This window comes from Clarias gariepinus, chromosome 24 (assembly GCF_024256425.1).
Source record: "Clarias gariepinus isolate MV-2021 ecotype Netherlands chromosome 24, CGAR_prim_01v2, whole genome shotgun sequence".
Lineage (NCBI taxonomy): Eukaryota > Metazoa > Chordata > Actinopteri > Siluriformes > Clariidae > Clarias > Clarias gariepinus.
The window spans coordinates 5477492-5765849 of NC_071123.1; the positions used below are offsets into that span (position 1 = coordinate 5477492).

At 38.1% G+C, this 288358-nt stretch overlaps 18 protein-coding genes and 1 pseudogene across 27 annotated transcripts; 13 read left to right on the top strand and 6 right to left on the bottom strand.

The window, feature by feature from the left end:
- Nucleotides 1-409: 409 nt before the first annotated feature.
- LOC128512521 (microtubule nucleation factor SSNA1-like) lies at nt 410-3332 on the top strand. Of its 2 annotated transcripts, XM_053485838.1 has the most exons (4): nt 410-546; nt 2020-2219; nt 2678-2790; nt 3247-3332. In XM_053485838.1, exons 1-3 carry the CDS (start codon nt 495-497, stop codon nt 2774-2776), a joined length of 351 nt encoding a protein of 116 aa, XP_053341813.1. In that variant the 5' UTR covers nt 410-494; the 3' UTR covers nt 2777-2790; nt 3247-3332. The 2 variants fall into 2 exon arrangements, with proteins under 2 accessions (XP_053341813.1, XP_053341812.1); XM_053485837.1 differs by lacking the exon at nt 3247-3332 and having other exon boundaries at nt 2678-3028.
- A 1880-nt stretch (nt 3333-5212) lies between these two features.
- tprn (taperin) lies at nt 5213-32499 on the bottom strand. Its single transcript, XM_053485835.1, has 4 exons — nt 30399-32499; nt 11791-12001; nt 9188-9312; nt 5213-7045 (listed from the first exon to the last, which is right to left on the bottom strand). The coding sequence occupies exons 1-4, from the start codon at nt 32394-32396 to the stop codon at nt 6983-6985; spliced, it is 2397 nt and encodes a 798-aa protein (XP_053341810.1). The 5' UTR covers nt 32397-32499; the 3' UTR covers nt 5213-6982.
- A 3640-nt stretch (nt 32500-36139) lies between these two features.
- On the top strand, nt 36140-42927 carry LOC128512582 (uncharacterized). The gene is made up of 8 exons (XM_053485929.1): nt 36140-36151; nt 37849-37916; nt 38007-38043; nt 38301-38485; nt 39011-40922; nt 41172-41241; nt 42231-42373; nt 42558-42927. The coding sequence occupies exons 2-7, from the start codon at nt 37861-37863 to the stop codon at nt 42323-42325; spliced, it is 2355 nt and encodes a 784-aa protein (XP_053341904.1). The 5' UTR covers nt 36140-36151; nt 37849-37860; the 3' UTR covers nt 42326-42373; nt 42558-42927.
- A 1447-nt stretch (nt 42928-44374) lies between these two features.
- tmem203 (transmembrane protein 203) lies at nt 44375-48111 on the bottom strand. Its single transcript, XM_053486034.1, has 2 exons — nt 47966-48111; nt 44375-45265 (listed from the first exon to the last, which is right to left on the bottom strand). The coding sequence occupies exon 2, from the start codon at nt 45174-45176 to the stop codon at nt 44763-44765; it is 414 nt and encodes a 137-aa protein (XP_053342009.1). The 5' UTR covers nt 45177-45265; nt 47966-48111; the 3' UTR covers nt 44375-44762.
- A 21-nt stretch (nt 48112-48132) lies between these two features.
- On the top strand, nt 48133-58095 carry alad (aminolevulinate dehydratase). Its single transcript, XM_053486032.1, has 12 exons — nt 48133-48234; nt 49968-50090; nt 50541-50591; nt 53439-53535; nt 53624-53759; nt 53857-53940; nt 54053-54141; nt 54739-54794; nt 54946-55033; nt 55129-55215; nt 55826-55955; nt 57526-58095. Exons 2-12 carry the CDS (start codon nt 49972-49974, stop codon nt 57582-57584), a joined length of 996 nt encoding a protein of 331 aa, XP_053342007.1. The 5' UTR covers nt 48133-48234; nt 49968-49971; the 3' UTR covers nt 57585-58095.
- Nucleotides 58096-60302: 2207 nt separating this feature from the next.
- fbxw5 (F-box and WD repeat domain containing 5) lies at nt 60303-72134 on the top strand. Its single transcript, XM_053484721.1, has 10 exons — nt 60303-60389; nt 64062-64257; nt 64492-64649; nt 65897-66080; nt 67420-67568; nt 67768-68088; nt 68327-68501; nt 68678-68825; nt 68986-69198; nt 70256-72134. Exons 2-10 carry the CDS (start codon nt 64071-64073, stop codon nt 70521-70523), a joined length of 1803 nt encoding a protein of 600 aa, XP_053340696.1. The 5' UTR covers nt 60303-60389; nt 64062-64070; the 3' UTR covers nt 70524-72134.
- A 3477-nt stretch (nt 72135-75611) lies between these two features.
- On the bottom strand, nt 75612-98840 carry traf2b (Tnf receptor-associated factor 2b). 4 transcript variants are annotated; one of them, XM_053485541.1, is made up of 13 exons: nt 98817-98833; nt 96936-97058; nt 90456-90637; nt 90092-90300; nt 88713-88791; nt 88413-88511; nt 86049-86210; nt 85676-85750; nt 85365-85439; nt 84048-84383; nt 82829-83006; nt 79086-79234; nt 75612-78355 (listed from the first exon to the last, which is right to left on the bottom strand). In XM_053485541.1, exons 3-13 carry the CDS (start codon nt 90495-90497, stop codon nt 78137-78139), a joined length of 1623 nt encoding a protein of 540 aa, XP_053341516.1. In that variant the 5' UTR covers nt 90498-90637; nt 96936-97058; nt 98817-98833; the 3' UTR covers nt 75612-78136. The 4 variants fall into 4 exon arrangements, with proteins under 4 accessions (XP_053341516.1, XP_053341519.1, XP_053341517.1 ...); XM_053485544.1 differs by lacking the exon at nt 96936-97058 and having other exon boundaries at nt 98817-98840; XM_053485542.1 differs by lacking the exon at nt 98817-98833 and having other exon boundaries at nt 96936-97200.
- On the top strand, nt 94920-106097 carry coq4 (coenzyme Q4 homolog (S. cerevisiae)). 2 transcript variants are annotated; one of them, XR_008356285.1, is made up of 8 exons: nt 94920-97034; nt 98391-98534; nt 99619-99715; nt 99906-100008; nt 100092-100221; nt 102414-102507; nt 105439-105711; nt 105748-106097. XR_008356285.1 is itself a non-coding variant. In XM_053485547.1 (7 exons), the coding sequence occupies exons 1-7, from the start codon at nt 96977-96979 to the stop codon at nt 105629-105631; spliced, it is 819 nt and encodes a 272-aa protein (XP_053341522.1). In that variant the 5' UTR covers nt 94920-96976; the 3' UTR covers nt 105632-106097. The 2 variants fall into 2 exon arrangements, 1 of the variants encoding a protein (XP_053341522.1); XM_053485547.1 differs by having other exon boundaries at nt 105439-106097.
- Nucleotides 106098-114780: 8683 nt separating this feature from the next.
- Nucleotides 114781-126079, bottom strand: bspry (B-box and SPRY domain containing). The gene is made up of 6 exons (XM_053485546.1): nt 125578-126079; nt 122746-122844; nt 120173-120403; nt 119075-119100; nt 118415-118542; nt 114781-116564 (listed from the first exon to the last, which is right to left on the bottom strand). Exons 1-6 carry the CDS (start codon nt 125926-125928, stop codon nt 116032-116034), a joined length of 1368 nt encoding a protein of 455 aa, XP_053341521.1. The 5' UTR covers nt 125929-126079; the 3' UTR covers nt 114781-116031.
- Nucleotides 126080-131395: 5316 nt separating this feature from the next.
- On the top strand, nt 131396-141749 carry zmynd19 (zinc finger, MYND-type containing 19). Its single transcript, XM_053484709.1, has 6 exons — nt 131396-131649; nt 135576-135635; nt 135877-135983; nt 136081-136221; nt 136320-136500; nt 140165-141749. Exons 1-6 carry the CDS (start codon nt 131599-131601, stop codon nt 140306-140308), a joined length of 684 nt encoding a protein of 227 aa, XP_053340684.1. The 5' UTR covers nt 131396-131598; the 3' UTR covers nt 140309-141749.
- Nucleotides 141750-147667: 5918 nt separating this feature from the next.
- Nucleotides 147668-152806, top strand: tmem141 (transmembrane protein 141). The gene is made up of 5 exons (XM_053485674.1): nt 147668-147823; nt 147908-147974; nt 150593-150676; nt 152283-152390; nt 152623-152806. The coding sequence occupies exons 1-5, from the start codon at nt 147770-147772 to the stop codon at nt 152682-152684; spliced, it is 375 nt and encodes a 124-aa protein (XP_053341649.1). The 5' UTR covers nt 147668-147769; the 3' UTR covers nt 152685-152806.
- Nucleotides 152807-156942: 4136 nt separating this feature from the next.
- sapcd2 (suppressor APC domain containing 2) lies at nt 156943-171209 on the top strand. 2 transcript variants are annotated; one of them, XM_053485860.1, is made up of 6 exons: nt 156943-157661; nt 160604-160743; nt 163872-164018; nt 166227-166328; nt 166843-166959; nt 167450-171209. In XM_053485860.1, the coding sequence occupies exons 1-6, from the start codon at nt 156998-157000 to the stop codon at nt 167576-167578; spliced, it is 1299 nt and encodes a 432-aa protein (XP_053341835.1). In that variant the 5' UTR covers nt 156943-156997; the 3' UTR covers nt 167579-171209. The 2 variants fall into 2 exon arrangements, with proteins under 2 accessions (XP_053341835.1, XP_053341836.1); XM_053485861.1 differs by having other exon boundaries at nt 166846-166959.
- Nucleotides 170631-170772, top strand: LOC128512693 (uncharacterized; annotated as a pseudogene).
- A 7007-nt stretch (nt 171210-178216) lies between the features above and the next one.
- Nucleotides 178217-179146, top strand: LOC128511790 (uracil nucleotide/cysteinyl leukotriene receptor-like). Its single transcript, XM_053484773.1, has one exon. It carries the CDS (start codon nt 178217-178219, stop codon nt 179144-179146), a length of 930 nt encoding a protein of 309 aa, XP_053340748.1.
- A 14665-nt stretch (nt 179147-193811) lies between these two features.
- LOC128511783 (proteinase-activated receptor 3-like) lies at nt 193812-197783 on the top strand. The gene has a single exon (XM_053484765.1). The coding sequence runs from the start codon at nt 193935-193937 to the stop codon at nt 194859-194861; it is 927 nt and encodes a 308-aa protein (XP_053340740.1). The 5' UTR covers nt 193812-193934; the 3' UTR covers nt 194862-197783.
- A 4663-nt stretch (nt 197784-202446) lies between these two features.
- Nucleotides 202447-206159, top strand: LOC128512551 (proteinase-activated receptor 2-like). The gene is made up of 2 exons (XM_053485885.1): nt 202447-202525; nt 204882-206159. Exon 2 carries the CDS (start codon nt 204930-204932, stop codon nt 205854-205856), a length of 927 nt encoding a protein of 308 aa, XP_053341860.1. The 5' UTR covers nt 202447-202525; nt 204882-204929; the 3' UTR covers nt 205857-206159.
- Nucleotides 206160-212776: 6617 nt separating this feature from the next.
- Nucleotides 212777-218696, bottom strand: LOC128512403 (zinc finger protein 771). Its single transcript, XM_053485664.1, has 2 exons — nt 218176-218696; nt 212777-214523 (listed from the first exon to the last, which is right to left on the bottom strand). Exons 1-2 carry the CDS (start codon nt 218372-218374, stop codon nt 213022-213024), a joined length of 1701 nt encoding a protein of 566 aa, XP_053341639.1. The 5' UTR covers nt 218375-218696; the 3' UTR covers nt 212777-213021.
- A 4077-nt stretch (nt 218697-222773) lies between these two features.
- LOC128512327 (PH and SEC7 domain-containing protein 4) lies at nt 222774-237065 on the top strand. Its single transcript, XM_053485555.1, has 15 exons — nt 222774-222838; nt 223073-223242; nt 224507-225019; nt 227069-227141; nt 229325-230489; nt 230978-231058; nt 231162-231333; nt 231429-231518; nt 232060-232103; nt 232202-232374; nt 232466-232536; nt 233846-233991; nt 234087-234231; nt 235912-236058; nt 236328-237065. The coding sequence occupies exons 3-15, from the start codon at nt 224558-224560 to the stop codon at nt 236622-236624; spliced, it is 3066 nt and encodes a 1021-aa protein (XP_053341530.1). The 5' UTR covers nt 222774-222838; nt 223073-223242; nt 224507-224557; the 3' UTR covers nt 236625-237065.
- Nucleotides 237066-254626: 17561 nt separating this feature from the next.
- pax8 (paired box 8) lies at nt 254627-267154 on the bottom strand. 4 transcript variants are annotated; one of them, XM_053485456.1, is made up of 12 exons: nt 267023-267154; nt 266480-266617; nt 263317-263458; nt 262743-262940; nt 262575-262651; nt 262335-262460; nt 260998-261167; nt 260693-260813; nt 260089-260331; nt 259454-259555; nt 256977-257063; nt 254627-255695 (listed from the first exon to the last, which is right to left on the bottom strand). In XM_053485456.1, exons 2-12 carry the CDS (start codon nt 266499-266501, stop codon nt 255625-255627), a joined length of 1359 nt encoding a protein of 452 aa, XP_053341431.1. In that variant the 5' UTR covers nt 266502-266617; nt 267023-267154; the 3' UTR covers nt 254627-255624. The 4 variants fall into 4 exon arrangements, with proteins under 4 accessions (XP_053341431.1, XP_053341430.1, XP_053341433.1 ...); XM_053485455.1 differs by having other exon boundaries at nt 263317-263482; XM_053485458.1 differs by lacking the exon at nt 266480-266617 and having other exon boundaries at nt 263317-263482.
- Nucleotides 267155-288358: the final 21204 nt, after the last annotated feature.

Sequence of the window (288358 nt, forward strand, 5' to 3'; positions counted from 1 at the left end):
CTGATGCACATGGGAATGAGGGTTGAAGTGAATTGGAGAAAAGGTTAATGCACATGTGTATCACTGTTTTGGCGGCAAAAGAGGGAGAGCCACTCAACATTGGGCGCGTGGCTGATCAGAGTATATACCAGACAGAGTCAGCCAAAAAATGTATACACACTTCAGGAAAAGAAAAATTGTATTATGTGTATTATAATTATACAATATTAATATTATAGTATTAAAATATTTGTACAACTTTATCTTTTTTCTTTTCCTGAAGCGTGTGTTTCCGTTCACTGCACGTAGCACGTGCACAGAACGCTGATTGGTCACCTTACCTGTGACGTCAGTGCCACGTCACTTTCGTCTTTGTTTGGAAACGCCCCTTCTGCTCGATACAGGTTTCGGAGCTCCGGAGTTTCTCACACGTCACAATTCTAACAGCCAGGATTTCCCCTAAAGTTAAACATTAGTTTAAAGCTGGTGGAATTACGAGTTAAAGTTAATCAGCAATGACCCAGCAAGGAGCTGTACTGCGAACATACAACAACGAGCTGGTCAAGTGTAAGTCTAATATAAAAGATCAGTAATAATATCAAGGTCTGCTTTCATTGAAATGACACGTTTTATATCATTTTAAAGTAAATGTGGTGTGTCTATATTTTAATACATCTGTCAAGGTTTTGGCACCATGCAAGAAATTATCACCTAGTACCTTAAGGCATTTAAACATTATATTCTACAGGTTTAATAATACAATACATTCCATATGATTAATCACATGATGTTGATCATGTATGTCACAATACATATTGTATATGGAAAGCCCGGGTTCGATTCCCTCTGGATGCCTAATCCCCACTCACTGAATGCAGTGCCGCTTCCAAGCCTGAATTTAACAGGAGGGTTGCATGTGCAGACTGGATGGTGACAACATATTATGCATTTATATAGCAGGTGGTGCGTTGATGTAGTGGTTAACATTGTGGCCTCGAACCTCTAGGATTGGGGTTCGATTCCTGCCTCAGGTCTGTCTGTGTGTAGTTTGCATTTTCTCCATATGCTTGCTTAGCTTCTTCCACATACTCGGTTTCCACCCACAATCCAAAAACATGCAGTTTTTCATTAATTAGCGTTCCAAAATTGCCTCGTGCACAAAGTCTCCTGGGACAGGCCCCGCGACCCTGATAGAAAATGAATGAATAATCAGATATAAAGTCCTACTGTATATAGTGTGAGATATGCAGTCATGGGCAAAGTACACAAATCCTGTATTTGAGTAAAATTTCCTAGGTTGAATATTACTGAAGTACAAGTAGAGGTCCTGCATTTACATATCAACTTGAGTAAAAGTACAAACGTGCTCATCTTAAAATATGCATAAGTTTCAAATGTACTGAGCTTGTGCTTGCATGCAGCAGTCTTTTTCATAGTAAAAGAAATAATAATAAATTCCGTCTCCCTCTAATACAATAGTATAAAGATACTGTATGTGGTGAAGTAAAAGTCCAGATAGTTGTTTTTTAATGATGTTGTGGGTTTAAAGGAAAAATCGAATAAAACATTTGCAGACAATATTTTATTGAAAAACATTCAGCTTTAGGATGGTAATATACCACCTTAAATACACTCTATGGTTGATGTATTTTCCCCAACGGCATGCTTTGTGGTGGCACGGTGGTGTAGCACTGTGGTTAGCACTGTCGCCTTGCACCTCCAGCATCCGGGTTTGATTCCCGGCCAGGCTCGACTCCCGTCACTGTGTACATGGAGTTTGCATGTTCTCTGCATGCTTGATGGGTTTCCTCCCACAGTCCAAACATCTGCACATTAGCCTAATTGGCATTCCCAAATGTGTGTGTTTGTATGTGCCCTGTAATGGATTGGCACCCTGTCCAAGCTGTACCCTGCCTCGTGCCCTAGGCCGCCTGGGATAGGCTCCAGGCGAGTGAGTGAGAGCATGCCTTGTCAGATTTTATTCCTTTAAAAGCTAAAACACAACCAGAACCTTCCTCTAATCGGCCGTCCTTTCCTCAGGTATAGAGGAGCTGATCTTAAAGAGGGACGAGCTGAATAAGCAGATCCAGCAGGAGGAAGAGGAGAAGTCTGGTCTCCAGCATGACATCCGCTTGCTCACTGAGAAATTAAACCGTGTGTCCGAGAGTCTGGACTGCCACCTGACTTCCTGGAAAGAAGTAGACCAGACCATCGCTGAGACAGAAGCTGCATACATGAAGGTAGCGGTCTTCTTTTAATAAATAACTTTTTTTGTGTAATATAATTTAGTCATGTCATCCTAGGTGATTATTTTTAAATTGTAAGTAATTAACAGCAATTTTGAAGTGTGTCAAACCTGTTTAAATATCTAAACATAAATTATAAGCACACAGGCTTCGTTCAGCCCCTGGGTAGCGCATACAAATAATCTCAGTTAACGAAGTGATCAAACATTGCCACGTTTTTTACGCCTTCATTCATGATAGGTTTCAAGTCCCGGTTTGACTCGAACGCTTCTATTTTGACGTCTGTGTTGCTTTTTCACAGTCCCTGTTTGCCGTAGCCCTGCTACAGGTCTCTGTGGGTTTCCATAGAACCTTGAAGATTATGTCGAAAAATGATGTATTTGTATGTTTGCTTGCTTTATATAAAAAAATTAAAAACAACAAAAAAAACCTTTTTTTTTTTCCTACCCTAGATTCTAGAAAGTTCTGAGACCCTGTTGAGTGTTTTGAAGCAGGAGACCGGGAACCTCGCCAAAGACCCCAGGAGCAGCAAAGACCGTCTATCTCTATAGCCGCCTCCTCTCGTGTTAGTATCGACGCCATGCAATATTCAACAGTTCCAATTCTTAATATGGAATTCATTTCCTACCATGATGTACAGTATTTATTCAAAGACTTTTTTTTTATATTGGAAATTTAAACAAGGAACATATACGGGATAGACAGTATAGTACACTCTTTTTCTTCACCCCCTCCCCTCCTCCTCCCCATAATAAAGCATCAGGCAGTCAGTGGAATACAGAACAATAGGTATAAGGTATAAATCATAGAATGGATTAAACAAAAAAATATAAACAGCAAAATAAATAAATAAATAAATAAATAAATAATATTAAACAATATTTTTTTTCTTATATATCATTTTAAAATTTCTTTTTAAGTGCATCTAATGTGGTCGAACTACTTGTGTGGTGTGTTTAATAACTTTAATATAGTGTAGTTCTGATCATCTGTTTTGCATCTGGTTTATGTCTATAAACAGAATCTAAGAGGGATAGCGACTTCTGTACAGGCTGCTCGAACGAGCCAAAGACGTTGTAAAACGAGCCAAAGACGTACATAAAGTGTCCATCCAACATACAGTGTCCATCCAACATACAGTGTCCATCCAACATCCAGTGTCCATCCAATGGTGCTATCAAATATAGATTAGTAAGCATAAAATGGTTCTGTACATAATAATATTAAGAGATACAGATGAAAGAACTAACCTCATACTTCACCCAGGATAACATTTGCTTTAGTATGCACACCCCAGTAATCTTAATCTTAGTCTTAGTCTTAATTTAAATTAATCACAGGAACCACCACAAGTGTGTCTCTTGAAGAAAAGAAATATCAGCTTTGAGTTGTTGCATAGGGTTCATGGCTTTTTTTTTTTTTTTAACCATTCTCACATGATTTTTAAGCGAGGTAACATTCCAGCTAACAAAATTATTAGAAATACATAAGCCCGTCTGGAAGAAACACTCAGTACAGTTGACTGGCATGATCCCTACCCGTCAAACATTATAAGAAGGTGATTTCTTTATAAAGAAAGCCATAAGCAACAACACAAGTCCTGAACTAGCACCTTGGTTAAGTACTGTTGACTAGTCACTTGAAAAAAAAAAAACAGAAACTAAGGATTTCTAGGATTGTTCAGCGCAAGCCGGACAAATCACATCCTACTCCATTGTTGGCTCTTTAGCGCCCCCTGTATTAAATTAAATGCCATATTAAGGTTATGTCTCCAGATGTTTTTTTTTTTTTTATGACATCAAACCGACTGCATTAACCGCCTTCACTTTATTGAACATTTATTTTCACGTTTAACAGGTTTTCTTTTTAAATCTTCGAAATCAATGACACAAATCGTACACATAGATTTAGCCAAGGACAGAAATACAAGAAAAATTAAATGAAAATACAGTACAAACAGCAACCTGTTTCCACTATGAAAATAAACAGGGGGAGGTGTGGAAGAATGGATGGACGGTTTTATTCAACTTTATACCTTCTACCTAAAGGCACAGGTCCTACTTATTTTTTTTCTCTCTCTGAAGACCCCTAAACTATCTATTGTTAACATTTTCTTTTACTTGCTGATCGAGCTTTTAGTGGAATGAAGCCTCGATGCAAAATGGCAGCTATGTACTTTATTTACTTTTTGGAACTAGAGGAACATTACTACTTCACTTCTTTGTTGTTGATTGGACCTGAAATTTCCAAAAATTAGTCCATCCATGACGGCGACACTTCCCCAACCGCCTCAACTTTTTAAACATGACTACACAAGGTGCAAAATGAGGCAACAAAAGGACAGTGCAAATGAATGAAAATTAACAGTAAGTTATTTCTTCTTGTTTTTTTTTTCTTTTAAATAAAGCACCTTAATGCTACTGCTGATGTTTAAAACCTCGTTAAAATTCCTATAAAGATACTAAAAGATGTAAAATAAAATAAAATTTCTTGTTTATGAAATAAATTATGAAAGTGTGTTTAAAGAATGTAGAATCTCTGCATCAATACTGGCCAAAGAAGCATATCGAGACGACGAAAATCTCGCTCTCTCACACACACACACACACACACACACACACACACACACACACACACAGGGGTCAGTTGGCATTGTGTGTCTAGTCAGTCCTTTTGTCCTCTCTCTCTCTCACTCTCTCTCACACACACACACACACACACACACACAGTCTTATTTATGGACGTAACTGAAGTAGGCATCCATTTTTGCTTACTGGAATGTAGAAGAGTCATGTAGTGAGCAGGAGAAAGAAAATACAAGGGGCTGTTCAAGTCAAACCGGGACGTTTACAGAACACAATTATGTGCAAGAGTGAAAACTACCTTTTTTGTCTTTATAGCAAGACTGCCTGCTTCACGTCTAGAACGCTGGCCTCCCAGGAACTCCTTAAATGTTGAAATGGCTTGGAGCGACTTGGTCAGGACTGTACAGGGGATGTGGCAATAACTTCCTGTAATGTGCAAGTGGTGTTGGTGAATGGTTGTACAGTTTCCACAGACAGGTGCGTCTCTTCTGCGAGCTGGAGACAAGTTATCCGTTGACTCTCACAATCAGCCGTTCCACTCACCGAATGTTCACTGGATCGACCGCGATGGGCTCCGAGCCACCTCGGCCGGGATCGCTATTCACGGCCGCCTTTAAAACGTCTGCACCGTTCAAATGTTTTACTGCGGCCCATCACTGTACTGTGCTTGAAGTTTTCATTGGCTTTGACTTGAACGCCCCTCGTAACATCCTAATCTGCAGGTCTAACACCAGAAAAAACGTCTGTTGGCATCTGTGAACAATACTGTAGTGTTCGACATGCTGTTACATCACTGACACAGTGTTACATCTCATTCAAGACAGTGTTATAAATATATCAGAGCTGGTAGTTTATGCAATAATAGCTGCATATTGAAAGTGTTGCATTGTGTTCATTGAAACCAGCAGAAACATAATTTTTCATTTCAGTAAAGTCTTAGAGTTATGCTTTCATCTAAACACGTCGGTTAAATGTTGCTTGGAAAACGTCTCGGCCCTCATTCTAATCGATTGGCTAGACTGGACAGGTGGGTGGGAGCAAAACCCGGCAGGAGCTCCGCCTCATACTCCTGTCTCATACAGCACTTTGTTCACTAGTGACGGGTTCGAGTGGCTACCGGGTCGACTCTCCATTTAAATAAATCAGATTTCTATTTAACTGAGTCAAGTTTGCTTAAAAGGGGACGAATTTACTACGCCTACAGTTCTTGCTTGGTTTAAATCTTGGAGATTTGAACTCATGACCTACTGATCCATCATCCAATGCCTTAGATATACTGCTCAGACAATCCATCAGTTGAACTTCTGAAGAACTTTACATCAAAAGCGTTCCACTTTAATCCAACTCTAAGCCTGCAGCAACACCGCCACACCCCTCATCTCTGTCTATGTGTCAGCGTTTTAGTTTTTTCAGGACAACAATACCGACCAAACCCATGTACGTACTTTAGCGTACGGGGTTTTGTTCTGCGTCTCAACCCTGCGTGTTCAGATTAAAGCATAACTCGAATAACAGATCCGAATCAAATGAGCAAACTAGATGTGCAAGGTCATTGAACAGGAGTTTCATATCGGACGAGTTGCAAAAACACAAAGACATCAGGGAAACATGAGACCTATAGAGAACAGTAGAAGCGGTGGAACAAGAACAAGAAAAAAAGAAAAAAGAACAAGAGTTGTGGCACCCTTTCATTTGTTATGCTATGTACTCCTATACAGTATATGTACTGTCTCTTTATTTCCTTTTTTCCTCCTTATGCTTGTTAAAGTCTTATTATTTACATCAGCCGAGTCCAAGCTTCTTCCTCCCTGTGTTTATGAAATTTGGTCACTTTCATGAGGTGAACAGCGTGATGCACAGATACCGAAGGCGAGAGATTATTTGAGCCTTTAGAATGTTTTTTTTTTTGTAGTTTTTTTTCTTCTTCGGGTCCCTCTGAGTACATAAACCACATGGAGACAAGAAGACGAGAGCAAAAGCACATCAACCGTGCAGGCTGGCCGGGAACACCTCAGCAGAGATGGAATGGAAAGACCGCTCGTTTGGATGAATGCTACTTATTCTTCTTGTCTCTATCTGACTAGATATGTGTATATTATATGTGTGTGTGTGGTTGTGTATGGTTGTCCAGGCTGGTGGTTGGTCCTGTGTGCTCCAGGGTTTTGAGGAATTTTAGAAATATAGAGCTGGTTCGCTGCTGAAATCGGAGAGAGACGAGCTGTCCGCTGGTGTCAGCTTGAAAAGAGGGAAAAAAAGACAAAAAAGACACAAAAGGGTTACATTAACAATTAGATTTGATTTAGTAGAAACTTTTAAAAAGCAACCTTGTAGTTCGAAAAATACACTTAATACTATTTCCTTTTTATTATTATCATATAAAAAATTATATATACTCTATATATTTAATAATTAATTACTCTTTTTTTAATATAAAAATTATTTGTTCTGGTTTGTTCTTTTTTTTCGACTAAATCCAAACTTCCAACAACATACTGTATTTTTCATAAGAATAATAATCCACACAAATATTCTATCCTTCATAACCAATGACTCATGTGAATAGAACTCTATGTCTATATCCCTCTCTGTAATGAAGCAGGGCACTACAACGTCAGAGGATGGAAATACTGAGGCACTGTTGAATTCTCCGTTCTGCACAGTAAGGTGTTGATAAATTGTCTAGAAGCCGCTCTATATGATCTGCACGAAGATCAGTAATGAGTGCAATAACAAAACATGGGAACAATTTGGAGAGGACATTTAATTTTTTTAGTTTTCCACCTTATTTTACACTTTGCTTTGGCTGCCGAAAGAATATGTTAAGGGAGAAACTTACTAGACGACATTCAACCAAATATTAGGTGTGCTGTATGTACAGTAAAAGGGGCGTTCAAGTCAAACTGGGACTCGTGATAACATTTCTTATTTAGCCAGTGGAACGCCTGCTCCTTAAAAAAAATCAACGAATAACTTGTTGCCAACTTGCAGAAGAGACGCGTATCTGTCTATGGGAACTGTACACACAATCATTCTCCTATACCGCTTGCTCAGTTCCAGGATACTGGAGCTCTTTTACTGCTGTGCCACTGAAAGCATCCTTACAAACTGCATCTCAGTGTGGTACAGAGCCCGCACCAACAGACTGACTTAATAGCTTTTCTCCTGTGGCTTTTACTGCACTGAACAGCTGATCATGAAGTGTTAACTAATACACCACTGCATCGTGACTTTCTGTCTATATTGCACTGCTTCTTCCACCATGCATCTTTGCAGCATTCAATAACTCGTGCTCATTATTGCAGTATTGTATATAACACCCATACAGCAAAACCTCAGATTGCGAGTAAAGCGGTTTGCAAGTGTTTCGCAAGACGAGCAAAGATTTGTAATACATTTTTTACTTGAAAAACTTAAAAAAAAGTCTGGGTTTACGAGTACCGAGTATTATGTATCACACATGCGCTTCTTGTTTTGTTTCAAATTACGCGGCGCACACACATAATCACAGACCCGGACACACAGGCCCTGCGCGCATAAATGGAAACACTTATTTGTCGGAATTTATTTTTTACATTTTTTTAAAGGTAAAGTGTAGGTTAATTTGTTTTAGTTTTACTTTAATTTTGTATTAATTATTTTTATGCATTTATTTTTTATGGCTGTGGAATGAATAATTTGAGTTTCTATTATTTTTTATGGAAAAAAATTAAAGTTTGGGAATACGAGCCCGCTTCTGGAACATATTATGCTCATAATTCCAGGGTCCACTGTATTTATTTTGCATATACACACACACCACATCTTTATTACCTACTGCGGCTTCTGCTTATTATAGCACATCACTGCACAATGATACTGCATATATACACACACACACACATACAGTACAAACATACATACATACAGTACATACACACACACACATTTTATTTTTAGCGCTTTTAACAATGATCATTGTCACAAAGCAGCCTTACACAAACTAAAGAAAATTATGGAAATGTTGAATCTAATCTAATCAAATCGAATTTACTTAAGCTTCATCTGTTAAAGTAAAAAAATAAAAATCATGCTCACGCAACTTCCAACACATCAGTGCACGTCTGTCTAGAACAAATTGCTTATTCTGAGAAATGTAGACATGTTCTCCACAATTAAAATTCCCAGTTTGACTTGAACGACCATCATATATTTTTGTATTGATTTCAGGACACTCAAAACTAATTACAGTAAATTCAAACTTGTACATTAAATTTAACAGAAAAAAATGTTGCAAACCCAATAGTGCCATTACACACAAGTACACACACACAAAAATCCACATTTTTCTTCTAAACCCTTGTTCACTTTTCCAGAAAGCTGAATAAACAGTTGACTCACCATCACCTCGTCCGACATGTCAGCAGGCTGGGAATTTGCATCGCCCGGGTCTGTAGAGTCACTGAGCTTCTGCTCCTGCCAGGCAGTGAAGTCCACAGAGTGCTTTGGAGTGTAGCTGGATAGATCTGACCAAGAGAAAAGACATTAATGAGATTAAACTCCTAATAAAGATGTCTGGATAAAATTTTTGCATAAAAATAGGTAGCACTTTCTGAGCAGAAACAGTAAGTTTTGGCACCTTAACAATAATGATACAGACTTGCTCTTTTTTTTGTTCTCCATATGTTTTTTTTCGACACACACACACACAGAATACTTCATAGCGATAACTAAGTATTAAATTAAACGTAAAATATGGTGAAATAAAATCAAGCTGGATTAGTGAATGCAATGCAAATTGTTATTTAAGAATAATTTTAGTAGGTTTAAGTGAATTTCTCAAAAGTAGCGTCATATCTCATATCGTCATATCGTAGCGTACGGATCGGGAACTGCACCTCCAGCACCACCACACTGAGCACTGGGGCCCCACAAGGCTGTGTGCTTAGTCCCCTGCTGTTCACACTGCTGACTCACGACTGTGTAGCAACACACAGTTCGAACCACATCATTAAGTTCGCTGATGACACGACCGTGGTGGGTCTCATTAGCAAGAACGACGAGTCAGCGTACAGAGAGGAAGTGCAGAGGCTAACAGACTGGTGTAAAGACAACAACCTGTCTCTAAATGTTGACAAGACAAAGGAGATGGTTGTTGACTTTAGGAGGACACGAGGCGACCATTCTCCGCTGAGCATCAACGGCTCCTCTGTGGGAATTGTCGAAAGCACCAAATTCCTGGGTGTCCACCTAGAGAAGGACCTCAGCTGGTCCCTCAACACCAGCTCCCTACAGAAGAAAGCCCAACAGCGTCTCTTCTTTCTGAGAAGACTGAGGAAGGCCCAGCTTCCACCACCGATCCTGACCACCTTCTATAGAGGAACTATCGAGAGCATCCTGAGCGGCTGCATCACTGTCTGGTTTGGGAATTGTGCCATATCGGATCGCAAAACCCTACAACGGATAGTGAGGACAGCGGAGAAGATCATCGGGGCCTCTCTCCCCTCTATTGAAGACATCTACACCACACGCTGCATCCGCAAAGCCACCAGCATTGTGGCTGATCGGACACACCCCTCTCACACACACTTTACACTCCTGCCATCTGGAAAAAGGTACCGAAGCATTCGGGCACACACATCCAGGCTGTGCAACAGCTTTTTTCCATAAGCCATCCGTCTCCTCAACAAAAAGGGACTGGACTGATAAACACAAACACACTCACACACACACAAACACAAACATTATCACACAGCTTAACTCAACTACCTCAAAATATTGAGACTGGACTGACTAATCAACACAAGTGCAGACACACTGACCTACACCACCAAATTATCGTACACACCAACCTGTAAATGCTTCACTGTTTTTAACAATCTTTTTGCACAATGATCATTACTGGACTACATTTTTGCACTAATTCCTCAAATCTTGCTGCTGTTTTAAGGAATGTTTACGTTTACCCACTACCTCAACACCATATTTTATGTTCTGTTATGTCGTGGTTGCGCACTGTCACTTTGTTGTTGCTCTTGTTTGCACATTTGCACGTGCACTTTATGTTGTCTGTAAAAATGTTACTTAGCTAGTTAGTGTTTGTTAATTTATGTTGTAATTTATGTTAGATCTCTCTGTCCTGTCTCTGCTAGCCAGTTAACTAGGCCTCTTGGTTAGCTAGTTTAGTGTCTCTGTTAATTTATGTTGTAAGTTTATGTTGCATGTAGCACCTTGGTCCTGGAGGAACGTTGTTTCGTTTCACTGTGTACTAACTGTATATGGTTGTAATGACAATAAAGCCTACTTGAACTTGATATCTGTCCATGCAGCAAGAACATTTGACTTAACAAGAAATCTTGCATTCATTTTGTTCAGTCTAAAAACAAGATGAGAAGCTAGATTTACAATCTTGGCAAGCACTAACCAATTTGCAGTGCATCCCTTTTTTTTCTGCAAAAAAGCCATTTGAAGGAAAGAAAAATCATTATGACACTAACAAATATTCATATTATATAGTACAGTATAATGTATTTGTTTATTTTTTATTTTATTTTATTCTATCGTGTAGTCTCACAACCAGACATTTTAAACTTAACCAATTAACAGTTTTTATTGCAAGGTATAATCACCGATAATAATGTTAACAGAAATGTATTTCTTCTCCTGTCCCTTTAATTTGTAATATTTAAATCTGTATTCCAAACTAAAACAAATGGCATTCTCACAGGTATATTATATTTATCTTCTCACCATGTTTGACCAACAGGTGTCAGGATTGAGTAAGTCAGAGTATTTCATTACACTGGGCTAAATTTAGCTGACACGAACACCGCTACTGAACTGACCCTGAATCAGTGAGCATTTCCTCAGACAGGAACTCCTTCCAAGCCGCAAGAGAAGAAAGTGTATCATTAACCCAGGCTGAATACATTTCCTGGCCTGCTCATCCCTCTCTCTCTCTCTCTTTCCCCTAATTCTGTTCATTTCCGCTCTCTCTCTCTCACCAGTGCTATTAGGGCTGTGACCGGTCGGGCTGGAGGTGTAACTCGGCCGGGGGATGCGGATCCTTTCCACGCTGACACCTCCTCCTTCTTCCTCTCCACCTTCTCCTCCTCCTCCTCCTCCTTCTTCCTCCTCTCCGCTGTCCCAGACGCTGCTCTCTGATGGGTACTCGAAGGTGCTCTGCAGGCTCGACTCGTTAAAAGAGATCTTGAGCTGTGGAGAAAAAAAGATTTGTCATGTGTGGGACGGAGTAATGAATTAAGAATCAGAGGAAAGGAAACACCTTGCAGCATTTGCTGTTATAGGTAATTAAGAACTATCTGCGGTGTGACGAGTTACAAAACGCCTACGCTATTCTGTTACGCCTTCTCAATTTTTGTGTTCTACGAACTCCAAGCACTGGAGACTCCTTCCCGAAAATGCTACACTAACGTCTTCTCAAAGACAATGTCACAGGAACACTTTAGGTACGTCCACAATTACAGAAACAACAAATGATGTATTTGTTGTATTAAATAAACGCTTTAATACTGCATTTGCACAATGAATGCAAAAGTTTGTGCAGCCTTATGTGAAGTAATTATCAGAACAAAAGTTTACAACATGGCTTGGGGTGTCTAAAATATCAATTTTTCCCTTGATAAAATAAATTCAATTCAAGATTCAAGGAACTTTATTAATCATTTTTTTTAAGTACAAAAATACTGTATTATCCGAATAACTTGAACCTTTGGATATTTAATTTCCCTTACAAATATTCCTTAATTTAAAAAAAATAGGCTTGTAGATTAAAGATTAAAGATTGGGGTCAAATTTAGGTATGTATTTTTTACAATTATATACATTTCTCAATCCTCGTAAAAGTGTTTGATACTTTTAAACCTTTTAAATTTAAAAGTAGACTTTTACTAGACGTATATATTAAAGATAACTATTATTATTAGTATATTATTATAAGTAATATATTTAAGATGAGTATCTATTTAATAAAATTGTTTTTCTTTTTTTCTACAAATAAATCTTTTTTTCACAAGCTCAAAAATTAAAGATTATATACCATTTATTATTTAAAATATTTACTTACCTACTGTATTTATTTACTTATTTATTTATTCAGTAGTTAAAGATAAAAAGTTCGCAGCATATCTGCTGATGGTTAATAACTGTCAAAAACCTTTCTGGGAAATAGAAATTAATTTTTAATGACTTTTCCAGGACAGCCTTTCCAGCTTACAGTGTCAGTTCGGCCTTTTAAAAAAATGCTGCAGCTGATAGTAAAGAAGCCTGGACGGCAAGTCTTTGGAAAATTTAATACAATAAATAAATAAATAAATAAATAAGATGCAAATTGATCTTTAATATTATTAATATTTTTCGCTCAAACATTTGGATATTAGTTCTTCATGTACATGAGCTCTATCTCAGAACATACATGGAAGGTGCTCATTGGTGTGATAACATCAGATTACTGTAAATGTGATCAGGAAATGACCTCTGAATTGCAACTTTCCAGTAATGCATAACACGCACAATGCAAAGGTTGCCAGCGTTTTAAATAAATCACACACTTTAAGTCTATTATTAAAGGGCAAAACAATTACTAAAAAAAAAATTAAATAAAAAAAATGCATTACTTACTCCATTGTTTTTTTTTTCATGAAGCACAACATTAATAAGGATACACATTCAACCCCCCCCAAAAAAAAAAAGATTCCGTAACAAATATTCCTTTTTATTTTCTCAACAGCTTGGGATTGTATTTTAAACAGTCAATCACTATCATGAAATTGTGAATTCTGTTTCAAAAACTGGGTAAAATTTTCAGACCACAGCATCCTCAATGTGGGACGGGACCTAAAAATAACCAGTCTGGTTAAAACCAAAAGCAGGCCCCGGGCTCACCACATGTCCCAAAATATGGCACGTTATATAACCAGCCACTGAGATGACGCGAGGCCATAAAACAGGCCGGGACTATATTGTACTTTTAAGAAGCATTATTATAAATGAATCATCTTCCTTTTTAAGCAACACCTGTATAACTGTACGTTTGCCTTATATTTATAAACCTCTTACAAACTAGAAAGTAAAACCAGCTCAGGCACACATCAGATACACATCACCCAATAATCAAAAGCAGGATTATTTTGCATTTCCTTATTGCTGTAATTATTGTTATAGTTCATGTATGTTGAATGGTATCAGTCTCATACCAATAAAGCTCAGGCTGTCCATTCTGATATCATATCTAACAATCATAAGCTTGTTTTCCCGATATAATGACTTGATCTAACTATATAACTAATTGAACTATGCCTTCTTTATCTACACGACCACCGATGCCAACTCCACTGCCTACTTCCTTACTGGATTTGTTGGACTGAAGTTAACAGCATACAAGATGAACACTTTCTTTAAGCCAATTTCAGTACGGTAAGGCAATCACATGACCACCCAGTTTGACCTCTATGTGTGTGTGTGTGTGTGTGTTGCACATCCTGAGCCCTACTGCATGTCCTGTCCTAAATCTGCCCTAATCTCCACATGGCTCCAACTGTAAACACACATGGAAAGCGTATGGAGACGAAGAGCTGCAGTTGAGTTAGCACGCCAGCTGTTCTTATTAAAGCAAAGATGTGTGAAAAACAATGCCAAACAGAAGAGATTTATGAGACAGTATAATCTGCTGCTACATTAATGCAGTTTTTCCAGTGTTACACTAGTGCTTGGATACCATCATAGCCTGCTTCACGCATCTTAAACCCTGGCCTCCCAGGAACTCCTTTAATGGCTCAAACATGTGGAAATGGCTTGGATCAAGTTCCTGTAAAGTGCAAGTGGTGTTGGTGACTGATTGTGCGTACGGTTCCCACAGACAGATGCCTCTGTTCAACAAGTTGGCATCTAGTTGGTTGATTTTCAAGGATCAGGCGTTCCACTCTTCGTTTGCGATCGAATGTACCGCCCTTCTTTAAAATTTTTGCACCGTTCAAATGGTTTAGAGTCTCATCGCCGTACTGTGATTGAAGCCTTTAGTAAATGTCAATCGGTCATACACCTTCATTCAAGAGAAATTTTATCACAGATCCCGGGATGACTTGAACGCCTGTTGTATGCCCATTTGTTTCAGCATTTCTTTAAGTTGTTTTCATCAACCAGGAACAACTTGTTGTCTGTGACACTATTATTAACATGACATAACACACAGGGAAAATCTGACATGGTTAAAACCGAACAGATCTTAATACAAATAAACTTTAAAAAAGCTGTTAAGCTGCAAAGATTGGGGAAATGGAAATATAAAAGAAATGACAGTACAAAAAAAAAAAATCTAGTAAGCACTATCAAAGCCATGGAAAATACGTGGACCTGTTGAAAATATCAGGAAGGGGATGCATCTGCAAAGAACAGGATCAGAACTGAGATCTTTAGAGAGTTTACGTAAATCTTGGGAGTTTCACCCTTTTAAAACAAACAAAAGGGAAGCTTTTTGGACAAGATCCACAAATTAAGCCCTTCCTGAGAGCGAGACGCAATTTCCAGTTTCTAAAACCTTTGCCACGCAACGATGGAGATACAACTGAAATTGTGTCTTTTGGTTAGATAAGACAAAAATTCAAGTCTTTGAAAATGCACACTTTTGTCATGTTCAGTGAGAAAAGTGGACCAAGAATTGTGCACCTCGTATCCACCTCGTGGCTCTTTGATATTTTGGGGTCAGTGCCATAATGAATTCCATTCAATACCAGAACATTTTAGCTGAAGATCCTGGCTGCCACGCCAGGACGCTGAAACTGGGCCGTGGTTGGGCTATCCAACAAAAACGTTCGCAGCGAAAGAATGACACAAAATCAAGGTTTTACAATGGCCCTCTCATCCTTCAGACTACAGACTCAATTGAAAATCCGTGGCCTTATTTAAAGAGGGCAAGAAAAACCCCAAGAATCTTAACGAGTTGGACATGATCTGCATGGAAAAGTGGTCCAAGATGTCCTCCAAACTTGTTACGCACTAAAAAACTGTTTTTTCTTGCTGTTAATATTAATTACCCTAATAATTTAGGGTCCCAATAAAAAAAGTATTTTAAAGTATGCACTATTATGAAAACCTTTTCGTTCTAAAGGTTAGTTTGACAACAAATGCAGGAGAATTAGCCATTTGTTCAATCCCAAAGATTGGTTGTTTTTATTAGTTCTAGCATTTACATTAAGGTTGCCAATAAATCTGGAGGTGCCTTTTATTGATACTGAATAAGAAAGCAAAAGGTGAGACATCAAAAGTATGTCACATTCGGAGCCACTGAATCACATGAATTTCCCAGAACTTACAGTAGAACGTACCTCCCTGAACTTAGATCAGGACACGCTGCTGAAGCTACAGTACATACGGTGTTGCTGAACTGACGTCGACCTGGATCACAAGGACTGGGCGTGTAAGCAAATGTGCTACTTTCACTGCCGTCGAAAGGTCCACACGAGGCACGGAACTATACAGCTTCTAAAGCTTAAACCCCTGCGCGACTCGTACTGGTCAGGATCGCCAGATTGACATCTGATCCATCATAAGTCAAAGATCCTTCTTGTGTCAAAGCTCACTTCTTTGATCGCTTCGAGGGGACAAGCGTTGGGAGCCATCGAGAATTTCGGCATTGTGATGGAGTGTTTTGAGAGTTTTGGTTGTCAAATGTGGCTCGGGTTCAGGCGTTCCGCTTCAGTGGGATTTCTTTGAAAGCACAAGCTTCCTGATCATGCTGGGTAGAAAAAGTGCCAGGATTTAAAGGAAAAGCTAGAAATCTTTCACGCAAGACTGAAACTTCAGTGGCCACTTGCGCTCGCATCACTTGTTAAAATGCATGGCCTTGCTTTTAATCTAATGGAAGTACTGTAGTTAAAATATATACACAAGCACAATGGACAAAACATATGGTGGGATTTTCCAAGGAATTCACAGAAGTCGGATATGTTCCTATGTTCCTATATATGCTTCATATATACTGTAATTAGAAAGTAAAAAATATATATATATATATCGCGCTCTACACTAGTGGCAACGTGGTGGAGCTGGGGTTCGAGCCGCGACTTTCTGAGCCTTAACCCACTGAGCTAGACACATTAACACTTCTCCACAGCTGTATACCATAACATACCTCAAACCTTGCTTGGTTTCAGCTTATTGTGCATCCCGAAATGAATGCTTTTCTTCTCATCATGTTTGTAAAGAGTTGTTATTTAAATGATCATAACCTTGCTTTTATTCTGAACCAGTCGAGCCATTCTTCTCAGCACTCTCTCATCATCAATGTGCTCCCACGCACAGAAGTGAAAAGCTTTTTTTTTTACTTTAAAGGGCAGATACTGCGGTGTGTGACGATCCCAGGAGATCGGGATATTTAACAAGCCGTGCCATAATCAAGGAGATATTGATAATAAGAACTAATCAAGCTTTCGACCTGTGTGATTTCATGCACTGCGCTGATCACTCATAAACTGATTGGAAAACTGCCTGAATAAGCATTTTATTTGTGTATACTGTAGATTTCCTTTATAAAGTAGTCAGCAAGTATACAGTACACGGTATGCTAACTGCTGCATCCTAGATGGTACAGGATACCCATAATGCACTTTGCTGTTTAAAGTGAATTTGGAGTAGGACACCCTTTTGGAGACTAGGAGCCAGATAGGCCAGGCTTACTCCATTTTTCTGCCCTAATTAGAGGACTTGGATAAGACTGAGACTGTGTCTTCATGCACCTCCCCCCTGACAAACACACACACACACACACACACACACACACACATGAAGCGGGGAGTGCCTCACTGAATTATGGCCTCCACTTGGCAGTACACTGTGATGCGGAAGCTGGCAAGTGAACATAAGATTCGAGGTCAGTCTGAAAACAGAGAGAGGGAGAGGGAGAGAGAAGGAGAGTGTGTGTGTGTGTGCGTGCGTGTGTGTGTGTGTGTGTGTGTGTGAATATGATGCTGGGAAAGCTTGTTAAAAAAGATTTCACTTTGATATATTTTTTTATATACATCAAATTCACTTCATGTATGTATGGGCGTTCAAGTCAAACCAGGACTTTTGATTGCACAGAACGCTTTTATTTAGTTAAAACTTTCCTTACAAAACATTCTTCTGTATAATCCCTGGCTACACTAATGTACTTATCCTAGTGTTTCGCTAGTGCTTGGATACCATCATTGTAAAAAGTTTTCTCAGTATGCCAGAGCATTATCAGACTGCCTGCTTCACGTCTGAAACGCTGGCCTCCCAGGAACTCCTTTAATAGCCCAAACATGTGGAAGTGGCTCAGAGCGAGGTCGGGACTGTACGGGGGATGCGTCATTAACTCCCAGCCGAGTTCCTGTGATGTGCAAGTGGTGTTGGTGAATGATTGTGTGTACCGAGCATGAGGTGTTCCGCTCACTGAACTCTCTGTACTTATTCCTATAGCGTCGTACTGCGTTTGTAAAACCCAAAAGTGCAGAGATAGAAATAACTATTTCCCCAAGTTCGTTTTAGGATGAAATATGACTCTTAGTAAGGAAATGCTGCCATGGTGAATTTTCTATCAGGATGCCGCCAGCTCTCACACTCACATGCACGGAGTTAAATAATAACTAGAGATACACACTAAGCCCATTGTGTACAGAGCAACAATATGTAAAGCAGCATGTGGGTGTGAATGTTATATGCATCCTTAGTTTTCTAAGTAGTTGTGTGTTGTTATCGTAAGCAGGCATGCCAAGCAGGTATCCATCAGTCTATCATTTTCCATCTGCCAACCAAAATAGGGATTCGTTCCACGTTATACGAGACAATTTCATCACCTTTTAACTACATAGAGGCCAAAGGTTTTATGACATCTGTGACATCACACACAGAGCCCCGCCCTTAAACCACTTTTATACTAATGTCATGTTACGCACGACTCTCCAAAGCATTTTCTAACCTTCAAATCTGCTCCAGTGATCTAATTCACACTTTGTGAGACCTGTGACAATTAAACCTAGCCCAGATACTCACGCCAATAATCCCATCAGGGTGTGTCTGAGGAATGCTGCCTAGAAGCAGCATCGGCAAATCTGTCCACATTGTGCGTCTTAAAGTCTTGGCAATTTGTCTTACTCACGGCGTGTTATGTAGGAATCTGTGAACGCCTCTTGAATTTGACTGATGTCACGCAGATCGGGCGCAAGAACCCGGCGCTCGTTTTGACCTCAATTAGTTCCCATGCGCCTCCCGGTCCAACGTTTTGTAGCACGTCTGTGTTGCACATATGTTTTGTCTGAGAGCAGGATTGATCTGTCCTCATATCACACATATGCTGTCATGCAGGATGGGTTTTATTTTTCTCTTATGCATACATGAGTTGATACAATATAAACTTTACTGATATTTAAACACACAGGTTCATGTTCTGGAAATCCATGATCTGGAAATCATACTAATGTAGGTTGGCGCTGGTAACGTTTCCGGGTCATTTTTAACCTGGAAGACGTCCGAGCTGCATGAACATTTAAACATGATTGTGACACGTGGTAAAGCGGGCCAACCAATCCAATCCATCAAACCAAGAAAATGATGCTGTAAAGCCGAGAGCCAGATTGAGCGGATGTTTCCTCACTGAGCTACTTTTAATCAGCTTGAGATAGAAAAAGCGTTTAGTTCAGGTAATAATAAAATCTTGTTAGCAGAACGGTTTTATAACGATATCTTTTTATTTTTGCTACAATTCTAAACAAACTTCTCAAATTATTCTCTTCTACCAAACAGGATGCTGTGCTGCCTGCCTTGGAGTGGAGCCACCTGTAGGATCATAGAGGAACTGCAACATATTACCACCTCAAATGCAACCATATATTCATTTTATTTTATTTTATTTTATTTTATTTGGAGTCAGTGTGTCGACTCTAAATGGTGAATTTGCTCTATCACTAGGATTGGTTTGTTTTCCCCCTGTTCCATCCTCATCCAGTATAGTCAAACAGAAAGTGCTGAGTCAGGCGCTAACGCTAGTGCACTGACAGTAGCAGTGGCGTCTAGATCTGTCTACGTTTTCCCTTCACAAGCCGATCAAATCCTACAAGATGAAACCCTTCTTACAGTCCATTCCTCCCACCAAAATATTTCGTAGCACCTGACTCCAAAAGCTCAATATCCGGTGTTCTTCAACCGAGAGAAAAAAGTTATACCGATATTCTTGCATGTTTTTTTTCTTTTTAGTTTCTCTCCTATAGGACAACAGGTCCAAAACTGAAGTAGGGGAGACGGTCTCCATTAAAATGAAAACACACATTAAACCTGTATAAAAATCCAATTATAACATTTTGTGCATCAAGAAAATTACTTTGCCTCTAAAATTTCATTCTTTCCCCATCTTTATTAAAAGGACAGCACTTACACCAGGTTATGGGAGACAGAGAGGGAGAAAGAGAATTTCTAATTACGGGATGGAATGGCTGTTGACCTCGGTTGCTCGGCAACAGGCACCATGGCTATATGAAAGAGAAAGTGAGTGTAGAGTGGGGGGAGGGACGAGAGACATTGAAGAGAAAGGAAAAGAGAAAGAGAGAGACTGGGACACTATTTCGCAACATAAGCTGGAGAGAGAACACCAAGAGTAAGAGGGACAGGGAGAGAGAGGGACATAAGAGTGAAAGACGGATAGCGTGAGAGAGATCGCGTGAGAGAGAAAGAGACGTACAAACACAGAGGGAGACACAGTGATGAGAGGAAAAAGGAAAAGAGAGAGATACACAGACAGAGAGGGAAAGAAAGAGAGGGATGATAGAGAGAAAGAGCGAGAAGAGAGGAAGGACAGAAAGAAAGATAGTCAGAAAGAAAGAGATAAAGAAAGAGAAAGACAGAGAGAGAGAGACCAGGACACGATTTCACAACATAAGCCAGAGAAAACACCAAAAGTAAGAGGGACAGCAAGAGGAGGACAAAGACACAGAGATGAGTGAAAGATGTATAGAGTGAGAGAGAGGATGAGACATTTACAAACACAGAGAGAGAGAGTTGAGAGGTAAAGGAAAGGAGAGAGATGGACTTACAGATAAAGAAGGGAAAACGAGACAGAAAGTGAGATGGTTACAAAGAGAGAGAGGGAGAGAGAAAGATATTGATGTATAACGAGAAAGAGATGGAGAGACTCTAAGACATAAACCGAGAGAAAGGGGGAGAGGTAGAGAGAAAGAAAGAGTGAAAGACATTTACAGGCAAAGAGAGGAAAAGAGACATTAATAGACAGAGAGAAAGAAGGAGAGACGGTCATAGAGAGATTTAAAAAAAGGCAGAATGAGAAATATTTACAAAGCAAAAGAAAGAGAGAGGGAGAGAGGCCAGACTGATACATAGAGAGAAAGAGGTAGAGAGACACTCGTACACAAAAAGAAAGAGAGCGAGAGGGAGAGATGAAGCAAGAGACACACAGGCAGAGAAAAGAGAAAGAAGACAGAAAGGGATATTAACAGGAAGAAAGAGACAGAAAAGCAGAGAATAAGAACGAGACACTGTCAAAAAGAGAGACACAAGAGAGAGAGACTGAAAAAGGTGGTAACAGAGAGAGAGAGAGAGAGAGAGAGAGAGAGAGAGAGATCGGGGCAGGGAACCGGTGAATCCTTTACAGTGTTCATTTCAGATTTATATCCCAGATTAATCTCAGATTAACACCCACAGCGCTCCTTCATTAAAAACAAAACCTCAACGCTGAACATCAGAAGGTCGAAACTGAAGGATTAGTTTCAGCGTTTATCGTTACCTCCATGTTTAACATCATACGCCCGATGACGCATGACTCATGTACATAACGTAACGCTCAGAAGTTAAACGCAACATTCTCAATCTCTCAACCGCTGAACGTTTCAAACTGCGAGTGCAGCTTTCAGACTTCCTTATTTCACACTTAAAATCTTACAATCATGAGCTTAAGCTGGTTAAAAACTTCAGCTCATACTGTAAGTAAGAAAACACACACACACACACACACACACACACACAGAGACGCAGAAGTTTGTGGCTGGAGCGAATTGTTTCTCCTTGAACATGACGCACATGTGAAGCGGCGTTTATTTGAATAGAGTTTGCATTCGATTTGAAATGTACCTAAAAAACAAATTTCCCTAGAGACTACGCCTGGTCGATACTGAAACGCCCAAACTCGGTCGGACGCTGCATCTTTTCGCCGCGAGCTCGCGCCTCAAGAAACTTCAGGACTTTTCTGATCGTTTCTCTTTCTGAAAAGTCATAAACGCTCAAAAGATCAGCGTCTAGACGTTACACACTTCGTCACGTTCGCTGATGGTCCGTGTTTTCTTGTCCTGCTGTCTATACAGGCGTCCTGCTCTTTCACACACACACACACACACACACACACTTCGTGAATTAAACATGACAATGACTGTGGCACTGTGGAGGCTGAATTCTAATTACATCGACTCCTTTGTGGAAGCCATGCTGGCGTGTGGGACACAACAGACACACACTCACTCTCCCTCACACACACAACCCAGACATGGACTCTTACAATAGCAGATCACTTAATCACCAACAGCTCAAAATCTGTGTTGCTGTGCCAGATACAACAAAGACAAGACAAAGACACACACACACACACACACACCACAAACAAATAAGCTGAAACAGTAACACTGTACATGTGTGTAAAGTCTGCGCTTCCTGTAATTTGGTTCCACACTCTAGAGAGGAAAAAGAGGACCTGATGGAAGACAGGAGCAAAAGTCGAGGACGTCTTTTTAAGGGACGGGTAACGCAAGGACGGTGGGATCGGGGAGGAGACAAGCTTGTCGCTGGTGAATTATTAAACAGGATAGACTTTCACAGCTGGGAAAAAAAAAGTGGAACAGACAGGAAGCTGACTGAAGCAGCGCTCAGACCAACTTCCTGCGCGAGTCACTACATCCTACGTCGTCCTGCAAAATGAAAATGAGGGGTTTTAAAACCAATTCTTAATTACATCCAAGGTTTCAGTGAGGGTGTTTTTTTTATTTTGTACTCATTTGCATGTTTATAAAAAAAAATCAACCAATCAGCCTTAAATGACCTGCTGCCTAACCTAACTTTAAGTGCTTTAAAGTGCCCCTATTATGCATTTTCAAATATGATCTTCCATGCAATGTGTCATGGGATGCCGACAGTGCACATTTAATGCTAAATGATATTAAAAGTTTTTGTCTATAACTTTTATATTATAAAAGTTTGTATTTTGTCTTTGACACCATCTCCAGGTGAAGTGAACAACACGAATCACTAATTATATATCAGTACACCGGTGACAGGATCATGGGCATCCAAGGCTCAGCCATGCCTGCAGGGATCAAAGGCCAGCCCATCTATTCTGAGTCCACAGAAAAGCCAATGCAGCAAAAAATGGGGAAAAAAGTCAACGCTGCGCATGATAGAAAGGCATCAGAACATTCAGTGCACCAGAGCCTGCCGCATACTGGGCCCAGCTGAGAAAGAGACCAAGGCCGCCAACCCAGCCTCCAAACTCTTGAGATCCCAATCGGATCAATCACCAATTAGAAGCACTGGACAAGCAAGGCCAAATCATGGAGGCCCCATCCGGCAACCCACAGCATCCAATTTACGTAATGTCCTGGTACCAGAGCACACCTCTCAGAGGCCACACCCCAAAGCGGACAAAGCTGCCACGGAGACACACAAAGAACCCCAAACCTAGGTTGTTTTAATGTTAAAACATTAAAGTTAATTTTATGGTCAGCGTATAATTACAAAGGTTCTGGAGACCATGTTGTCCATGTTGCCGAAAAGGACACAAGCTTACATTCAACCACAGAAAGACTGTCCCTCATTTGTCCTTTTTAAACATTCGGTTAAAATTAAGACAATTCTAAAACATTTTCTTGCATCTCATTCAATATACAGATGTGCCTACACAAACTTATTCGATATACAGATGTGCATCATTCCATATACAGATGTGTCTACTCTAAACCATGAGCACGTCTTATGCTGGATCAATTTCATGCAATAAAGGCAATAACTGGTTCTGAAGGAAAATATGTTAACAGGGGCTATGATAACCAAGATCAAACAGTGGAGATTGAGAACAAAGATCACTCACACACACACACACACACACACACGCTGCCTACGACGAGATGCTACCCCGGAGACACACCTTGGTCTAATCTATTACAGTAAGCAAACAGACAGACGGAACGGACGGACACGTCGCCGCCTTCATATCTGAATCTATAAAACGTGACAGCTTTATCATTATTTCTACATAATCTCGTATTTGAAAAAACTATAAAGAAAATAGTAACACTAAAGTACTGCCTCTGTATCACTTACTAAAATCATTTGACTGAACCTAAGAGTCTAATTATAGCCCAAAACCATACGCTGAACATTAACGCTAATTACACGGCGCTTTCAGATGTAGCAATTACAATCATCAAAGACGGACGAGACGACGTGTGCTACCGAGATACAGACAGATACTGTACACAGACACACACACACACACAAACATACACATACTCTACTTGCACACACTCTTTGTAATTAGAAGTCTTCTCTTTATACTGTAAAAATAGCTCAGCAGTGTCATAACCTTAAAGACAGCTGGGTTTTTCTCCGCTTCCTCGATCCAGATCTGTAAACAATGTTCAAATGTATAAAATAAATAAGTAAATAAATACACTTACAGCTATAGAAAGAGCAAATATTAGAAGTAGTGTTACAGAATGAGCACTGGTCATACGTTTATTAAAAACTAGTTGTTTTTCTGACCACATTCACGATCAATAATCAATTACTCATTAAATCATAATCATTAAATATTAATCATAATCTTTGATCATTAATGATTAATGATAACCAGGAACACTTTTCTCCCTCAGTTTAAGGTTCATTTAAACTGTTCTAGCCACACAATCTGGTGTATCCGTATTAGTTTTATTTTCTTTAATTATTATTATTATTTGAAATGGGTTAAAATCTTATTTATTTGGACACAGAGCCATCTGTGAATAGGACCGCGAGCAGCGAGTGCACGTGAAGAGCCCGTGAACATGCGACAAGTCGTTCTGGTGAAAGGCCGGTTTACAGAAAGTCCTTAAGAACAAATGAGACCCGTTTCGTGGCCGACTCAATCCGGTACTTGAGAAAAGAAATCGCAAAGACCTGACTCTTCAAATAAGTTATTAGCGAGCGTGTAAGCAGCCTGGCTTCTAAGATTAGCTAAGCTAAGCTAAGCTCACGTTTTTTTAGTTTGGTTAAAATCTAAACGCAATTAATCGATTAACAATTAATCATTAACACGTCTAATCCATCTGTTTTAACGTTCCGCTGTTGCTGATTATTTACGGTCTGAATATTTAAATTAGGCTGACCTGTTAACGATGTGCCTTCACTACAGTAAAACATACAGTAATAGCATTCAAGAAACAACTTAGTGTACTATAAAAAACAGAAAAAGAAACGCATCCAAAAACTCTCCAAATGAAGCCCATCAATGTTCGAATATGCTTCTCTGCTCACCACGGTTGCAAAGAGTGTTTATTTGACTTTATGAACAGTCTGTACATAAACCTCCAACATTGACAAAGCGAGTCTGAGCTCAGAATTATCACCTACTGGATCTAGAACTCTGTGCAAACTCTCTAAAGACTATTGTGTAAAAATCTCAGGAGGTTCATAGTTTATGAAATACACAAACCAGCTCATCTGGGACCGGCAACTTGCAACCATGCTGCAATTAAAATCACTGCGATGACACTTTCACACCATTCTGATGCTTGATGTGATCATTAACTAATGATGCGTTTGACCTGTGACTGCATGGTGTTATACACTGCGATGCTGCCACATGACTGGTTGATTCGATGAGAACTGCATGAATGAGGATGTGTATAGGTGTTTATGATAAAGTGGTACTGCAGCTGCCCAAATAAACGTAGTGATATATATACATCCTTTTTTTTTTTTGCATGTTTTTGTGATTCCAGCACAGATACGCACTGCTTAAGCTTTTAGGGTTAAAAGTGCATTCAGTGTTTAAACCTGATGTGATGTCATTAAAGCCCAGAGACTTCAAACCCAAAGGATAAACTTCTCTTTAACCATGGCAGACTTGTAATCATGTAAATGTGAAAGAGGAATAAAAATGCAGCATTTGGCTAATATACTTTATTTAATAACGCTTTGTAAATTATAATACAACAGCACAAAAGGACACGGTCTCTGTACGTCTCAGAGCATCTGGACCTTCTGAAGTGCCTTCCTTACTTGGCCCCAACTCATTTGGACTCTGCGTCTATCCAAACTGTGTATTCTATCTTTTCCGTCCAACATTTTTTTATGGAACGGATTAACTTTTCCACCCACAAATCATAAAATGTATAAGCAGGAACTGCAAAGTCCAATCTAAACTTCTGAAAGCAAATAATATGTGAGATAATCAGGCCATAAACCTGATTCTTGCAGGAGAGGAAAGTGTGGAGGAACAGCCTTTTATACTACTTAAGGAAACAACTGGAAAAGAACAGCAAAAACGAAGAAAGAAAAAAAACAACTACACAAATAAACACATGGCCTCCGTGCCCAGATTCCACACAAATTGCATGTTGCCACAATTTCCCAATTCCATCCAAAAGCTTTAAAGATCTTGGCAGGAAATAAATGCGAGAGAAGAGTCCCGACTCCAGCATAGTCTAGGACACAACACGAAGCAGTGCTGCTGTGGTCAGGCTTTAAAGAGAAACATGTTGTACCTGTCTAGGTGTGACAGACACCACAGAGAGGTAAAGAGAAAAGAGGTCACGGGAAATGATGGCTAACTGGGATTTAAAAAGGGAGCCGTCTAAATCTGTCAGTGGGAAACAAGATCCAGCCGGTTGCGACACTTGATCTCGATACGTATAAAACCCAGTACAATACAAATGTGTCACCGAAAACAGGGAGGGACCATGGTAGTAAAAAATCACGCCTGTTCTTTTTATAGGTCTATGAAAAGGACTGACGGTTTATAACACTGAGATTTGAACTGTACGGTACTGTAATTAACCGCATATACATTTACAGTGGATCTATAGTCAATCAGACGTCATTTAAATGAGTTACCGGTAGAAACCTTTTTTTTTGCTTTAATATCTAAATACATTTAGATTTATGGATACGCTTGGATTATAACATATTAATTACTAGAGATGGAGGGGGAATCGATTGCGTTAAGCATCATGATTCTTTTGTGTGGCTTATTTAAACAATTTATACATATTTGCATTTGAGGTGGTAAAATGTTACAGGTCCTCTATAATCCTACAGGTGGGGCACTCTAAACTATTCACACACTGGTACACAGTACAGCATCCTGTGTGATGAGTGCAAATTATTGGCCAAATTTGATAAGAAAAATCTAATCAGGACACATGCTGACAAAATCGTGATACTTATAGAATCCCTGGTGATTCCCAACCCTGTTAATTACAAATATACAAATACACAAATACAGTGGAACCTTAGATTACGAGCATAATTTAATCAGGACTAGTATTCCAAAAAACTTGTAAATCAAAGCAAATTTTCCCATAATCTGCTGAAGATGTTTTAGCAGTAGAGATTGCAAACACTCTGAATATGACTTAAATATTTCCTCAGAAACCTGTCAGTTTAGCTTGCTTTTGTTAGCAGTAGAAATTATAAACATTGATAATGTTTACATCAAATTAAAATCAAATTCTGAACAAAATGCGACAAAGTTAGACTAGTTAGTAGCTAGCTAATTTTAACCTACAACAATGTGTCTACACAAGCCTACTAGTCCAAGTATGAAACAACAGCTTGAATTTAAATCGCAACAAACCGGTTATTCCGAAGTGTAAAAAATGTAAGAACTTCTAACATGTTTAACAACAGATTATCGGATCCTATTTAAGAATCTTTAAGGATCTTTATGATACAGTATATTTGTTTTGCCTTTATACAACTTTACAGAACATAACTTCTCAGTTAACTCCGCACCACAGACCTTTCATAACTGTTAATGTAGCAATAAAGCTGTGCCCTACACAAGCCTTCATGACTACAAATAAAATCAAAATCTCTGATCCCTGTTGAGAAGCACAGCTTTACCATTATAGCTGCACAACCATTATCTTAATCTAGTGCCTGGAGGAATTTCATTCTAGACTTAATCTAACACGTTGATCCAGGTCATCAAGGGCTTAAAGTGTTGTCTTGGGTGTTAGAGCCAAGTAGGAAGAACTATGGCAACAAACATTCTCTACATTCAGTTAATAAAATTCTATCTATCTATCTATCTATCTATCTATCAGAAAGGTTCCGTCTATACATTGATCAGAACTGTTTATATTATATTATTTATATTGGAGGATGCAAAACCAGAAAATTCTGAAAATTGTCAGTCTGTTGGCTTAGAAAGTTTTTACTGGAAGTACTTAATATTTTCCTCGCTGAAATAAAGCGCTGAATTGGTATAAGTGAATTTTAACGTGGTGGAGTCAAAGACAAAACTGTATTCACTGTGATTCACTCCCAGATTACTGAACAGGGAGTGTATGTGGCTGACGACGAAAGCAGTACAACATAGCGTAAACAAGGTGTAAGATACTTAACCTTTCTTTGTATTAATAATTTAGACACAGAGTTCTGATGTACAGAAAGACAGGCAGACATGTACTGTACCTGGAATTTAACTTTACGCTTGTATACAAGGGTGAATCAAAAATGGCCAGCACTCAGTAACATTAAACTTCTGTAGCATGCACTGATGTCTTATCAGCATTTTTTGTCCAAGGCTACCGTTTCCCCAGCCTCTGCTGTGCAGGTGTGAACATGTTACATCAGTTCTTTTGAATATATCGGACTAAAATGTTATTAACGAGCTGAAGCCTAATTTTTCTATTAAACGCAAAGGAAGGTTAGCCAAGGGCGCTGTAATCTAACATGACACTGCACATCAGCACACTTCTGCCCACACTGTCGACATTTTGCAAAAACTTCGTTTTAAGATGTGTTAAGGCATCCTCGCTATAGTCCTGATCTTACTCCATTAGACTTGTTTGTCCCCTGAAAGCAGCCCTACGAGGACGAGATTCACTTCTGATGAAGAAGTAAAGACAGTGGTGCATTCATGGCTCGCAGCTCAGTCTAAGACATCTTTAAATGAGAGAATATGAAAGCATGTTGACAAATAGACAAAGTGTGTGTGTACATATACACACACATATATATATATATATATATATATATATATATATATATATATACACACACATATATATATATATATATATATATATATATATATATATACACACATACATATGTCATATACATTTCATACGGGAACAGAAAAATAGTATGATGTATATTATATTCATATAATATTAATAATATTATCATATTATCATAATATATATAAAACGTATAGCAATACATTTTGTATTAAAATATTTATACATGTTTTTCTTTTCCTGAAGTATGCATACACTTTTTTGGCTGACTCTGTATATACAGACCATAGGAAATTTATTATCTGTTTATAATACTAGAAAATATCTACTCTACTTTCAAACTGAGAACTTCTGAATGTCTCGAAAATGGTTTTCATTCCTAGCTCTCTGTCTCAGAGCTTTATTTTGATGTGCAAATTTCAGCCTAAACACCAGGTTCAGTCTAAATAATTTGTCTACTGCTCTGTAGTGCTTCCTTGCAGTTTATTCTGCATTACTTTTTGTATAATCGTATTCTTCATGTGGTGATGGGAACAAGATCGTATCATATATCCTTATGCTCAAACGCATTGCTGGGGTTAAAAAGTTTAGTAGTTATTACAAATAAAAAATGAATAAATGATAAGTTATTCATAGGACGAAATGAAAATGAAATATTTAGGAATGATTCCCAGTCAGCAGTGAGGCTGTAGTCAGCGAGTAACAAAGGTAGCAGTGTATGTTATTAAAAAGCACTAAGTATACCCATAATATCTCATTAATGTTTATCACAATGTCGTTATTATATAATGTCGCACAGAGCTCCAGGACTGAAACCGCACAACCTGGTTTTAAAAAAACTAACTACCAGCAAACCACAAGCGACAATAACAAACAAATTACTCAGACTACTTAAAAGACAGAGATCCAAGTCAAGGTTTCCAAACTGAATACCACGACTGACATTAATGTCTGATAAGCCTGGAGGGATAATAAGCCTCATGATCCTGCTAAAATAAGAATAACACTATACACGAGTACAGCAACAGGCCATAGACATAACCTAATATGGTATACGACCAGACAGTAAAGAACCAGTTGTTATGTTTGGAAAACAAATAGAGATTTGTGTGGAATTGAGATCTGTTTAAGTAGTAACACACACATGCACGCACGCACGGGCGCACACACACACACACACACACACGGCATGATCTCATCTTCATCTAAAGCTAATATAAAGTACAATAAAACAAAATTAAATTGCTCAGCTCGGATGCTCGGTCTGTATGACGAAACTATAATGTGACAGACAGTGCTGCATTAATACCTTAATAAATTCACACAAGCTTAAAATATAAAATCAAATCTCATTATACCTTCCTCCCTGTGGACCCAGTCTTGGTCAAACAGGATCGTCCCAGGGACAAGTATCCACCGATCACCTCGATTTCCTCCGCTGCCGGGTAACGTTTTTTCAGCTGTGTGCCAATTTGGGGATAAGGAACCTCCGAAGAGGACGGCGACCCCTGTGGGACTGCGGCAGGCTCCTGCACAGGCTCCTGGACAACAGGAGTGCTAGGCTGAGAATCAGTCCTGCGCTTTGGGACAACTGTAAATGTGTTTCCTTTCCTCCTCTGCACCATAGGGCTGGGGAAGGGCGGCGAGGACTCCGCCACTATGTCATCGATATTAGTAACAGGGAGCTTATCGAGGGCCGGCTCGTGAATAGAGGCTGACGCTGACTTTGTGAGTGGATCAGGCGAAGGGGTTGAGAGGTCAGAGGATGATGTGGGGGAGGTGCGTCTTTCGGGGCGCGTCGCTTCTGTTTCGTCTGGCACGGGTGGCACAATGGTCACGACAATTTTTTCTGGAGATGGAGAAGCTGGAATGGGTAGGGCGGGCGTTGGCACTGAAGTCTCCACATGTGGGCAAGCAGGTGACAGAACGGGGCTGGAGGGCGCGGTGCTGCCGGGCGCCGATGGGACCCCGTGCCGCTTGGGGATAACGGTGAAGGAATTGCGGGACTGGAGGCGCAAGTTGGCGAGGGCACGAGCCTGGACGTCGCTGGCGGGCAGCGCTGACAGATCTGGGCGCGGTGAAGGCCGGATCTCGTATCTGGGTGAAATTATGGGCAACGTGGGTCTCGCCGAGGACTCGGCACGGGTACGGTGGCTCTGTGGCGAGCATGGCACCTTGGCTTTGGACACCCCATCAGTGCTGTCCCACTCCCTCTCCCTGACAGGTTTGGACTGACTCCTCTCTGTCTCCTCTTTAGGAGCGACAGCGACACTGCGCCCCCCTACAGCCTCGAAGCGGCGCCGGAAGGAAGACACAGACTGAGGCGATCCCGGAACTGGACTGCTACTTCCAGATCCGTTTGGAGATTCGTGGGATTTCTTTTCGGAAGACTGGCTACTACGGAAGACTGGCTGGCTGTTGTGTGCCGGGGTGCGAACAGGAGAGCCAGGCTGTGGGCACGGCGCACATTTTGGCACCACATCTGAATGATGGAATCTGACTCGGGGACCTGACAGGACAGGACTCGTGTCCAGATCCAGGAGGTTTTCCGAGCTGCGAGACTTCACCTGCAACTTGCCGTACTGCCTGTCGAATTTCTGCAGCATGCGGCTCACCGTGCCCTGCGCCTGCGCGAGGTCGGAGAGCTCGGAACTGGACCGACCCAGCGTGCTCAGGTTCTCCTCGCTTTTACTCAGCGCGGTGTCGTAGATCACGACTTCCTTCGCGCGGATCTCAGTAACCGGGCTGCCTCTGCGGTCCAGCAGGTCACTGAGGGAGCTGTACGCGCTCACGGTGCCGTTCTGCTGCGCTCCGGATGCGGGAAAGGCGTCGGGGTCGGACTCGATGATGATGATGTTCTCAGCGCGGATGGTGCGGATCCCCGGCACGGAGCCGTACATTTCCAAAATATGCTGCAGCGGGGCGCGCGAGGTGGTGCTCTCGCGCTCCAGCCGCTTCTTGCGCTCCGTCTCGAGTTTAATAAACGGGTTCTCTTTTAGGGGACCCAGGCTCTCCTGAAGCACGCCGTTGTCCGTCATTGTTTTCTCCGCGGATGTCGCTCGCTCGTTGGCCGACCAAGGGTCTTTTGTCTTCACCGGTGACATGTCCGGGGATGCCGCCGTGGCTCCGCTCCGCTTCCCCGCGGGCGTCACGGTGTACGTCCGGTTCGAATGAGCTCCGGTAGCCTCATCCTTGCTACTTCCCGTTAGCTCGCCATTAACCCGAGAGTCGACACCTGGCCCAGACCCGCCGCCCTTCGCTTTCCTCCGCTCGAGCAGCTCCCGTTTCCAGGCCGGTATTCTCGCCCCGTCTTTGCCCGGCTCTTGGCGGAGCACACCGACGTCCCCGGCCGACATGACGAGCGTCCAACAACGACGGATAACCGATAACAGGGGACTCGGCGCGACGAAAGCGTTCTCCGCTGAGACTCGGCTGTTATTCGCACATCTTTCTCGTCCCTTTGCTGATTCTCGCGTGATGCTGCCAGCCTGTGAAGCGTAGCCCCGCCCCCTGCACCTGTAATCACTGACGCCATCCTTTAGTCTCCAAAGCTGCTCCGGGGTTGGTCCTCGCGCTTTGAGACACGCCTAGTATTTGCATATCGCCCCGCCCATTTTTATTAATCTCTTTCATTCTCTGTTATAAATAACAACACAAGGCCGGTCCGTCACATCCGCCCAGCCACACCCTTCTTCAGTCAATGCGTTTTATTTACACACACACACACACACACACACACACGCACAAAAATACCCACAAATGCCAATAAATCCAAGCACAAGTGTACACACACACACACACACACACACATATGTATGTAGGTATGCTTGGATTTACTGATATTTGACTATAATTATTTCATTGACTATATACATATAAATAAATATATACTATATTTATTTCATATATAAATAAATATATATAAAACTGCACTATCTTAATTACTAATATATGAGAATATTGCTTTGCCAAAGTAATGGAAATAAAATATCTTAAATGATCTAGTTGTAATAAGATTCATTGAAGCAGTATAAATATAAATAGACTATTATGACCTGGCTTGTGGTATAGCCTAACCTTTTTACAGCAACATTTCTAACTATATTATTAAAATAGGATATATCCTCTTTTAAACCTGACTAATGTCAGGAAATGAAAAAGAGGGAAAGAGAGAGATAGAGAGAGAGAGAAAGAGAGAGAGAGAGAGTCTATTCCAGCTTGTGGGTGTGGTGACGTGGATTTATACAGCTGTGGGTTTTACACAATAGGCTGGAGGCCTACAACATGGCCAGTCATAAATAGCATCCAGCCAAAGTTCAGTGACAATAAAAAACTAAGGCACTTCAGACTCCTTATATGTAATTATTACGTAACTCAAAAAAAAAAAAAAACAGGAAATTGTTCGTTTAAAATTTCTGTAATAGCCCACATTGGGCCTGGGCCATTAGACATTTCCTGAACTGATTTTAAAAAATCTCTAAAATCCCCTCTTCTTTACTAAAACAGCGAACACAAAACTCACACTTTAAGCTTCATTCACAAAACCTTTGACTTCTTTTCAAAATCAAACAATTTGCTTAAAACTATTTTATCTTTGCTCCAAACCAAACACTGCTCTCAGATGACACAGGAAACCAGTCAATCTGTAAATACTACACAGCACGTCATTATACACACACACACACACACACACACACACACACACAAAAAAAAAAAATGTTGGCAGCTCTTGGCATAATTAGACTAAAATATTATTTATCTTTATAATCTTTATAATTAAATTTTGCATATCTTTGTATGATAAAATGTTCATACCCTGTGTTTATTTATATATTTATCCTGGAAAAAACACAGCAATATTCATTCATTCATTCATTCATTTATTTATTTAATCAGTACACAATGGCAATCTTTTATTCTGCTCCAGTGTCATAGGACTACATTACATGCTGAATCCATCTCCAACAAGAATCCACTATTGTGTCATCACCTGCCACATCCATTACTGTAACTGCAGTAGATTTGACCAGGTATAGGGGTTTCAGTCATAAACCATCTAAGTATGAATGAATTTAGGCTCAGAAAAGGAATTAGGAATTCAGAAAAAAAATAATTATAAAGAACAACACAATAAATAGACAAGATTTACTTTATCTGGGATCAGGATCACTCCGAGGGAGCAAATAAAATAAAACGAGAAATTTGTGTTTTGAATAATATTTTTAATTTTTTTGCATCTGCTTGCACACAAACTTTACTATATGGCCCCATTTTCTTAAAGCGTCTTTATCACAGTGACTTTTTATATATGTGAAGGGTAAATGTTTGTAGATCCTATATAATGCAGATGTATAATGTATGATTGTGTATGATGTGTTTCCATGCAAAACACTCTGCATTGCTATCAATCTATCTTTGCACCATAAATGGCCTTTAATGCTGTGTTGGCTAACTAGTACATATTCAAATTAAAATTAAAATTTTATTTGTCACATACACAGTCATACACAATACAATATGCAGTAAAATGCTTAAATGCAGTCTATCATATTAAAAAAAAATAATGCCTTGGAAACACTTACATATCTGATTGTCATAACACTTACATATCTGAGGTTAAATATTTGATTGTTGTGTCTTGGAAAGTCAAACATGCATGTCATTTATTAAAATTATTAAATAAAAAAAACTGAGTCTTATCTTTATTCAGAGCTATGTTTCAGGTTCACTGTTCACATCATATCTTGATGCATGTTTCCGGAATAGCGCTCTGTTATAACAATAATGATGCTCATTAAGTTTTAAAGACTAAAATTTCTTAGATATCTTGCTCAAAAATATTACACACATGATTATTTGTTAAAAGAGCAACAGATGATGTATGGATTGAATTATGTTCAAAGGTTTGGTCGAAACTTATTTTCAGCTAAAAAAAAAAAAGAAAGAAAAAAAAAAAAAGAAAAAAAACTCAGATCAATCCATTGCACCATCAATTTTTATTTTTTCAGCCTATCAACTTGCAAAATTTGGACTGTATATCTACAAAAAATAAACTTTAAATCATTGGGTAAATTAAATTGAGCACTTTCAAATCATTTGCAAGAATTCCTCTGAGCATGCTGGTTTCCTCCCACAGTCCAGTAATGTGTGGAATAAATATGTGTGTATTTGCGTGCCATGTGATGGATTGACACAATGGGCGTGTACACCCAGGACAGGTTGCTGTGGCCTTAGCCTGAAACAATCTGTTTGTAAAACTGACAGCTAGTCCAGGATGCTTGTTTGTGTTCAGACGTGCCTCCTGTCAATCATTTTACAGGCATGCTGGGGCTGGAAATTTGTGAGTATGACAATCAGTCAAACACTACGGGTAATTTGGGACACCAACTAGCCCAACCTCATGTCTGGGGAAGAAAACCGGCGTACCCAGAGGAAACCCACCAAACACAGGGAGAACATGCAAACTCCATGCACACAGACCTCGGGTGTGTCGACGGTAACAACATTACAGAAGGTAATCTAACATTACATTTGATTGAAAGTTAGTCTGAGCTGAAAAACTTAAATCAGAGTCAGATTTTAAATATTTATTTAAGATTTTCTGTATAAAGAAAACATCACATTTTAATCAGGTTTTAAGGTTAGACATTCTAAAAATTCCAGTTCTACAATGTATTTCATGAATAATTTCTCCTCTAGATGGCGCCAATGAGCTATTACCGCCTCCGCTTAGTGAGATTTAAAGTCTCAGAGCGCTCTCTAGTGGTAAAACTGAAAAACAGCATTTAAAATTTTTATCTCGTCAATTGACTTAAATTTGCTATTAAAACTTGATGCAAACTACATGCACTTAAAAAAATTGAAAAGCTGGACTATAAAAATAAATCCCAAACAAAATGTAAAATCCTTACATTGTCCCCCTGTTTTAATTATTTCCTCCCACCATTTAAAAGATCTAGATCAACCTTTTCCTTTTTATTTTTTGTGATATGGATTATAAGCATTGTAGTACTTGCCATGGCAACATGTATGCACTTTGTTCTCTGTATTATGATTCTGTCATATGATGTCATAAGGGATGTAACATCAGAGCCTTTCAGCGGCCCTCAAGGTAGGCTGTGTCTCATCTCCTGTTTAGTGGTAAAACTTTAATTTAGCGGTAAAAGTGATCATATTTTAACTCATTTACACAATTATCCTAAGGAGTAATTTCTTGCGGCGGCACGGTGGCGTAGTAGTTTGCATGTTCTCCCTGTACTTGGTGGGTTTCCTCCGTGTACTCCGGTTTCCTCCAACAGTCCAAAGACATGCATTCCCAAATTGCCCGTAGTATGTGTGTGCCCTGCCCTGTGATAGATTGGCACCCTGTCCAGAATGGGAATTGAACCTGGGCGTTCCGCATCTCAGGCATGAAACCTTCCACTGATCCACCAATGCTCGTCACTCACACTTTAGATATAAACACAGTCTTCCTGATCACCCGTCATCTTCCAGTGATGTTCTTTCACTCTTGAAGCACACGTGCCTCTCAAAACACATCAAATCACCGCCATCATGTCAAACGTCTCAGTGGCAGATTTGCCCAGTTTCATGCAGTATTTTGCATTTGCGATTTATTCTAACTTGCTGTCCGTGATGTAATTGCATGTGGCCTGATTACACACAGCTCCCGGTGTACACAGGACGATGTCTTTTGGCACACTGACTTATGAAGGTCGGGGCTCCCTGTGACTGCGCCTGCAGCCATTTGTTGTTGTGTTACAAAACTAGTCTCAAAACGTTTCGATACCAACTAATCAAGATTATTAAGGGTTTTTTTTAAATCAAATGTTACTAACAATGCAAGCAGAAAATCGTCTCCCGTTATTGGCAGAGAATTTAGCTTTTTTCCAAGAAATACATTTAACAAGACACTTTTCGCTTGCAATGTTACTAATATTTGACTAGAAATAAGCAGCTACAGCTAAGTATTTATGGCTTCCAGAGAAAGCAAGAACAAAGGAGATGGAGAAATTCAGCATCACACCTGAGAGAGACTCCGAAATCCAAAATCAAAATAACAAAACCAAAACAAAATGAAAAATCCGGAAACACTTATAACGGTTTATATAGGCATACAGTAGGCAAATGTCTCGTCCAATCGGCTGTTAGAATTCCATTCGCAAACTATACCTACCTTTTCCATTTTGACTGAATTGTCGTGTTTTCTAATTTGGTATTTTGTTTCTGAATATGTCATTTTATGTGTATATGTATTTTCTGATTTTTCTTTTTTTAGTTTAGTTTTTGTTTTTGTTTTTGTTTACTATTTTGTTTTTGAATTCCGTGTTTTGATTCTGGCTTTGTTCTTTTGTTTTTTCGGTTCTGTTATTTTGTTTCTGAATATGTCATTTTATGTGTATATGTATTTTCTGATTTTTCTTTTTTTAGTTTAGTTTTTGTTTTTGTTTTTGTTTACTATTTTGTTTTTGAATTCCGTGTTTTGATTCCGGCTTTGTTCTTTTGTTTTTTCGGTTCTGTTATTTTGTTTTTGAATTTGTTATTATCCGTGATTTTGTTTTGCACTTCTCCCCCACCGTAAAAAACACCCATTCAGATAAAAGTTTTCACTTTTTTTCAAAATTGCAGTCTTTAAATCAATCTATAAGGTATTGTCGATACTTGATATCATGACGTGGATGAATTTTTTTTTTCATGTTTCGTTTGTATTTCTGTAAGAGCTGGACCAGCTGACTGCTTTGAAACTAAGATGATCAAACTAATCCGGTTTGATTACAGCATTAACGATTGAACCACTTCTTTCTACAGACAGACAACAAAATGAAGGTGAAGATCTTCAAAGACATCAGAGACCTCATCTTTGGTCTCAGCGATGAGTATGTTTGTTTAGAAACTGTAATTTATTATTTAAATAAATTGAATGTTTAAAAACAATGACTTACAATCTGCAATTAACATCATTTCAGGGAGTGGAACACAGCAACCAGGGACATTTCCTACAGAGTAACGTGATGTTTTTATTTTTTTATTTTTTTTGGTCACGGCTAAGTAGATTCCTAAACATGGCATTGTCCAAAAGTCTTGAGTCCCCTCATTTCTTCATATTTTGCTTTCAAAGAGACAGAGGTGTCTCAAGACTTTTGAAACTCTAAAATGTGTATTTATTTTTTTTTTTTTTACATTAATAAAGACTTCTATAGGTTAACGGAAAACAACTACATGAATTGACCCTACATTTTGTCTTTTTGTTCTTTTTTAAGTACACCAAATTGGAAATGATCATTATGTGCTCGTCGATGGTGAAACTCTTGTCGACTCACGTTATCGAGTCCGTCCTGCCCACTATCATCGATGCCGTTGGAATAGAGCCTGTTCTCCAAGCGGAAGAAAAGCTAAAAGAAAAAGCTGCCCAGGGTGCACAGGCGTACCACGCTACGTCTCAAGAGTAAGTCCATGACTAACATCATGTCCCCATCATAACATCATCGTAACATCATAATCATTTAAAACACACATTATTAAAATTCCTTTATGAGTATCGAGATGCTTTTAGAAGCATATGACCTAGAAAATCGTTGTTTATATTAAAGCATTTCAGTTTTGGGGGAAAAGCGTAAAAAAAGCAAAAAATCTGTAGTGTCCGTAACCATGTCAAATTCAGGTTGCAATATCTTAACAATTTTACATTTTTTCATTAAAGATTTTAAACTAAATTGGCCAAGTTTCTTCTGAACAGCAATTAAGATCATTTGAATTTAAAAAACAAACGTTACGAACACTACATAAAAGGGCATGAAATTATATCTAGCAAATGTGTTTCTTTATATCTGATAAAAATATATATTTACAAAAAATACATTAAGCATGGATTGGGAGAGAAGGAGCATTAAGTATTATAAAAAAATGATGATATTACTGTATATGATCCTATCTGCACAATAATCAGCACAATCCTTATTCTTGAATGTAGATCACTAGAAGACCCATGTGACTGTCTATGCAGCTTCATCGAAGGAGTCGTGACCCAAATCAAAGAAGCCATAAAGCAGGCACTTTTGCAGTTCATCTCCGTTGAAACTCCGACTCAAAGTCCGAAGTTGGCGATAGCCGATCCTGGTCAACAAACGTCAGACGTAACCGATGGTCTTACGTCCTTATACACCAAAGCTATAATCCTCGAGTTGATACAGCTTAGTTGTCCAGGTATTTCTCACCTAGTGCCAAAAGGGAAAAAACCTGACCAGCCTGTCTCCTTTTACCGAGTCATACGGAGCATCATGAAGGCCATGAGACACACAGAGGACATTCAAGGATGTCCTTCCACAAGCGACGATAAGGAGAGTACGACTTCTGGTGGGAGTGAGAAGACTATTTATGATGAGAAGTTCATAAAGAAGGCAGTGCTCGCGATAAGCGGTATCCTCCGCGAGGCAAAGGATCAAGTCATTTCCGCAGGGTTTTCGTGTCCCTGTCTCGGCCCCTTGGGTGAAATCGCGATCACCGAATCAGCAGTCCGCTTGTGGCCGACAGCTTCGCAAATCACTGAGAAGTTCCTGAAAGGTTTAAAAATGCACTCCGATCAGACGAATCCCGATTCGAGGAAACTCCTTCCTTCACGGAATGATTTTTTCCCGGCTGCCTGTGAGACCTATAAATGTGTCCAGAAGGAGGTCATGTCTTTTCTTTTTAAGGTCCAAAAGTCAGCAGAAAGCAATTGCCAAGTGTCAGGAAACAGTGACGTGTCTTCATCCACACACTCATCGGAACATGGAAATCCATCCATGAGGAACGTCCTGAAAGGCAGCAGCACAAGCCTTGACGAAAAGGAGCTGCTCCATATCGACAAGTGCACGGACCAAGTGATTTGCAAGATCTTGTCCGTGTACAGGACGCAAAACCAAGAACTGTCCTCTGATCGCTGGCGGTCGGCGTGCTCTCAGGCCGTGTGTGATCTCCTTATCAGAAACGTGCAGATCCTCCATCCAGGTAAAACCAAAAGGACGAGTCACAGAAGACTTTCACGTAGTCTGATAAAATATCTGGAATCTGCAGCCTTGAATATAGCACAGTCTTTTTCAAGAGATTTGGAGGACCGTTTAGAGGCCGCGTCTGGGGACGAAACCCAAAACGGATACTCAAGCCTGAACTACAAAAGCGCTTTAGATTACACGAACATCTTAGCTCCTTTCCATCTGTTCCGGAACGTGAGAGATCAGATCCGGAACGTTTTCTCCACGGTAAACGCAGCGGACCTAAGCGTCAGGACAACTGAAAAATCGATGGAAGAAGATGACGTTCTGAAATCTTCCCCCGATCACGAAGGTTTCTCCCATGGCTTCGCCCAGCGTCAGTTTCGAAGACCGAGCTCAGCAATAAACCAGCTGAAGTTTATGCTGTCTAGTACCGGCACCACGCCGCTTACAAATTCCATCTCGACCCTTCTGAGCAGTATGATCGGAGCCATAAGTATTCTGAGGAGGTTCTCTCACTTGATTCAAAAGAAAGCAGCTCCAATAAGTAGCGCTCGTAATATTTCCATGCTAGTCGACAACGTCGCCCTGGAATTTATTAAACATTTAGCCGGATACTTCATGAGCACCGTGTCAACGTTTTCCCATTTGCCTGTTCAGACGGAGACGCTAAGTTGCTTCAATGGAAAGTTGAAAACAGACTCTGGACAAGAGATAATCGTCGCGCTCTGGGATTTGACAAACAGCCTTTCATGTTTCGTGACGGAATTCATGAAAGCGTTGGCCACACCCACAAAAAGGACTCGAAGTCAGGAAGGCCAATCTAGTGCGATGGATAACGAGTGCCCCGGCCCACGTCTTCACCCTCCTGTGGGCAAAAAGAAGAAGAGGAGGAGACCCGCCATACACTCAGTTAGGTCCTGGTTTCACTTATGCTATAGCAGCTGTTAACAGGAGCGTAAAGACCTGACTCCGTTTGATAAATGTCACATAAACCTCTCCTATCAATTTATCAATCATCCTCTTGATAATTAACACCTTCTGTCCAATCAGCAATCAGAATCCAAAGAGCATCATTTGTGCATTCATCACTGCACTACTATTTCTTCTACTCAACTTTTAAAACATTTTAACAGGGACTTTTTCTTTGTTTCATGTTAGAGTAAAAGGTCAACAAACCCGAGCGGCCCTGCAGGCCATCAGAAAATATACTCTTTTAATGGAGTGAATGGTAAGTCCCTAGTCCCTAACATCAAGCTCTAGCTATTGTGCTGAATTTTGTTTTTCACTTTTTGAGGGATATAAAACACAGACACAATCGAGTTTATGAAGACTTTGAGACTAATATATAGTCATACTTTAAGCGTAATAATGTGGCTGGTGTCTCCCTTATCTCTGTCGCCTTGCACCTCCAGGGTCCGGGTTCGAGTCCCGGCCAGGTTCGATTCCCACCGCTGTGTACTGATGGTGCTGAAAATTTCATGTTTGGAACAGACGAGAAGGGAAATGAGGTTGCTGCTGAAGATGTTACATTACTAACTGATTTTTAAATCGCATTTACGCACTTTGCAGCCTTTTACTGTAAAACATTTGTTGAAATTTCTTTACCTGAATCTATATTTAATTTGATATGAAGAAATGGAGTGGCTATGGAGAAAAGCAGTGGTTGAAGTCTTTTGTACAGTACATCTGTAACAAAAAAAAAAAAGATCAGGGACTAAGATGTAGCCCATGGAGACCGTTTTTCCCTTCTTTTTTCTTTTTTTGTCACAACTTTTTTGGCAATAATTGAAGCATAATCGAAGCAAGCAAAAATGATTGATGTTTGTCAAAAGAAATAGTGGCACAAAATTATTATTATTTATTTTTTTAGAAGTTCAGCCTTTACCCTGAGCACTCATTTAATACCCCCAGCTGTCTGTGCATGACCATTTATGGAGTTTTGTGGGCGTCACTAAATGCAAATTAGCTTTGTTGGCAGCTTTTATTTTGTTTGTTTTGTCAAAAAGGGTGATCTCTTACATTATACATTGCTTTCTTTTTTGGCACACAAATTAATTATGTGGCGAATCTGAAAAGAATTTTAGAATTTTTTTTTTAAAGTCTGAAATGTTTTTTTTTGTCATGTTCAAAAAAAGTTTATACTAAAAATCTCAGTTGCTTAAGAATTACACTACATGCGTATTACTAATACTAACTAAGAACAAAATTTGTTTGCAGGTAATAAAGGGTCTTCAGTAGAGACACTTGGCTGTTATCTGTGCAGGAATTTTTCCGCTTTCTTCCGCGTCCTGAGAAAACGCTTCAAGCGCTGAACATGAGGCGATCAAATCGGTTTGGACCCACCTTTTTATCTTCTTCTTGTAAGTCCGTTCTTTATTTTCGTGATTTACGTCATTAAATATTAACATATTATGATTATATCATTGTTAATACCGAAGACATTGAAATTACAAAAGAAGCAAAAATATGTTAATTAACACGATTCTTCAATCAATTCTTTAAAGTTGCCACCTTCTGATTTGCTCGCTCTTGCCATTCTCTCAGTCAGCCTCATAAGGTAGTCAACTATCTTGAAGGAGTTCCCAGAGGTATTGAGAACTTCTTGTTGTCTCCGTTCCAACTCAACCCAAACCATCTCAATAATACCGGATTTAGATCAGATGATTGTGGAAGCCAGATCATCTGATCCAGCACTCCATCACTCTCCTTCTTGGCAAATAGCTCTTACGTAACCTAGACGTGTGTTTGAGGTCATTGTCCTGCTGAAGAGCAAATAATAATCCCACTAAGTGCAAACCAGATGGGATGGCATGTCCCTGCAGAATGCTATGCTCTTTAAACGTGCCTTCAATTTTCACCCAGCCACCAACAGTGTCATCAGCAAAGCAACTCGACTGCATCATTCCATGCTTCACAGTGGGAACCACACAATCTGTTCACCCTCTTTACATCTAACAGAGATAGCCAAGAAATCACAAACTTGGACTCATCAGACTTGGACTGATCTAATGTCTATTCCTTATTCCCTGAACAATGGGTGTTGAAATACTGTATGTCTGCCACTTCCAAGAATTCCAAGAAGAATCTGAGGTGCTGTAAATTGATGGTTTCTGAGGCTGATCGTTGTAATAAACTTATCCTCTGCAGCAGAAGTAGCTCTTGGTCTTCTTTTCCTGATACAGGCCTCGTGAGAGCCAGTTTCATTATAGCAATTGATAGTTTTCCCCTAATAGGGCTGTTGACTGCACTCATTATTAAAACATTAAAAATTTGATTTTAAAAAATCACAAATCAATCTGTATTGTATTTATTTTACAGTTACAGCTTGATGTGTAATCCGGAACACAAGATAAGACCGTGAATATAATTTACATTTTTGTGCACCGAATATCATTGAATAACTCATAACATGCATTGCCAAAAAAAAAAATGCTTTTGCCTTCTGAGAACCTTTGATTGGATAATTACGACAGTAATTAACATGCTTCTGTTTGCAACATATCTTTTAAACATTATTATTATTATTATTATTTCTATTATTATTGTCATATTATGTTATCATTATAAACATTAACTTGTCTTGCAAAACCAATCAACTTAAAACTTTTCTCTTTAAGTTTAGAAAGGGAGTCTATGGTATTATAATAATAAAAATAACAATAACAATAAAATATTAATAATAAAAACAATAATAATAGTGTTTGAGGGAGTACATACATTTATGACTCTTAGTAATTATGTATAGAATCAGTGAACCGAAACAAGTGCATGTGATACGTACAATGATTAAAATTTTATTCATTTGAATAATGTCGTATAACAGCGCCACCACACGGTCAGTCCAGTTACTTCTGGCTATATTTAATGAAAACTTTTATTTAATCTTCGGCTCAGCCTGAATGACTAATTACTATATTATTATTATTATTATTATTATTCACTATTACTTTATTATTATTACTATTATTATTCACTTTTTGTTTCCGATATGTAGGGACATATCTGAAAAGGCTGCATTAAATTTTTTAGCATTAATTATATATCAATCCACTTCTAGATACACTGCAACTTCTCTAAAAATAATCTCAGCTGTAAATACAGTTGTGCTCCTAATCTATGCAATTTTCGGCAGTATTTAACTACAGTACATTACTTCAAAAAAGTTTTGCCAGTACATATTGCATGCAGGAGATCCGACCGTGATTGGATGGCATTCAAATTACAAAGTCTGCATTAAATCAAAATATAATATTAAAAAATATGAACAAAAAAAACATACATCTAAAAAAATATATATGTTTAGGTTAAATACAAATTATACAGAAAAATGATAAAGAGCACAAGACAAATCAAAGTGTGTATACTGATTTATTTACAATATATACAAATGAAGTGATGTCATTACACAGGCAGAACAGGAGCAACATCATTCCCAGAGAGAGAAATTAAATCTTTTGTCGTTCAGCATTTAGGACATCAGAAATTCATAAATAATCATAAAAAAACCCACGACAAACAGATACAGCTGATTCGCTTTAATGGATACAATACACCATGTTTGTACAGTTAAACCATTAAAAAGATAAAGAAAGAAAAAAACGTGTGAATGTCACTTACGCTGCAACTCTGAATTGTAATCAAATCTCTCTCTGATTAAATATTTGCACGTGAGCAAATAACGGCTCAGAAATGTTCGTTTAAGTTTATGTGAGTAACGCCGAACTTAAAACGGCGACGATCGTGTTCATATTAATTAACACGGCATGCGCGTATCATGAGCAGCTGCAGCAGGACGAACAGTGGCGAGACTATGAGGCCGAAGAGCGGGTCCCGTGTCTGCTCGATCTCGGCTAGTTTCTGGCAAAGCAGCACCTCGCATACCAGCTTAAGGCTAAGCACGGTGAGCACCCAGAGCAGACGAAGCACGGCCAGCCGCTCCTCACCTTCCTGATACAGGCGGATGGAGACGATGGCCGTGAAGTAGGTGCTGAGGCCGTCTGCGGCGAACAGCGGCACGAACACCAGCCACCAGCTCACGTTGGACTGGAGGTCCACGCGGAGAGCCACGAGCACGCTGAACACGAGCAGAGCGGCAAGGTGGAGGAAGAGCTCGAAGGTGGCGAAGCCGAGCCACTGAACCAGCTCGCGCAGGGAGAAAAGCATGGTGTGATGAGACTCGTTCCGCTTTAGAGGATGTGAAGCCAACAGGTCATGAAGACTGGAACATAATTTTTTTTTTTGCCTTTTGTTGTCTGAAATGAAATGATAAAGAATATTACAGCAGGTTATTCCTGATATAAAAGTCAGTCATACATTCAGAAGCCTAAGTAGGGTATAAGGTTTTTTAGAATTTACAGGCTTTTTATAAATAGCTCTGCTTTAAAAATGTTCATTCTAATATTTTAAAAACAAGCCAGCTTATGGATGTGGATGTTTGTATCCAAATGGTCTAGATCAATGGAGTGTGTCAAAGATATAAACGATTGCATGAGCGATAATTTTCTATTACGTAATACAGATAAGATCGAGATATTACTTATTGGTTAAAAAAAACTGTACACAAAAGCTCTCACAACTCAGCTTGCATTTAGAAGGATGTGCTATTACTGCCACTAGCTTGACAATAAAAGACCTGGACACAATTTAAAAGGAGATTAAAGACATATCACCTTAGCTTGGCATACACACAAGTCATCTCATACTCCAGTACATCTGAATGCACACACTCATCTAGTGCTGCTAATATCATGAACAGCAGCTACGCTAATTCCTTTCCACCTCTTCTTTTTTTACCCAACCCGAGGCATTTGGAGATTGTGCAATGTTTGTTGTTAAAAGCGCTATACAAATAAAACAGAACCAAATTAAATTGTTTAATGGCGGTTGAAATCTAGCAGGTTGCATCGCCACCAACTTAAAGCTGATTTTTCCGGTCCATCCTTACTGAACAAAAAATGCTAAATGCTTCCTTCCCTGATTTTATCTTGTCTTGCTCTGGGTCTCGAACCTTTTTTCTGCTTTTATCCGGCACTTCCACACACACTCTTCCCTACAGTACGTGTTCCCTCTTAGTACCGCTCTGCCTCTTTGGTTGGAGTCCTGCAAGTTGCATCACTACCACCTGTGGATCTCACTCTTTTGCCTTAAACAGCAATTTAGAGCCTTTATTTAATTCCAACAGAGCAGCGATAGTGTTTCAGTACATCGTCTTGTCTTCTTGCTTTACCAGCGTTTAGCATCCACTATGTTGAATTACCACCAGCTTAAGGCCTTGGTCTCCCTCATTTCAGTTTACATCCTCTTTTTTAGTCCTGTAGCCCTTAAGAAACCCATGTGCATGCTCTCATTTCTCTCATTCTTTCTCTCCTACCTACGCTTAATATACATTAGGGATGAGAATCACCAGTCAGCTCCCGATACAATATTATCACAATAATATTGCGATTCTATAAGTATCACAGATTTATAAATATCCAGATTCTATATTAAATTTTTTCTGGATTTTGTTGCAATTTTAAACCTTTTAAAACATTGATTAGTTAAATGTCGCCTATTCCTTATAACATTAGTTGTCTCACTTAAAAACCAAGCTTAGCATTTGAACAATACAAACTAACTTCAAATACAAGAGTTTAACATTTAACTGAGCAGCAGGTATCTCTGTCATCCAACATAATTATAATTTTTAAACAAAGTTAGCAAATAATTCACTCCTACCACATGGGATTAAAAAAAGTGTAAATAGTTTAGAGTGCGGCTTTTATTGTGTGTGATTTTTAATAATGTAACACCATAAAATGTGCAGAATCATTGAGGCTGATCAGCAGATCACAAGGCATGGCCGATCAAACTGAAACCCAGCCAATTCTGGTCATAACTAAATCGATTTTTCCTCCATCTCTAAACATTATGAACCTCGATCCTAAAATGTCACAAATGTTTCCTTATTAACATAATCTCTATATTTTAGCAGATTTTCAAATGTGTTTTTATTTTTATTGTAGATGCTCTGCATCCAGTTTGCTTTGCTATTTAAAAAAAATTATGTTTAATGAAAAAAGGGGGTGTATTATGCTGATGTATTCAGTCGTTTTTGTGTTGTTGGTCTCCTGGCAAGGGGACATCACCACGGACACCACCACATACAAGATTGGCACAGGTTTTTGCGCCGAATGCATTTCCAGACGCAACCCTCCCATTTTATCCGGGCTTGGGACCGGCACTGCATCCAGTGGCTTCACGGCATCCAGTTCTTCTCATGACTTAAAAATCCATTTTTTGTTAAATTTTTGCATTTGAGGTGGCGGCACAGTGGCTTAGTGGTTAGCCCTGTGGCTTCACACGTCCAGGGTTCGGATTCGATTCTCCTGGGATAGGCTCCAGCCCACACACAACCCAGTATACAGGATAAAGCGTTATAGACGATGAGCGAATGTATTTGAGGTGGTGAAATGTTGCCATTCCTCTATAATCAGACAGGGGGCGCACTTTACACTATACTGTACACACATTGGCAGGCAGCACAGCATCCTGTGTGATAGGAGCACATTATCTGCTAATTTATTTAGAATTTTTTGGAATTTAAATATATAAAAATATTAAAGAACATTTCTAAAATACAAGTCGAATCGAGACCTCGGTATCGCGATTATATCGTATGAGTTGATTGATGGTGATTTCCAACCCTGATAAATGTCATATTCACAAATACTGGCCCCTCCTTTCAGCTTTTGTCTTAGCCTCTGCTTTATTGTACAACTTTTATTTTATTCCACAATACAAAACGATTTAAATATTAGTATGTGTCCGACGTTAACATATTCACTGCGTTTCTTTAATAATACACACATCTGTAGCTGGTCTCGTTGAATAGTCTGAATTAGCCACAGCTAAGCTAGCTACAACAGAACAAACAGAAAAAACCGACCACATTAGAAACAAGACAGTCTTACCCAAAGAATTATCGCGTCCTTAAAGCGCAAACGTTACATTTTTGAAAACTGCGACGACGCAGATACGCGAGAAAAGAGAACAAAAACAGGTAGAATGATGATGAATACAGCGTAGGGGCTAATTATTGTGCGCCGTCGCGACCTGATGACGTATTACAGCAACCGGTTTGACCAAAAAGCTTAAATCTAACATTTGATTCACACGAGGTGGTTTGACCGAGTACACACAGTTTGACGAAAACACCGCCGGAGACACACAGGACGTGGAAGTAAGGCCAAGTTTTTGTGTTATTTTTAAATAAATGTTATAATATTTAATACGTTATTAAGCGGGTTTAGCTTGTGTAGCACAAAAATAGGCACCGTAACAGGAAGCAGACTTTTATCTCAGGCCACAAGTATTAAAGAAATTAAAGTTGTGGATTATTTCATTATTGTGTCCAGAGAGATGGCATGTTTTAATCTGTGTGCAAAATAATAAATGCATTGAATATAAATATATCTGTCATGTAATCACATTTATGATTATTATTATTGTTTTTTTTATTTAATTATGTAATGCCAGTGCCTTTCAGAATCAATGACCTGCCATCATACAGTGGGTTAATAAACATATTATAATTATGACCCTAATTATCTGATCACTTCATCTCCATGACTTAACATGAAAGTAATCAATGCTACAATGTATCACGCTCCGCTCCAATAGTAAATGCACAAATGTCACATTGGACTTTTTGTATGACAGCTTATAGCATCAACAGTCTGAACATTTCTGATAAAAACCATCAACATCTTATCTTTATCATGATGTTTTTATTTCATTTGTATTTATTTTTAAGTAAAGTTGTGTACGATCTATAAGGGATATTAAATTGTCCATTTAGCAATCAATACATATGTCTTTATACCTCTATTGTGAATCCATCTTTAAGTGTAGCAAAAAGTCTACACTTTTAAAAATTTTAAATTAATATTTGCATTACGTAATGCTGTAACCTCTTTTTTTGGTTTGTGATATGCATGGGCGTTCAAGTCAAATCAGTATTCGTGATGAGAGTTCATGTGAATGAAAGGTCTTAAAACTGATTGTCATTTACAGAAGATTCTACGCACATTACAATGATAAGACTCTTAATAGGGAACCGTGCAAAACGTTTTAACGAAGCCTGTATGTCCACAAATGACTATCCCGGCCTAGGTGGCTGTTTGAGAATGTTCCCGTGAACATTCAGGGAGTAAAATGGCCAATTTTTGAAAAATGACAGATAACTCGTTGCCAACCTGCGGAAGAAACACAAGAAACTGTCTGTGGGAAATGTTTACATGATCATTTACCAACACCACTTTCACATTCCAAAACTCGTATGCGAGTTATTGACACATCTCCCGTATAGTCCCGATCATTTCCACAAGTTTGGGCCAATTGAGTTCCTAGGAGGCCAGCATTCCAGACGTGAAGCAGATAGTCCAATCGTGGCTCAGGCATATGGAGAAAACTTTTACCTTGATGATATCTAAGCGTATTGGTGTAACAGAGGATTGTGTAGAGAAATAATAGGAGTTTTTACTCTCATTGTGGTGTTCTGTTATACTGCATAATCAAAAGTCCCGGTTTAACTTGAACGCACTTGACCTTGAATATTATGTGACTAGATAGAGTTTTATAGAATGTAGAAAAGTGTTGTTAATGTTTGTATGCTGAAAGGTGTGTAAAACCTTAACACTGTACTTCAAATGTGTGCCTGGTGATGCTTGTGGTATGTTTGAATAGCAAAGCTCTCTTACATGCATGCACATGGAATTTGAAAACAAAACAAAACCCTAATGTTAGTAAAATAGGTTCACTGCTACAGTCTGTTTTGGGGCTTAAGTTGTTCTGAGGGGACAAAAGATATTGGTGTGAGTTATAAGCGTGTATGTTGGTGGAATAATTTTGATGAATAGGTTCTTGCAGCGTGTGGAGTAATTGATGACTGAATGAGGATGTTTTGATCTGCAGGACAATGGCCCAGGCAGCGGACTCCATCCTGCACAGCGGCTACTTCCACCCCACTCTCAGATACTGGCAGACGTGTGCGTCAGACCTCAGGCCTGACAATCTCATCTACCCCATCTTCATAACGTAATGCAGTCATGCTTCTGTACATAGACCTAATTTTGGTAGGGAATTCTTACTATTATGTATATAAAAGCAGGAAATTTTTGTAAAGTTGTTTCATGTATTTGTTTAACATTTATGGAAGGTGCTGTGTAAAAAGCCACTACTTGTTGTTGCAAGTTTTTGCAAGAATAACAAGATTTCAAAAAGCTTTTGGATTTAGCTGCTGTAACGTAAGCGATCACAAGAACTAACCTGTCTGATGTCATAAAAGGAAATGATTTGATTTAAAGGTGTGGCATATTCTTTAAGGCATTAAAAATATAATTGCTTTAAAATAAGAGGAATAAGACACTCTGAGATGTGCTTTTACCGGAAAATAATCACCTTCAGGGGGTTTAGAGTAAATCTAACACTGTACTTTCCTCTATTACGTCCTTCTTTGTGCTGAATAAGTGTTTTGTTTTCCCACAGTGACAGTCCTGATGCAGTGGAACCGATTGCAAGCCTGCCAGGTCAAGCAAGGTATGATTAAAAAAAAAAAAAACTAATTATTTCCTTGTATTGTAATTTTTCTTGATAAATTCATATATAGTTTAGAAGAGTGGTTTATTTCAAAAGTTCATAGTTAATTCATTCACAAATAATGTGAGGTTTACAGGAAAAAAAACATTATTAATGCTTAACAGATGTTGAAGTTGTAGAGTAGGTTGACATTAAGGTTGAGCATTGGTCCAGGCTGGAAAGTGTAGATAAGCTGTGCGCTGGGTGGATCCGGTGCCAGCCCTCCTAAAACTGAGATAAAAAAAGTGAGATTCTTTTTGTTCTTCTTTTTAAAAGGACACACCCTGTTGATTACATCCACTTTTCAACAGTCAAACGAAATCCCTAGTTTCCTTAGATCTTAGCAGTGTTGTGTGTAACGCGTTACAAAGTAACGTTAGAGTACTCAAATTACTTTTTTGATGTAACAAATAATATAACGCGTGAGGTCCGCCATTTAAGAACTTATTTTTTAAAAAATGTAATCCGTTATTCAGACATTTTATTTAATCCGTGAGCCAGACAGCAGTTATCCCCAATCCATTAGTGTGTGTGTAATAGTGTGTGTGAAAGTCGTCCTACAAGCCCCACCCCCGATAACCTCGCGGTGAATCATTATGAACCGTACTTACGGCCACTGCGCAAACCGTGTAGGGGAGATAGGGGTATTAGTAGTTAACAGATTATGGGCTAAACATCGCTGAGTGATGGTAGAATAATTATAAAGGTCTTGACTAAAACAACATGCATGATGAATCACAAAGGAGCTTACATTTTCTGCAGTGGAAAAGTAATCAAACTAATTACTTTTATCAGAAAGTAACGCTGTAATGTATGTAATACAACACTGCTAGTTAGTATATTATACATCAATTAAACACTCAGCATTGTTCATGTAGAGATGGTGTATAGCTTGAATAGCTTTCTTGGGAAATATTGTATCTTGGGTAAATGAACACTGCAGGAGGTCTGTACTTGCTGACGAACACGCAAAGACTCGTTCAGACACGGCAGCCTACACAGGCTTATAAACACGCACAGATCTGGTTCAGCGTGTAGATACTATGCTACATATGTAAGATATCCAGAAAACCAGTTCTGTAAATGTGACCAGCGTGAAGTGGCAAAACCTGCAGTTCTTTGGATGTCTAAAGTTGAGTCAATCCCCCCCATGGAACCCTGCATGTTAAAATTCTCATCTTTAAATGCTTTCTCATTTAATTGATCTCTTGTTGGTGAGGTTTTGATTCAAAATTAATTTGTGTTTATAAAAAATTTTAAACCAGGTTGCAAACATGTTTATTTCCGTTTTAACATTGGACATTTTTAACATGGGGATTGACTCAGTTTTGAAGCCCCTGGTGGACATTTGAGGAACTGCATATTTTTGCACTTGAAGGCAGTGTTGCCAACTCGTCAGTAAGGAAAGTAGCTATTGGCTGTCGTAGAAGTCGCTAGGAGTCGCTAGATGACGTCATAACGTAATTTGCATAATGCACGCTGCACAGTGTGAAAAAGCAGCTTTACCTGCTCCAATGTGATCACATGCCAGCATAGAACATTGTTCAGCGATAACTAATGCCATGGTGGCTTCAGCTTTTTTTGAAGAGTCTTTTTTTTTTTTTTACCATAAATGGCAGTTTGTTTTGTGTGAAACTATTGTAAGACTTTGCCTTTTGTGTATGTTTCTGAGTTGACGTGTTTTTTTTTATATCGCAAAGTTTGGCATAAAAATCAGTCTTGCAATACAGGCAGTATGCCCGTGTATTATCTCCAATAAAAGGCTTCAACCATCTGTTGAATTCAGGATTTGATTCCCACTCCTTTCTGAATTTCTGAGAGTATAGTTTTGACTGAGACATAATGAACTAGCGAGCTATATGTTTATGCTAAAGTAACAGAGAAGCACACACACAGTGGATGAGGTAAGTAATGAGGCTGTCTGAGTCAAATGCAGCGATTTATTCTTGTGCAGCAATTTATTTTAGACAAAGAACATTTTTTAATATGCATCGGAACAGGATATTTTTAATTTACATCCCGCTTACAAGCCAGGGCGGGATCACTTAACGACTGATTCGCGCATGGGCAATTCATTTGCAGTCGAGACTCGTAGGAGTGAGCATCTCCTGCTGTAACTGCAGCTGGGGGGGGGACTTCTGCGAGAGGACGAGCCTGTCTGTGAGTGCTTTGGGACGGGGGAGGGGCCGGCGGCGGCAGCTGCTGTGGCAAGTTGAGAAGAGTCAGTACAGACACATCAGAGTCTCCAAAAGTCTCCAGTAACACAAGAAAAAAATCGCCAGATTTGTCGCAAGTCGCTTTAAAAAAAAATTGTCGCTAGAGGGATTTGAAAAGTCGCTAAATATAGCGACAAAGTCGCTTAGTTGGCAACACTGCTTGAAGGTCAACCCTGGAAAACAAAAAACACATTTTGCAGGACTATCACTTCCTTATCCTACAGTTTATGGGTGGTTGGAGAAGTTCTGCCACCTACTTGAGTGGAATGTTGAGCAGAAACCGATTATCGCTTTGCATAAGACGTGACATGTCAACAATCAAAGTTACACATAATTTCAGTGTTTATTACCTACTTTCAGTAGATTTTCATAATTCAAAACGTGTAAGAAAGTAAAGCTGCTTGATACAAATCAGACTGTAAACTGATTGCAATTCTCAGGAAAACAAAATCAAATTAAATCAACAGTCTACCTATGATTCACAGCTCTACTGTTATTTCAGGATACAGTTATCTTTCTACAGCCTCTAAAACAAATTATACAGCTTTATGAATTCTATTACTAACCCTATATTACATGTAACTGTTTCCAGATATGGGATCAATAAGCTAGAAGGTATGCTGCGCCCTCTTGTGGAAAAAGGCTTGAAATGCGTGCTGATTTTTGGAGTTCCTGCTAAAATCGCGAAGGTAATTCAACCTTTAATATGCAGGTTTTTATATCGCACTGCCAGGATTTTATAACGATCCTGTTATTATGTTTTTTCTCCACTTACAGGATGAGCGAGGCTCTGGGGCTGACACTGACGACACTCCTGCTGTTCAAGCTGTGAAGAAACTGCGAGCTCTGTTTCCTGATCTAGTGCTGGCTTGTGATGTGTGTCTCTGTCCGTACACATCACACGGTCACTGTGGTCAGCATGCTCTTCTTCATTGTTTAAAGAAGTGACTGTCTGTCCCAGTGTGGTGATTGTTAAAGATCTAACGCTTTCTCACATTTCTCCTGTAAAGGGATCCTGCGTGACGACGGCACCCTGGACAACGCAGCTAGTTGTCTGAGATTGGCAGAGGTGGCGCTGGCATACGCACGTGCTGGTTAGTTTTAAAAGGGTTTGAACTGTTATACCTGGATCTCTCCTCTTATAGTATTATTATTATTAGTAGTAGTAGTATTATTATTTGCATCTGTATCTCTCCATCTGTCTAGGTTGTCACATTATCGCTCCGTCTGACATGATGGATGGACGGATTGCAGCCATTAAGCAAGCGCTCATTTCTAACAGTCTCGGGAACAAGGTAAACATCAGACATCTAGTTTAAAGAATGTTTAAATATAAATTTTTAATATTAAGTAAATCTCCTTTTTAAGGGAATATTTTTTATTAATTTTTTTAACGCATTAATTTAAAAAAAAATTGATTAGTTAATTCATTAATTGGTTAATGTATTCATTTATTTAAGAGTGTGGGCGTACCTGTATATGTGTTACATACAGTACCTTGACATTGTCTAAATGCTTTTGAGAATCTTGGTATATATTTTTGTCACGTCACCTCAGAAATGATTGAAATCATAGAAAAGAAATAAATAACGTACGTAATGTACAATATGCAGTAATATGCCGTGACCTTAAAAATAAAAGCTTATAGATAAGAAATAAACATTAATAAAAAAAAATACAATTAAAAATAAATTTAACTAGGATAAAAATAAAAATATTCTGTACAAATAAGGACATTTTGTACAATATAGCAAAATATAGAAATTTAGAGAAAAAATAATGAAAAAAGAAAAAAAGTTAATATTCAATCTACAGCTGTTAAAGAACTTTTAAAAATGATGGATCAGGATGTCTATCTGAAAGACGCTGACAAAACTATTTTTTTTCTCCAGGTTTCAGTAATGAGCTACAGTGCCAAGTTTGCATCCTGTTATTATGGGCCTTTTAGGTATCATATATTCTCCTGATTTTATTTCATTATGCTTTTTTTTTTTTCCTCCACTTATCAGTTTTTGAGATCTCTTGCTCCTTTATCAAGTCTTCCTCTTTTTAGCTTCAACACCTTAAAACTAATTGAATGTTTAATATAATTCTTCCAGAGATGCCGCTCAGTCCAAGCCAGCTTTCGGAGACAGGAGGTGCTACCAGCTTCCCCCCGGTGCCCGAGGACTTGCTCTGCGAGCTTGTGTACGAGAATCGAGTAAAAACGAAACTTGTCTTTGTAACGTTGGTTTTTTTGTGAACCCTACATTTACGGACCCTGTGTTTTCTTTATTCTTTAGGAGCGAGATGTAAAAGAGGGAGCCGATATGCTGATGGTGAAACCAGGACTGCCTTATCTCGATATCATCAGGGAGGTTAAGGATAAGGTAAGTGTTTTTCTGGCAGACACTAATCACAAGCATGAATGCTGTTCATGGGAAGTTCATCAGCTGAAAAGTTGTTTTAAGTGGATGCTCTTGTAGTAGGATGTATTCATTTTATGTCAGTCTCAAATCAAGTCCTGAAAGTTATGACAAAGTCATTAAAGGCGTAGAACTTTATCTAATGCTTCTGTAGCTACTAAATCTGTGGTAGTTTTCCAGATGTGTCAGTAAACATTAAATACATAAATATATAACAAATCCAAATCTATAAATCTTATACTTTAGTTTAGGGATTAGGAAAATAGCATCTAATTACTTATGTTTTCCAAAGATCAGAACATTCACACCAACATAACCAAAAACAGTGTCTTTTTTCGCATAAATGTTTGACGGAATTCTAAAATAGTACAGAAAAATGTCAGTTCTTATCTGTAATCATTACACGTATGCACTGCCCTATTAATACAGTAGATAAGATGTGTTGGTAATACTACGTACAATGCAGTGTTAAGAAAGGACGTAGCATTGTAACCTTCCACATGTTTCTGTTCACATTGCACTAAGGAATTTTTTTATTTTATTTTTATTTTTACATGGCGGTCCTCCCATCTAGCACCCGACACACCCTCTGGCGGTGTACAACGTGTCCGGAGAGTTTGCAATGCTGTGGCACGGAGCGCAGGCCGGAGCCTTTGACCTGCGTACAGCCGTGCTGGAATCCATGACCGCTTTCCGTCGGGCAGGTGAGACTAAAGGCGATCGAGAGCTACACTTTTTCACTGAGTCTTGTAGAGACTTAAAATATCTGATGTGATGATATAATGTTATGTACTGTATAATAAGATTTGTGAAGGTTTTATATTACAGCTACACTTGCAGTAGAGCCGTATTCATTTAAATGTTTCAAAACGGTTCAGTTCCTCCGTAACCACTGACTACCATCATACTAATTCTGATTCTTCAAATAAAAAGGTTATTTATATTGCACATTTTAACAAAGTTAACTTTTATAACAAAAGGTGCAAATGAAAAAGAATAATAATAAAAAAAATACATCAGTAAATCAGCATTCACAAACAATTCTATGAACGCAAAAAAACAAAACTAAACTCGTACTCAACAGCCTGTTCAATTCAAAATTCCTCAGGAATATAACGTGTATATATACTCTTCATGTTTTTGTATCAGTTTACAAGTTGCATCTTGAAGCAGTACAATGGTTGTGTGTCTGTTTCCTGTTACATGTGCGGGCCTGTGAAAGTAAGAAGTATTCTCTAGAGGTTATGATGGACCTGGTGATTTATCAGCACAAGATTGATGCCCTACTTGTAACTTGCATGAAAGATGAGTAGGGTGCAGTAAATAGTTGTTTGTGGTCTCTGAGGGTATGAGAGTACGGAACAGAAACACCTTCAATCACCGGCCGAGAAAAAGTTCAAAAGTCAACAGCTGGAAAATATGGGTCATTGGTTACATTTTTCTGCGATTCACAAGGATCAGAATTGGAACATTTATAAATGTCCTATTTATAAGTGTTATAAATGTTTCGAAATCATTCGAAAAAGGTTTAATAGCGAGATGATTATTGAAGAGCTGAAGCCTAAATCTCTAATTAAATCAGAAGACAGCTGTCCAAGGGTGTTGTGATCTCGCATGACGATGCACATCCACACACTTCTGACCAAGCTGTCAACACTCTGCAAAAACTTCATTTAAGGTGTTAAAGCATCCTCCATATAGTCCTGATCTCCATCTGACTTCCATCCCCTGAAAGCAGCCCTATGAGGATAAAGATTCACTTCCAGAGACAGAGGTGCATTCTTGGTTCCGCATGAAACATTTGAAAGGGAATCAGGAAAGCTTGTTGACGTGGAAAAAGTGTATCTTTTCTAAAAGATAATTAAAAATAATTCTACAGCCAGTGTGCAGATAATTTTCGACTTATCCTTGTAGGTCACCAAATTAAAAATAGCCATATAGGATAATGTCTGTTACATTGAGATTCCCAAGACAAGAGATTGAAGCTGTTTTCTTTGCCTAAAGAAAACATTGATTTGTCAAAGGACATTAACTGGCCGTGGTCAATTTAAAAAGTCTGTTTTTATAAAAAGGTGGCTCATATGTTCAGTACTTTTGGTACCTTTAGGCAAGAAAGAGGACTGAATTCACTCGTATGTGGCACTTAGCAATGGAAATGATGACAAAATTTAAGATGGCTCATTTGTTAGTGTGTCATACCTCAATGCATATAACAAAACTAGCCAAATACATTTTTTAAAATTGAATTCTGCTTGTTTTTATTTTCATTTCCAGGAGCAGACATCATCATCACATACTACACCCCCCAGCTGCTCACGTGGCTTACGGAGTGATGTCCAGCTCCGCTCACATGGATGGCTTCTGATTTATTCCAAAGTGCATTAAGAGTTAATGATAACTGAGGATTTGCTGGAATCTTGTAATTGACACTATGATTTTTATATTCTAGTCCAATGTTAATCATGTGTATAATTATTAAACCATGTTGCTTAAAAAATAAATATAGCAAACTAACACATCGTCCTAAGAACAGATAGTTAACCTCATATTGATTATGTTGAAATATCAATCTTTTTCTTTTTTTTTTTATGAGTACCAGCTTTCCAAAATTATACAAATTATATTGAAACATGTAATTATGGGTCTGATTGCTTTTGTGTCAGTTCTAAACATGATTTTGATCTATAACATGATGAAATAGAATGAGAAATTCATAAATACCCAGGAGGTCGATCAGAGAGTAACTGAGTTTCGATGGAATAATGAATATACACTCAGTAGCACTTTTGTCACGGATGGATCCTTAAAACATTTATGCAATAAATGTACTGTTGCTATGCAGAACTGTTGTACTGTACTGTGAATCAGTAGTGAATCAGCAGAAATTACTTGGCTTTGCAGCACAGCATGCCATGTTTCATTCTTCATCACTATTTCAGCTTCAGTGCACAAGTTAGGCTTGTTCCCAATAGAAATCTTAGCCAATATTTTTTATAATAAAATATAAATACAACAGCAAGTGTTTACATGTCACATGCAGTGTTTATCTCAGGAGACTTTGGGCACAAGGTTGGCAGACATACAGTACGGACAATTTGGGAATGCTAAATCTGCATGTCTTAAGATAGTGTGAGGGGAGAACATGCAAACTCCTCCACACGCACTGACCTGTGGCGGGAATCGAACCCACATCAAGGTCACAGTGCTAACCATGGTGCCACTGTGCCTCCATTACTCATTTACAGTGTTTTTGTAATTATAGACATATGTATTGGTCAATCTAATCCATCCTCTGTATATGCAACAAAAAAAAAAAAAACGCCCACTACATGAGTGAGGATCTCAACCACCCAAATTTTTTATGTCCAAATTTAATTCCTAAACAGTTGTGATCATGCACCAAATCAAAATATTTGATGATTCTTGGTCTCTCAACGCTTTACCCATGGAATGGTACAATGTGCATACAATTACTATACTGTATACAGTACTAGTCAAAAGATTGGACACACCTTCTACTTCAATTGTTTTGATTTGGCATTATGTAATTAAGTAACAACAACAGTCAGTTGTTCTGGAATAGTTCTTACAATAACAGGTTTATCAAGAGGTGGGGGTATACTTTGGGAAGCAGAGAATTGAAGGTTAGCCGCTATAAGACAGAATACCTGCGGGTGAATTAGAAGGACCCAAGTGGAAGCGGTGAGGCAAAAAGGAGGGAAGGTGAAGTACTGAGGGTCCACAGTCCAAAGCAACGAAGAATGTGAAAAGGCGTGTGCAGGCAAGTTGGAGAAAAGAGTAGCACAGAGAATGAAAGGAAAGGTGTTCAAGCCATTGGTGAGACCAGTGATTCTCTATGGCTTAGAGGCATCAGTGGCACTGAAGAAAAGACAGGAGGCAGATCTGGAGGTAGCAGAGCTTAAGATGTTAAAGTTCTCTTTGGGAGTGACAAGGATGGATAGGATCAAGAACTTAATTATACACTATATATTTTTTTATCAGTGGAGTCAACTCTTGATCGAATGAATGAATCGTTGATCGATTAGTCAACCTGAATATCATATTTAGCATGAGATAGTTTGGACATGTTTAGAGGAGAGATTATGAACATATCGGCTAAAGGATTCTGAGGTCCGAGCTGTCAGGCAGGAGGTCTAAAGGAGATTTATGGATGTAGCGAGAGAGGACATGAAGTTAGTTGGATGCAGAGGATAGGATTAGATGGAGGCAGATGATTCACTGTGGCGTCCCCTGAAAGGGATCAGCCGAAAGACAAAGACGATTTGCAGAAACCATCAAGTACCATAATGAAACTGGCTCTTATGGAAAACATCCAGGACAGCAAGACCAAAACGTACCTCTGTTGCAGAGGGGACGTTCATTTAGAGTCACCTGCCTAAGAAACCACCAATTAACAAACAGCACCTCAGATTAGAGCTGTTATGAAGGATTTACAGAGCAGAAGTAGCAGATACATCTCAATATCAACTCTTCACAGGAGATTATTGCATATTTTGGATGCCTTCAGCATCGTTCTATGTACAAAGTATGTAACGTAAAAAGGAATAAAAGTCAGGAAAGATCATGAAATAAGTTCACACTTTTGACTGGTACTGAGAATGTGGGAAAGGCCCTTTACATTAATGGTCACTAAGTGATAACTATAACAGCAGACCAAAATCAAATCTGCCTCTATTTAGTTTACCGGCTTCCATGATATAGCTTCTGGTGCGCATCAAATGCATTAAAGTTTAGACATCGGCTCTTGAATTTAGATATTACATACGGATTTTAGGGCCACCATTAAATACATGACCTTTTTAATCAGACATCTGAGTTTAAAGTGGAAAACAACCATACAAATTAAGTAAATTTATCTTCTTTTATAATTTGGGGATGACCTAGAAAAAAAAATTAATATTTAAATCATAGCAGAAAAGGAATTGCACTTAACTAATGCAATATGCAGTATTTTTTTTTTTATTAGTGGCGTCAACTCTTATCGATGAATCGTTGATCGATTAGTCCAACCTGAATATCATATTTAGTATGTTTCCTTGTTCGACTTATTCGGTCTGGGGGCGGCTGAGTAAACAGATATTCCACATTATTAGAGTACAGTAACCGGCGTTTGACAGGTAAGATATTCATATTAATTACAGAATATCTGACCAAACAATTTATCCTATACATCTTAAATATGGTTATCGTTTGCTATCTAATAAACGACCTAGCTGTCGAGTGTAACTATGTATCTTGCTAGCGAGTAAGCTATGTTTTTAGCAGGTACAATTCTGACTGCGAGAATATGAGGTGCTAATTCGGAGAAACTGCGCGTTTGTATGCTTGTTGTAGGGTTCCCGTTAAGGTATCGTTTATACTTTACATTTCTACAGAAAGTGCTGTTTTATCTAGCTAGGCAGTGTCGCTAGCTAACGGTACAACACATCTTTAAAGTAGTGCGCCGATATAAGGGTTTTTACGGTAAGCGATAAAATCTCATTTGTTTGTTATAAAATATGCACTGCATACTTTTCTCATTGATGCGTCTATATCAGATTTCCCCCTAGAATGAAATGGTAATTTTGCACTTGGTGGTAGACGTGAATTGTGTTCAACGCAAATAAACCAGTGCAAATCTCCGTAAAGAACAGCAAATGAATCAATGAATCGATTGATGAATTAACCAGTGAAACAATGATTCTATTTCACAGTCGATCGATGAATCGTTTTATGAATTAAACAGAATCAACGAATTGATCAATAAGCAATAAAGTGAATCAATAAATTAATCACAGTCTTAGTACCAATGCACGAATGGCATTTTAATGGAAAACGTTTTCCCTTAACATGCACTCAACATGATTACAACTTATCACGTCAGAATACATTTTAGGAAACAATATTAATGAAAGGGACAACCCATACAAGTCATATTCAAGAAATTTGAAAGCAAAATTTATGACAATAGCCATAATGTTTTTAACATTTAAGTGGAATTTAAAACGTAATAATTTGTCTATTTTTAAATGTAGGAACAATGTCGAGTTGATCGCAAGGTGTTCGCTTTACAAAATGAGGTTTTAAGTCTGTCCCAAATATCCAGTTGATTTTCACCTTTACACAGGGACCCTTCGGAGTCTTCTCTGTAAAGTGTGTATTGCCTTTGAATGGACTAGTGCGTAGTGATGATTAGTTTTAAATGAAACACTGCCACGCACGAGCAGCAGCTGCGGGTTTTTGTAACTTCTCCGTACCGTAAAAGTTCGTATATACGCGAACTTGTGTTTGTAACTATAGCCAGATATGTTAGCTAGTTGCTCCTGTCTTATCTTGGTATTCATAATACTTGGTTCTTTTACTTTTTAAGCAAAGTACTATGCTGTTTAAATTACTGTATCTAGTTAGTTTTGGAGAGTTTTATTTCCACAATCATTTTGGCATTATTAGCTAAATATAACTCCTTCATTTTTGTTGCCAGATCTGATTAAAAAAAAAAAAAAAAACTTAAATAAAAGTGATTTATGATTTTTACCAGGAACAGTAACGTTAATACCAGCATGATCCTGGTCTTCCAACTACATTCTGTAATGTTCCAATAATTAAAAATACAAAAAAAAAAGTGCCTTCCCCTCTAGTCATTCAACTTTATAACTCCTCACTCTTTTGTATAGAGGAGAGAGAAAATAATTTTCACAGACTGGAAACAACAGGTGCACTAGTCTTAACTCTGCAGTTTGTATACCTGGACAATTTGTATTATTCCTGCTATCTGTTATGAATGACCCAAATAAGGATGGCTTCCCTGTTGAGTCTGGTCCCTCTCAAGGTTTCCTCCTATTGCAATCTCAGGGAGTTTTTCCTTGCCGTCATCGCCCTTGGCTTGCTCATCATTATGATCTATACACATTTTTACTTTGTCACATTGCAAAATGTACTTGTAATATTGTGAAGCTGCTTTGAGACAATGACCATTGTTAAAAGTGCTTTATAAATAAAATTTATTCGAGTTATCATTTAGCAATACAAATTAGCAATATAATGTGCAATGTCAATTAGTACTATCAATTAGCAATAGCAATATCATGTGCAATGTCATTTAGCAATGTCATGTGCAGTGTCAATTAGTGACATAAATTAGCAATATCATGTGCAATGTAAATTAGCAATATCATGTGCAATGTCAATTAGCGATATCAGTTAGCGACATAAATTAGCAATATTATGTGCAATGTCAGTTGGCAATATCATGTACAATGTCAGTTAAAGATATCAATTAGTGACATAAATTAACAATATCATGTGCAATGTCAATTAGCAATATCATGTGCAATGTCAATTAGCGATACAATTAGTGACATTTATTAGCAAGATCATGTTGAATGTCAATTAGCAAGATCTTGTGCAATGTCAAGTAGCAAGATCATGTGCAATGTCAAGTAGTGATATCAATTAGCGACATAAATTAGCAATGTCATGTGCAACGTCAGTTAGCAATATCGTGTCCAATGTCAATTAGCGATATCAGTTAGCGACATAAATTAGCAATATTATGTGCAATGTCAGTTGGCAATATCATGTACAATGTCAGTTAAAGATATCAATTAGTGACATAAATTAACAATATCATGTGCAATGTCAATTAGCAATATCATGTGCAATGTCAATTAGCGATACAATTAGTGACATTTATTAGCAAGATCATGTTGAATGTCAATTAGCAAGATCTTGTGCAATGTCAAGTAGCAAGATCATGTGCAATGTCAAGTAGTGATATCAATTAGCGACATAAATTAGCAATGTCATGTGCAACGTCAGTTAGCAATATCGTGTCCAATGTCAATTAGCAATATCAATTAGCAATATGTGCAATGTCAATTAGCGATATCAATTAGCAATATGTGCAATGTCAATTAGCAATATCATGTGGAATGTCATTTAGCAATATCAATTAGTGACATAAATTAGCAATATAATGTGCAATGTCAATTAGCGATATTGTGCAATATCAATTAGCGAAATAAATTAACAATATCAATTGGCAATATCATGTGCAATGTCAATAAGCGATATCAATTAGCAATATGTACAATGTCAATTACCAGAATCATGTGCTATGTTATTTAGCAATATCATTTAGCGACATGAATTAGCAATATCAAGTGCAATGTCAATTAGCGATATCAATTAGCAATATGTGCAATGACAATTAGCTATGTCGTGCAATGTCATTTAACGATTTCAATTAGCAAAGTCAATTAGGAATGCCAATTAGTGATATAATGTGCAATGTCATTTAGCAATATCACATAATTGATATGTGCAATATCACGAGCAATATCAATTAGCAAAATCATGTGCAATATCAATTAGCAAAATTAATTAGCAATATAATGTACAATGTCAATTAGTACTATCAATTAGCAAGATTAATAGCATGTGCAAATGTCATTTAGCGATATAAAGTGCAATGTCAATTAACAATATACTGTGCAATGTCATTTAACAATATCAATTAGCTATATTATATAAAAAATCATATACAATATTAATAACATATGCAGTATAAGCATTTGACTTTCTTGGTTGTTGCGTTCTACTTTTGTCAATCTTATGTCTAGTTTGTGGAACTTTTATTTATTACTTTACTTCTACTTTACTTTTGCGTGACTATTTTTTACTCTCTTTGCTCTTGGAGCGGTCTCTGGCACAAACATTTCCTCTGGGATTAATGAAGTTTTATCTCATTTTACTTATCTTATACTAAACACTGATGGATTGTAATGAATAGTGACGTGCTGCTGTTTCAGGATGTCAGGATGGCGAGCGTTCCTGACCTGCCGGACAGCCTGGTGCTGGAGATCTTCCTGCGTCTCCCCCACGCGGCAGTGCTGAACGCCGGCCTGACGTGTCGCCAGTGGTTCGCCGTGTCTCGAGACCAGTTCTTGTGGAAGGAGCTGTTCTATAGCTATTACCGTATCCCGCGCTCAGTACCCCGCCACCCAGGTACTGCTGCCAGACCTACAGTACCAGTCAAAATGTGGCCTTCTGATATACCTTATGATTTTTTTATTTATTTTTTATTTCTTTCCATATTGTAAATCAACGCTAATGGCAAACAAAATATCTAATAATCTCCTTTAAACAGTTAATATTGACTTATGCTCTGTAAAGCCTTCATAATGGCTTTAATGTGAGGTGATGTTTATTGGTGTCTTTTAATGTGTTTGTGCTCGGCAGCGGCTGTGTCATGGTACAGAGAGTTTAAGCGGCTCTACGACTGCATTCCCTGTGTGGAGGTGCAGACTCTGAGGGAGCACCATGACCAGGTCCTGCATTTGGCCTTCTCTCATAGCGGACATCGCTTCTCCTCCTGCTCCAAAGACTGCACTGTTAAGGTAAGGTTTAGCTTCTGATACATATAAATGCAAATCATTAGACAAGTCAGTATCCTCTGATTCTTTGTACACTGCCTGGCTGAAAAAAAAAAATATATATATATATATATATATATAAACATGGGTAACATTCTATTCCTAATCTATAAGTTTTAATATGAGGTTGGCCCCGTCCCCTTTGCAGCTACTGTATAACAGCTTTAACTCTTCTGGGCAGCCTTTCCACAAGGTTTAGGAGTCTGTTTATGGGAATTCTTGACCATTCCTCCAGAAGCGCGTTTGTGAGGTCTAATGTTGGACGAGAAGGCCTTGTAGTCTCCACTCTAGTTCATCCCAAAGGTGTTCTATCGGGTTGAGGTGCATCAAAGTCAAGTTCTTCCACACCAAACTCGCTCATCCATGTCTTTATGGACCTTGCTTTGTGCACTGGAACAGGAAGTGGCCGTCCCCAAACTTCCAAGTTGGGAGCATGAAATTGTCCAAAATTTCTTGCTATGCCCAGCATCGAGAGTTCCTTTCACTGGAAGTAAGGGGCCGAGCCGAACACCTGAAAAACACCCCACAGCAGTTCCTGCTCATCAGTGTCTGACCTTTTGGCAGAGTGGTCAAACATTCCCATAAACACACTCCTAAATCTTGGGGAAAGACTTCCTGGATGAGTTAAAACTGTTTTAGCTGCTAAGGGGGTGGGGCCAACATTATATTAAACCCTATGGATTAAGAATCGGATGTTACTGAAATTTATATGCATGTGAAGTCAGGCGAGATATTCATCTTTACTTGGCGCTTAAATGATCTCCATTAATGATTTTTTTTCTAACTTCATTTCTTCCACGAAGTTGGCGGTTTAACACAGTCTTTACAGGTTTTATAGTGTGTTAAAGGGTTCCTAATCCATTTCCAATTAAATTAAATCTCCTTAGTTTTTTCAATGCTTGACGCAGGCCAATAATTTGACCCTTCTTAAATGGTCAAATTATTGATTTGTGACAAAGGAAGAAGAAATGTATACAAGTTAACAAGTGTGATATGCTTATATGTTATAAAGGCATTGCCCGTGTTGGTATTCATCTATATAATCTCACCAGATCAGTAACATTATTGTGTGTTAATACCTTTATGGCCTAAGAATAGTTATAACATGATGATAATAATATGTGGAGTTTTATAAAAATTGCACCCTTCTCACTCAAAAAGGGCACTGATATAGTATTTATGTGCAATTTATGTCCTTGTCGCTGGTTTAGCTTTGGGACACCGAGCGCCCAGATGGCACCATCTCTCTGGTGCACAGCTCCAGTATGCGGCAGTTTAACTGGGGCTACACACAGTTCTCACAGTTTAACAGCGACGACACACTGCTACTGGTGTCGGGGGTCTACCTCGGACCCCACCACTCCTCTTCTGGAGAGATCGCCGTCATCAGCTTAGGTGAGAAACACTCATGCTCAGCGCACTATTCATGTTTGTTAATGTTCTGTTTATCTGTGTTAACTGTTAAACCATAATCTCAGGCCGAGACACTCCCTATCTAGAAACTAAATGGAGAAAGCACTGGCTAGTATGAGGGGTGCTCAAGTCAAACTGGGCGCAGTATGGTAACGAGACTCTTAAGATTTAAATGATGCAAAAGTTTTATAGAAGACTGGACATACATGAGCCGACAAGTATGAATAGTCCAAGTACTGGAGAAACAGATGCGTCTTGAGTCGTCGTTTAAAGATAGTCAAAGTCTCTGATGTACGGACATCTAGAGGAAGTTCATTCCACCACCTAGGTGCCAGAACAGAAAAGAGCCTGGATGAATGCCGCCCTCGATCCCTGAGAGATGGTGGGATGAGGCGAGCAGTGCTGGAGGTTTGGAGGGAACGTGGTGCAGTGCGTGGTGTAATTAGCGCAGAGAGGTAAGTGGGTGCTGGGCCATTTTAAGCTTTGTAGGCAAGCATCAGTGTTTTGAATTTGATGCGGGCAGCTACAGGAAGCCAGTGCAGGGAGCGGAGGAGTGGGGTGGTGTGGGAGAACTTGGGAAGGTTAAAAACTAGTCGTGCTGCGGCACGATCTCGTTTCTGATGTCTCTGGCGTACTGAGGAAAGTTTCTACCTTGATGGTATCCAAGCACTAGTGAAACACTGGGATAAGTGCATTAGTGTAGCAGAGGATTATATAGAGAAATAAACAGAGTTTTAACACTCTGCACAATCAAAAGTCTCAGTTTGACTTGAACACCTGTCTTATTAATTCCTCAAAACTAATAAAAAACTGTAAGATGGAAACACGTGGAAATGGTGAGTATATTTTAGTGGCCTCCAGAGGGCATCATCTCAATTTGCACTTACTCTTAAAGGCTTTCTGTACTACACAGTCAGATCACAAGTATTTGGACTTTATATTTATTTATTTTATATAATTTTTTGTCGTCATGCAACGCCCCAGTAAATTTAATTGAAGAGTGGAGTTATATATATATACAGGTTTAGAGTTAATTGGGCAAACTAACAATCATAAATATTACGATTATTTCTAATGCTTTGATGCTAAAACATGGGTGCAGTCAGGGACGGTCTGAACTCTATAATCCATCGACATTTCCCTTATTCATCTGCTGCATGTTTGTGGGTCTTCTGTGCCTTAAGTAAGTGATTTTTTTTATTTAAATTTTTTGGTACAGAGGCAAGAGAGGGGAAGAAATAGTTGCTGTCCAAATACTTATGGACCTGACTGTATATTGTTCCCCCCCAATTTGAATTTCTTCTTCTGCTTGTGTCTGTAGAGAACTACACGCTTCTCTCGCGAGTGAGGAACAAGCCCTACGATGTTTTTGGCTGCTGGCTGAACGAGACTCATCTGATTTCCGGCAACCTGCACTGGATCGGCAACATGACCTCATGCACCGTGCTTTGGCTCAACAAAGCTTTTCAGGTCTGACCTTCAAACCTCGTACTACAAAGGAAGCACGTTTTTAAACTAAACGTTAAGAACAATGAAAATACAACCCAAAGTGTTTTTTATTGACTTGCACAAAACAATCATGATATCATGTGCTTCCTGTTCATTATATCCGCGGGTCAAAAATTTATTTAGTTATTTATGGAATACAGTTTGCTTTCTGTGTCTTCAGGACATCGAGTCTGAGAACGTCAACGTCGTCAAGCGCCTCTTCAAGATCCAGAACGTCAACGCGAGCACCATACGCACGGTGATGGTGGCCCACTGCCGGCGGCACGACACGCCCGACCTGCTGCTCGACTACGAGGCGCAATCGCAACAACAGCGCAAGGGAGAATCGCAACACCACCAGCCACTGCTTTTCAACTTGGGAGCGTCCGATAGCGAGGAAGATGACGACGAGAGAGATACCGAGGGCGGAGAGCATGCTGAAACCAGGCACTGTGCTCATCTGCCCCATCTCAGCCCGTCCAGATTGGAGCATGTCAGACATGTGCGTATGGAATTGTTCAAGTGTCCTAGCAGTGGGGTATCGGGCAGGAACACTGATGCGAACATCTAGCAGTAACAGTAACAGCAGTGATGTTTTTTGTTTGTTATTTGGGGAAATCTTTGAGAATATGTACTGCAGATTTATGTTGTTTCTTTAAAACCACCACCTAAGCCCTGATTATAAACAAGCAAATTTTCTTCTTTTATTGTTTTCCTATCGCTTTCTACATGTTCGTCAGAGCGGAAGCACTCGCGAGCGTGAACTGGAGGCGTGTGTGGCTCGGTTCATGGGTAGCAGGCGCACCAAAGCGCCCGATCCCAGCCTGGTGACACCCTCTGCCCCTGGGGAAGGAGAGGACAAGACCTATCTACTGTTTACCACAGGCAGCCTTACCTACTCACCTCACCAGATAGGTGTGTTTGTGTATTTTTGTATTTTATGTATTTACATAAAGAAGAAGAGGGTTAGAGTGTGGGTGTATTTACAAAAATGATTGTGTGTGTGTCTGCAAAAAAAAAGAGATACAAAAATGTATTTTTATATGTAAAAAAATACATATAATACATATACGTGTGTGTGTGTGTTTTAGGTATTAAACGTATCATGCCTGAGCAGATGACCACGTGTGGACCCGTATTAGGGGAAGAACGCAGTGCAGAGGAATTTTTCGACTCGCTAGATCACGTGATCGACATTCATGGCCACATTATTGGCATGGGCTTGTCACCTGATCACAGGTCACACTAACCATTTCACCGATCTCGGTCCGATTGTAAAGCCGCTAGGGTGCATATTTAACACCAAAAGATAATCTAGTCATTTTAATACATTTATAATACACATAATATAAAAACGATGTTTGTAAACATGCCGCGTATGTATTTTGGGTTTGCGCAGATACCTGTACGTGAACAGTCGCGCGTGGCCGGCGGGCTGCGTGATTTCAGACCCCATGTCTCCTCCTCCCATAGCTGAAGAGATCGACATGCACGTGATCGACCTGAAGAGCCTGCGAGAGGAGCGGCGCAGCCTCCGTGCTCACCGAGCCTTCACGCCTAACGACGAATGCTTCTTCATTTTCCTTGATGTCAGTCGTGACTTCGTGGCCAGGTAAATCACCCGAAAGCAAAGCTCCCTTCTGATTATCAGTAGAGAACGCTTTTACCACAGCAATGCTGAATTCTCACTATCCGTCCCTTCAAATTGTTATCAAATCCCGGTTCTAAAATATGAGGGGCGTTCAAGTCAAACCAGGACTTGTTATTACAGTATCCTTATTATTAGATATTGCCACGTCCTCTGTACAGTCCTGATCTCCCTCCAGGCCATTTCTACATGTTAGGGTCATTATAGGAGTTCCTGGGAGGCCAGCGTTTTATACATGAAGCAGGGGAAAACGGTCTATTCTGTTGGTACCCAAGCACTAGTGAAACGCTGGGGTAAGTGCATTAGTGTAAAAGGCCATTATGTAGAAAAATTGAGAGAGTTTTGTTCTGTTATTCTAACCAAAAATCCCAGTTTGACTTAAACGGCCCTCTTATAATCGCCTTGTCAATCAGGACTGAATAGAATAATTTAAGAGAAGAGCAAGTCTCTGTTCTTCCACTAGGGGGCCAAATAAAGCAACATTCTATTAGTAAGATGACTTTTTTTTTTTTCAATAGAACTACAAACTACAAACTTTATCTTTTTTTTATACATATAATAAAATATCTGATCGTTGATATGGTGGAGACATTTCTTCAGTGTCATATACCTTTGTTACAGTCAGTTTTAAAGCTATTCGAGATCAACTACTGTAGTTCATATCATAAACGAGAAGCTAGTGCGGGAACAGCTAAGGAAATGGATGTTTTATGGATATATAACATTAAACAAAAGTATTTCTTACATCCTTTATATAAAAAGCAGCCCTGTTTACAGTTATAACTTCAAAAGCTGTTACGAAAGTTATTTTGAATGTGAACACCGTGACTCACAAGTTTTGTGTATGTAATTAACAATCATGTGAGCAAACACACGAAGCACACAAGCTTAAGAATTCCAGGTCTAAATATTTACTGTTTTTGGGATAAACTTGTGACTTCCCACATGCTGCTTTTATATGTAGCTCCACCCCACACACATCCTGTTTCTCATCCTTAACCTCAACCCCCTTCTTATGCAGCGGTGCTGAAGATAAGCACGGTTATATCTGGGACCGGCATTACAACATCTGTCTGGCCCGCCTGCAGCACGACGACGTGGTCAACTCCGTGGCCTTCAGCCCCACCGACCAGGAGCTCCTGCTCTCCGCCAGCGACGACTCCACCATTAAAGTATGGCGCTCTCCGCGCATGGTGCGCCTGGCACGACGGCCGACTCGAGCCCGTGACCTTCTCGCTTCCCTCCGAGCTCGCCGGAACACTAACATGAATTTGAATGGCAAACTTTAAACGGGAGAAATAGGGACGCAGCACAGGCTCGGGTCTAAGAACAACAACAACAAAAAAAAAAACACCTTACCTTTTAAGGTCATGACTATGCAGTCTCGAGCAAAATGACTGCAATGAGTCAGCATGTTTCGTTTCAGGCATGAGAACAAGGTCAAGGTTAAAGGAAAGAAGGGCACTAAAATGGACCGCGTGTGCGTGATAAGATAAACAGCTATCGTGCTGCCATTTTTTTTTCTTCTTATACAAATAAAAAGAATTTAACTTTACCTAAGAAAATGTCACCTCCAGAGCGTGTCGTATTTGCTGTGGCGTGGCCCGCTGTGAGCATGCTATGTTGACAGTCAGATCTTTTTAAACCTTGTTTTTTGTCTCCCCCTTTTTTCAGTCATCTCCAAAAGTATCGGCACCCTGCATTAAAGTATAAGGATGCCATATTCTTATTCTGTTTGTTCCTACTAAATTTACTGTATGACACCATTAACATACTCGTAATGTAACGTTCATTCAGACCCCAGGATGTTGTGTTGATTTTGATTGTTGATTGTGGAAATGGTACTATTAAAAGATTAATCTTTGGTCAAGTCATAACCTCCTGGCAGAGGCAACCTGGTTGTACGTCTGCAAATAAGTTTGTTTCAGGATGTTATGAGTTTAATGCTTTTACTTTTCCGTTTCCTTTCCAAAAACGTAAATTCATCCACAATCCCATGACCCCAGTTCCTTTAAGTCTCGGAAAGGGTCAGGGAATCATCTTTCTTGTTATTGAGGTGACATTCTTCTTAGACTACCCCAGCTCTTGTTCATCACTGTTTACAAATTTCTAAACATTTGTTTTTTTTGCAGGTGATGAATGTTTCATATCCGTTTCCTGATGTGTACATGTAACCAGTCTTGATATAATCTTTGTTGTTGAAGGTGTAAAACCGCCTATTTGTTCAAAAACAAATTTAGGATTTTTTTTTTGTCTTTTACATTTATTTTAAAGAGTTTGCAAGTGTCAGTTTTGTAAAGTATGGTTAGAAAAAGAAAGGAATGACTTAAGTCAGAACTGTTGTGTGATCCTCATGATGGGAATCAATAATTCTGGAGTTGACTTAAGTCTAGAGTGAAACTACAGTAAATACATAAACCTCCGTTAATTGTCTTTTTAATTAAAGAACTTTGTATCCGGATTTAGTGGCTTTATTTTGATTCGTAGCCGAAAAATCCTAAACCACTAAAAAGAATTAAGACTTGTTTTTAAAAAGAAGCATATTTTATTCCAGGTACTTGTATAGCTTGAAGTCGTAACCTCTTGACAGAGCTAAACGGGTTGATTTGAGCGTTAATGCTGTATCTCTAATGACCACTGAACATGCCACGGTACTGTTGCTGCATTTATTCTGGGTCGCATCATAAACAGTAACATGGTGTGGGAACATGAAGTACCACTTGGGTTTCCTAATCCAGACTGAATTGAATGACCGCAGTGCTGTTGTGTTTTTCATGTATTTGTGTTCTCTAGAATGAGTTCTTTTGATCACGATGTATGACGTGAGTGTAATGTGACATTTAAACTCTTTCCCTCACAAGCCATGCAGATTAATATTTTATGTACTTGTGCACATTTAATCTCCTGTGTCATTCATTTCTTTGTAAACTCAGCTACTATTTATTACCTTAATACAAAGTGTTTAAAAGTCAAACCGATTGTGCAGAATAACAAAGTTACGACAGTAAAAACTCCTTCTTTTCTCTCCATATAATCCTCTGCTACACTAATGCACTTATCTCAGCATTTCACTAGTTTTCTCAGTACACCGGATGCCTGCCTCTCGTCTGAAATGCTGGCCTCCCAGGAACTCCTTTAATCGCCCAAGGATGCAGTAATGCCTTGTAGCGAGGTCTGGACTGTACTGGGGATGTGGCAATTACTCCCAGCTAAGTGGTGTAGGTGAATGATATAAATGTTTTACTGCTGCTAAGAGTCTTATCATCGTACTGTGCTTTAAGTCTTCTGTGTGTCAATCATGTCAATCGGTTTTACACCTTCATTCATGAAAAATGTCATCGCCCCGGTCAAGGTTTAACTTAAGTGACTGTTGTAAATGTCACTAAAATCATACTTAGTCATTCACATATTAAAAGAGTAGTTCGATGAGCTCAGTTAATTAATGGTAAGAAATTTCTTTTTCCCTTTTAAATTAAGGTGGAAAATTTGGTGTTATAATTTGAAATACAGACCGGCCCTAGATTCTCCATTAATTGGCTTTTTTTCTTATATAAATTCTTTTTTTAAATTTCAATTTAAACAATAGAAGGTCTAATACCACTCTTCTTATTCCTTTTGGCTCATCTAAACTATGTGGTCCATCTTAAATGGCACAGAATCATTGATGAACTTAACATTTTTTAATGTATTAGGATCCCTTGAAGTTTTTTTTTTTTAATCTATCGCTCCAAACATTTTGGGCCACCCTGTATACGAGCACCTCTATCATTACCTTGAATAAATATTTAATTAAGCTAAATAAAATGTTCATCTGTACCAAAAATATATTTTTTAGGTCAAAACCTGCTTTAATGTCCATTACCTTCCATTTTGCTCTGGGAAAGTCTATGATGGCAGGTAGAGGGGAAAAAAAGTTTTTTTTGGATTTGTGGATGGATCAAAATATTTAAAAGTTGCTAAATTCTTAACGAGAAAATTCTGAAAGACATAATTTTTTTTAGGTGTGGACCTAAAGAATAAAAAGCAGATCCTTCATTTTCCTCCAGACTAAAATCTCACTAACTTGGCTTTAATAGCAGCTGTCTGTATTGTTGGTGTCATCTTCCTTTGAAAATACTCTATAGATTCTATGAGTTTCAGGTCAGGCGAGTTGGCATTCTGGCATAGTAATATCAGTTAGCAAACCAGTTTGTGTTAGTTTTGGCACTAGGACAAGTGCCAAGTCCTGCTAGAAAAGAAAATGGGCATCGGTATAAAGCTGGGCTATGAAGTGTGAATGAAGTGCTCTAAAATCTCTGGGTGGACGACTGCGTTGACTTTAGACTTGATAAAACACAGTGGACAAACACCAACAGATGACATGGCACCCCAAATCACCACCTACTGTGAAAACTTCACACTGGACTGCAAGGAAGTTGGATTTTTATTTATTTAAAATTTTTTTTTTACCTCTAAACTTTTTCTCCAAACTCTAGGACCTTGACACTTAATTGCTCCTGCAGATACCAACTCTAAAACATCGTCAATCTGACTAAGTGGACAGTATAGGGCAGGGATAGCTCAGTGGTTAAGGCATTGGACTAAGGTTCGGAAGATCCCCGGTTCAAACCCAACAACCACCAAGTTGCCACTGTTGGGCCCTTGAGCAAGGCCCTTAACCCTCAACTGCTCAGATGTGTAATGAGATAAAAATGTAAGTCGCTCTGGATAAGAGCATCTGCCAAATGCTTAAATGTAAATGTATTCAATTTAGAGACAACCATCATTTTTAAGTGTCTTCTATATCAATGTAGTCAAAAACTGTAAAAACTACAGCTGAGCTTTTTGCTCACTTCAACTGTTTTACTGTAAATGTATATGCATTGTCGAGCTTGAGTTAGTTTTGTGGTGACAGAGAGGCAGTGGGATCGAGGTTAAAATGTAAAATTGCTATTAAAGCAGAGTCAAGATTTTAAAATATTAATTTATTGAGTTTACATTGGAAAAAAAAAAAGAAGGATCAGAAAAGTGGAATGGAGTAATGATGTATTGCAAACATTGATGAAAATCGCATTGTTCTCTATCCAGTACAGTTTATATACTTGCAAAACAATTACATTACAGATGCTACCATAGTCTATAATAGGTAATGATGATTGCAGACATTCTAAAAAGTCACAGTCCTTTCATTTCCAGTTTATCAAACTGCATTGACTTGTTATAATCAACAACAATAATCACACGCGCGTCATACTTCTAGAGGTATTTAATGCGTTCGCATTTCACTTCAAACCATATGGAGAATGTAAATTAAAAGTATCAGCATAGTATAGTATCTTTCAAATATAATATATATATATATACAAAAGGTATATCAAAAGAATTAAACAATTAAAGATCTAACACCATTCCACTTACCTCCTTTGTGGTCTATCTTAATTGGTGCAGAATCATTGATGAACTTAAGAATAAGGATAGAATAAGTTTTTTAACTTAACTGAGCATTATAAAAGCATTTCTCAATGTAATGGAAACCGTACATGTACTCATGAACATGTACTCCGAGGAGGAATGTTTCTGCTAGTCTAAGGTGTGTTTTGACCATAGCTTAAATGTTTGGATAAATTGTTTTTAAAAAATCAGTTTAGGAGTTCATGTAGGCAGTTAAGGACTCATGTATGTACATTTAGCTCACATAAAACCTAGCCTACCCTTTTTTCCAAGTTTATGTCTCGCTGCATTTCTAATAAGAAAAAAACACTTCACAACCATACAAGATCAAGCACTTTTTCTCTGACCAACAAAAACAAGCACATTATTGTGGTAACTCTCCCACCATTCTAGATTTATGACGTGGATCAGTTAATGCATCAGCCTATAATGTATCTTCATCATATAGCACATTTTTTATACCTTAATTACATGAAAATAGAAAATGTCAGAGAAATATGTATAAACATGTCTTATGGTGCTAAAATAAAATACAGGACTTATAAGATGACACGAAGGATTAGAGACAGAGATGGCTACTTATTGCCCTACTGAAATTATTAAAATAATTTCATTTGCTGGTGGTTATTAACATCCAGTACATAAGTGAATAAATGAGTGATATGGAATTCAACAAGTAATCCTTATATCCTACTGCATAATCTGTATATTTTACAAAAAGTCTGAAGTTCACTGTATACCTGCAGAGTGCACCTACATTCTAAACACGAAACGCATTACTTAGCCGTTTATATTGGAGTAATCAAAACTTTACTATAATATTTGCTAATATTTGTGTTCAGGCAAACTTATTGCATATGAGCCTGGATCCATAGCTAGTTTACATTCTTTATATTTTCTCCCCAAGTTATAAGCAGAAATTAACAATAGTTAACACTTAGACTGTATATATTTGAAATGCACTTCAATTTAATTAGGCTACATTATGTATACAGTCTGGTCATGACCAACCAGACCATTCCATGCACTTTAATTACAAGAAAACGGGGACGGAGGTTAGTAAAAGCATCCCAAACGTGCAGGGTTGTTTTCTACGGGTTTGGGAGACTATTACATTTCTGCATCGTAAATAATAGTGCATTGATGCAATGCCCAAGCCTGTATTAAACAGAAAGCACTTTGAAACATAACATAACAAAAGTACTAAATTAGGTGAGGAAGTAAGCCATGGTTGGGTTCCACAAAAAAAAAAAAAAGAAAAACATTAAACAGTGTTTCATGTTCCTATTACATGCTGAAAAACAACCACAGTTACACCTGCATTTTAGCCATCATCTGCATTTCCCCCTTTTTTTGTTTTTGTTTAATACACAGATCTAAAAAGGCAGAAAAAAAGAAGCCAAATAGCACATAAGGTTCAAACAAAACTTGTATGATTTACTGAATAATTGATACATTTATGATGGGTGTAAGTCGGGTTAATATCCTTGATTTTTGATTTAACGTTTTTTTTCTACAGTGCAATTATTTTCCCACTGTATTAGCCTTGATTGGATATATAAATAGATAAATAATTAGATATCACATCATAGATATACTTATGTTCATACAGTTTGTTTGTTTGTATTAGAATTTTTTGCCATATTAGCTTCCTAGGCTATTTCATGGCAGATTCATATCAAATATTAAGCTGGTTAAATTAAACCAATATTATATGTTATTTACATTATATATGTTATAATGTAAATGATTAAAAAAGTTGTGGGAAAGTAAAAAAAAAAAAAAAAGGAATAGGCTCCAGGCTCCCCGTGACTTTGAATACAGGATAAAGTAGTATATAAGATGAGTGCATGATCAATCAATCAATCAATGACTCACTCACTTGCTCGAGGTCAGAGGGTGGGATTTGACATATGCTAATTGTTTCTGTAAGGGCTTGTCTTGCTGCCATGTCAGCTTGTTCATTTCCCGTAATTCCCCTTTTCCTGGGATCCAGTAGAAGATAATATCGTGATGGTCCTTCTGTAGTTGGTTTGCCTTGATTAATATATCAATGATTATTGGGTGATTTGTTTTTGAGTCGGTAAATACTAAGGCGTTTGTTCCCTCTCTTTTTCAATATGTTCCAGAGCAAGTGACAGAGCCTGTAAAGGTGGAACTTTGGTCTGGGATACGGACTCCGTGATGATGTTGGTCGGTTATTGCTGCTGCAGTTGTCCATGTATATGGGTTTATGATTGAGAAAAGTGGTTTTTATTTTAAGAACTTGTTGATGGAATATATACCGATAAGTTTTAGCCTTCTTATTATAAGTCAGTTCCAAAGGGATATTAAGCTTTTCCAAGCTCTAAGGAGGTATTGGGCAAAGGTGTGTCTGACTCGGATGTCCAGATTTGCGCCCAAATTTTCCATGTGAGGTCTGGCGCGTATACCGAAAGGTTTGATGTAGTTTGGTCTGGCGGTATACAGATGCAAATATTGTGGGTAGAAGACTGGATTATAAGATGAATTTTGTGAATTTGTTTTATCTTAGTTGCATACTGAAGAGCTAGTTTCAAGCGTCTTATAAGAAGAGGTGGTTCATTTGCTTCTATGATGTTCATACAGCTAACAGTTATATTGTTATATAACTATGTTATATTATTATTATCATTATATTTAAAATTATATATTTTACATATATAATCAATTACATCAAACCAGCCTTTCACAGGCTGATAGGATATAACTTTATTTCATTAATCAAACTTTATAAATATCTGCCCCCTGATACGGTTTATTCTAATGATGTGCTCAGGAGCGCAGTATTATTATATATCAATGTATAGACAAATAGCTACCTGTAGAACCTAAAATAAAAGAAAGATTAAAGATTAATATACAGTACTGGTCAAAGGTTTGGACACACCTTCTAATTCAATGTTCTGAGTTTTGTAATTTAATTTTCTACATTCTAGAACAGTACTGGAGATTTCAAATCTATGGCATTAGGTGATTAAGTAACAACAACAACAACAGTCAGTTGTTATTTTGGGACATGAAGGTCAGCTGTTCTGGAACAGTCCTTGCAAGAACAGCATGGTCACGTGTATTTACAAAACCCATTAAGCACCATGATGAAACTGGCTCTTCAAGAAGACCATCCCAGGAAAGCAAGAGCAAAACTTACCTCTGCTGCAGAGGAGTCTCAAAAAATTATAAAGGCTTTACAGAGCATAAGTAGCATCTCAAGATCAACTGTTCAAAGGAGATTCTGGCATATTTCGGATGCCTTCAGGACTGTTTTACAATGTAGAAATAAATAATAATAAGAAAAGACCACAGAAGTAGAGGGTGTGTCCAAACTTTTGACCGATACTGCATATGTATTACTATATACTTTTTCCTCGACAGGATCATCCTGGAGGAAATGCAAGTATAAAATGAGCCTTTGCTGGATTTAAAATAATTTTTATATGTATACTTTTTTATTTTAAAGCCCTGTAAGGTCTACGATAGCTTTAATAAAAATGGTGTCATCTCTGACATAGGAGCTCTTTCCTGCCAGCTTGGCCAGGGGGCAGAAGAGCGGGCAGCCACTGGCTATATTCATCTCACTGATGGGTCTTTGGAAAGACGTGGAGCTGATGTCAGGCCTGAAAGCGTCGATGATGTGCTCTCGGTTATTCTGATCCAAGAGCATTAGAGTCACCTGAGAACACAATAAAATATTCATTACCTGCTCAAAAAGGTGGACGCTTTTTGTCCTGTGATGCCTCACATATCGGAAACGGTACACTTACACGGTACGTTTTACCTCTGACTGTTACAAAGCCAAGTACATGTAGAATATATTTCTTTCTTATGCAACACTGTTTAAACACTTTTAGAGAATTAAAAGGGAACACATCCTACTGTAGGGGTGCAGCACCCTTTTTTTCTATGCAGCGAGTTTGCACCTTTTGGGGTGTGAACTCGCTGCATAGAACAACTTACCGTATGCACGAAGCACAATTCCGAAATGCAAGTAAGCATCTCACAAACCCCATATAGACAGTTTTAAGGCGGGATGTGAACCCTGAGGTTGCGAGGCGACCTGCTAACCACCAAGTCATCGTTATTAATCACTATTAACGAAAAAAATCCACGCTGTAGAGACACAGCGGTTAAACGGTTGGAAGTTATGCTAATTTTTGTCACAAAAAAAATTCCAAGCTGCCTTAACGACATAATGACACCAATTACAGCTGTTGATTATTGATTGCATATAATTAACTAAGTAAAAAAATATTTAAAAAAATTGTAATCGAGTGAAAACTGAAAACGAAAAGTTTTTTGTCAGCTCTGGGTGAAGGACACTGACAAGGGAGAAGGTCGAGTGAAGGTGAAAGACAGCTGAACGCCAACAGAAAGCAGATAAAAGGTGAAGGACATGCACTCACCTTTTGGCTAAAGGGCCACTTGAGCAGAGCATCATATTTCCCTCTCATCACCACAAAGAACAGGGAGAGGTGAGAGCCTCTGCCGGAACCATCGCCATTCAGGTACAGCCTCAGACACATTTTATAGCCGTACTTACTGGAATAGAATGCTGCAACACAAAGAAACAGAAATGTTAGACTCTGATTTAGATCTAGACACGGATCCTGCATGACACTTTGATTGGATCGCCATCTGACTCCAAAGAACTCGATCAAGCGTCTGAATATTAGTCGACATTCCGTTACACCTTGGATAACGTAGCTCCAGTTAAAAGAAAAATTATTAGAGATAAACTCGCTTCCTGGTATAATGATCACACGCGCACTTTAAAACAGACCGCTCGGAAAACTAAATTTTTAGTACTTCACATAGCATGGAAGGAGAGCATCCTGAACTATAGAAAAGCTCTTAGTGTAGATAGATCAGTGTATCTCTCCATTCTTATAGAAAATAACAAAAATAATCCTCAATTTTTTTTTTACTACTGTATCCAAATTAACCAGAAATAAGATCAGAATTAGGACTGCATTAATAAAATCTCCACAACAACATTGTACAATAGTGAGGACTTCATAAACCTTTTTAATAATAAAATTGTAAATATTGGGCATAGAATTTAAGCTTTGAAACAGGACAATGTAATTGATGCAGAAGTTAAACTATCCATGTCGGATCGGAACCTAGAATACTTTACTCCCCTTGAAGAGAATGAACTAATTTTACTCATCTCTTCTGCAAATTCATCAACCTGTATATTAGATCCTATACCGACACATTTTCTCAAACAGATAGTGCCAGAAATAACAGAACCCCTGTTAAAAAAAAAATAATAATTCTTCACTCAGCAGTGGGTATGTTCCAAAATCTTTTAAATTAGCAGTTATTAAACCAATAATTAAGAAGTCTGACCTCGACCCATCAGCTGTCCAATTACAGGCCGATATCAAACCTTCCCTTTATCTCTAAGATTCTGGAAAAGATTGCAGAGCAGCTATGCTCATATCTACATAGAAATAGCATACATGAACTGTATCAGTCAGGATTTAGGCCTCATCACAGCACAGAGACAGCACTCATTAAAGTAGTAAATTACCTCCTATTGGCCTCTGACCAGGGTTGTGTAACTATGCTTGTATTACTCGTCCTCAGTGCAGATTTTGACACCATAGTATTCTTCTTTACAAATTAGAAAATGTAGTGGGAATTAAGGGAACAGCCCTCTTCTGGCTCAGATCCTCTTTGACTGATTGTTATCTACATGTTCTCTAGTGGAGTTTAGTGTTCCACAGGGTTCAGTTTTAGGCCCACTGCCCTTTTTCCCTTTATATGCTTCCTTTGGGCAACATAATCTGTAAGCATGATATTAGTTTTCATTGTTATGCTGACGACACACAGTTATATGTCTCAGCAAAACCAGATAAGAAAAACCAGATTGCTAAAGTTGAGCAATATGTAAAGGATATACAGTAAGAGACTTTAAACTCATTAACTTCCTTTTGCTTAATCCTGATAAGACAGAAGTTCTAGTCATAGGACCGCATACAGCTAGAAGCAAGATTTTAGATCACACTGTAACTTTGAATGGCCTTTCTGTGCAACAGTAAGAGACCTCAGTGTGATTATAGATTCTAATGCTTCACTTGAAGCTCATGTAGATATCACAAGGATAGTATTCTTTCACCTCAGACATATTGCCAAGTTACAGAATAAAAATATTGTCACTAAACGATGCAGAAAACTAGTTCATGTTTTTATCACCTCTAGGTTGGACTAGTGTAACGCTGTACTGTCTGGTGGTTCAACTAGGTGTGTATAAACAAGCTTCAGTTAGTCCAGAATGCAGCAGCGAGAGCTCACTAGAACCAGAAGATACGAGCACATCACCCCTATCTTATTCACACTGCATTAACTCCCTGTGAAATTTCACATTGATTTTAAAATACCATGTTTGACATATAAAGCATTATATGGTCTCGTGCCGCAGTACTGTATCTAAGTGAACTACTTGTGTCTCATGATCTGCCACGCCTACGTCTATCAAAGGATGCAGTCAGTACCACGTACTATGAAAACTACAGCAGGAGCAGTGCTTTTTCTTACAAAGCCTTACAACTGTTATACTGAACTGCCTGCCACCTAACACACAGTCTGAATGCAGATCAATTCCTGCTTTCTGGTTCACCCAAATTAGGATGGGTTCCCTGTTGCGTCCGGTTCCTCTCAAAGTTTCTTCCTATTGCGATCCCAGGGAGTTTTTCCTTGCCACTGTCGCTCTCGGCTTGCTTATCAGGGACTATCTGACCATTTTGATTTATACACCTTCACATTCCATACAAACCAAATAATTATTTTGATTGTGTAAAGCTTTGCGACAATGACAATTGTTAAAAGCGCTATACAAATAAAATTTAATTGAACTACGAACTACAAGAGACAACACAGAGTGGCACCATCAATCTGTCCCAGTTGGGAACTTGAGCATGGTCCTTAATCCATAATTTCTTAGATGATCAATGATAATAATAATAAAAATACTACTACTAATAATAATAATAATAATGATGATGATAAGGTAAATGCAAGTCTCTCTGGATAATGCTATCGCAATGTTTTTAGGTAAAAAAAAAAAAGTTAGTGGTTAACCTTCCTTATTGACATCACATTATGCATTTATGTAAAGTTTATTTTTTTACTTTATGTAAAAAATTACCAAAAATTTATTTGCATTTATGTAAAGTTTCTTTTTTCACCACACGATTCTCCTGACCAAACAAATTGGCTTTGAAATTTGTTAAATATAACCTCAACCTTTGTAGTACGGGACGTACTACAACGGTTGAGGTTATATTTAACAAATAGATCTTTCTCGGTCATGATTGGTTCTCTCTTTTCCTCCCCAGCCCCTTTGACTTCTGGTGTTCCACAGGGCTCCATTTTGGGCCCTGTTAATTTTCCTCGTACATGCCACCAATAGGGTCGATTATTATTCCAAAGCACGATGGTTCATTTTATCTGTATGCAGATGATTTACAATTCTATCTGCCAGTTGTGTCAAATCCTTTGGATGCACTTGAATCGATCCACAGTTGTTTGCATGACATCAAACTTTGGCTGTCATAGAATCGTCTCTGTGTGAATGAGAAAAAACAAAATTTGTTTAAACTTTCAGGCACACACTGACTTGTTAAGGCCAAGCCCTTTTTGAATTAAAGTGACCTGGAAAAGGCATTTACGGTTTTATTAGTTCGCGGCGAGACTGTTAAAACGCTGTTTTTGTTGGAGTTTTGGGTTATATCGCCACCTGTTCGCTTTGGTTGGGTATGCTCTGACAGCTAGCTTTTTGCGTTTTCTTGTGGACAAAGATTTTTTTAAAGATTACAGAAGCCTATTTTAAACCCAATAAAAAAAAATATGCGCCCACCTCCAAAAAACAGCCTAAATACCACCACTGCAATCAAAATCTGATCTCCACCCCCCCTAATAACAGAGAAGTGATTACTTTAGGCCAAGCAATGTGGAAAATAAGGACCGTCATCGTGAAAGAGAAAATTACCGCCCTGAACATGGTACTTTCATTTCAGTTTAAAACAAAAGTAAAAGTAACAGATAAGTGGAAACTCATTCGAGTGTGAAAAGAAATGATCACAAAATGCAAGTGGCGGGGAAAACTCAAGTTGGCTAATCCGATAAATCACGCACGTACCAGGTGAGAACATGGCAGGCGCTCGACCAGCCAGCGCGTCTTGTCTGCGACGTGAGAAATCCGATATTTTCCAAATGAACACTCCGTCATAAGTGCAAAACTGCAGTTCTCGTAAGTTCTGCTCTGATTCGGCCAGCTGCAGGTCTCGCATGTTTAACGTCCGCTCCAACTGACGCACCTGTACGGAAAGTCCGAAATTAGCCTGAAATCCTGGATATAATACAAACATTCTTAGACAAAAGGTTTCCCTTAGGTGTTATTAACCTCATTAAAGAGTTCTACTTAGAACCCGCTCTAAAAGAAAAAATAGAAACACACACAGCATTGTTCTGTAATTCAAAAAGCAAGTAATATGTTAAAGGCTAGAGCTGCACAATTAATCAAAAAAAATAAAATAGCGACTGCAATAAGGACCTGTGCAATGATTTAATCGCAAAAGGCTGCAAGTTATTACAGGCACTTGTGCCATTATTTGCTTTTAGTAAAAAAAAAAAAATACATCTGAATTTAAAATTATACATTAAATAGTTGAATATAGCAAAATCGAAAACGCATAAGGTGTTAAAATAATCACGATGTGATTTTTTTGACTAAATTGTACAGCCCTAGTTTTGGCTTTACCTGGTTTATTTCATCCTGTTTAACCAAGATAGTATTACTGTTTAATGCAGATGATATACCCTTGTAGAGATCACTGCCATACAGCAAAAAAAAAAAAAAAAAAAATTGAAACACCTGATGATGATGAGGGGTGAAGAACTGTTTGGCAGAGACAGCGCTGGCTCTTCTGCCGACCACGAAAGCGCCGGGTATCAACATGCTGGACTTCACAAGAGCGCCTGATGTAAACATGCTAAATTTCACGAACGTCGGAAACAAAACGTTAACTGCAACGAATCGGCACGCAGACGGAAAGCCAGCTACTAGATCTGTTGACGGCGCTGAAAAGGGCCTGCTGGTGTTTCGATTTTTTTTTTTTTGCCTATTATTACAATCTTAAATCTACGAAAGCATTCTTGTTTTGTTTACAGTGTCGTTTCGAGTCTTTACCTATAGAAAGACCCGTCTGGAGCGGCCAAAAGTCACGAGGAACACGAGGGAAAAATCATCACAGCTGCACGGAAAGAAAAGTAAAACTTAAAGGACCGGTTTAGCAAAGCTGTCTTAGATTTTTCCGATGTGTACGGATTCCCCTTCCTCCCCTGTCGGACATCTGTACCTTGTTGGTTAAGTTTTCAATCTTCTCCTGGTCGAGCCGGTGCTGGCGGCCGAGAGCTTCGAGTGTAAGGGCCGTCCGCTCCACCTCTCTGTTTAGCACGCACACAATGTTCTCCAGCGCGGTCATCTTCTGCTGCATACCAGGGCCCCCGGTGGCAGCCTGGGCTCCTGGAAGAGCGGCGTCTTCGGGGCCGCGGTAGAGGCCCAACCCCGAGTCCTCTTGCCACTCTCCGGCTGCTTCGGAGCGCATGCGCACAGACGAGACCACGGACAGCATGAGGCGCAAGTGCTCCATCACGCTGGTTTGTTCGTGCTCGTGCTGTTTGCCATTATCCACCTAGAGCAACAAACAGTGTTTGGGTAATTATTTTATGTGCCTTGTTAATATGTTCATGTCTTGTATTTATGAGTACCTTGTATATTTTGTATAATACTTTTAATTAATATGCAATAAAAACACTAGAAATAAAGAAGTATTTCCTACGAGTTCACAAGTTCAACACGTCTGTTTGGGAGGGAAATTCTTAAAGCAAAACTATTCAAAACATGTGAGTCAGTCAACATTTTTAACGTTGTTTATAGAAGATAAGGTGGTGACTTTTCCAGTTCACAATAGAGCACACTAATCTATATTTAAAGCATGCAGTGTGGTTATTTAGTACTACTGAAAAAATATATATATATTATATATATATATATATTAAATTAATTTGCGACATTATGCGATCCTCAATGTGCTCCTCACATGACCCGGGTGCTTATAACGATTTTACTAGTAAACACATTTAAATCTAATTCAATAAAATGCATTTCTTACAATCGTTTTATTTTATCGGATGACGTGTTTGAACTTTAACTCCCCGTGATGGGCATCATTGCAGAAGGCACAAATGACTAGGCTGCCTTAAGCAAGAAAACAACTAAGGAATTTAAGATTTTATATATATATATAAATAAAGTGGTTTTCTTGGAACCACAAACTATTTTTATTTACAAGAAAAAAACACTTGTGAATCAGAAAAAAGGCTTGCAGCATAAAAAGAGAAAAGAGGTAATAGGTTTAGATAAGGTCAAATTGACCTTATTTTCAATTTTTCCAGAGAAATAAGTGCATGCACTGCGCAATCCTGTGCTACGATCTGGGGTTGCTTCAGTAGGTCAAGCCTAGCTCAGCAATGTTCTGTGGCAATAAGACGAAGTCAGCTAACGACCTGAATGTCCTGAATGACCAGCTTATCACATCACACAAACTCCACCTGTGTTTGTCAATGGAAAATATCTTTTATGACGTGAATGAAACACGAGTGTACATACGTACCACCACCCTGCACCCAATTTCACTGAACTGGCAGGCCGACTTGGACTTCGCACACGATTTGCTATGCTCTTGGAACTGTAAAGAAGGAAAAACAAATATATGTTTAAATTAAAAACAAACGCTAAGGCTATGTACACAAGGGTGTGGAAAAGTTATTCTTGAAATGTGAATGATATCAGATAACAAAGCATGCTATGTTTAGACGCGCTGGATATGATTACAGTCTAGAACGTTCTGTTCGCTCAAGATAAGTACATGTTTTCGAACATTGTGATGAGAACAAAACCTGATAGTCAAAAAGGATGACGAACCTTTTCTCTAGGGATCTTCTTTTTACCACAGTCTTTGCATTGCATTGGAAATTTTTGACAAATCTCATCATGTGCCTAAAACGGAAATCAAGAAAAATGATTAGATAGAATTTATTTACTGAGGAAAAAAAAAAAAAAAAAAAACCCTCCCTTAAATGTCGCAATGACCTACTAATCTACATAATCATATTTCTTGAGAAACCCATTGAGCAAACTCATACGTAGATTACCGAGAACTCTTGCAGATAAGAGTTACTGTAAATGTTTTATTATTATTATTTTAATGAAGGAGTCTCAATCTACAGTGAGTCCAGTTTGTCTTTTATATGGATGTAGAGAACAGTCCAGTCTCAGTGTGTGTCATTTAGCTCACCTTAATATCTTTGAAGCTGAAGGAGACTTTGCAGTATTTGCAGTTAAGGGTTCGGGCTTCGCATTCTCGCTCATTATGGCGATCTTTTTCACTGAGAAGGACGAAGACTTGACACGCTTCGCACTTTACGCGTTCAAATTCACATCTGCCTTCGTGTTGCGCCTGGGAAAATGCAATCGAATAAAAAAGTCCATTAATATTAATATTTATTAAGAGATTTCAATAACTACTTATATTCAACCCAATTGCACATTTGGATTTTTTTCACATCAGAAAAAAACTTTTTAAATTCCCCAGCTACAACCACTGAAAAACAAAAACCGCCAAAACAACCTCCAACGTTTCGGTTTCAACTAGTTATCGTCTCAACTACTAATTCCTTTCTTATCTGCAGAACGAACATGACCGCTCAACTCTGTAAACATGATAAAGTTCCCACATGGTACGAGTGCTCGCCCCCTAGCATCCGGAGATCGCGAGTTCGATTCCCGAGTGATGCTGATTGGCCGAGCTCTCTCAGAGGGGAGGGATGAGAGGTACACAGTGCTCTCACAGTAATCACAGCTCTACAGACAATCAGGGGCGTCTGTAGAGCTCACGCAAGCGGAAGGAGCGGATAGCGCCTTCCTCCGAGTGTGTTATGTTTCCCCCAACGAGCAGTTCGAAAATATGCTGTCGGCTGGCGTAATGTGGTTCAGAGGAAACGTGTGAGTCTCCCAACTGAGTGGTAGTAGTAGCTTAATGTGGGAGCCCCCTAGTGACACGGAGGAATTGTATACGACAAAAGTAGGGAAAAAAATCTGCGGGGAAAAGAAAAAAAAAAAGAAACAAAAAAAAACCCACAAATGTGGACTATTACTTTAAAAAGATTCTCCTTACATCATGGTGGGAACGAGTGCTGAACAAGCTCTCTCGAGTCAAAATCAGCACATAAGCATGTAATTAGCTGACGAAGAGTGTATTCAGTGCTTTTCAGTTTTTGTCAGCCCTTTTCAAGCTTTACTCGTCAGGGGTTTATACCCTCTTGCTGGGTGTTCTTGTTAAGAATAGGATTTCTGAATGAGTCTCCTTATTCTCCTAGTCTGGAATGTCGAACACGTCACAACGTGAAGCTGAATTCAGCAGGCAGGAAAGACATAAACAGACTCCGACAGAGACCTTGAATGAACGTGTAATGAAAATAATGATACTGGTAATGTATAATCAGACTGGAATTTGCCGGCGTGTCAACTGACTCATAAAACCGGATAAAGTCTAAAGGCCAGTGTTAAACTGAAATTCAAAGTCATGCAAATAAAAAATCTAGACTCAACAGAAGTTCAGATAAAGTGCTGAAAGAGGAGGAAAAAAAAAAACAAAAAAAAAAAACCACACACACAATACAGAACAAAGTAAAACCAACAAAACAGAAGCGTGACACTCGCTTCAGTGGGTTTCGGATACGTGTTTGTGTATCTGGATTATAGGTTTATGGTTAAAGAGAGCAGGCTTAAACAGGCTGGGCCACCTACAGTAAAAGCAAGCAAGAATTTCCATATTCCGATCATACTCGGATAATAAGCAAATTCTACCAAACCCACACACACCCAGCCAAAACACACAAGGCTCATTGTAGGCACAGACTTTAAAAGATCTAACTTTATTCATGGTTAACGTGGCTGTAAGAAAGTACACAACCTTTTTGTTAACCTTTAACGTCACTGGAAAGTCAGAAGTTATCAATTGATAACAGCCTTTCTCAGTAAATAGTTACTGTTCTGGTCAATGGGTAAAAAATTTAAGCCTTAAAGGGAGGGGAAGAAAGACAGGAACTGAGTCAACCGAGTGTTCTTTGCTCATCTACTTAACCAGACAGTTATTCATTTCCTAATCTGTAGGTTTGTCTATAAACTATACCACATCAGAGCTTGTGAAATTTGACTCAGTCATGCATGTGAAGACCTGTAAAGCTCATATTACCTCATAAGTTTGCTTTTTATTTTCTTGTCCTGGTTATGTCTCTTTATTTATTCTCAAGAAGTCCTCATTACCCATTTATACTAGTTACCCTAGATAGTGATAGTGTGTGGTGTTGCGTGCGTGTGTGGGTGTGCGTATTGGTGAGCTCAGAAGGGACTTTCCAGAGACTGTTGACATTTCCGGGCGGTTGGGTACTTTCCATCCTCTCTTAGTAGTACACTCACATTACATTTACGAGTATGAGAACAGAAAACAGGCCAGAGTATAAACCAAGAGCATTTACAGGAAGATTAAAAATATATATATTTTCCATGTAGTCTAAAACCTACATTTTTAGACTTAATCCTTGCAAGTTTCCTTTAGATTCACAAGCCCTCAACCTTTAACATATTTCTTTATATTTACCTCATAATCTTTTAATGTACCAGACCAGACACAGCCATCGTTTGGGCATTTTGCTGGCAAGCCGTCGATTTCCCTTCGTGCAGCGTTGTCTGGAAAAGCCTACGGGGAGAAAACATTCATTGCATTTCTTGGCACTGTTAAAGTATTAATTTCCGTTGAGTGTGTGCACGTGTGTGTGTGTGTGTGTGTGTGTGTATTTCCTGATTGATTCATTTCTGCAAGGGAATATTTCTATTACAACCTGGATCAAAGATCTGCATCATATTGAGAGAAGGAACAGTTCAGCGACCACGCACTTACCACAGAAAAGTCGAGTATAGAGTGCTCTTCCTCAAATATTCCCTCGTCACGGCAGGCTTCGCAGGGGATAGGACCGGAGCTGAAGGTGATAAAAGTAAAGCATTTAATATGCCCAGACTGATGCAAAGTCTGACAGAAGATATCCTGATGTCAACCGTTCACGTCTCCAATGGTAATAAATATACAGTTAATACACCGAGAGCGCGTCTTTTTTTTTGTTTTTTGTGCATGCACGTGCACATTTTCTGCATGAATGTGGTCCTAATTAGGTTAAGGGCATAAATTGCCGCCTTTGTCTGCTCAAAAATAATTATACTGTAGTAATTTCTAAAATTAGGCTACACGTGGGTTGTCTGGTGCTAGCCCCAGCCTCTCTTTTTGCGCTAGTGGCGCCGCCCATGTAAACCACTCTTGACGTATAACATGATAGAAAATATCACGCATACATTTAAAAATAAAATATTTTTTTTTGTATAGGCTTTTGCATCCAATTGCAGACTATAAAATAATCAATGGAATGAAATAAATTATTTTAAATAATACTGGATTATGTATTAATACACCGATCAGCCATAAAATCATGAACGCCTGCCCATTATTGAGCACATCCACATTTGCCACTAAAGCAGCCCTGGTCTGGAGAGGCGTGGACTCGGCTAGACCGCTGAAAGTCTGCTGTGGTATCCGGCGCCAAGTCATCAGTAACAGATCCTTTAAATCCTGTAAAAATAGGGGTGGGGCCTTGTGGATAGGACTTGTTTTTCCACCATATCCCACAGTGTAGTGTTGCACGGCAGACTATTGTGCTGTCAGACGCCAGAGTCATCAGGGAATGCTGTTTCCATGAAGGAGTGTACTTGGGCACAATGCACACACATTACCATCACATGTGCTCTGATCCAACAGGCTTACACAAAGCATCAACACAAAGTCATATCTTATTACTGCAATTACTTTTGAGGCGATTTTTACATTTTCACTGTCCCTTTTAATATTTTTGCAGATTACTGCTTGTAAAAGGGGAAATACTTAACCCAAATTATTTTACAGTTTTTGCATAGAAAACAGAAAGAAGAAGTTATGTAACTTTTTTAAATAGAAAACAGAAGTCGAAGCCGGCCCCCGAAACATCTCACTTCTTCACATCAGCAGCTGCTTCTGCACCCGGTTTCGGATGAGCTCGGTTTTACTTCTATGGAACATCCACCGACAATCATATCAACCAGGGTAATTCCGTTTCCCAGTTAGAACTGTCCAAGGTTACAGTTCAGCGAAGAATACTCAGAACATGACCCTCAAGGCTGGCGAGATCCACCCCACATTTCCCATCTGAAAAGGAAAAATAAATAATGGAAGGAGGCCGGGAGCGCCACTGGTACCTGGTGAGTTGTTTAAAACAGTACACGCAGAACCGGTGTCCGCACTGCGCTTGGAAGGGCTTCCTAAGGACTTCTTTGCACTTCTGACACTGATATTTAGGTTCCATTGACACAGACAGCACCTGGCGAGATATTCCTGGTAAAGTCGATTCCATTGAAGAGGGCAAAGATGGACGTGCCATTCCCTTCCATTTACCCTCAATGCTCATCTTTAAGAAATAACAGCAAAGAAGACAAAATGAAAGCGAATTACTTAATGAATAACTTTCACATATAACTGACAAACTGATAACTGAGAATTTGACCTAAAAGAGAAAAAACTAATTTTTAAATCTCAGAGAAAAAACAAAAAGATTTGAAGTGCCTTTAAAGATGACAAATGAAGGTTTTTCCCAGTGGCGGTCATATTGCCAAATAGGTTTTTTTTTCTTTTCCAATGATGATCCTATTGCCAAATAGAGGTTTTTTTTCGCCCAGTGGTGGTCCTATTGCAAAAACTCAAGTGGTCACTGGAAAGACACGCCCTCACTGAACTCCCTTGGTGACCTGGAATTGCACAAGGGAACAGATTTTTCTTTTTAGGAACATAATTCGTTGTAAAGTCTGTACGGCCATAAAGTATTAAACAGGACATTGACCAGTTGGTTTGCAAACTACAGCAGCAAGCATGAAAATGAGCTAGCTTGGTGTATTGAGCTAAAGGCAAAATAAGTGACAGCAAATACAAAAAAAAAAAAAAAAACGAAGCACATCAAATCTTTTCATTTTTTTTTAATCAAACGCTCTATAAATCAAAAAGTGCTTTATGATTTCTGTAAAGATTCTGAAAGTACTTCATGCATGTTGTATATAGAAAACAAGGCCTTCTGAGAAAATTCATACCCCCCCCCCCCCCAGGTTACAAATGTTTAACATATAGAAGATGTAAAACCATATTTTAATGGGATTTCCCCCAGTGGGAATATGACCAGGGGAGGTCAGCATTATCACATAAAATGATACCAGACAAACATCTGTAAGATGTAGACTATCCCACGCTGGGGCTCCACCTACAATGCCACAAGATAGCAGATAGGAACTTTTCATATTTATATATGACAACGACCTCGTTCTCAATCCACTTCCTCTTCAGAGAACAAAAAGCTTGTGAGAAGTAATGCAATAAAAATAATAATAAAAAAAAAAAAGACAAGGTACGCTATTTGAACATGATTAACAATGGTATTCTGTGAAGTGAAGTTCCTGGTTTCTATTTATGGTTTCGTAATTCCTTTTTTTTTTAATAAATACTACTGATTACAAGTTTAATTGAATAATGACACATTGTACAGTTTACACTTCCATTTATTACAGAATTTACTGTAAGGGGACTTCCATGGAATTAACCAGTTCCCCCTCAGTTAATTAGTTCCTGTCACTTGTTTTTATAACTGCTAAAAAAAACAAACATTAGAAATGCAGTCACTGGAGATTCCAACGCTACATATACATACATGTGTGTGTGTGTGTGTGTGTGTGTGTGTGTGTGTGAAAGTCGTCCTGCACAGCCGCCGCCACCCCCCTTCTGCAAGCTAATGAGTGTGTGTGCGCACAATTATGATGACAGCTGGAATGGATGTACAGTAGGTGGAATAGAATTGCAACCCATCATGCAGCTGCCCTCCATCATACGTCAGATACGACCCGGGGAGGGAAGTGTAGAACACATGCATCCTGCTAAATATGTAAAGCCAACCAACTACACATCTCCTCATACCGACTGTGCCTTTTTCCACATATTTTATCTGACTAATGCCTGTGACTAACTGGTGTCACTCACCGTAAAGCAATTAAATTGTTAAATATAACCACAATGATTTGAGATTTTATTTAGTACTACTATTCTATTAAATGTTTTCTTTCGGACTGTAAAAAAAATTAACATGTTCCAAGTTCTAAAATGCCATAAATAATCAAGGACTCATATCATCAAGGACTCATATGTACATATGTATAACATATTACTTTTTTGAGCATGTTATGTTCTTGACATGTCTATACCATTGCACAATGTTTGTTAAATCTAAAGGTCATAAAGCATGGAATGAATTGCATTAAAATTAACTAATAGATAATTTATATAAATAGGGCTTTAAAATAGAGATCTAAAACACTGATTCATTCACTCACTTATCATCTGTGCTGCTTTATCCTGTATGCTGGGGGCCTGGAGCCTATTCCAGAAGACTTGAGTGCCAATCCATTGCATGGTACACAGACATACAGAATCATTCACATACTACAGAAATGCAGATTAACCTAATCTGCATGTCTTTTGACTGTGAAAGAAAACCAGAATACCCAACGTGTACGGAGGAGAACATGCAAATTCCATGCACGTATGCATGTTCACAATAATTCCTCCACAATGATTCACAATCTTTAAAGTGACGCATTGAAAATTGTATTTATTTTAATAGAAATTAGATCTCCAAATCTGCTACAACGCCGGCCTTCTGCGTCCTCGTCCTTGTAGCAGTAGATCACAGTGTCGTGGCGCTGGTAAACTTACGACATATGAGGCAAGTCGACCGTTGTGATTGCGATTTTGTTTGAACACCATGATGTACACATACTGGGACCTCTGGCATTCAAACAATACACATGGATTACATGCAGAACCGTCTGACTAAAGATTTTTATGATCTGAATTACACATTCCTATCATGCATATGGTCACATACTTTGCATTGCATTGCACCCCCAATATTCATACATTAACTTTCAGGTGGAAACAAAACCCTAAGCAAGCAAAACATCTCATAGAACAATCAAACGAGTCCTTCTTAAACCCCAAGCATGACTGATGTGTTCATGTATGCATATATCACATGATGTCTGCGTTAGTCATATTGCAACTAGACATATTCGTGGTTTGTGATGCTTGATGGTCATAAATAGAGTGTCAAGCTGAAAAAAATTAGTAATTGGGGGCTATTTCTGATTTAGGTGAAGGTCTATTGCAATCTGGTGTCTGAACTTAGTGTTGACACTTTCTCTAGTGACCATTGGTGAGGTTGCTTAGAGCGATCAACAGCATATGGTTTGTTTTAAATATTGCTAGGATGCCTGGAGAACTCCAGTTACAAATGGTTACCTGGTAACAAAACAGAAGAGTAAAACAGAGCTGCATTTTGACTTAACATAAAGATTATATTAGAATAAACTTTATCGTCATTGTGCAAGGTGCATGTACAGAGCCAATAAAATGCAGTTAACATATAACCAGAAGTGCAAACAGAAATTCATATGAATGTGAAGGCAGGCGAGCAAATACTTTTAGAAATAACCATACAGATAACCATATCTCTCAAATATTGTTCACAAATCTGTCAAAATCCGTTACGATGAAGAACTGGAGTCAAGTCGAGACCCCAATGAGGACGACGAGCATGCAGATAAGCTTCCCTAAGACTGTTTTTGACAGTTTGTGCAGAAATTCTTTGGTTATGCACTCCGATTGTTTCAGCAGCTGTCCAAGTGTCTGGTCTCAGACGATCATGGAGGTGAACATGCTGAATGTGGAGGTCCTGGGCTGGTGTGGTTACACGTCGTCTGCGGTTGTGAGGATGGTTGGATGTACTGCCAAATCCTCTGAAACACCTTTGGAGACGGCTTATGGTAGAGAAATGAACATTCAATTCACGAGCAACAGCTCTGGTGGACATTCCTGCTGTCACGATGCCAATTGCACGCTCCCTCAAAACTTGCGACATCTGTGGCATTGTGCTGTGTGATTCAACTGAACCTTTCAAAGTGGCCTTTTACAGGTGGCCAGTCTAAGGCACACCTGTGCAATAATCATGCTGTCTAATCAGCATCTTGATATGGCACATCTGTGAAGTGGGATGGATTAACTCGGCAAAGGAGAAGTGCTCACTATCCCAGATTTTGACAGATTTGTGAACAATATTTGAAAGATATGGTTATTTTGTGTATGTAGAAAATGTTTCAGATCTTTGAGTTCATCTCATAAAAAATGGGAGCAAAAACAAAAGTGTTGCGTTTATATTTTTGTTCAGTGTATATATATTTAGTCCAAGTACTGGAGAAACAGATGCGCCTTGAGTCGTCGTTTAAAGATGGTCAAAGTCTCTGATGTACGGACATCTAGAGGAAGTTCATTCCACACACACACACACACAGTTTAGTCAACCCAATTTGATTATGTACACCCAAAGCAATGAAGTCATAACCAATGTCTAACTTACAGTTTGAACAAACTGCACTTTCAATTTCAATGTGATAATGTCCCTAACAAAAAGTTTGACTCAGCATTCAACATCTACAAGGCGAGCGGTTAACCGCAAACCAGTATGGGAACAAGTTGTTATCCATAAAACATTCACCAATAGCTAAATAGTTTAATAAAGCTTACCGACATTTTAAAATCAATATATTTTACCAACAGTGTTGGATGTACTTTGTAACGTGTTAGATTACTCGTTACATCAAAAAAAAGTAATTCAAGTACTCTAACATGTTATGTCCGCCATTTAAGTACTTATTTATTTAAAAAAAAATTTAACCTGTCATTCAGACAATTTATGTAATCTATGAGCCAGACAGCAGTCATTTCCAATCCGTAATTGTGTGTGTGTGTGTGTGTCTGTGTGTGTGGGTATAAAAGTCGTCCCACAAGCCCCGCCCCCTCTGTTATTCTTGCTGTTATACCCCGTCTCACCCATGCAGTTTGACTTGCGGTGAGAAGTGGTGTTAGGCACTGTGAGCCTTTACAGTCATTTTGTAACATAATTAGTTACTTTAATTAGTACTTTTTGGTACTGTTTACCAATATACATTTTTACCCATCATGGAGATGCTTGCCTGTTGTTTGGTAACCACATTCAGCCAACTGTTAATGTCAAAAAGAGATTTAGAAGGAACTAACTTCTAACCACAGGACAGGTAAACATCCAGTTTTCTGTAACATAAACTGCATTTTTTTCTTGCATATTAACTGTGAATGAAGGAGAGATGCTGATGAAGAAACAACTTTCCTTTTGCTGCTATAATGCAAGTGCTAACAGGAACCAATATGCTTGGCGGAGACATTCCCCAACAATAACCCAATACAATAAAAATATTTTGAAAAGACTCATGGTATTGAAAAGACACATGGCATTTTCCCCCTCACAATTTTAGGATTAAAAGCCCTACGTGCCATACACTATGTGGACAAAAGTTTCAATCAGGCCCCTTAAGTAAAGATCAATCTTAATGCTTCAGCACACCAAGACATCTTAGACAATGCAATGCTTCCAACAGTTTGGAGAAGGCCCTTTTCTATTTCAACATGACTGTGCCCAAATGCACAACGCAATGACTTTATAGACATGGTTTGATGAGTTCAGTGGGAAAGAACTAGACCGACCGACACAGAGCCCTGACCTCAACCCCATCAAGCACCTTTGGGATGACCTGGAACGGAAATTGCGAGCCAGGCCTACTCCACCAACATCAGTGCCTGACCTCATAAATGCTCTACAGAATGAATGGGCACAAATTCTCTCAGAAATGCTCAAAGATTTGTGGACAGCCTTCCAAGAGTAGAAGCTGTTATGGCTGCAAAAAAGAGGGGGATGGTGAAACCACTCCATATTAGAGTTATAATAAGTATATGTAATTGGATACAATGTCTTTGCAGGTCTGGCCAAATACTTTTGTCCATCTAGTGCATGTCGCAGGGAAATTTTCCTAATTTGTTTTATATCAATTTGTTCAAGAAATGGAGGTTAAATACTGTATAAAACATGAGAACATGGGCTCTTATGGGCTTCACAAAAAATTATGCCTTTATGCAAACTGTTGTAATACAAGATTGAACAGAGACATCCTGTTATTCTAGAGTATGAATTACAACCGTAATTATCAATAAAATAACAGAAAATGAAGTAGATATTTTCATCACCTAGCTGGTTTAAAATGTAGACTCAATACAAACTAAACCTACAAACTTAACTTTAAAACCTTAACTGATTACCAAAGACCAAACTTGCAAAACATGTTAAGCAGGCTCCTCAGAAACACACAGTGTATATTCAAAAGTAAAGACACAATGTTAAATGTTTAATATAAAACTCTGAGGTAGAAAGAAGAAAGTTTAGTAAGAACCTTATCTTGTAAATAGGTGACTTTGCATTTTAAGCCTTATGGTCAGGGGAAAAAAAGCATAATGTGGTCTTGGTTCGGCCTTAAAATAATTATCTTATTGCTATTTACTGTTTTAGGTAGAACATAAGAGTCTAAACCTTATTAGAGAAATAATAAGGTTTTTAGAAGTCTTAGAAGTACACAAGGAAATTACATTTGCTGGAAATTAAAAATGTTGCAAAAGTCACCCAGACAAAACCATCATAATCAACATAATCACAAGGTGAATAAAATTCTATTCCAAAAAACAAACCCAGTGTTGCATAGAAACAACCGTTGAAAACGTTATATCACTGTGTTTATTTCCGCTTTGGTAAACAAACCCGCGTTAATATTGGTGTTGTTAGCGTATAAAGTCGAACTTAGCACTGACTGTATAAAGACCATTCAGCAAATTGTAAGTTATAACACTGCAGAATGAAAAATACATACACACACACACAGACTAAAACTGCCTGTATGTTTGTGACAGAAATCAGCTAGCAAGTGTGTGGAGCAGGCTAGGCTAATAACCTTGTAGCAGGGACGCGCGTGCAGGAGCCATGTTACGAAAAAGCTAAAAACTCGTCAGGTTTATACATAGAGAGAGAGAGAGAGAGAGAGAGAGAGAAGCAGACAGACGAAACTGTCAGTGCGCTTTTCAGAAACTCACCAAATTCTGCAGGCTGCTCTCGGTGTTACCGACTTTATAGGATGTGTCTTGTTTTAAATCGCCTTGCCTTGCCGTGTAGAAGCCAATCCCTTCTCAGAGGTGAGACCACGCGTGTACTACGGGCTTTCAGTATATATAGAGATAAAGGACAAACATTTAGTGTTTTTACAGCATGAACACTAACTTATATTTTCACGCGAATATTTTTTCTTATTATTCCTATTTTAACCTAGAGTACATTTTGGTGTAATGGCGGTGGAGTCGTCCAGAAACAGGGCGAGGTTTGAACTCCGTCACAGTTTGTCTGATGTAAACAAGTAATTTCGTCAGGGACAATAATAAAAAATATAAGAATGCTTATAATAATACTTATGATGATAATATTTACTACAGTAATGGCAATTAAGGACTGGACTGGAATTTCTCGTCGTATCGTCCTCTACATGACTTGTATTCTGAAATACTTTATGTTAACACGAACACCACTGTATGTTCAGCACTGTCTGTTGCTAACTTAACTGTTGCACACACAGAGAAAAAGTGTGCTTTATATTTTAGTTATACTTTATATTTTTGTTAAATCTTAGAGCTTTTTTTTTTTTTTGGTAAAATATTGTGACTGAGCTCAAGGCTTAAGCTTAGGATTTGCCTCAAATTTATTTAGCAAATTTGCTTTCAAAAACAACCTTGAAGTATTATTTGTGATACTGTTTATCTTTAAATTCCAGTAGTTATTATTATTATTATTCCATAAACTTATCCAGTAAGCTTGTTTAAATTATATTTTCCCGTGTATTTGTAAAAACCCTGTACACGGATATATAAAATTCAAATCAAATTCAAATTGTATTTGTCACAAGCACAATCATACACAGTATCATATGCAATGAAATGCTTTTATGACAGTTCATGCCAGAAAATGTCAATTTTAAAATGGAAGAAATGTATAAGTCATATTTTCCTTAAGTTATATATCAAGGAAATCTAACAGTTTAAAAATCCTTAGACTTATGTGGTAACATTATACAAAACTGCACTAATATCTTTGTTATTTCTAAGAAAATTGCACATATTTGGGTGTATTTAACAGTGTTTTAAAAGTTTTATTTAAACACTCAAGTATGGCATAAGTTTTAATGTGTTTGTGCTTCTTTTGTGGCTCGATACGACTGATTAATTTATCATAAGTGAAAATTTACCGCATTGTGGTGTCACTTTACATCTTATTTATTTGTGGGGGGTTTTCTATATCACATAGATTGCATTTAAATAAACTATATACTATTTGTCTGCTATGAATCTGAGTTTAAGTTCAGTGACTATATGACTGTGAAGGTTTTTTCTGACCGTAGTGTGGGTTAATCATCTTCTGAGTCAATTTTTTTTTACATTTATTTAATATTGATTTATGGATTATTTGATTGATTGATTGATTATAAAACCTCCTTGTTGCAGTTTTGATCAGAAAGCAGCACACGTGCACCGATTCAGGTCCCTATGGCCAATTATATCCAAGTCATATCCAGACGAATCCCATACAGAAAGCCCTGCTGGCCGTGGGGTCAGGAGTGGCTGCTCTGCAATATCCTTATAGACACGGTGAGGCTCCAAGTCCGGTGATGCTGCATTCACAGATTTTGTCTTTTCATTTAAACAGCTGACTTTAATTAATTGAAGAAATCTAACGCAGGTCATGGAGGTGTAAATGCAGTCTTTTTCAGATTTACTCACACATTTACAGTGATGCAGTAATCAATGCACAGAAGCGGTAAAATTTTTCACTCAAACCGGTAAAAACTATTTACGCAAGATATCATAAAGAACTTGGATTGCAATGATAATGCTTTCACTTGCTTTAAGAAATTTTAAAATGTCACTTACCCTCTTAAAGAATTTATTTTTTAAATCCAATGTTGTTAGGAGCTCCTGTTGTTTTTGACAATATCCAGTAACGCAGAGATGATGTACTGATTGATCTCCATTATCAATTTTGGGGAAATTTCCAGTACTCTCAACATGCAAAACAAACTCTTTCATGATCCCTTTCCGTTGCTATTTATCATAATTAGGGACATTCAGCCTAAGAAAGTTTAAGAAAGCTGTATTTAGACCGAGGGGAAATGAGTGCTGAAACCTTTTAGGTCAACGCTTTAGATTTACAAAAAAATTGCTTATTGCATTGCAATACCTGTTGTATTCATTTTTAAGAATGTTTGCCATACATTTGCCCCATATACTTCAACCATAAACTGTTATTAGAGAAGTTATTCATATTTTATACTATGTAATGGTATATTATTAATTGTAATTGGAAACTTATAATATATTTCTTAATTTTCCATATATTTCTTAATTTTCTAGTCTAGTAAACAAGGATCTATACGAACAATTTTATGCACTGATTAACTTCAACTTTGGTATGAAAGCTTTAACCGAAACCAAAGAAAATAAACAAATTACCTGGTAAAGAAGTTGGTGGCATAAGGGGCCACCATCTTAGAAAAAAGACATCATCTAGAATGGTAAAACTAGGATCGAAACAGGTCTTTCTGCAGGCAAATTGGTAGTGTGGCCATCGCAAAGCCAATTAAGTTGTATGTAAATAATAAAGCTTTGTCATCATCCTTGGTTTATACAATACATGCTTGGTAGCTGATATTACTGATCTTTTTGACTTAAACAGATATGGTCGCAGTGCTTGGCGAAACTACTGGACATCTTGCTTTGTTAAAACTAAAGCACAGAATGAGCAACAATCCTGAAGGTTACGTCGTTCTCACGTAGGGAAAATTTCAGTTCTCTCGCTAATAAAAGTTTAACAAGCCGGAAATAAAAACATCAAGTCAGTGTTTGTAAACCTAAAACTTAATCAATGACTAGTATCTCAGATTTTCCTATCCACACATTTACCCAATACAGTTGCCTTTAATGCTTTATATATCATCGTGCCATTTGATAAAATGTTCTCAGGGAGCGTCCAAGGATACGCCTATCCACGCTGGACCTTTCTTGGATGTCAACACTTCCAGACGGCTCATTGGGGAGGGAATATATGCGTTTCCTGGAACAAAATGTAAATCCTGTAAGCTAATGTTATAACGCTGATTTTAAGTTGTATTTTGTGATCCTAAACTATTTTCCTTGCTTCTTTTACAGGACGTCACACCAGAGACACGTGCAGATGTTAAATTTGTTGATAACGAAGAGCTAGCTTATGTCATGCAGCGCTACAGAGAAGTTCATGATTTAGTACATACAATACTAGGGATGCCTACTAATATGCTTGGTGAGTTGGCCAGTCTTTAAATTGTTCTTATAGTCGCTTATTTTTAAGTTGGCTTGAGAAAGCCAACTTACTGATATCCGACTTAAACTTATTATTCTGAGACTAAAATTATCAACTCTAACTCCTCCTAGAGCTTTAACTCTACAAACTCCAAACTCAGCCCAGATCTTCAGACTGATCTGACCGGGTGTGCTATATCTTTTCTAACTGATCGGACTTACGGTTTTCCTAAAAATGACGTTTAAAACTGGGAAAAAATCCCATAGACTTACATTGACGGAATGTTCAAATGAGCCAGCACTTTTCAAATTCCAACTGTCAAAATCCCCAGAATCCTTTGAGACTCATTCAAACTTCCCTTCTATATACTGTATTTCTAATCTATTCAAACTCATCTATCTATCTTAGAAACATGCTAGCAACTTTGCTAATCATGCTAGAAACATGCTAGCGCCTTGCTAATCATGCTAGAAACATGCTAGCGCCTTTGCTAATCATGCTAGAAACATGTTAGCAACTTTGCTAATCATGCCAGAAACATGCTAGCAACTTTGCTAATCCTGTTAGAAACATGCTAGCAACTTGCTAATCAATCCAGAAACATGCTAGCAACTTGCTAATCATGCTAGAAACATGCTAGTAACTTTTCTAATCATGCTAGAAACATACTAGTAACTTGCTAATCATGCTAGAAACATGCTAGCAACTTTGCTAATCATGCTAGAAACATGCTAGCGCCTTTGCTAATCATGCTAGAAACATGCTAACAACTTGCTAATCATGCCAGAAACTTGCTAGCAACTTTGCCTATCCTGTTAGAAACATGATAGCAACTTTGCTAATCATGCTAGAAACATGCTAGCGACTTTGCTAATCATGCTAGAAACATGCTAGCGACTTGCTAACCATGCTAGAAACATGCTAACGACTTGCTAGTCAAGCCAGAAACATGCTAGCGACTTGCTAACCATGCTAGAAACATGCTAGGAACATGCTAATCATGCTAGCGACTTTGCTAATCATGCTAGAAACATACTAGTGACTTTGTTAATCATGCTAGAAACATGCTAATCATGCTAGAAACATGCTAACGACTTTGCTAGTCATGCTATAAACATGCTAATCATGCTAGAAACATGCTTGCGACTTGCTAATCATGCTAGAAACATGCTAGCGACTTGCTAATTGTGCTAGAAACATGCTAGCGACTTTGCTAATCATGCTAGAAACAGGCTAGCGACTTTGCTAGTCATGCTAGAAACATGTTAGCCACTTGCTAATCATGCCAGAATCATGCTAGCCACTTGCTAATCATGCTAGAAACATGCTAGCCACTTTGTTAATCATGCCAGAATCACGCTAGCCACTTGCTAATCATGCTAAAAACATGCTAGCAACGTCCTAATCATGCTAGCAACATGCTAGTAACTTACTACAAATTCTAGCACCATGCTAGTAACTTGCTAATCATGCTAGCAATATGGTAGTAACTTGCTAATCATGCCTGAAACATGCTAGCAACATGCTAGTAAATTGGTAGTCATGTTAACAACATGCTAGTAACTTGCTAATCATGCTAGAAAAATTCTGGTAGCTTGCTAATCATACTAGCAACATGTTAGTGACATTCATCAATGTGTGTAATGTGCGCTGCAGGTGCAAAACATTTTGGATTATTATCCAAGTTGTAGGCTAGTCAATATGGGTGGTATCTGACATTAAGGATCCGCAACTGTAACTCCATAGTGAATGAATCTATCTATCTATCAATCTATATATCTGTAACTGTCTATCTGTCTGACACTATCTATCTATCTGTCTTTTAAACCTTTTAAACTTAAACTGTTTTAACTTTTTTAACTTCTTAAACTATTTTAAACTTTTCACACTTTTAAACTTCTATCTCCGGCTTTCTTAAGCCAACTTAAAGTTTGTCTAAACAAACTTTTTTATCTAGTTAACTGCTATGCTTTTTAAATCTGCATGCCCTTTAAATGCATTACCTTTAATAAAGTTATAGGGGACAAACAGATGAAACTTCTAGCTTGTTAAATAGAACCATTCTTTCTATAAGCAGAGATCATCACAATGCCAGTCATAAAGGACATATACTCTTGAACTCTGTATGAGTGGCATACCAAGATGTTTTATTTTGTACATTAAAGTTGCCTAATGGATGTTCTCTGTTGTAGGAGAAGTAGCTGTTAAATTGTTCGAGGCTGCTCAAACAGGCCTGCCCATGTGCATCATGGGATCGGTACTTGGTCCACTTCGGCTATCAAAGAGGTGAGCCAGGAGATGACGCCCATAAACCCACTGCACCCGACACGAAAAGCTCAAAATAATAAAGCACAATTAAAATGTCTACAGCAAAAGTCCCTAGAACCCCGAGAGATGGCGGAAGGTTTTCCGACTGTATCAGTTAATTTTTAAACGCTTAAATCACTTAAGGAAATCAACCCTCATTTACATTTTATCTGTTATCAGAAAGTCAGCTTTCTATTATATATATTAACACATCGTGCATTGCAAAATTTTATAGTTTGATTGATTGTTGTGTTCAATCACCAGCTCATCTTACCATAAATATTAAACAACACATAGAAAAATGTGACCTGAATGTGATTATCGATTATATACCAATAAACTGGTGACTGGATCATGGGTGGCCAAAGCTAAAGTTTTAAAGCCTGTGGAGACCATAGGGTTAGCCAGTCTGGTCTGATCACAGAGCAAAGCCAACATAATGTAGTACTAATTACAGAAAAAGGTTAAAGCTGGCCACAAGAGAAAGGTATCAGAACCCTCAGTGCATCACAGTATGCTGTATATCTGGCTTAGCAGGGAAGAAGTTCATGGTTGTTGTTCTGGCCTCCGAATTCTCCAGATCTCAATCCGATCAAATATTAATGGGATACGCCCAGAAAATCAAGTCTGATCCCTTAAGGCCCCACTAAGGGTAAGTGGGTCTTGAGGTCCCCTAAACTTCTAAATTGGAATAACGGAATCTACGGTAGGAATTGAATTTTCAAAGAACATTTGTATAATTCAACCTTTTCTCCACTATAACTAAGATGTTTAGTTACAGTAAGTTAGAAAATGGAAAGAATGAACTCTTGCTCTGGTGCAAATATAAGGGACTTGACCGATTTAGATTTACTGTAAGACATCCAACAGAGAATTTCCGTCATTAAATTATTGTCTTTGCTTCCTCTTAAAAAATTTTTTTAACTTGGGTTAGTCATTATAAAAGAATAGACTTCCCTATGCTTATTTCGGTTTATGACCAGCATTGTTCAAATTAACACCTGCTTAATCATTTGTACATCTGGAACACAGTTGTGGCCATTTATACCAGATATTGACCTGTATAACATTTATACTAGTAATGTCGATCACTCTCAGTATCTGACAGTATTGCCGATATGACAGTATTGCCACATCCCACCACAGAAAAATTTTAAAAATAAAACACTTGTTTCTTATACTAACTACAACCTCCCACACTAAAACTTGTATATAGGCAGAAGTTACACAATAATCTAAGGTTTATAATAAACAAATTTTAAAAATGTGTTGCTGAACAAAGACAGCTGTATTGTCGTTGACCTGGTGAGGATTTAATACAAGTTAATAAAAGTTATTTTATATTCTTGGAAGCATTCTCCAGTGGTAAGGCTCTGTAACAATCAGCAATTTCATATGCCACATAAATAATTTAATCATATTATTAACCTTAAGAGAAACTCTGGTGAGGGAAAAGCTAATTATACCTGCTATACCTTCAATGATAATACAAAAAAACTTTTTTTTTTTTGCTCATAAGTTTCACACCATTCATTCATTTTTTTTCTCTTGAGGTTCACACCATTTATAGATAAATACAAATTTGTAATTATTACCTAATCACCGATTCCTGGCCAGGCTCGATTCCCGCCTCTGTGTGCATGGAGTTTGCATGTTCTCCCCGTGCTTGGTGGGTTTCCTCCAGGTACTCCAGTTTCCTTCCACAGTCCAAAGATATGCAGATAAGGCTAATTGGTGTTCACAAATTGGTGTTCACATAGTGTGTGAATGAGTGTATGTGTGTGTGCTTTGCTTTGTGCACCTCTTGTCCTAAACCTTTTGGGATAGGCTCAAGGTCCCCCACGACCCTGAATACAGGATAAAGCGGTATAGGACTAGGTGATAACAGATGATCACACCTACCTATTTTTGAGTATTTTCCTAGAGCAGAACATCACATTGTCTTTTACTTTACCTAGTCTAAAAGATTACCATGTAGAAGCTACTGTTACGTATGCTACTGTTATACATCTTAAAGAGGTTTGTTAAACTAAAAATCTACAGAAACCCTTTGGATGTAAAATCAAACGCCAAAACTTCAAAAATATTTGGTTTTAATCTGTGAAGATTCTCAGTTAACTAGGTGAAGGGCCACCGCAGGGCCTGAATCAGCAATATACCTGCTGGACAAAGAACACACACTTGAGGATGATGTAAGAAGTTTAGACAAATTATGGTTTGAGAGTGGGGTGAAAGGAGTCCTTAAGTGTGGCTTTCTTGTGAAGAGATGAAAGGGCCGCATGAAATATAGGAGACAGGGTGTGCCAAAGATGGAGCTCGTCTCCTATTTTTTATACTGCCCTTTCATCCATCCCCAGGAAGATCAACCATTTTGAAGTTCACCAAGAAAGCCACACTTACAGTAAGGACTCCTCTTGATCTCTCTGGTCGTTACACCTTAACAACTCTACCTAATCTCTCTCTATAGTTGCCCCAACACACATACACATACACTCTCTCTAATGACCCCCTGTCCTACTGTCACCATCTCAGACTGGGTACGTCTTTGACCATGGATATGAATAACTCAAATAGAAATGTGAAACTTGCCATACAAAAAAGCTACTTGAAATGAGTAGTGAATAATATCTATAATGTATAAGAAAAAATAAGGCATGACATGACTCAACTTCCAGATATTGGGTTTAAGATAAACAGTTAATTTTTATTGAATCTGATGCTTGTGAGGCCAAGCAGAGAAAATGCAGGCAGCAATCATGCATATATGTAGATCAGGGATGTTAATGAATTATCATTAGTTGATCAACTGGACTTGAGAATTAAAACCATTCATTTTTATTAACTGATCATGTAAGTTGTTTTGTGTATTATAACCTTAATCCGGACCTTTTTGTTTTGTCTCTGTTTAAGTCGTATGAAGAAGCTGGTGACGTCTTTAGGGCCTTGGGCATTGCGGAGCGGCAGTCGAGCACGCTGCACGATGAGTATTTTCTACGAGCGTCGCTGGGAGCAGAACCTGGAGGAACTCCGAGCAGAGTTGAACATTGAACCGCCACCTCTTATCCTGCCTACAAACAACAAGAAACCAGCCTCAGAATCCTAGCAGAGTTTCATACTTAACCATTTAATGCCTGAACAATTACTGTTTGAGCAAAGGATATCCATGAAGCAGTTGTGGACGTGTGTGACGGTTATCATACAAATCTCTTACTCAGTGTTTTCATCATTGATCATTCATTCTGAGACATGAGATTATGGTGATTGGCTGATTTCAGCATGCTTTGGTCTTAGATATACTAATGTGACGATGATGGAAAAATCAAATCGGGTGACGGGTACACATGATTCACTGATAACATGGCACGGTACAAAATATTCCTTTTACAGTCACTTTTTCTGGATGAGGAAGGAAAATGAGAACCTGTGGTTAGATAAGCAGAATAATTTTCATAGACTGTATGTATGAAGTTCTATGAATTGTGAGCAAACGATTTATTATGGATTCCATCAGCTGAACTGGGACATGTTGAAAAATTATATAAAGTCCCAAAAAAGGGAGCTTTATCTTATGTCTATCTCATCACAGTGCTAATTGTTTGGTGGTTATGTAACCACTGTTCAGCAGTTACACAGTTTCAAAGTTGTATAAGATGTGACGTCCCTACAAAATTACCTGCTTCCTAATTGTGGGATAATTATGCAACCATGTGATTTCACATGATAAACAGTCATGCGCTGAGCATTTTGGAGATGTTTTTTTCCAGTCACATTACGCTGAGATTATGAGACTATTTACTGGCGGTCAGCTAAGCATCAGGTCATCAGCCTGGATGACAACATGGGAAATTCACAATCAGTTGTGGTTGGATCTTTTCATAAATTTTTAAAATGTGTATTTTTGTTAGAGAGTCCAATTTGGCAAAACAGAAATGGCCATAATTGCTTATGTTTAAGGTGGTTAAACTGCTTCAGTACTGTATTTATTACTGATCAGGACAGAGAGACAGAAAATTCTTTGAATGTTATGACCATTATTAAATAAAATTGTACAACTCAACAGGAGCATTACGAATAATTTGGAGGGCAAAAGCACAAAAAAAATGGTAAAATGGGTGTGCCAGCTCAAAACTTAGGGTGGATCAAATAGATAAACCACAGCATGCCAACTAGTGGTGTCATTGGCAAGAGAGTTAATGACCCTGTTAACTTGAAAATCAGCTTTAGAGATGAGAACTTTACAAAGATTTTTGAGAATGTAAATGGGCATGTCTATTAACTGACAAAACAGGGCAGGGTTGATTTTCGTCTAAAGTCGGTTAACATCTGCATTACTTAAGTACAGTATACTGGTTTCGGCAGAGTCACTGGCTGTGTTCCGATCAGCTCGAAGTTCCCTGCAAAGTGTACTACACATGATGTTCAGCTAAGTTAAGTGTTATTCCAAACCGCGGAGAGCAAAACTGCTCAGTTCAAAGGGAACCGAGAACGGTGTAGCGAACAATTAAACAATGAGTCCTCACTTCACTTGGGATCTTTGCTGGAGCGCAGAAAAAAAATGAAGCTCGAAAAGGATTTATATATGTATTATCATTGTTATAAAAGAAGAATTCCATTTAATCAATAAATCCTTACTAATATATAGACTAATAATATGTAAAGAAGAAAGTGCACAATAATAAATTTGAAATTTTGTCGAGGAAAGTTCAATTAACCAGAAATTGCCTTCACATGGAGTAGGGAGTACACCCTTTAAAGTACACTGCGTATCAAAATGCAAGGCAGACAACTTCTTTGGGCTCCAATAGGGAGCAGTTTCTCTGTTTATATTTTTTTCTCTATACTTACATATTACGGGCATTGGTGGCATGCAGTTGTACAGTGAGGTTAATAAGTATTTGATCACCCTGTGATTTTGCAAGTTCTCTTACTTAGAAATCATGGAGGGGTCTACAATTTTCAGCATAGGTGCATTTCCACTGTAAGGGGCAGAATCTAAAAAGCAAAATCCGGAAATCACTTTGTGATTTTTTAACAATTTATTTGTGAATTACTGTGTCAAATAAGTATTTGATCACTAGCTTATCAGCCAGATTTCTGACCCTCAAAGACCAGTTATTTTGCTTTTAAGTAGTCCATATGCTTTTTACAGAGCCACTTCTTGGTTTTCCTGGCTGTGTGCTTTTGGTCATTGTCATGTTGGAAGACCCAGCCACGACCCACTTTTAATGCTCTGACTAAGGGAGGTTTTTGCCTAGTACTGTATGTCACAATACATGGCCCCATTCATCCTCTCCTTAATATTGTGCAGTCGTCCTGATGCAAAAAAACACCCCCAGAGCATGATGCTTCCAGCCCCATGCTTCACTGTAGGTATGATATTATTGGAATGATACTCATCATTCTTCTTCCTCTCCAAACACGGCGAATGGGGTTAAGACCAAAAAGTTCTACTTTGGTCTCATCTGACCACAGGACTTTCTCCCATGACTCCTCTGGATCATCCAGATGGTCCCTGGCAAACTTTAGATGGGCCTGGACATGGGCTGTCTTAAGCAGGGGAACCTTCCGTGTGATCCAAGATTTTAAGCCATGACGTCTTAGTGTATTACTGATAGTAGCCTTGGAAACGATGGTCCCAGCTCCTCTCGCGGCATTGACCAGCTCCTCCCGTGTAGTTCTGTGCTGATTCTTCACCATTCTTAGCATCATTGATACCCCATGTATCTATTTAGACTTTGGCTGATTGTGGGGTGCACAGGTGTCTTTATGACAGCTGACGACCTCAAACAGGTGCTACTAATTTAGAATCATGAGCAGAGTGTAGCTGGATTATTTACTGTAAAAGCAAAATAATAGGTCTTTGAGGGTCAGAAATCTGGCTAATAAGCAAGTGATCAAATACTTATTTAAACAGTAATTCACAAATAAATTGTTAAAAAAAAAATCATACAATGTGATTTCCGGATTTTTCTTTTAGATTCTGTGTCTCACAGTGGAAATGCACCTATGCTGAAAATTGTAGACCCCTCCATGATTACTAAGTAAGAAAAATTGCAAAATCACAGGGTGATCAAATACCTATTGACCTCAATGTATGTTGCGGAAGGCCGGGTTTAATTCCTACCCAATGCCCAAACCCAAAACCTCTAACTGCTACTAAAATTGGTAAGGGACTGTCGTAAAAGTACACCTCATTACATGTCTGTTACAGCAGTAATCTACATAGGGGGCCAAACATTAGAAGGATATACAGCCCACAGAAATTTGGTGCATTCAAACAGATTTTACTCATGTTAACATTTTAACTGTATTCAAACTATAATGACTTTAGTTTGCTGTCAGTGTGAAACAGTATACATGCAGAGCAACAACAGACAACGAAACAATACCATAATTAGACAATATTCTGTACAAGAAAACAAAAAGTGTAATCACGTGCAACTCTGCATTTTGAGGTGTATATCGGTTTTGTGGGTTGCGATGCGGTGTAACAGCTCTAACAGTTGTATTCAGTTACAATATGGGGGTTTTCTACAATGTGTTTTCTGTTACACATACTGTATTGTGCATTCACATTAAAAATACTTCCATTACATCTTTGGTTACATCAAAATATAGACATAGTTATTTAAGAAAATGTCTTAAAATGCATTGGAATATATATGACTCCTAAAGTACACTTATTTTAAAATTAAGCATAGTTTGGAATTATTAGTTTGTGGGGACAAAAAAAAAAAAAACACTTTAAAATGAATATCTTTGTTGCAGATTTCTCAATATGAATAAACTCCTTTGACATTTAAGGATGCACCCTTTTAACACAGTCCCTTAACTGTAGGCTGCCGCCCAATCTGTACTTAACATGCATACACCCATTTACACGTCCACGTTCTATCTAGGCATCCATCTAGGAACTGTGGAGGCTGATGGTGATTATCACCACGACGACAGTTGTGGGACCTCTGGTCAACATTCACACATGTATTCACACACAAACTACGGGCAAATTTGCGCTGTAAGAGGAAACCGGAGTACCCAGAGGAAACCCACGGGGAGAACACACAAACTCTATGCACACAGACCAGAAGCGGGAATGGAACCCGGATCCTGGAGGTGCAAGGTGACGGTGCTAACCACTAAGCCATTGTGCATAATCTTGTAATTTCTGTTATTCTGAATAATATAAATGGTTAGATGGACTAAACATCCTAGATTTTGCTTTTTTTTAAAAAAAAAAAAAAAAAAGAAAGAAAGAAAATTACATTTGAATTTGTTTGGTTTTTGTGGCTCTTAAATATACTTTGAAGTGTTAATTAATGCTATTTATAAAAGCTGCTATACTTATAGCTTTAGGTCTTTTTTAGCTATCCTAGGACTAGGGTTCTGTCTTGATCAAATTTAAAAAATAATAAGTGAAAGTCACACGTGCGCAGTAGAAAAAAGGCGCGAAACGACGAACGTGCGCATGCGCAGAGCAATGTTTTTCTTCACATGTAACTGAAATCCTGTAGACTTACTCAGTGATGATTTATTTCATAAAACTCTGTCAAATTCCCCCTAAAATACTCATACATGTTGTTAAGGAAACTTGTCAAGCCTCCCTTATCTCCAGTTTGTTTACTAATTTGAAAGCAAGCTCATATTATACCTAACATCCCTCACCCGACGTGTATTTCCCCTTAAGTCCCCTCAACAATTTAACCTTGATAAAACGGAAAGTCTGTAAAGTACCTCTCCACGGTTGCTGAGCATCTGGACCTTGGGCAGCTGCAAAATATTCCCCCAAAATTTCTATCTAACGCTCTGTGTAAATACCTTATCAGGCCTGGCTCTCTATTTTACAACATCTTCTGAAACACAAGACTACAACCTAAACTGTATATTACTTAATGAGATATAAGTAAATAATAATACTAATTAAAATGAAATGTGTCTAGGAAAGACTAGAATTCTGTGCTCTGGCTCCCTCTACTGACATAATTGTGTAAGTGTAACTTGGCAGGGATGCTCTTCATCCATCTATTTAGCTCCTTCTATAGTCCAACTAGGGGCCGTGGAGACCATTGATGATTACCATTGTATTTATTCCCATTTTTACGCTTTGTGGTCAACATTCAGCCAGCATTTAACTCTGGTCAACATTCACACGCGCATTGGCAGACTTCAGGCAATTGAAGGAAGGAGGAAGGAAACCACAGTACACAGAGGAAACCCACTAAGAATAGGAAGAACAATTCCACGCACACAGAACCCTGAGGAAAGAATCAAACCTTTGACCCTGGTGGTTCGAGGCGACAGAGCTACGCCACTGTGCCGATACGGCTGCTGTTTCTTGGCCCAACGCTCGTGGTGCATGAACTCGCCTGCTTTTATGTTCTGCTTACTGTTATATGAAAATAATTTACGGTACTATTCAACCTCTCCCTAACTGTTCATGGTAATACTCAACCTTTCCTTATCCCAATCAGTAATCAAATGCTTTAAAAAGTCCATTATTGTTCCTGTCCCGAAGAAACCCTATCTTGCCTGCCTCAGCCCTGACCTCAGTTATGATGAAGTGCCTTGAAAGGCTGGTCAGAGACTCCATCATCTCTTCATTACCTGACACAATAGACCTATTACAGATTGCATCCCATCAGAACCGATCAACAAATGATGCCATATCACACGTTTTTCACACAATAATAACCCGCTAGGAAGGGGAATTATGTTAAAATACTGTTTGTTGAATATAGTTCAGTTGTTCTTTTTTATAATTCCCTCTATTATCACCACCAAGATGGAAATTAACCCACTTCTGTGTCACTGGATCCCCAATTTTCTAACTGGAAAACAACAGGCAGTACAGATGGGACAAGTCCCAAACCCTCAGCACTGGATTCCCCCAGGGTTGTGTCCTGAGCCCCGTGCTGTACTCACTGTACACATATGACTGCATAGCCACTACTTATTCCACTACTTTTATCAAGTTTGCTGAAGACCCCATTGTGGTAGGCCCGATCACTGACACCACTGACAAAGCCTACTTGGAGGAAATCTGGTGCCAGAGGAACTGTTCTCTCTGTTGCGGTCAGGAAAGCGTTAATGCGCCCTGGGGAGCCTCTTCCCAGAGGCTATTAAGAACACAAAGAACTAAACACTTAAATCTGGGTTTTTTTTGTACACTCACCCAATAAACACTCTCACCACATTCCTGCAACCACATCAACTCAGGATGAAGCATATTACTCATTACGTTTCACATTGCCTCATTGCACACTTTCTTATACTTTGCATAGTTTTGTTTGTTCATATTCTTTTTAATCTATCTGAATATTATATTCTTTAAATTTCATTGTACTCTCCAGTGCTATTTATTTCTCACACAGAAATTCATCTTTTTAGGTCACGGGCAGTTGTATAAGCATTTCATTGCACATCATACTGTGTATGCCTGTGTATATGTCTGTATACACTCACTCATTATCTATATACGGTCCTGACCTCGGGTGATGCTGACAGCTGTTCTCTGAGGACTTGTGACTGCAGTTGCTTAAAAGTTCAGGACTGGAGTTTTCTACAGTCTACCTGAGCCTCCAATAACGAACTGGACTCCATATTATCTTAAACACATCTCCTGTTATACTGAACTTTCAGTCACACACAGTATGACTGGCAATTCCAGTTCTGGAGAGATGGAGATCAGGACAGATTCGGTTATCTGATCAAATACACTGTAATCATTTAATTAGCAGGTTTAAAACTCTAGCTTGTGTTGAGCTCCAGCATGAAACACCAGTGGGTGTATCTCCTGGTGTTAATGTGTCCTGATGGTTAAACTAAACTAGACATACTGTAGTCTAAAACCCTTAGCCTTCTATGTTGCTTTTTTAGAGATAGAAAATATTTTTCATAAATGAAAAAGGACATTTAAAATTTTTAAATGTCTGCAGTTTTTTTTTATCAGTTTGGGGATAAAATGTCAAGTTTATCCCCCAGGGAAACAGGAAGTGACTATAAGCAAAAGAAAACTCTTTAAGCCTGCAAAAAAAAAAAAAAAAAATTCTTTATGGATGAAAATTTATCTTTGTTGTAATTTTTGTCTCACCTATGGGTTTGTACAGTAATTGCAACATTGTAAATGTTATTTGTACAGTACAATACATTTTGATGGGGTGCCAAAACTTCTATAAGCCATAAGTTCAATCTATATACTGTAGTCTTTTTGAGCCAATGATAAACACGATAAAGGCAAAATTCTTATGTGTGTATCTAAATAAATGTTAATGTTAGAGTTAAAAGCTACTGTAAATCTCGGTTTGACAGAAAATGTGAAATTGTAATAATTGTGATAATATAAGCATGTTTAAACTCAGTGGAACTAATTGCTGGAATGTGTAACCTGCTCACACACCCATCACACACACTGGTAAACAAAAGTTACAGACGGGTGGAACCGTGTCTGTCTAAACAATAAGAGCCATGTGAGTCAGGTAGCTCAGACACTGAGATATGCCTTAATCTGTTATTTACTAATTAACATTATTTTATTACTTGCCTTAGAATTATCTATTAAATCTGTTAGGTGATGATGATTGTGTGACTTATGAAAGGAAAATCCTTAATTGTATTATACAAATATACAAATAGGTCTGTCATGATAAAATAGGGGACAGAAATATTTTTATAGAAAACAAATGTAATGCTTGCTATGTAAATGTTATAATAATGTGCCAAGCGGATGCAATCAACATTTTTTTATATATATACAGTGGGTCAAAAAAGGTATTTAGTCAGCCACCAATTGTGCAAGTTATTCTACTTAAAAAAGATAAGAGAGGCCTTCATCATAGTTAAACCTCAACTATGAGAGACTTCTTCTTCTTTGTCTTTCGGCTGTTCCCTTTCAGGGGTCGCCACAGCGAATCATCTGCCTCCATCTAACCCTATCCTCTGCATCCTCTTCTCTCACACCAACTAACTTCATGTCCTCTCTCACTGCATCCATAAATCTCCTCTTTGGTCTTCCTCTAGACCTCCTGCCTGGCAGTTCCAACCTCAGCATCCTTCTACCGATATATTCACAATCTCTTCTCTGAACATGTCCAAACCACCTCAATCTGGCCTCTCTGACTTTATCTCCAAAACATCTAACGTGGGTTGTCCCTCTGATAAACTCATTCTTAATCCTATCCATCCTTGTCACTCCCAAGGAGAACCTCAACATCTTCAGCTCTGCTACCTCCAACTCTGCCTCCTGTCTTTTCTTCAGCGCCACTGTCTCTAAGCCGTAGAGCATCGCTGGTCTCACCACTGTCCTGTACACCTTTCCTTTCATTCTCGCTGATACTCTTTTATCGCACAACACACCTGACACTTTTCTCCACCCATTCTAACCTGCCTGTACCCGCCTCTTCACCTCCTTTCCACACTCCCCGTTGCTCTGGACCGTTGACCCCAAGTACTTAAAATCCTGCACCTTCTTTACCTCTGCTCCCTGTAGCCTCACCGATCCTCCTGGGTCACTCTCATTTACACACATGTATTCCGTCTTGCTGCGGCTAACCTTCATTCCTCTGCTTTCCAGAGCATACCTCCACCTCTCCAAATTTTCCTCCACCTGTTCCCTGCTCTCGCTACAGAGCACAATGTCATCTGCAAACATCATAGTCCATGGGGACTCCTGTCTTACCTCATCTGTCATCCTGTCCATCACCAGAGCAAACAAAAAGGGGCTTAGAGCTGATCCTTGATGCAGACCCACCTCCACCTTAAACTCTTCTGTCACACCTTACAGCACATCTTACCACTGTCTTACAGCTCTCATACATGTCCTGCACCACTCTAACATACTTCTCTGCCACTCCAGACTTCCTCATACAATACCAACTATGAGAGACAAAATAAGAAAAAAAAAAAATCCAGAAAATCACATTGTAGAATTTTGAATGAATTAATTGATCAAGCAAGATTTCTGGCTCCCACAGATCTGTAACTTCTTCTTTAAAAGGCTCCAAGACCAAAAAGCTGTCAAAGGACACCAGAAAGAAAATTGTAGACCGGCTCCACGCAAGATCTCACCCTGTGGGGTCCAAAAGAATCACAAGAAACTTGAGCAAAAATCCCAGAACCACACCTAGTGAATGACCTGCAGAGAGCTGGAACCAAAGTAACAAAGGCTACCATCAGTAACACACTGCGCCGCCAGGGACTCAAGTCCTGCAGTGCCAGGTGAAAACATCATGCTTTGGGGGCTGTTTTTTTGCAAAGGGACCAGGATGACTGATTAGTGTAAAGGAAAGAATAAATGGGGCCATGAATCGTGAGACTTTGAATGAAAACCTTCTTCCATCAGTTGGGGCATTGAAGATGAAACGTGGCTGGGTCTATTATTGCATTATTGCATATTATAAAAATGTCAAAATACCATAATAAATAATACGACCAATTCATTTATGCCTGTTAAAAATAAAACAGAAGACTACAATCATTACCAGTATACATCCTGTTAAGGTAATAAATGGACAAAAAGTTTTTGACCAGGTTTATGTTAAAAATCATTCTAGTACATACATAGACTACATCACATAGGTGGTATCAAGTCATTTTGGTTCGCCTTGTTAACGCATAGATCTCAACTGTTTAAGTCGGCATGACTGAGAACCACTATTCATGCAAAATCTATAACCATACACTCATTTCATCATATTTGGCTTCCAAAGAATGAGACTTTCTTGTATATTGTAAAAAACGTAGTCTTGAGTGATACTTCTCACAGGTTTCCCGAAGGACTTTTCAGTCGAGTCCCTGCACCTCATCAGTTTCAGGGGATTTTTAAAATTTGTTTGTTAAGCCACACAGTGACCTATGACTCATTCAAGCTTAAAACAAGCTTCTAACTTAAGGCATGACCCAATGAAAAACAGGTGCAGATGATCAGTGGTATATTAATATACAGTGATGCTGAACGCTGAGTGGGTGGAATTAGGCGAGAGGGGAAATGAGGTCGCTGCTGGGCTTGTTACATAAACAAACATTTTAATCATATTTTTAGGCACTATGCAGCCTGTCACTTAAATCATATTTTATATTCTTTAATCGACATAATTTAATTAAATTACATTTATTATCAAGAAATGAAAGGTGGCTCGAGACTTTTGCACAGTTCTGGAGGTATAACATCTGAAATATTACACTGGCACTATTAACAATATACTTCACACTAAAAAAAGGACATACGTATGTAAGATTTCGTAGCCGTATTACCTCCTTCGAAATTCCCACGGAATTCTGCTTCAGTGTTTACCGCACAAGTATGAAAATATATTGCAGATGATATTTTTCGATGTATGAATGCTACATATTCACTCAGGTATTCAACTCTCATCCCTTAAATATTTTTTAAACTCCAGACACGCTGGTGACAGGCAGACCAGACAAAGTTTGTCTCCATATATATTTGTTTGTGTTAAATCCAAACCTAATTTCTTACAGGAATCTGTAAACATATAAAGTACATGCATATTAATAATGCACTATGGACACACTCTGATCGGCCACAGCGCAAGCAGGCAGCAGTGGCTCAGTGAATGTGTGCCTCACTGCGTGCAAAACACACTTTGAGTCTGGATCGTAGAACAGCAGTGTCTGTGTGGTCCAGTCCAGTAGTACTCCTACTTTCGTGAGTCTCTTCACTACGATCACGTTAACGACCTGGCTGTTGTGGCAGTAGGCAAAGTTTTCTTCATAGTGTGAGAGCACCCAGGATTTGGCATTGGAGCCTAGACGAGATTCGTTGTTCGAGCCTTTGCGCTCCATGCTGCGGTAGCAGACGCCCACTTTAAAGGCGGCGCTGTCGCCTACGTCCAGGACCCAGGCATGTGTGCCCGAACTGATGGGTTCGAGACAGAGGGCATTGGGCCAGTGGTCAAAACGAGCCGGGTCATATGGAAGAGGCTTCTTCTGCCGTTTCGGCCGGTAAGTGACGGTGAGCCGGTTGGAGGAGAGAAGAAGGTGGTGGCTGACGGTGCGCTCATCAAAGTACACCCGAGATGTAGCTGGAGAGGGAAGAATGAAAAGACATGAATAAGAGCAAAGACATACATACATAGATGTACTGTGCAACTGTACAAGAAGCATATTAAATTAAATGACATGGATTAAATTAAGGAAATTGGAAAAGTTTGCAGTTGCAATGTGCCTACAGATACAATTTAAAAATGAGTTGTTTATGTAACAGCCTCAGCAGCAACCTCGTTTTCCCTCTCATTTGTTCTAACCACTCAGCATCAATCATCGTGACCATCTGTCATCATAATCATCATCATCATCTCATGACTTAAGTCAGATGTTTTTTCTATGCGTGGATGAGTTATGGGTCACTGTACTTAAAATAAAAAACAAAAAAGCAACTTTATTAGAAATATCTGTAATCCCACTCATCCATGCATCAGCCAATCATGTGACAGAAAAGTCCAAAAACCATGTAGGGACCATCTGCATTGTTATCAGGGGTTTCAGTTAATGCTCTCATAAATCGTGAGAATGGGTTATTTTAGTGACTTTGACAGTAGCATGATTTCTGGGTAGAGTATTTAAAAAAAATGGATTTTTAAATTGAATGGTGCATAAAACAAAAAGCATCAAGTGAGCAGCAGTTCTGTAACCACTCTTTATAAGCATGATGAGCACAAAAGCATTTGTGTTGTCTTTTATAGCCATAAAATCATTTGATATAAGTGCCACGAATGTAAGCTTACATTAAAATGTATATTTTGTAGCTTTTTGAGGTACAGATGGAGATTATTCTCAACCATTTACAGCAGCCAATGAGAACAAATACAGACTCCAGAGGCAGTTGAAGCTGTACAAACAGGCTAGACAGGCTATATTACAGCCTTTTCTGAAAGAATAAAATACTTTTGGGATTTTTAGGGTGGAGCAGGTATGCACATTCAGTAGCCATTTTATTATGTACTGTAAATTGTAAAAAAAAAAAAAAAGTACATGGTGATACAGTACACTCATTGGCCATCGCAAATAATGTATATAAGTTAAAGTAAGGAGACCGCCACATGACCTCCACTAATAAGATACAAGAGGTAGTATAAGTGCATCATTTCTAAACACTTTATTCTGTTTATTAGATCCATCCATCTGGGAAGCTCTGTAGTCCAACAGCAACTGTTGGAGGCTGGTTGAGGCTATTGTATTTATTTTCCTTTTTTTTTGTATAACCATGGTAGGACCTCACACACTACAGCAAATCTGCATTTCTTTGGACGGTGGGAGGAAACCCACCAAGCACCGGGAGAACATGCAAACTCTATGCACACATACCCGATGAGGGAATTGAACCCAAGACCTGAAGACCTACAGGAAAAATTAATTACAAATCATACTAAATTATACTAATTATAATAAACCATATCATATTATTATTATTATTTTGTAGGGATTGGTACTACTTGGGCATATACTGGACTTTAATTAAACATTCCAGATACACTTTGATTGCTAAATGAGTGAACAAACCACAATGCCCTAACTTAGTAATATAGTTAATGCTATCCCATCAATGCACCCATGATGAGTGTTAATGATGGTGAAATATTATGCTTCAGTTGTGCAACATTGAAGACTATACAATAACTCTGTATTAAATAGTAGATTGATAACTAAATGGCACCACCTACTGGTGAAGATTGGAACAGCTAATAAAATAATCAAGCTTCAGTCAGTAGCTCCCTCTGATGATTAAACATATATACACTAAAATGTGTTAAACTGTGTTAAAAATGTTTTTATGTGATAAACATTTGGTTTATTTCCAGATCTAATAACTTTTCTGAGTATATTTTTAATCTTGCATAATAAAGCTACATTATATTATGTCTTGTGGCCTTACGGGTTGGTCCTAGAAGCAGCGCACTGGCCCACAGGCCCAACATGAGTTTACTATCACTGCAGTCCTTGTTCATATTCAGGTGCTCAGGTGAGTCTTTGGGCTCTCCAACACCTTCTGCCTCCTCCGTCCTGTAGAAAACACAAAGACACACCATTTCAACACCAGCATTTTGTGCTTTGTGTTGTCTTATAAATTTACAAAAGGTGTTCGAGTCAAACCAGGACTTGTGATGAAATTTCTTGTGAATGAAGGGATAAAAGTGATTGACATGTACAGCAGTTTTCAATCATTGTACGGTAATGAAACTCTTAGTTGCAGCACAACTGTGGTAGGACCTCCGGTCAACATTCATACACACATTCACACACTATGGACAATTTGGGAATGGCCTATTAGCCTAATCTGCATCTTTGTGGAAGGAAACCAGAGTACCCGGAGGAAACCTACCAAACTTCACGCACACATACCCTGGGGCGGGAATCGAACCCGGACCCTGTAGGTGCGAGGAGAGAAATAAAGGTAGATTTTTTAAAATCTCTCATAAATGTGTTTTTTTTCCTGCACAATTAAAAGTCCCGGTTTAATTTGAACACCTTTTATAGATAGTACAGTCTATAGATAGACTGTAAATGTTCTTTATACATAAATTTGAGAAATTACCTCTCTGCTATTTCCGAGTTCGAACTCTGCAAAGTAAGAATTAGAAACGCAATGGTCAGTCCAATCTGTTAATATAACTAGCAAAGTAAATCACAATCAGTGTTATTACATTCAGAGTCATCCATTGCAATTTCTTTAAGATGTGGCCTGTGATAAAAATATGAATGCTTTATTTTAATCATGTTTTATTCTAAGAAAAGTAACAAAACACCTGAGCCAACATCTTTCCCCAAAATGGACGTTAGACTTAAATCACATGACATGACACCACTATGAACAATCATATTTAAACTAGCTTTTAATTGAACTGTCAATATACTTTGCTGTATTTGTTCATCCACACCAGTACATGTGTAGGTTCACAAATGACCAAAAAATAAATTCTTTGTTTTTAAATGAACAAGGATGGCTATTATGTAAAAACAGTGCAAACTCACAAATAAATATTGCGACTAGAGGGGAATAACCTTAAATCAACCAACTGACAGTAATAAACTTATGCAATGGGGACTTAATCATACCTAAAATGACATCATCAACTTCACCAATAATTAAGGAATAAACACTCAGTAGGTTCCTCTATAATAAAATAATCGGCCAGTTGTTATGACCTGAAGTTCTTTAAGTGTTTAAGAACCCAATGTTGCTTTATTGTGAAGATTATTAATGAACTAATTCATTAATTTGATTACATTGCTGAGTAATACGTGTAAACATTAATCAGATAACTAATTACGTTACTTTCAATTTACTTTGAAAACATCTGTCACGGCGTGCGCCTGCGATTGGCGTGCGTATTAACCTGTTGCCGCACCTCGCTCACTCCGTAGGCTCCCTACGTCGCCATCCCCCCCTTCTTCAGGTGCGCGGATGGGCGAGGCCTGCCAGGTCGGGCCGGCGGGCGATAATTAATGTTAATGGATCTCGGGCTTTCTCCGCGTTAACATTCCTCCCCCTTTTTCCCTTCCTCCCTCCTTTAACCCTTCTCTTGCCTCATTCTAAAGCAGTGTTCAAATTATCTGGAACCTTATCCAATCCCGGCCAGCTCTGGTTCAACCCCCTACACCCCTAATACACATCCATATTTCATTTCCTCACCACAAGCATGATGTCTGTCGAGTGTGTGAGCTTGTGCACCAGGCTGGTGCGGGCATGTGTGAGGGTGTTGAGCGACTTGGACCAGTGTGCCCGTTGTGTGAGCAGACACTGCTCGATCCGCTCTTCCTCCCTCTGCACAGCCTCAAGCAGACGCTGCTCCTCCTCATCCAGGGCTTCACGCACAGCGTTCACCTGCGCCACCACTAGCTCACGGGCACTACTTGCTTCCACCTGCACACCAACGTCATAGTGTTAGAAAGTGTTAGAGACTATATGTCAAAGGTTCTAATATACTCCTCTACTATAGTAGTATATACTGTAGCTTGCTGTACGTCTTTACCTACAAAGCATATTGTTACTGTAGTATTTTAGAAATATTTTTAATAGATACGTCTGTTCTTCCTGCTAGTCAGTTACTTATTCCTCTTTACAAAACTGCCAACCGTTATTCTCTCACTCACTCACTCACTCATTGTCTACAACACTTTATCCTGTATACAGGGCCCCGGGGGTGGGGGCGGAGCCTATCCCAGGTGACTTAGGGCATGAGGCAGAGTAGATCCGGGAAAGGGTGCCAATCTATCACAGGGCACACACACACACACACACACACACACACTATGGGCAGTTTGGGAAAGCCAGTTGGCCTAATAATGTCTTTGGCCTGTGGGAGGAAACCGGAGTACCCGGAGGGAACCCACCAAGCACAGGAAGAACACGCAACCTCCATACACAGACCCCGAGGCGGGAATCGAGCCCGGACCCTGGAGGTGTAAGACAACAGTGCTAACCACAAAGCCGCCATGCTGCCACCATCGATTATTATTATTATTATGATTATTATGATTATTATTATTATTATTATTATATTAGATTATTATGTATAATATTATAACAACAAAACAATCATTTGGTTCTTGTCTCCTTTCATTGTCTCTTTGCAGATTACATTTCACTATGTATATAGATATACCTATTGCATGCAAATAAGCTACAATATATAGAAAAAAAATATTTTTGACTTAACTTTTTAAACTCTTTTGTTGTAAACATTTAGAAGTACATTTATTTTCCACTAACGACCCATGAGCTATGACCTTTTGCCCTCAACTGTATTGTCTGTTTATATCAAAACACTGAACATGCAGATAACATTAAGATTAATTCCAGTAAAACAAATACCCTCTTCTATTACACACACACACACACACACACACACACACACACACACACACACACACACACACAAGTTCCCCATCTAAAACAGCATAACCTTTAAGGTTTCTCTGGGAGGGACAAGGGAGGAGCTTTTATTTCTAAGACTGTATTGTTTCTATGCGATGATCCATGGTAATTTGATGGTCTGTCGAGTAGCCAGACCTTTGTGTATTGTGTACACACTTCCGCTGATAAGGAAACGCTCTGTTGTAGAGTTTTACATAAAACAAGAGGGTTTCCCTGCATGGACAAATGCGATGAAAATGGACAATCACACGCAAGAACCACAAACTATCAAAAGAACTCTTGAAGAACTCTTAAACAGTTCATCAGAATCAGAACCAGAATTGTAAGTGTTGTAAGTGTATATGACTGACGTATCCTTTTCATTAAGTATCGAGCTGCAGATGCTTTAAGTCATATGTTGGCTTCTTAGGAGTGCAACAGAAATGCCCTTGTCAACTGTCTTCTTCTTTTTCTTATTTGATCCCTAAGCAAACATTTTGACAAGGTTGGCCTTGAAGCCAGTCCATTGTCATGGGTGCTGCTAGCTTGGCGGTTGGGTGCTTCGCCTTTGGTGTCAGGAATGCTAAGCCTTTGTTTTTTTTGCCGCCATTCTTGATTTGTTTTGCCCAGGTATTCTTGGGTGCCATTTGTTGGATGCCATTTTCACCAAAGTAGTCAGTACGGTAGACGTCGATCCTTTGTTCGGCACACCTGGCTGAACCACTGTAACCTGCGCTTTTGAATTTCTTCTCTGACCAGGGGTCCATTTTCAAGTCAGTCGTATAAGGAGACGCTGAGTGTTCACCAAAGGCACCGCATTTGGAACTTGTTCTGTGCTGCTTTCAGCAGTGTCCATGTTCCTGATCCGTATGGCAGGACTAGTGACTGAGCGTCCAAAAGACTCTGAAACTGTGCTTTAAATATGAAGATATTGTGGTGTCTCCTTTGTCAATCGGTGGTCCTAACCAGTCCTGGGTATCGGTGAGCTTCCGTGTGTGCACAAGGCCAAATAGGGCTTGCGATGCCGAATGAGCAAGAGGACAGATAGTTGATGTTTGCTGGCTTTGCATTTCTCAGACGAAGCATATACAGTATATGGACCATCATGTGATGGGAAAAGTAAGCTGTTTAGCTGAAAAAAAAAATCTTGAGGACGTAAGACTCCTTGAGTACTAACCTCTCACACATCCTGTTTATCAAGTGACCCTTAGGCCTATGATAAGCTGAATAAATACAATGTTTTGTTTATGAGCTAAGCAAAAATACCCTTGCAACAAGCTGGGCTACTATACAGTAGGTCACATTTTATTGCTATGTGCGTTATATTGCTATGTAACCGCATTAGTCACCTGCAAGGCCTTCTCTTTTGCAGTCAGTGTGTTGTTTATGAAGCGCTCTATCTGTAGGGCCTGCAGCTGCATTTTCTCACAGATGTCCACCAGCTGATTCTGAAAGAGACACACATACAGTATGCATTAACTCAATTATTTATCTGAGCTGGATTTGAAAACACACTATAACGCTAACATGCTAATGATGTCCAATGTCACTTTTTTTCAAATAGCATTAAAGAAATAAGCATTTGGTTAACTAAATCCGCACTAATGTGAAGCGGTGCTTTAGTCTGTCCTGCTCTTTAACCTCGTCATCTCTATACACTGCACGAACAGATCACCTTCTACAGCGTCAATGTTCATGCTAATACCAACATCCCTGCTGTAATGCATGGCATTTTTAACCTTTGAGTCCTAACCTTTGAGGTCTCAACTATTCTACACCGGATTTCTTATTAACTTGACATTAAACATCGTATGTACCCTCTCACCAGATTAACAATAAAGCACAGACTAACAAGGTCGCATCAGAAATGCTAAGCAGATTATATATATTTTAATATAAATAAATCCAACAACATGTTGTTCAGGTGCCAACATATGAACTTCGACTCAATTGACAGGAATTTGAAAGGTAACATAAGACACAGGCTAAACGAGACTAGCCTATGTGTGAACATTAACCACCAGTAAATGTTATGATTGCTCATACAACATCTCAGCAAACAGGAGAATATTTCCCTGACGTAAGCATTTGGTTCTGACATTCAGGGGATGATCTATTTTGGTTAAGTCGGTGCTGCTACTTTGGCAAACTTCCTGTTTTAAGATCATGAAAAAATGTCACATGAACATTCCTGTTGAATTACCGAAAAAAAAAAAAAATGCTCCATGTCAGCTGTTCTAGAAAAGTAAGAGAATGGTGTGTTTTCACTCCTTCATGCACAATGTAATACCCACATGTATGAATAATATGGAACTTAAGGTAGTTTGACGTCTTTGTGCAACATAATGTATAAAGAATTCTGTTGATTTTTATTTTAATTTAGAATTTTCCTTAGTTAAATATCTACTTTTTTAAATGATCTTAATAGTCTGTGCACTTGTCTGGCCTGTTTAGTATGTCACGTCATACATGTGTGCACTTGATAAACAACAATCAGTTCCTTGCACGTTTTATATCCTTGGAAAAACAAAGAGATTATGATCCTTTTAAGTACAATATACATGGTACAGGTCACCTCAAATGACTTGATGTCCCTAATTTAAGACACATTATTCTGATTCATTAAGACCGTTCCAATTTCTTAGTGCAATGGGTCTTTGGAGGACCTGCACAAACTTTCGACACAGCAATCTTGTGTGATTGTGCCAAAATGTATCTGTCCTTTTAAAAACAAATATGCAGAATATGACAAGATACAGTATACTCACTGCACAGCCAAAATAATAATAATATTACACTTTAATATTTCATTGAACCACCTTTTACCTTGACTACAGCCACTGCATTATTTTGATAAGCTCATGCTTATCATGCATCCTGATTCACATTAATCTCTCCACAAGATTGTGGAGTGGATTGTACTGCTGGAAGATTTGGATCGATGTGTAAAGCTTTCTCCAGCACATCCCAAAGCATCTTTAAGTCTGGACTCTGTGGTGGCCAATCCATGTGTGAAAATGATGTCTCATGCTTTCTTAAACCACTCTTTCACAATATAAATATATTTATTATAATATAAGCCTGAGGAATCCAGCATCTTGGAATCTTGGAATATGCTGATCTTGGAATACTGAAACCTGGTCATTTAGTATATTCAGGTCGTCAGCTGTTTTTGAGCACATAACATTGCTGAACCTAGAACTGACCAACTGAAGCAACCTCAGGTCATAACATTGGGTTGTACGGTAGGCACTACGCATGATGGGTGCATCACTTCATCCCCCGCTCCTCTTACCCTGATGCCTCCATCACTCTGGAACAGGGTAAATTTTGACTCATCAGACTTCATGACCTTTTTTCAACGCACCACAATCCATTCTTTATGCTCCCTAGCAAACTGAATCATTTTGTTAATACTCTAACTGATTTAAGAATTTCCTAAGGCTACACAGCTGATTAGTCCCAAAACCTTTGGAGTCCTTTTTGGATTATGCATGTGGGAATGCTCTTGTTTTTTACTATTAAACATAGCTGTGAGTTCTACTGTTGGTTTCTATATACAGTATATGATTTAATCTCACCAAGTGTTCTCCCATCATGCTCATTCAGGATGTTTTTGCAGACCACATTTCTTCCTTAAAGATGACAATTCACCACTATATTTCCAGGTTTCCATAATGCACTGGAGAGTTCTTAACCCAGTTTCAATAATCCTGTTAGTTGTTTGCGTTTCTTGATGCAGGAAAACAATTTGCCCATTTGGAGAAAAATAGTAGCATCGTCGCCATGACCACTGAATATATCCTCTATCATTTGCTTCAGTTAGATAAGAGTTAAATAACTCCTATTCAAATTGCTGGACGAAGCATATTAAGAAGTTAATCAAGTAGGTAAATTCAGGTGGTGATTGATTTATTTAGTTAGGTTTAATTTGCCAGGTGGTGTAGTGTATGTGGAACAATGTCAAAAAAGTTGATGCATCTTTAAGTTATAAAAATAAAAAATTCTAATTGTGTCCAATATGCTTAGAAGGGTATAAAATGATTCCTAGTTTAAAAAAAAAAAAAAAGCAAATAACTGGATGGTAATCTTTTGCAAACCTTGTGTGTTTATTAAATGTTCACTGTGCAGACACAGAATGCCATGCAATGACACTTACAGTATAAGCCGCCAAAACTCACCCTTACTGCTGCGGCTCGTAAGTGCAGCTTGATGACTGTGTGTTTCCCACAAGCCCCTTGGTTAACGCACTTCTGGCACACGGGTCTCCCCTCCGTCCTGCAGTACTGATCCAGCTCGAGCTCGTGCGCCGCGCACACCGTCAGCTCCCCGCCGCTGGACCCGTTAGTCCCCGTGCCATTCGGGTAACCGACTTTGCTTTCGATTATGGACAGCTGTAAGTCTTCGCTGAGTTTCGAGCTCAAGTCCGTGTGTCCATCTGGAGTGAGCTGGATTCCACACACTGGTTCGGGCTCGTTGTCCTGTAACGACACCACGGCCAAATCACACTCAAGTCCATAATCCGCACTCATAACTGTCCCTCGTTTTTCAAACCGAACTAGAAACTAAGTCCTAAGGTGGAGATAGATGTCCTGTGCAGGTGTCGCTCTCTGCGCCGCAGGTGCATCCAGTTCTGCGGCCTTGCCCCACCTGACGCAGGTGTGTAACGCGGAAGTGCTGCACTGAGTCGCAAAGCCTGTTCACCTAGGCGCCGACACACACACACACACACACACACACACACAGAGCGTGACGTAGAATGAAAGACAAAGACTCTCGATGTCTCATCACGGTCCAGTTAATCAGGTCTTAACCGACCTGATCCCTATCCCAGTTCCTGCTGGGAATCGGAGAACAATCTACGTGTCTAATTATTACTTAATGTCACTCCAGACATCTCCAAAGTGTCGCTTAATATGTATAGGTTAAACAGGTGGAAAAAGTTAATGAACACCCGTCATTTAATTATCAAGTATACGCACTAACATCTGTTAAGGTTCATCTATTAATACGTAATAATTTCTTTATTAACGGATTCTTCAACAGATCTTCAAACAGAACAAAGATCTCTTACAGGAGGCTGAGGTCGATCATGACTGTGTTCATTGTTTTACCACTATTCATTTCTTCTGTAAATAATAGTTTGTTTGTTTTTTCCAACATCCCTAGATATTTGGTCCACCCTCATCAGATTTACCAACATTTAAAAATTTGACATTTCTTTAGGATTTCCATTTCTATTCACACTTAAAGATGGGAATATTCCAGTCTGGAATTGATTAATTTCAAATAATTTATCACTTTCTACTGGTACATCTTTGATGTTGTTTGAGTGGCAAGTGGACTTTAAAGCTTCCGTGCCATAAGGAAATACAAAGTTTGCCTAATGTTACAGGTTACATCATACTGCATTTTTTGGGTGGGGGGTGGCTGGGGGTTTACAAAGTCACAACACTGTTCCCAAAATGTTCTGGGAACTCTAATGTTCCCTAATAGTTCTGTAGCTACTGTAGTAACTTTACCGATTTTTAACAACTAACCTACATACTAACCTTATCAGAATGTTTCTACAGTATACCTTTTTATGGGTTCATTAATGTAACTTTAGCAGATGTCTAGTTTATTTGTAACTTCAAATAAATGTTCTAGGAACACAAGGTTCTCTTATGGTTATATAACAACTAGCAAGGCACATTTTCTGATGATTTTTTTTTTACATGCTAAGCTTCTGTCAATGTTTCTTTAATTTCCTTTTTAGCTAGTCTTTTAACTGGATATTCACTATATTGATATTACATTTGTAACTACAAATTACCATTTGGGCTATTTTCTAGAAACATTTCTGTAATGGTCTTTTGTGTTCTTACGATTAAAAAATAATTCTAGTTACAGACATTCTGTTTAGATAAATGTTTACATAGAATATACAATATATACAACAATAGATAGTTTCAATTAAAAGATAATAATTGTAGTTATTACAATATAATGAATAGAATAATGCTGTACTGCCTGTCATACCTTTGCTGCACTCATTAATGTGTAGAAATACACAATGCCTCAATCCTAAGCCTTTTAAGCCTTTTTTAAGAGGCCCACTGAGGCTTGGAATGAGCAGTCTGTTTTATTCTCATTGCTGTGAATTTTACAGTTTAAATTGGAGACATATGTTTTGGCCTACTAAGTCCACAAGTCATTTCAGTTCTGTAAGTGATTTTTATTTTTTTCATTTATCTATTTATGTGATTTTTATTCATTCATTTTCTATCCTATACTGCTTATTCTATACAGGGTTGCAGGAAGCCTGGAGTCTATAGGAAACTTGTGGGTCATAGGCACATGGCGGGTTACAGGGTTCTAATCCATCATGCACACACCACACTCGCACACTACAGGCAATTTGGGAACACTAAATCAGCGTGTTTTTGGAATGTGGGAGGAAACCCAATAAGCACTGGGAGAACATGCAAACTCCATGTGCACAGACCTGTCAGGAGTCGAACCCTCTATCCTGGAAGTGCAAGGCCACACTGCTAACAAATAAACCACCGTGCCACCTTCATGTGATTTGCTTGTGTTTATTTCTTTTGATACTCTTTTGCATACCCTTTAGGTGATTCTTTTGCATATCCTCTTCAGCCTTTTTATATGGTTATAGATATATAGATATAGATATGATGTGATTGCTCTGGTTTTGTAAGGATGCATTCTCAAAAACATGTATGCAAAATACACAATAAAAACAAATGTGTACAAATATGCACAAAAGAGTTATGCATATTTAAAAGAAGCTTTTATGTTTAGTATAATATTACAAACTACTACCAGATAATCATTTTTTAAATCCAGAATCGTAAGTCTTAAGTCAGCTTGTGACTATGCCACAATATCATGCAATTGTTTCACACAGCCATGGAGTGAGTTTTTGACTATGGCACTTTGGAACTTTTACCCAGAAATTCTAAAATATTTAATAAACTCTTTTGACACACCCAGGATTTTAAACCAAAAAGTAGAGGATGTGGTTTCTATAAATAAAAAAAACAACAACAACATAATAACAGAAGAAATAAAGATGAACATCCAAATACAAAGTGCCAGGAGACACTACTAAGCAGGGCTTGAAACACATACTGTCTTGGGGATACCATATAAACACAACACACAACAAGCTAGTGATTGACAAGTGTCAGTGACAACGTGGGTGGTTGGTGCACGCAGGAAAGTAGTCTATACACTAGGGGGCACTCGAGCTACAGTACATACAGTGTGAGGGATGCGTCAACCAGGTTAGGGCTAAACAGTGACAAACAAATACAACGTTTAAGATGGGAAATATATACATAAAGGTTTTTTTTTTTTTTAGAGTTAAAGGAGAGGTGGAGTGTGTAATACTTAGTGGGTTCAGAGAAAGTTAAGCAAATTTTCTCAGACTTACAAACTCTATTCACACAGCTATAAATATATAAAATTGTCTTAGTTGCTCAATTATATTTAAAGAAAACTGGCAATAATAGTTAAATGTTAGTTAAATTTTTTGTCCAATTTCATTTATGAACATGACAATGCTATAGGAGAGGATTTAATTTCATTGAAATAATTTTTACAACATCTCAACAATATTTCTATTGAACTATTCCTATCTTGAAGTTTCTGTGTTGCTATTTTATAGTATGACACACAGTTTTAGTACAGAATATCAAATAAAGTAGCAGATTGCAAATCAGGATTAGATTGCACAATACACAGAGCAGCCTATATGTAGACTGTTTGGACCTGATAACATCTATAAAAATACTTATTCACCACAAACTTAAAAATGAAATTAAAAAAAATTAAAGATTTAATAGCTAAATAACATTTTATAAATAACATCTTAACGAAGTGGATAAATAAACAACTACTAAAAAGTCTAAAAATGTAAAAAAAAAAAAATCCAGATTGACGATGAATCTTTTTCACATTTGTTCAGTAGACAAACTCACTACGAATAGATGTGAAATATAGGATATAACCTGCCAACAGTTGCATGATATTTATGGGTGATTTGGTGTAGTCTAATCTAGTTCAATTTAGGAGTTCACTAATGTAAGCACCAAATATGTAAGCACCTTCTATTTGATAATTACTGCAGTGATTAACACGTTTCAGCTGGCAAGTTTATTTTTTATTTTTATTTTTTTACTCTAACTGATGCAGTGACTAGCTTCTCATTCTTTAAACAACTATGTTAGAAATATCCTGTGGTCGTGGTGAAGATGTTACTCTGTTTTAGAACGGTCAAATTATTGGCCTGCATCAAGAAAAGCAAGCAACTAAAAGAATGACTAAAACTGGGTTAAGGACTATTTAATGCATTATTAAAACCTGGAAGGATTGTAATGAACCATCACCTTCGAGGGAATAACGTGGTTAGGAAAAAAAAAACATCAGAATTAACAGCTGTATTTAATAGAGAAAGTAAGTAACTCAAGGAATTGGAACTAAACAGATGTGTAGCCTTAAGACAACCACTTATAATTGAGGCTAATTGGGGGGAGGTGGGGATTTAATTTGCTAGCCTAGGGAGCATAAAGAATGAACTGTAGTGCATTGTAAAAAGTGTCATGTGGTCTGATGAGTCCAGATTTACCCATTTCCAGAGTGATGGGGCATCAGAGTAAGAAGAGAGGCAGATGAAGTGATGCACACATCATGTCTAGTGTCTGATGTACAAGCATGTGGGGGCAGTAATATGATCTGGGGTTGCTTCTGTTGTTCAGTTCTAGGTACAGTAACTTTATGTGCACAAAAGAAGAGGTCAACTGATGATCTAAACATATTAAATGACCATTTTCATGCGTGTGATTCATTTGTACTTTCACTATAAGACATAACAGTGAGTAATATTATTTATTTATTTTTATTTGCAATTAGATTTCATAAAATGTTTACAGTAAGTGATCTCTGATCTAGATTTTTTTATTGTTTTTTCTGACCACATTTCCTCCTCGAATATTATGGTTTACTACTGTCCTCCCAGGTTTAATAATGTATTTTCCAGTTCTTAATCCAGTTTTCTAAGTTTCAGGAATCCCCGTAGTTGTTTTCTTTGCTTAATGCAGGCTAATAATATGACCCTCTTGAAACAGAGTAACATCTTTGCCATGATCTGAGGACAAGGTTTCTGACATGATTGTTTAAGTAATAAGACGCTACTCACTACATCAGTTAGGGTTAAACAACTTGTAGCCAGCTGAAACATATTAATCAGTGCAGTAATTATACCGAAATAAATCCAGATGTTGATAAATGCAGATGTCCTGATGGGCAGTGTAATTGGGATTTTCTGTGTGGTCTAGTGGTCCGACTCTCACATCATCGATACAAGGTCTTGAAGAGAAATTAATGTGATGGAAATAAATGTTGTGACATGGAAACAATGCCATGACCGTAATCAAAGCAAAAGGCGGTCCAAATAAATGTTTCAGTTGTTTCATATTGTCTGCTGAGAATAACTTTGAGGTCTCATAAAATTTTGTAAAGATAGCAAATAAATATATATTTTTAATTAATTAAATCCAAAGTGTGTCTTGGATGTATAACATATTATTATTATTATTATTATTATTATTATTATATTATATAATAACTCCTAATAATATAGTAAATTCTACTTAACACACTGTACAGTACACAGGTTGTTGTAGTGTTGTTACCACTTAACTCCCTCTTCTATCATTTTCGCGCTAAAATGACACGAGATTCCTACGTAACCACTAAAACTGTCCAATACGGTTGCATAAAAAAAGCAAGTAGGCGGGACTTACAGTTTACCTCCTGTGTTCTGATTGGTCCTTCTGATTAAATACCACGACGCAAACAGTTTGTGTTTTAACGTTCTGGTATCAGAAAGACGCAACGTCAGTCACTGTCAAATATCTAATGCTCCTATTGGACGAAAGCGTCTGACTCTCTTCGCTGATTGGTTAATCCTAACTCCGAAAGCTGGCAGATTTTCCAGCGCCACTAAGCGGCGTTTCGCATCGCGGTGGCTCGGTAGCGGCGGCGGGCGGGGAAGAGTTGGGCAACGACTGACCCTAATATTCAGCAAAAAAAAAAAGAAACATTGGATGAATCTCAGGGTTAGGGGTTGCCCGAGCTAGCCTCCTGTAGACCGCCGCGGCCGCTCGTTCCGTGTCAGTCCGTGGACAGCTCGTCTAATGTCGGATTTCAAGCTCGGGATTGTTCGCCTGGGCCGTGTGGCCGGGAAGGTGAGCCTCGGGACTGCCATGTGCGACGACAAGGGGAGGGTCACCATATACATCGGATAGACTAGTTTAAATCACATTTTTAAACGTCATCGTTCATTGAGGTTCCTGATTTATAACCGCTCAGCGCGTGCGATTGTGCTTTATAGATTTTACTTCAGACTTTCCGTTTAACGTAAGAAATTCGGAGTCGTTCTGGTGCGCGAGCCGCCTGTTTGTCGTGCTAGCAACAGTGCTAACCAGGCTAGCGTTTTAACAAGGTAAATATCAGTAAACACCTTAAACGTTTTAAAGCGGTTTGGAAAAAAACTGTATTCTTATGTTTGTAAAGGAACCGGCGTGCTATTAAAAAGCTTATGAGGGGTAAAGTTAATCAGGAACATTTGCGGCGTGACTTTAACCGGCATGTCGGCGGCGGGTGAGGAGTCTTGCATTAAAATTAGCCAGCTAGCTAAACAGCCCGCTTACTAACTCACTTATTCTGTTCATTAGACAAAGAAACGGGTAATAAGAAAATGTTAATTGTAAGCTTTAACCCGGTACGTTTTGTGTTGACGGCGTGTAGTGTGTTTAAATAACGGGAAACAGGTTTTGTTTGTGTGAACCAGCTTCCATGCAGCTGTAGAGCGCTGTGTCGGTCCAGTCCGTGTGCCAGGCCGCTTCATGGCGGAACACTAGAGGGCATCCGGTACACGCTGCTCACAGGCAAGGTGTGGGCCTGGGACCCATCTCCTGAGCATCAACCTAAAAAATTTAATGATAATAATAATAATAATAATAATAATAATTCTTAGTACATGTGGTGTCATAGCAGTGGAGTAGGGGGATGTGAAGGTTTTCAGGTTTATATATATGTGTGTGTATAAACACAGTATAGACAGTGTATATGTATGTATGTGTATATATATATATATATATATATATATATATACCTTGCAGTATATGTAATTTCTGTTTCTGAAGATCTCTAAAGGTACTCTTGTCTCGTAGATCTAGTGTTGTTTCAATTTGGTGCGTCTGAGATTACAGGATAATTAAGAAAGAATAGCAGAAACAGAAAACAGAGAAAATAAGACACGTATTTTAAAGCATTAAATCAGAATACATCAGCTCATCTTATAAGACAATAATCTGTAAACAGTCTGTACTTAGAATATTTTTTATTGAAGATTGTAAAACACATACATGCGTTCACACATTCACAGACTAACAGTCAAAAGTTTGGACACCATCTTACCTGATTTAATTTTTTTAATTTTTTATTTCTACATTATAAAATGTAAAATATGCAATAATCTCTTTTGAATAGTTAATATTGAGATGTGCTTCTGAAGAGCTCTAAAGGTCCTCTTGTCTTACTTGTTTACTTACGCTCTGTAAAACCTTTATAACGGCTCTAATCTGAGCTGCTGTTTGTTAATTGGGGATTTTTGAGAACCGCTAACTCTAAATGAACATCCCCTTTGAGGCAGAAGCAAGTTTTGGATTTGCTTTGCTGATATGGTCTTCATGAGAACCAGTTTTATCATGGTACTTGATGGGTTTTGCGAATGCACTTGATAATACTGTTCTTGCAAGAACTGTTCCAGAACAGCTGACCTTCATGTGTCTAAAAATAACAACTGGTTGTTGTTGTTCATGTTACTTTAATACATAATGCCGTTTGTAATAATTTCATATTTTTCAATCTCCATATTGTTCTAAAATGTAGAAATGCATCACAAAGCAACAAGCATTGAATGTTTGAAGGTGTGTCCATAATCATTCTGATTAGAGATACAGATTTGTTTACCGATCAGTGTTTGATAAGATGTGCGTTTACATGCTTGAAGTGTTAAATCAGAGTATAACAGCGCGAAGTGGTTCCATCTGCGGTGAAGTGGTGAAAATGTGAAGAAAAAACCTCCAACAATTAATAGATTTAATAGATGACACTTGCATCTTGTTCTTATACAATATTTTCTGTTTCTGCTGTTCTTTTTTTAATTAAGGTGCAATTTCGGACATCTGCAGTTTTTAAATGACAGGAGATCAACAATAAGAGAACCTTTAGATCTCTTTAAGAACGCTCACCATCTCTTCTGTAAATGCATCAAACGTTACCCGCATGTGGGGGCAAACAAACACAGATAGAATGTATTTATTCCAACAAGAAAGAGATGATCAGATCAAGTGTTCACATGGCTAATGTTTTCCTACCAAAAGGGTTATTAAGGGTTTACACCACTCTTCTGGTTCTGATTAAAAAGCCCTTGTAATCGGGTCAGACTGTTCTGATTAAGGTGTTTACATGGTGCAATTTTCTGATTATTAGTGGAATGCTTGGATCTATGATGTGCAAATGCAACTAGTGAGGGGCGTGTAGGGTGAAGTTTTTTATTTCCACCTTGCTTTGGTTAGAAATAGCCTTTTCATATCCCGGTCATGGCTTTGTTATAAAGTAGAAATGTGACATGAGGTCAGGTTTGTTGTGAAGTTTATTTTAGAATCAGAAGTGCTGAAAGATCCACTGAGTGATAACCATGATATTTTTAAACTAGGTTTCACAAAACAAGACGGTGGTTAAAGTAAGGTATTTATGAAATTTTTGCAGATCCAAACACCAAAGAGAAGTCATCAAAATAATAATTATAATAATTATTATTATTATTAATAATAATATATATATATTTTTAATAAATGCAGATTAGTATGTAGAATCTTATTGTCAAGTTATTAAATCACTGGATTTAGAGATTTCATTTCATATTTTTTTTCATGAGCAGATGGACGGAAATGCATCTCAGTCTGCATTTTGAGAACGGTGAGGTAGTCAGCTGATCATGCACCATAACGGCACTCTTCACGAGTGGCACGCCTACACTTCGATAAGGGAGGTGTTGATAGAAAGGAGAGCCGGTCTGGTCCCCATCTTATCACGTCTTTTGTTATGTTTGTTTTATACTGCATTACTTCTGCTGATAAAAGGCCAGCAGGAGTAAAAATGCAAGAAGTTTATTCAGGGACTTAAAATATATTAAAGTTATTTTTATTTTCTTCCACCGTACTCTTTATGACAGCGGGGTTCGTGGTGGTAGTTAAGGTGGCTAAAGCTCCAGGTTGTTGATTTGAGGATCTGGGTTTGAGCCTCGTTGTTGGTGGTTGCTACACACAAAACTACCCATCCACTGCATGCTGCCCTTGACGGGAGCAGCCCAAAGAAAGTTTGTACCTTTTATGAAAGCACTGTATAATTTAAACAACATATTCCAAATCATTTGTTGAAAAATAGCATTGTCTATTTCATGGAAACTTTTACACTGTAGATGTAAAATGCTTTCTATTATGTAAGCAGTATCTCATAGTTTTGTTAAAGTTACAAAGACATTTAGGTTAATACTGGAAATGTTATGCCGTTAATGGAGCAGTCATCGATACTGGAAAATGGTTGTTGATAATTGAACCCCAAATTCTTTGACGCTTGTTGCAGAGGCAGCGAGGCTATCACCTGGTTTAGCTGACTAACATTAACATAAAACATCATCGGATAGGCTGATTGGCTGGAAGAGAATTTCCCATTTACAAAGCCAGTGCTCTACATTTGATTTTAATTGTATTTTTTTTAAGTTTTTTTTTTTTTTTTAGCTCACGCACAGAATGGACACCTAGCGAATATGCTGTCATGATCTGCTAAGTTTGTCAAAATGTGTACTGGATTAGAATAGCTGACTCGAAATTAGGGGTTAAATAAGTTTGGATTAAATCTGTTAAATTTAAGGAAATATGTTGGATAACTCTAATGACCAAGTCATGGCTTTAGCATCCATTTATTAAAAAAAAAAAAAAGCCTAGTGGTCCTCAAAACACACTTTGAAAGGATTTTATTTGCTGTTGAGAGAAATTACTTTGTGCCAAAGAATGCTCTCAGTCATGTTTGTTTTTGTTTTTAGACAAAATACACCCTCATTGATGAGCAGGATATACCACTGGTGGAGAATTATGCCTTTGAGGTAAGAACATTCACAGCTTTAAAATGCTTTTTAAAAATGTTTTTCTCTAAGCACATTCTTGTGAACTGGAAACAAGTTGTATAAACTTTTATAATTGAATACTTAAAGTTTGTCAACACTTTTTTTTTTTTTTTTTATAATACCCGAGGAAATGATTAATTTTGAGAGCGTGTTTCAGCCAGTGATTTTGTTTTTATTTTTTCTTGTATTCAATTTTCTGCGATTCGTCCGGTGATTTCAGGCACGCATGGAGGTTGACGCTAATGGTAACGGAGCAAAGATCTTTGCATATGCCTTTGATATAAGCAAAGGGCGGTGGGCAGGTCGACCTCTGCATGAGTTGCTCTGGTGAGTGAAGCCTTCCCAACAGCCACCAAATCATATTATATAAGAGTTAAGACTTAAAGTTTTTGTGCTTTAATTGTGTGTGTGTGTGTGTGTACAGGGAGAAACACAGAGGCGGCATCGCTCCCAGTTTCCAAGTTGTCCACATAAACTCTGTCACGGTGGACAACCGTCTAGACAACTTGCGCCTGGTTCCTGTTGGCTGGACTCCCAAACCAGAGGAGCTGTCTAGCAAACAAAGGTAGATTTTACACAACTCGGTGCTTCTGGAGCCTCGATTTGCCGTATTAATTACATCATGCCTAATGCTGTTCTTGTATACATGTGATACCTCTACAGGGAGCAATCACTGTACTGGCTGGCCATCCAGCAGGTTCCAGCCGATCCGGTGGAGGAACAGTACCTCGAACTGGGCCGTACTCGTTACTACAACGCCAATGGAGAGCTAGTGGAGGAGGAGGAATGTTCCTGCACTTACTATGAGTGTCACTATCCCCCTTGCTCACTCATTGAAAGGAGGGTCAGTACTGTTGTGTGCATTATACAAATTATGTTAGGAAGTTTTACAAAAAGAATTTGAGGCCTTCAGTTTGATTTGATGACATCAATGGTTATTTCAAGCAGCTATATTTCTTACAGCAATGCTGTGATTTGTTGATTATTTTTAAACTTATTTGTTTATAAACTAATTTGTTCAAGTGTTCTCTCCTACCAAGTAATTATTTGGTTTTCCCAGACATTATATAGCCCCACACTCCAGTCCAGTAGGTGGCAGTACTGCACTAACTGTCTATAAATTCAAAAGAAGCAGCTTTTAATTGCTCGAGGGTAAAACAAAAGAAAGTACAATACGCGCCACCTCGCTGTAGACAGTGTTCATATCATTCACACAGATTCTCAACCCGAATTCCCAAAACAAGGGTCGTTTCCTGCAAAACGAGATGATTTGCTGGCGTAATGCAGGCACGGTTCTTGGTGGATCTTCACTGTTAAACACACACTCCTTTAACATTCCCCACAAATGGGCATCAGGCAGTGTAAGATCTGAGAAATGGGATATGTACGGAAAGGAATTGTTCTGCCATCTTTTTTAAATTCAATCTTTATTCAAGACCTCTTCCAAACGAGCCAAAATAATACTTAACTAAGAGTTAATAAACTAAGACCCATTTCCAGAAACAAATGCACAACACAACTTCCTTTTCACTACTGGGAACACGTGTTTGGAGTTATATCCCATTGACAAATGCAAATGCGCATCCAAGATGCATGAGTTTCAGTACTCTATTTTGGTGTATACGTATTTGCTGTAGCTGGAAGTTGCTTGTATTTTTTACCCTCCCAAAAGATGTGCTATATTTTTAAGGAAGTCCTCAATTTTAGAGCTGTTAATATTAATTAAACCTAAATGCTTTAAAAAAGTGTGAATAGATTCTGAATTGAAAACTGACCAATTCAATTAACTGAATAAATTAGCTTGATTTAATTTCATAATTGATTAAATTGTACAGTTTTGTTATCGACAAAACAGTTGGTATCCTTCCCATGTTGTCAAAAATCCACTTTTGTTCTGCTCTTATGACACAAACATGCTCATGAGATAATGCTGAAATCGAAAATATACTGTTTAAGATGTCTGGTAGTGGTGGGAAATTCAGCTAAACGCTTGTTTAACTAGTAATATAAAAATAGTAGTAGTAGTAATAATTATATTAATAATTTTATTTTTAAAAAGGTTACTTTTGTATCCAACAAAGTAGTGAAAATTGTCAAATGTGACTGGTGTATTTATTTTAATATATAGCTTCTTGCAAATGTGGTGCACATGTGGCTGTGGTTTTCTCACACTAAAAGACTGTTTATTTCTTCTACTCTTTTGCTGTAATAGTTTTCAGAAGGTTTAGTTACTTACCTTGAACGCAGCGCTTAAAACCTGGAAGTAGTATGCCCCCGCATTGAGTCTTAAATAAAACTACTTCAAACACATTTTAGCGTCAAAGTTCAGACTCAAACACCAGAATAAAAATATATATATTTGTAATTACATTATGAATTATTACTTTTAAATACACTGGCCATGTCTTTAGGTGCTTTTTTACTATGAGTAAATAAATTAACTGCAGTATGTATGAATTGGACTGTTGGATTATATAAATATGCTTAACTGTTAAACATGTTGATAAGACCCAGGATGAAAAGTGTAGAGTGTGTGCAGAGGGGGAAAACTGTTCTTTAACTTGCTCTGTTGCTTTGTGAGTGCATAGTGTTGCACTTTTCCCTGCCTTCAGTTTCAAGACACAGCAGATCTGCTGGCCTGCAGTAACGGCAGCAGCTGACACGAGCAAAGCCAAGTGTGACAGCATTTGGCCCAGATCTCTAACAAGTTGTCCAGATGTTTTTATGGAAATTTGGAAGAATGGCAACCAGTTATTTACTTAAAACAGGGACGTCCTGGGTGTCCTTTCTGGTTATTGGTCAATTTATTTTCACACTCCTCGGTAAAGCCTTATAATTGTTAACCTGCTTTTAGGTTGGTTATTCAATCAGCTGCATGACATTGTCAGAATTGACACATTTCATGTTTTGTATGATATGTTTCTGTTGAAGGTGCCAGATAATACTGCTTTTCAAAAAGTTAACATGGGTCTCAGGGGTGTCCAAGATACTGTATGTCTTGGCTAAAAAAACATTTACATCACATACTTAGGGTTCCCTGAAATTCCTTTCGTTCCCTTCCTGTTAGACTGTCTGTAGGGTTAAAGGTTAAAGAAAGAAGAGAACATGGGACAAGTTACCATGGGTCTCAATGCTTCCCCCAAAGTGTGTTAATGCTCCAGCTGAAACAAACTGCAGATGTTTGTCCCTTTATCACTCCTCCTTCAAACATGCTGTTTCAGTATCTATGTAAATGAGCTCTTGCCAAGGCACACTCTTGGAGGGGTATATGAGATCACGTTGAAGAGAATCTAATTGGCTAGTCTATGCCCAAATAGATACCAAAAACTAAACGGTGTACTCGCACTGGAGACCCATAAAGTTTGCTTAATTGTTATCTTTTAATTGCAAATAAGCTACTGTCTACCACATCTAGTTTTTCGTGTCCTTTTTTTTCCTTTTTCCCCTCTGCTTGGAATTATGTCATACCAGGTGAAAAACTTAAAGTACATGGAGAAGGGGGATAAAAGATTTAGTTTTTTTTGTCTACACACATCCTGGAGACCCATGTCCATATCCAAAAACTGATCAGAATTTTGCATAAAAGGTGCCCTTTAAAATTAAGTTGCTTATGTGGTTTCTGTACTGCATACAGCAATCTCAATTCCTATCACTAAATATTCCAACTTGAAGACACGGTATTTGTACAAATATTAAAAACAAAATGTGCATTGGAATTTCTTTTGTGCAGAAACTCTGAGACAGTGATGAAATAGATAAAAGTAGAATGAACATCTACAAGAATAAATAGCTTAAATCCTTCCACTATCAGACTATGGCAAAGTGCATTAATTATCTAATACTGTAGTGTATCGCAGTATGTTTTAAAGATGATCACGCGATGTCAAACTACCAATTTACGAATTGCACTTTGTCCTTAAGGTTTACTTGCACATTTAATGTCACAATTTTTTTTTTTGTTGCACTTTCTTTAATGATACATGAGCAGTGTTGGGGGACGTTACTTTTTAAAGTAACTAATTACATCACAAAATTACGGTCTTTAAAAGGTAATCAGTTAAGTTACAGTGTTCCTTTCTAATAAAAGTAACTAGTTAGAGTACTTTTCCATTGCAGAAAATGAAAACTCTTTTGTGATTCCTCATCAAGACCTTTATAATTATTGTACAAACACCCTGCGAAGTTTAGCCCATAATCTGACCTAACACGTTAGATTACTTGCTACATCAAAAAAGTAATTCAAGTGCTTTAACGTGTTATTTAAGTGAAGGATAGTAACTCGATCATACACCAGATATTTGTATACTGGTTAAAGCAGCAGGTCTCTGTATAATGGAGATAAAGACTTACAGATGTGACTAAAAGACAGCATGTCTGTCTCACACCTGTAAGTCTTTATCGCTGTCATACAGGGACCTGTATGTAGGGTTGTGGAGAGCTGTTGTACATGTTGCCTGTTTATATTGTATGCGTTTGTGTACTTATGCTTTGGTTATTTATTTTCCCAGCTGCGGGAGTTCAACATCTGTGGTCGCTGTCAGGTCGCACGCTACTGTGGCTCGCAGTGTCAGCAGAGGGATTGGCCGGCCCATAAGAAGCAGTGCCGCGAACGCAAGCGGGTCCTGGCCCTGGAGTCCGAGCCCGAGCGGTGATCCCCTGAACCCCCGTCACTCAAAAGTGGGGTCGGAGGGGGGACTGTGGGACGGGACTTGCAAAAACAACAATGTTAAAAAACAAAACAAAAAACAAATCTACTGACTGACTAACCGAATGGGTGATGTTGGTAGGTAAGGCAGGCCTGTTGAGTGCGGTGCTGAGGGGGAGGGGGGCATAAATTTTTTTATTTTTTTTCCCCTTCCCAAACATTTGGCATTTCCTTGGCTTGTTAGGGGGGGGATTTTTCTTTTTAGAGGGAGATCAATAAAAGGTTGCTGCTATGGATGTGTGTTTTGTGAAGAAAAACACCACGCCATCATGACTTCCTCTTCATGGACTGTCGAAGCTCACTCCTTCCTTCCATTCTCACGCCCGTCGTGAAGTGTTAGCCACTGGTCTCGAGGAACACGCCTGCTGTAGAAAGAGACGGAATAACGGACCTCTTCACTGTACTTTTCCTCTCCCAGTTGGACTTCCTGTGTGCGCATGAATGCGCGCACGCCCGCTTACCTGCCGTATTTTCCCCCTGGTGTGCAGCAAAGGACTGTGCAAGTTCACACTACCAGTATTGTGTGTGTCTAAATGCGCGTGTGCCATGCCATTATCGACTGAAGTAATAGATTTTTTTTTTCTCTATCCCGGGGCTGGGTGAATGAGCTGGGTAGGGAAGAGTCTTTATTGAATCTGGTGACTTCACTTTCTGTTCCTGTGACAAGATTCTGCAATTGCTCTCAGTGCTGCATTGAAAATCCCAGTCGCCTTCCATTAAATAATATTTGCGCTCCGTCACTAGCACTTGGAGTCAAGGAATATCCTAGGCTAAAAAAAAAAAAGCCTCCCACGTGCACAAAGTCGTCTAACGTATTCAACATCCAAGGTCATCTTTCTGCAAGTTGATGCTTGGGTTATTCGTTTGTCAATCCTTTTTGTCCTGTGTAACATCTGTAACTTTTCTCTCATTTTTGTGTTTTGTATAAACCTGAACCTTTTTTTTTAAAAAAACTAAACAAAACAAAAAAATGCAAAGGCATACATGCACACATGATTAAAGTGTGTCTTCCTCTTCAGTGTAAGGCACCTTTACCGAACTCTAACGTGATGCGCACGGACATGCACACACATCTTGCATGTATTGCAGGTATACATGCTATTTGTCGACAGTTGTGTACCAATGTGTTTATTTATCCAGATAGGGTTGAACACTGTGCACTGAATATCCTCACTTTCATCTTTTGTCATGTGGGTGGGGAGATTACAGAATGATTGAGTTTGGGACAGGTTTTTTTTCTTTTTTTTCTTTTTTAATTTTATTGAATATAAGAATTACAATACGCTTTAAAATATGTAAAATAAATTAATCTACATGAGGGGGTGTAATGTTCGCGATATCCGACTATTGTGACTGTAAAATAAATAAAGTACGATGTGCGAAAAGTATGTTTACACCACGGAGGTGACTCCAAATGGGTGCTGTTTTTACTGAACGTATACACATTGATTTAAATAAAAGCATATACTGTGCAAAAGTCTTAGACACATGCAAATATACCTTTCAAAAAAGTAAAAATAGAATTGCTACAAGCCCAAAAAACATTAATTAATGAACCATTTGTTGTGATGACGCTTTAAGGATCCTTTAGTCTTGGGTACAGTTTGTGTAGTTTTCCAAGAAAGTACTTATGTTATTAATAAGTTTGACTGTTATACCTGCTTCTGTTTTGCATGTAAACCCAGCAGCTTGCAGTTATTAATTTTTCTGTCTGAAAAGGGGTTGATTATAATATGCTGTTTTCTTTTCTGGCAGACAAATATTTTTCTGTAACATTTAATTTGAGGTTTGTATGCTAATGCTTGGAAATCACACATTAGAATTTTAGTTGATTATTATATTTTTTTTTTAAGGTTTAAAAAGCCTAAGACATTTGCACAGTATGTAAAAATATAATATACATGCACACACTACTTTTTTTTTTTGTGTTATCCTAATTCAGGTTTTTAAAAGAAATTTAAGAAATGACTGGAAAAAAGAGCTGGAAGGTATTTAACCTTATCTGATTGGTTTCCTTTACATTTAGAAGTCAGCACGTCTGGCAACGAAACGCACACAAAAGGCAACAAAAATAAGTGTTGCCTTGAAAAAGAAGTTTAAAATTTTCACTAATGATTTCAATCCACTGTCTGAGAGTGGACTCTCTGAGAATGCGTGACTGAAATCTGATGCACCGATGCATGTCCATAGATTTACAGTCATTATTCTCCCTGGTCACTTTGCATTATGTTCTTTTAAAAAATAATTAAGTGAATGGTGTGGAAATGATGGCCATACAAATTTACCTTTGATAACTTGAAACATAGCCGTGTGCCAGAAAGCTTCAGCTTTGTTCAGGATTAATTTTTGTTTTGTTTTGTTTTTTTGACCCAATTGTGTTTTTGGGGGATGTTTTGGCCAACAAAATAATCATCAATGTTAATAAAGAAAATATGAGAAATGTCTGGAAACTGAAGAAATAGTTAAAGTACACCGAGTAAAATTCTTCAGCAAGAGATGAATCATTTACAGTACAAGTAATTCAACTGCATGACTCAAAGCAAGCCGTTACAAAGAAAAAAAATGCAGGTAGTGTTTAAAACAATTTCCACCAGGTTATTTTATGTAATTTTTATTATTTTTTTTCTCCCCAATTTGGTCAAGACCTATTCCTAACCACACCCATATGGTACCGTACAACAGCTCCTACTGTTGTACCCTTTTTATAGTTTCCTAGGCCATGGGTCACTGTTGCATCATCAGTATTCGAACTTGGGATTTTTTTTTATGTCCCACTTGTGAGATATAATGAGATATTTTGGTGAACGTGTGCATGGCATCAAAATCTAACATGTGGCTAAACATGTTGACATTTTTCAAAATTTACTGGAAAGGCTTTCATGAAGATTGAAAGCTCTTGAAGCAGCAAACATCGATCAGCTTCATGTAAATGTCTGTGGATTTCAATTGGGTACAACGTGATTGATTTAAATAACGACATTATTGTGGATGAGTGCATGTGCATATAATGTATACAGGCTTTCACTTTTTCATACATGGAAAAAGTTGTGTCCAATCAATTCAGTTCGATTTTATTTATATAGCACTTTTAGCAGCGGTCATTGTTGCGAAGCAGCTTTGCAAAGTGATCAGCATTTTGTAAACCTATGATGCTTTGGGTTACAAATTGCTATAGGAGCTTTATGTACTCTATAATGTGCCTTCATCTCTTAGATTAAAATGTGTTTTAAATGACAATGTAAACATAAAAAAAAGGCCATAATGATCAAATGAATAAATAATTAAATTAAACTCTAAATTGAGTCTGTTCGTGATAATAATTTAGATGCAAACTCATTTCTTCTGGAAGAGATTTAATTTCTTCAGTGCTGACCTTTTGCATTAATCCAGTCTTTCTATCAACCTGACAGTAAAATATCAAATGTACTTCCAGTGACAAAATTCAACCTTTATTGAAAGAAAAAAAAGGTTTATTTATTAGGAGTAATTCATCTGTGCAGCTTGATCATAAATTATGAAAGTTATCTCTTTCTGCAGTATAACTTGTAAATGCTTTCAAGACACTGAATTGATTGATTTTGTGATCGTATCATCTGACCTGAGGCCATATGTCTTGGACACTCGAGTAAAGAGAGGGGCAGAGCTGTCAACTGATCACCATCTGGTGGTGAGTTGGGTCAGGTGCCAGGAGAAGCCACTGGACAGACCTGGTAAGCCCAAATGGGTAGTGCGGGTGAATTGGGAACGTCTAGGGGATGCCCCTGTGCAAGGTTCTGGGTGCCTCAAGGGGCGGTAACTCTCGAACAGCGTGGTGGACACCTGTGGTTAGAGAAGCTGTCTGACTGAAAAAGGAGTCCTTCAGGGATATGTTATCACGGGGGACCCTAGAAGCAGTTGCAAGGTACCGGCGGGCTCGAAGGACAGCAGCCGCAGCGGTATCAGAGGCAATGCAGTGCGTGTGGGAGGAGCTCGAAGAATCCATGGAGAAGGACTTTCGAGCAGCACCAAGGTGCTTCTGGAAAACCATCCTGCACCTCAGGAGGGGGAAACGGGGAACCACCTAAGTTGTGTACAGCAAGGATGGGACACCGCTGACCTCGACTGAGGAGGTAATCAGGCGGTGAAAAGAGCACTTTGAGGAACTTCTGAACCCAACTAATTCACCCTCTGTTGCAGAGACAGAGCTGGAGAATGATGGGGGTCGGTGTTGATCTCCCTGGGCGAGGTCACTGAGGTAGTCAAACAACTCCACGGTGGCAAAGCTCCGGGAATTGACAAGATCCGTCCGAAAATGCTGAAGGCTCTGGGTGTTGGGGGACTGTCTTGGTTGACACACCTCTTCAACATTGAGTGGAAATCCGGGACAGTGCCTAAGAAGTGGCAGACTGGGGTGGTGGTTACCCTTTTTAAAACGGGGTACCAAAGGGTGTGTGCCAATTATAGGGGCATTACACTACTCAGCCTCCCTGGGAAAGTGTACCCTAAGGTGCTGTAAAGGAGGGTTCAGCCGATTGTCGAACCACGGATTGAAGAGGAACAATGTGGATTCCGTCCTGGTCCAGTTCCGTTACTGGAACTGCTACCTCCGTGACCCGACTTTGGATAAGCGGTTGAAGATGGATGGATGGATGCAAGTTAGTCTTAAATTGCCTTTGACCAGGCACATAGGATCTGTTGGGGGACGCAGGGTTGATAAACAAATCTTTCTGAGTGTGGTGTGTGTGCTGATTCCACTCTGTAGCTACCCATATTTCTGTGATGATGTTTAAGAGGGGGGCTTCATGAATGGACTATGGAGGTCAACGTCTGCTGATGTTTTACTGAATGTTGTTGGAACTGTGGCATCACTGGCATTGTTTACACAACTTAAAAAGCATCACACTGATTTACCGTTTAGAAATGAGTACCTGCATGTTGTTTTTCTGGTTCATTTAAAGGATTGGAAAAGAAAAACTAAGGTTCTATAACCTGCTCAAGTCTGGCATTAAATCTTCCTTAGGTTCATAATTTTTGAATTGCTATAAAACCGGTTGCGACACAGTGACCTAGTGGTTAGCACTGTTCCCTTGCACCTCCAGGTTCCGGGTTCGATTCCCACCTCTGGTCCAGGTGCATGGAGTTTGCGCGTTCTCTCTGAGCTCGGTTGGGTTTTTAAATGAAGGCATGTGAAAGCTTGTTGACAGATGGATAAGGAGATTATGTTGAAAAATTTTCTAAAATTTATTAAAATAAATTCTACAGGAATAAATGATCAGAGTGCGGATAATTTATGACTCACCCTTGTATGGTAATTTTATGCAGGTCTGTCTATGTTTTATCTTCATTTTACGTATTTAGTTGCTGCAGCAATTTTAGAATTCCCTTCAGGGATCAATAAATCATATAATAAAAAACTGTTCATGTTATTGTAAATAACTGGTTAAACAAATAAATAAATTATTATATATAAAAAAAAAATGGCCTGTTGAAAAAAACATGTATAAGTTAAATAAATGAATGAAATGAACAACATGGCATTCTTTAATGTTTCAATCATTAAATTGGTATAGGGACACAATTAAGGATGATGTGCTGTTAGAGAAAATAACAATAAATCGTGATGGGGTGCATTTATTTTCTCTAACTTAAAATATTTGAATATAATATTATACATGTTTATAACAAGCCATGACTTTTCTCTTTGAGAAATCCTTAGGTTTGGTTGCTGACTTGGACACTAATGCACAATTAAGCAGCACCAAAGAAAGTTCAGATATGAGTATGGTTCTATCCGAGCACCACACTGAGCTGCATTGTGGCTGTAATAAAAACATCTCTACACCGTATACAGGGCCATGCAAAAGTATTCAGAGGAAACCCACCAAGGGTTAGGGTTACAGAGAAGGGCATGTGAAAGCAGACATGCAGACTCCATGCACATGGCTTGGAAGGAGGTCAGGATTGTACGGGGGACATGGCAATAACTCACAGCTGAGTTCCTGTAATGTGCAAGTGGTGCGTCAAGAATTTTCGCTGAATATTCGCAGGAACGACTGCAGTGGGATCCGAGCCACCTCTGTCATAATCGACATTTATGGACGTACAGCATTCTATAAAATGTTTGCACAATTTGAATGTTGCTAAGGGTTATGAATGATTTCTAAAAAAAAAAAAAAAAATATATATATATATATATATATATATATATATATATATATATATTAATTCCTTGTTGGATAGATTAATAGATTCCTTATTTTAATTCCTTGTTGGATAGATTAATAGATTCCTTATTTTAATTCCTTGTTGGATAGATTAATAGATTCCTTGTTTAGCCAAGCAAAAAAATCTGCTTGGCTAAATTTTACCACCTTCCCCTGGGTCATGAAGACAAAAAACGTGGTTTGTAGTAAAGGGAATGATTGTATGTTATACAATAATTAGTGTGACAAGAATGTGTTTTTTATTTGAAGGCCTTTTTTCAGTAAAGTCCTTAAGGCCTTAAGATGTTGCCACGGCCCAGAAGATCTCGCTAATGTTTTGAGATAACTTCAACATTTTTTTTCCAATGTTCCCTCCATGTAACCTTTAGTTTGTTGAGAGAGGGCCATGATTAGGACAGAAAAAAAGCTAAGATACGGGGTGGAAAGCGAAAAGCTGTGAGTCAGAGAAATAGACTAAAACTCAGGGGATCAGCTAATGTTTAGTTGGAGGAGCTACGATGTGAGTGAGATAAGCAAGAAAACCAAAAACCAAAATAAATATATATATTTATATTTTACTTTTTTAAATTTAATTTTAATTCATTAGTATGGAAACATTTTTTTATCCTGTGTGTATCCTGCCTCCTGGCCTAAGTGTCCTGGGATAAAGCAATATAGAAGATAACGAGGCATATTTTTTAAATATATATATTTTTTATCTTTTAACTCCTCTTGTTAGCATGGACCGTTGCCTTGAACCTCCAGGGTTTGTTTGCATGTTCTCCCCATGCATGGTGGGTTTCCTTCTTCCCCCACAGTTTAAGGACATGCAGATTATTGTTCTCTAAATTGCCCCTGGTGTCTGAGGTGTGTGTGTGTGTATGTGTGCCCTGCAATGGATTGTCACCCTGTCCAGTGTGTACCCTGCCTCGTGGACTAATCCTCCTACTATAAGTTCCAGGCCCTGTATACAGAATAAGCAATATAGAAGATGAAAATGAAGATGTATAAACTGTCGCTTAACAATATGAGCACATCAACGACTCCAGGCCGCTAGAGGGCGCAGCTGACATGTTAAAATAATAATGCCGTTTCTGAGTATTTCAGTTTTCTTCGCTCATATACGGAAGTAAACAATGACAAAGTCAGAGCAGCCGCAGGTTGTCCTTTATTCGTCTATGAAGTGAAAGTGTTTTAGGTTTTAAAGTGTTTTAAATCTAACCGCGATGGTCAACATCGGACTCCGGAAGGTCGATGACGCGCTCGTGGAGAAACATCCGGTGCGCTGGTTAAATATTAGCAATAATAATGTCCTACTAATAAAACTTTAATAACATACTTATAGAAAACATCTTTTTACTCAGGGTTTACAGGACTATGCTGTCTGCCAGTCACGTGCGTTTATGAAAGGAACTGGAAGCTTCGTAATTGGTTAGTATCTGAGCGAAATTTATATATATATATATATATATATATATATATATATATATATATATTTTTTTTTTTTTTTTTTTTACAAGTTTTAAAAGTATACTTTTTAAAAATGGTTTATATTGTTGCTCTCAAATTAATATTATTGTTTCCATAGTAACAGCTGATACAGAAACTTTGGGCATCCTTTTTTTCTTTCTTTTTTCAGTGATTTATTTTCTACATTGTAGAACAATGCTGGATTTTTTTCTCCAAACCTATGAAATGACACATGGTATTATGTAATTAAGTAACAACTACAGTTAGTTGTTATTTTAGGAAATGAAGGTCAGCCGTTCTGGAACACTTCTTGCAGTAACAGTATTATTAAGTGCATTTACAAAACCCATCAAGCTCCATGATGAAACTGTCTCTCATGAAGACCTTTCCAGAAAAGCAAGACCAAAACTTACCTCTGCTGCAGAAGAGACGTTCATTTAGAGTCACCTCAGAAATCACCAATTAATAAACAGAACCTCAGACTAGAGCCGTTATGGAGGATTAACAGAGCAGAAGTAGCAGACACATTTCAATAACAATTGTTCAGAGGAGATTATTGTATATTTTGGACGCCTTGAGCATTGTTTTACTCTCTATTGTAAAAAGAAATAAAAATCAGAAGAGACCATTTAATTAGGTGTGTCCAAACTTATGAATGGTAGTATCCAAGAGTAAAATCATTGTGACTCAGAAGTAAATCAGTTTAGTTCAGCGGTCACAGGTCTGACGTGAGCAGATGAGTTGCAGAGACAGATGACACCAGGCAGGCATGATTTCCTCTATCATTTCCTTAAACAGCGGCGATGAATTAGTCTGCTGCTGAAACTACTCCCATACTTATCAGGTCTGACATGAGCAGGTGTTATCAGGTGTTGGGTATAAAAAAAAAATCTGTTATATGTTTTGGAAAGAGTCTCCAGTGTCAATTCTTTGTCACAGTCGGGTAAAATTTAAATAAAAAAATTATGTTAGAAATTCTTAATAATTACAAATTCTTTAGTGTAGAGGCATTTGAGATTTGTGGTTTTCTTGGTAGCATTACAAGCTGTGTTTTCCCTTCTCATTGACCTTTAAAGGAAAAAAGTGAAGGAATGAATGTTTATATCTACTAAAGCGTGAGTAAAAAAGGATGTTTCAAGGATAAGAGGTAAATTTTTTTACTAATTAGTTACATTTTAATAAAAATAAATAAAAATCATGGTGAAAGAAAAAAAATCTCAGATATGTTTAATTATTGGAAAATAATCAACACGGAGGTGGTAAAAATAACTTATGCCACTGTGTCAATGATTATGCAGCCATGACATCATGCCCTTGAGGGGAGTGTTGATTGTTTTATGGCGCTCATGACTTTATACGTAGTTCTTTGGGAATTCCCAAGCCTCCCATATTTTTTTTTCCACGGTGAGCATTATTTAAAACAGTTCATTAGTATAAATTATTTACAGGTGTAGTGTGAAAATATATAGATATATGCAAATATACAAATAGGTCTAATGCAATTGGGCCTTCATTCTCATTCAAATATTCAAGCAGTTTCATAAGATTCAGGGATCACAATTGGTTTGGAAATACAGTGCCTGATTATTATTATTTTTTTGCATATTTGTCACACTTAAATAATGGAGATCATAAAACAAGTTTTAATACTACACAAAGAAAATCAGGGTAAACACAAAATGCAGTTTTTAAATGACGTTATGATGATGTTTAAATGGCACTTTACTTGGTCAGACAGGTTTTGTTTAAAATATTTATTGATTTAACAGGTCTGGCAGTAATCAGGCTTGGGTGTCGCAAGTGAAATTTATCTTAACCTTTCCAAAAATGTCAGTCCACTCATGATTTAGTAAGGGGGCAATTACTTTTTTATATAGGTTTAGACAGTTTTTTCCTTAATAAATAAAATTATCATTTAAAAACTGCTTTTTGTATGTATTCTGGTTATTATTTGTAATATAAAAATTTTGTTTAATGATGTGAAGTGTGACAAATATGCAAAAAAAAAAAAATCAGGAAGGGGCAAATCCTTTAAACATCAATATATATTTATAAAATAAAAAAAAGATTTTACCTGTACATTGGACAGAACTCGCTCTTTTAATGATATCCTTACAGTACATAAATTGGTGTACCCAAAACCAGAATTTTTTCTGTCTGTATATAGATGTCTGTACAGTCAGATCTTGTATCAGTGTTCCGCAAAACTGGCTGGACAGATTTTAATTAAACTTTTGCAGAAAAAATCCCACAGAATTGCTTAATGCTGTCCACCCTCTGAATGCTGAATGGTGGTTATGAAGCATTTACTGTCATCATCTCCTAAAATAGATATCGTGATATTTTGACATCTATGCCATCGAATTGTTTTTACTGTATTAACAAATTACTAAAATATAGTATTTTTTTAAACAAACTAAAAACTAATATTATTTCGCATCTGATCAAAACTTATTTTACAGTTGCTGTAATAACCCTCTCGCATCCCAGCTAAGAATTTATAAATGCACGTTTGTGAAACACACTACAGTTTACAAAGAGTGCCTTGTATTTTCTTGTTGTTTCTGTCTGTTAAACAGGTACAGTGAGCATGTTTTTGGCACAGGTAGCACTACAGAAAAGACTGAAGTATCCACTGAAGTGGAACCTTCTAATATCTGTTGGTAAGTTAATGTTCCATGTTACAATTTAATTCCTTCACACAAGCGTAAAAAGAAAACTTGTTGATGGGAATGATCACAACAACATGTAACAAGGGGAGCTAAAATCTCTACCCCAATTTTTTTTTATCAGGTCCCACTCAGAAAGCATTAAAGCTACTGACTCATGTAGATAAAAAATAACAACAACAAATTAGACGGTTTAGATAAGATACAAGATGAAGCTCCAGCACACTATGTCTTTGTGAAGTCTGTAGCCTTTACTGAGCATCAGAATTGGCCAACAAGCAGCCATAGCTTGACATAAACTGCCCCTGGTCAATTATTTCACATAGTTTCTATTGGAACAGAAAGTTTATCAAGTTAGAAAAACATTTACGCAATGGATTTGCGCTGTTTTGGAAGGCACTTCTTCAAGCATTCAGTACATTTTGAAAGCCATTTTAAAATGAAGTAAATGACTGAATGGTGCAGGAATGAAAATGGTCACCACATTGAACATTGAATAAATAAGATTTGGCGGCACAGTGGCTTAGTGGTTAGCACTTTCGTCTCCAAGGTCTGAGTTCGATTCCCGCCTCTCTGGGCATTTAATATGCATGTTCTTCCCGTGCTTGGTGTTTTTTTTCCAGGTACTCCGGGTTCCTCCCACAGTCAGGCAGATTAAGCTAATTGTTGTTTCAAAATTGCCTGTGAATGAGTGTGAATGAGTGTGTGTACGTTTGTGTGCCCTGCAATGTATTGGCACCCTGTCCAGGGTGTACCCCGCCTCGTGGCCTAAGTCTCCTGGGAAGGCTCCAGGCTCCTGTATACAGAATATAGACGATGAGTGAGTAAATAAGGTTTAATTTTCCGTTTTGAGTTGCGCTTTATTACGAATTAGGGCAGAATAGTTTTGTATATAAATCCTGTAATCGACACCAAATGTAAAAATGCTTATGGCATTATGTAAATGTCTTGGCCACATCTCGTTTTTTCATATTTTGCTATCAAAGAGCCAGACTCTCATTTATTTTAAATGCAGTCTTGAGGAATAGTTCTCCAGGCTTCCTAAAGGATTTTTTTTTAGCTCTTACATTTGGCAAATTTTTGTCTTTCAGTCTTTTCAGTCCAGTCTCTGTACCTGAGCAGTTTCAGAGGAATGTTTTTTGTTTGTTAAGCCACACAGTAATCCATAAATCATTAAAGCATTAAAACATCAAAAGGCATGAACCAATAAGAAACAGGTGCAGATGATGACAGATGATCAGGCTGGTTATTGGTGTGATGCTGAATGCTGAGTGGTTGGAACAGACGAGAGGGGAAATGAGGTTGCTGCTAAGGTTGTTACATAAGCAATTTTTTAAATGTATTTTTCGGCACTTTGCAGCCTGTCACATTAAAACATTTCCTCACGTTTCTTTAATTTAATCTACATTATTTAAATTAAATTAATATGTAGAAATGATGTTGATGTTGCACATTTTACTTTTTATATATATTTTTTAATTATGTAAATTCTAAAACCTTTATTTCAGTTTTAAAATCTAAAGTGCTTCCAGACTTTCAGACCTTGCTGTACAGTATAGGCGGTAAATTTCTGTCTTGTTTCTGTAACTTTCTTCGGCAGTGACTTCCTCTGTGTTCAGCTACACTGTAACACGTCGGGAGACAGCAAAGTGCACAGAGCTGTGGGTTTTCCTGGAAAAAGGGCAAGTACCTGATTCCAGTCCATCTAGTAAGTATTTATCTGTACAGTACTCTGATCAGGATGTCGTTTTAAAGAAATATTTCACATTATTTCCTCATATCATAATTTTAATCCAAAATCATTTTTCAATTGAATCTGAGGTTCATTACTTTAAACAGCAGGTTAAAATCATGTCTCTACAGAATCATGTTTCTATTCTTGTTTTTACTGTTTTGATTGAATGATTTTTCACAAACCCAAATTATATATTTTTTTTCAGAGGATGAGCTTCTAACTCCAGCAACTCCAAAAGTCACAAAATATGGCGATACAATGGAGTAAGTGGGAACTGATGGCGTGATTAGCAAACAGAGTGTGATGATGGAATGTGTTCAAACTGTATATTCTTTCTTTTTTTACTTTTATTATTTAAATAAATCCAAATAATGTATAAACTCAGATACACCATGGGTTTTTTATTTGAGCTTTTTGTGAAATTGCTATTTATACACCTTCTTTGTCTATGACCGCAATGCTAGAAAATGCGGTAACATGACCCAAAATGCCAGTGTTGTCACTTCATCATAATGTTAAACAAAGATTTTTAAAGAAGCAAAATGTAACTTATTGTATGAGGGGTGTTCAAGTCAAACCGAGATTTGTGATGAAATTTCTTGTGAGTGAAAGCGGGATAAAACCAATTGACATTTACAGAAGATTTTAAGCCTAATATTGCGATAAGATTCTTACTTACTATTAGAATGGTGAAAATACACGAGTGGTGCAAATGTTTTAAAGTAGGCCACACGTTGATAAATGACTTGTCGCTAAATTGCACAAGAGACACATCCATCTGTGGGAACTGTACACAATAAACATTACAGGAACTTGTTTGGGAGTTATTTTCACATCACCAGTACAGTCCAGTATAGTAAAGTTATAGAATATTTTAAGACTAAACTAAACAAATTTTCGCTGTAAAATTAGAGAACATGTAAGATCATCTAGATACATGATACATGAAAGCATAATCTGAGCTGTATTTTTGACATCTAAATTTTTACATAAAAATGGTTATGTTGATGTATATAATTTTAATATAAATTTGATGCATATAATTAAAAATACATGAAAAGTGCACAGGGGGACAATAGAAAGGTTTTACTGTGGCCTTTTGAGTTTTCCTAAACATAATGAGTGGAAGATAAAGATCAGACAGATAGAAATACAGAAATCTAATTATTGTTTTCTAGTGATCATATAATTTGCATTACATTAGCTTATAGTTAAAACATATTTGTCTTAAACCATGCTATTAATTAATAGTTATTCTATAACTGCAGTCAAAATGTGTGGTTGGGTACCAATGAACGTTTTGAAAATTTGGGTACTCTGGTTTACCACCTGGATTGGGGCATTTTTGACCAGGCCCGATTTTCCCTTTCTATTTAGTCACTATGCCACATTTGAACTACAAATTTATTTTGCATTTACATATACTTTATTAAGCACTAATTAATGGGTGATTAACATTTACAGCAGTTGTTTAATTGATGATTGTTAGCCAGTTTCAGATTGTTGCAGTGCCCTAAAAAGTGCTGCTGTTACTGGTGTACAAAAAAGGTGGCATTTCCTTTGCATTTATAAAGCAAATAGAAGCTCAGGCTTGGTTCTCTTCACAGTACATTCCCAACCATGGTGAGGTGGTTGGGGGGGTTCCAGGGGGTTATCATAACTTCACTAAATCAGCCAGAAATAGTACCATGGTATTCACACACTCACACACACGAATTTCTGATCTCAGACATTTCTTGTCTATATTTTTAATCAATACTCCCCTCCAACTCCACCATTTTGGTATCTTTAAAATGCTTTCGAGTATTTTGACGGGAAATTTGACTAAGAACAATGTCAATGTACAAAAAAAGTAATAGCTTCATGGAAAAAAAAAAAAAGCTAATTGTATTTTGTATAATCTAAACCACTTTGGAAAAATACATAAAATTGTGGATAAAGTTTTTACTGCGCTTAAATGTCCAAATGGGATTAAAATATCACATTTATGATGGATTTTTGTTTTCAGTGGAAGAGTGAAGATAAACATAAGATAAACAGTCAGAACCAACTGATTTATTACAAAAGAATTTTCTAGCCTAGAGTAATCCAGATGAATCCTGGAAGGACATACTGTAGGGAAAAAAAGGATAGAAAACGATGTGTTCATGGTCGTTTCAAATCTGAACAAGTTTCTGTCTTCACCTAATTGCACAGCGAGTCTGAAGGTGGGTGAAGTGAAATTGGGGAAAACAAAGGCCCCTATTTTAGTCTGGTTGAGCAGAGAGACCAAAGTTCAGCTGGTGACAGTGATTAGAAACCTTTTACAATTTACAACCTTTTACTCGACCCATAATTACACACCTTCCCTCCTATTTAAAAAAAAAAGACTTCAAGGGGTTAATTTTTTTGTTGCTTTGTTGCATTAAAATTTTATAGAACTTGTAAAATATTGCGATTATTGCATTTAATGTCATTTGTTGGCCCTTGTTCATGCTAATACTAGAAAAAGATCCAGTGGTTCAGAATCAATGTATTTTAAACCAAGAAATAGGTAAAAAACAAAAAAAAAAAAAACAAGGACAGGGTATGCAAATTTGTGCATGAATTAGCTTTACAGGAATTTCGGACCTGCAGTAAAAAGTGTGCTTGCTTGCAAGATTGTGAAACACTCAACAAAAGGACCTGCATGAGATCTCGCAGGAAAGTAATCATGCATGAGGGCTCTTTTCTTATGAGGAGCATTAGCCCTGGAACGAAAACACTAGTGCGAGGCTTCCTCGTCAAATTCTAGTCGTGTGGCTTTATTGTATTTGTTTAGCATTTTTTAGGACCTGTTTTATCCTGATCAGGGTCATGATGGATTTACAGCTCAGGATCGAACTCCAGACCCTGGAGCTATGTGGAAGAATCACTACCCTCTGCACTGTCCCACTGTGTTGCCAGCATTTAATCTGCAACTGTGTCAATGAACTGTGACAGTTTTAGAGCTGAATTTTATTTCTATTGCACTATTAATTGTGAGCTGGTCAGGTTGTCATATTTACCCTGCTGTTCTTTTTAGATTAGATAAAAATATATATATATATATCCCCTATGTCAAAAATTGCAATTTATGTGTTTATGCCTTTACTGTATATTGTGTATATGCTTATTCCTTGTTATAGTTTTTATTTTGAAAGTAAATGGCATGCTTGTTGAGCAGGTATCGTTGACACCCTATAGCTCTAGGGCCTCAGTTTAAACTCCATTTAGTGGAGTTTCTTTACATGCTTTCCCCATGTATGACTGGAATTCATTAGGTTTTTTCTGCATATGAATTTGTGTATATGCTTTCCTGGTGTATTACTGCTTCACACCCAATGTTCCTAGGATGGCTGTTTGATCTAATGTGTCCCTAAAAGTTGGCAGAAATGTTAAAAGGCACAATTGAAAAAACTTTTTTTTCTTTTTCTAAATGCATGCATGTAACTCTAACCTTATGAATGCTGCTTTGTGGGAAGTATGTAATTTATGTCTGCTTTAGGTATTCAAAATATTGTATGATGAGTTCAGAGGTCATGATTACAACATAGCACACGTTCAAGTGCTTTTGGTATAAACCAAATAAATGGTTTAAAAATTGGCAAATTCTCACATAATTGTGTTAGGTGTGAATTTTTTAACCCCAATTAGGAAAGAAAGGTTCAAATTAAAAATGCGAGTTCCTAAACTAAATTACGACATTCATTTTGGGAAATATGCACATTCTGCATATCCTGTTCAACCTATACATTTAATTTATATATTTGATATTTTTCTACTTTGTAAATCGTGCATATTTTCTAATTTTGAAATTCACGCTCCTCTCTGTACAATTTTTCCTTGCAGTAAAATCCTTTCCACTCTACCCTACCTTTATTTTTAGGTTGTATAAGCATTTCACTGTATGTCATAATGTGTATGATATGTATGGTATGGTATGTAACAAATAAAATTTGAATTTGGTATGAGCAGCATCAAGTCATTACTGATTTCATTGATAATTTCAATAAAAAATAATGTTATAGTACTGAATGAATGAATGAATGATGTCCCATAGATTGCATGATAAAGTCCACCTAGACTTCTACTTCAATACTTCCTTCTTAGATTACATTGCACTCTTGTTACAGTAGGTCTGATATTACTTAGCAGCCAAAAAGAGTAATAGCAAATGTGTTTTTTTGAAAGGAAAAAAAAAAGGTAAAATATTATGTTTCATAGCCATCTGGAGACTCTACTACTGCCAACTGCTGTTCAAATGCATAAAGAGCAAAACTCAAACGCTGATGCTTTTGTAGCAGCCAATCAGCACGAAGCGGTTGAGCGAGCAGCCAATGAGAGCGTCGATGATCAACCGTTCAGGGGCGGAGCTACGGAAAAAACTAAAGCGGTAGAGAAAGTTGTTCGGATTTCGAGGGAATTTCTGGAAGAGAGACAGAGTGAGGGAGAAAAAGAGACAGAGAGGGGAAAAAACTCTGTGTGGAAGAAAACTATCCAAATAATGCGTTTGATTTGATTTGATTTGATTCCTAGATGACTCACAGTTAAAGCGATTTCAATCATTTTATTAGATCCTGATGGCTTTGATCGCAACAGATCCAAAGGAGAATAAAACAAAAGCTTTAATGCAAGCCCAGGACGCAGAGTTCACCACCGAGGGTTTACCCAAAGCTTTCCTTCACAGCCTGCGGACTTTGTTCGACATCTTAGACGACGGAAAGCGCGGGTATGTGCACATCTCAGAGATCGAGAGCCGGTGGCAGGGCGCGGAGACGCACGAGCTCCCCGGGGGCGTGCTCGAGAGCCTGAGGCGCCTCACTCCGCCGCACGGCTGCCTCACCTTCGAGCGCTTCGTCACCGGACTTCGGCACTCCATCCTCTGTCCTGAGCTAGCGCAGCCTGCGAGCCGCGCTCCGAAGCAACACGTCCACGCGAACGGATTCAAGGTGCGCCCGCTGGGACCGAGCAACGGGACTAACCAAAACCGCGCGCGACAACTGCATGACAGCAGAGGCTCGAGCTCGAGCGCGTACACGAAACCGCGCGCGAGCGATTCCACATCGTACGCGAATCCCGGGGCTCCGCCGTGCACGAGGAGCGGCAGGAGCCTGGAGCGCGTTCACGTGGCCCCCGATCGGTCCGATTCGGTTCGCGCGGTGGGGAGAAAGGCGCCGCCGCAACAGCAACCAGCGCGCGTGCAGTCTGTCGAGTCCATCCCGGTCGAGTCTTTTCACAAGACGAGTAAGTTCACAGTGCATTTGCTTTCACTCATAATCTAATTAACTAATGCATTAATTAGTCGATTGATTAATTGATTGATCGATTAATGCATCCTACATCCTACTGATGTCATCTCATGGAGAGATCGAAATAAGGTACAGTCCCAGGGTCCTCCTGACCTTATATCCTCTCCAGAAAGCAGAGGGAAAGTTAGTTTGAATGGGATGTAAGTCCATCTCAAAGCATCATGCACAAAAAATGTTTGCTGGAAATTTACAATAAACTAGGTATTGAGACGGCTAGTGGGTAGCACTGCCGTTTTGCACCTCCAGGTTCCAGGTTCGAGTCCCACCTCTGGTCTGTGTCCATGGAGTTTGCATGTTCTTCCTGTGCTTGGTGGGTTTCCTCGCTCAGTCCAAAAACATGCAGATTAGTCCACTTGGTGTTCCCAAATTGTGAATGTGTGTGTGCCTTTTGATAGATCGGCACCCCACTTGGCGAGATGGCACCCTACCTTGTGTCCTAAGTCTACTGGGATACAGGATAAAGCGGTATAGCATGAGTGAGTGTGTGAGCTAGCTAAGTATATATATATATATATATATATATATATATATATATATATATATATATATGTGTGTTAAATATGTTAATTTCCATCCAACTATCCTGTGTATGGTCACAGCGGGCCTGATTGGAGATTCAAACCCCTATCCCCTGAGATGCGAGGTGACAGTGTTAACCACTGTGCAACCAAGTGTGAAACATATTTACTATAAAGTTATGTAATATCTTGGAAATCTGTGAAGGATACAGCTCAGCTGAATTCTTTAGAGAGAATTCTATACAGTACACAAGAGAGACATTCACATCTACAGGTAGGTGACCCTGTTTTGGGGGAGTAGGTAGAAACCTGGGAATGAAGAGGAAACCCAGAGACCACTTTATAACCAAGGAGAAAGCCCTCTGGTCTGTTTGTTTGAGGGAACAAATTGTACAAACCATCCCAGCCCACCACAACCAACCTACTTGGCAGGATCACATGATCAGTTAGTCGGGTCTGAAAAATCTGACAGGATTTGATCCGAATCATCGTTCCAGATCACTGCTTGTGAGCGTTCATCCAAGTTAATTCGTGTTTTGACTTACATGCTGCATTTTTGCTCCCTATACTCCTCAAATATCTGGAGATATGTGCATGACATTGCCCGAGGCGGTGTACAGTAATACCAGGCCTTAGCTGTTACGTCACAAGCAGGGAGGCTGCAGATCAGGTCTGGGGTGAGGTCATTTTCATTCCTGCATGAACTGGTGGATTTTGAGATTGAAATGGTTGTCAATGCAGGAAAAAATTACAGCAGTAAGGAATGTATTGCATGGGTGGGGTGGGCAGGGGGATAAATCCTGAGCTGTGTTTTTTTTGGCAAATGAGCAACTATTTGTTCAGTTACAATAAACTTATCCACCCCAGAATTTTTTTTTCATCCTTAACACACTTCCTTTACACCATCCTCCTACATTTCCTCTTTATCTTGATGTGACACACACAAGGGGCTGGGCAGTCGAGCTTGTTGGCACTTGTCTTGCACAAATGATACCTTCTAAATTCTGAGAAACTTAGAGTCTGATCCAGAGTAACCTGTAAAACGTAATAAAAAGTCTAATACGAATGGAGGATTATCTAAAGTTTTTTATTAATATTATTATAAAAAAAAAAAAAAAAAAAAGAGTCACACCCTGTACTCCCCCCAGCTTGAGCCATTTGTCAGCAGGGATTAACATTTGCACTGTTAAGCATTTGTTATGTGTAATTATCATGGGAAGAGACTTCCCAGGCCTGAGGTGTTGGCACTAACATTTTGGAGCCGAGTTCATAAAGTCGATATTACAGTACGCAGGACGATCCCGTACAACGGGAATTATTATTATTAGGGAATAACTAATTGCAAGCAATTACCTTGCACTTAATTTATCTATAATTAGGATCAAACTGATTAAACTTTTAATCTGTGGCAAAGTTTGTTTCCACCACATATGAGGAACATTGCACAGATTTATCTTGTGCATTTTGTTACGTGAGTAAACGTTTTGAGTTTTGTTTTGTTTTAAACTCACAATTACAATACAGCATCACTCAATTTTATTATAGTACCTTATTAATTTTTTTTTTCATGTAATGTAACTGTGATTCTTGCAGTTGCGGGTTAAAAAGTTTCGACTGTGTAACCTTACAATTCTGCGTAAAACTGATTGCACAAGAAAGCATTTCTGTTGATCGATTTTGATTTTATGGGTTTACTAATTGCAAAGTTACTATGCAAAATATTTGTGCACTAGTTCTACACAAGGGCTGTACTGAAAGTAATGCAAAAGTGTGTGCATAACATTTTATTAACTGGCATAGGGTGTGCAAATTACATTTGGTAGAGTGACTTTTTCTCTATACAAAGGGACTACTCAACATATTCTCCTTTAAAAGCCATGCACTCACATCTCTTCGCCGAACACAAACCTTGAATCCTATTTGAAAATCCCCTCTGTCGCAGTTGATGGTCTCGCACTGCGCTACAGATTGTTTATGGAGGCACCAATGACGAGAGCAATGTGCACAGATTGATGGAGAAGTTCTAGTTCATGTTATTCTATCAGGACTAAGACATCTGTCAGAAATCATATTCACTTCCTCACCTCAAAGTAATCTTGTCCCTCCTTCCCTTTTGCTTCCAGTCATATTATTCATTAGGTTGTGTGTCTTGATGTTATCACAGGAAACCATTCCTTTACTTACAAGCTCCTTAAATTATGTTTAAGGATTGAGCCTTAAACCAAGATTAGCTCCATCTTGTGGCGCTGAGAGTTAGAAGCATTATAAGAATGTGTATCAACACGCCATCCGAAAGCTGTTACAAAAAAAGAAGAAAAAAAACTAAATGAAATCTCATCTTTTCTTTTCTTAACCTCAGGTCAGCAGCAGGGTGAACGTGTCGGTCTGCCTCGGTCACAGAGCGAGACAACTACGGGTTTCACGGCGAACAGGCGGCACAGCAGGAGCCGAGAAGAGCCGAGACGTCACACCATCACCAACGGGGTCGACTATGGAAGGGTATGAAAGGAGCAAAGCCAAACTGGTTCACCCTTTCTGGTTCTCCATTCTAGCCTTCGGGAGAGAAACAAATGATGAATAGTGCTGCACTTTGGGTTTGAATAGAACTGGTTTCAGATTTTAAATTTAGAATATTTAATAAATCAGATCGATCAATCAACAACTGTTCCTTACCTAAGAAAATTATGAGCTGCTCTTTGACACGTCATTATGACTTAACACACCCACAAGTCACCTTTGGGTTGAGAATGGTAGGGTGATTAATAATATATAAAAACTATTATAAATAGTTTATAAAAAAATATTTTGGAGGCGCCACACACAAACGAATCTCGATTCATAACTAGATCAATTATCTCTAGTAGTTACTGAATAATAGGGATGGTATCTCCAGGGACCAACCCCGTAAGTAAGTACAATATTATCATGATACCTAGGTGTCGATTCAGTTTTATTGCGACTGTGTATCACGATTTTATTATATTTAAATTTTATATATATATATATATATAAAATATGATTATAGAGAGGCCAATTTTTGTTGGCCAATCAGCTTTTAGTAAGCATTTGACATACTGTTGTCTCACATCTCCATGGTTGGGGGTTCGAATCTATATTCTAGCCTGTGTGAAACCTATGTGTGCTTGGTGGGTCTCCTCCCTGTAATCCCACAGACAGAATCCAAAGACTTGCAGCTGATAAGTGCTTTCAGATTACCCGCAGTTGTATGGTTAGGATGTTTGTGTTTGTGCCCTGTTATGAGTTGGCACACCATCCAGATGTGCCCTGGGATAGGCCTTTTGACTGTACAAGAAAACATGGTTTATGGATATATGGATGGATGGATGGATGGATGGATGATTACCATGAAATTTGAATGGCATGCCCATCTACTGTACATGTCCTCTAGTTTTACATGTAACCTTTAAACAAATTGGCTATCAGGTTCGGCAAAGAAGTGTTTGGAGCCAACAATTTTTTGAGCTTGGTTAATGTACCAGTCCCAACTGATGTGTTTTATATATATATATATATATATATATATATATATATATATATATATATATATATATATATAAAACAAAGATTTGTATACACTTTCCATCTGTAATCTTCTTTTACTTTTTTAGTCTCTATAGGTTTATCTGAATATTATTAGTCCCTAATAACAACATAATAATCCGGGTGACGTTGAGTTAAACGTTCTTGGTTATAAAAGTACTCAAAGAACTCAAAACTCTTTTCCGACTAGAGCTGCATTATCCATGACCACCACTTACCACTCCCCTTCTTCATGACACTTCCCCCTCCCCCTGTTCCCCCTGTTCCCCCTCCCCTGGTGTGCGCTGCTCCCCTCTTCCAACTTTCATTTCTCTCCCCTCTCTGTTTTTGCCTGTCTCTGTTTCTCGCTCCGTGTTTGCTTTTCTTCCCTTTTCCGTCTGTCCTACTCTCGACTCTTGCTTCTTCTGCTGTCCCCAGTCCGCCCCCCCCCCTCTCCTCCTTCTTTCTCTCCCCTTTCTCCCTTCATCCTCATGGTGGTGAGCCGGCTCGGGCCCCCGGGCCTGGGAGCTGGCGCAGTTTGGGCTGCCTACACCACCGTCTTCATCCCCCTCAGCAGCAGCCTGTACTCCAGCAAAGCCTCGCACTTTTTCTACTGGGTGAGTGAACGAGTGAGGGAGCGAGAGGGGTGAAATAGAGGCGGAGTGATGATGGATTTGGGGTCGCACCAGTGTTGTGGTGGTGGGAGCGCTCTGGAATGAGTAAACTTACAGCTTGGAGGTGCGTCAGCATGTTGATGATTAACTTATGTGTGAAGGATTAAGGAGGCTCCATCGTACTTCTGGATACTCTTGACTTCGTCCTTGGGATAAGACCTGGATGTTTGTATGGCCAAAATTGGACAACCTTAAGTGATATTTGGCATTTCCATGTCTTTAAACATATCGGTTCATGTGAAGGTATCACATGCTAGAAAAGTCATGGTAGTTTAGTTATGCAATCCTTTTTGCCTTTTGATATCCTTGGAATAAATGACAAGCGAGCAGTTAAGTGGATACTTGCGTTTTAGTTGACACAAGTTCCCTGGAAAACATTTCATAAACCTAGAAAAGATACATTTCCATATTTGGAGTTTCCAATATGGTGTTCGGACTCCAGTGACTGTTTGTAGATTTCCAAGTTCATCGTTGTTACAATGGAACAAACCAAACCTGTTTCTCTTTTTTTCATCCACCCACATACACATTTAATGCAGCTTGAAATCATGGTTTTCTCTGCAGCCTGTCGTGCAATTGCTCAGTGTAAACTAACTTTGAAGGTTCCTTTTGAAACAGTCCTGCTACGCTAATGCAGAACCAGAGTGTCTCCATTCCATGTCCGTCTTTCTCTTTGTCAGTCCTTGTTGTGGTCTGTCTGTGATGCCGTGAACTGTGCGATTGCCTCATGGTGTCTGAGTTTACATTGTTTGTAATGTTGCCTGCGCAGCTCCCCCCTTTTACAAAGAGGATTTAGCCCACACACAAACACATGGCCTGACCCACACCTCTTCTCTTTAGTTCTCTCTCTCTCTCTCTTTTTCTGTCTTTTGCTCTTCATGGTGTCCCTTTGGCCCCATTCAAATGAGGACTTGGCTGCTAAAAAGGAACGCACTTTGTATGCATTTGTGCAGCAGAGCCAAACTCACCCTGCTGTTTTCTAACACAGTTATCCATGTTCAAATTCCGTAAACGACCTTGAAGGACTTTTTTATTTTTTCCTTTTTGGATCAAGTTTTCCTTATTTTTATAAACTGTGTGGTATGCATAAGAATTCTGGTTGTAATACCGTTATGAGTGAACCAGCACATCTAGTATGCTTGCTTTAAAGTGAATATGGAATTTAGGGGTTGTGTCTATGGAAAGATAATAGACCGGGAAGTGACTTTCTGAATTATGTTTCTTTAACACAACATGCAACCGCAGTTACCCAGAGCCAGGTTCCAGGTTTAAAGGAATTTTGTTCTTGGCCTACAGAATAAATCCATTCTGGATCGTCATCATGACATACTGTTATCTTGTTATGCTTGATTATTTCTGACACTCGCAGCTAAATTGAGGAAAAGCTTTACCTGGTGGTCATGTGATTTACAGCTAAAGCAAATGAAGGAGCTGGAGCAGGAGAAAGACTCGCTGCTGTCTGGACTGGACGTGGTGGAGAGAGCGAGAGAGTGGTACCAGAATCAGATCCACAATGTGAACGAACGACAGAGGCTCGTCGGCCAGAGTGGACATCACACCGTAAGTACCACACAATAGTATGAATGCACTGTAGAATATTAGTGGGCCAATGACACTACACTGATCAGCCATAGCATTAAACTAGTTAAAGCTCAGCATTGTGTACTGTAGGTTCCCCTTGTGCAGTCAGAGCAGCTCTGGCCCCTTGGCATATGACTTCACAAGAATTAAGGGGGTGTACTGTGGTGTCTGGCACTGGGTGCTGTGGGTTGCTGGGTGGGCCATCATGGATCTGACTTGTTTGTCCGGCGCATTCCATGGATTTAAAGGCTGGACCAACAATCTTGAGCGCTGCCTGCTAAGCTCCATATACAGCAAGCTGTGATGCACTGAAACCTTCCCATCATAGCCGTGTTTGCTTGTGACAGCATTAAAATGTTTCAGAAACTTTTGCTACATTGGCTTTCTGTGGGATCAGACCGGACAGGCTGGCCTTTGCCCCCCAGGAGTACACATGATCCTGTCTCAAGTTTACTGATATATAATTGATAATCAGCATTATTCAATTCACCCAGCGATGGTGATTAGTGTTGGGGCTGATCAGTATATATATATATATCTTAACGCATTAACGCATATGATTAACTTAACACATTCCTTTTTTTTTCGCAAATTAATCATATGTCCAAGTTTGACCCTAACGGCTTATCATAATTGCAGTATGTTTACCCAGTTGTGTGTAATAATAGCATGTGTAACATGGCTAATTAGATGACTGAGGAAACATCACTAGGTTTAAATACTTTAACTATTCTTACACAAATACTATAAACGTAAGCTTTGGGAGTGGAGGCTTTAGGTTCTGTAGATGTGAGGATCCGGGTTCAAGTGCTGCTGTTGGTGGGTTGCCACATCCCCATACTATCCCGCTACTGAATGCAGTGCCGGTCCCGTTTGGGCTATTTGAATTTGTTTGAGATATTATAAGACTGCATAATCTGTTTCCTTTGTCATACATTTCTTTATTCGAACATTGCATGTTTATAAAACAGTGGAACCTTGGATTACGAGCATAATTTGTTCCGGGCGCGGGCTTGTATTCCGAAACACTGGTAATTTAAAGCAAATTTTCCCATAAGAAATAATAGAAACTTAAATTAGTCGTTCTACAGACAAAAAAATAAATACATAAAAATAATCAAAACAAAATATAAAGTAAAAATAAAACAAATAAACCTGCACTTTACCTTTGAAAAAAAGTAAAAATAAATCCATACAGATAAGTATTTCCATTTATGCGCGCAGGTGCTGTGTGTGTGTGTGTGTGTGTGAGAAGCTAAAGTAAGAGGGGACTCTTACTTTCAGCCCCTCCTGTCTTCCTTTCTCCTCTCTTATTTAAATTTCACACAAAAACACACACACACACATTAACGGAAAGACTGTTGCGACAGAGCAGTGTTTCTGTGTAGAGCAGAGTGTGTGTGTGTGTGTGTGTTTTGGGGGTGTGTGAAGCAGAGAAGGGGTTTGAGGGGGTGTAAAAGCGAGAGAGAGAGAGAAAGTGTGTGTGAAGAGGCACGGTGTCAAATTACACGCGCGCACACACATAACGCCAGACTAAAAACATTAGCTCAGTTGTGATCACGTGATGCTCGGCGTCAAAACAAGAAGCGTATGTGTGGTACATAATACTTGGTGCTCGTAAACCAAGACTTGCTCGTCTTGCGGAACACTCACAAACCGCGTTATTTGCAATCCAAGGTTTCACCCCTACAAGTAAATCTAAGTATTTTAAAATTGTGATTAATTATGATCAATCACAGACTGATTGATTAACTAGGTTAAATTTTTTATCAATTTAAAGCACTGTTATATATTGTATACCTTGTTTATTAGAATATTTTTTACGACTAACATTTGAACCATACTAAACAAAAATTTGTTTCAAAAATTTTCCAGCATGCATGGCGCAAATAGTTTTAAAGCGTTTTAAGTGTTTAATGCTATTTCTAGACAGATGGTTTTGATCAGATTCACAAAATAAAAGAGGAAGTGTACATATTTTAAAATGTAAAGCAGAATAATGGACTCCTTCCACCACATGAACAGTTTTTGCTAGCATTATTGGTATAATTCTATAAAATTTAAAGAGACTGGATTTTTAGTCAAATAGTCAAAATGCAGTGTACACTATAAGCACATACAGCATTTCCATGTAATAGATGTCAAACTGCGGGTTAAATTGTATCTTCGCATCATTTCTGTCTTTAGGATTTTCTAACAGAATCCAATCAGTGTCGGCTGAATGTCCTCCTACCCAAACTACAAGAAGTGAACCGCTGCCTTAATGAGCTTATCTCCTACTCTGGAATGGTTAGTCGATTGACTTTATCTTATTATATTCCCTGCATGGAAATTTTTAATTGAGTGTTTAACATGTCATTATTTATTATTTATCTGTGAATGCAATATTTTAATTTAACAATAATGGTCTTATAAGAAATCATTTTAATTTATTATACGTTCCTAATTGAAATGATCCAATTCATGACATTCAAAAAAATTATTACAGTACATATTACGTATAAAACACATTTTTCTTAAACGATAGTTGAATAAGTGAACAATCAATAATCGGTTCATCATTAATTGTTGATAATAGCAGGAAGCAGTGTGTTTTATTTAAACAGTTTTAGCAGCACAATCCCAACGAATAAGGAATGCGAGACAGAATAATGAAAGACAAATAGTTAAACAAACTGTATAAAAAACACTTAATATAAGTCGTGTATATCTTGACCTGTATAGTTATCTGTGATTTTCATTTTTTTTTTAGATTTGAACATTTTAAACGAGATCTTTCTAAACGAGATTTCCTTGTTTCTAGCAGTCATTCCCCTCTCCAAGTACCCAGGCTTCTGTCGTCTCCCCTAGCATCTCGTCCGTTCCTGCTCCTCCACAGGCCATCCAGAGGCTGAAGGACCAGAACCACCTTCTCACACAGGTTCAACCCCTACATGGTTCACTAAATCATAGCAAATAATCGACTTTTATAACCATCTCAGGCAGACAAATCAGGCTTGATGGACAGGAAAATAAAACTTTGTACAATATGTACGTTCATATTTGTGCACTGATTTATTTAAACAGTTTCCAATCAAAGCAAAGTGTTTTATATAAATAAACATAATCATTATATTATTCTGCAGTTTTTGCCTGATTAACATCAAGTTCTTTGTAATTACAGGAACCTATTTCGTGGATATTCACCAACAGTGAATGAAACTATAAATGGATATAAAAGTATTAATGAACATTTAAGTGATTGTTAGGAAAACAAAAAAATCATGCATGCATCTAAGAGCTTAATTCTTTGCACATTTTTTTTTTTATTTCCAGTATCTTTTACTAATAGCTGCTTGTGTTGAATTTGCCTGCAAATCCGAGTCTCACTTTATCGTGACTCACTTTCCCTTTTCTCGTTCTCGTCTCAGGAGGTGACGGAGAAGAGCGAACGCATCACCCAGTTGGAGCAGGAGAAGTCAGCCCTGATTAAGCAACTATTTGAAGCCCGAGCTCGTAGCGCTCACGATAACAGCGTCCTCGACTCGACCTTCATATGAACGGAAAGTTCGGACCAAAGCCACGACCACATTCGGATCCTCACCTTGTACTCAGCCAAAGGACTGCACACACGCCCTCAATACACCAGGCTGGAATTTGACTGTGACTGCTGCTTTCATGGTGTACTGATGAAATTTCTTTTGACTGCATGCAAAACATTGCAAAGGTTCAATGCCACATATTTCTTTGCAAGCAAGCGCCACTCTGTGCTTCTCTATGACTTAAACCACTTCCACATGAATGTTGCTACGTTCCGTGCACTGATAGATGTTGACAGATCGGTGGCTTTCGGTCTGAGCTTGAGTTGTATTTTAACCTCCTTACAATTTTGTTTATTTTTTTTATTTTGGTATTTTTTCTTACATTGATGGACCTAAATGCGACGGATAAGCCTGTTATTTTTACACTCCTGAACATTTGGTGTTCTCACACTCTTGTCACTTTTGGCATTCTGGGCCTCATTTATTAATTTGGCTTGTTTACATAAGCATTTACATGGGAAATTTGGTACTCATGAGAATCCATTTAGTGCAGCAAAACTATGACTCATAGTGCTATACTGACCCCATTGTTTACACTGGCACTGGACCACATGGCTGTGTTGCATTTATTTCTGAGGACATGCACAGTTGACACTTCAAAAGGCTGCAGGATACACATTGCAGCCATCTTTATACAAATAGGCTGCATTCATACGGGACCAGTGAGCTGAGTATTTGGCAGTGGCTCTGCCAGACGTTTTGAGGAACCGCTCCAGACATGATTTGTTTGGTTCAAAAGTTGAACGTTTTGGCAGTGGTTAAGACATTGGACTTTGGTTTAGAAGGTCCCAGGTTCAAATCCAACGACCGCCAAATTGTCCCTGTTGGGCTCTTGAGAAAGGCCCCTAATCCTCAACTACACAGATGTATAATAAGGTAAAAATGTAAGTTGGTTTGGTGCCTAAATGTAAATGCATAACATCCCTCCACTGAAAATGAATAGGATGTGCCTACATTGTAGCATAACTGGAACCGTGTGAATGCAATCATATTGAAAAAGCAAGCGTAATTCAGCTTTTAAGCATTTTTAGTGGTCTTTTTTCATTTTCAGCTTTCCGTGTGCCTTTTATGAAATTCTGTGGGTGCCACTTCAACTGTGCTGGGAAAGCACTTGGTAGTGGCCAAAAATGAAAATGTTTACGCACACCTTGACACAAAGATTAATAAATGAGGCTCATTGTAAGCATGATGAACTTTGCAAATGCCAGAATTTCTCCTTTCCAAGCACTGAAAAAGGTAAAAATCGCAATCGGATAAGAGAACGAGAGAGTTTGTTGTGATTTCCGCATTATCAGTTAACCACAGTATCAAGATTCATGGACCCACAATTTCAACAAATGCCAGGACTTTTTTTTTTTTTACCCATTTTTATGTCAGTGTTGGATAATTGAATTATTTGAACATTCCGAGGTTGGAGTATTAAACACCTTTTACTGAAGACTGCTGGTTAGCACTGTCGCCATGCACCTCTAGGGTCTAAGTTTGATTTCCGCCTGTGTTTTTGCACGATTCTTTGAACTTTGTAGGTTCTGCTTGGTTGGTTTCCTCTGGGTGCTACAACTCCATGGAGTAGTGTACCTTTGATTTGTTTTTGTTTCTTTTTATATCGTCTATCCAGCTGCTACTTCTGGAATGTAAATGTGACCCATGGTGTGAATTGGTGTATGATGCTTTCACACCTCGGCAGTATGGAACCCTTTATAAGGTATCTCAATTGCACCAAACAACTAAACCCTGGTCTGCTGATAATAAGAATTCTTTTCAGATCGAACTGAAAAAAAAAAACGCTTCTCTTCCTTTAAACCATTGTAACATAGATTTTAAGCATTGTTTTTTTTTTTTTTTTTTAGCTCTACTGACTTTTGAACACAATATTACAGTACAAGGTTGCATCAGTTGAGTTAGACACAGGCTGTTCTGCAGTCACTGTGATATTTCAGCATGCATTAATACACATACTGATATTAATCTTAACCTATTTCCAAATTCTAACAACTCTGACCTAGGACGAATTATAGAGAAATAAATTCTCTGCAAAAAGCAAACTTGTCAATGCATTCTCGAAAAGAGAAACGATATGTCATCTCTTGCAAAAGCTCTTGCATAATAATAATATTTTGCACGAATACTGTCCCATGTTCTGCATCCCGTTAAAGACGTATTTAAAATGAACCCACCTGGCAAGTGTTGATCTTGTAGGTTTAACCATGAGTACATTTATTCAGTCTTGAATAAGCTTTTTAGTATATCATGATTTATTTGTAAAGACTGTAAAGTTATCTTCTCCTTGGTGTCTACTTTTCCTGAATGGTTTTACAGCCTTATTGTAAACATGCAAACTGTATTTCTCACCAGTTTCTCATTAGCCTGCTTATCATACTATCAATGTTATATTTTAGACGAATCAGTCGAAGGTGGTAAATCTGTCAATTGTATTTGTTTAGAAGGATTTTGATCTAGAACATTCTTTTTCCTGGTACGGCAGCCTCAAAATGAAGATGGCATACGACAGTAAGGTTATTTGCATGTGGGAGAGGCTTTAAGCAAGTGCAAGATCCTCAAAGGAAGAAAGCGGTTTTATTTCCGGTGTATTCTTTAAATGTGCACGTGATCAACTTCATGTGGTGTTTTGCAGGTAGAATCATGTCTGAAAAGTTTTGTCTGAAGGATTATCGTCTGTGTAAAGAATGAATTGTGTACTGGCATGTATTACTTCTTGATGGATTTGAATGGGCTATCAAGAGTTCTTTGAATGATTCTCTTCTTTAGATTTCTGAAAGGATCTCTAATTGGAGTCGTCTCTAAAATGGTGCTCTGCTGTAAGGTTCACCGTTTCTTAACATAACGGGTCTAAAAACCTAGTTAAATATGGACTTTTAGGGAATGAATGTTCATGGATTGAGGAAAGGGGAAGGCTATGATGACATGAGTATGGTGACTTTTTATAACTGTGGTGAACTGAAAAACATCTCAGACTGCACAACATGGGCTACATCAGCAGAAGATTACATTTGCTTTTTGTGCCTTTTGGCTAAGATCAAGTGTGGTATCTGTTCTTATCAGTTTGACCTTAGAGATGAAACAGGGGTTTGCTTTGTCACCTCTCTGCAACGACCTGGTATTACGGTATTTCCGGAGATGTTGCAACTTCTGTTCGCTATAGCCTTAAATTCCTGCCTTTGGTGACAAAAGTGGAAATGGATGTAGTCTTGTGTTTACCTTAAGGTTTGAAGTGTTGAATGATCTGAGATGCTTTTTTGCTCAGCACCATTGTAAAAAGTGGTAATTTGAGCTACTATAGCCTTCAACTCAGCTTGACCTAGTCTGACAATTCTCCTCTGTTTACACTTTTCACCTATTACAGGATCCATTACGTATAAAATCTAGAGATTGTTAAAAATCCCAGAAGAGCAACAATTTCTGAGATGCTCAAAACAGACCAAAATGTTTTACCATCCAGATGTTTGATGTGAAGACTTTCTGAACCTCTTGACCTGTATCTGCATGATTCTTAGCATTGTGCTAAAAAAAATAATTGCATGAGTGAGCAGGTGTACCACTTTTTAAAATAAAATGGCAGGTGAATGTATATTTGAGTGTATGGTACTTTCTTACATAACCACTAACTAAGTTATATTATTCCATCCATCCATCTAGGAACCTCTGTAGTCCAACTAGGGACCGTGGAGACCAATGGTGACCATTGTATTTATTCCCATTTTAACGGTAGGCCCCTCTGTTCAACATTCACACACTATAGGTAATTTGGAAACGGCAATTAGATTAGTCTACATGTCTTTCTACCGTGGGAGTACACGGAGAAAACCCACCAAGCCTGGACAGACTCCGCAGTGGGAATTGAACCCGGACCCTGGAGGTGCAAGACAACTTTTTTTTTTTTAATGACACTTGGCAATTGTAAAGAAATATAAAATTGAGAGTATATACCAGACAAGGTTACATTTCATAAGATGCAAATGTATTTATCCAAATGATGCCTGATATTTGGCACCTGATACTTAATACGTGGCACCTAATGTGTGGATAGAGATAAGCCACATGGTTTGTTTGGCAAACAATGCAAATTTAGTGAGCAGTGTGAAAAGGTCATTTTAAATTAAGTTTGAAGTCTTGCGTTAAATTTCCTTGCTACATTCTCCTTAAAAGATACAAGACTTCGGAAGCACTTATAAAATAAATGAAATAGAAATAAATGTGAACTGATTATACAGTGGGGCACTATCGCCTTCGATTCCTGCCTTGGGTCTGTGCGCATGGAGTTTGTATGTTCTCGCAGTGCTTTGTAGGTTTCCTCTGGGTACTCCGGTTTCCTCCTACAGATTAGGCTAATTTGCCTTTCCAAATTGCCAGTAGTGTGTGAATGAGCATGTGAATTTGTGTATTTGTGCGCCCTACAATGCATTGGCATCCTTTCCAGGGTGTACCCTGCCTCTTGCCCTGGGTCTCCCGGGATAGGCCCCAGGCTCCCCGTGACTAAATCGAGAAAATAATGTATTCATTTTGACAACAACAAATGAGCCAAGTGGAAACGTGTCTCACAAGTATTGCTTGGGGCTAAGTGAGAAATAAAGCACATTGAGGTGTGGTGATATAGATGAATAATCTTACATTAGCGACTTACATTTTTATCTCATTATACAGGCTTTGGGCAATGAAACTGAAACACTGGCCAATTTAGTGTTGGAAGTTTCATAGCTAAATTTGACCAGCCTAATGGCCAATCTTCTTGATTGCACATTCCACCAGTAAGAGCAGAGTGTGAAGGGTTAATTAGCAGAGTAATAGCACAGTTTTGCTTTCTATATTGCAATGCACACAACATTATGGGTGACATATCAGAGTTCAAAAGGGGACAAATTGTTGGCGTGCATCTTGCTGGCGCATCTATGACCAAGACAGCAAGTCTTTGTGATGTATCAAGAGCCACGGTTTCCAGGGTAATGTCAGCATACCACCAAGTAGGACGAACCGCATCCAACAGGAGTAACTGTGGATGCAAGAAGAAGTTGTCTGAAAGGGATATCCGTGCGCTATCCCGGATTGTATTCAATAAACATAAAACCACAGCTGCCTAACTCACTGCAGAATTAAATGTGCACCTCAACTCTCCTCTTTCAACCAAAACTGTTTGTCAGGAACTCTACAGGGTCAATGTACATGGCCGGGCTGCTATGGCCAAACCTTTGGGTACTCGTGTCAATGCCAAACGTCGGTTTCAATGGTGCCAGCAGCAAAAATCTTGGGCTGTGGACAACGTGAAACATGTATTGTTCTCTGGTGAGTTCATCTTCACTGTCTTTTCCACATCCGGGAGAGTTACGGTTTAGAGAAGCCCCCAAAAAACGTACCACCCAGACTGTTGCATGCCCAGAGTGAAGCAAGGGGGTGGATCAGTGATGGTTTGGGCTACAATATCATGGCGCAATCAATCAGTTGTTTTCTTACCAACAACCCTAGGCCCAATACTTGTGCTAGATGGACGTGTCACTGCCAAGTGCTACCGAATGGTTCTTGAGAACCATGTTCACCCAATGGTTCAAACATTGTGTCCTGAAGGCGGTGTGATAATTCACACAGCAAGACTGATGACAGAATGGTTTGATGAACATGAAAGTGAAGTTAAACATCTCACATGGCCTGCACAGTCATCAGATCTAAATATTATTGAACCACTTTTGGGGGTGTTTTGAAGGAACGAATCAGGAAACCTTTTCCTCCACCAGCGTCATGTAGAGACCTGGCCACTATTCTGCAAATCCCGCTGGCCACTGTGCAGGAATTGTATCTGTCATTCCCAAGACAAATTGATGCTCTATTGGCCGCAAAAGGATACTAAAAAGGTTACTAGCCCTACACCATACTAATAAATTATTGTGGTCTAAAACCACAGTTTCAGTTTCCAACCCCTGTAGATTTGAGCAGTTGAGGGTTAAGGGCTTAGCTCAAGGCTCTTAACCCTAACATTGGCAACATGATGGTCAAGGGGTTGGAACCTGGGACCTTCCAAACCGTAGTCCAATGTCTTAACCACTGAGTTCAGTTCAATCAGTCAGTTGTTTTCTTACCAACCACTTATTTCCAAACTCTTGAAGTTAATAAGAAAAAACATACAGTGTGTCATGGTAAAGAAGCTTTTAGCCCTCTGTCTTGAGAAACTACAAACTTTTTACACTGTATCTAACTTACAAGACAAATAGAAAACTTTTTATTTTAGACTTTTTTTTTAAGCAACATATAAAAAAGTTAAACGTCAGATTTTCCAATATTGCTTAGGTTTTAGCAGCTATACAGTACATTATTATTACTGTATTTCACTTACCTATCTTTTTCTATTTCACTAAAAATGAAAACAAAAACAGATAAACAAACAAAAACCCCACAGCTTGTCATCTTATCAGGAAACCAAAAAAGTGCAAAGCCAAGGTGGAAAACTTTTCTTATTTTTTTTCTCTCTTCGCTTTTACTTCCTCATTTGGGGTTTGAGTTAAATGCTTATCTGCTTACACTGTTGTTGTACACTTTCAGCTGCTCCCATCAAGGGGGAGCAACAAGTTGGCAGAAGTTTTATGGTGTTTCCTGACACAACCCTTCCATTAGGTCCAGGCTTGGGACTGCCATTGCACCCAGTGTCTGAGAATTAAACCCGGGCCTTTTGAATGGCAGAAATCTGACCGAATGTAAACCTCCAAGGGAAAACTCACTTGTCAATTTAAGTATTAAAATATTCATGGTCATGGCTTTTTCTCAGCATGTGGTGAAAAAATTACAAATAACAAAAGGTAGTACATCCATGCAGCATCCCAAAACATTGCATGAATTGGACTTTAATTACGGTATTTACTGTAAGTTATATAAATAGTGAATTTGTATCAGCTGAGTAACTTAGTAAACAGCATGAGGTTGCTAACAAGAGGACCTGTGGTTACGGCTTCTGTAATCGAACTGCATCATGAGGTTGAAATGTGTCTCCAGTCATATTAATGTGTCACTCTTGTGAAACATATAAATCTATAAAAGAAGAAATCATGACAATGCCAATATTTAGGAGCAGCAGTTCATCATTTAATCTGAGAATTCAAGGTTTTGTGTGATGATAAAAAGTAACTAGTTGGAATTTGGACAATTTCAATTCATACATCTTATATTGACATTATTCATGCCACCATATAAATACACATTTAAATAAAATACTAGCTTTGCTACGATTTTGACAGCTACCAGAAGCCAATCAATACAGTATGCAGTTTCTCAGCTGATACTGTAGGAGTCAACCAAAAGGGTATTACTTTAGACCACGGTCAGAATTAGCACACACACTAAGATCCTGGATTACTAAATTCAGTGTTTAGTTGCCTGGCAATAAAAGTACATGCTGACCCCTACAGAAAAAGCTTGCACATAATTGCTTAGTCACAAAAAATTGGTGATATAAATGCAACAAGTAAGTTCCTGTTATTAAGTTGTTGTTCATGTAACTTAGAAACTACAAACTGCAATACTTTGAAGATTTTCCTATTCAAAGCACTAACATAAGCAACTTCATCGATAAGTGTTAAACTATTGCCTGACAGTTTACTTCCCTACTAATTGATGGTTATTGAATCAACAGTGCCTTTAATCTATGGATCTATGTTTAAATTTAAGTGGTGGTGTTTGTAATCTCTTGCAATTTTGATAAAAATAAAAATAATAAAAAAAAACTCAAACAAAAACAAAACAAAAAACCCTCAATATTTTCTTGATTTAAGGCTTGCTATTTAAAAGAATATAGCTAAAATCAGTGCTTGGGTTTTAGGAGGTTAAGATTTTCCTTATTACATATAAGATGTATTACCTACTCTTAAAAGTAAAAAAGAGCATTTAGGTTGATGAACGTGAAACTTTAATTTTTCATCCTTTTTACCTACTATAAAATTGATACAAGGACATGTCTAAAATTATGTTGATGCGAAAAAGCATGAAAACACCAATTTCAATTTGAAGATTCTTCAGTTCTGCAACAATTCTACAGTCACAGTTTTTCCTACTACAAAATGTTCCAAGTACAATGTGTTTAGCAAGTTAGGAACCCTTAATTATGCAAAGAACGTGTTATTTTGTAATACTTATTTAAAAAGAATTATAGTCTAAACCCTTAGAAAAAGTGGTTCTACAAGAGTTCTTCAACATATTATTGGTTTATTACGGATCCTTATCTTATGAAAAAAAGTTCTACTGGGAAACCTTATTTGGGAAGGAATCAAAAAGAGATATACTTTATTAAACAATCGAGCTGGATTAATCAAAGAACAAGAATAAGATTTAAAATTCATGGCAGATTTTAAGCCTAATTGAAAACATAAATGGAAAGAAGGAGTTGTTATGTATTTTTATGAGATATCAGGTTTTATGTTGGGCATATAGCATTCAAGGACACATCCAATGTGTGTTAAAACCCCAGTAGAAGCAGCAGTATATGCTTAGCATCATCAGCAACCAGGGCTTTGAAACGAGGACTCAGGCAGCCGCTCAGGCTTCTTTACATCCATGTAACGATTTACACTTTGTTACACTGAATTTCAGGAGCTTACCACTGGACTGTTGCATCAGTTGTTTACTTCAAAATTTCCATCAGGCTTCAATGGCAAATTGCATCATGTCAATCGGTGTGAATGATGAGAATTTGCCAGAGCATGCTCCCCATGATTGGATGCAAAATATCCCTGTGGTGTTGAAATCACGGGCACTGGGCTGTGCTCTGAACCTGAGTATGGGTCGTTTGAAACATCCTCAGATCAGCTTGTACTTTCTAGACCGCCTGCTATGTTGGATTCACTTGCATGCGTGTAAACTTCAGAGAAGAAGGGATTATTTTACTAATGCTGGTAAGGTTACATATCCTATTATTTGATATTTGCATTCCATTTGACTATAATGTCATGCATATAGTCAAATGGGGTGCAAATATAAAATGACGGAATCACAAATGACAGAACTTATCTTAAATAAGACACACTTATCTGAGAATGTTTCATAAGGCTCCATCAACATTAGGGAGAAACTTGTGTCAGGTAACCCAGATTTTTCATTATATAAAGAAGTTATTATGTTGTTGTTAATTAGACATTCTTTTTACCCAAATTATGTCTAGCTGTTCTAGAAAATTATTGTATGAAACCCACAGATATATGTATATTCAATTTTTGCTTTATATTTTCTCTTGTTCTTTACCGACCAAAATTGAGACATCATGTTAACCAACAACATTTTAGTTAATTTTATATATCTAATCAAGAATTAATATTGTTGTTTATTGCACAAAATTTATTTTACACAAATTCTTAAATAGCTTTAGTAGAAAACTTCTCTAGAGATCTTACAACCCTTACATTTGTTGGGTGCTGTTCCAAAGTTCATATTGCGATATACCATACTGTGAAAAAGTAAGAGACACCTTGATATTTGTTGACTTAAATGTTTGTATTATTTATTTGTCAGCAGAATTGTACATACATTTTTTCCATAAAACGGAGAATTTTTAGAATTATGGAAAAATATTTAATAAATTGTGAAATTAAATAAAAAAGTAACCTTTATATTAAGTAATATATAAACCTATTTCTTTTAATGAAATAAAAATCTAAACTAGAGTGTCTTGTATTGAAATGGAAAACTGAAAAACTGCAGCGTGTTTTTTGTGAAGCTTGGAAAACCTACAAGTGATCCTTATAGAGCTGACGTAGTTCTATCTATCTATCTATCTATCTATCTATCTATCTATCTATCTATCTATCTATCTATGCATACAAACATACACTGCAGTTTTGATATTAATAATGGAAAAATTAAAAGTAATGGAACTCATAAGTTACCTTTTTTGCATCTGTAATATGTATGTATATAATTTACACTGAATCATGGCTATAGTGTATTTTTAAAAGTTATTTGAATGTAAATTTACAGAATTTTAACTAATCTCTCGTGTAGTATGTTAAAAGCCCACTAATGTACCAGCCCGTTTATACTGTAGGTAGAAGATACATACATCAGAAAACACTTGAGATTTAATGATATGTAAACAAAACATGCGTCCACAAACTGGACAGTGATTTCTGAACCATATGACCAAAATGCAATAATATTAGTGTATATGTTACATACTATATCTGAGTATGATTATTGGATTTATGGCTACTGTCAAAAATAGACAAATTTATATAAGTAAATATAATTTAGTCAGAAATAAAAAAATATTATTATTATTATTATTATTATTATTATTATTATTATTATTATCATTTAGAGTACAAGATACATTCCCTATACCTTTCTAGGTAAAAGGTAAAATGTACATTCTGCTTATGGTACCAAACATGCACACTTTAGAACAACACACAATACACAGAAACATTTTAGAATACTTTTTCCCAAAAGAGTGGTCTATTCATTTCATAACATTAAGACAAAAGTCAATCATGCTTAGTGTGCTTTAATAAAAATATATGTCTTTTATATGCCTTTGTAAAACATATGCATATCTTTCATTTCAGTTTTCTTGTTAAAAGATTGTTTGGATCAGCACCCATTATTTCAGCGATGGAGATACACAACGACAACAATAACTCCTTGTTCCTTATTGGAAATGTCTCTGTGGCCGAAAAGACAGTATACGAGATGTGCAGACACATGCCGAGTGTCATCCTCTTCTATCTGGGAATGCAGTTTATTAACATGTTCATGGGGATCCCAGCAAACCTCATGGTCCTGTGGCTGATCCGCCGCAACCGGAGCGATTCAACCACATCAGACATCTTCATCTGGCATCTGGCTGTGCTGGACACCTTCTTCTGCCTTATTCCTCCCCTGGAGCTTGTCAACCTGCTGTACCTGAGCACCAGCAGCACCTGGTATGTGCTTCGCTTCTGGTACGGCATCAAAGACTCGTCGCCGCTCTTCCTGGCCTGCATCTGCCTGGACCGCTACATGGCCGTGCGCCATCCTATTATCTTCTCCAACCTAAAGGACCGGCCCCATCGTCCTGTGTGTGCCAGTGTTGTGTGGTTCATCACTTTGGTGTACGCCATACTGAAGTGTTTGGGAACCATCCCCAACTTCGATAAAGTATTTACGATCATGATCCTGACCACTTTTGCGTTTATGCTCTTCTGCAACATCTCTATCCTGTGCGCCCTGCACCAATCTGGTCCAGGAAGAGATGACATGCATCCAGTCAAGAAAAGAGCTTTTAAGATGGTGCTCATTATTTTAGCTATCATAGTCTTTAACTACTTTCCTCCCGTAGCGCTTTTCCCATTTCAGATTTATTTCTCTCCTGATGTGTTTAAATGCTATATCCATTACATAGCTTTTGGCTTCATGGACATCAGCAGCAGCATTCAGCCTCTCATGTACCTGTCGAATAAGAAACCTCAATGTCCAGGGTGCTGCAGTGAGTGCTGTAGCACTAAAGACACTGAGACTGCATCCATTATCGAGCCATCGACTGTGTACAGTAATAATGGTTAGATGTTTTTTTTTCCTTAAAGGAAAAAAAAATCACGTGTGCTTCGATGTGACCTGAAAGTGAACATTTTAACTTAGGTAAACATGTGACACTTAATCAAATCAAAAGTTAAAGAGTAAAATTTGAATGTTTAAACAAAATTATTTGTGGAAAATAATAAATGAAAATGAATTATGAAAAGAATTTCATGTACAAATTTATGTAAACACATGAAAAGTAAATTACGGTGGCCCCGAAGTGCAAAACAAATTAACAAAACTGAAAACAAAACCCAAAACAAAATAACAAATTCAAAACCAAATTAACAAAACGGAAAACAAAATACCTAATATCTGACTGGCTGAAAAGTGCTAAACAAATTAACAAAACAGAAAACAAATTAAAAACGAAATAACAAAACCCAAACAATTTTATTTTTGGAGGGGGGAGTTTTGTTGTTTTGTTTTTGGTTTTGTTATTTTGTTTTCGGATTTGTTAATTTGTTTTGAATTTGTTAATTTGTTTTCCGTTTTGTTAATTTGTATTGCACTTCTCGGCCAGTCAGATATTAGTTATTTTGTTTTCCGTTTTGTTAATTTGGTTTTGAATTTGTTATTTTGTTTTGGGTTTTGTTATTTTGTTTTCAGTTTTTTTATTTGTTTTGCACTTCAGGGCCACCGTAATAAATTATATAAAAACATCACATGAAAAATGAACTAGTTAGAGCAGACTTGTAAGAACATAAATAATATGAATAAATTCTTTTTATCATTGTACACCACTTGTCACCCTCGGTTGTTCTTTATACCTATAAATACATTTTTATATCTTGATTGCAAAACTATGTTAAGAAACTTTATATATATTTTCTTTGGTAGAAAGTCCATTACACCCCCATTTCTGAATGTAGAAATATTTTTCATTGCTACTTGGATAATAAAATACTACTCCATTAAACATACAAATAATAATCTTATAAATGTACATGTATACCATTTTATACTATAATTTTTTTGTATCACAAAGATTCTTTCACAGGATATTATTTATGTTTAAGTTCTTTGTGGCACTAAAACATTTAGTTTCATATTCATCATTTATTAATTATTTTTTAGATATTCATTTTTTAAGTATAAAAAAAAATCCAAAGAACTTTTGGTTGGGATTGGCGATATAATTAAAAATATCATGTCATAATTCTTGAATGTACTTCCATGATATTAGATATGTATATAAATAAAAGAAAGATTTTGTCTGTACATTGGTCGGAATGCGTTCTTTCAATATATCTTTCTGTTTCATACATTGGAGAACCAGAAACCAAAAAATTTTCTGTCTGTCTGTCTGTCTGTCTGTCTGTATGTCTGTCTGTATGTGTGTATGTATGTATATTTGTCCAGCCAGCTTTTGTCAAAGCATCATGAAAAATCCTCAGTACAGTAGAGGATGGGAAGTTTGGGTCATTTTAGTGAATCAGTTCTTCTAGATCATTACAATAAACAAATCTTGTTTTGAGCCATTTAGTTCATTTCATTCTTTTGATCACAAATAAAGTGAAATGTTACCCTTTTTAATAAACAGACCCCCAACACATCTACATACAAAAATTTTGGCTATAGTGCAAGTAATGAAAATATTACAATGCAGCTAAGGACATATAATAAACAGAATGAGCAGCTCACCTGTCATATCTTCTGGGCCGAGTTGTTTGTTCTTTTGTCACGTGACTCCTATAGATGCAGTGCATTTCAGAATTCAGACTAGAAGACTCATAAGAATAACTGCTCAATTCTGTTTTCCTGTGTAATGCACTGCTTAGCGTCTATGAGAGTCACGTGACAAAAGAACGAACGACTCAGACTAGAAGACCCGCTAAGTAGAAAATGAGCGAATCATTCTTCAAGACAACTTATTCGTTTGAGTCATGTTCAAAACCCGTTCAAAAAGAGCAAATCGTTCATGAACAACCCATCACTACAGTAGATGGACACGAAAGCATGACACTGTATGATTTACTCTTACTGTATGATTTACTCTAACAAAAAAATGGTATGTACACTATTAAAACAGAACCTTACGCCATAAACTAAATCTAAATGTTGAGTAAAAGAGAAGATATGAGAAAAAAATATTTTACAATATTTTGAATCATTTTATTATCTATACAAATAAAAGAAAGGTTTTTAAGTATACTTTTTTGTTTCAGTCTCAGAAAATCTTCGGTCTGTACGTCTGTCTGTCTGTGTTTCTGTATGTCTGTCCAACCAGAGGTGGCACGCCATTACAGAAAACTGGCTTCACATAACTGAATAAAACTTTTCAGTCCTTAGGTTTTTGCCTGCAGTTAAACCTGCGCCATAAATGAAATAAAAATAATGAGTAGGAGTGCACAGTTATGTGCCACAATTTTGTCATGTGTCAAATTTTTGTCACTTTGTCACCAGATTTTGGAGTAATATCATTAACTAACATCGCCTATTTTATGAGTAAAATCGTCTAATTTTATTTCTTCTAGTTCAAAATTCACAAAAACTCCTACTTTACAAAACCTTTCTCTTCTCTTCTCTCTGTCCTTATTCTAGGCCCTCAGTCTTCTATACTGAGTAACATTTCTTGTCTCGTTCCTTGCTATGAGATGAACAGAGCAGCAACTAAAGACAATTAAGAACTGCTGGTTTAAGGTGAAAGAAATCATTTAATGCTGATCTTGTCTATTACCATGTTCTTCTGTCTAAATGCTAATGTCTGAAGTGACTTCTCCTAAAAGTGCCTTCTACAGGAAAGAGCTCACCAACTCACTAGCTCCTCCTCAATCTATCTTCTATCCTATTGACTGCTGACAACTTTGACACCTTTTATGATGGGAAGATTGCAAATTATCTGTCCTTCACTCCCACTCCAACCCCCAGTGGTTCAATCTCTCCTTTACTGGCACATTTTCACCAACTTGATAACAGAAGAGATTTAGCACGTCCTCCAATCCCACCACCTGTCCATTGGATCTAATCCTTTCCACAATGCCCCAGAACATCTCACTAAAGCCCCTCCCTTTCTTCATAACTTATCAACCTTTGCATTTTATTTGATCATGTTCATGCTGCATATATTGTACGTAAAAAGGCAATGGCTACTTGCAACCTCAAGAAACCCAGTATACTGTATCACTTCTCTCTTGTGGTCCGGATTACTTCTCCCTTTTCTTTCCAAAACTTTATAACACAGTCTATACAAATGTCTCATCTTTGAGCTTCAACTTCAGAAGACGACAAAGTCAGGGTGTGTGCGAAAGTGAGATCATGTTGTTTCCGGCAAGTAAGTGAGGAGAGCTTCACTGCCACTGAGAAGCTCCATGCTGCTAGATCAGCCAGGCTATCATCTGTCCTCATTCTGGTGATATCCTGGGGTGTCTGGGGTAACACTGGACCATCAACTGTACTTTTTGTCTCACATTGTTAACCTTTCTCTCTCATGTTGATTTCAATTTTATAATCAGAAGGATTAGTCCATTTTTTCCACATAGACCACATAGGTGCTTTGACAGTTCTTTGTTTATTTCAAGACTACTGCAAATACTGCAACCCCCTCCAGTGCTGCATTTTTCTTCTACATCTGATCCAGAATGCAGCTGCACAACTGCCTTCTACAGGGAAAAGCACACCAACTCACAAGCTCCTCCTCACTCTCCGCTATCCTATTGACTGCTGACAACTTTGACACCTTTTATAATGGGAAGATTTCAAATCTCCCAATCCAACCCCTACAGTTCAATTTCAGGATTCCCCATCTCCTTCACTGGCACATTTTATTTCAACCTAATAACAGAAGAGATTTGGCATGTCCTCCAATCCCACCACCTGTCCATTGGATCTAATCTCTTTCACAATGCTTCAAAACATCTCACAAGACTGCCTCACTTTCGTCACAACTATTACAACTATCACTTTTTATTTTATCTGGTCATGTTCCTGCTGCATATAAGAAGGCAATGGTTACTTGCAACCACAAGAAACCCAGTCTGGATCCAACAGACATCACCAACTATTGTATGCTGTATTACTTCTCTCTTGTGGTCAGGATTACTTCTCCCTTCTCTCTTCAAAACTCTATAACACAGTCTATACAAATTTATCTTCATCTTTCCCAGAACAACCTCAATAGTCCAAACCAATCTGGATTTAAAGCAGTACATTTTACAGTGGCCATTTCGTAAGACTTGTAAGACAATTACAAGTTACTTCAAAAAGTTTTGAGATTAGCTCTGTTTACAAAAAAGTACTTTATTTATCTATGTTTAGATATCATCTTTAAAGGGAGCTCTCCTGCCACTTCTGCAATTTTTGATGTCATTTCTTCCGAAGCAAATCAAGCACCTTCTGCAAATTGAATTGGATCTCCACAGTGGTGTCAAAATGGTGACCTTTGAGCTTTATCTTCAGAAGAGGACAAAGTCAGGGTGTGCGTAAAAGTGAGATCATGTTGTTTCCGGCAAGTAACTCACAAGTGAGGAGAGCTTCACTGCCGAGAAGCTCCATGCTGCTAGATCAGCCAGGCTATCATCTGTCCTTAGACTTAACTACTGTAACTACTGTTTACCCATGTCATTCATGCCGGATCAGGATATTCTGGTAATATGCTGGAGTATCTGGGATAACCCTGGAGCATCAGCTGTACTTATCATCTCACATTGTTAACCTTACTCTCTCATGTTGAATTAAATTTTATAATTAGAAGGATTCGTCAATTTCTCTCCAAATAGACCACACAGGTGCTTCGTCAGTTCTTTGTTTATTCCGAGACTGCAACCCCCTCCTGGCAGGAATTTTCCCTCTACAGCTGATTCAGAATGCAGCTGCACAACTTCTTCATTTCTCCCATTCGTTACCACTACTCGGCTCCCTCCACTGGTTCAAATTCAAAGCACTGATGCTTGCCTACAAAGCCAAAAACAACCCACCACCCACTTATCTCAAAGCTCTTATCATACCCTGCAGTGCACCTCATTCCCTCCAATCCTCCAGCACTGCTTAATTGGAACAACTATCTTTCCATGCATCTAGGCTTTTTTTCTTTCCGGCAACTAGGTGGTAGAAGAAACCTTTATGAGATGTCTGTGGAGCTGAGTCGCTGACATTTTTTAAACAATGTCTGAAGACATTTTTAGGGATTTGGGTGAAAAAAACAAAAAACTTCCCAACAGTCTTTGACTGGTGGTACTTTTACTCTACAGTATACATTGATGGAGACTTTAAAGCACTTATGTAAGTCACTCTAGATAAGGGCATTTGCCAAATGCTGTAAATGCAATGTAAATGTAAATGTAAAACCTCTGAAGGTGCTGTGGTATTTGGCACCAAGATGTTAGCAGCAGATGTTTTAAGTCCTGTAAGGTAATGTAACTTCCACGGATCAGACTTGTTTGATCAGCACATCCCGAAATCTGATCATTTGTGGATTCTAGAAAACAAACCAACACTTTGAACTCTTTCTGTTTACTTCTGAACAATTCCTACAGTGCATCAGAGCACATTGTTTTGCTGGGAGAGGCCTCCGAATTCTCTAGATTTCAATGTCAGTTATATCACAAGTTAAACAGGTATTCAGAAGAGGTTTGATTAAAAGGTGTGGGATTCAAGACCCGAAGTAATGATGCTGGTACAGGCCACTGAGACTGATGGGGGAAAATAAAAGGTAGCCTTCCTCATGCCATATCCAGTTTATGATGATAAATAATGGAGAAAAGAATTGTGAGCAGTTTAATAATTGAGTTAGAGAATTTGGTTTCCCAGAACAGAACCATTTTACAGAAGACTTTTACAGAGCACTTCAGGCAAAGTACGTTGACAAGACTTTTAGCCTCATTAAAACAATTGAATGGCGCAAACAATTTAAAGAAGGCTGTACATCTGTGAATGATTCTGGCCGAGGTCGATAGGAGACCACTGCAGTCGTTTAGCAAGTTGAATACCTGATCCTTGAAAATCAGCAGATAACTTGTTGACCAATTTGCAGGAGAGAAGCAGCCATCTGCGGAAACTGTATACTCATTCACAAACATCACTTGCACATTATAGGAACTCGGCGCCACAAGGCGCTTACAGGAAATTGCCAGATCCCCTGTACAGTCCTGACGTTGCTCCGACCTATTTCCACACAATTGGGCCATTAAAGGAGTTCCTGCAAGACCAGTGTTTGAGATATAAAAACAAATAGTGTGATCATGGAACCAGTATACTGAGAAAACTTTCTACCTTGATGGTATTAAAGCACTAGTGAAACCCCGGGATAGATGCATTAATGTAGCAGGAGATTATAATAATTGTGAAGACATCATAGTGCCACCTAGGGTAGGGCTAGCTCAGTGGTTAAGGTATGCTGATTGGAAGGTTGCCAACCCCCAATTTTTAACCCTTAAAAATTGAAGTCACTTTAGATCTTTTAGATCACTTTTTAAAGGGGGTCTGCCAAATGCTATAAATGTAATGCAACAAAGTTTGTCTACCAACCATGGACTGTGAGTGATATGAAAGAACTGCTTCTCCTTACCAGTGTGGAAGAGGTCAATGACACAGACTTCACTGCAGAAGTTACTATTCTGATTCAGCATTTTCACATTTCTTTGTACAAACCAAAAGTACTCTTGATGATCCAACATGAACTAGGACCAAAATGGTCAAAGGTAGAGGGCAAGTACCCCAGAGAAATGGGCCAGCATCATGACTGGGCAAACAATGTACTGCATCAAGTCATAGTCCAGTCTCCTTGGCAGACTTTGTAAGACATTTACGAGGTGGTTTAAAAAAGTTTTAAGATTAGCTCTGTTTACAAGAAAGTACTTGAATAATCTACGTTTACAGGCTATCATCTTTTAAAATAGTCCCCTTGCACAGCAATACAGAACTCCCAGTGCTCCTGTGACTTCTGGAATATGTCCTAGAAGTCTTCTTTTCGAAGCATGTTAAGCATCTTTTGCGATTCGCAATAAATCTCCGCAATGGTGCCAAATGGCGACCTTTGAGCTGGATCTTCATCTTCAGAGGAGGTTGAAGTCAGGGTGGGTGCGAGAGTGAGATTCTGTTGTTTCCTGTAAGAAACTCACATGTCAAAAGAGCTTGGTGACAGACTTGCTTTATTTCGCGATGTTTCCTTTTGCTTCTGGGTCTGCAGCCTGGAGACAGCAACACGGCATGTGTTTAAATCACTTGGAAGGATCGCCTGGACTGTTCCGTATGACACACCAACGATGTTAGCAATATTGTGGATTGGTCTTTGATGATCATCATGCACAAGTTGACGAAAGTTGCCAAAATCTTTTAGGGAAGCCTGAGACCTCTATGTCCTTTTGTAATTTATCATTGCGTGTGTGTTGTACTGTACATCATAGCATGTTGCTGCTTTAATGGCCAATAAGATGTACGTAACCAGAAGAAGTTCTAAAGCGCCCAGTATGATTTTACACAAAACTGTATTATGCTGCAACCAGTCATAGTCTGTCATAATGTCTTATTTGAAACTGGCTGCTATACATCTGCGCATGAGTTTACAGAAACACACATATTCTTGCGTGATTCTCAACATTTATGCAACATTATGCAACATTTATCCCTCCCAAATGCATAACCAGATACTACAAACTCAATACGGAACTATTTAATTTACATTCATACTAAACACATAACTTATATGCCCCGCTATATGAACTTAAGAAACATATTCTTTCAGTATTTCCTATTTACTGTGTTTAGACAGTCGCAATAAAATGACCACTACAATAAATACACAGAGATTCTACAACAACAGGCCTACAGTGAAATGAGAGAAGCCTTACAGTACTGTACATAAGCATGCTATTTACACTGTACAGCACATGTGAGTGGAAGACAACATGCAGATTTTAACAAAAAGCTGTGTTGCTCTTTAAAACAGCTTGCAAAATGTGAAAAACTGACATCTCACACTGCCTATCTCTCTTGGCAGTGTGAAGGCAAATGCAGCAGAAAAGCGTAAAGCTGACCAGTGTTTACAGGAAACCGCAGACGTGCAGAGCTTCAGTTTCTTCAGAGAGGAGCTACAGACTAGAATAGAAGTGAGTGCTGTTAAATTCTAATGAATTAGGAGACAATTTGGGAGAAATCTTGTTAGGTAATAGTCAGTGACAGGCGGCACGGTGGTGTAGTGGTTAGCACTGTCGCCTTGCACCTCCAGGGTCCGGATTCGATTCCTGGCCAGGCTCGATCCCCGCCTGTTTGTGCATGGAATTTGCATGGAATTTGCCCCGTGCTTGGTGGGTTTTCTCCGGGTACTCTGGTTTCCTCCCATAATCCAAAGATATGCAGGTTAGTCTAATTGGTGATCTCAAATTGCCCGTAGTGTGTGTGTATATATGTGTGTGTGCCCTGCGATGGATTGGCACCCTGTCCAGGGTGTACCCTGTCTCGTGCTCTAAGCCTCCTGGGATAGTCTCCAGGTCCCTGCGACCCTGAATGCAGGATAAAGCGGTAAAGAAGATGAGTGAGTGAGTGGTCAGTGACATTTTCTCACGGAAGTCGAGGGAAGTCTGGCTTCCCCACTTTGTACAGACTGTACTTGTCATTTTATAAAAAAAAGTAAAAAAAAAAAATGTTTAAGTGTTTTGTTTTGGTAATAATCTCCTCTGTGCTGTTGCTAACTGACACTTTTTGTTTTTGCGTGACACAGTACCCAAACACCACGTGGCAAATGTGTTGTGAAATGCGGTATTGCACTTTTACCATCATGTCCGAAGGGAAGTTGGCTTCACTTTACTAAAGAAACAAATCAATCAGATAAGCCAAACGTCATAGTGTCGTCAAACAGTGATTTGCTAAAACCACGCTAAGAGTAGTCAGGGTGAAGTTGGCTTCCTTTGGTAAAAAAAAAAAAGAAAAAAAGAAGGATTACCCTATCAGATGAGGCGGCTGTCATACCACCAACAAATAGTGAAGCCAGACGTCTACATCAAAAGGAAGCCAGACGTCTACATCACTGTTAGCCAATATTAATATGCGCGGTTATGCAGGGAAGAGATTTTCAGTAAACACAAACCTGCATAGCTGAATATAAACAAGAAAAAAACAGGAATTCAGACTTTCAAGAGGAAAATGATGTCCACACTAAATGTCTATCTCCTACTCCTATCCTTCAGCTGTTGCCTTGATTAGCTGCATATGTTAATTTGCTGTAGTAGTCATTTTATTAAACTGTTTAAACCCCAAAAGTAAGAAGTATGGAAAGAATTAGTTTCCCAAATTCATATAATGGGGCATATAAGTTATGTGTCTACTAAATATTTAAATTAAATGGCGGTACAGTGGCGTATTGGTTAGCACTGGCGCCTTGCACCACGCACCACCAGGATCCGGGTTTGTTTCCGGACACGGTTATTTCCCGTCTCTGTGTGCATTGAGTTTGCATGTTCTCCCCATGCTTGGTAGGTTTCCTCCAACAGTCTAAAGACCTGCAGATTAGACAATTTGGTGTTCATAAATTGCCCGTAGTGTGTAAATGAGTGTATGCCCTGCGTCGCCTCGTGCTCCAAGTCTCCTGGGATAGGCCCCAGACCCCCCGTGACCCTGTATACAGGATAAAGTGGTATATATTATGAGCGAGTAAGTGCGTGTAAAAGGTGTAGTGGTTAACACTTTCGCCTTGCACCTCCAGGGTCGAGGGTGTGATTTCAGCCTTGGGTCTGTGTGTACAGAGTTTGCATGTTCTCCCCATGCATGGTGGGTTTTTGCTGGGTACTCACAGTTAAAAGACATGAAGATTAGATTCATTGGCTATAATAAACTGTTTGTCATATGTATTTGTGCCTTGTGCCTTGTGCTGTACTCTTTGTACACCCACGACTGCGTGGCCACTACCAACTCCACCGCCGTCATCAAGTTTGCTGACGACACCATTATGGTCGGCCTGATCACCAACAATGATGAGTCGGCCTACCTAGAGGAGATTGGAAATCTGGAGAACTGGTGCCAGAGGAACAACCTCCTCCTGAACGTTAGCAAGACAAAGGAGCTGATAGTGGACTTTACTACAAAGCAGGAGAGGAACTACCAGACCCCAGTCATCAACGAGAGCCCAGTGGAGAGAGTGGACAGCTTCCGATACCTCGGTGTTCACATCACGCAGGACCTGTCATGGTCCTGTCACATCAACACCGCGGTGAAAAAGGCCTGACAGCGTCTCTACCACCTCAGGCGCTTGAGAGACTTTAGACTGCCCTCTAAGGTGCTCAGGAATTTCTACTCCTGCACCATAGAGAGCGTCCTGACGGGAAACATCACGACCTGGTTTGGAAACAGCACAATGCAGGACAGACGCGCTCTACAGAGGGTGGTGCGATTAGCTGAGCGCATCATCCACACCGAGCTCCCTGACCTGCACTCGATCTACAGCAGGTGGTGCTGGACCAAAGCCAGGAAGATCGTGAAGGACCTCAGCCATCCCAACAATGGGCTGTTCACTTTGTTGCGATCTGGGAAGTGATTCCGCTCCCTGAAGGCCAACACAGAGAGACTGAGGAGGAGCTTCTTTCCGCAGGCGATAAGGTCTCTCAACTACACCACCACACAGGACTAATAACATCTTTTTAAACTCCCAACATTGACTGGACAATCATGGACACATTCATACACACTTGCACTACTGTACATATTTATATTTTCATTCTGGACCATTGCACAAGACACTTTAATAAGACACTTTTTATGCATATTTGCCCAACCATTAGCCACTTTAAAATTTATATATATACTTAATTTTTTTCTTCTATATTTTTATATTTTGTAATATTTTTATTATGCCCTTATTTGTACAGTTTATTTTACTAGTTATTATTATTATTATTTTAGCATTTCTCTTTATCCATATTTATTTCTTATGTATAAGTTTTTACTTTTTTTTTTAAGGTCACTGGCGGTCGTATAAGCAATTCACGGCATATCGTACTGTGTATGACTGTGTATGTGACAAATGAAATTTGCTTTTGAATTTGATGGATTGGTCCATTGGCTCCAGGCTCCTGTGATCTTATAAGACTCTAGAAGTACAGTACGTCATGTTACATTTCACTGACTGTTAAAGGGGTGATGTAAAAAAGAACATGTGGCCATCCTACTTGAGAAAGTTCCTCAAAAAGTTCCCCATATCACGCCATAGGTAAAGGTTGAGATGATTTCCAAACAGGTTGACGCTTTCTCCATATCTACGTCAGATGCTAATGCAGTGGGTGAAGCTGAGGGAGGGAGATGAGTGGAGGTGGAGGTGAAGAATTCATTGTAGGCTCAACAGTAATAATTCCCTTTATGGTGTAAACCACATCCTAAAGATGATAATCTTATAACTATCTTATCTGAAATAAGACTGTACAAACCATACTGTTAGTGGCAGAGCATGTAAATGGCTTTTTATAAAACAAACTGGAAAAGTTTAAGAACGTTTTGAACTGAATTCAGGCACTCCTGTTGATGCAGAAGAGAACAGGAGTGAGAAGAAGAAGAGCAGGTTTGAGATCATCAAATCAGGTCCTGTTTGGAAGGCTGTTGAACACAGGGCATTGACTTCCCGCTCATGAAGAATGTACTGATAACATGAAACTTTACTCTTTCAAAAAAGCCAGATTTGTGGAGTGCACGACTGATAGCTATTATCATGGGCCTCTTGCCAGCTTCTCTGGTTAATGCTCTCCTTGCCCGGCCTGTCAGTTTAGGTGGATGGTCATGTCTTGGTAGGTTTCACTTGTGTCATACTCTTTTCATTTTCGGATGATGGATTGAATAGTGCTTCATGAGATGTTCAATGCTTGGGATATTTTTCTATATAACCTAACCCTGTTTTAAACCTTATCCCTGACCTGTCAGATGTGTTTCTTGAGCTTCATGATGCTTGGCTGATAATTTTCATGCCACTTTGTGTTGGTCCATCACATATAATCCAAATAAAATACATTTACATTTGTGGTTGTAACGTGACAAAATATGAAAAAGTTTAAGGGGTTGCATAAGCACTGTATGGTCACGCACAGGTCAAAAGGGTGACTGGCTAAAAGTATGGTAAAGTATTTTAAACCAAACTGGAAAGCTTCATGCTGAATCGACCTATGACAAGTACTACTAACAACGGTATGAACTATTAGATGCAAGCCACTGAAAAGCCATGCTGATACAACTTGGAATGAGTTTTTTTTTATTTTTTTTTATGGGTGCTTCTAACTCAGAGCACAATTAGACAAATGACACAATGATTTATACGTAGGCATGTAGGCCCAACTTGCAGTGAAAGATGATGATGATGAGCTACTGAACTTAATGAATCATTAAGTATGCTTTTTGTAACAACTAGCAAAAAAATCAGGAAGTGTAATAGAAATAAGTATCTTTTTCAGAATTTTATGTCATTTTGTACAGTTACAGTATGATTTATTGCTCTTTATGTCAATCAAAGATCAAAGTCTTTGTTTTTAAGTTGCAAGGCAGATGCTTAATATAAAAAAAAATGAGTAGCATAAGAGGAAATTGGGCAGCAGCCCTCCCTTCCTCCTTTTTCTCTCTCTTATATAAGAGTAGTACTTTTGCAACTTTTAACAGACGTTATTTCTTCCACTGATTTATCTACTTGTAGTTATTTGGCTAATCTCCACCACAGGAAAAGGATAATTCATTCAATTGGTAAGTTATTATATGAGTATGAATATTCTATTTGTTACTGCTTTTAGTATGTTGAATGGAATGTACGTAATATAGGCAGTTTAATAGAACGATATAAAAACAGAGCTCTTCACTGTCTACATTATGTAGACCCAATAAATTTGGTTAAAACTGAACGGTGACTTCGACTTCGGTATGAAAATCCACTTTTCTTGTTGCTGGAGTAAAATGAGTGTAGGACAATAGGAATTATTATTGTGTATCTTTTTTTTTTTTTTAAAGACGGTCCATATCATGTATACTTTAAGGTAGCTCAGTAAGCCTTATGGTTCAAATATAAAAATACCACATTATACCACATAATACTACATTACATCTTATATAAATATAAAAATTACCTTACCTTAATCTTTTTTTCTATTAAATATTTTATTTTCTAAAATATTGTATTGCTGATAGTGCCATAATAGTAACTAGGAAAAGTGATATGTAACTTGTTGACACTTTTTTTCTGAGAGTATAGGAAGTGCACAATGAATTAATATTTTACTATACACGGATCATAGCCTACAACAGAGAAGTAGGATTATTCTGTGTTGCTGCTTTCAAATAGACAGATGATTTAAATAAAAGTTGTTAAAAACTGCTTAGTGAAAAAAAAAAGAATGAAAAAAAAGAAAGAAAAAAGAAGGAAGGAAATAAAGAAGGAAGGAAGAAACTTAGCTCAATTACTGTAAACCTCGAATTTCCCAAGATGGCACTTTCCTTTTATCCGGTTAATATGTAATTTTCACTTCAAACCATGGCTGTAGTATACTTTTGGAAGTCATTTGAATATACAAATGAACTGCGTTTAGTTACTCATGCAACACTTTAAAGGCAGACTACATGCACCTTTTAAGATCCAACCTTCAGAAAACACTTGTCATTTTACATTATTGAAACAAAAACCCTCCAGTCACAAACTAGACTATAACATGTAGGGAAGGTGATCTGCATTATGGAGAATGTATTTTATTAATTGATTTTTGTTAGAAAAACAGGAACCGATTAGCCACTTTGTAAGAACCAGTATCAAGTAGCAAGCCAGCAGTAAACTTATGGCCTACAGTACATGATGCACAAAAAAAGGAAGGAAATGGGTAACCACAAGGTTAAAGCAACCGCATATTTTTCCAACTACCAAAAATGCAGGTGGAAATTTGCTCAGGTAATTAGAAGAAGCTTGAATGCTACAATGTGTATTTAAGAAGGAAAAAAAAACTTCAAAGTACGAAAATAATAATTTATAACAACGCCAAAGCAAAAGTGTTTCAGACACTGAGAAATTATGAAAGGTTTTTATTAATATTGACAATTCTGTCATTTATTTAGAACACGAAATTACAGACCAGCGGTAACATTATGATCTCATAATATTGCATAGTGCAACCAGTGTGTCTGACACATTTTCATGGAAAAACAGCATTACCCTTTTTAGGAATTTGAGCTAACTCTTCTACAGAAATGAGCCAGTCTTCATTCCCCACGTCCATCAGTAAACCTTGCGCATCCATGAACCTGTCACCAGTTCACTGGTTTTCCTCCCTTGGAACACTTAAAGTAAGTCCTGACTAGTGCAGAACAGAAACATCCAACAAGGTGTTGCTCTGACCCAGTCTTCCAACCATCACAATTTGGCCCTCATCAAAGTCAATCAAATCCAAATGCTTGTCCATTTTTTGAGATTGTATTGAGATATTGTAACAGTAGCTACAGTGACAAGGGCCAAATTGTGATTGTAAACTAAAATGTTTTGTAATAGGCGAATACAGTATGTGTGTCTGTAGACAATGATTCAGCTGGCAAGAAATCTGTTTTCCTCTTTTTGCCATTCAACTCTTATGCATATGAGCATGATTTACTCCATGGTAACTCAAAGGTGTTTCACAAAATCCAGTAAAGTTAATTTAGGAAGTAATAAAGCAGACCATATTGTACCATTTCAGTACACGCAGAATCAGTATTATAGACAGGGACCTTTAGATGCTGTAGAACACCAAATGCAATAATATTTTGGATGCTTTTATAACACATATGTATTGTACGTCTTTCATTTCAGTTTTCTTGTAAGAAGACTCTGGTTTGGATCAGCACCAGTTATTGAGCTATGGAGATGCATTATCACATCAATAGCTCCTTGTTCAGTAAACCTGGTTCTGTGGACAACAAGACGGTGTACGAGATATGCAGCCACATTCCAGAGGTCATCATTTTCTACATAGGCATGCAGATTTGTAACATGGTCGTGGGGCTCCCGGCAAACCTCATGGTCCTGTGGCTGATCCGCCACAACAAAAGAGACACGTCCACATCAGACATCTTCATCTGGCATCTGGCTGTGCTGGACATCTTCTTCTGCCTTATAACTCCACTGGAGATTGCCAACCTGCTGTACCTGACCACCAGCAGCACCTGGTATGTGCTGCGCTTCTTTTACGGCGTCAAAGACCTTTCGGCACTCTTCCTGGCCTGCATCGCTCTGGACCGTTACATGGCCGTGCGCCATCCAATTATTTTTTCCAAGCTGAAGGACCGGCCCCATCGTCCTGTTTGTGCCATTGTTATGTGGTTCGTCATTTTGGTGCACGGCATACTAAAGTGTCTGAACACCATCCCCAACTTTGATAAAGTATTCACGGTCATGATCCTGGCCACATTTGCATTCATGGTTTTCTTCAACATCTCCATCCTGTGCGCCCTGCGCCAATCCGGTCCAGGCAGGGACGACATGCATCCGGTCAAGAAAAGAGCTTTTAAGATGGTGCTCATTATTTTAGCTATCATAGTCTTTAACTACTTACCTCCCGTAGCGCTCTTCCCATTTAAGGCGTATTTCGCTCCAGATAAGTTTAAATGTTATGTCCATTACATAGCTTTTGGCTTCCTGAACATCAGCAGCAGCATTCAGCCTGTCTTGTACCTGTCGAATAAGAAACCACAATGTCCAGGGTGGTGTAGTGAGTGCTGCAGCACTAAAGAGAAAGAGACTATAACAACAAATGAGTTATCTACAGTGTGCACTACTTATAAATAGATGGTTCAAGGGAGGGAAAAAACAATGACATTCCACATTTGAGTACAAGTTTTACATATTCCACAACCAAAAACTTGTGAAGATACATTATAGTTTCAACTTGATGTAAATCCTATTTGATAAGAAAAGGTATGAATTCTTAAGTAAACAAATAATTCAATGTCTTAGACTGTGTAAAAAGAACCGGGCGATCTCTCCATGACGTCACCCATAGGTTTTCTGAATTGTGGTTTTAAAGCTCAGTTCAGAAGCTCTGATCGTCACCAGCTTGGCAGGAGCAGACTCCGCCTAACCCCGGGTAATTCAAACAACAGGCATATGGGAGCCTGGCTGTTGGTTGAAACATGTCTACGTTGGTACCTACTAGCAGTAACCACAGGTTGGCTAGATTAACTTTATCGTAGCTAAATGCTTAGGTGGCTTGTGTGGTAATTTATATGCTAATGTTATTTTGCATTAGATTGAACTCCGTTATCTATACCCTGTACAGCATCCTGTGTCTACTCCTACATTTCTCGTGGTAAGATAAAGTATAATAATCTGATTAGCTAAAGTGATGCATAGCAGACAGTTTAATACCTGTATTACAGCTGTCACTTAAACTGGCCAAGCCCCAATTTTATGACTTAACTGATGAGTTGCATAGAAATTTGGCGCTATGGAGATGACTCTGAGTCATTTTTAAAGCCAAGTGAGGAACTGCATGTTCCTCTCCTTCCTGCGTTGGACTCTTTTTTTTTTTTTTCTTTAGAACCGGAGCCCGACCAGTTATCATAAATGGCAAAAAAAACCCACAAAAAAGTGATTCACTGAAGTCATGTAAAGATGTTACGACATGTCAATGATGTTCTCATACAGAAAAAAATGGGAGTAAAGGACAAGGATTACTTTGTAAATATAAACAATGATGTAAAAAATGAGTCATAAATAAAAAGTCACATATGAAAGTACATAACCATGAAACCAAACATCAGAACTCTTGTTGTTTGTTTTATATAAATATATAAAACATTTTATGGTTTTTAACATTGGTTAGCAAGTACACCATTAAAAATAAACATTTAAGGAAACAATTTTTGGTTTCCAAAAGAACCTTTTAGTTTAGGGTCATGATTGTTTTTGTTGTTGCAGTAACAGACTGAATACTTATTTGTACCACAAAACCTTTCTATTTTATTTTATTTTTTTACTCCCATATCATTTATGGGAGATTTTTTTTCTATGAAGAACAAAATGTTAGATATCAATCAAAAAGTATTTTGAAGAACTTCTTAGTGGTGACTGTTAAGACCAAAAATATCATATCACATTGCTGTGGCTTTACATGTTGTGCCGTTACATAGCATTACATTTTTAAACCTAGTTTGCGAGAAACTATAACCAACACAGGATTTGTCGTGATATATGTTTGAAACCAATCAAAGACTTCATTGTTGATTCATTTCCTTTTACAGCCATACATGCCCATGCTTTCACCATATTTGACAGATGATGCAGCATGCTTTGGATCTTGAGCTCTTCCTTTCATGTTCCATTTTTTTTCTCTTAATTTTTTTAACTGGCCTTTTTGTTCTGGACTGTTATTGATTTGTGTAAAGGAGGGGATTCAGTGAATGCATGACTGTGGCAGAAGCATTTTACTATGTATCATACTGTGTATGGTTGTATATATGTGACACATAAAATTTGAATTTGACCTTTTCCAGAGTGTTCCTGACTTGACTTGATATTTTAAAGGCAAACTTTCCGCTCCCTCTATGATTAACCAGTGTGTTTTTCCTCCTGATGATCGCCTCATTTGTTTTTTGTTTTTGTTGTTGTTTTTTTTACATCGTATCATTTATGGTAGATTTTTTTTCTATGCGTAAGCAATAACAAAATGTATTATTGTATATTATTAATGTATACTATATAAATATATATTATAGGAAAATATAGTTTTGGTGAAAGGTTGGTGTAATTTCCAAAGCACACTTATTTAAACTTTGTTTTTCAATTTATTTTTGGCATATTTTTAAAAGAAATATATATATGCTCAAAATAATCATTGTAGAAATGTACAGAAAGTATACATTAGAATACAGATTTGAATATACAGTAGTCTCAGTATATTTTAAGATAAATTTGAATGTACTTATTCATACAAATTGTACTTATTTATACACTTGCGCGCATGCTTTCAGACTCGTTTTTGCATGCTGAATCTCTCTCGCGCGCAAACTCACTTTTGCATGCTCAAGATCAAATTTATGTGTCTCTTCTGTGCGCGCTCAGTATCATAAAGCTGCTGTACACTTGCACGAATTGCAGCAGCGTTATAACTTATAATAGTCTGGAGTAGGGGCAACAGCAGCCAATCAGAAACCGGAGGCGGGCAGATTCAGCAGTCGTTTTCTCATATCATTATTATTTTAGTTTTATTGGTATAAGGAATTTCATGTTTTTTGTTAGGTGGTTGGTAGTTAAGTACATAGTTTAAACTATAGAATGTATTGTATAATGTGTTATTGCTAAATCTTATGTACGTTGCTACTAGTATAATGTTCTGTAGCTCTCGGCCTGTTTTCAGTCTTTGTGTAACAGCTAGAATCAACACACCAGGTTTAAACTCATACTGTATATTCTAATACTAATGTCTGTCTTGGTTCAGACAAAAGTTAATTTTTTTTGTTTGTTAGACTACCTGACGTTTTTTTTGAACACAAATAAACTATAGTACGGCTTTTTTTTGTAACCTTGTGCGAATTAAATCTGTTAAACTCAGGAACAAAATCTGCCTCGTAATAACTGATGTAATGTGTCAAAAACATGTTATACAGTAATGTAGTAAATGCATTCAGCCTTTGTAAATGATCCTAAATATCTTTAGTGTACTGGTAATACATTTGCAATGCAGTATTATAGAATGCAATGTATAATATAATAAAGTATATTTGTATTAACCTCACAGTGTTTTGTATTTTCAATTGACCAAAAGTATAACAGCATGCGACTGCTGCTTTCATAGTATATTATGTGTGTATTTGTAAGGCAATAGAAAAAATGCCATAATGTACTTATAATACATAAAATATATACTTTAATTTCATTAATTACTGACTTTAGGTGTACTAAGTATACTTAAAGTTGTTCAACTTTAGCACACAAAGTATACTTAATACACTTAAAATTGTGCTTTAGTACAATTTACAGTAATTACAACCTAAATGCACTTAGTACAAAAGTACACTTAAGTATGCTTTGGCATGCTAGGATTTAATATAATATACTTAGCTTATATAAAAGTATACTTTTTTTTTTTTTTTTTTACTTGTATTGAGTGCTGTCCTATCAGTTTTGTAGCATCTCAGCAGAAGCTAAGGCTTGGTACACTTAGATTCTTACACTTATAAAAATGTATTCTACTACCTCCATCACCAGTCACATCATCAATAAACACTGTTGATCCAGCTCCATTTGCAGCCATACATGCCCATGCTTCCTCCATCTTTGGATCAGCATGCTTTGGATCATGAGCCCTTCCTGTTATTTTCCATTTTCTCTCCAATGCAATTTATTGGTAATTTTTTATTTTTTATTGGCCTTTTTGTTCTTGACTTTTCTTGACTGTTCTTTACTGATTGATTTGTGTGAGGGAGAGAATTCAGTAATTTCATGTCTAGACTGTGGCATAAGCATTTCACTGCATATCATACTGTGTATGGTTGTGTATGTGGGACAAATAACATTTGAATTTGACCTTTTCCAGAGTGTTCTTGACTAGACTAGATCTTGACTAGAAGCTCTTATGAAGTAGATGATACCAAGTTGGAGAATTCATAATAGGCTCAAGAGTGATAATTCCCCTTATGGTATAAACCACATACTAAAGATGATAAGTGAGTATTTGAGGTTTGATCTAAAATAAGACTGTACGTACAGTACCATACGGTTTGTGGCAGAGCATGTACTGTAAATGGCATTCTACAAAACAAACTGGAAAAAAGTTTAAGAAATGTTCTGAGAAAGGTTTGCATCGGATTTAGACACTCCTGTTGATGCAGAAGAGAACAGGAGTGAAAAGAAGAGTAGGTTTAAGGTCATATGAGGTCCTGTTAGGAAGGCTGTTGAACACGGGGCATTCACCTCTCACTCCTGAAGTCCTTGCCACTCTTCCATAAGGCCAGCTTTGTGGAGTGCACGACTGATAGTTATCCAGCAGACAGGTGCGGATCTCTGCAGTTCCTTCAGAGTTACCATGGACGTCCTGGTCGGTTTCAGTTGTGCCATACTCTTTTCATTTTCGGATGATGGATTGAACAGTGCTTTATGAGATGTTCAAAGCTTGGGATATATATATCTAACCCTGCTTTAAAGTATATCCCTTACCTATCTGATGTGTTTCTTGAGTTTCATGATGCTGGGATTGTCATTTTCCTTCCACTTCACAATTATGTGACACATTGTGTTGGTCCAACACATAATATCCCAAAAAATTTACGTTAGTAGTTGTAACATGACAGTATGTGGAAAGGTTCAAGGGGTTGAATAAGCATATGTTCACTAATAAAAAGGTGACTGGCAAACTTCCTGGATGTTGGGAAATGGATCCTTGTGAAGTTGTGAAGTTTCAAACAAAATAACTGGAAAGCTCCATGCTGGATGGGCCCATAACAAGTGCCTCGAACAATGGTATTAGTATTAAAGTTGGAATGCTATTGGCCATGTGGTTCTTGTTGCTTATGATGCTTATGTGATGGTTTGATGTTTATGTCATATTATGGGGTGCTTCTAGATCAGCACAATTAGACAAATGCCAAAATGCAGAATAGGTCTAACTAAAATTTTTTTCCTATTACCATCTCAGGGTGTTTTTCCTTGCCACTGTCGCCGTCACCCTTGGCTTGCTCATCAGAGAAATTTCATTCATTTATCTCGTTATTATCTAAACACATTTTTCTCACACAAACACAATTTATTATTATTATTATATTATTATTTTATTATATATATATATATATATATATATATATATTTAGGGTGACATCAGGTAAATTGGTTTTGGTAAATCACTTGGTAAAGCTCCAAAAAAGCACCTAGTGAGACTGATTGTTTTTATTTTTAATATGGTTTGTTTTCAACATGGATATGCTGAATTAATTGAATAAATTATTATTGGTTAGGCGCTATAACATTTAAAACATCAGTTGTTGCACATTTTTTAGCTGAGCAGTGTTCAGGTAAAGTGGGCCACCCCTTCAGGTAAAATGAGCCACTCATCAGCTAAAATGAGCCATTTAAAATGCAAAGGAAACCAATAATTAAAATCAAGCAGAGGACTGCCTGGGCATTTTCAATAGTGGCAGCCTTTGTTCAAGCCCTGCTGAACACCGCAAAGAACTCCATCCTTGACAGCTTCTGCCCAGCCATCATCCTTGACCACTTTCTTCCTTCCTGGTCCCAGTGGTGTTTTAAACTTTTAAAGAGGGCCTTGTTTGCTGGTTGCAATGCATGTGTTGTGTGGGCAGGGTAACACATGACGTGCCCGTTGTTGTTCTTCACTAGGTTAATAAACTCCAGGTTATAGACGTGGCTACTGTGGCTGTCAAGGAGGAGAAGGTGGGGCCTGGAGGAACTCTGGAGGAACCTCCCTGCTTAGGAAGGGACTGAATGAACATTTGACCCCACTCTAGAAAGAGGTCAGAGGTTATCCAGCCATTGTCTGAACACCTTGCGCTGGTGTTCTCCGGGCATCCCTGTAGCCACTCAGAACGTACACGCTTCCCCTTAAAAATAATCATTGTTCGACTATATGTGCCTTCTGCATTGAATGCTGCCAGACAAGTCGTTGTCTCCCCCTTCTCTCTGGCACACACCTCCACACATGGCGTCTTTGCAGTGTAGATCGCGGCACACCCCATGCTCGTGATAAGAAGTGCACACTCACTTTAATTCCTTTCTTTACTCCCTCCCTGTATTCATCTAAGGCCCCCTTCATCCTCTCCTCTTCCCACAGATTGTAGTTTGGCCTTCCTTTTTCTCCCTGTTTTATCGTTGTATCCTTTCCTCTCTGGTCCTTGCTTCTCCTCTCTTTTCTCTCTTTCTGTCTCCTGTCGTTTCCTCTGCATGCCTTTCTCCTCACCTGTTCTCTCACTTCCTGACTCCTCTGCTTGTCTCCTCTCATCCTTTTTCCTCCTCTCACTTCCTTTCTCTTTTCTTTCTCCTTCTCTCCTCTCCTCTCGCTTCCTTCTCATTTGCCATACTTAATAAAATATTTACCACCATTATTACTGTTGGGGTGTGTGTATGTTTTTGTGGGTGTGTGTGTGTCTGTGTGTGTGCACGCGTGCATGTGTACATACAACCTGTGTGGGTGTGTTGCGGTCGGTATGTGAGTGTGTGTGTGTGTGTGTGTGTGTGTGTACGCACACATGCACACACACCCTCACAGACACACTCTCTCTCTCACACACACAGACACACTCTCTCTCTCTCTCTCTCTCTTTCTCTCTCTCTCACACACACACACACACACACACACACACACACAAAAACACTCAAACACATATGTATTTGTGTTTGTGAGTGACACAGATGATGGCCCATTTTAGCTGAAACATGTGGCCCATTTAACCCCAGTGGGTTAAGGTAAATTGGGCCACCAAGAAAAACATCAAATTTTTCTGATATATTATGCATGATATGTTTATGTCCATGTTTGTTTTTTATAGAGTTATCATCCTTATAATGGGTTAGTTAGATTTGGTATGCCAGGCTACTTACTATGCAGCTTTTTTGTGCAGTCTTGATTTGAATTATTGCCCGGCCGATCATAGTAACCATAAACCAATCAAATCACCTGTTACTTGTCAAGCACAGTTATGAAAACAGTTTGAAATGCTTTGCAGTAATTGGCTCTAAATTCCAGAGACGCTGGGCCTCCCAAACCTTAAATAGCCCATTTTACTTGATGGCCCATTTTACCAGATATCACCCTATTTATTATTACTTTTTTTTTTTAATGAATTTCTTTCATCTTTGTGAAGCTGCTTTGAGACAATGACCATTGTTAAAAGCGCTATATAAATAAAATTTAATTGAATTTAATTGAATTAAATAATGATGAGCTACTGAGCTGGCCCCTGACTCCTGAATAGATACAGTACTCCCAGATAGAAATGGCATGTGGTTTAAGCATCTTTAGCACAGTTCTCCTTTTTAATAGTTACTATTAGCCTATTTTAGCTGCATCCATTCAAGAAACTGACACATGTTCTCTTCCCCGGGAATCGTTGAGTAATGCCAAAATCATTTAGTATGCTTTTTGTAACATTTTCTTTGGTTTAGCCTTACTAGCCAAAAAGCAGGAAGTGTAATGAAAATATATATTTTATAATCTTTTTGTCATTTTGTACTGTTACAGTATGATTTTTTTTTGCTCTGTCAATCAAAAATCAAAATTGTTTTCAAGCTGCAAGGCAGATGCTTAGTATATATATATACATATATAAAAAAGAGTAGCCCAAGAGGAAATGGGCAACAGCCCTATCTTCCTCCTTTTTGTCTCTCTTAAATAAGAGTAGTACTTTTGCAACTTGTAACGGACGTTATTTCTTCCATTGAATTATCAACTTGTACTCATTTGGCTGATCTCTACCACAGGGAAAGGATAATTTATTCAATTGGTAAGTTATTATACAAGTATGAATATTCCATTTGTTACTGCTTTCAGTATGTTAATGGACCGATATACTGTAAAAACAGAGCTTTTCATTGTCTGTATTATGTAGACTCAAGTTTGGGTAAAACCGAACAGTGGCTTAGACTTCTAGAAATAACACCAAACTCCTCTTTTCCTTGTTCCTGGAGTAAAATGAGTGTAGGATGTTAGGAGTTATTCTGATTTTTTTTTCTATTTAAGACGGTCCATATCAAGTATATTTTAAGGTAGCTCAGTAAGTCTTATGGTTCGAATAAAAAACCATACACCACTTTACATCTAACATAAATATACAAATACCATACCTTATTTTTTTCTATTAAATATTTTATTAACCAAAATATGGTATTGCTGATAGTGCCGTAGTAGCAAATAGGGAAAGTGATATGCAACTTGCTGAGAGTTCTTTCTCTGAGAGAATAGGAAGTGCACGATAAATTAATATTTTACTATACACGCATCATAGCCTACAACAGAGAAGTAGGATTATTCTGTGTTGCTTTCAAATAGACAGACGATTTTAATAAATTCTGTTAATTGCTTACTAGAAAGAAAGAAATGTCCTCAATTACAATAAACCCTCAATTTCTCCAGCGTGCGCTTTTCTTTTATCTATTTAATATGCAACTTTTACGCCGAACCATGGCTGTAGTATACTTTTAAAAGTCATTTAAATATACTAATAAACTGCATTTAGTTATTCATGCAATACTTTAAAGGAAGACCACATGCACTTTAAGGTAATCTAACGGGTTCGACCATTGTTTGCACGGGCGGCACCATAAAGCACGGACGCGAGGCGAGGTCTTACGGGAAATGGGGTAATTTAATTTATTTAGGATAAATAGGGAAGAAAGGGGTTATAGGAGGGAGGAAGGGAAAAGGGGGCTGGAAAGATGTGCACATACAGGTCTGTGTGGACAGCAGCTCCTGCGCAGTTGGCTCGTGCTGGCTCTGCTCTCGAGGGATTGCCGGACTGGCCCGTCTCAGCTCTCTCTGTGGGCGCGGACTTACTGCGGTCCTCTGTGACGGCTTTCCCCGGCTGGGAACAGGGGACGTGACGTGAACCTCCTTGCGGCCTTTTCCTCCTCGGCGGCAGGGTCACGAGAACCTGGCTCCATGGAAGAGCCGCGGGAGCTCCGGCAGTGAGCTCGCGGCTATCCTTGTTGCGGAGATCAAAGGCGCATTCAACTCGCCTCTTTGAAGTCCCTGGTTCTTGTTCCGGGGACTTCTAAAACGCGGGAAGCGCGCGTTTAAGCGCGTGCGTCGCACTCTTCGCTTCTCAGTAACTTTGTTCTCAGTAAATTTGCTGTCAAATGCTACAGTGTGTACTTACGGCAGAACATTTACTAAATAATTTTAAGAACAAAAATAAAAATGTACAAAATATTCAAAGCAAAAATTTCAGACAAAAAATAGTTTTTATTACCATTCACAATTCTGTCACTTTTCAGAGCACATCAGGTTTTAAAACAATGCTTAAGAATTTGGATTGCTTTACATCGATAACATTAAGACCAACGGCATAATATTGTGTAGTGCAACCAAAACTGTGACGGACTGTGGGTTCTGACACATTTTTAGGGGAAACAGCATTTACCTTCCTAGCAATTTAAACTAGCTCTTCTATTAATACGAGCCAGCCTTCACTCCCCACGTGCATCAGTAAACCTTGTCCACCCATGAACCTCCCTTTGACCACTTTAGGTATGTCCTGACCACTGCAGACCCGGAACATCCCACGAGGAGTTGCTCTGACCCTGTCCTCCAACCATTATAATTTGGCGCCTTATCAAAGTCGATCAAATCCAAATGCTTGCCCATTTTTTCTGTCTCCGACACATCAACTTCAGGAGTTAAATGTTCAGTTGCTGCCTAATGTATCCCACCCTTTACCAGACGCCCTTGTATTGAAATACTGTAAAAGTAGCTACAACAACAAGGGCCAAATTGTGATTGTCAATAATTATTAAAGTTGTTTTAAAATTGTTGTTTTATTATAAACCAATACAGTATGTGTGCCTGTAGACAATAATTCCGCTGGCAAAAAAATCTGACAAGATGTTTACCTCTTTTTGCCATTCAACTCTTATGCATAAGTATGATTTACTCCATGTTCATATACTTCATAAAAGTCAAAGGTGTTTCACAAAATCCAGTAAAGTTAATTTAGGAAGTAATAAAGCAGACCACATTGTACCATTTCAGTACACGCAGAATCAGTATTATGGACAGGGACCTTTAGATGCTGTAGAACACCAAATGCAATAATATTTTGGATGCTTTTATAACACATATGTATTGTATGTCTTTCATTTCAGTTTTCTTGTAAGAAGATTCTCGTTTGGATCAACACCAGTTATTGAGCTATGGAGATGCATAATCACATCAATAGCTCCTTGTTCATTAAACCTGGTTCTGTGGACAACAAGACAGTGTACGAGATATGCAACCACATTCCAGAGGTCATCATTTTCTACATAGGCATGCAGATTTGTAACATAGTTGTGGGGCTCCCAGCAAACCTCATGGTCCTGTGGCTGATCCGCCACAACAAAAGAGACACATCCACATCAGACATCTTCATCTGGCATCTGGCTGTGCTGGACACCTTCTTCTGCCTTATAACTCCACTGGAGATTGCCAACCTGCTGTACCTGACCACCAGCAGCACCTGGTATGTGCTGCGTTTTTTTTACGGCGTCAAAGACCTTTCGCCACTCTTCCTCGCCTGCATCTGCCTGGACCGTTACATGGCCGTGTGCTATCCAATTATCTTCTCCAAGCTGAAGGACCGGCCCCATCGTCCTGTTTGTGCCATTGTTGTGTGGTTCGTCATTTTGGTGCACGGCATACTAAAGTGTCTGAACACCATCCCCAACTTTGATAAAGTATTCACGGTCATGATCCTGGCCATATTTGCATTCATGGTTTTCTGCAACATCTCCATCCTGTGCGCCCTGCGCCAATCCGGTCCAGGCAGGGACGACATGCATCCGGTCAAGAAAAGAGCTTTTAAGATGGTGCTCATTATTTTAGCTATCATAGTCTTTAACTACTTCCCTCCTGTAGCGCTCTTTCCATTTAAGGCGTATTTCGCTCCAGATAAGTTTAAATGTTATGTCCATTACATAGCTTTTGGCTTCCTGAACATCAGCAGCAGCATTCAGCCTGTCTTGTACCTGTCGAATAAGAAACCACAATGTCCAGGGTGGTGTAGTGAGTGCTGCAGCACTAAAGAGAAAGAGGCTATAATTGCAAATGAGTTATCTACGGTGTGCACTACTAATAAATAGATGGTTTCAGGAAGGAAAAAACAATGACTCTGTACGTCATCTTCTGTCTACTCCTACATTTTTCATAGTAAAATAAACTATAATAATTCCACTTAGCTCATAAGCTAAAGTGATGCATAGCAGACAGCTATAGGTTTGACACCTGTATTACAGCTGTCACTCAAACTGGCCAAGCCCCAATTTTATGGCTTAATATAATTTTAACTAATGAGTTGCTTAGAAATTTGGCTCTATAGGGATTGAGTCATTTTTAAAGCCAAGTAAGGAACTGCATGTTCCTTTCCTTTCTGCGTTTGACTCATTTTTTTTTTTTTTTTTAGAACCGGAGGCCGACCAGTTATCATAAATAGGAAAAAAAAAACAAAAAAAAAAAAACAAGAAAAAGTGATTCACTGAAGTCAAGTTAAGATTTTATGACATGTCAATGATGTTTTCATACAGGAAAAAATAGAAGTAAAGGACAAGGATTACTTTGTAAATATAAACACTGATGTGAAAAATGAGTCATAATTAAAAAGTCACATATGAAAGTACATAACCATGAAACCAAACATTAGAACTCTTGTTTGTTTTATACATACAGCACAGCAGGTACGAAAAGTATTTACACCCCCCTAAAGTTTTCATTCTTTGTTATATTGCAGGCATTTGCTAAAATCTTTTAAGTTAAGTTTTCCCTCATTTATGTACACACAGCACCTCATATTCCCAGAAAAACACAGAATTGTTGACATTTTTTGCAGATTTATAAAAAAAAAAAAAATGAAATATCACATGGTCCTAAGTATTCAGACCCTGTGCTCAGTAGAAGCACCCTTTTGATCTAATACAGCCATACATTTTTTTGGGGGAAAGATGCAACAAGTATTTCACACCTGGATTTGGGGATCATCTGCCATTCCTCCTTGCAGATCCTCTCCAGTTCTGTCAGTTTGGATGGTAAACGTTGGTGGACAGCCATTTTTAGGTCTCTCCAGAGATGCACAATTGGGTTCAAGTCAGGGCTCTGGCTGGGCCATTCAAGAACAGTCATAGTGTTGTTGTGAAGCCACTCCTCCATATTTTAGCTGTGTGCTTAGGGTCATTGTCTTGTTGGAAGGTAAACCTTTGGCCCAGTCTGAGGTCCTAAGCACTCTGGAGAAGGTTTTCGTCCAGGATATCCCTGTACTTGGCCCTATTCATCTTTCCCTTGATTAAAACCAGTCGTCCTGTCTCTGCAGCTGAAAAACACCCCCACAGCATGATGCTGCCACCACCATGCATCACTGTTGGGACTCTATTGGACAGGTGATGAGCAGTGCCTGGTCTTCTCCACACATACCGCTTAAAATTAAGTTCAAAAGGTTCTATCTTGGTCTCATCAGACCAGAGAATCTTATTTCTCACCATCTTGAGTCCTTCAGGTGTTTTTTAGCAAAATCCATGCGGGATATCATATGTCTTGCACTGAGGAGAGGCTTCCATCAGGCCACTCTGCCATAAAGCCCCAAATGGTGGAGGGCTGAAGTGATGGTTGACTTTCCACAACTTTCTCCCATCTACCGACTCTCATCTCTGGAGCTCACCACAGTGATCTTTGGGCTCTTCTCCCCCGATAGCTCTGTTTGCCCGGACGGCCAGCTCTAGGAAGGGTTCTGGTCGTCCCAAACGTCTTCCATTTAAGAATTATGGAGGCCACTGTGCTCTTAGGAACCTTAAGTGTAGCAGAATTATTTTTTGTTTTCTCTGAGCTCTTCATGCAGTTCCTTTGACCTCATGATTCTCATTTGCTTTGACGTGCATTGTGAGCTGTAAGGTCTTATGTGTGGCTTTCCTAATTCCTAAATAAAGGTGTAGCACCATCTCAAGGATGAAGAAGAAAGTTAAATGAGTTAAATATATGAGTGTCACAGCAATGGGTCTGAACATTTAGGCCCATGTGATATTTCAGTTTTTCTTTTTTAATACATCAGCAAAATGTCAACCATTCTGTTTTTCTGTCAATATGGGGTGCTTTGTGTACATTAATGAGGGAAAAATGAACTTAAAACATTTTAGCAAATGACTGCAATATAACATAGAGTGAATCATTTAAGGGTGTCTGAATACTTTCCGTACCCACTGTAAAAAAAACATTTAATGCTTTTTTTTTTAACATTGGTTAGCAAGTACACAATTAAAAATAAACATTTAGAGGAACCATTTTTGGGTTCCAAAAGAACCTTTTAGTTTAGGGTCATGATTTTTTTTTTTATTGTTGTTGCAATAACAGACTGAATAATTATTTGTACCACAAAACTTTTATTTTTTATGCATTGTATCATTTATGGTAGATTTTTTTCTATGCAGAACCAAGAACAAAATGTTAGTTATCAATGAAAAAGTATTCTAAAGAACTTCTTCGTGGTGACTGATAAGACCAAAATAAATATATACATTGCTGTGACTTTACAGTACATGTTGTACCTTTACATAGCTTTGCATTAGAAGCCTAACTTAACATTAAAACATTACGGTCTACCTGCCAGCAAAACCGTGCTGCTGCTGCTTGTCTTTGGTCTTTATTAAAATAAAAACATTTCTATTAGGTTGTTCTTTTATCTTAATGTTGCATGAAATAACCAAGAAACAGGCCATAAAACTGCTTATTGTGCAGTTATTTCTGAGTTTTGAAAACTGTTATAATTTCTAAAGATTTAATAATACATTATTGGTAAACCCTTTGTGTTAAAGCTGAAAATCTGCCCTTCAGCCACATATACAGAGGGAAAAATACATATCTTCTCTTACAAATTAAAAAATCTAACTGTACAAACATTACAGTTGTAACATAAATGTTATCACTTAAGCACAAGTCCAGTTATGAGCAAAAAACACATTTGAGTTTTTTCATTAAATTTATTATGATGGAATGACAAATGCAAGATTGGCCTCATTCCCACTAAATAAACAATACTAACCATGACAACGTACATATTTTTAGTTAACATTACAATCTATCCTTTCTTGTCAAGGGGAATTCGCAGTTAAAAGAACAGTATAATGTGCTCACTTTAAAACTTATACTGCAAAGCTAAGCTTGTCAATACTGTTAACAAGTCTACAGTCATATTCACAAGTATAGATTTTTCAGAGTCTTTTAGTTCACATGGTTGGTTTATGCAGACTTACAGAGAAGAAGCACGAACAGGAACAGTGAGAAAATACTCAGTAATGCATGCCCTAAAATGCATAAAAAGGTAAGAGAACTTAAAACAAACAAACAAACAAAAAGCAACAACAACAATATGCATGGAAAATGAGCAATATCTCAAACATTTGCAATCTTTTACAAGTGTAAGAACTCAATCACACAGACATTGGGGAAAAAAGTGTTAGGTAATAAGATCACACAGTATTAAGATACAAGAACAAAAATTCAGCATTTCTGATCAGTTTGTTACAATTAGTCACCATTCAAAAAATCATGATTCCTATTATGATTAATGACAGTTATTGACAGTATAACACTGCATATGTGATTCCATTCAAAACATGGAATTCATTTTCCAGTGAGAAGTTGCCACTTCAAGGCTTCAGCAGGGAATCAAGGATCAATTTTAGGCTCCAGTGAAAATGCTAAAATGATCCAACTAGTTTTCACTTGTCAAAATATCAAATAAGAATGATGAGACAGTAACTGAATACTGTAGATTATATTATTGAAGATCTTTTTTTTTTTTCCTCAGCATTTTAATTTTTTGTTCTACTGGGTTTATGTCTGTGCAGGTTAAGAAAACGCCATTATATATTAGTGGGACAGATTTCTGACCAACAGCAAAAAAAAAAAGAAAAAAAAAAGCTTGATACAGTTGTTGAATAGTTACGTGACAAAGTGAAATAGACATAAACCTAATTGGATTACTTTGAAATCGGACACCGGCTGTCAAAATGCCGGTGAATAAAATTTTGAAATATACTTTTCTACATTTTCTCCACTTTTGGAGATAAACAGCCTTTTGAACTGTACCCGTGTGTAAGATTTGTGCAAAACAAACATCTGGGTTCAGAATAGTTAGTTATAGTTTTCTGAACTATATATATGGAGGAAAAAAAATGTCAACATTTTGCTGTATGGAGGTTTCATGAAGGAAGATGAACTGTATATCTGTACGTGTTTGTGAATATACTGTATACATATTAGAGATGTAAAGAAAAAAATAATTCCGTTATGTATCTTGATTCTTTTGTGTAGCAATTTGTGTATCGCCACACTGAGTGCTCAATTTTTTTAATTATTTAAATTTATATTTGCTTAAGTTTAAGGTTGTAAAATGTCACCGTTTCTCTACAATTCCTACAGCTGGTGTGCTCTAAACTATTCTAAGCAAAACATCCTAAATGGTAGGAAAAAATTACTTGCTAAGATTTTTTACAAAAGAAAGTAGTATTAAATCTGGGTATTTGTAAAATAAAATCATAATAGAATCGCAATGCAAATCGAATCAGCACATAAGTATTGTCATAATATTGTATTATTTTGTTTGTTTTAAATAATTTTTTTTTTTCCTTTAAAGAAATTTTTGGAACTAGATAAAAGCAATATTTTATCCACATGGTGATCAGTCATAACCCCCGGGGATTACATTTATACAAGCTAATAAATAGCATACTTTTAGGGAATGTCAGGAATTACAATTAAAACACCTCAATAACTATTTACTTAGTGATCTTCAGCAACCACTTTGTCCAGATCATGTATCTCAGGGTGCCAGGCAAATAATTGTACCCTTAATTAGTACTAGGGGTGATTTAGCCTAGCCGATTCATGTACGGAAATGTTGATTTAGCGACGGAAGGGGAAGGAAAATTAAAATTTCAAAAACAAGGATGTACAAGAATCAGGTATTTCTTTTAACCTGAAAACATCACAAATCACTAATTTAATTGAACCTTATTTTATACATGTCCACTGTCATAACTTTTAGGTAAAATGGGCCTAATTTGTCCAAGCTGTGATGCTCGGAAACCAAATATTTGACATACAATATTTTTATACATTTAATTGACTATGCAATAAAAGGCTGTTCAGCAAACTGAAATGTAAAAATCTCACACACACCTGGTGCCATTTTGCCAGGTACAACTATCTGCAACATGGGACAAACCGGACGGTGGATCATTTTCCAGTAAAGAGATCAGTAAGTGTACAGATGCTTTAAAACATCGTTACTATAAACGCACAAGTGTGATGTCACAGCCATCCATAGCCCAGAGCCCAGGGGTCAAATTGGTTGTATACTACTAGGATCCATCCAAATCCGAGAGCTTGTGTACAGTGGTGTGAAAAACTATTTGCCCCCTTCCTGATTTCTTATTCTTTTGCATGTTTGTCACACTTAAATGTTTCTGATAATCAAACACATTTAACTATTAGTCAAAGATAACACAAGTAAACACAAAATGCAGTTTTTAAATGATGGTTTTTATTATTTAGGGAGAAAAAAAATCCAAACGTACATGGCCCTGTGTGAAAAAGTAATTGCCCCCTGAACCTAATAACTGATTGGGCCACCCTTAGCAGCAATAACTGCAATCAAGTGTTTGCGATAACTTGCAACGAGTCTTTTACAGCGCTCTGGAGGAATTTTGGCCCACTCATCTTTGCAGAATTGTTGTAATTCAGCTTTATTTGAGAGTTTTCTAGCATGAACCGCCTTTTTAAGGTCATGCCACAACATCTCAATAGGATTCAGGTCAGGACTTTGACTGGGCCACTCCAAAGTCTTCATTTTGTTTTTCTTCAGCCATTCAGAGGTGGATTTGCTGGTGTGTTTTGGGTCATTGTCCTGCTGCAGCACCCAAGATCGCTTCAGCTTGAGTTGACGAACAGATGGCCGGACATTCTCCTTCAGGATTTTTTGGTAGACAGTAGAATTCATGGTTCCATCTATCACAGCAAGCCTTCCAGGTCCTGAAACAGCAAAACAACCCCAGACCATCACACTACCACCACCATATTTTACTGTTGGTATGGTGTTCTTTTTCTGAAATGCTGTGTTACTTTTACGCCAGATGTAACGGGACACGCACCTTCCAAAAAGTTCAACTTTTGTCTCTTCGGTCCACAAGGTATTTTCCCAAAAGTCTTCGCAATCATTGAGATGTTTTTTAGCAAAATTGAGACGAGCCTTGATGTTCTTTTTGCTAAAAGTGGTTTGCGCCTTGGAAATCTGCCATGCAGGCCGTTTTTGCCCAGTCTCTTTCTTTTGGTGGAGTCGTGAACACTGACCTTAATTGAGGCAAGTGAGGCCTGCAGTTCTTTAGATGTTGTCCTGGGGTCTTTTGTGGCCTCTCGGATGAGTTGTCTCTGCGCTCTTGGGGTAATTTTGGTCGGCCGGCCACTCCTGGGAAGGTTCACCACTGTTCCATGTTTTTGCCATTTGTGGATAATGGCTCTCACTGTGGTTCGCTGGAGTCCCAAGGCTTTGGAAATGGCTTTATAACCTTTACCAGCCTGATAGATCTCAATTACTTTTGTTCTCTTTTTTTTCTGAATTTCTTTGGATCTTGGCATAATGTCTAGCTTTTGAGGTGCTTTTGGTCTACTTCTCTGTGTCAGGTAGCTCCTATTTAAGTGATTTTTTGATTGAAACAGGTGTGGCAGTAATCAGGCCTGGGGGTGACTACAGAAATTGAACTTTTAACTGTGATAAACCACAGTTAAGTTATTTTTTAACAAGGGGGGCAATTACTTTTTTACACAGGGCCATGTAGATTTGAAGTTTTTTTTCTCCCTTAATAACATAATCTTCATTTAAAAAACTGCATTTTGTGTTCAATTATGTTATCTTTGACTAATAGTTAACGGTTTTTGATGAGCAGAAACATTTAAGTGTGACAAACATGCAAAAGAATAAGAAATCAGGAAGGGGGCAAATAGTTTTTCACACCACTGTATATGAAAGACATCAGATAGCACTTTCTGATGCGTCCGATACAATCAGCGTGCGACCCAAACTACAAGCGTCAGGGTGAGCAATGTACCGGGAATGAACAACCACCTAATTAACACTCACTCAAGGGTAGTGCCCTTCCACTGCAGAATAGGCTAATGGGTGTTGTTACTAAACCAATAATATAAAGCGGCCTAAAATAATGGGTTATCTAATAATCTGGCCATCGTGTGCGGGGATGGATTCTTCATTTACTCCATTCCTTCCAAATTTTGTACTTCATCACCACCATGAAGATTTTGTTCTTCCAAATCTATCTGCAAGGACTCATCCGGACGCATCAGTACGGTTTGCTCTTTGGCGTGGAGCTGCTCGTGTCTTTTCAGATGGCTGGCTCTGCTAAAGCTTTTCTCACAGTGCACGCAGGTGTGCAGCTTCTCCCCAGTGTGGGTGAGCTGATGGAGCTTGAGGCTGCTGGCCACCGTGAAGGTGCGGCCGCATATCCCGCATTCATATGGCCTTTCGCCTGTGTGCATGCGCATGTGGATGCTCAGGTGGCCGGCCTGACTGAACGTCTTCTCGCAAAGGTCACAGTGGTACGGGCGCTCGCCTGTGTGCACACGCAGATGCGTTTTGAGGTCGCCTTGGCTGTTGAACCGCTTTCCGCACTGGCCACAGCAATGAGGTTTTTCTCCACTATGGATCCGAAGATGAATCCTAAGGTTGCCGGCGCTGGCGAAGGTCTTGGCGCAGACGCTGCATGAGTACGGTCGCTCGCCCGTGTGCGTCCGGAGGTGCACTTTCAGCTGGTTGTGTTCGGTAAAGCGCTTGGCGCAATGCGGGCAGGCGTAGGGTTTCTCGCCCGTGTGGGTTCGTTTGTGGATCCGGAGCTGGCCCTGATGACCGTAGCTCTTTCCGCACAGGTTGCAGGAATACGGTCTCTCGCCCGTGTGGGTGCGTTGATGGTTCTTCAGCAGGTCAGCTCGGCTAAAACCCTTGCCACAATAACTACAGATGTGAGCTCTCTCCGAGCTGTGAGTCCTCATGTGTATGTTAAGTGACGCCATGCGACCAAAGCTCTTCTCGCAAAGCGCGCAGTGGAAGGTTTTGCTGTCTTTCAGCTCCTTCGAGTCTGGCAAACCGGTTGATTGGAAGATTTCTATAAATCCTTTGTCAGATTCTAAAGCCAGTCCAACGTCACCATCGAAACAGACGCCAAGCACAGGGTCCTCTGTTGGATCTTCGACGTCTTCCTCGGATACGCTGTGTGCCGATCTCTCAGATTCGTGGTGCCCCAAATCGCTGATTTCGTCTTCGCTCATAGTACTGCTCATGTGCTTATTGGACACCATGGTTACTTGAATCTCATCGTCGCTGGCTCTGGAGTGATTTGCTGGAGATCCAATGTAACATTTTGAAAAGTGTTCCTCAGACCCTTCTACTTTAATCATTTTAGCTGTAAGGTTAACAGCGGATTGATGCTTTAACGGGTGTCCGTCATCTTCGTCATCTGGGTCAAGCTTTACATAAGGTACTGTGGTACTCGGCGCTCCTTCGTCTAACTGATGCGTTCGGCTGTCGGTTGGAAGCAGGCTTGGTTTCAGTAATACAGGCCTAGAGCTTCCTGCCGTCTTTCTCCAATTTTCCTTCTGCTTCTGAGAAGCTTTCCCTGGACCCTTATGTATGAGTAAAGTTGGATGATGAAGAAAAGCCGATGTCAAATCTCCATCTGCAATAACGAGGTCCTTACTCACTGCAAAGTAAAAAAAAAAAATAAAGAGGAAAATTAGTTTGAAACAGTCAACGTGTTTAGTCCTACAAGAGATCGCTAGACAACTGGATACATTTGTCAATTAACTTGCTGCAGAAGTATTTAGTTTCACAGGAACAGGTTACCTGACTAAAAGTAAGAATCACAAATTTGTTTGTTCATCTTCTATATAGCATATCCTCAAACAGGGTAATAAGGGCCTGGAGCCTATCCCAAGACACTTTGAGCATATAGCGGGGTACACCCTGGACATTGTAGAGTGCACACACACACACACCTCGAGTAATTTGGGAATGCCAATTAACCTAATCAGCATGTCTTTGGACTGTGGGAGGAAACCCACCGAGCAGAGGTAGAACATGCAAAATCCACGCATACAGACTAGAGGTGGAAATCAAACCCTTGACCCTGGAGGTGTGCGGCCACAGTGCTAACCACTACGCCACCATGCTGGCTTCCAAATTTGTCTATTTTTTGGGACAGTTTGGATTCATAATTCAAGTGACTTTAATATGGACAAGTCTGTCCTTTGAAACAGCTCATATGCGCACGTCACATCTCTGCTATTTTAAATCACCTATTTGTGCCAACACTCACATTCCAAAAATGGATGCCAAAATACCCCTGGGATTTTGCTCTGCAGATAGTTTTTGTTGAGGTCCAGAAGAAGAAAGAAAGCCAAGTTTTAGCAACAGTTTGACCAGACTGGAAATTTTACTACTAGAAGCAGTCGGTTTGTGTAAATCATAAATAATATGTTCAGTAGTTAACTTGCATATTAGTCGTAACAATTGATCAAATCTTTGCTCTCTCGTTGTAATGAATATATTCTCCTGTGTCGATGTTTGTTTGCTCCTTGTTGGAGTAACATTAGGTGATAGGAATGGGAATCACCAGGGACCAGCGATTTGTAAATCGCAAAACATAGGAGCCGATTTGATTTGTATTGCGATTCTGTATCAAAATTTTACAACTATCCTGATTCGTTATGAATTTTTTTTTTTAGATTTTCTAACAATTTAACAAATTCAGCAAATAATTTGCTCCTGCTACACGCACACTGTACTGCCTTCCAATGCATAAATAGAGTGCCACCTGTAGGATCACAGATGAATTACAGCGTATTACCACCTCAAATGCAAACATAAAAATTACAATTAAAAATTACAATTTTTTTAAGGTAGTGGCGAAACATCAACTGCAACAAGAAAGCATCACAATACAAAACAAATTTTTTTTTTACCTCTCTCAATTTAATCATGCAACGGGTTTCCAGATGGGAAATTTTCTTTCCTTTCCTGATCAGTAAACTTTCTGAGAACAGCTCTCTCTCATCTGCGTTTCCTTCAGACTTTTGATGGTGGAAGGGGCATCAATTTACTTACATTTCACATTATTATTATCATTAATATTATTATTGTTATATTTCTGTCACATTAAATGTTTCATAGTAAGCAGAATCATTTTGCGCATGTCAGAAAACTCCTCTGACTAAATAAACTTATTACATCAGCATCCACTCAATGGTTACAGTAATTAAAATGATTTAAATGGGATTAAAATGATCAATGGCAAACATTTTTATGAGCCTGAGTCAGAAATTATCCGCACTAACTTTTAGATTAATAATATAAAATAATTATTATTTTAGATAATTTTCCAACAATCTTGTTGTTTTCAATACACTTTGTCCATCCGTTATCAAGCTTTTGTATAACTAATTTTAAAAAACGTTTTAGACTAAGCTGCGAGGCACGCAGCATCGCTGTCTTCAGTTCTTCATCAGAGGTGAATCTTTGACCTCGTAGGGCTGCTTTCATGGGACCAGACAGGTAAAAGTCTGAGCGAGTGAGATCAGAACTATAGTAAGGATTCTTTAACATCTTAAAACAAAGCTTTTGCAGAGTGTAGATGGTGATCACGATGCCCTTAAATAGCGGTCCTCTACTCTTCAATAAGCATTTGACTGTAATGAGCAATGTTGATTTTTTGTAACCTTTTTCCATAATAACGTTTCAAAACTGGACCCTGAGTAAATCAGAAAACTAAGCATTCTGCCATTTACTCTCAGACTCAAAGTGATTAATCCAGGTCTCATCACCAGTAATGATTCTCTTTAAGAAACTTTCACCTTCCTTAGAGTATCATTCCAAATTTTGTTTGCAGATATCCAACGCTTGGCACCTGGTACACCCTCAGACCACCAAAAAAAAGAAATAAAAACAATTATCACTGCACGCTGCTCTTCAGCAGTCTTGAACACAAAGTGCTGATGAGACCCTTGTTAATAATTTATTAATTAACTATCAGAAAAGAGTTTGTAAAAATAGTTAAAAGGTTGAAGCTGAAAATAGATCAGCTTAATTTAATTGTTGATATTATACCAGGTTGACGACCATATACATGTCTCTATGCAACAAAGATGAACACCTTAATTAAAAAAAAATGTAATTTCACAAAATTTAGTTTGTTGTAACAACATTATATGGTATTAGTTTACACTGGATTTGTGGCAAAATATTAGGAAATTGTACAAAATTTACAAGATTTTTTATTTTCACTGCATATCGTACTGTGTATGACTGTGTATGTGACAAATAAAATTGTAATTTTAATTTGTCATTTCATCTCATTACAATCAATGGGAAAAGAGGATTTAAAAAGGTTTATGTTTACGTTTACGCCAGGTTATGGTCTATTATGATACACTAGCATTAGTACCTGTCCTTGATGGGAAAAGAGTTTCTAGAAATAGTTAAAAGGTTAAAGTTAAAAATAAGATGATCATTGATATTATTGCAGGTTGAAGCCCACATACATGTCTGTCTGTATGGCAAAAAACTCTGCCTAACTTATTAATACAAAGAAATACAATTTTGTAAGGTTGAGTATCTTAAGCCTTGTCTATGCTAAGTTGTACTTCTTTCGTCATCAGCCAAATACACTCCGTGTTTGGTAATCTGAGAGTAAATCACAGATTAGAAACCGAAAAAAAAAAAAAGATTAAAGATAAAGATTGAGAAAGTTTTGTCTTAAAACGCCAACTTAACAGAGTATTAAAATTCACTTAAACCACTTCAGCGCTGTTATTTCAGCAGTAAAAATATTAGGTATTCACAGTACAAATATTCAGTTTAGCGTTTCAAATGAATATTTACTGGTGCAGGTGTTAATTTACATTGGGCAAGTAGCTTATTTTAAAGTAGACTATTAAATCCGGCACATAACTATTCATAATATCGCGTTTACATGTCTCATAACATTTCACTTATGGTGCAGGTTAAACTTTAAGCAGATATCCAAGTACTGAAAAAGTTTGATTCAATCCTGCCCAGACAGTTTTGCATGATGTTGTGATATAACCTGGTTGGACAGACAGAACATTTTCTGAGACTGGATTCTGGTCCTTCAGTGTAAGAAACAAAGATATCATCAAAGATGATAGAGAATGTTTATTTTATTTATATAGACTACTGTATTAGTCATGCTTTTTATCACGTGATGTTTACATTTAATGTTGTGTTTCATGTTTACTTGCCTTTTTATTGAGTGAATGTTAAATGTAAAGGACAATAAAACATATTCAGTTTCTCTGATGCACATGCAGCTGTACCTACTCATGCCTGTCACACACCTGTTTTCACCTGACATGCGGTGGATTCCTGAGCTCGAAGCTTTTCTCTCAAAGTCTCATTTTCGGATGTAATGCGCCGGATCTGCCCCTGATACTCGGCCAGGGTCTGATCTACAGAGTCCAGGATGTTGTCCACAGTCGCCCTGAAGATCTCGTTCAGAGAGGACTCCAGGAAAGCCTTCAGGTTCTTCGAGTTCATTGTTGCAACTTAAACAAAAGTCGCAAACGAACGGAAAAGATAATCCGTTATGTTATGTCACTCCTAAACACACACACACTCTCACTCACTCTCACACACACACACTTCCAGAGCTCTCTGCTCGCACTGGCTAGCTGGCTAAGCTAAACCTTTGCGTTTTTTTTTTTTTTAGTGACGCAGAAAAAAAGGCGTTTGTGCAAAAACAGCAACAACAATCTAACATTAAACTTGGGAAAGTTTCCGACATGAACTCTGTATCAGTGTAAACTATTTTCCCTTAATATTTAAGCTTGTGCAATAAATGCAAACAAATCTGATCAACTGCAGGCGTCGCTAAAGCCTGACTAGTTCTGTGGTCTTTGGATCTACGAACGCGCTCCACGCACACTGACGCCCCCTGTGCTGCGGAGGACTTACTGCAATACATTTCCATTTGGCTGGCTTACAGTAGTGGTGATTGATTCTACGAGGGTTAGTCAAAAATGATCCGCACTCCGGTTATATTCAAACTTCTGTTCTGTCTTATTAGCAGCGCTTTTCCGTTTAAGTCTTGTAAGGATTTTACAATTTCGTCTACTCAGTGCTCAGCCTGTATTCTGCATGTCGCGCCTGGAGTCCAGGGAACCCCTCAATGACACACACAAGTCAGTGCTACTGTAAGTGAGACTTTCAAAGTTTATTGTGGAAGACAGGAATATATATATTTAAACACACACAAAAAGCACCAAAAAGGTAGGTGCAGGAGCGGTTACATCTGTTCTGGAATGTTTATAAAAGATAACGTAAAGAAAAACAGAAACTTGGGAGTAGTTCTGAATTTATGAGCTTTCAGCAGTTTTACGACCCTTAACATACACTATACTATGGAATGTGTTTACTGATGGTGCAGCGTGTTGAGGTAAAAAAAAGAAAACACTCTGTTCTCATGCACACAGAATATCATGAAACACACTAGAAATGAAATATTCCCTACAAGTCTATTGTCTCCCCAGGTGTGACTGTGTTACAACAGTTAATTTGTAACTTCAGTGTGAGCAAAAAGTAATGGCCCACTTGTGATTTGCATGAAATAAGAGCATGTTATGCTGACATAGTTAGTCCTGTCGGAGTCCCGGCTTGCACTCTGCCCTAAATATACATTCACATTATACATTGTTTGACTGTGACCATACCTAACTGTTATCTCTCCTTCTCTTCTGCTCTCTCTTCTCTCTCTTCCTCTTTCTCTTTCCCTCTACCTGTCTCTCTGTCGAGCTATACATGTCGCTCCTGAGCTGCAAGTGATCCAGACCCCCTGTGCTCCCTGGAGCTGTCTGACTCGTTCTGGTGTCCCGCTTCTGGTTGGAGATCTCGTCGCATGGATGCCCCGTGTGGTCTGTCTCGAATACGTGTGGTAACTGGGGACAGTTCCACTTTTCCACAAAGACGGCCCTGCCCTCGGCTGATGTAGACAGCTGTCTCCAGGAGACTTGTGACTTCAGTCGTTCGATAGTTTAGGACTGGAGTTTTCTACGGTCTACCTGAGCCTCCAATAACGAGATGATTCAATTTTAACCTAAACATATCTCCTTTTGTACTGAACTTCCAGTTCCATTCCATTTAATTCAATTCAATTTTATTTGTATAGCGCTTTTAACAATTGTCATTGTGGCAAAGCAGCTTTACACAATCAAAAGAATTATTGAAGTCTATATGGAATGTAAGTGTGCGTGAATCAAGATGAGCAGATCATCTCAGCATCATTTTACTTCGCTTTATTGTCCCTAATTGTGTGTGGCTGTTTATCTGGCTGCTTAATTTGCCTCTGAAAGGTTAACACATTAAAATTTAAATTGTATTGTCTACATTGAAAAGAAAAAAAAGGAAAAAAAGAAAGGAGAAAAGAAACAAGGCTAATTGTAAAGATTGAATCAGTGAATCAGTCACTTTGTCTCCCTCTAGCGGCAGTGATGTGCAGAGTGGGCGTGACGCTGGTTGCTTTATTAGGCCAGCCATTGTGGGCGTGTCTTCACCTGCGCACTACCGTAATGAACAGAATAGCTATACAGGATAGCTAAACTTTTTTTGGTTTGTTTTGGATCCGGTTACGGATATTAGGTCAGGCATTAATAAGGGGTTCAATACGGTATTGTGCAGCCAGGTGTTTTCTTTGTTTGTTTTACCTTTTCAGGTTATCTTGTTGTTGCTTTTTCTCTTATCAAGCTGATGAAGATCCAGATAAGATGAAGGACTTAAATGTGAATTGGCAGCACAGCGAGTATGTTTGACATTTTGGAAGGAATCCCAGGATAGAGCTTAGTGACCTGCTGTGCTTATTTGCAGCATGACTGAGAAGCATTTAAAACAAGGGGAAGTGGCAAATAGACTGTTTAGATCAGCTTGACAGCTTGGGTAGTTTATGCTCACATGTTGACAGGTACGTGGAAACTAATCTAATCTAAATACAAGATCATATAGAATAATTTGAGCAATAAGGATGGACTGTTCTCACAATGTCCAGTACTGTATATGCAATGTCACAATAGGTTTAAGGTAATACTAATGTGATCCTTTTTTAATGTCTTTTTTAATGGGTTTGGGGTTTAAATCTCACTTCCAGTCTACGTGTATAGAGTGTATCCTCCAAATGCATGTTGTAATCCAGTTAGGGTTTCCATCTTGCCTATAGTGTGCGATTTAGGGTGTCCTTGTGCCCTATGGGTTGGCCCCCCATGTCCTTAGTCTCCTCGAACTAGCTTCAGGTCCCACGGCCCTGCCTACACAGGATAAACTGCATTGAAAAGAAATTAATGATCTTGGGTATTGACATTCCTTGGTTCATCTGTAGTCATCGTTATATTCTGGTCAGGTTTATTGCGAGTGAAAAGTCTATCCCAGGAACATATGAGGCAGGAATACACCAAGGATGGGATTTCAGTCCATCACAGGGTGAACACTATTCACACATGCATTTATGTGTTGCTTTAATACACCAATTTTTGAAAATTTGAAGTCTCAGACTCTCCATAGCAAACTGAGTTCAGTATTGAACCAGGGTCTCGTGCCACCCTTATATGTTGTGTTGTGAAACTGACAGGAGTGCAGCGGTAATGCACTCGCCTTATGAACCCGGAGATCGCAAGTTCGGATACCAGGTGATGCCACAGGTGGGGACATGGAAACGAATAGCAATTTGGAATACCCTTGATTGGTGCTTGTAGCCTTAATGTGGGAGTGTGAATGATAGGGGGGAAGTGGCTACTACTAAACTGGGGAGAAAATCCAGGAAAAGAAAAGAAACAGACAAGACAAGTTCTATTTAGGTAATTTCTTGATTCAAGAGGTAATGGCAGTAATCAGGCCTGGGTTGTGACAAGTGAAATTTAACTCAGCTGTCCAAAAAAAATGTGTCTAATCACCGTTCATTCATGATGTAAGAAGGGGCAATTACTTTCTCACATGGGGCCAGGAAGGTTTTGACAGCTTTTTTTGCCCTTCAAACTTTTTTGATGATCATTAATGTGCCAAAAAAAGACGAATATGCAAAAAAGGAAGTGGGGAAAACCTTTTTATGGCACGGTTTTTACATAATGTGCATATAAAGTGCATTAAATAAATTTGCAAGAATTGCAAATTTATTTAATGCACTTTATAAAATTGTAAGGTTTTCATCATTACTCCGACATCAGATTACATATTTGTTGGTAACAAATAAACTTTCGAAAACCAAAGCTTATAATAATAATGGAAAAAAACAAACACTGAATAATATAATGAAGCAAGGTTAGGGCTGATTGTTATCTAGCCCAGACTGTAGATTTCTGCAGGCTGTTAGTGGCCTTTTTCAGCCCACGTTTGGTATTCTGGGGAAACCTTATCAACTACATTCTTCGTTGTTAATTGTATTATTTCCTGAGTTTCGGGACAGCGTCAAACCTGAAACAGTTTTTTAAGAATCATATCAGGACATCTGTGTGTCATTCTGTTTTCCTGTCTATCATGCTACCAATGCAGAGTCATTTTAACATAGGCCATGTGGTAACTTGGCTGCATTTGCTTTGCGCAATATGATTGTTTCGAGTTTTTAGACTTTTCCCTTATTTTCAGTTCCTCATGACTCATTACTGCTTTAAAATGGACATGTGAAATTAACAAAAATAAATCCTTCATTTGCTAAGGCTATAAGCCATGAGGTTAAGTCATCTGATCGGGCTACAGGATTAAGCCCGAGTGAGCTGCCACACTAATACCTCGCTGTGAGACTGGGCCCTGACAGGACGTGTGTTGAAATCGCACAAAGAGCATTGTAAGATGTCAAGACGAGAGATCTGTGACTGCTTGAAAAACTGACACGCCAACTCGCTTGGCGGTCTGAGACGTTGGCTAATCGTTGTAACTCTCAAGTTTGTGTGTTATACAGGAAGAGCTGAGGTGAGCACCAGCAGGAAATAAAGTGGGGATGGACCCGGATGTGGGTTAGATGAGGTGAACTGAGTTTGAGAATTTGTTGTAGATTCTGTCTATGGTAGTGTCATAAATTCTATTTATTATTAACTGAGTAGTAATCATCTTTGGAAGCAATTTTGTTTAAAAAATTTCAGTCGAGAGAGAGAGAAAAAAAAAAGATTATAAGAATCTACTCGTACATACATCCTCATTCCAAAACCATCTTAACCTTCATCTGCCACTCCTTTTTTTTCTCTTGTTCTCTTGCTGAAGTGGTTTATTTGCAGCCAGGAAGTGGAACTATGCCTGTGTGACGCCTGCACAAAAAGTCACTGCAACGCACATCCGCTGTGCACATCTCAGAAAGGAGTAGAAAAGAAAACAGACCTGGGTTATGGCTATTAACTGAAGTTACTGTAATTACGAAAAAGTTATAAAAGAAGGTGAGTCTGAGCCGAGTTGATTTGTTCTGGTTCATTTCAATCACAATATACATATATATATAATATATATAAGAGTTCTAGCGTGTACACAGGGGTGAATGTAGTAGTCTTTAGGCATGAAATGCGTTACACATGAGATGTATTTGATTTCGATGAGCTCAATTTAAACAAGTATATAATTTTTAAATATATTCTACAACAAACTTATTAATCATTCATTATCAGCATCGCAGACAACCGTTGGACTTGGACCTCAATTTCATACTATATTCACTTTTACAAAAGTATCTATATCAACATATCATGATAATATATTTTTTTACTTTGACTTTGTTTTATGTCATATACTGTATACAATCGAGTGATATGTTAAAACGGCATCTTGAAAGACACATGCCGGGTATACTGTAGGAGACATGCTTTTGTTGACCTGGCACGTTTTTCTACATTCTTGTAGTTCTACTTGACTGTTGTTGGTATTTTGGTATTCAAATCACATGGGTTAGGTTTGGTTTGCCCTTTATAGTGTCATGCTTAAGCGTTAAGGATTATACACACAATGGGAGGGGATACAAATGGATTTATCTGTATGGTGTTTCTAAGAGCATTTACACAAGGAAATTTGATTTGTGTTAAAATCCAATTAGTTCAGAATTCCTGTTTATATTATATGAATGCTTCTGAATCTGCAATTGTATATACTGTTTAGTCCATAATACAGAATACTATTTATTCCATATATACTGTATGTACTGTTTGGTGTTGTTTAGTCCTTTTGTGTGTTAAACACAAAGGGATGAAAGCCACAAAAAAGAAATCCATAACTTATGACCTATACGACTATTCAGTTAGGAAAAAGTAATGGCACATATGTAAGGTGGCAGTGAAAGTGTATCCTATGGTAGCTGTTTCACTTTAGCTGCCATACTAGAGGATTTGGTGGACGCTGTATTTTCACCATTTAGTCTAGTTTTAGTTTTTAGATTTCTGTAAGCTTTGCTTTTTTATGCCGTTTTGTGGGCAGGGCTAAATGCAAATCGTATATGATGCAAATCATATATATAATGCAAATCTTATATATAATGCAAATCTTAACCTTAAGGTATAGAATTTAACATAGTTTAAATATCAATAAAGGTCTAGTGTTGTAACCAGACTGCTATAGTTTCATCTCCGTAGTAAAAATATGGATATCTGTAATTGAAGGCGCTTTTAAGTATCTGATTTACCACTAATCACTCCTAAATGTTTGTGTGACCTACAGATGGACGCATGTTTTTATGGTAATCACATAAAATCAGTTGCTTGAGAAGCCATGGAAAGCGATCTCATTCTACCTGCCCCGGATGATTTTACGTCAGAAGAGCCATATCTGGAAGCCAAGCTATACATAGAAAGGGTGGAGCAGGAGAATCACCGATGCCAGGAAGAAATCCACAGAGAGAGAACCCATGAACCATTGGAGACAGACGTTCCCGAACAGTTAGAGCATGGGGTTTCCATTACAATGTATCCTGTTAGGGTTCCCAGCATGCATTTCAGCTGTGCTACGGTACAATGGGATATGCCACAAATTCCTGCAGATGCTCCATCCAAAGATTTGGGTTCAAGTGAGATTAACTCGAGTTACGGGTTGAGTATGGACTGGGTAATCAATCCAGCCTTAGACATGCCATTGTTGAGCCAGGAGGAAATTATTGATCCGGAACCAGAGGAAGAGCCAGGACAGACAGATGATGACGTGGAGCAAGAGCCTGTAGAAGTCGACTCTTGCCAGGTATGAGTTAGCAGAGTTCTTGGCGGCCATCTTGGAAATGCTCCATGGTGTCCAGTTATTTCCAGTCATACATGACCTGTTTACTTAAGCCGATTTATAAACCTGTCCCCTGTGGAGGAACAAATTCTAAATCATCATTAAAATCCCATACAAAATTTTGTGAATAATTCACTTATAGTGGCATCATAACATTTCTTTTAGGTTCTTGTGCATGCACATTTCATTGACTCTAATTTATTTGTGATTCTATGGTAATCGACAGATGTGGATGGTAACTGAATATGTTTACTTTATTATTGTACTTAAGTACATCATTGACGTTTAACGATACTTTTTACTTTAACTTCACTACAATCTCTAAGAAATATCTGTACTCCTACTTAACTACTCCTACTTAACTGCAGACACCGACGAAAACAGGACATCCACAATTGGGAAGTGGGGGGTTGGGGTGTGTAGGGGGTCTACTATGGAAAACCCTACTGTGAGTTAATGTAAGCTCTGTACTTTACATAGTTACGAAAATTTAAAGGTTACTACTACATGTAAATGGAGAACTTCTACTTATACTTGACTAATATTTGCTCTAGGGAATTTGTATACAGTACTTTGCCCATGCCTCGTAATTGATTGGCAGGCCAATGAGAGAAGGTTGAATATCAAGTGACTTTCTACTCCTTATGTGCTTTCAATGATGGCTTTGCACTTTATGGCTAACACAAAGCCATGTTGGTAGCTGCAGTATCCCCATCCAAATAAAGGTAATCTGACTCTTACAGATTCTTTCCAGGACAAATTATCTTGCTTTAAAGAAAACAAGACACATCATGTATACATAATGGATCCATCCTAGTCATGAATCAGCCAAAGTGCTAGTTTTAAATAGATTATGCCATGGAACGTATGGCTAATCTGTTTTTACAGATACGATCATGAAGCTACTCCACAACGGGTTATTGCAAAAGTTTGGCTGCTGCTTTTAACATGAATCGCAAGCTGAAGTGTAATATGTCTTTAATGAGAATTTTCATGGTATTAGTCCAAATTCATTGAGTAATGAAAAAAAAATCCTTTTTTAAATGGATTTCTTTTTGACTATTTAAACATTAGATTCACATAAGATGCCATTTTGAGTATTAAAACACCCTCATTCATATTTCAACCAATGGCCTCCATACTGTTTCTGGTACTAGTCAAACAGGAAGAGTTGTGTGGTTTGGCATGTAGAGCAGCAACTCCTAATATGAGTACTGGTGAGGTGCTGTGATGAGACCTGAAATTGTTTCCATGTCTGCTTACTGCCTACAGTTGAGTGCAAAAGTTTGCACGCCTCATAGGTTTGTCTGTTTTATGTCAGATATTTTTTTTTCCTACAAGAATAACAACAAACAGTATTATGAAAGGACACTTCAATTGAACTCTTCTTTTTCAGACAGGATTTGTTACAGACACTTGGTAACAGATTTGGCCAGACGACTGGGCAAAGATTTGCCTCGAGCTATGACAGTGATTTTTCGCCCACAAAATATTTTGAATATTGCAAATGTGCTGATTCAAAAGCTGTTCAGAGGATAGAAATGGAGTTAAACCTTTTATTAACTTTAGCTTATTAAAGTCAATGCAGAAAATATTGGTATCAGATTCAGAAATGGGGGAGGCAAATTTCAGACCTTATTTTATTTGAGTATTTTTGTGCTATGCATATGCTGACGCACCACTAAACCACACAGTTGTGTTGTGGCTGTATATTGAATTTCCTTCTTTACTGGTGGGTGTATAAACTTTTGCTCTCAACTGCAATTTGAAAAATACTTTATATTTTTGTCAATGATGTAGTCTCTGATGTATTTCCTGTGAGATCATTTGACATTGATCATTTACATATATAATCTGTATATCAGTCCATATCCGTCTGTCTGTCTGTCTGTCTGTCTATCAAGATAATTTACTTATAATTTCTTGGGTCTGTTTATTTTAAAACCTGATATTCAAGTATGCTTCAGTTTACTGTGTCCACATTTCATGTTAATTTTTTTTTTCTTCCTACAGTTACATGATCCACATACAGAGGTGAATGTTTGTGCGACACTATCAACTGAAGACGAACAGACACCATTTACAGGTAACATGCATTTTATTTATTCGATGCATCATGCATCACTGTCAATTTGGTAAATATATTGAAAACATTATATACATTTGCAGTAGCAACAACGATGAAGAAAAAAGGACCCATCAGTGGTGAATACTGAGCTTTTATAACACAGTACACACCTTTTGCTATGTGACTAGTGATGTCGCTTCCTGTTTTATTTATGTCTACCTGGAGGCATAAATGCACCCACTATAAATTTCCATTTAACTCTCTATTGGGCGTGGGGTGGGGGGGAAAGTCACCACAGTACTACACACAGCATTTAAGTTTTTTTTTTTTTAAACAAAAGTTTGCTGTTTAGGTCAAGTTTATATTTAAATAACACTTTATAGTTTAATATAGTTTTATATAATGTTTTAAAAGGTGCTTGATATTTGGGGTTATATTTTCAATGTTTACAAACATCCTTATTTAGAAGTATTATGTGTAGAATGCTTGGTTTTCCGTTATAAAAGGTTAAATAACAAAAAAAAGGAATAAATTTATAGTTTGAGTTAAATTGATCATAATGAACTTGGAACTAAGTAGACGGCGCGGTGGTGTCGCCTTGCACCTCCAGGGTCCGGGTTCAATTCCCGGCCAATTGTTGGAGTTTGCATGTTCTCCCTGTGCTTGGTGGGTTTCTTCTGGGTACTCCGGTTTCCTCCTACAGTCCGAAGATATGCAGTTTAGGCTAATTGGCGTTCCCAAATTGCCCATAGTGTGTGTGTGCCCATAGTGTGTGTGTGCCCATAGTGTGTGTGTGTGCCCATAGTGTGTGTGTGTGCCCATAGTGTGTGTGTGTGCCCATAGTGTGTGTGTGTGCCCATAGTGTGTGTGTGTGCCCATAGTGTGTGTGTGTGCCCATAGTGTGTGTGTGTGGGTGCGATGGATTGGCACCCGTGCCCTAAGCCTCCTGGGATAGGCTCCAGGTCCCCGCGACCCTGAATACAGGATAAAGCGGTATAGAAGATAAGTGAGTGAGAGTGGAACTGAATAAACGATAAACTTGAAACTAGCACAACATTATAATTTTTATAATTTTAAAACCAGTCAGGAATTTAGTATCCTTTGTGTGAAAGAAACAGTACAGCGATGATTACGGCTTACAGCTCATGAAGATAAAAAATAAGTATCTCATAATAGAGTATTTCATACTGAGTTTAAGGAAATTGCTATTCATCGTGTAGAGATATTGTGTAGCTCTAGGTCTAGTTCAGTATCATTTCACCATTATGGGGAAGACTGCTGACTTGACGGTTGTCCATAAGATCATCAGCCTCACCCTTCCTTGTAGGGTGTAATGGAGTCAGCGCATCAAGAGCCACTACGCACAGACTTTTTTTTTTCAGGAAATGTGCTACAACTGTAGGCATTCCTTGTATCAAGCCACTCCTGATCCAGAGACAATGTGCAGGAGTATGTTACCTGCAATGACAGGAGCATCTTACCTGGGCTAAGGTGAAAAAAGAACCAAATCCTTGCTCCTTGCTAATGTTGCATTTCATTTGGAAATCAAGGTTCTATAGAAGGAGTGGAGAGGCACTGGGTCCGAATATCCACAGTATGTGATGATTTGGGGTGTCATGTCATCTTGTCATCGTTGGTACACGATGTTTTATCAAATCCAGCTGTTTACCATGGAGATTTTAGAGCACTTCACAGTTTTTTCTGCTGACAAGCTTTACGCAGATGCTGGTTTGCCTTTTGAGCTTCAAGCCAATCATGGGTATCAGGACCGCCAGCTCGCCTGATATGAATGCTATAATCTATGGGCTATTGTTATGAGTAAGATGAGCCAACACCTGACCCAACAATGCTGATAGGCTGAATTCTTCTATCAGAGCAATCCGGTCTTCGATTACGCCTCAGCGTTGCCACAGGCTGAATGCCCCCATGCCATGTCGCATTGACGCATTAAGCAGTGCTAAAGTGGCCCAAACAAAAAAAATTTTGATTGATCTTAGAAAATGTACTCATATTTTGTGATAATTGATTTTTAATTTTCATGAGCTATAAGCTGTGATAATTGAAAAACAAAAGCAGACTTAAGAAATATTTTATTTGTAGTTTAATGAACCTAGGCACCTTGTGAAAATTCCTAAAATTGAGCCATGTCTGTACAGTACATATGGGTTATCTTATGTAATTATATTCTAATCTTTTTTCAGAGATCTCACAGGCACCAGAAGCAAATGATGATGGTGGATTATTGGACTGTGAGGAAAATATTAATGAAATAGAAAGCCATCTCTGTATAGAGATCCTGCCAGTTCCTGAGGAAAATATTAATGAAATCGAAGTTCCTGGGGTTTTCGAAGTTCCTGAAGAAACCGACAGCAACTTTGTGCTTTTGCATAAACCAGAGCAGGTACTTGAAGACATGGGAGAAACAAAAGATGAAGTGGAGCTCAATTCCGAGGCTGAATTTCCCCCTCCTCCGTGTGAGGAGGACTGTAGTTCTACCCAACAGTCAGAAACAAATGACCCAGTCCTAGAACAGGATTTAAAACAAAGTGAGGAACCTGATCTCATCCAAGAGGCAGATCCACTTCAACAAGATGTAACACCAGATTTGGTCTGCGATGCTGTCGAGACATTAAAGATTGAAGTTTCTGAAAATGTGGAGGCGATTATAATTGCTAATGATGAGTTAGAAAATGCTGATAGATTTGGCGAGATACAAGAACCTGTGTTGGAATTCGAGCAAGAGGAACCAACCTGTGAAGAGGTGATTGAAAGTACAGTGGAAGAGGAACTTCACAGACACAAAGAACAATTAATACCACAGTCAGATTGTTCAGACGAGTTGGAAAACTCAGAAGAGTCAAAACAAGAACTTGAAGAAACTTCAGAAGAGACAAAGGAACCAAGTTCTAATGAAACAGAAACATCAGACCAGGCAAGTCAGACAAAAAGTACAGTTGATATAGAAGCAAATCAAAGAGAAATTCCCAATGAGACAGAACTCCTGGACCAGCCTAAATGCTCAGCTGAAACAGACCCATCACAACTTTCAGAGCCGAAGGACGGTGAAGATGACTCAACCATATCAACTCAACTAGAGGAGCTTCAACAAACCGAGCGGGAAAACCACACCACCTCTGAACAACATGAGAAGAATGACAACGACAGTGTAGGACAAACTGAAAAGGTCTCATCCAAGCCTGTGCCTGTGGCAGAGGAACAGCAGGAGGAACCTGTTGAACCTAAAGTTCCCTACAAGAATGGAAACATAGAAGTTGCGGACCGAGAGGAAGCTCGTAAACTTGCAGAGAAACTTTACAAGCTTGACAATGTTCAGCGTACAGATGTGGTTCGCCATTTGGACAAAGAGTGAGTTATTGTTAAGACATTTGTAGTAAAACTATGGAATAACACATATGGCATTAGATAATTAAGTCACAACAACAGTCGGATGTCGAATCCCCCCAAATTTTTCTGAAACTATTGGAATGTATATAACCAAAATGATTTGCCTTAGTCTAAGGAGGTCATGCATAGTCCTCTGAGCCTTAAGATGTGTTCATGGACTACAGGGAGTGAATATTATACTCGAAAAGCTCCAACAAGTACTCATAGCAAAAAAAAACCTTGTGATATAGGCAGTAATTATTATTATTTTTATTATGTTATTAGAGAATATTATTATCCTAATCAGATAACGATATGAAAATTAAAATCAACTATTTGCACACGTTTGTTACTTACAGAATGAAGGAAAATTCAACACCTTCGTTATTTATTTCCATTTAGTTTTATGGGTACAGACGTACATGTTTATATTCCTCAAAAGACTTATGTATATATGTCTTCTATTCTAGCAATGAGTTCAGTCGTGTTGTTGGGGAGGAGTACCTCAAGTTCTTCGAATTCATGGGCCAAAGCTTGGATGAAGCTCTTCGGTGAGATTCTCCATCAACTTCAGGAACATCCTGTAGTATTTACGATTTTTAATGCTAAAATACAACCTTCTCATAACCTTATGTGTTTTCATTCAAATTCTAGGTCTTTTCTAAAAGAAGTGGTTCTAATCGGTGAGACTCAAGAGAGGGAGCGAGTTCTCGATCATTTCTCCAAGCGTTACCAGCAGTGCAACCCTGAGACATTCTCCTCATCCGGAGCCGTGCTCACGCTCACATGTGCCGTCATGTTGCTCAACACAGACCTGCACGGACAAGTACGTCCCATTTCTAATTAATAGCTTGGAACCAAAAAGCTTAAAATATCGTCGCTTTTGCTTTGTAAACACTGCTTTGTCCTCCTTCTGATCAGAATGTTGGGAAGGCCATGTCTATGGCCGACTTCGTGTCTAACCTGGATGGGATGAATGAAGGAGAGAATTTCAGTAAAGACATACTGAAGGTGAGCGAAGTGCTGCAAATGCTTTTGAACCTACAGTATAGTGTAAATAGTTCTGCGCAAAAGTTTGCACACCCTCAGGACACCTGAGTGATGGATATGTTGTTTGTTTTTTTGGTTTCATTATCACAATAAACAAAAAATAGGCAAATTCATGTTTTTTTTTTTGAATGTTTTCACAAAAATCTTTCCTTGCATATCTGTCTTTCTCAAACATTGTATGGAAGCCAAAGTCGAAAATTGTTACATTTTTTGCTTTAATAAATAAAAACTATTTTATTTATTTATTTATTTATTTACTACACATGGTTTCTAATTTTAAGGCAAAGTGTAAAATTAAGATTATTTTTTTTATTATTATTGTTTTTTATATAAAAACCAGAGGGCACAAACTTTTGCACTCAACTTACAAAAAAATTAACATCATATGTCTTGGGTCATTTACTTGCAATTTCTGATTTTTTTCAATGTTTTTATTCCTTGATCCACAAATCATTTCTGGAAAAAACCAATGTCTGATTAATTCTTCAAAAATGTCTTCCAGTCTTTTTATAACTCAATCAAGAATCACCAGCTTGAGTGGGCAGTGTGAGTCCATCTATGATTACTGTTCTCATCATTCCTTGCCTTGAGTTTATATTTCCTTCGTCTTCTAATCCTGGATTTTTGCTTGTCTTTGCGTCTAGAGAAGAGAAGGAACTGTTGACCTCTATAACCTTGGAGCAGGACTCGGATCCGGATGCGGTCCTTCGCTCGAAGAGTAACCCCTTCCAGGACCTGGCCCATGACAAGAAGGCCACCGTGTTCCAGAAAGGCTTCCTAAAGCGGAAAGCTCATGCGGACATAGACGGCAAGCGCAGTGAGTTGCCGTTATTCCACTTAGCTTTACGATCACTTGTTCACAATGTTCACAATGTGTTTAATGTGCATGTTCTTCTTCTGTGTGGTAGCTCCATGGGGAAAGAGGAGTTGGAAGACGTTTTATGCAGTGCTTAAAGGAATGGTGCTGTATTTACAGAAGGTATGGAGTTTTTCTTTAACAGTTAACTGAAGAATAAAGGATTATGAAGTCTTATACTGTAGTTAAGTCATAAAGTCAATGTTTCTCACAACATGTTTGAGGAACCACTCTGGAGCTTATACTCAATGTATACACAAGCAAGCAAAAATGGTTCAATCCCATGTGTTTGTGGTTTTCCTTTGGCTTTTCTGGCTTCCTTCCTCACCACTGTTCTGCTAACATCATGCAGAGAACGTCTTACCTCTTTCTCTTTTCTTGGCCTTGGTGACCTTATCAGATACAGCCTAGGGTTCTGGGTTTAGGTCGGTTTTTCCCCCCAGTTTTCTTAATGTATTTCCTTTGGACCTGTCACATACTGTATGAGGGCCGTTCAAATCAAGCTGGGTCTTTTCATTGGTCAGAATAACGGAACGCGGTTTAAAGAGTGGGAGCTTCTTTTATTTCTCAGTATAATCCTCTGCTACAATAATGCACTTATCCTAGTGTATTACTAGTGCTTGGATACCATCAAGGTAGAAAGTTTCCTTAGCACGCCAAAGTCATAATAATAATGCCTGCTTCATGTCTGAAACCCTGGCCTCCCGGGAACACCTTTAATGACCCAATCATGTGGTGTGAGGTGGCAATAACTCCCATCGGAGGTTCTATAATGTGAAAGTCCTGTTTGTGAATGATTGTGTGTACAGTTCCCACAGACAGATGCGTCTCTTCTGCAAGGTGGCGACAAGGTATCCGATGTTTTTCAAGGATCACCCGTTCACGGAAACGACTCCAGTGGGATCCGAGCCACCTCGGCCAGGATCGTCATTCATGGACGTACGGCCATCCTTAAAACGTTTGCACCATTCAAATGTTTTGCTGCGGCTAAGAATCTCATCACCCTACTGTGCTCGAAGTCGATTTTACGCCTTCAATCCAGAGAAATGTCATCACGAGTCCCGGTTTGACTTGAACGCATCTCATTTAAAAACAAAAACAGTAAATCGGTCTAATTATATATCTCAGGGAAGTTTAGGTTTGAGGAGGTAAATTTAAATTACTCTCCCGGGTGAAAGATGTGTACCAAAGGTAAAAATACAGTTTGTGCCCCTGGGAATAATATCACATGACAAGCCAAAGTGCATTATGGAGCATATTTCATGCGGAGATATCATACGTCTGGCTTTTATGAATTATTAATTCTGGAAGTTGTAATCACCTGACCCGTGATTGGTCATAATAAACGTGGCATGCCCATTTTGTTTAAAAATATCATTGTCAAAAATATGGACATATTTAATGCCTATTTCCCATTCCTTCCATCTGGCAGGATGAATACAGGAAGGATTGGCAAAGCTCTGAGGAGGTGCTCAGTGTCCATCACGCTCTGGCAGAGAGAGCAGAGGACTATACCAAGCGGCCTCACGTATTCCGCCTGCAGACCGCAGATTGGAGGGTCTTCCTGTTCGAAGCGCAGTAAGCATGCTGGCTCAAATCCTATCGAGAATCTTATCTCCATCACTATTTCATGTCTCCAGTTTGGTAAGGCATCACCGTGTCTCGTCCTCTAGATCTACCGAGCAAATGAACTCCTGGATCGGACGTATCAACCTGGTGTCCGCTCTCTACTCGTCTCCTCCGTTTCCTGCTGCTGTTGGCTCTCAGAGGAAGTTCTGCAGACCCATTCTACCCGCAACACAGTCTACGCTCACTCTGGTACACAAAGTTTTTTCAAATTTCCATCATTTAATGTTATGCTTATGATTAGTTCGAGATCGTAATAGAGACCCTTTAGACCTTTGCTGAAGTATTTATGAAGAAAAAATCCCTTTAAGGGTATGATTAACAGTTCAGGGTCTTGCTTAATGGATTTAACAGTGGAAACTTGGCTGAAATTAAGTAGTCCAATGCCTTTACCACAAAATCTACCGCAGTCCTAATTTTACTGCAGTGTTGTACATGCTGGTACATTGCGGTCAGTATGGCATCGGTATGATAGCGTAAATTAAACGCTGTTTATTTTAAACCAGAAGTGCCAATGAACAAGTCCAGTGGTATTTTCCTATAACGTCATGTTAACAGATGTAGCTGTTTGAAGCAGTCTGATGCACCGCAGCTGCATTTAAGTGCGCGCAAACCACAATTCAACCTCAATTTCACCGCGTCATGAGCTTCTGACTCGCGACGTTGGTAAAAACAGAATCGTGTTCTGCCTTGTTTCTTGTATGGCCGCTGCACCATTTTGGGGTTGCGAGTTTGTTGATGAGAGTAGTTCGGATCTAATCAGGGGGGAGTTTTTGTAATATTTAACTATAAATTGTAGATATGTAGGTATATGTTTCTTAAATGTACTTTATTGTGCAAAAGTCATGAGCCACCCCATTTCTTATGTATTTTTTCCGAAGAGCCAGACATTCTGTTTTTTAATTTGTAATATATTTCAGAGGAGTAGTCCAGGCTTGCTGAACGACTGTTTCAGCTCTTAATTTTGGCATGATTTTGTCTTTTTGTCTTTCATTTTCAGTCTGGTCCCTGTACCAAACCAGTTTCAGAGGAATGTTCTCTGTTTGTTAAGCCCTATGAATCATTCAAGCATAACAAATCATCCAACTTAATGCATGAACCAGTGAGAAACAGGTGCAAATCTTGACAGATCTTGACAGGTTTGGTAATTAGTACTTCATATGGGTGATGCTGAATGCTGAGTGGTTGAAACAGACGAGAGGGGAAATGAGGTTGCTGCTAAGGCTACTGCATAAAAAACCAGTTTTTATATTGTATCTTTAGGTTTTTTTTTTAGCTTGTCTCTAAAAAACTTCTTTTTTTTTGCCATTTCTGTATTTATTCTACATAATTTTATTTCCTTTTATATGAAGACAACTGATGGTTTAAGAGTTTTGCACAGTACTGTATGCTTTGTTTATTATTATTATTATTATTATTATTAAGTTTCTGTTATAATTTGTAATAGCTATAAACAATCCTGAAAATTTATAAACATTCTGCCTAATTGCTGATTCGCATTGTTGTGGTGGAAATGTAAATACTTGAGTTGGTAGCTGGCAACCAAATATTTGAGCTACGACCTTTTGATTTTTGTATTATTCTGAAAATGTATCCAAGCATATGTTCAAATCTTATTTTTTCATATCATCCTTAAATTCCCTAAAATGATCTGATATCTTAGGCAGTCCTATTGCTTTTTAAGTACTTTTTACTTCCACTTCTTGATAAGAATAATATGAATGTTCATGTACTCGTGTACTGATTTAAGGCCTTCGTTCTAATCATCATACAGAAGAAGTGAAAACTGAATAGAGGAAATTTGTATAGAGTAACAAAGCCTGTCTGTGTGCATTACAAAACCCTGTTGTATGTGTGTGTGTGTGTGAACAGGAGAAGCAGCTGCAGTCACATGCCGCTATGCTGCAGTCGTTTCAGGAGGACCTGAGTGCGTTACAGCAGTCGGCACAGGAGAGCCGCAGGGCAAAAGCCAGAGAAGTGGAGGAACACAGGCAGAAGGAGGAGTACCTGCAGCATGAGGTTGGTGGCAGAATGTGTGCAACAAGAACGTACCGTAATTGCTGCCATGTTCAGGAGGCGGCTTTTTCATTAGGGTTTTTAGTTTCATGCGGCCATCAGATAATGAATCAAGTTGTTCTGTATGTTTCCTGCACACCCTGGTTGCAAAGAGTGATTGGTTTATCTCGAAACTCTCTTATCAACCAAGAATCCACATGCAGAACTGCTGCCCATTGTATGTTTTTCTGTATATGCTCAGTCTCTGACTGTCTCTGTTTCCGTCTTCACAGCGATGCCGTTACGAGGCTTACGTTCACATTCTGGATATCTGGCAGACGTTCGGAAAGTCCTCCGAGACGGTCAGCGGGACAGACCTCGCCCGTTTCGACCAGGAGCTATGGAAAGGAGCAGACAACGAGGAACAGGAGGACAGTGACATAGATGGAGGGTTGAAGAGATCTCATTCCAGTCCATCTCTTGAACTTGAAGTAGCTAGTCCGCCCGTGGTCAAAGTGAGGCGTAACATCTCAGAGAGACGGACCTATCGCAAGATAATCGTCCCGCGACGTAACAGGGAGGTGGACTAAAACCCACACTGTTACAGACTCATCATTTCGAAAAGGACTGAATGTTACGTAAATTCTTTCTCAGTATCAGAATTCCTGTCTTTAAAGAGACTTGCATTGAAGAATGCCCTACATGCAAACATAATAATATGACCAGTGTTTTCAAGCTAACACCACACTCACCACACACCTTTAAACCACTTTCACAAGAACAAGGCTTTAACAACCATACCAACATTTCGTTTATCCACATCTGCATGAAAAAGAGTGGCATTTCCAAATAAGGGAACAATCTTCATAATACCACAGTGTCATATTATTATAACATTTCTGCAATTTACTCAGCAATTATTCTAAATATTAGAAAAAAACACTTAGAAAAAAAAGGGTTCAACCCTTAAGCTTGTTTGACGAAAACTGTTTTTATTGTAATGGTTATTAAAATAAATGGTTTTAATTTTAGCCATCAAATATCTGTGCTGAAACAGCATTATACACTGATCAGCCATAAACATTAAACCACTATGGATTTGGTTTCGCTTTGTGTCAACGAAGTAGCTCTGGCCCCTCTGGAGGATCGAAATAGATTGTCTGGTCCATCCCATGGCTGCTCAATCAGATTGGTATCTGGGGAGTTTGCTGGCCAGGTCGGCGGTTTCGGGCACGTTGCCTGCTCGGCCCTGTGCATGGTCGAATGTGTTGCACTGGATGTTCAAGTCCCTTTCTCTTGTGACTGGCGTTAACTTTCTTCAGTTGTTTTTTTATGAATAGGAGTGATGGCTCAAAAATCTTGCACAGTACTGTATGCTTTGTTTATTGTGTTTTACAAATTGTGTGTACAGGAAAAATGATAAATGAAAGTGTGGCACATTTTCTTAAAATCTAATTTAGTATTGAGTTAAAAAAAAAACATTTAAAAGTGTCCAAACCAAACCTCCTGAGACCTGGCATCCTTATATGCCTCACAGTTTGTTAAAGTTATAACGAGGTAGAGTTAATGTTGTCCAGTCTTGCCGTTTCTGTGGGATTGGACTGTAAGGGCTGGCATTCGGTCCCCGTGAGTGAACCTTGGATGCCCATGATCCTCTCACAGGTCCGCTGGTGTACAGTTGGTTATCACTATAGTTCAGTTCACATCTCAGTGGTCACAATGTTATTGCTGCTCAGTGTATATCAATGCGACTTCAAAAAAAAATACAGTTTTCCTGTTATGATATTGCTGCTTTCAGGAATTAATTGGTACAATTAATGTATAAAACATTTCCGACTTAGTTGGTATAAAGTTGTTATCCGTTTTCAAAATCATACAAAGTAAAAACAGTCCTTGGGGCAGACTCAAGATCGAGATTTTTGACTCTTGTAAAGTCCTCATAAAAAAAAAAGTTTATTTCAAAAAAGTTCCACAGAATTTATTTTTCAATAGAATCTCATTTCATTCAGTAAAAGTTTTTAAGATATCTGTGGGTCTAAAGGGGGAAAAAACTGATTCAAGATTTGTATGTTTTACGATTTTCATTGGCCTTCACCACACCGCACCTTCTGAGTGAATAGGGAACCCCCCCAAAACCTCCCCTCCCCCCACGCTGTATGCTTCCCCAGAGCGACGCCATTTTCCCCTAAAGGTATTTAATGTAGTGATCGACTGTGTCCACAAGGGGGAGCCGGTTGCTCGTTTGTGTTCCATAAATGCACAACGTTAGGATAATGTATAATCCAATTATCAGGAAGGGCTTAACTCGGATCACAACGTTTTTCTTTAAAGGTCTTCTAATTTATCTCCCAAATCTAAACTAATATTTGTTATAGTTTATAATGTTTTTATTTTTTTTTAAAGAAACATCAATGCACTGTGAAGAAAAACTCAAAAACGTCACATTTACAGAATGTTTAATTTTTTTTTTTATTCACTTTTCTTCCTTTTTTAAAGTCATGTTTTGCACATTATCAGAAATGTTGGTTAAACTTTGCTATAAAAAAAAAATTAAATTAAGCATATAAAACAATTCTGAGATTTTTTTTTATTTTAAAATCTTACCTTTCCTCAAAAAAAAAAAAAAAAGTTCCCAGGGTTTATATATTGTTTTTGTAAAAGTTTTTTTCCCCCCCTCTAGGTTTAGTTATTGATAATTGAGGGTTCTTTGCTTTTCTATCTGAAAGGGAAACCCTGTGTTTACGCTTTTTAACCACACGGCTGGGTAACTATTGAACAGAACACACGCTGAGTTAATCTCACCCAACAAAATGAGCTGTTCCTTTTACACAGCACCCGGAGTTGAGCATTTAATCCAAATTATTATTAAATGCTTGCGGTAATAGCTTTAAAATTTAGATTAAATACACTTTAATTAGGCTAATGCATGAAAATCAACTCCTTATATATATATATATATATATATATATATATATATATATATATATATATATATATATATATATATATATTGTATGCTCATACTTGGATATTTTTAAAAAAAGAAGAACAACAACAATACACTGAAACATTCCTAAACCACATACAATAGTTTGAACTGTAAAAAATTAAATTAGGAATCTTTTAGACTTAACCTTTCAACATTCAAGGCTATGCTAAGAGTGTCGCTGTTCATCATGGTCATGTGGTGTTGAATTCAGGATTAATTTTCTACCACAGCAGCTCTGACGAGCTTCTGTCTGCAAGGCAAGTTGAAAGTGTATAAAAATGCACTTATTCTAATACATTATATGCCTACAGTAACAGCTCATTCACTGGACCTTATATGGTGCATGATGGCATAATTCAATTACAAGCATTCTGTAAGGAGACATTTTTTTATATATATTTATGCAACAATAAGTTCACTTACAGTGGCATTTTTTTATTTTAGTAACACAAGTTACTTTTTTTTTTTTTGCCATATTAACTTTAAAAGATATTGAAAAAAACTGAAACTGAGAAATAACATTTAGCTTCAACTTATGTGATTGACAGGATTGAATTTGTCTCTGGGATGTTCCACAAGGTTAAATGTAACTATAAATGGTTAAAAGTATGAACTATTATTCAACCATACATTAGAAATTCCTATTAATGCACATTGCAATAAATCCTATAAGGAAATAAAACACTTTAATACATGATAAAATTTGAAAATAATTAACTTTGACGTGGTAACAGTCACTCCCCTGAGAGCTGGTTGCTGATTAATTGCTGATTATTTTCCTATAACAGTATGTCCTCTTGCAGTGAGTATAGTACCGGTCAAAAGTTTGGACACACAAGTTTTCTACATTCTATAAAAATACTACATTTTTCAAACCTATTAAATATGACATATGGCCATAGGTCATTAAGTAACAACATCATGACCAGCCATTTGTTATTTTAATACACAAAGCCCAGCTGTTCTGGAAAAGCTCTTACTTTTGCATTTGCAAAACCCATCAAGCACGATGATGAAACTGGTTCTCATGAAGACCTTCCCAGGAAAGCAAGACCAAAACTTACCTCTGCTGCAGAGGAGAAGTTAATTTAGAGTTACCAGCCTCAAAATCACCAATTAACAATCATCACCTCGAATTAGACTTTACAGAGCATAAGTAGCAGATACATCTCAATATTCAGTTTATACAGAATATACAGTTTTTCTATGTCTTCGGTATTGTTTTACAATATAGGCAGAAAGAAAAAGTTATAACTAATGTTAATGAAAAAAAAACTCTGAAGCAAAGTTGAACTTTTAACAATACTCTGTCTATTTTGACGTGAATTGAAATCTCCTTAGACGATAACTGAGGCATTATCTCGACGGACCACAAAGAAAAGCCTTTGTCCTTTTTCCCACAGTGTGAATTTGATCCATTCATTTGATGCACTTATCTTATACCTACACTTGTCAGCCATTTCTTCAAACAAACCTGCAATTTAGGTTCCACTTTGAAGGAGTACAATTACTGACTGTATCTCATCTGTTGCTGGAGACAATTTGTCAGCTGTCCTCCAATACATCCATCAACAGACTACTGCAGACCAGATGTTATTTGGTGGCTCGTTCCCAGCAGTGAAGTAACACAGTAGTACAGTATGTCTGGGCTACCTTCTTGAATGTATCATGTTTAACAGCACTTTATATAACACCCCTATATTCTAAGTCTACCTCTACAATAAGAACCTAAAATGCATCTTTATTTATGTACTCTGTTTGTTATTCATCTAGTAATCTATGAAAGCACCAGCACTGTTGTTGCATAGTTTTTGGTTCCTAGGAGATGCTGGGTGTTGAGAATTATCTACTGTCCTAAAAATATTTGCTCAGTGATGCTTCAATGCATTTAATGACTGTAGCTCAAGTGTAAAAATGCCTTTACATAATCATTAATTATATACTTACAATGACCTAAAGTGGATATAAAAAATATACACAGAAATGTTACAATAGCCTTTAACCTTTAATGTGACATACTGTACTGTGGAAAAAGTCTTAAATCACACACCATTTCTTCATGTTAAATAATGTAAATTAAAGAAATGTCAACAAATGTTTTACTTTGACAGGCGGCAAAGCCCTTTAAATATACAGTGTAAAATTGGTTGTTTTTGGAACAACCTTAGCAGCAACCTTATTTCCCCTCTCATCTATTCCAACCACTCAGCATTCAGTATTACCAGTATAAGAATCACCATCCTGATCATCTGCCATTTTCTGCATGTGTTCCTCATCGGCTTATACCTTCTCCAGCACATCCCAAAGATTGTCATTGGGGTTAAGGCCTTCCCCATGTGGTGGCCAAGCTATGTATAAAAGAAATGTTCACAATCTTTTACTATTTAAGCCTGATGAATCATCTTGGAATAGGCCTGCAGTGACAGCAGGGAAGAAAAAAAACTTGGTCAGTCATTATAGTCAGGTAGTAAGCAGACGTTTTTTTGTGCACATAATGTTGCTGAACCTAGACCTGACCAGCAGAAGCAACCCCAGATCATATCACTGCCTCCACAGGCTTGTATGGTAGCCACTAGGGATGAAGGGTGCATCACTTCATCTGCCTCTAATCTTACCCTGATCTTTTAAGCTTATCACACTGAAACAGTGACTCTGTTCTCATCATCATTACTTTTTTCCAATGCTCAATCCTTAATGCTCCCTTTCAAATTGAAGCCTTTTCCCGATTAGCCTCACTAAAACGGTTTTCTTACTACACAGCTGTTTAGTCCCGATCCCTTGAGATCTCTTTACATCATGCATATGGAAATGCTTTTACTTTTACTATTAAACAAAGCTTTGAATTTAATTGTTGTTTATTATGATTTGATTTCACTACACCTTTAAGTGATTGCCCATCATACTGTACTTATTTAGAATGTTTTTCCAACCACATTTTTTCCTTGAAGATGAAGATTTCCCTTCCAGGTTATAATAATGTATCATACAGTTCTCAACCAAAGTTTAGTAATTTTTAGAAATCTGCTTTGTTGTTTTCTTTTCTTGATACAGGACAGTAATTTGACCCTTCTGGAACAATGTACTGTACAGTATATGTCTTCTGACTTGGTTGTTTAAGAAATGAGAAGCTTTTCACTGCTTCATTTGGGGTTAAAGGACTTGTAGTATGACACTCAGTCCTTTGGGTAAGAATCCGCCAGCTTAGCAAATCCTGATTTGGCAATTTTATTCCACTCTGCTTTTGCACATTTTCTGCGGATCTATCTAGTGGTAAAAGCTTCATAATAGGAGCCTGCAAATTATTTAATATGGTGTAGTTCTTCCAACAATGTTCTTTGTGCTTGTCTTTGTGCTTTGGGTTGTCATCATTCTTTTGGAATATTTCTTTTGTATTTTATTTTCTAGCCAAAATAGTTTAGGATTTGGATCCAATGACTATAATTATGGCCAAGAAGTTCTACCTTGGTCGTATCAGGCCATACAACCTTTTTCCACATGGTTTGGAATGATTACATGTATGTTTTGGTAAAATTTAGGTGAATCTGGATAAAGCTGGATCACATGCAAAGAGGTGACTTGAACTTACCAGGTGTTCCTGCAGCTCCTTTAATGTTGCCTAAGATCTTTTGCCAGTCTGATTTTTCAACTTTTCTGTCTTGTACATTTTGTCAATTTTGGAGCTTTGTCTTGTTCTTGTCAGTGTCACTGTGGTGCGCCTTTTCCTCCACATGTTAATAGTGACCTTTGTCTAATGTTTTGGAATTTTTAGAACCCATCTCATTTCAACTATGAGATCATGTACCTGTTTTGTAAGTTTATTAAGAACAGTGGCTGTAGCAGTCGGACAAAACCAAGAAGATGGTGGGAAAATCTTACATAAACAGCTGATCTTTAGTTGGGGTTATTTAAAAGCACTTTACATAAAAGTGAGAGTCCATGTGAAATCGTTACTGTAGAATATGAGTTTGAATGAGAAAATGTGGAAAATGATTTGCCATGATTTATCCTATTTCCATTAAAATAAATAAATAATTAAATAAATAAAAAGTGTTTTATATCCAATCTAAGCACATTGACCCACTGACCCTAAGCTTGTCTCTGCTAAGGCATTTAGTTAGCCATTGCTAGCGTGAATGTCACATCCATAACACTGGCCATAAGCATATATTAAAAGGTTGCTTAATATTACTTGTTCGGTTTTTACTGCCACTTTAATATACGCTAAGCTAATTAATGAAAAATTTCAGATATTCTTTATTAACGCTGACAGAATGATCTGGGTTAGGGTTAGGGTTAAATGACCTGCTATTTCCACAAATCTGATATCTGTCTGAATGGATCCACTGTATGAGGAAAAGCCTTACTTCCTTTCATTTGACCAACCTGCCATTAAGATGCTGAAATGGTCATGACTGGCTGCAGGAATGACTGATTGTACCTGTAGGCTGTAGTATTGTCCAGGATGTGTTGGGGCCGATAAAGATCTCACCACTCAGTATCAGATATGCTAAACACAGGTTGTTGATGTATAAACAAATCTTAAAGAAAGGCCCCATCACTCCCTCAATGAGTCAGAAAATGACCGAACACCCACTCAAGATGAATTATATGCACTTTTGTTTTTACTCATCACTATGTGAAAGCAAGGACACTCATTTAGGCATAAATACAAAGTTAATTATCAACATAGTTCAGTTAGGTATTAGATTGTGAACACAGCATGGGTTGTGCATACTGTACACTTCTTCAAAATACCGCAGCCATGGCAGGTGTTTGTATAGGTTTTCTACAGATGAAGATAGTATACACACTGTTTTCTTTTTAACTTGAAAAAAACTAAAAAACTGCACACCCCAAACTTTTTTTTTTTTATTGAAAATGAGTAAAATTCTAAAAAGAATTTAAGTGTAGTAAATATACTAAATATAATTCAATATATGTAAGGTATAGTTTCTTTATACATCATGCAATACATATTTTACAAGCTAAATTACAAAATTCAGCTAGTGAAGTATAACTTTACAACTATTAAATAATAACTACATATACAAAAATACATTAATTAAGCGCTGAAGTGCTGCAAATATGGTGAGAAAACGTCTTCAGGATCAAATTTTAAGCTAAAAACATAAAAAAAACTACTGTTTTAGTTATTATTTTTGTTAACATTAATGATTTAACCATTTTTATAGCCTTTGTGAAATTCATGCCAATAACAACCTTCAAATTTTCCGTGTAAGGGTTTACAAATTTTTGCACTCAAATAAATCTTCATTTCGTTATTTTTTCATTTATGCTGTTTTCATTCAATATTTTTTTAAGTTTGCACTTTAAAGCCTAGAAGGACCTTTATACATTTAAATGTATTGTGTGCCAATACATTTAACACTAAATGATTTTGTTTCCTTTAAACCTAGGAATTCCCTCTGTGCTTTTTAATTAGCTTTCAACCAAAGTCAATTTCTCTTTCTTAAAACTTTGCTCACTTTGTTTCTGTTGTATTTAAGTATTGCTTTGATTCCCGAAACGAAAGAAACCAGAAACCAGTAACCCCTTTTAGATAGAAATAAAGTAGATTCAGTTGAGTTCTATACAAGGCCCTCCTGAAGCAGAAACAGTGTAAGGTCATGACTAAAGCAGCTGTGGCGCGTCTGTGAAGCGTGACCGCTCCGCAGCCTGTGAGTGCCGTCCGGTTGCTCTTCTCTGGTGATTACAAGGAGCCTGGGTCGCTGCTGAGCCTACAAGCACCATGTTTTTGTTCGCTCCGTCTGCTTGGCTGAAGAGCTTTGTGGTAGCCTGTCAGGCCTGGTTGAGTAATTAAAAAAGCGCGCAGAGGTTTGCCTTCATTAAGGGCCTGGACTGGTACTTAACCGCTACAAACAGGGTCCTCTGACATTCTTTTGCACTATGGTTATCTCTGTGGCTCCTGACTAATCTGTCTGTCCTTAAAACACCTGACTGTTCCCGCAGTCTTGTCCTTTTCGTGTTTTTCTTTACTCTACCATATACACTCATATAGATTACACACTTCTTCCTTTAATTTTATTCAATTTTTGGTGAAAATATAAGAGGTGTTCAGATCGAACCAGGATTTACGATGAAATTTCTCAAGGATTAATGAGTTAAATTGATTACTGCATTTACACAAGACTTCAAGCAAAGTATGGTGATGGGACTTTTACCCACATATGCATTGTGAAAACTTTTTTAAGGAGGCCGTAAGTCTGCAATTGTTCATGAAAAGAATCAGCAAGTTTGTTTGTAAAAGACAATTCTGTTCTGTTATTCTGCACAAACCAAAGTCCCGGTTTGATTCGAACACCACAAATAATTTCATACATTCTCTTTTCACTTTACTTCCCTGTTTATCCAGTTAACCCTGTTAATTCAATATAATCTGATATTATTTTTAAGTCAGTTAAATTAGACTGGGGTTTAACTCCTTCCCATTTCTGTCACTGAAAGTCCTCCAAGGATTTTAAACAGACTGTCTGTTTGTTGTTTTGGCGTCCACTTGACTTTTAAGATCCTTCATGCTTCATGGTCTAAGTCCTTTGGTTCTCAAACTTTTACAGCCTTTAAATGTGAGGTCAAACCACTATTAGAAAACAATATAAAATGTAATAACATTGATAAAAAGCAGTTTGGCACTGTAACCAAAAACAAAATAATAATAATAATAATAATAATAATAATAATAATAATAAAGATGCTTTATGCATCTTACTTTGAGAACCACTTGTCTAGGTTTTAAAACACTATCAGTTATGATTAAGAAGATGGCATGTTGTCCACAAAGAAAACATTAACATCTATAGATATGATGGTACATTATTTAGAATTTGACTTTGTAACCTATATTTCTAGTTGGCTGATTAGGATAAGCATTCTCTTTTCTTAATTCATTTCATTTTTAGTATTTTATTTCCTGAGCAGATCTAACCACTTATCAGCCAAGTTCTATTTCCACAAACCAACCTTTTTCTTTTTTAGCTCTTCTTTCAATCACAGTTGATAAAATACCTGCCTAGCTCAGAGGCATGCGAGCTCCTGACCTGAGATTGCCCTCGCCAATTGGCCAAACTGCTTCCACTGACAACATTGCCTGGAGTGAGAGGCACCGTGTCTCACGTACACGTGACATCCAGACTACACACTGTGCGATGCCCTGTTCTTGACCGGATAAAATGGACTGGAAGCATCCTTCAGCAGGAACATCCCATGGCATGTTTATGACTATCATGTGTATACAGACAGATGGCACATTGGACACTACTGGAAATTTGGTTTATTTGTTTATCAATGTAGATAAATTAGATATCAGAATTGTAAAATTCCAAATACAATTCCGATTTTAGTCATTCATATCATAACGCATATGGGTGAATATTAGACTTTTAAATAGAAATCCAAGTCGTATTTCCAAAGACAGGTTATTCTAGGTTGCATGATAATTAGCATTATGTGACAGCTGGATAATAACCATGTATTCAATTCAGATAATGTGGAATGTTTTTATCTTTACTTGACCTACATTATTGTGCAAAACATCTTGAAAATTATTCATATTTTGCATCCAAACAACTCAAATTCAGTTCAGTCTCTGTTCAGTTTCAGATTGGTTTTTTGCTTTTTAAGCCACAAAGTGACCTATAAATCATTCAAGCATAAAAAAACATCTAACCTAAAGGCATGAACTAGTTTGAAACAGGTGCAGATGATGACAGATGATCAGGCTCGTAATACTGGATGCTGATTGTCTGGAACTGATAGGAGGGGAAATGAGGTTGGTGCTGAGGGTGTTACTCAAATAATTCATTTTTAAATTGTATCTTTAGGCACTTTGCAGCCTGTCAGTAAAAAAGGTTAAAATTGGTTTCCATTTCTTCTTCAGAAATTTAATCTAGATCATTTAATTTAATTTAATATGAAGAAATGAGACTTTAGACTCATTGTAGACTCAAATACTTTTGTACAGTACTGTATTAACAGAAATACCCAGAATCATATGACAAATATATGAATATTCCTTAAAATAATTAAACTTGTATTTACTTGATTGAATTATTCTTTTTATTTAGCATTGTTGTCTCAAAACGGTATCTCTTGAAGTAAAAAATTGTGTCTTTAACCACTCTTTATTTGCTACTCGTGCCTGCGACTTCATTTGCATGAAATTTGATTGCACACTCATAAGCGCATTTTAAAAAATGTACAGCACTATCTGTTGAATTTGGGAATTAACTAAAATTTTTATGTGTTACCGTGAAGTGCGCGGAATGAAGGTGTGAGATTTCAATTGCGTACTCATAAGAACGTATTAAAAAATGTACGGCTCCATCTGTTGCTATTTGAGATGAACTTTTTTTATTTTTTCGAGGTAGATTTTTTATGATCTAAAAACATTTTCATTTAAATTTTAAAGTAGGATATCTTTTCTTCTCATGGGCCGGTTGTGATAAAACAAAGCCTATATGTTATCTCAAGCCCAGCCAAATACACCTGTAAAAACCTCATTAAAATTCATTCAGTAGTTTTAACATGATGCGTGCACAAACAAACAAAACTCAAAAAACATCTTGATGTGTGCTCACCTTAAGTCCCTGCTAATAATTTTTTCGGAAATATTTTTAATGTAACCTGCTAACTACAGTTTTATTATATGTATTGATGATGCATTCCAGTAAATACAACTATACAATGTAAACTTTTAAGGATACATGGTATAAGTAGCTATCTTTGGATGAGCACATAACAGGTTTATGAGTGTAGTAATTAGAGACAAATATACAGCATGCAGTTCACATTATTTACTGAAGGATATTTAGGGTATCCATGTGGGACGATTCAGACTGACATCTCTATGATTTGATGCCTGGTGTTCTGCCAATAATCTATAAATGGCCATCAGAACACAAGAGACAAACATCGACTAATTGAGCAGAAGTGCCAAGAATCCCAAGCTGGGAATTTCCAGTGACTTCACATAGTGCTCCCCATGTTTACACAAATTTTTATTGATGTGCAATTGTGACATATTATTATTATTATTATTATTATTATTATTATTATTATTAATAATAATAATAATAATAATAATAACCTAATGGCTACAACTGAAACAGAGAAAGTTATATTATTATTATTATTTTATTTTATTTTATATATAACAACAACAATAGTTGTGCTTTGTTTTGGGTAGATGACATCACAAACTTTTTACAACCACAGACAACGTCATCCATTGTTGTGGTTTCTGTTGGAAAAGTATTCACCAATGTCATTCCCTCAACACTGCTGCAGAAAACTGTAGCACTTTTCACTTTACTGTGCTTGTATTCATTTTCTGTAACTGCCTCTGTAATTTTACTGTAATTCCCAGCTGAAAAAAAATATATTTACACTGTTAGATGTAAACCTCTGTACTTGTGTTCATACACACATGGTTTACTGTACAAATGCCAAATAATGACTCTAGACTTTTGATTCTTTTAAGCAGGTATTGACACTTTCTTTGGAAAATGTTTCGGACTATGGAAAGAGTTACCAGGTGAGACATTTTCCTCCCAGCACTTTTCCAAACTTACGTCGATAAATGAAGACTTAAGCATAATGTTCCCTTGGACCTCATAAATACCTATAATAATAATTATTATTATAATTATAATAGTAATAGTAATAATAATCATATAGATTATTGTTAGAGACGTATAATTTTGCTTGATGATCATGTTTAAAACAACATGGATCTGGATATATATACAGTATAAATACGGGAAAAGCTTGTAGAAAGCTGAAAAGAATAAGCTGATCAGATGTAAAGTAATTATTTCAGGTTAAAGCCCCATACATGTCTACCTGTCTTTCTGTAAGCCAGAACTCTCTGTCTAACTTATTAATACAAAGAAATTACATTTAAAAATATTGAGTATCTTAAGTTGTACTTCTTTCATTATTACCCAAATATGCTCCATGTTCGGTAATCGGAGAGTGAATCACAGAAGAGAAATTAAAAAAGTACTTCGGATAGAGATTACGTTTTATCTTAAAACAACATACCACTTCTGCATTGTTACTTCATAAGGGAAAATATTAACTAATTGCAGTAAAAGTATTCAGTTTAGCTTCTCTAATTAATATCTCTTGGTGCATGTGTTTGTTTACATTGAGCAAGCAGCTTATTAGTAACTTATTTTAAAGTAAATGATTAAATCCGGCACATAACTGTCCACAACATCGCTATTACTTGACTTTTTTATTTCTCTTACGTTGCAAGTTAAACTTCAGGCAGATATCCAGGTACTGCAAAAGTTTCATTAAATTCTGTCCAGCAGTCGATTTAAGACACGCCCACAATTTAATGCATGTGTAGTACATAGTCAAAACTTGCAGTTTACAGAATAATCTGTTACATATCTGCTCATAACTTTCCTTCTACTCAACATTTTGATTAAATGGTGAGACTTCAGGCAAATACCTAAGGGCTGGCAAAGTTTCATTAAATTCTATCCAGTAGCCTATTTATATTCTATATTCAGTATTCTTTACATACATACTGACAGACAAACAGACAGAATTTATTTCTAAGACTGGTTTCAGGTCCATCAATAAAAGAGCGAGTTCTGACCGATGTTCAGACAAAACCTTTATTTGATTTATATACATTTCACTTTATAGCACAATGCTGTTGTATTCTCAATTCTCACTTAATCTAAGACATTATCACTGCTAATGTAAAAAAAAAAAAAACTTACGCAATGACTTGAGCCATGTAACCAGATTTAATTAAATCTAAATGTTGATTTGATGATTTTCTTTATTCGATTTCTCATTAGAGCAGAATTTTCTTCAAGATAACATTCTTAAACATGAATTTCCAGGTGCGTTAATGAAACGGTGCAGTGCCACTAAAATCTGTCATTATTCTCCAGTAATAGCTATAGAAATATAAAATGCGTCATTTTTTCTCTAAATAAAGCTTTAGAGCTATTTTTGAGATGAACAGCTACCCGTATGTCTTACTAAATAAACAAAAAAAAACCTGTCAAGAGTCAAAAGTTCAAACTAAACAACATTTCCTAAGGGCTACATTTGATACCTGACATTTTCCAGCCAGGTAAGAGTGTATGAAAGAGTAAGTTTGTGTGTAGAGGAGGAAGGAGAGAGAGATAGAAAAAGGGAGAGAGAGACAAGTGCTTTGTTTCGTTTGACTGCTGTGGTGTCTCTAGTCAATAGGACTTCCTGCCCCTGGGGTTCTTGGCAAATGAACTGGTCACAGGGAGTCATTTAAATTCTCCACAGGGTTCTTTAGAGTTTCCATTTTTTAAAACATGAGTTTGTTTATTGCAGAGTGGTTCTTAAATTTCCTGACCTTGTGGCTCTTGAATGTCAAGAAATATTTTTCTTTCCAAATAGCACCAACACAGCAAACTTCTGCGCCCCACACACACACACACACACACACAGACAAAAGAGTAGTGACTTAGATTTAGTGCGTAGGTTATACACAGGCCTTGGACTATCCTCCATTTAAAAAAAAGAAAGAAAGGAATTTCAAACACAATGTGTTTTTGTGCAGGTTATTGCTTTTGTCTATAAATTTGTCTGTAATTGTCAACACAAAGGCACAGGGTTTCATATTAATGAGCTCCGTGCAACGAGGTTCACGCACTCAATCTGGGTTAAGTGTTTCACTTGAAGCCAAAATAGCCATCGTCACTTTTCATTTCCCTTCAAACACTGGATGACCTCAGTTTTGCGAAGCGTCCATTCGCCGTTTCCGCTAACAGCATGGTTTAATTCATTTAACTCGCGACAAATATTGTCTAGCAGACAATGCTAATGTGGAATTTTAGGCTTGATGTTGATGTCAAATGCCCCAATTCAAGATTACAAATGCAGAAGTTTCCAGTTGACTAGCCTGGAACAGAAGAGCGTAAACTCTCAGACGGTCCTTCCACTCATTGTCCCACACGGCGCATGAACACACACAGACCAGACTGCCTTTTTGGCAGGAGCTACTCAAGGGGGCCTCTGTGCATCTCTTATTTGAACGCTGTAATGTAGTAGCACATGCGCCCCCTCCAAACACACACACACACACTTTCTGCCAAAGGTAGTTACCCCGTGCATCAGCCCCATCCTGCTGGCTTTGTTCTCCCTCAGCTGTTCCGGCCTGGTGCCCGTATTGTGCTGCTGTGCTCATTACTAGCAAAGCAATGGCCCACGCCACCTCGCTAATAGGACAGAAGAACTAGATGGAGGGAGGGGGAATGGCAGGAACAAGGAGAAATGCTGTTAAAAAAGACAGAGCTGCACAATATGTTGTTTGTTAATCCGGTTTAAGACTGTGTGATTTCGGGTGGAGTTCAGAATTAGTACTAGTCAGACTTTATGATATGTTTCCAATAAAATCTTGGTTGAATTCTAGTACAGACCGTGTGATAAGGTGCAATATAGTTAATGGCAGATTATATTATAAAGATTCTCAAATGCTGCATATGTCATCACCATTGCATATATCAATAGCTAACCTGTGGGTTTTACATAATGCTTAATCATATAACGATAAGCCTGTCATGTTATGCATTCAAATTGGAGATTGCTGATTTTATGCACAGTTATTCTATTATGGCATTTTTTTTACCTCCTGTAGCTAAATCAGAATCGAAATCATACCTTGTAAAGTTGGCATCAGATATCATGGTTTCTTTAGAATTATATAGTCTTATATTTTTGTGTGTGCCTTCCATCCTTTTAGAGATTTTAGGTAGAATGGAAAAATCTATTTTGGTCATATGTCGATCTATTTGTTTTATTATACAGTAAATTATGGTATTTTATTGCAGCATATTGCATTGTAACTACAATGTTTCAGGAACTTAATCAGATAGGTGGTAGGTGGTAAAAAAAAAAAATAAATAAATAAAAGACTTTAAAAGTACTTTTTGTTCATGCTCGAAGTATCGTTTTGAGCACTGAGCTAATGGTGTGTAAGTAATAATAATAATAATAATAATACATTTTATTAATAATGCACTTTATATTTGAAACAATTCTCAAAGTGCTACAAAATTAATTTAGTACAGTATGTTAACTCATTTCCACTCGCTCAAGCTTCAGAAAAGCGCGGGAGTTTTGAGAGACTCGAGCGTGAACAAAGGATGGCTGGAATAAAAAGCCAGTACTGGGGTTTAATGAGCTTAAGAGGGATATCATGCAGCAATTAAACATGGTGTCAATTAAATAGTGCTCCATTTAGCAGATGGAACAATTTAACTCAAAGCCAAGATCCAAACCCAGTGGTGATGGCAAGAACACGACACCGATAAGCCGAATACATTGCCCGCAATTAATACTACGCTGTCTAGTACACTTAATTCATTTCTTGAAAACTCTTGAAAAACATAGTGTTCTCTTGAGAGACCATGAAAAAAAAATAACTTTTGGCAAACTGATGGTCTTTAATAAAAGGGGGTGTTTAATGTATCAGACCTAAAAGCCACCGCTAATTAAATACCTTTTTATTAATTATAATTAACTGAGTCCTGAACTAGGTTCCTGCATAAAAATGAGGTCCTGTAGGGTTGTATTGTAGATAGTAGAAGTCCCACATCTCTATATGCCAGGATTTCAGTCTATAAAAACCTTATATCCATAAGTTATCTTTAACCGCTACTTCTATACCTGCTACTCACAAACCTGCTACAAGTGAACTAGCTTTCTATTTTTCATTTTGTTTCCCTATGTCTATTCACTGACATCTATGTCTTTATTTATATCATGTTCTTTGTAATTTATGTAATCCCGTCAGTGTGTTAAAGCTCTGAAATACTAATCGAAGGGTCAGCGGTTCGAGCCACAGCTTGCCACTGTTGGGCCTTTGAGCAAGGCCCTTAATGGTTAGCAGTGTGGCCTTTCCGTGGATCGCCATGGTCTGGGTTTGATTCCCATCTTGGGTCTGTGTGCATGAAGTTTGCATGTTCTTTCTGTGCTTGGTGGGTTTCCTCTGGGTGCTCCGGTTTCCTCACACAGTCCAAAGACATGCAGATTAGGCTAATTGGTGTTCAAAAATTGCCCGTAGTGTGTTAATGAGCATTATGTTGGTTTGGCACCCCATCCAGGGTGACCCGCCTTGTGCCCTAAGTCTCCTGGAATAGGATCCAGGCCCCATATACAGGATAAAGCAGTATAGATGATGAGTGACTGAGAATTGTTTATAGTGTGGTGTTTTCTAAGAAGGTGTTCATTTAGCATTTTTTGGAGAAACCTCCAAAGCCAAGTTAGCATCGGGCTACAATTATCTACACATTCTTTATTAAACTAAATTCAATGATATCGGTTAAAGAAAAGGAAACAAATCTTTTACTGCAAAGTGCCTAAAGATAGAATTTGGTTGTTTATGTAACATCCTTAGCAGCGACCACTTTTCCCCTCTCATCTGGTCCAGCATTCATCATCACCCGTATTCTAATAACTGGACTGATCATTTGCCATCATCTGTTTCTGTCTCTCACTGGTTTATGCCTTAAGTTAGATGTTTTATTTTATGCTTGAATGATTCTTAGGTCACTATGTGACTTAACAAACAAAAAGAAATCTTCTGAAACGGGTAAGGTACAGAGACTGGACTGAAAAAAGTCCTTCAGAAAGTGAATGTGTATTGACTATCAATTATAACTTGTAAACTGATAACAGGTTCATGCGCACCCAAGGTTCATCTACGTCTGTGGGGACTAAAGGTCCGTCCCATCTATTTAATGCTGGCCATGATTGTCTATGATAAACTGCCCTTGGGTGTAAATTCTTATGTATATTTTTGTGTGGTTGGTCCCCTGCAATGGCCTAGTGTCTCATCCATGATGTAACCCTCCAACCCCCATCTCCAGTCTTTGTACCTTTTGCCGTTTAAAACAAATTACAAGGTTCCATGAATTTTGATTATGGCGGATGGAATGAAATAGGCCTAATGAATCTTTGGTCATCTACACATGATGAAATTCAGCACATCACAAATTCTACATGGTTTCTTTATGAACATCTCATCACCACAGTACAGTGAATTGATGAATAAGAAAGTAAAATCTACTAGCCAGTAGTAGTGCAGGAGACAGGGTTTCTCATAAAAACTGGTGGGCTGCTACTGCTGCTGTGTGCAGGTGGGACACTCACACCGCCGAACCACAGCCTAACTAAAGCCGCATGCATCATAATGAGGAGCAAAGGAGGTATAATTGCAAATAAAAGTAGGCGATGCAGAAACTAATTAAACAGATGTGTGGATTTTTTCGGGATCATTGGTTTGATCCTTTTTATGTGTTAAGTTGCTGACTTGCAAAAGAACCTAAAAACTCAATATGCTTAAAAAAAACTGGATAGTTATTAAAATGAAGTTGATGATGATGATGATGATGATAGCAATGATGATGACAACCACAAATTATCTCATTAATCAATTAATAATTTTTATAAAATTATTCACAAAGGAAGTGCTACGATGATTACAAAAGTTTATGCCATATAACAGTTTCCCCCATTCATTAAACCCCACCACAAAAGCCAGAATTTGGGTTGTCATGCTTTATTTCATTAAAAATAATTCTGTAGAAATTGATTAATCATATCTTTCACAGTACAATAAAAAGCAATAGTTTAATCACAGATCTTAGCAAAACCATTTGACAACAAATGTAGTACATATGGGAGGGAGAAAATAAAACGTTTTCTTACAACTTCTCTTACAATGTACTAATTCATCCCCATAAAATCCACTCCTAATTATTTGTAGCATAAAAGTTTTTGTTTTTTTTAATAAGGGTTTTTTTATTTTCTACATTATTTACACATTTTCCCACTGAAACGACCAGCAGGCAGTTTGTAATGGTATTTAAATTGACAACTGATTTTGTTGTTTGTTGCTGTTGCTGAAAATGATGATCAAGTTGTTTGTTGGAAAAAATAAAAAAAATAAATGCATGGAACTTGAAACCACTGCAAATGCTGCAATCCTAAAAGGCTTATAAGACCAGGGAAATGAAGAGAAAGAGGAACAAACAGAAGAATAGCAGAGCATGAGGAAGAAAAAAAAGCTGGGTGTCTGGATTTGTTCTTCATGCACCACAGGTCATGAACGCAGTTAAGGTCTGAAAGCAAACTGCAGTAAGATCTTTGGCTGTTGCGCCATGCATTTTGGTTCAAAAACCTGGGGCAAGACATGATGGCTGTTTAAATAGACGGTTAAACTTGTGCGTTTGGTCAGTGAAGTGAATAAATAATCAACCAAAGTCTCAGGCAACAAAACATTTTGTCCATGCTGGCCTGTTTCTCATGTCCTTCAAAACCTTTTTGCTCCAGTTACTGAAGAGAAGATGAAAGTTCCGCTTTCTGTTTTTTTTTTCCTTTTTTGTCTGGATTTGTCCAGAAGTTGTACAGTTTGCCTGTTAAATAGTGGATCATAATTATATGCCATGTCCATTGGGTACTCAGAAGGGTACTCTAGGTGGGATGGAAAGTTCCTTTAATAGGCCTGGACTAGAACATTTGTGGAAGATATGTGAAGTTAGATGTGTATCGCTCCTTTCTCAATATTTGATCCTTTGCTGCTAAAGATGATCGTACGCAGTGGTGGTGGGTGGAGCCGTACGAGATGCGGAGCTGTAGTAATATGGTGAACCTGCACGGAAAACCAGAGATGATATAGGTAAATAATTTCACAGAATAAAATAAATAAATAAATAAATAAATAAACTTTAATTCATTGAATGCATAATAATTCTATAAATAAAATCTATGGATAAAAAGACCCCTAAAGCTCCATGACATTTTATTAACATTTAAGCTAAAAACCAAAACAAAACAGCAAAAAAGTGTTTCTTTTTTCTTTAATGTTCTATATGTATGTGTGATATAATGATATTGTTTACCAAACAAATGATATGTTTACATTTTTCTTCATTTAGAACTAATTTGTTCTTGTTAAACATTGTAATTAAAATAATATTCATGTCTTTGATCGCATCAATATTAAAGTCATTAAATGTTGCAGGGTTTTTTTTTAATCTTGGATGGAATAAAAAATTAAATATATCTAATTTTTATATGTTTGGTATTAAATATCTTAATTTTTTTGGTAAATCAAACTCAATTGTACAGCCACTGAATAGCAGTTTTGTAAAAAAAAAATAAAATCTAAATCTCTACGATTTAAACCAGGAACAAAATGACACAGCGCCTTGGAGACATGAGGATCATGAAATCTTAAGCGACCCAGAGAGGACTTCGCCCTCTTCTGGGTGACACTGAAAAGTACGATTAGAATTAAATTACGCATTTACAAATGTCTTCTTTGAAAATCATGCACCATAAAAGTATTTTTTATTTCGAGCAGATTGTCTTAGGTATAAATAGAACAATGGATTGCTATGACATTTGTCTTCTAAAATACGAAAGACTTTTAATTCATGGTCATGAAATCCAAGTCACAGAAAGTGTAGCATTAAAGAATGTTCTCATTTGATCATTCGTTGTAATTATAACTGTAAAACATCATCAGGTTCAAAGTCTTGTGACTGTCCTTTAAATGTCCTCTAAAAAGGCTGGAGAGAATGAAACTACCATTTTGCCACAGTCTTAGGTATGTGTGTAAGTTTGTGTGTATATGTGTGTGTATGTGTATGTGTGTGTGTGTATGTGTGTGTGGGTGGGTGGCCGTGAGAGAGATCCATTGGATGGCATGTGACTGAAACTATGTGAGAGCTGCATGACACAGAGGTCTCCTTTACTTTGTGTACAGGTCATCAGTAATTTTCCAAACGTCCTTAGAGAATAAATTATGGCTTCACCCTGGCATGGGTGCTACAGAAGTCCACTGCCATACTGTAAATAACTAATGATGATGGTTTTCAGAAAATGCGAAATGCTAAAAATAAAATCAGAAAGTACACAGTGCATGTACCTAGTAAGCTGGAGTTGGTGAATCTCCACGCGTCGCTGTAAGATGTGTATGGCGAGTGTGTGTAAGTCTGGCCCGAGTACTCTGCACCTGTAAAAGACAGAAAGTTTATTAGCACACTTAAAACACACATGCATGCACATCATGTCTGCAAGCCAGTGTTACACCTGCTGTAACAGATCATATACTTCACATTATAATATAATATAATATAAGTGACATAGTAAAACAAAGATAAGTTTAATTTGGTAAGTTTGATAACTTACCAAAATAATATCAAATATTTCAGGATGTATAAGTGTCTTCAAAAAGCCTTGTGTAGCCCTTTCCACTAAATTTTAGTGAAATTTACATTTAATATTGCTACATTTTGTGGATTAACCTTAAAAATAACTTTCCCATAATGTTTTGTCTAACGGAATATCTTATAAGTAACAGAACAGAAAGAACAGTTCCATAAAGCAAGCAATATCTAAACTTGTACATTAGAAGAATGTTATTTTATGAACTTTTAAAGAACGTTATAATAATGTTCTGTAGTTTATGTATTAAATTGCTAAATAAGTTGAGAACTGTCTTCGAATGAATTGGCACAGACATAAAATTTATAACATAATTTTTTTTTTTTTTTACAATTCCACAACATGGCCACACAATTTGAGTTTTATGAACAGTTACACAAATATTTTCTTTTATTTTATTTTCCATTTCTTTTTTATCTAAATGGAAATATTGTGTATTATATCATATATAAATAAGTAAAATAACAGCAATAAAATGAAATAAATGGTCAGACCATTAAGAACATTAATGTTCTGTGTAACATTTTTGGGGGGTAGACAATGTCTAAGTAAGTAAAAAACTGTGTTAAATAAAAAATAATAATTTTACACAATAATAATTATTAATCTAGTGTAAATAATTTTTTTATTATTGTAAAAAATGTAAATATATTTGGGACAAATCACATTTCATGCCTTCCTGCTTAAGACAGGGTGTGAGAAATGAACAATAACATGCTTTAACGTTAGCTGTACCTCATAATCAATGTGCGAAAATGGCAAATACTCTTCTTGATTAAAAGCAGATTAAATGCAAATTTTTTTCTTTTTTTGTTACACCAAACCTACAAATTTGAAAAATTAATTTCAATTCAAGTGATGAAAGTAACCAGTTCTAGTTTAAACACTCAGATGGGGACTCGAGTAGCACTTTAACTTAAGTGAAAAAGACATTTCAGATTTATTTCTGCTTGCAAACGAATTTGCCTGATTTATCAAATCTTGTCGTTTAATTTGAAGGGATCATCTACTACATGGCTGCTTTTGCACTCTCTCTCGCCTGTGAGGTTTCCCTGGCACTTACGGATGCCTGTTTATACTTCTTCCTCCTTAGCACATTATTCACTCGGCGGTTAAGAGCGCCATGTAAACCATTAATCCCGCTACCAGGTGGAAGGCTGGGAGGGTAAAAATCCCTCCGCTCACTGGTGCGTACACCTTGCCTCCTCCGGCGTCCTTTCCTAAGTGTCACCCCTACCCACCCACCCACCCCCTCTGACTTCACCAACCCTGCCACCACCACCACTCTGCCATCTTGGCTTCCTTCCTTCCCCTGTTGTTCCTCTTTAAGCCCTTCACGCTCTCTCTCTCTCTCTCTTTCTCTCTCTGTTTCTTTTTTTTCTTCTTTTCTTTAAACATTCCAATATCTAATTGGTAATTATGTCAGCTGGATTGATTCCCCCATGCTTAGCTTCTCAAACTCCTCCCCCACCACCACTATGAGGCTCGGGGAGTAATTGTGTATGAACGCTTCCTCTCAGCAAGCCCACCAGAAAAAATAATAAATCAGACCCTCTCATTTCGCGCTTCGGAGAACAGACTTCAAATAAAAAAACAGAGTGGCTCCCTAGACCACACCACACCACACCATGCCGCACCACAACACACCTAACACCGCAGCAAATGCACCAGAAACCCTTTTTTTCTGTCCTTTCCATTAACAGATATGTACATGTACATGCGTACACATGCTGGATGTTTTTTGCACTTTTTTTTTACGGAACAATAAGACCTCCATAGGTGCCACCCATTGCTATTTCACTTTTCCCTTTGTGTGGCCTCAGAGTTCCCATGGCAGTGTGTGGGCTGGGTGGCGTGGAGGGCGGTGGAGGTTACGGGCATCATGGTCCGCCCTCTGGCGCGAACCAGTTCACCAAAGGGAACAGGGTACTCATTAACCTACCTCTCCTTCCTGTTAAGCATTCTTGCTCACTCTTTCCTTATCTCTATCTTTCTTTAAATCTCTTTCCACTAAACCACATTATCTCCTAATAATTTTCTTTTTTTCTTTTTATTTTTTTTTGGATAAATACACAAATCTATGTTTAATATTTGCCTTAAAATCCAGATCCAGGACGACCATTTGTTCCAACTGATGGAAGACAAAGTGTGTGTTTTATTACAGTAACGGTACTGTACCTGCTACCATTCCTGTGATAGCCGAGGTCGAGTAACCTGTCTGTCCGGCTGATGGGATGTGTGGAGGATATCCGGGGAGCGTTGAACTCACCATGTCTCGCCCTGTGTGTAAAGAATAAAATGCTTTTATTAGCAATTTTTCCTGTGTTAAGTTGTTTTGGCATGATAAAGATAGATTATGTTCTAAAAAAAAAATGCTGATGGGGCTACAGTGTCTACTGTACACTTACATTAGTGTGAAGTAAGTCAAAGTAAGATGTGACAATGCATACTAAAAAAATCAACAAACAAGTATGTGCTTTGGCACATTAGTTGCTGTTAAAAAAAAATGTTTCTTGCATCAAGCACATCAAATGGTCATTACAAAATACACAGAATGGTGTGATGATGTAAACCTGGGGCTGATTTCTTTCTAGCCCAGGCTGTAGATTTATGCAGCTCATCAATGACATGTGATTAAACTAAAGACAAACTCCCCTAGACTTGATCTCCATTTGTGATTATATTTTTCGGACACATCCTTAACACATCGTGTTCAGTAAGAAGGCAGACTTACATTTCAGTACAGTTATGGCTGTAACAACATAATAGCTAGATAGTTGGAGGGAAGTGGTGTCTAAAAATGTTTCTTTTACCTGTGATGAGAGACTGGCTGCTGAACTGGCTGTACACTGGTGCATGATGGGGAAATGAGTTGAAGGGATGAGAGAAATGCATGGAGCTGCTGCCGCCGTTACCCACAGACACTGGCGACGGGGCAGAAATGGCGCCCATTTCCAAGAACGCAGAGTTGCCTATAATGTTGGGCGAGGGACTCGAACTAGCACCGTCCGGTGACATTTCCTGTTTCAGGCAGATGGGAAGGGGCTGTAGGGCATCTGAGGTGGAGCCGTGCATGTGATGGAGAGGCGGGAGAATGAAATAATGGTGTTAACTTAAAAAGAAAGTGAAGTGGCGATGGGTTTTCCAAGCAGCAAACACAATTGTGATTCAAGCACATGAAATAATGGAGAGCTTTGACTGGCACATGATGTGATATGCAAACCAGTGCACCTGCTTTTATGGGTCATCGTAATTAGCTAATTTTATTTCATAATGCATGAATGAGCATGAGAGGGTAAAGCCACCCACTTAGCACAGTGACCGGCTTATTCATGCATAAGATTATTATGACAGGTATTGTGTTGAGAAGTAATTGGGTCAGTTTTAGAGTGGGTTTTTTATCTAGCCAATCATCACCTGTCACAACCGCATAGCCCTGGTGTGCTGCTAGGTTTCGGCCAATGGCTGCGCTGGATGTTGCGAGGCTGGCTTTGCCTTCCTCTAAACTTCCATTCAGGAGAGACAGGGGATAAAGTGACTGGAAGGCAGAAAAACAGGCAGAAAATATTAACATTTATTTTTTTCATCTATTTCTTCATGCCCAATCATAATGGTAAATGTAGACATTTTTTTATTTGAACAGATTTCATATATATATAAATATATATCATATATATAACACTGTACAGTTAAAGCCATCTTCTATGTCTCTCTGTATGTACCTGCTCAGTCTTGCCAGTTGTGGTGGAACCGAACGTGTCGCTGGTGTAGTGGTGCCGCTCAAAGCCACAGTCCAGGTGCTGTGGTGAGAAATGTTCAGGTCTCAGCTGCTTCCTGGGTCCACCACCGCTGCCCTGAGAGTCCACGCTGTGCCGACAGCTCTCCTGGTCACCTGGGAGAACAGACACACCATCAGATAAGCAAATGAGTCAATGAGTAACTGTTTGTTGTCACTGGAGTTGGTTGGTGATGGTTACAGTACGTTGGTTTGTATTATTACCTTTGACATACTGGACAGAAAAAAGTGAGGGTGGGGTTGGTTTCTATAAATAACAATGTCATTAAAGATGGACGACAGTTATTTTTATTTCACATTAATAAATGCAACTACAGTCCCCAAACTGCAGCTTTGCTAGAGACTGGGGTGGTTCCGAACTTATTTCAAAGTACACAATTAAATGTCAGGGCTCACAGTTAAATAAAGTCATGTAACTGAAAAGTGTTTGCCTTATTATTGCAAGATCATGAGTTTGAATCTGAATGATGCCATAGTAATTCATAAGAGTTTAGAAAGCAAAACTGTTCATCCAGATTGGGTTGGGTTGCATTTTAAAACATAAATCTTCATGTATTTCTAAGGAAGCACATACAAGTATTTTTCTGGTTGGTAGTTGTTGTATGTTGACAGGGGAAAGCTGGCTAGCGGGTTGGGAATTAGTAACTTATTCGGAGAGGAAAAAAATTGAAAAAGCTGAAAAAAAGAAAAGGCATATTTTTTAGCGTTTTGACCGTCAATAATGACAAAGCATAATAATAATAGTAATAATAATAATAATTATAATAATTTTTATTATATAGCTGGAGCTATATATTCAGGGCAGTTTGGGGGGCACTAGGTGAGGTACAGCCTGGGGGAGGAGGGGGTTGCCAATTCATCACAGGGCACAAGCATGTGCACACTCACACTATAGGAAATTTGAAAAAGGCATTTATCCTAATCTGTATTGTATTTGGACTGTGGGAGGAACCCGGAGCACAGAGAGAACATGCAAACTCCATGCTTACAGACCCAAAGGTGGAACACCCAAAGGTGGTATATTAATTATATTTACCTACTATGACTTTAAATGCACTTTGATTGCCAGCTGATACTTTAGCTAAAGCGTTGTAATTTTTTTAAAATACATCATCTATTATTGCTGACATAAACTTTAGTTGCTTCCATGATTCTTCTTCATATAGTACATATATGTTTATATATGATGTACGTTTTTCCTTTTTTTTCTTGAGAGGCAACAGTTAACTATTATCCAAAGTGGACTGTGTAGTGCGAGCTTACTGTCGTCATGACTCCTCTTGCCTTCTGAGCTGGCCTGTGGAATACCCAGAAGGCCATTAATGGAGTAGGTGGAACCCAGAGAGTCTGACTGAGGCGACTCGGGAGGGGTGACCGCGGAACTTGGAACTGAGAAGATAGAAACCAAGCATGAATAAATATGAAAGGCTGGAAATGATTAACAAAGTAAAAGCTTGGGAGATCTTAAGCGCAGTGTCTGACTGTGGAATTAATGGCACCTACTTAGTGTGTGACCTGGGCTGAGGTTCTTGCTGTCCAAGGACACATTAAATGGCTGTTGCACCTTGGTCCGGATGATCCTGAAAAATATTGGAACCAATAGTTTTAAATGTGTTAATATTAGAAGATACCATAGCCAAACATATGTGCATTTGCTCTCTTTTGTGTTACCTGTTTATGGAACTGACGCTGGGCACTGTGTCGTTGTCACACACTCCCTCAGCCAGGAGCCTGTCTCGGATTTCCCAGGCGAACATGGTGGGATTCTGCCGCTTGTACTCTGCTATCTTGTCCACCACTTTTGGGGTAGCAACCTTTGGCTTTGAGCCACCAATCACTCCAGGTTTTATGCTTCCTGTCTCATAGTATCTGAGATGGGCAAAGTCAGTTAAATTGTACATGTAATAATAAGACATTTGTGTTCAACCTTATGAACTTTAACACATTTCTATTAATGTTAATAAATGAGTAAATGTATGGTATGTGTAGTGCCACATTGTTTACACCTACAACAGACTTATTAATATTCTACTAGGCATGTGGGTGTCCCAGGACTTTTCATAGGGGCAAATGGCACTTTTTAGGACCTTTTTTTAATGCTTAGTTTATATCATATAATTATTTAATTTCACCTTTAAGAATACATTTGACCAAAGATTATTGATTGAAATCTATGGGATTTCATGGGTTATTGCTAAAAATTTCTCAAATACACTCTAATCTAAAAATTTGTAAATTTGCTCACCTGCCCAGAATCTTGCTGACGCAGCCATGGCTGACCCGCAGCTGACGGGAGATGTCGCAGGGCCGAACACCCTGGTGAGCCATGTCCACAATGCGCTGCCGGATGACCTCCGGGAGCGGGCGTCCATTTACAAACATGCCGCCTAGTTGATTAAGACCCCCATGCCCTGGGGGAGAGAGGGGGATGAATATACATAAATGTCATGGTACCTGTACTGGACCTGATTGCACTTTAGCAGGCACTGATCAGTTGGCATGAAAGTACACCTGGTATGTGGCATGAGCACAGACTTGAGAGATTTATCACGCAAATGATGACAAATTAATCAGCAAATGGGCTGGAGAGCCATTTGTGCAGACAATAAATATGTTAATTTATTTAAATTCTTTAAAAGGACCCTGATATATATATATATATATATATATATAATTTATTTTTTTGTTTTGTGGACAGAAATTAAATAAAAAAAATGTTTTTTTTTGACTTACAAAGGCTTAGAAATAGCCTAGAATAAACCAAATTATTTGAAACATAGACGGAATATGTTTCACATTAATCAGCGAAAATAATTAAACATATAATATTTAAAAGATTAAGCTCCCATTAAAATGAGTGTGTATGTTACAAAAAAAAAACGCCTATGAAGACTATGACACAGACAGGGTTACCAAGGACATTTTTAAGCAGTACTTTAAGGGAAAAAATAAATCATTTGAGTTAATTATAGGGCCTATGTCTAAACAATATGAACTCTGTTACAACTTGAAGCATAGAAATGTGTACACTAACAAAAATATATGAAATGTGATGAAAGATTGTATGAGTTATTGGTTGGAGGTTTTCTCACGACTTGATTTGGGTGAAATTGACGTATTCGCTTTTATTACTTCGTTTTTAATACGTCGTATTGGGCATATGCGGAAGCGGAACTTTCCCCCTTAAAAGCTAACAACCTATTATTAGGCCTATTAGTATTGTTGTTGTTATTATTACTATTATTATTACTAATATTATTATTATACAATATTAATAATAATGACAAATAAATTAATAACTATTATTATTGTTATATAAAACTAATTTGATTAGATTTGTAAAAAAAACAACAACTTTGTACATAAATGAAATTCATATGTATCAATTCTTATATAGAAATTCTCATATATAATACGAATGCATTTCCTATTTTCTTTATGTACAAAGGGTTTTTCTTAAACTAATAAAATATATTAATTAAAGGTTTTTTGGTCTAATCCCAAAATATATTTAAATATACTTCCATAAATGCTCACACACACTCAAAAAACTTTGTCTATTATAAGACTAATGTTAGATTTTAAATCGAGAAATCATATACAGAAAAAGCAGCCCTTCACTGGTGAGCATCAGTAACTCGCTTAGAATTTCGTTGCTTTTAATTTCGCCTATTCAGTACCTTGTGTCTCCTTTTAGCTCCTTTCCCCCCCAGCTTTCATTTCCACATCAAACGGCACCATTAACGCTGCTAGCCGAGTGTGTAAAACTCCTCGCCAAGCTTCAGCAAGCGGCAGGATATTAAAGCGGAGCCTCCCCAAGGGACCACCGAGCGCGCTCTTACACACACACACACACACACACACCAGCAGCAGCATGGCTTGGAAGCTGTCTCATCATTAATTTCACAGATTATAAAAAAAAAAAAATCTTTGTTATTATAGATATATATTAATTAGAATATGAGCGGTGGGAATAAATATGCGGTGCGAATCGACTTGTAGTATGACAATGAGTATGCCAATGTGAACCATTATGGGACTACTTTTTATTTAATAAGAATAATCTGAATTATATCTTATATTAATATATTACTGTATATTAACGCTGCTGCTAAAATTTGGTGAATTTGATATGATTCATAAATATTTAAGCTTGTTAGTGTATTTATGAAAACAAAGCTTTAATACACAATCAATCCAGCTAATAAACGATACAGCTAATAGCATACAATCAATGCAATTGTCTCCAATATTAATTTGGGAAAGGGAAAAAACGTAGGATGTTTTAGCATGAAAAAAAAAAAAACACACACACAAAGCAAAACGTTCAAAAATGCCATTTCAGAGGAAAAGCAATCTTGATCACAAAGAGAGCTGGTAGTGACAAAAACACATCGTATCAGGCTCGAAATAAAATGACAGAATTAAATGTCATAATAGACTAATTCCCTTTGGGATTGATGAAGTACTCTTTCTATAATTTAACCTTAGATTACAGGACTACCTAATACAAAATGTTCGTTTTAACCAGGATGAATTGGCTTGTTATTTAGTTAACAATAAAATAAATAATTCAATCAGTCAAAGTTTCAAAGGGCTTTTTCAATTTATTATATAAATACAAATTTAACTTTTTCAGGCTGTTCGGGCAAAATGCTTTAAAATACTTGAGTTACTTCATTTAATATTATCTCTTACTTTAGCTGCATTTTTTGTTTTTGTGTCAGGAGTTAATGCTAAATATTATAGGCCTGAAATGTGATAGTTTTCACGCACACAATGGGGCTAAAGTTTTAATCCTTAAAATTATGCGCGCTGATCTTTTTTTTTACTTAAAAACTATCAAATTAAATAATTAAATCTAAACTCGTAACGAAAGCAGCATATACAAAAACCATAGATTTGTTTTAATGAAATAAAGCATTCATAGAAAAAAATAAGTTGTCTATATAAAGGCCTTTTTGAAGAATTTAGTGTTTAAACAGGGTTTTCAAAATATTATTACTTTTTTATATATATATATTTTTTTGTAAAATTCATTACAAAATGATTTGAAATATGTCAGTTTTTACGCAATTTCTTTAGCGGTTGTATGAATTATTTGTTTTTTGCGTAGAAATGCTTTACATTGGGACAAATAAGTACATTTTAATGTGTCGTAGAATATCTGGATTGTATGTTATTATTTATAGCGAATTAAGCTAGCTATTTATGCAGACATGGCAGTTAGTATTGTGCACATCTTACATATCTTAGACATTATAGACAACACAGTAAATATTTGAAATAATTAGGTTAATCCTTAGACCTTATTGATTATAGCCTATTTTAAAGCCTGTTTTAGACCTTAAAATTTATGCTATAAATTTTTAACTGCACAGAATAGAGATGTAATTCGTATTGTTTACCTCTGCCGGTTGGGTTGGACATTGCTCAGTGCTGTGGGCCGCTTTAGTCCTGGGGTAAAAGTCGTAGTGTCACTTTAATTTGGTTGCTTTTAGTCCATATGGGGCCTCGCCTGGTGTGGAAACTCTCCTTTAAACGCTCTGCAAAAGGACATAGTGGTCAACATTGATTGTCTAGTTAAAAGATGTCTTATTGCTGAGTGTCTTAATCTGTTTTTAATGCCATGCCGCATTTTATAGGCTTGGATGCCTATTTGTTTATTATCCTTGTTTCAGCAGTGTTTAGAGCACAGGTTGTCGAGTTTGAATTAAAGCCCGTTATTACCTACGCGACTGCGTTATTATGGGCACTAGTTTTAATTGAGATTACTTAGATAAAGTTTTGCAATTATTTTTGTTTTTACATTACGTATGACTATAGCCTATGCGACCTCGAATAATCGATTTGATCAGTCGATTAGTCATTGAAACGAAAGCCGGAGTCAGAAAGTCGCGGGGGAAAAAAATCAAGTAAATGAATAAATAAGCATAAGCAAATGTAGTTACCTTCTGCGTCAGACTTGTGTGTAATGTTCCAGGGCAAACGCGGCGCGTTCGGAACAATTCTCGGATTATTTCCTCAAACGAGTTAGAAAAAAGTGCCTGAGCTTTTCGAAATAAGAGCACAGATGTGCAGGAGCAGCTGTCAGGCGTGTGTGTGTATATGTACGTGTGTGTATTTGTGGTTTTATCCCGCCGTCTCTCACAGCACCAGCATGATGACGCGATCCGGTCCTTCTATTGGATGATGGATGTGGATGGGCGGTCCGTTTGAGAAAGGGGCGTTGTCTCGGGTAGAGATCTGTGGCCAGGCGATTGATTCGGTAACACGAGCTCGCGCAGTGACCGAACGGATACGTCAACGTGTGCGGAAATATTTGTCAGTGATCCGGGCTGTTTGCGTTCAGCCTGTCTTTGATTAGATTTCAGAGAAGATGTGACACGACTCCCGGGGCTGTGTGAACGCCGCCTCATTTAGACCTACGGCGTGCATTTTTACACACAATTTAGTCCTTGATTTGCAGCGATGTGTCATTACTCCAAATAGGCTCTATCCTGAACTATACACACCTTCTACTTCTAACAAACTACCTGCATTAATGTTTTGCATGAGTTCTCTATTTTAATCATAGATTAATATATTTCAAATTTTTAACGCTAATAATAAAAACAAGAGATTAATTTACACTCCCAGAGAAGATAAAGCACCTTTCCTTGTGTTTTGCATTTTTAATATTGCACACAAATGACTTATGGTGCATACATATAGGCAGGAGCTTGCATGGCTTTTAAACCAATTCTTTAAAGGCGCACCAAAAGAGCATGCACTTGATGGTGCAATAAAAGGTACAGATTATTACTTTTTATCCTATTTTTTTAAGCTATGTAAAAAATGCGCACAAGACAAGATACCTTATTACGTCACTCAAAATATTTCAATATGCACTCAAAAAACAAAAACAAAAAAAACCCAGCACCATTCCTTGTCAAAAGGGGTAGAACAAATATATTTGGTTCTATTAACAAGTATATTTTGTAAGGTATAGTGTTAATTTAAGGGGGAAAAAAGATTTAAGGTAGACATGAATAACTGTATTAAATAACATAAAGGTAAAAGATAAGGGTGATTGGCGACCTTTTTCTAAGTGCACTGTCAATTATTATTATTATTATTATTATTATTATTAATACAAGTTCAAGAGTAAGAGCATCACAGGACTTGTTCTCCCAACTGTGTATGTTTATAGCCCTTGTTATTTTTAGCCATATTCGAAACTAATTCTTCATCTGCACACTGAGCAGAGAGAGAGAGAGAGAGAGAAATCTAGTCAGCGGGATGTTTGGACTCCTGTGAATTTTGACACGGTTAAGCTTGTTCTTACACCTCTCTAAAACAAACAGAGCACCTGAAAGCACTCCCTGCTGCTTATCCCCTGTTCCTCCACCCGATCCGCAGACGCGAGTTATTGCCATCTGGCGCGTGCGGCATAAATCGTCTTCATATCTTCATAAAGCGCATCGTACGTCTTCGTAAATCGACTGGCTTCAGGTAAACATGTTAGATAAAAACATCACATTGTTCTTTAATATTTGGCAAAAGTTAATAAATGTAGATCACATTAAGTATAATTTATATATACTGTAACGTGTTCTACACTTTATATATATATATATATATATATATATATATATATATATATATATATATATATATATATATACACACTTGGTACAAAGTGAAGAAAATATTCTTCGCAAATATTCCCTTCTCTAAGTTCTTATCTCGATGCCCCACCAAAAGCGTTCTTTCTTATTCAAGCCGTGTGCGGCTGCAAGACAAAAGTGTCCGTGTTTTGAAATAAATACAACAAAGTCAGGAAGGATTAAAGCAACACACATCATAACAAAAATAAAGGTGAAAAATTCCCCTTAAAGTGCAGACAGAGAGAACGAAGGGCACTTGCCTGAGGACGAGCTGTGGGCGAGGGACAAATAAAAGACAGGAGCAGAGGTTATCCGGAGTTTAACATGGGATTAAAACTCTACGATGGTTATCTAACCTGAATATAAAATGATAACAAATAAAAGTGTGTCATTTGCATCATCTTGAAGTGAATCAATGATGTCACTGATTCATGCTGTGAATAGATTTTCCCAACTGTTTCAGTTTGTGAATAGAATATTTAATGGAAGTCGAAAAAAAGTTGCAGAGTGAGCTAGACAAGTAAAAGTTTAACTTCTTTTTAAGCTAGGGTATGAGGAGTGGAAGAGAAGCTGGATTCGTTTTCTCTTTTTGGAAGTATTGACGTAGCTTTATAGTCATACTTCTTAATTATTAATTGCAAATCTTTGTTTTAAGTGTGAATGTTTTTAGTAAGTATTATTCGCTATGTGTAGTTATTTAACTATGATGGTTATTTATCTTTTTCATGTTGTGTTTTTTACATGACAAATTTATAGTGCATTTTAGAATATATAAAATATGTAAAAAAAATAAAAAATAAAAAAAGGCGATTGATAGAAAAAAAAGAAAATGGCTAAATACCAATATGTACTTTCCTTTTTTTTGTTGTTGTTGTTTTTTTTTTACATTTGTGACAGTGGTAAAATCAAACAGAAATTTAGAGGCCACTTGTTCAGACATGGCAAAACATTCATTTATACATTAACTTATGTAAAGCAAATAAGGGCAAATTTCGCTTTTAAAACAAAACACCTGAAGTCTGAGAGGCTGAGCTGCATTCCATAAAGAAAAAAGAAAAAAAACAGGAAAGTGGTTTACAGAATTAAAGAGCCAAATTAATAGAAATACAAAGTAATTTGTTTAAATATTAAACGTTTAAAAATTTTAATTAATTATAATAAACTGAAACCTTTTAAATTACTGCATGTGTTTAAAAAAGTAACAAGTGAATCTGAAAAGGGTTTATAGCCTGTAGTGTACAATAAACTAGCTCTGTTCAATCAATGAACTAACTGAGGGTTAGAGCCAATTTCCTCTGCTCGTGTGTCTATGCTGAGTGGATGGAGATAAAGTGAAACCTCGGAGTGGGTGACCTGCGGGAATGAGAAGCGTCGGGCGTCTCCCGAAATGCAGCTCCTGCGGCCAGGCAGCCTCGTATGGAAATAAGGGGGCAAAGGGTCATGTTGTTGCATCTTTTAGTCCCAAAACGAGTCCACAATACTGCTATTGTCAGGTGCATTGAGTGCGCAAAAACACGGAACATGAAAGAATTTGGCCTGTAGCCTGTAGCCTACACTACACCCCATACCAGAATTTACAGGAGTTCTGTTATTGCATTAAAATGACTGATTAAATATATACAACAGAAGAGAATTTGATTTCATTCTTCCAAAAGGATAGGTAGATCATATAGGCTATAAGAAGTATACCATATATCCAATTTGCACATTCAGGGAAAAAATTGCACCTGTCCTGTTCAAAGGTGTAGAAGCAATTTATTTTGTTTCAATATAATGTAAAAAAAAAAAAATCGCCTAAACATAGTAAACATTAAAATAAAAAAGATTTAAGGAATATATGATATACTGTATCAATATAACAACTAACTAAAAAATATATGGGTTTTTTTGCTTGAGGATGACCCATGCAGCAACAAAAAATTTTACAGTTTGGCGCCCTTTTTTGAGTGCACTGTAACATATTATTATTATTATTATTATTATTACTACTACTACAACTACTACTACTACTATTAGTAATACAATTGATACAACTATTTTGCAAAAAACAAATCTGACATTCATACATTCATTTACAAGGTGTCCTAGGAAAACGTACAAGTGCCCCTTTAAAATCAGACCAGAAAACACATTTGGTGCACTAGCCTACACAGTCCACTTAATATGTATATTCCTATACACACTATACTACACAGAAGATCCATTGCACAGATTTCCACAGTGCATTATTTAGGCAGCCTACACTGTGTCAAAAAAGGTGCTTTACTCTTTTTATATATCATCCCCTAAACAGCAAAGTCCATTATGGATGTCCTGTATAGTGTGTTTTAGGCTTTGTATGCTGGGCAATCATCTGTGCCTTTGGCTATTCCTGGAAAAAATATATTATTTTTAGACTGTTCCCTCTAGGATACTTTTAAACATTAGCTAGGCATACTGTAGTACTGAGATTTCATATGCTGTCAATAAATGTGCAATAAAAAAACATATAGGCCTATATATTCAAAGCAGTAATGCAGTAGACCTGTCTATGGTGGATAAATCTGTCTAAATCTTTTCTAGAGAGTACAGAATAATGCACAATGCATTTTGCCATTTGTAAGGACTAGGGTACACGGCTGGTTACAATTTTCTATTTGGCACTTGAATTAAAAGACAAACCCACATACACTTTAATAAAGATAACAAATGGCATATTTCCAAACATAAATATTGTTTTCTTCATCAAAATGGTTTTATGGATTTTAAGAATGAAAAACCTGTAGTTAAATAATGAATAAATATTAGATTTTGCATACTGAAAGATTTCCAGGGAAACATGGCCACACCCTGGCTGATTTCCCGCCCTTTTCCTTTCCTTCCTTGTGACGCATCTCCTCTGCTTGCCTTCACGTGTCACTCGGTGAGATGAATGAGGCGCGCATTTAACCCCACTTAATGGCAAGTTTTATAAATCTACCCGCACGCTTGTCTCGTCGTGGTCAACGAGTCGAGATGAGCCAGATAATTAGATCATAATAGCAGGCGAACCGCCTCAGTATTGATGAGTCCATTAGCTTTTCGCAAACATTCGTTGGTTCTTCAAACAAGGCCATATCCACTATCAACTTTAGATGACTATCACTTACCAGAATGTCAATTTTTGTTGGTTTGTTGTTGTTTTTTTGTTTTTTTTAAAGTTTGCCCTAGGATAGTCCAAACAAACTTTTTCAATTAGAGTAGCCCATTATTTTTTTATTCATGGGGTTATATATCTTTTCCTTTCTGTGTAATTACCTGTAAAATAGTTTCATGTGTAACATGAAATACGCATAGATAGGCAAAAATATGCGATTTTCATCTAGAAGGATCTCTTTGTTTTTCTTCCCTCCCCACACACTCTGCCGATTTCACTAGTTCAGCTTTTTGGCTTTTCCAGTTAGTCTTTTTTTCTCTTTTCCTTCAACCACCCCTTCTTTTACCATCTGCTCCTGACCCGCCTCTATTCGGTGCCCATCTTTCTCTCCTCATCTTCCTGTGTTTTGTGCATACCTACCCCCCCCCCCTTTTATCTTTGTCTGGGTCTAGTCCAGCCCTCCTCATTGTTCCCCCACTGCCTCCCATTTCCGCTCTGGGCTTTGCCCTCTAACCCCAAGCCCTGTTCCAGTGTAACCCCCGGCTCCCCCAAATCTGGTCGTTCCACCACAGGTCGCTCTCCCCCAAAGATCTGGGGTTTTTAGAGCTGTTTTCTGAGAGATGCCCCCTCCACAGGCCACTGTGTTATGGCCTTTGTGCAAGCCACAATGGTGCACAGGCATTAACAGCCATTAGCAAAAGAGGGGCTCAGCCCTCATTGAGCTCTACATGCTCAATTTAGGATCTTTCTGACCTGACATTCTTATGTGATGCTAAGTTTAGCTAGCAGTTTAAGGTTAGAGGTTATAGGATGAGCTCCCGGCCCAGGTTCATAATAAGGATAGATAAATATGTGCAAAATGGCAGCAGAAATATATTAATATAACTGTATGTCTAAAAAGTGTTTTTGCCCATATTCTAACCCTGCAAATCCTAAGACATGTTATGTGACCAATAAGGATGTAGAGTTTTTTGTTTGTTTGCTTGTACTGGATGAAAGGGTGTTAAACTTAAAGAGACATTCAGTTGATTGACAGCCCCTCTTCTAGGTTGTGTCAACCCATGGAGAGTCACCATGGTGACTTATACTACACTGAGGGGGATACAGTAAAGACAGATTAAGTTTTATTTGTATTTGTTTAGTTAACTATTGGCTTGGTGGGGAGGCTTTCTTACATTATTTAAAAGCACTTTGATGCTACCGTTAAGTTAAAATATTAAATTGATTATGAGCAATGTTTGTATTTTATTAATTAATAAGACTGGCTATTTAAATGCTATTGTTATATTTGTTACATGATCTGTTATATGTTATGCCTGCTGTGCCTAGGTAATATATGTGTAACTACTATATACACTTATTTAACCATAATCAACAAATTTACAATCACCTGCCTAATATTGTGTTGCCTAAACTGGTCTGACCCATCAAGGCATAGACTCCACAAGACCTCTGCAGGTGTGCTTTGGTATCCGACAGCAGATCCTGTAAATTGAGAGGTGGGTCCTCCATGAATTGGTCTTAATTATTCAGCACATTCCACTGAAGGGTAGATTTGGGATCTTGGATCGATTTAAAGATCTGATGACTTTGAAGACAAAACCAACACCTTTACTCTTGCCATGTTCCTAAAATCATAGGTTGCAACAATATTTAGGAAGGTTGTATGTGTCAAAGTAACTTCCAAATGAATGCCAAGTCACTGGTTGTCCTCCATTGGACCACTTTTGGTAGACCCTAACACCTGAATAAGGGAAACACCCCACAAGCCCTGCCATTTTGGAGATGCTGTGGCCAGTCATCTAGCCATCACGATTTGATCCATTTATCAAAGTCACTTAGATCCTAAAGCTTGCTCATGGTTCCTGCTTCCAACACATCGGCTTCAAGCAGTGACTTTTATACTAGTCTTGCTGCCTAATATTTCATACTCCTTCATATGTACCACTGTAATGAGATAATCAATGTTATTCACTTCACCTGTCAGTGGTTTTACCGTTATGGCTGATCGGTGTATTATTTAGTAGCTAACCTAGGACTTACCTTAGGACTATCGTGAATTATCTTCAATCACACCACTGGGAGGAGCAACCTCATAGAACTTTCGCAGTAGCAGCAGCACAGACATTCAGAAATGGCTAGCTATTGCTGCACACCAAGCTAGATATCAGAACATATAACTGCCTAACTCTTTTAAACAGTAATTTTCAAATGTCAGCACAGTAGGGGCCTTAAGGGACAAGAGGTTGGTGTAAGGTTCCTCTCTGGATGCTCATGGGATTTTGGTGAATAAAGGCACCTTCACCATTTTGAAGCTGTGATAACCATTTGAGAGCTCACAGGGCAATACATTGGGTCCAACTGGTAACATGAACGCCATTTGTAGAATAGTTTCCACACAAGCCTCATGTGCCACTTGCCATTTAATTTAGGAGCACATCTGGACTCTAACTTGTGTTGGCATTTGTAAATTAGTTGCTGAATTCCGTACAATATTGAAATTAGCATAATGGGGGGAAAACTTATATAATAGATTGTATATAATAGAAGTCCAGTTATAGCCCAGTGGACCTTGTACCAGCTTTATGTCTAATCTGCCAAAAAGAACCATTATTACTAGTGTGCTAGCTAAAATGAACAGTTCTACCTACCTTATAGTAAACATTTCCCAGATGTGGTCTACCAATTTTGGGTTCCTTATAACACTTAGGCCTATACCAAACCAGTTCACAACTTAAGAAGATCATTCCAAAACATGTGCCCTTTGATTTAGGGCTTTCTCCGTGGTATCTAAAGATACAGTTACATCTAAGAGCTAAGAACACTTGAGATCATTCATAAATCCAAGTTGGTCAAAAGTTGCCCCATACTCCCTTGGCTACAGAACCTGTGTGCTAAGCAAAGTCACCTGACTTGTGACATCTTCTTCTTTGCCTTTTGGCTGTTCCCTTTCAGTGGTCGCCACAGCGAATCTTCTGCCTCCATCTAACCCTATCCTCTGCATCCTCTTCTCTTACACCAATTTACTTCATGTCCTCTCTCCCTGCATCCATAAAACTCCTCTTTGGTCTTCCTCTAGACCTCCTGCCTGGCAGTTCCAACACCAGCATCCTTCTACTGATATATTCACCATCTCTCCTCTGAACATGTCCAAACCACCTCAATCTGGCCTCTCTAACTTTATCTCCAAAACATTTAACATGGGTTGTCCCTCTGATGAACTCATTTTTGACATAAGAAACTAATTTCCTATCAGTGTACTTGCTGAGATGGAAGTAGACCATGAGAGTATTTCATTCCAACCATCTATTGTCTATACCACCTATACAAGCCTGTACCAGCCTACACTGCATGTCTTTGAACTAGAAACTGGAACACCCAAACAAAATCCACCAGGAACTGGGGACACATGAAAACTCCACACACACAGATCAGATACCAGAGGCAGGATCCAAAACCCCAGCCCTGGAGGCACAAGAGGACAATGCTAACCAGTAGGCCACCACGTTGCCTGAGGGGTTTTCAAATAATGTGTATTCATCAGTGTAAAGTTGCAGAGGTAAGCTTAGACATTGGAAAAATAACCACATTGACTATTTTAGGATAAGCATGATGTATTCAGGGGTACGTTGTCTTCTTTTTTGTCAGAAAACTCTATTTATTTTACCACATCTTCACCATGCACGCTGCTGTCCAGGGACAGTTGTTCTTCTTTTTGACATGTGTTACTTGTCACCTTTCTTGTCAGCTCTGTAGTGCCAGCTTGGCCCAAACAAGATTATAATGATTACATTGTCAGTTCTTGCTAGTCAGACAACAGGGTTCTGACACAGCTGTAGATTAAATTACACAGTTAACATGTACACTGTCAAATGTTTGTCAGCCCTTGTCTAAACCTTGTGATCTTACTCTGAAGAGCAATACATGGACCTAAAGCAGTTTTTTTTTTTTTACCCATTCTTGCACTGGACTTTCGTGTTTTAATCTCGTGAAAGCTTGTAAATGAGTAGATAAATTAGGTCTGATTTGCTGGCCACTGGGAAAACATTATAATGTGGTGTAAGGGTACTTGATGACCATCATTAGGAATCATTGTCACATTGATTTGATTGCTGTCATGGAGGCGCCATAATTAGACTTTAAATTAGCAATCGCAGAGTAATGGGTCATTTCCTGGTGATCAGACTGGCATTTTCCTTTAGTGGCGTGATATTACTTTCCAATATATTGTATTTAATGCAACTTTAAGAAATCAGACATGTTGAAATTAGACATCTTTGGCGATATAAGAAAAGAATTCCAAAGGGAAATAAAAATCCAGCTGCCACATTACATAGAGAATAACTGTTATCATTTTGTGTATAGTAACTGGTGTTGTTCAACTTCATGGTCTTTCAAAACCAGTCTCGTCAGACATTTATTTTAATCTTTTTTAACCTCGAACATAACACAGAACCTTCCTAGACTTCGGAAAAAGATTGAAGATTTCTGGCGTCTTTCCTGATTTTTATTACTTTCTACATTGTAAAATGTGCAACAATCTTTTTTTTTTTTACTTTTAACCTTCATAACGACTCGTATTTCTGGTGCGTTTAAATTGTGATTTTTGAGGCTGATCTCCTCCGCAGATGTAAGTTTTGGTCTTGCTTGCCTGGGATGGTCTTCATTAGAGCCAGTTTCATCAAGGAGCTTGATGGGTTTAGCTTTTATTTTCATATGCATTATTTTATAGTTTTTCAGTATTATCCTAAAATCTAGAAAATAAATAACTGGTGTGCCCAAACTTTTGACTACTGTAGCTGGCCCTTAGTTTGGCCTACTGTATATACAGGGGTCCAATCAAAATAATATGTGGGTGGCAGTCTGGAAAATTCTTTACAAGGGTGACATTTTGACATTTTCTACTATGCAATTCTAAAAACTACAGAAATACTGTATTTTTTAATATTGTGTATCTCAACCTTAAGTTCTAAAGATCTCTTCATTCATGACATGATCTACATATGGAGAAAAATATTACAAGTTTACAATAAAAAAAATGATTTTTCAATATATCATGTTTCAGTATCTTCCAAATCAGTCTCCTGAGGTAAAAGTCACTTACAACGTTTAACCAACTAGAGGCTTATCATCGTCTCTTCACCTGACCGATTGCTCAGCGACGTGAGGTAGGGTTGTGAAGACCGCCACACATTTGATTTTACAATACATGCACAGCTTTAGCTTTGCTTTCTGCTGTAGGCAATAGACGAAGGAGTTTAATCTGGAGGCCCGGTAGCTTATCACTGTCGCCTCGCACCTCCACGATCTGGGTTCGATTTCCCCCTGTATGCATGGAGTTTGCATGTTCTCCCCATGCTTGGTGGGTTTCTTCCCCCAGTCCAAAGATATGCAAATTAGGCTAAATGGCATTCCCAAATTGCCCGTAGTGTGTGAATGAGCATGCGAGTGTGCGTATATGTGTGTGCCCTGCAATGGATTGGCACCGCAACCATGGTGTATCTCATTAAGGGCGTTCCCCACCTCATGCACAAGGATCCAGGGCCCCCTATCACCCTGTATGCAGGATAAACCGGTATAGACGATAAGTAAGTGAGTGATATGATAAAAATGAGGGTATCGGTGGCCCTATGGTAGGTTTCTTGGTTTCCACGCGGAAGGCCTGGGTTCGATTCCCAACCACTGCAGATGCAGTGCCAGTCCCAAGCCTGAAAAAAATTGGAGGGTTTCATTGGAAGGGCATGTGGTCTTAAAAGCTATGCCAAGCTGTTCAAGTTGTGCAGATCAGATGGTCTGCCTTGGTGACCCCACAACAGGAACAGTCGAAAGATCACCAACAACAGATATAATAAAAAACAGTGCAGCTTTTGATGCCTTTTTAAAAAGTTCTTCTTAATTGAAATCTATACATTTAAGACTAAATTTTTTTTTTATTCAATGTTTAATTATGTTATGCATTAAAATCTCAGGACAGTACAAAAGCTCAATCTCACCCTGTTTTCAAAAGCGTCTCTTCTCTTGTTGAATTATGTTTTTTTTATTTTATCTTTCAGTCAGCTATGTTTATGACATTTATCGCATGCAGTAAAACAAGAATGTGCTTGATATGCTAATTAGCTGTGCATGTGTTTGAAGTCATTAGGTTATAACAAGTGAGTGAGCCTTCGCTGTCTGCTGCAAATTTATGGCCAGGGAACCCTGCGGAGATGACGTTTAACGATCCAACGACATTTTTTACAAACGGTCCTGTATAATTACGGTGTAATTGGCCCTTTACAGTTGTGTAATTCACTACCAAGCGCACTGTCAATGTGTTGTTTGTTGAGGGCAAGAAGGAAGGTTGGACTCGCTGACCCACATCGAGTAGCGGTGCCCATATCAGCAACTCACGTCCCGGGTCCGAACCAGAGTAGAGTGTTGTATGAGGACTTGATGTTAAGTGTCCGCATTGGTCAAGGGCTCTGTTGGATTGGTGTTACTGTCTGGGAGAAAATAAGTTGTAATGGTAAGAAAATGACAGTTATGGAGAAAGAAACAGAAAGAGAGAGAGAGAGAGAGAGAGAGAGAGAGAGAGAATGTTTCTTGCTGTCTAGCGTGTCAGTTGTGTGTCACCGGCAGATTTGCTGGAGCGGAAGTAGATCTTTTCCTTCAGTGACTCTATTAATTTACCTCATTTATCTTAGCCCCCCCTCCTCCTCCATAAGTACTCTAGACCACAGTGAATGTATGAGTGTGAGTGTGCATGTGTGAGCTTTTGCCTCTTCACACGCACCAGTGTGTATGTATGTGTGTGCATGAGAGAGAGAGAGAGAGAGAGAGAGAGAAAGAATGTGTGTATCATAGGGGATAAAAACACAGCAGCTCCCCTTTCCATTCCCAGAGGACAAATCCGTAGCGGAAAAACTCATTTTCCTGCAAATAGTTTGTCAGTCGAGCTAGAAGGAGTGATAAATTATCACAGACGCTAGGTGAGGGAGGGTGAGAGGGAGAGAGCTTTTAGGCCCTGCCTCTTTTCCTTCTCTCATTCTCTCCCTTTTTCCTCTTTCGGCTCTGGTTTTCTCACATTCACTCTGTTTCTCCTTTTCGTCTCCTAGCCTCCTTGTTCTCCCTCATTCCAAAGCATCATTCAATCAACTGCTACGGGAGTCGTCCTTGTTGTCTTCGGCGCTGTTGTCCACACAAGTCAAGTGCGTCTCTAATGTCCCCTCTCAAGCGATAAACTGACGGGCAGCAAAATAGATTTGTTTTTCGACTAGTAACACATCAAAGAAATAATAATTTTGTAGAGGGAAAGTGGTGGGATGATGAATGGCTTTGACAGTTGGATCACAGGGGAACAATGGAGAGAGAGAGAGAGAGAGACTGGGAGAAGCAGAGATATACATATGGACAAAGACAGATTCACAAAAAACAGAGAGAGAAAAATACCTGAACAGGTATAAAAATCTCTGTAGCTCTGATGACGTTGCGGTGAAAAAGTCTCCCAGAGGATGTAAAGAAATCTAATGCCTTTGTACTGGAAATACGCAAGATTTTAATTCTTGAATCGAATTGGTTAAAAAGTGCACAGTAGTTCTGGCCCTAATTCATAATTCCAAATTCAATTTACATGATCTAAAACCAGATTGGCACAAAGGGAAAAAGCCTCTTTAACATTTATCCCTCTACCGTCAGGACTATATGATACTTCCTAATTTCCCTGACTAACGAAAGTCTTATTGACAGATCGCTTAATGTTTTCCAGTTTTTTTTTTTGTGTTAGCTTAAAGTGTCACAAAAATGATCCTCACAGTTCTTTATGTCCTACATTATTTGCTCTGTCCTGTGATTTTTAGTTTTGATCACCATATCTGATGGTTAATGTTGATCCTGATTATGTCCACTTGTTATTTTTTATTTATACCAGTGCGTTTTGCAACGTTTTGTCTTTTGGTAATGTCATTGCATTAGTTCTTTAAGTCTTTTCAAAAGCTAATAGTATTTAATGTCCCTATTAAACTTTAAATTGTGTACCTATTACTTACTTATGCCTTGACAGGGGTTATGAATTACCTTTGTGCTATATTGTCCGTATGTGCTTTGATCAGTACCTGAAACATGCACAAAACACACACTTTATTTATGCACTTAAATCCTGCCTCTGATCTTCAACTACGTATTAATACTAAAATGGAAGTGACAACACAAAGTAAAATGGGCAAAAAAAAATTTTTTATAGAGGAATGGAACACATGGTATGCGCTGTTACTGAAAGTGAATCAATTTCAAGGTGATAACTCTGCTTTTGCGGCAGCCCTGATGTTGATTATTTTTCTATAACAGCAAGTCCTTTATTCCCTCCATCCATTCATCTAGGAACCTCTGCGGTTGTATTTATTCCCATTTTTATGATTGTGATAGGATCTCCGTTTAACATTCACATGCACATTCACAATCTACGAGCGATTTGAAAACTCCAATCTTTGGACTGTAGAAGGGGCACCCGGAGGAAACCCACAAAGCATGGGGAAAACATGCAAACTCCATGCACACAGAGAATTGAACCTGAACCCTGGAGGTGTTAGGCGACAGTGCTAACCCCTAAGCCACCGTGCTGCCTTTTTATTCCTTATTTAATGAATATCGCTACAATCTCTATACACTGTAATAAATGCCAGAGCTTAATGTTACGGAGTTAAAGTGGTGAAGCTTCATTTTATAATATTAACAGAGCCGAACATAAAGTGTGCGACTTTACTCCGAATGACATTTAAACCAAAGTATTAGAGAATCATTGTGTTCTGTAGACAAATGTACTGTAGAATCAGACCCACATACCAACAAGATGATAGAATCGACTATTAAAGAGGAGTTAAGCATTTTAAAGACGTTTCCACACTTTTCATGAGGAAATAATAAGAATTCACAGAATCCAACTCATAGAAAGTTAACAAATGGCTCGATCTTTTCGTTTGATTACAGACATTTAAAATCCAACAAAACTGCTCTCACTCTTGATAATGCACGACAAGATTGGCTTGAGTGCAAAAAAAAAAAACAAGAGCCAATTGAACGGAAACTCATAATAGTTACAAAGCTGAATCGGACGACTGGTCAAAACTGTTGGCTTCACTATTTTTTTTTTTTTAATGATGCCGTTCACTGCTTCATTTCCCTTCATAAATACAGTTTAGTTAGCCGAAGTGATTTATGAAATCTTATCAGGGGCCATTTGAGCTGTAATCAAGCAAAGGCCCTGAGCTGTGACAAGCCTTGTAGATTGCATTACTTTTATAACACAACTAATACACTCTGTATTATTCGACTTACTTTACTTTCTCCATTTGGACAAAAGTGTTTTTAAAAAAGTTACAATCTGTCTAGGGTCATTATAAGGAGAACAGGAACATGTGTTCAGAAGTAGATATAAGTAGACAGCAGAATGAAATGTGTATGAGGAAGTGTGTTTGGGTCAATGAGGAGTTCTCGGTAAGGGAGAAATAAAGTTGCAAATAAGCGGCATTTAGAGTAATAATTTTGCAAATACACATATGAGACCTTATTGATTTTATTGAGTGTTTTATGTGTTCTCTGTCTTGCTCACACACGTATACAGACATGAACGAAATAAGTAGACACTTATAGTTTTATGCACCAAATTTACATTAAGAGCAACAACTTATCTAGGCATAGAATGAGAGAGTTGTTCTGAACAGATTTTCAAACAGCATTAAAATGTCTTTCAAAAGGCCCAGGTCAATCAGATTGTGTTTTAATCCTTTCTTTAACCTGATCTTTAATTCTGAAGCAGAAATTTGAATTACAATCTAAAATGAGGGAAACACATAGTAGGCAAAACATTCTTGGCCATGCACTTACACACATTGTCTGTACCACTTTATCCTGTATGTTGGGTCATGAGGGGCCAGGAGCCTATTTCAGGAGACTTAGGGCATGAGGCGGGGTACACCCTGTGCTGGATTGCATGTCTTTGGACTACGGGAGGAAACCGGAGTTCTCGGAGGAAACCCATCAAGCATAAGGACAACATGCAAACTCCATGCACACAGACCCAAGTCGGGTATCAAACCTGAATCTTGAAGATCCAAGGCGACACTGGTAACAACTAATCCACCATGCCACCTCTGATGCATACATTTGATCACAAAACTATGGGTGCCTATTTACTTTTTGCATGTCTGTATGTATATAAACAGTATGTAAAATGAGATATTTCCATATATATTTTGATTATATCATTGAGAATTTTGTATGATTTTGCAAAATGCTACAACTCCACCTGTTACAGTTTTGTTACAGTAAATATTTGTGTATCAACCTCATGCTTTTATTATGTTTTTTGTAGTGAGTTACTGGCAGCAAATTGGACACTGAAAAAAGTCTTAAGCTTTGTTGCACATGAAACCTTTTTTAAATACCAAGTTTATTGAAAACCACGAGAAATATCATAAGAAATAAACTTTACTTTACAGTGCATCATCGCCCTCTTCTCTTTCCCAGTTTCAGCTTGACATTAGTTTGTTTTGTACATTAACTTAGCAGAAGGATGTACCAGATAAGATCATGCATCAAGCAACTGTATAAAGGTCTGTGTTCCCATGTGGTTATAACAGAGCACAGAAATCTCAGCCAGGGAAAAGGACATAAAGTAGCAGACATATCCAGGTATATCAGTTTCAACAGCTTCCCACAGACACAACACATCTACTGTACAGTATCTCATGTCTCCGGTACACAAAGCGACTAAGTGTTGTAGAATAAAAGTTGTTATAGACAATGAGGTGTGCCTGTGAACAATAATTTACCCCCTAAAAACAAGAAATGGCATTTATCTCATTTTGCTATCAAAATGTTCATATACATGTTCTACTTTACAGTAAGCTTCTTCTTTTTTAACCATGTCACACCTTCAAATTTCACCTTATACAGCATCCAAAACATGCTTACCTAACACGTTCTTTGGATAAATGTCAAAGGCATAAAAATTGCATTATCTTTCCCAGCTACAGGCATGACAGATGCTTGTATATAGGTATTACTGTACACGAGCAACACTAATTCATTTCCAAGGCATTTAAACCTGTCGTCTGTATAATCGCTGTACCACTAAACCTTGTCTACGCTGTTTGAGAATATCAAGGACATTTGAATGAAACAGCAACAAAACAGCATTTGCTACATTCTGTGACTTACTCAGCTTGTTTTGTAGCTGTGTTTTGTTTTTGCTTTTTTTTATGACAAAGTCGAACAAAAACAAAAAAAAAACATGCTGCGAAAGTGAACTTCTGCGCCATCGTACTCGTACCAGATCGACGAGGATTGCTACGTTTTATAAACCTTACCCACAGAGCAGTTTGGATTGGTTGTGCCCATTATAATGGAGATGGCATGGCTGTAATTGCAATCATCATCATCATCATCATCATCGCAACCAAAACCATAATCATAAACATAATCATAATCATTATCATCCTAATGGCAATTGTAATCTCTGGCTGAAATGCTATCTTCATACACCTGCTTTATTTAAATCCTAACCCAACACTTTTATTGGCGCATATTCATTTGAGGCACCATATGCACACTTTGCTGGTAATCGTATCCCCAGATCTCATTTTTTTCCCTTCTTCTTTCTTTTTTTTTTTTAGCTGTTGTCGCTTTTCTTTTCTGTTGTCGTGCTACTCCGTTTTATCAAAAACCCCCCACTTCGTTTTTTTTTATTTCTCTCTTTCTACTGTCTATCTGGTGATTGATGGAGTGAACGGAGAGAAGCACCGGAGCGCAGAGCAGCGTGTGGCCACTAGTCCGAGACACCATCCCAGAATGCACCGGGAGAGCGCGTGAGAGTGGAGTGTGGACCGGAGTGAAGGAGCGAAGAATAAGAATGGGAGGGGGGTGAGCGCGAGGGGGAGGTGGGGTGAGGGGGGCGGGGGAGCGCGCGAGAGAGAAAAGGAGCGGGGGAGAGCGCAGGAGTGCACGAGCGAGAGAGGGGAGCTCAGCTGAAAGCCGCAGACTTAATTCTATGCATCATTAAGCAGTCTCACTCAATGCAACATCCCCTATACATCATCCACGCTCAGTAAACACAACGATGACATTACATTAGCAAGCGCAAATGAATTTTCTTTTTAGAGGGAAATTGAGAATACTCTCTTTGCGCTGTCTCTCTCTCTCTCTCTCTCTCTCCTGGCCGCCACGTTGTGCAGGCACTCGCAAAAACTCCAAGCACAAGCCATTAAAAAAGGGGGGACTGTTTAAACAAACACAAACAAAAATGTTGTGTCTTCTCTCTCACTCTCACACACACACACACACACACACACAATTTTAGAGTTGTCCTAGTATTTACAGCCACAATACACCCAGTAGTCTGAATTTATTACCTCTCCATGTTCTCATATCTGCCTTTTTGTCGAGCACTAAGTGAATCCATCGTGCACTTTCTACTCTACACACAACTCTACAAATAGGGACTGTACCTTTCTCACTTCTATTAGATCCCTCAAGGATGGTCGAATCTCAATGCTCAAATATATCGGTCTATAGGGAAACACCTCAGGTTGTGGAGTAGTGTAAAGGGAAATAACCAACAACTCGATTGTCCCATGCAATAGAACTGATCAAAGATGATTAATTTCCCATAACAGCATGCATGGCACGAAGTGTTTAATTCCTTTAACACTCAACTAATTTGCCAACACTAACATTATTATTATTTAACACTGACATGGTATACTTTTTTAAATACATTTCTAGTTACATTTGACCTTGTGGAATGTTAGTTAGCTCCTGCAGCAGTAATCAGTTCTTGACTTTTTCTTTTTTAAAAAAAAAAAAAAAGTTAATCAGAAAAAAAATGTAGCTTCTGATTCCAGAAACTAAACGCCACATTACAACTATTACACACATTTTTTTTTTTTTTTTACATTTTTACACATTTTTCCCCTCGTCCCTACTGCAATATCACATGTAGGTTATTTAATAAAGAATAAAAAATGTGCATTAGAATAAGAAGATGAATTGAAACTTTAGTAACACTGTAGGGCTACTGCCTCTATAGAAAACTAATCAAGGCCTTCTGACCAATCAAATTCACTTTTAGGATGACAAATTTGCATGTGCAGAGTGGGGGAAAAACATGGGAGTCTGCATTTTCTGTTTGCACTGTGAGAGTCTCTTATTTGGCAGAAATCACAACTGATGTTGTGAGTTCGCTGCCCCCAAAGCGTGACTCTTTGTGTGTTTGTTTAATGATCTGATTCAGTGGCCGCAGGACTCGCACTCATACCCGCATGTGCCGTGGTTTAAACCTTCCTACCATTTTCCCTCAATTCCACTTCCAAAATTTTATCCCTCCTCTTTCTCAATATCCTCTACCTCCTCCCATTCTGAACCCGGCTGATGCGAATAGCATAAATTACCAGACTAATCAAATGAATAATTACGTTTTATTGCACAGATTATGTCTTTTTCTCCTCAAAAAGAGGAGAACGACGTCTCTCCTCCCCATGCCTAAAGTCGATAGAACCTATTAAGAAGTGGCTATAGATCATCTCGTCTGGGCCCGGCGTGCCATTCGGAGAGCTATTGAATCGGTTACAGTAAGGTAACCCCCCTCCTCACTTCCCCCACCTCCTACCCCGGATTTGGCCAAATGTAAAAATCCATTTTGCTGGTGCACACATGCATAAGGAGGCTGTCATTTGCACTGTGTAATGGCAGCAGCTCAGTCTTGCAGTAAGAGCTGGTGAGAAAGTCGAATGAACCCCCTCCTTCCCCCACCCCACCCACACACAAACAGCACCCCCTCCATCCCCCCTCCACCCCCATTGACACATACACATGGACAGAACAATTTTGTGGGAAGCAGAAATCCAGAAATTAGGGTGAATATCGTGCAAGGGTCTTGTTTGGTGTGAAGGGTGCATCTGACCAGGCTGAAGTCAAAGGGAGTCTGGAGTCAGGGGTCAGCTGCAAGTCAAGAGCATGACTTCTGACCCTCAGTATCTGAACGCCCCAGCAAGCCAGACTTCCCAGAGTTCTCATTTTCCTTCCAGAAGGAGGACATGATATCTAAGGAGGTGTAGGACTTTCATGCTGTTTGACATTTTCCTCTGCCCCACGGAACAGTTTAAAATTTGATCCGAATTGTGTAGATGGTACACAAACAGGATACAAACTAAATGACACATTTTCCCGTTAACCCATCACCTTTTAATTTTAATTATAAATAAGCATCATTTCATGATCCCACTACCAAACTGGTGACAGGATCATGTGGACCAAAGGCTAAGCCCGTGCAATCCGACCACATACAGTAGAAAAGCCAATGCAGGTTGCTGAAAAAAGTAAATGCTGCCCACGATAGAATGGCACCAGAACCCCCAATGCGTTGCAGCCTACCACACATCAGACAAAGAGTCCAAAACCACTTCGCCAGCCTCCAAACTTCCCAGATCCCAATCCGTACAAACATCCAAGGGATGCGTCAGACAAACAAGTCTGATTTATTGAGGTTTTATTCGGCAACCTACAACACCCAAAAGGATCTGCTGCCAACATCCTGGTGCCAGATGCTACAGTACACCTTCAGAGGTCCAGCAGAGGTAAATCACCCCAGTGGCACAAGGCAAACCCAAACCCTATGTGGTTATAACGTTAATGTTTTTAATGTTCCAAGTGATCATTTATATAATAAAGAAGAACTAAAATCTTTAAATCATAGAGACGCTACATAAACAAGGTACAAAGTGAATGAAATTTGACTCCATCTGCCCCAAAACAGTAAGTAACAGCAAGATTCTGAAGAAAGAATATTTGACATTTCGGCATGTTCTTCTACAGAACCCAGTTGTAATTGTTGTTCTGTCTGCATCTTGTCACAGCAGCCACAGATATAACGACAGCATGCCACTGCTGTGCAAATCCCCAGAAGTGTTTACGTTCTCGTTCATCTCCATCTCTGTCCCCTATCTATCTACCCATCTCTCGCTCTCCGTCTATCCGTCTCCACATCTTCAAACGGGAACAACAGCTCCCCTGCCAGGCCCCCTCTGAGCGCTCTGGGGTTGACCCAGGCTGAGGTGTGAACTCCCCGAAAAAACACCCCACTCCCAACTTTTCCTTTTTTATGGCTTCGTCTGTGATTAGAGCGCGAGGACAGTCCACTCCATAAAGTGGCTGTCAAAAAGGAGAGACATCAAAGCCGAGCTGGCAGGAATGCCCGTCATTCTTTCGATGTTCTATCACTGCGGCATGTTGCGGTGCAATCAGACCAGATGAGGCTGGTGAACAACAAGCTCTCAGAGGAGCCATGGTTCATGTACTACTAGGGGATGGCTGCGTGTCGCTGTGTTTCACTACAATAAATATTATTATATGGTTCTATGGTTATTGATTTCTAGACCCTCATAATTCTATGGTCATAATATATAATGACAAAAGAACCCAGAGAACCATTGGAATGATCGTCGAGGACAGCGATGAAGATATTATGGTCTTCGAGAGTCACATGATCTTCACGTGTGAATAATCACAGACTTCCCATGTGATGCGTTTAAAAAAAATGTGTCCGTACAGTATGTAATGGACTTGCATAGGTTTTTATTTTCACAGGGTTGATAGATTTTTTTTTTTTTTACACACAATTAATGTTCTTCAATATAAATCAGATGTTTACTTGGCATTATGTATATTTTTATTACATTTATTTTCCCATACAATCATTTACTTTGTTTGTTTATTTACAATAATTTTTTTATATAATTCATATATTTTCAGATGATTTTTATTCACCTGATTCTCCCTCAGAAGATTACCTCATAATCATGAAAAATTATTTAGTTTTTACATGTGATTTCTTCTACAGCTGATTTATTTTAGATGCTTTTTTTCACAATAAATGTTTTTCCAGGCCAAAAATCACAGTTTCGAAAGATGTGAGCCCATTCAAATTCTGAGTCTCAATACTGAAGTGAGGGAATATAGACAAATATTAACTACTGCTAACTAACAACAGCTTTATGTTTAATATTGTCCTATTTTGAACATGACAATAAATGCATTAAGTTATATTTCACCTCTTTGTTCTTGCTGTAGGATTTTAGATCTTTTTTAATTAATTGCTTCAAGCGAGAAATAAAGATTTTTACTTTTAATGGGTTTCACTTTATTATGTAATATCTATGTATGATCTCAAAAATCTCTTTTGTGATTAAGAAAACAAAGAAAATGCTTAATGAAGTAAAGTAAGTAACTGTTTTAATTCTTATTCCTCTTTATGTGTGTTTTTGTGTTGTGTTTTTGTTAGGGGTGGAGATAATAAATGGTGTGTGTGTGTGTGTGTGTGTGTGTGGGAGTGGACTGGGGAGGGACCTTTGCCGGATGGTGCAATTATATGGGAGTAATGATGTTTATTGTTTTTAACTCTCATTGTCAAAATGTCAAAACAGTAAAGAAAGGTGTGTATCGTGACCTGAATTGTGTTATTTAGCAGTCAGAACCGATCAAATATAAGTCATTTA

Excerpts from the sequence above, each read along its gene's own strand:
- LOC128512521 (XM_053485838.1), top strand. The coding sequence starts at position 495 with ATGACCCAGCAAGGAGCTGTACTGCGAACATACAACAACGAGCTGGTC. Across the intron at positions 547-2,019 it reads CAACAACGAGCTGGTCAAGT|GTATAGAGGAGCTGATCTTA; the intron begins GTAAGTCTAATA and ends TCCTTTCCTCAG. Across the intron at positions 2,220-2,677 it reads CAGAAGCTGCATACATGAAG|ATTCTAGAAAGTTCTGAGAC; the intron begins GTAGCGGTCTTC and ends TTCCTACCCTAG.
- tprn (XM_053485835.1), bottom strand. The coding sequence starts at position 32,396 with ATGTCGGCCGGGGACGTCGGTGTGCTCCGCCAAGAGCCGGGCAAAGAC. Across the intron at positions 9,313-11,790 it reads TCACAGCCCTAATAGCACTG|ATCTATCCAGCTACACTCCA; the intron begins GTGAGAGAGAGA and ends TCTCTTGGTCAG. Across the intron at positions 7,046-9,187 it reads ACATGTCGGACGAGGTGATG|CTGACACCAGCGGACAGCTC; the intron begins GTGAGTCAACTG and ends CCTCTTTTCAAG.
- LOC128512582 (XM_053485929.1), top strand. The coding sequence starts at position 37,861 with ATGAAGGTGAAGATCTTCAAAGACATCAGAGACCTCATCTTTGGTCTC. Across the intron at positions 37,917-38,006 it reads ATCTTTGGTCTCAGCGATGA|GGAGTGGAACACAGCAACCA; the intron begins GTATGTTTGTTT and ends ACATCATTTCAG. Across the intron at positions 41,242-42,230 it reads CTCTTTTAATGGAGTGAATG|GTAATAAAGGGTCTTCAGTA; the intron begins GTAAGTCCCTAG and ends ATTTGTTTGCAG.
- tmem203 (XM_053486034.1), bottom strand. The coding sequence starts at position 45,176 with ATGCTTTTCTCCCTGCGCGAGCTGGTTCAGTGGCTCGGCTTCGCCACC.
- alad (XM_053486032.1), top strand. The coding sequence starts at position 49,972 with ATGGCCCAGGCAGCGGACTCCATCCTGCACAGCGGCTACTTCCACCCC. Across the intron at positions 53,536-53,623 it reads TTCCTGCTAAAATCGCGAAG|GATGAGCGAGGCTCTGGGGC; the intron begins GTAATTCAACCT and ends CTCCACTTACAG. Across the intron at positions 53,941-54,052 it reads GCTGGCATACGCACGTGCTG|GTTGTCACATTATCGCTCCG; the intron begins GTTAGTTTTAAA and ends CCATCTGTCTAG.
- fbxw5 (XM_053484721.1), top strand. The coding sequence starts at position 64,071 with ATGGCGAGCGTTCCTGACCTGCCGGACAGCCTGGTGCTGGAGATCTTC. Across the intron at positions 66,081-67,419 it reads GATCGCCGTCATCAGCTTAG|AGAACTACACGCTTCTCTCG; the intron begins GTGAGAAACACT and ends TTGTGTCTGTAG. Across the intron at positions 68,089-68,326 it reads GATTGGAGCATGTCAGACAT|AGCGGAAGCACTCGCGAGCG; the intron begins GTGCGTATGGAA and ends CATGTTCGTCAG.
- traf2b (XM_053485544.1), bottom strand. The coding sequence starts at position 90,497 with ATGACCGCCACTGGGAAAAACCTTCATTTGTCATCTTTAAAG. Across the intron at positions 85,751-86,048 it reads TCAGCTTCAAAGATATTAAG|GCACATGATGAGATTTGTCA; the intron begins GTGAGCTAAATG and ends TTTCCGTTTTAG. Across the intron at positions 78,356-79,085 it reads AGTGGCCCTTTAGCCAAAAG|GTGACTCTAATGCTCTTGGA; the intron begins GTGAGTGCATGT and ends TTGTGTTCTCAG.
- coq4 (XM_053485547.1), top strand. The coding sequence starts at position 96,977 with ATGTGTCTTGTTTTAAATCGCCTTGCCTTGCCGTGTAGAAGCCAATCC. Across the intron at positions 100,009-100,091 it reads TGCGTTTCCTGGAACAAAAT|GACGTCACACCAGAGACACG; the intron begins GTAAATCCTGTA and ends CTTCTTTTACAG. Across the intron at positions 100,222-102,413 it reads GATGCCTACTAATATGCTTG|GAGAAGTAGCTGTTAAATTG; the intron begins GTGAGTTGGCCA and ends TCTCTGTTGTAG.
- bspry (XM_053485546.1), bottom strand. The coding sequence starts at position 125,928 with ATGAGTGCGGATTATGGACTTGAGTGTGATTTGGCCGTGGTGTCGTTA. Across the intron at positions 120,404-122,745 it reads CAAAAGAGAAGGCCTTGCAG|GTGGAAGCAAGTAGTGCCCG; the intron begins GTGACTAATGCG and ends GTTGGTGTGCAG. Across the intron at positions 119,101-120,172 it reads CGACAGACATCATGCTTGTG|AGTTCGAACTCGGAAATAGC; the intron begins GTGAGGAAATGA and ends CTTACTTTGCAG.
- zmynd19 (XM_053484709.1), top strand. The coding sequence starts at position 131,599 with ATGTCGGATTTCAAGCTCGGGATTGTTCGCCTGGGCCGTGTGGCCGGG. Across the intron at positions 135,984-136,080 it reads CCTCTGCATGAGTTGCTCTG|GGAGAAACACAGAGGCGGCA; the intron begins GTGAGTGAAGCC and ends GTGTGTGTACAG. Across the intron at positions 136,501-140,164 it reads GCTCACTCATTGAAAGGAGG|CTGCGGGAGTTCAACATCTG; the intron begins GTCAGTACTGTT and ends TTATTTTCCCAG.
- tmem141 (XM_053485674.1), top strand. The coding sequence starts at position 147,770 with ATGGTCAACATCGGACTCCGGAAGGTCGATGACGCGCTCGTGGAGAAA. Across the intron at positions 150,677-152,282 it reads GAACCTTCTAATATCTGTTG|TGACTTCCTCTGTGTTCAGC; the intron begins GTAAGTTAATGT and ends TTTCTTCGGCAG. Across the intron at positions 152,391-152,622 it reads ACCTGATTCCAGTCCATCTA|AGGATGAGCTTCTAACTCCA; the intron begins GTAAGTATTTAT and ends ATTTTTTTTCAG.
- sapcd2 (XM_053485860.1), top strand. The coding sequence starts at position 156,998 with ATGGCTTTGATCGCAACAGATCCAAAGGAGAATAAAACAAAAGCTTTA. Across the intron at positions 166,329-166,842 it reads TTATCTCCTACTCTGGAATG|CAGTCATTCCCCTCTCCAAG; the intron begins GTTAGTCGATTG and ends CCTTGTTTCTAG. Across the intron at positions 166,960-167,449 it reads AGAACCACCTTCTCACACAG|GAGGTGACGGAGAAGAGCGA; the intron begins GTTCAACCCCTA and ends TTCTCGTCTCAG.
- LOC128511790 (XM_053484773.1), top strand. The coding sequence starts at position 178,217 with ATGGAGATACACAACGACAACAATAACTCCTTGTTCCTTATTGGAAAT.
- LOC128511783 (XM_053484765.1), top strand. The coding sequence starts at position 193,935 with ATGGAGATGCATTATCACATCAATAGCTCCTTGTTCAGTAAACCTGGT.
- LOC128512551 (XM_053485885.1), top strand. The coding sequence starts at position 204,930 with ATGGAGATGCATAATCACATCAATAGCTCCTTGTTCATTAAACCTGGT.
- LOC128512403 (XM_053485664.1), bottom strand. The coding sequence starts at position 218,374 with ATGAACTCGAAGAACCTGAAGGCTTTCCTGGAGTCCTCTCTGAACGAG. Across the intron at positions 214,524-218,175 it reads CGCATGTCAGGTGAAAACAG|TGAGTAAGGACCTCGTTATT; the intron begins GTGTGTGACAGG and ends TTTACTTTGCAG.
- LOC128512327 (XM_053485555.1), top strand. The coding sequence starts at position 224,558 with ATGGAAAGCGATCTCATTCTACCTGCCCCGGATGATTTTACGTCAGAA. Across the intron at positions 225,020-227,068 it reads TAGAAGTCGACTCTTGCCAG|TTACATGATCCACATACAGA; the intron begins GTATGAGTTAGC and ends TTCTTCCTACAG. Across the intron at positions 232,104-232,201 it reads CACCAGCTTGAGTGGGCAGT|AGAAGAGAAGGAACTGTTGA; the intron begins GTGAGTCCATCT and ends CTTTGCGTCTAG.
- pax8 (XM_053485455.1), bottom strand. The coding sequence starts at position 266,501 with ATGTCCAACCCAACCGGCAGAG. Across the intron at positions 263,483-266,479 it reads GTCCAACCCAACCGGCAGAG|GGCATGGGGGTCTTAATCAA; the intron begins GTAAACAATACG and ends TCTCTCCCCCAG. Across the intron at positions 262,941-263,316 it reads GTCAGCAAGATTCTGGGCAG|ATACTATGAGACAGGAAGCA; the intron begins GTGAGCAAATTT and ends TGCCCATCTCAG.